Consider the following 288,358-nt stretch of genomic DNA (forward strand, 5'->3'; position numbering starts at 1 on the left):
TTGACTCTGCAAAAGGGAGGCTTTGAGATCAGAAAACTTATTCTTCTTAATAAAAAGCTCTTTATTTATAAAAAAAAAAAAAAAAAAAAAAGGTTGCCTGGGTGGCTCAGTTGGTTAAGCAGCTGCCTTCAGCTCAGGTCATGATCCCAGCATCCTGGAATCAAGTCCCACATCGGGCTCCTTGCTTGGCAGGGAGCCTGCTTCTCCCTCTGCCTCTGCCTGCCACTCTATCTGCCTGTGCTCACTCTCACTCCTCTCTCTCTGACAAATAAATAAATAAAAATCTTAAAAAAAAAAAACCTTAAAAAAATAAAAAATAAATAAAAAAGATTAGAACAACCAACCAGAAATTGGATTGCTCAGGCAGGATTGCTCATATTCTCAGCTGATATTTTACCACAGTCTGTGTTGCTTGGCATGGTCATCTACCTCACCAAATAACTCTGCTCTTTCCAAAATCAACTCCACTCTAAGAAGCAAAACTTAACACCTTGAAGGTATTAAAAAACAAAAGGCTTCAAAATAGTGAAATCCCAAAAGCTTAAAAATGGCAATGATGTAGAAAAACACTTTTATTTTGAAGGGGATGGGCTGCATTTGGATATACAAATTCAGGCATGTTTGTCAAAAAAGAAAGTCATATTACTTTAGAGTCAATAATGGGTACGTATAAAGCATGTGCGAGTCTGTGTGGGAAGGTACACATACATCAGAGATATGAAAACAAAGAGTAGAAATATAATACATTGGAGGCCAGAGTTTTCATATCTCTCCATTGGCAACCGTAGCCTCTTACTCTTCAGATAAAAGGGTCTGCTATTCAGTCACCAACCAAAACCAGAGAAATGATTTCACTTGCGAAATAACCATGAAGCACCACAGGGCCTGCCTTTTCCTCTGCTACCTCCCCAGGCCAATTCTACTAATCTAAAAAATAAATTTCAGTTGTAACAAATACTGTGGGGAGAAGAAAATAACTTTCTAAAGCACCATATTATTATTATTATTATTATTATTATTATTATTCATATACGGACTTCTCCCATGACAAAAAAAAGAAAAATATTTACTAATCTTTCAAGAATGGTGTGACATTTAAATAACTTATATGACTAAAACTACAGCTCCCTAAGGATCAACCGTGTTCAGAGTTTTCCTTTAGAATTAAAGAAATCAGCTGCAGAATAAAATCAGCTACAGTCCATACTTTAAATAGCAGTTTATTATATAAAATCTGTCTCACAACCACAACAGGGAACTGGCAGAATAGCCTTTGTTTCTTCAACAATTTTGTTCCACTGGTTGCTCAGCAAGGTTTTAGAATAGCCTTCAGGGAATCTCACTGGCAAGACCATAGACTCACGTGGATCATAGACTCATAATTATTCAAATCATGTTTTGTTTTAGTAACTCAAATGTTCTCTTTTCTGTATTAAATAATTTATTTCCTTCTCCTTTTTTTGATACTCAGCAGTTTCTGAAGTTTCTTACCAAGACGATTTCCCTTTTCTGACTATCCTAATACAGACATATACAGAACAATACGGTAGACTTTATAAAAGGACTGTCCTAATTAAAACAATGCCTAGAACCAGAACTTACAAAATGCAAATTACAGGACTCACCAGTCAATAAAAGATTTTTCTCTGCAAAGAAGATGATGTCGTATGATAGTTAACTCAGAGGATTAATAAAAGATATGATGAACCGTGTCATGACTGACACTATTTGCTTTGCCACCTCTCTCTACCCCAATTTCTTCATTATCAGAATTGAGGTAACCTACCACACAGGGTTCTTAGGAGGAGTAAAGCATGCCATGCTTTAAATCAGTTTGTAAAATAAATCAGTTTATAAAATAAAAGGGTTTATGTAAATCTCATTGTTTCCACAACAGTGAAAAGCTGCCCATTCTGGATACCCTTCCAATAAAGTGTACATAGGGTGGGAGGTTGGGGGGTTGGAGTGGATAAGGGAGACACTGGCCATGTTGTGGAAAACAATGGGGCAGAAGCCAAAGGGTGAAAGTTAGAATCAAGACGAATGCTTAAGAGAAAATAATAGCTTCCCACAGAGTGGTGCAAAGGAAACAAAGCAAGTAAAACATACATACTAAAACTTAATTTGCAGGAAACATGAAAATTTGTGTCTGCATGTTTTAAAGGAACCTAACCTTTACAGAGTGTTTGCCAGGGACGCAAGCATTGTCTTTGAAGCACGGCCTTTTTAGGACAATGTCAAATAAGACACTTGCCCACACATGCTTTTGCCAAAGTACAGACAGGCAGGAATCTATCTATGAAGAGAAATGCCTCAGGTTGTTTGCTTTTGACAGGCTCAACTTTACCTACTCCTCCAAATTAGATTTGTTTTTCTTCTCAGTGTCTCCTGTTAAATCTACCCTCATGTCTGTCCTACCTTGGGAGAGTGCAATCAGTTACGGAGAGTAATTGTAATGCTGTTCTAAAAATGTTATCCACCCAAGTAAAACTATACAATTTATTGGGTCTATTGTACACCAGATGCTTTACATACATATTATTCAATCCATGCAAGTTATGGGTGATAATATTTTATAAGGGAGAACACAAAGGCTTGACAGATTGGATGGCACAAGTCAAACAACCAGGACGTGCTCATTCTACTGTGAATAGCTCCAATGCCAACGCTATTGAGCAGACAAGAGAGACTGTGGGACTATGTTCTACCCAAGTGACTCCTTAGCCAAAAACTTTGAGTAAAACTTTCTAGGCATGGCATTAGCAGGTAATGGGGTACTGTACTCTAGAGAGACAAGGGGCAGGCCAGAGGTCTTCACCCACCCATTTACATTTGAAGTTCAGTGATGAATTAGGGAAAAGTAGCACTGGATTATCCTGGTCTAGCAATCTAAAACCAGAGAAGCACTTGAAAGAGAAGGATGAACATGATTCCCAGGAGCTTGAACACAATACTTCTAAGGTTCCTTCCTTCTTGTATTCCATAAATCCCTGACTGTTAGCATATGGTCTTAACTTTCCAAACCTAAAAGTAATTATGCCTCACTTTTTAAAAACAGTGCAATTTCCACTAATTCCCTCAGCCCCAGAAATGATACAAAATTGTTCTTTTCCTTTCAGGCAATCTTTTCCTCAAAAACAAACCACAGCTATTCCCCATCCTTGCTACAGATAACACTCTGGTTTCTAAAATGTGCTGAGGCATTTCTGTAGTCTTCCTTGGGGCTTGGTTGTGCTGTCTTGACCATCAAAGCTCCAAGATCAAAATAGTGCCTGGGCAATGGTTGCTTTAAAGGTCTCTCTGAAAACTTCATGTTTCTCAGCCATATTACATAAGTCATTTATTATTCAATAAAACTTCAGTGAAAATCCTCAGCTACCACCTCTTCTCCACCCTTGCACTAGACACCCCTAATTCCAGAGCTAATACAGCAGAAAGATGCTACAGACATGGAGACAATGCCTACTTTTTGGAGACCTGAACCAAACCTGGAGAACTAAACCAACCTTCAGGAATTCAACTCATAGCAGAAAGCAGGTTAACAGACAGCATTCCATGTATCTGCCCACCTCTTCAGGCAGCTCTCCATCTATTATTTCTGCTCTGCCTCCAATCTCATGTGTAAAACCATGCATCAAACACGTCCAAACTTTAGGTCGGCACTACTCTTATAACCCGGATGTAAGTCATAGCATGAAGGCACAATGATACAAGCCCAATTTTCTCTCCGCTGCATCTGTGGGGCTCCACAAACTCAGTTCAGTGGAATCTTCATCCCAGAAGAATTTAATAGTATGTTTTCCAGCCCACTCCTTATACTTTCCCTCAGTGGACTCCTTCTTGGGTGCCGCCTATGCTTTCGGCTCATGGGTACTTTCCACAAGATCAAATGGACATCCAGACATCAAAAATAGATGAGATTTGGGACACATGGTGCCTGTTTTTTTAACCTGTTTTTATGGAGGTGCCTTGGTCTGTCGACAAACTCAGGATGCCAAGGACTCCTTCCAGAATGATCCCATTGTACTATTCTGCTCCAACAATCCAAAAAAAAAGAGAGAATTTCCCTTCTTTGTATATCAGAATCACACAGAGAGATGGTTAAAAATATACTTCTTGGAGCACCTGGGTGGCTCATTCGGTTAAACGACTGCCTTCAGCTCAGGTCATGATCCCAGAGTCTGGGGATTGAGCCCTGCATTGGGCTCCCTGCTCAGCAGGAATTCTGCTTCTTCCTCTGCCCCTCACCCCTCTCTCATACTCCCTCTCACCCTTCCTCTCCCTCAAATAAATAAATAAAATCTTTAAAAAAAAAAATACACCTTCCCAGGGTCCATCCCAAGCCTACTGGACCAGAACATCCAGGAATAGAAACCAGGGATGTCTGTTTTAATAAGCTGCCTTATTGATCCTATTGAAAATGTGAATTTGAGAGAAATATCACTGCAGCCTTAATTAGTAATATGAAAATCTGAAAAGTTCTTTATAACTTAGATCCTTCCTAGAATATATAACTGTCCTAAGAGATAACAGTTTCCTTTCCAGAGAGCTCAAGGTCATACTTGCAGGCATTCAACTGGGAGAAGGCAGATTTCCAACTGGACCCTAATCCTGGTCATAAGGAGATGAAGACATAAACTACTTTCTCCTTCTCCCACCTTCCCTCAGTCTTGACAAAGAGCTGACTGATCACAAATAAGATTGCTTTATTAATAAAAATTCCATCCTACATTTTGGTTTTTTTTACAGTGAAATGATGTGATGGGTTGGACAGAATATTTTTAGAGGATTTAATGTCTTCATTTTCACAAAGAAGGACTCTATCTCCACTTTAATGGCAAATACATTGGACCCAAACACCTTAGGACTTAGATCCCTGGGGTAAAAGACCGTAAAGTTAATAGGACACTGGACACAACTGATAAATAGTTGACTAACAGCATGACCCATAACTAGTCCAAACCTGAGCACATAATGATAGCTTTGACTTTACTCTGAGCCTCAGTGGAGAGGAAGTTCAAAGTGAGTTAGCCACTAATGGGAAATTCATGTTCACTTTCGACATCCCCTGTTTTTCCCTTTTTTACTTCCACAGTTGCAAGTCAAGTTTCTATACGCAAGCAGACAACCCTGGGTAAGCCCAATTGAACTAATGCCAACTAACCAGGTCACATAGATATAGATGAATAGTGACTGATGAAAGGTTAGCAAGAACTTCAAGTGACTACCCAAAATAGGATCATCAGCTTCTCATGAAAAGGAGAGTAGTTGATAAAATTTTCCAAAACATCAAAAAAAAGATAAATGTAAACCAGGTTTGTATACATTATTAAAGTGCTCAGGTAATAATATAGTAAAAACCGTTTTCACTGATGCATTCAGCAAATGTTTACTGAGCACCTACTATATGGCAGGCACTGTGCTAGGCATGGAGGATTCAAAGGTGAATAAGAAACAGGCTTGACCTCAAAGAGCTGTGTTTCTGGTAAGTGGAGACAAATATGTGCACAAAGGTGTGCAATAAGGATCTAGGGGTGTTAGGCAGGTGGGTGGACAGGCAATGATGGGGACAAAAGAGGGAATAGTCAAATGGTCTTTGGGAAGGCAAGAGATAGCCTGTATAGTCTTCAGTAGTTCATAGGTGTTCACTGAACAGATAAGGTAAAGAAAGTCTCTCAGGGCAGCATGAACAAAAACTTTTATAAAAACAAAATGTATGGCATATTTATAAAACGTCAAATAATTTGGGACATCCGGAATATCACAGGGTTCAAGGAAAAAAACCTAGGGATGACCCTGAAGAAGTAAGAGGAGCCTTGTAAAGAGCTTTGAATAGCATGCCTGGGTCCTGAAGCTCCAGAGGGTCCCACTGAAGAGCTTTACATCTTACAGTCATGGTAAATTCACCCTGGGTGAAATGTAGAGATGAAGTATAATCAAAGAGGTATCAGAGGCTCATAATTGGTGTGGAGGACAATGCAATGATCTAGACAAGATTATGAAGGCTGAATTAAACCAGGCGTAGTAAAACAGAGATGTGTGCAGATGTTAAGAATTACTATGAGAATTAAAAAAAAAAATAGGCTGTGGGCAAAAACCCAGTTGACCTAGTGTCTCTCTTTTTATTCTTACAAGTAGTCAAGTTATTTACTGAAATGATTCCATGCAGAGCATAAATTCCATGTGAGACAACAGTCTAAATTAATTTCATTTCTCTGATAAAATATATGAGTGCTACTGATATTTCAGCTACAGCTGAAATACACACAAGGCATGAAGGAAAAGAAGAGCCCAGGATTATGTGAATTAAGTATTTCTCAGTAATTGCCAGAGGTCAAAGTGGAGGGTAAAATTTGATTACAAGGGGTTAGGGGCACAAGGAACAGAAAAAATTGTTCTATATCTTGACTATTGTGGTAGTTACCTTTTTGCTTTTGTAAAAACTCATAGACCCATACACCAAAAAGAATGAATTTCTCAGAATAGCAATCTGAGAAAGGAAACCTACTTAGTCTTGGATATTCATTCATTCATTCATTTACTCATTCAACAAACACACATATTCAACAGATAGCACATACCCTATGCCAGAAACTGTTATATGTTGGATACATGGTGAAAAATGGGCCCCATGGAGCCTGCAGTACAGTGGGAAAGATATTCATTAAATAAATATTTGTAAATTCGGTTACAATTGTGATAGAAAAAAATACAGAGCAACATAATATGAAAGCATGCAATAAGCTTCCCTGAAGCGGTGACATTAAAGCTAAACCCTGGGGCACCTGGGTGGCTCAGTCAGTTGAGGGCCCACTTGATTTCAGTCCAGATCATGATCTCAGGGTCATGAGATGGATCCCTGCATTGGGTTCCACCCACAGCGTGGAGTCTGCTTGCAATTGTCTCTCTGTCTCTGCCTCTGCCCCTCCCCCTGCACAATCACGCTCTCCCTCACTCTCTCACTCTCTCGCGCTCTCTCTCTCTCTCAAAATATATAAATAAAATCATTTTTTAAAAGACCCTATATTAAAAAAAAAAAAAAAGATTCTCTCTCACCCTCTGTTCCTCTACCCCCCACAAAAAGCTAAACCCTAAGGATAAGTTAGGTTGACTAAAAGTGAAGAGGAGTGGTCAAGGGAGAACACCACATTTGGGAAGACCCTGAGGTATGAGTTCTCACAGACCATGCACACTCTTGCATACTAACACGTACTCACAAATGTCCTCACAAACTCCCCTCCTCATGTACACATTAATAAATTTTGTGTTTCTCTCTAAGACCCTTTATGCTGTGTATATTTTTATAATGGAAATTGATAAGGACTTTCTATATACTTTCTGTATCTACCCTTTAGCAGATAGGACAAACCAATAAAATTATTTAACCTATTTGTACCTCAATTTCAGGCCCCATGCTCAGCAGGGAGTCTGCTTGAGATTCTCTCCCTTTCTTTCTGTCTCTCTCCTCTCAAATAAGTAAGTCTTTAAAAAAGAAAAAAGGTTAACTCTTTAAAAAGCTGAGAATATCAAGTATTGGGGAAGATAGATAGTAGTTGGGTCTCCTCCACATTGCCAATGAAAGTGAAAAAATGGTACAACCACTTTGGAAAACAGTTTGACGGTTTATTTTAAAGTTAAACATACACTTATCATCTGGACCCAGCTACTCCTACTCCATTTACCAAAATGAAACAAAACCATATGTCCACACTAAGACTATTCACAGCAACTTTATTCATAATAGTCAAAAAGTAGAACAAACCAAATGTCCACCAGTAGGTGAGTGGCTAACAAATTGTGCTATTAACACAATAAAATACTACCCAGCAATAAAAATATAACTACTAGTAAATGCAACTATGTAGACGAATCTCATGGTTCTCACATCAAGCTGGCCAAAAGAAGCTAAATGCAAAAGACTACATTCTGCGTGGTTCCTTTTATATGATGTGCTGGAGAGACAAAACAGTTTATAGTGATAGAAATCAGATCAATGGTTGCCTGGAGCAGTGAGTGGAGAGAGGGATTGACAGCAAAGGGGTGCGTACAAGGGAACCGTCTGGTTGATGAAAACATGCTGTATCTTGACTGTGGTGGTGGTTATATGGGTGTATGCACTTAGGATCTATACACTTAAAAAGTATACAGTTATTGTATGTAAACTATACCTCACAGAGTCCATTTTTAAAAGGATGGTTGCCTAACTCTTTAAATTAGAAGCCTTATCTTCATCATCATCCTACAATGAGTCATTCAGCAGTAAATTTTATAAGGAACAAGTGCTTTATGAATCATGCCCAGGCACCCCAAATAAATATCTAACCATTTGTGTGTGTTCTACATGCATGGCTGGAGAAATAGCTACCCATTAACCCAGCCCTGCCCATCCTCTCTGATTCTGAGCTGCAGAAGAAATTGTAACTTCATTTCTCATGTTCCTAGGTAGCCTCATTAATGATTTGTTGACCAGTTCCTGAAGTGTCTGCATTTATTCTTTTTAAACATTTTATTTACTTATTTGACAGAGAGAGAGCGAGAGAACACAAGCAGGCAGAGGGAGAGGGAGAAGGAGAAGCAGGCTCCCCACTGATCAGGGAGGCTGATGTGGGGTTCCATCCGAGGACCCTCGGATCATGACACGATGCAAAGGCAGTCGCTTAACTGAGCCATCCAGGCACCCCTTACCTTTTCAGCAAATCCTACCATCTGAAATCTTGGCTGGCTGCAGAGATTTGGGGTACATTCTCTTCAAGATCTGCCCAGGTCTCATACCAGAGGTAATGGTTAGTCTGACTGCATAATGATCCAGTGCTAAAGCTGGTCTGATAAGATGCCCTCATTACCTTCCCTTGCTCAAGGACCCTCTTAAAGACTTTTTTGAAAACACAGGCAATAGGAAAGCTAGAGCATTCTCTCTTTGAAATTTTCCTATCTGTAGTCAGAAATTGATGGACAAAAGCAAAGCATTGTAAACTAAGGGCACTGTTAGCCTGTGCAATGATCTTACGTGCTAAGATGAGTGCCTCCAGCTACTGGAAAACCTCCCTTCCCAATGTGGAGCTTTACAAAAAAAGGGGGGGTGGAGCACCTGGGTGACTCAGTGGGTTAAGCCTCTGCCTTCAGCTCAGGTCATGATCTCAGGGTCCTGGGATCGAGCCCTGCATTGGGCTCTCTGCTCAGGGGGGAGCCTGCTTCCCTCTTTCTCTGCCTGCCTCTCTGCCTACTTGTGATCTCTCGCTGTCAAATAAGTAAATAAAATCTTAAAAAAATAAAAGATTTTATTTATTTAAGATGAGTGAGCGAGAGAGAGAGAGAGAGTCCAAGCCAGCAGGGAGAGGCAGAGGGAGAAGGAGAAGCAGACACACCGCCAAGCAGGGACCTTAACATGGGCTTGATCCCAGGACCCCAGGATCCTGACCTGAGCCAAAGGCAGACACCCAACTGACTGAGCCACCTGGGTGCCCTGATTTGGAGCCTTAATAAGGTAGCAGGATGCTCACTTCAGCAGTACAATGAAACAGAGAACATTAGCATGACCCCTGCACCAGGATAACACAAGCATTCTCAAAAAAAACAAACAAACAAACAAAAAATTCATAGGAAAAGAGAACACTCTTGTGGTTACCAGAGGAAGGGAGTGGGAGGTGGGAAAATTGGGTGAAGGTGGTCAAAAGGTACAAACATGCACTTATAAGTCCTGGGAATGCATTGTACATGGTGACTATAGTTAACATTGCTGTCTGTTGTATCTGAAAGTTACTCAGAGAGCAGATACTAAGAATTCTCATCACGAGGAAAAACACAAACTTTTTTTAACTATATGAGGTGATGGATGTTAACTAAACTTCTTGTGGCAACCATTTCGCAATGTATACATCTCAAGTCATTATGCAGGGTAACTTAAATTTACATACAGTGCTGTATGTCAATTATATCTCAATAAAACTGGGGGGCATGGAGAAGAATAGCAGAATATGCTTAAAACTTACTACAAGCTCAAAGCCTGTGTTATCTATTGTATTGTTTTCTATGGCTGCGTAGCAAATTACCACAAACTTAGCAGCTTAAAACACCATCCATTTATTATCTCACGGTTCGGCAGATCAGAAAGCTGAGTGGTATTGGTGATAATCTCCAGCATGGAGCATCCCAAAGCCAAACTCCAGGAGTCAGCTGAGCAGGACTCTTATCTGAAGATTCTGGACAAGAATTTACTTCCAAGCTTATTTAGCCTATTGGCAGGATTCAGTTCCTTGGGCAGGTAGGACTGAGATCCTATTTTCTTTCTGGCTATCTGGAAACTGCCTGCATTCCTTGGCTCATGGCCCCCCTGCTTCCTCTTCAAAGCCAGTAATTGTAGAGATAATCCTTCTCAGGCTTCAAATCTCTCTAACTTCCCTTCTGTGACCAGTCACAGAAAACTCTCTTCTTTTAATGGGCTCATGAGATTAGATCAGCTGCACCTAGATAGTCTCCCTATGTTAAGGTCAACTGATTAGTAACTTAATCACATCCAGAAAATAACTTTTGTCGTGTAACATAATGTAATCACAGGAATAACACCAGGGGCAGACACCATGAAGCCATCTTAGAATTCTGCCTACCATAGTGACGCTAGATTTTTTCCAGCACCACTGACCTTCTTTGTATCCCTAGAGTTACCATTCACCCAAAAATTTTAAAGTCTTTAAAAACAAATGCTGCTAGTCAGTGATTCAGAGCCTACTTCCCAGATTTCAGTAGTTAAGACTGGGATACCATTTAAAAAAAAAAATTAAAGGAACTGTGTTTAAAACCAAGTTTTTAGGGCGCCTGGGTGGCTCAGTTGGTTAAGCAACTGCCTTCAGCTCAGGTCATGACCCTGGAGTCCCGGAATCAAGTCCCACATCAGGCTCCATGCTGGGCAGGGAGTCTGCTTCTCCCTCTGACCCTCCCCCTTCTCATGCTCATGCTCTCTCTGGCTCTCTCCTCTCTGTCATTCTCTCTCTCACTCTCAAATAAATAAATAAAATCTTTAAAAAAAAAAAAACCCAAGTGTTCAGGGTAGAAAGAAGTCATTATGAGGGAAAAGCTTTATAGAGGAGGCACCCAAGCAGAGCTTTCTAGGATGCTGAGAATCTGGGTAAACAAGAGCATGACCAGAGACAGGAATAAACAGGGCTTTGGCAGAGTGAGGAGACCCACCTGACAGCCTGTTTGGGAATAATGGATGATCAGACAGATGGGCAAAACTGAAAAGATGGCTTTGTAGGTCAGGACAAGAATTTGCATTTGATTCAATAAGCAATATTGAGCCTTTGAGTATGCCAAATAGTTAGAAATTGTTGGATTGGTGAGAAAAATAAGATTAGAGAAAGAATAACTAGAAAGCTATGGGAGACACAAATTGCTTATCTTTTAGAAATACATACTGATATTCCACAATGAGTGGGGTAGGCTTTTACATCTTCAAGAGAAAAATAAGGGGGAAGAAACAAAAATAATAAAGTGATTATAACTGATGAAGCGTCCTGATAGGTACACAGGTGTTCAATATACTTTTCTGCCTAATTCCGCATGTTTGAATGTTTCCATAATAAAATGGTTTTTTTAAAGCCTATTGTGGTAATCAAGGAATAAGTCATAAAAACCTAGACTTATGTGGTGGCAGGGAAAATAGAAAGAAAAGATTAATTCAACAAAAAGTTTGTTTTGATAACAGACTTGATAAAACAACTTCAGCTGAGGGAAGAAATAAAACTGACTCATTTATATAGCCTTGGAAATAAAATGTCTTAAAAAGGAACCTATCAACCTGAACTTTCAATGAAGTTTGCTCCTCATTAGTCTGTATGATCCGGATACATATAGAAATTAATAACCTGTGTAAGTTAAATTTCTGCCCATAGAAACCTTTTCTCTGTCTACTGCATCACATGAGAAAACTGGACAGATGGCCCATTTGGGAAAAGCTGTGTATTAATATATAGCTTTTATTGGTCTATACAAAAAATAATTTTGGAAGTCCCTAGAAGCTTCTCGTTTATTTACTTTTCTTTTAGACATGGCACTGTAGTATATTATTTTTAAAGTTTTACACAAGTGGAGTCCAGAATTTTATCTTTTTAAAAAATTATCTGGGAATCTTCTGGGTACAAGCACCTAAAAGACTCAAATGCTTTCTTCTTTTCCCAAGGGATTTATTTTTAGTTTTCTGCAAAATTGCTATCCTGAAGATGAACAATTCTTATTTCTGTATCTGCAGGAGCCTGAAAAGGAGAATTTCTTGAAATTCTTAATGTAATTTTTGAAGGAGTATGTCTTGGGGCAAAAAGAGAAAGGCTTTTTAAAAATGCATGAAAGTAATATCCTAGGTAAAAAAAAAAAAAAAAAGCATTAGGAGCCATTTCAGAAAGACCCTCCATGGGCAGGCTCTCACTGTCTCACTAAGACAAATAAAAGCTCCAGCTCGAACCCTAAGCCTGTGAAAGACAGGAGTGGGTCACTTCCACAGCAGCCAACACCTGAGGTTTCCATGAGAGACACCTGAGGCTTTAGGAGGGAGCCCATACTCTTACTCTTACTCTTACTCTTACTCTTACTCTTACGGCTGTGTACTTCTGCCTGAGGGACATTTGGCTGCAAATACAGAGAAAAGGGCATGGCGTTAAGATACCATGAGTTGAGAAAATAAAACAGTGATTTCAAACTTACGCTCCAAATCAACGAAGCTAAGAAATCCAGTATTATTTCACAATCTTAAATTTGTCCCTATTATCAAACCCAAAGGTACTAAGCTGTCCCAACAGGAAACACATACTGGATTCAGGTACCAAGTACCCAGAGCTATTGAAATCTCTATTTTCAGATAAATAGCCAGAATCCCGTCACTTGAAAAAATACCATCTAGACCTAAAACACTATATTTTAATGGATTTTGGCAAAGTGGTTTAGTATTTATTGTCTGAAACCATGGATTTCCTGGAGTTGATCTTTCACTTTAAAATACCTGGGTTTTCCAGGAAGTACTTAACCTGATTATATCATTACAAGGTCAGATGGTCAAAAATGAAGGCATGTAATTTATGATCATGTTGCTTTTTAGGGAGTGTGATCAAGGTGAAGAGTAACAAGTTTGTTCACATGCGTACCAGAGAATAGAATGACCAATGATAATCAAAGAAGCTTTGTTTTAAGTTTCAAAGAATTAAAGTTCTTTTTAAAATTATAATTTTTAAATTATAGCCAATAATTATTTTATTGTTTCTACTAAAACTTATCAATGTTAAATGAATCTCCTGGTCAATGCCAGTTATTAGAGCTAATAAATGAAATGGAGATGATATATCTTAAATGAATTATGTATAAAAAAATCCTCATGGGGCGCCTGGGTGGCTCAGTGGGTTAAAGCCTCTGCCTTCGGCTCAGGTCGTGATCCCAAGGTCCTAGGATCTAGCGCCGCATTGGGCTCTCTGCTCAGCGGGGAGCCTGTTTCTCTTTCTCTCTCTCTGCCTGCCTCTCTGCCTACCTGTGATCTCTGTCTGTCAAATAACTAAAAAAAAATCTTAAAAAAAAAATCCTCATAGATTCTGAAGACAAGACTATAGGATTGCTCAAAAAGAAGTGTTCTCCTTAACCATTGTGTGAAAACAATAATAGTGGAAGAAAAGATTGTAAAGCCTCTTTCCCTGGTGTAGGGGGTTTAGTGGTGGCCCCCAAGAAGACATGTCCATGTCCTAATCCTCAGAACCTGTGAACCTTACCTCATTTGGGAAAAGGATCTTTGCACATGTAGTTAAGAATCTCAAGATGAGGTCATCCTGGAGGCTCCAGTGGGCCCTCAATCCAACGATATGTGTGCTTTTAGAGGCAAACAGAAAAGAGATATGGAGTAGAGAAGAAAGCCATGTAGATCAAGGCCAAGATGGGAGTGACACACCATCCGCACACACCATCCACCAAGGAACACCTGCCTGGAGCTGCCAGAAACTGAAACAGACAAGGAAGGATTCTGTCCTCAAGCCTTTGGAGGAAGCATGGTCGTGCTGACAGCTTCATTTCAGAATTCTGGCCTCCACGACCATGAGAGAATAAGTTTCTCCTGCTGTAAGCCCCCAGGTTTGTGGTCATTTGTTACACAGCCCTAGGAAACTAATACACCTGAGGATTAAAATCCAAAATGACCTTCGAAAGTGTTTTCTGAAAGTAAAAAAAAAAACAAACAAACAAACAAAAAAAAAACAGATTTGTTGATTCCTGATCTCTCTTTCAAAGCTGGTTTCTATAACATGGGATCCATCATGCCTGGCACGTAGCAGGCATTCTTCAGTTTGCTACCACGGTCCCCTGGATATCCCAGCAACTCATTCTGTTACCACCATACAGCCACAGTCCAGCCACACATACTCTCCAAGGTCTGCATTTCCTAAATAACTTAGATTAAAACTGCACTAAAAACATCTTCACATATACCTGCCAGGAGCTTGGAAAACCCTGGAAATTCTGACGCAGAAAGTCTGAGGTGGGGTCAAGTCACTTGCACATCTAATAAGCTTCACAGAAGATGCTGATGCCTACCGAAGACCAAAACCTTGAACCTAGCACATTCAGCAGCTGGACTAGTTGTCCAACTCTGTCTCATTCCAAAACCCAGTTGGGCTGATAGGCCAAAGGAACAGGGAGCATGGGACTGGAGGGCAAAGAATACATCTAAGAAACCTGGACATGCTTTGAGAGCAATCTCCAGTCATACTCCACCTGGAAATGTGCCATCCATGCAACGCAGTGTTACTGGGTCGATGCAGACTCCAGTGGGGACCAGAAAATAGACTAAAACCAGAGCTGGTGTAAAGGAGAAGTATGAATGTATTTCTGCACTAAAAATTGTAAATTCCATGTGAGTGATAAAGTACTTATACATGGAAGTATAAAATATGCTTAGAAAATATAAATTTAAAAGAGAACTATAAAAGTAAAATCAATTCAAGAAGTATTTATTGACCACTATGCATCAGATACTGTGCCACTCATTCTATTGGATCTGACGACAGGGTCCCTCCTCTCCTCTCAAGACCAAATCCAGGGAACTACCAGAAAAAAACAAAAACCTAGCAGTCTCGTTATAACTAATCCAAAACTTGTATCCAGGCCTGATCTCAGAGGAACTATTAAGAACTTCATCAGTGGCTGAAGCTGATTTTTCCCTAAGATCACTTTCAACACAGAACAGATGTTATCAGGAAATGGATGTCAGGGGTACTGAGTTTAAGAAGGTGACATTTATTAAAAGTTGGAGGAGTTTGAAGAAATTTTCCTCTCCTGATTAAGTAAAAACATAAAAAGAATAAATGTTAGTGATTTGATTAACAAATAGAACTGGAAGATTTGGTCTCTGATGCTTGATGGGACTCCTTAGTGAAATATCAAACTACAGTACTAGTCTTCTGAAAAAGGAACCACCTGATTTTTTTTTTAAAAAGTACCACTAGCCACCTGGATGGCTCAGTGGGTTAAACATCTAACTCTTGATTTCGGTTCAGGCTGTGGTCTGGGGGTTGTGGGATCGAGCCCCACATCATGCTCCCGCCCAGGGTGGCGTCTGCTTGAAATTCTCTCTCCCTCTCCCTCTGCCCCTTCCCCACACCCCCACCACGTGCTCTCTCTCTCTCTCTCTCTCTCTCTCAAATAAATAAGCAATTTTTTTTACAATTTATATATTTTTTTTATTTTTTATAAACATATATTTTTATCCCCAGGGGTACAGGTCTGTGAATTGCCAGGTTTACACACTTCACAGCACTCACCATAGCACATACCCTCCCCAATGTCCATAACCCCCCCCCCCCCTCCCAACCCCCCTCCCCCCAACAACCCTCAGTTTGTTTTGTGAGATTAAGAGTCACTTATGGTTTGTCTCCCTCCCAATCCATGAAATGAAGCAAAATAAGCGAATTTTTAAAAATAAATAAGTCAGCAGGAGCACCTGGATGGCTCAGTCAGTTGAGCAGCCAACGCTTGGTTTTGGCTCAGGTCATGATCTTGGGGTCCCAGGGTCCAGCTCCACTCTCAGTGAGGAGTCTGTTTCAGGAGTCTATCTCTTCCTCTGCCCCTTCCCCTGCTCACTCACTCTCTCTCTCTAAAATAAATAAATCTTTTTAATAAATAAATAAATAGGGGCACCTGGGGGGCTCCGTGGGTTAGGCCTCTGCCTTCGGCTCAGGTCATGATCTCAGGGTCCTGGGATGGAGCCCCGCATCGTGCTCTCTGCTCAGCGGGGAGCCTGCTTCCCCCTCTCTGCCTGCTGCTCTGCCTACTTGTGATCTCCCTCTCTCTATTCAATAAATAAATAAAGTCTTTAAAAAATAGTAAGTAAAAAAATAAAAATACAGAATAACTATGCCCATTTTCATTAATATATCATTGATGTCACCATGAGATTATTACATTATATGGTTAAGTTCAAAACTCTGACAGTTATTAGTTCATTATTGCTTAATAATATAACTCTGGCTCAAAACATTACTTCTGCTCAGAATCAGTGATCCCAGCCAGCATTGGCATACATTCACTCCCTCATTTAACCAATTATTTTATTTGTTCCTTTTCTGGGGCAGGCACTGTAGCAGTCACTGAGCTTGCAGTAGAGAGCATGTAGTCTTGGTTTCGGTGAGGCTCATTCTTTAAAACAATATCCAGCCGAGAGCCACCCTACGTACCTCTGCAGCATCCTCTCCTGCCAAGCCCCTAGGTTGCTTGAGGATGTTTCTCAACATGCCATTCACAAGAATGCTACGAGTCAGGGGTAGAAACCAAGATGAAACTAACCGGCCATCCACATGCTGACGAAACTACACTGAATCATCGGTGATTCCCCCAAAATACTACTGTCTTGGTTCACATCATTTTCTGTTTCTGTCCCTTTCACCAACCCCACCCCACCCCAGGAATGTCCAAATCAACTCTTCTGAAGATACAGCTCAAATGCTCTACTTTGAAGTCTCCCTAGTTCTCTACTCTCAGATAAGATATTCTTCTTCTGAATCCCTGTATTTCTTCCCCCTTTTTATGTTACCTAATAAAGTACATACCTTGTTTCCCACATATACATCTTTTTATGTCTTTGTCCATTATACTGCTTTATATACACACCCACATATGCAGATCATATACTTGCTAAGCACTGGTTCAATTAATTATGGCAGAACTTGGGATACTCATTTGGAACTCATTTGGAAAAAAGCTCACTGTATACCTACGTTTCACAGGGGTGTATCATTTCTACTGTTCTGGTTATCAGGTTGCATTGCAAAGCAATGAAAGATATTGTAGGCAGAATTTGCTTATATATGCATAGGTACCTTTTCCCAGGAAAAGGATTCATACCTTCTACCAGATTCTTAAAAGAAGATTTAAGAACAAAATGCATGTGCAGTGACTGACTGATGCTGACAGATGTGGGTATGTTTGTTCTCACACATCAAAATGGCATGTTGGGAATGAGAAGGACATCGTTTACTGCTCTTCCCAGGCTGACATCTCTCAGGATGATCCTGGTAATTTTCAAACTGTTTTTCCTATGCTCATTGTTCCCACAAAATAAAGTATGAAAAATAAAGTCACAAACACAAAGAATTAGCTTTTCTGGCACATAAACTTCTAAATGGTCAACAGCATCTCTTAAGGCTTCATGACATTCTCAGAACCTAATAAACCTCTATGAACTTGGCAAAGAATTTTTTAATGTTAAACTTTATATACCTCTAGGTATCGTGTTCTCAAAAAAAATCCAGGGGCGCCTGGGTGGCTCAGTAGGTTAAGCCTCTGCCTTCCGCTCAGGTGATGGTCTCAGGGTCCTGGGATGGAGGCCCGTGTCGGACTCTCTGCTCAGCGGGGAGCCTGCTTCCCCCTCTCTCTCTGCCTGCCTCTCTGCCTACTTGTGATCTCTCTCTCTCTCTCTGTCAAATAAATAAATAAAAAATCTTTAAAAAAAATTTTTTTTTAGGGGCGCCTGGGTGGCTCAGTGGGTTAAGCCGCTGCCTTCGGCTCAGGTCATGATCTCAGGGTCCTGGGATCAAGTCCCGCATCGGGCTCTCTGCTCAGCAGGGAGCCTGCTTCCCTCTCTCTCTCTCTCTCTCTCTCTCTCTCTGCCTGCCTCTCTGTCTACTTGTGATCTCTCTCTGTTGAATAAATAAATAAAAATCTTTAAAAAAAAATTTTTTTTAAATCCAAATTAAAATATATTAACTAATTTAAAGGTATTTAGATTAGTAATGAATAGCACTTTTTCAACCTAGGGAAATATAAATAACAAACTAGGAAAAGAAATGCACATCCTCAAAATGAAGAGTATTATTGAATTAATGTTTATTTAAAACCATGCATGATTTTTCCACGAGTTCACATCACAGCTGTATTTACAGATACCAAATAACTAAAACTAGCTTTTGTCCACAAGACATACTGGGTCAAACAGTGCAATCAATCCAAAGGTCAAGTTTTTTAAAAGGATTTAACTACAAAGATGATTCATCAGTCAGTTGTTTTTTTTTGAAAAAGGTTTTTAATGAATCAAATTTATTACAATGAATTAGTGTGCAATCAAAGCCAACTACATTCCTTGGGGTATCCCAGAAGTAAGCAAAATAATATTAATACAATCAAGGCTACTAAATAAGGCATTTTTTTCAGAATGGTAATATAAAACATCATGGTGTGTTACCATTCTTTGACAACAGAAAACCAGTAAGACTTATTTCAGTACTGACTTTTTGATGTTCCTATAAAGGTTAAAACAAAATTCCAACAAGTAAACTATAGATTCTAGAAAGTAAGCTACAAAAAGGTATTCTCTTTAAGAGCATGCAATTTCTTACAAATAACAGGTCTCATCTCCATACACGAGTAAAAGCATATTTATAATTCAAAAAGAAATGTCAGCTACTGGGGAACAACTCTCCATCTGTTCCATCTACAGAGATGGCAGGTGGGTGATTACACAGCTCTTTTGAATGTGTATAATTTTTTTAAATAGTGACAATTCACTCGTTCTTTTTAATTTTATCAATTTACATTTCAAATGTGGCCATGTCAATGACCAAATATGTACAAATACTTTAAAAGACAAAAACAATTATATACAATTTGCAAAAATAAAACTTTAACCATGGTACACTTCACCTAGTCCAACACCTAAACACCTTCCAACACCAGTAACAACCATCAGGTACTTCATCGGGCCAAATGAAGCCTCAAGACTACATCCAGATTTATTTTTTTCCTTTCAAATGCTTTCATTTTTCTTTAAAAAATGTTTACAGTTTACCTGATTTTAAATTGGCAATAGCTACATGAGCAATGCCTTATGCCACAAATCAAAGCCTTGTCCTACCCAAAAGCTACTGTTAATTGAAGTCGATTTTACCATTCAAGATTAAATTCAGATGTGTAAATCCCAGATACCTGGGTATGAAATATTAAAATCTGCCAGAGAAATTAGATAGTTTTCCTCTTTTCCTTTAATATAACCCACTATATAATAGTGAACTAAATATGTTTGTTTCATAGAAACAACTTACATTTGCCAATACAGGGCAAATGGTCTATGTACAGATACATTAGGACTGCCTAACTGACAGTGAGTGTTGCCGACCAGGCTCCAAGCCAATGGAGCTAATATGGCGGAGCTCTTTGCTGAATGGACTTTCCCTTCAGGATACGTCGGATCTGGAAGAAAAACAATTAGGATTTGTGAGATTTACTTTTAATGGTCAAAGTACCATATTTCCTTCAGAGTTTCATTCCTTTTTTATATACCCTACACACTCCTGTCAACTTGTAAGTAAATATATGACGAAGGCAACAATACATTTCAAGATTTTAAGGTAACTTAAAAAACGCTACTATCACTCATTAGGTTTGAAGCCTATTACAGATCTCCTATAATTCTGGAGTGCAAGAAAGTAAAGCATCTCCATTAAAAATTATCTACAGTTGAAAATCTCCAGTAGCTTAAATAAGACCTATATAATCCTTTCCTAATCCCTACTCTTTCTGTGAGAACATTTAATGTAAGGCAGTAATTACGGCATATTACAGTACCTCACCTATCTTGAAGTCAGTTTCAACTAACACAGAATCCACTTCATACACACACAAGTTAATCTTTAATACTGTTCAAGTAAGAACAGCTGTCATGATATCCAACTGGGTGGCTCAGTCAGTTAAGCACCTGACTCGATTTCAGCTCAGGTCATGATCTCAGGGTCGTGAGATCAAGCCCCAAATAGAGTTTCGGATTCTCTCGTACCCTCTCCCCTTTGCCCCTCTCCCCCCCGTGTGTGTGCACTTGTGCACTAAGTAAATAAATAAAATCTTTAAAAATAAATAAAGCATCTGTGCATAAGTGTATGGATCACAAGAGAGCGCCTTGGTTCATTCAGAATCTAGTGATTTATTTTATACCCCAGTCTGACAAATTTTATTATTTTCTCCCGGCCCAGAGAAGAGTAAAAGCAAAAAATCAGAAGAAAGAAGATTAGGGCAAGAGCACTGATAGCCACTTGGAGGGGAGACACAGTGACCGGAGTCTGACCACAGAAGCGAAGGAAAAAACTCTCCTCTCAACACACAGAAAAATACAAAAGCAGAAAGCAGAGCAAGAAGAGAACAGGGAAGAGTCAAATAGCTCTCCATACTCCGTAATCCCTGACAACACCGCTGTATGACCACACACCACAAACAGTGAAGAAGCCAACACCGGGCTCAGGCCTCTGCCATCTACTATTCAATGAGAATCCTATCTGTGCAGCCTCTCGGGCTCCATGTTCTCAGCTGAGCCTTTACACTGCAAAGTTTTGTAACATGACAACTCTTTACAAATTATCAAAAGATTCACATTAAGTTGCAAAGAGTTCTACAAATAGGGGTTCCTGCAACATGATGGTCATATTAAGGGCCGTGAATCCGAGAAAAGGCTAAACTGCATTCCATATATTCTCTGATTCTCAAAGTCTGTCATGGCCTGCCATAGTCACAATCACCCTCGTTTACCTCAAGGAATGATTTCCATCAAAAAATATCTTACATTCTGAAAAGACTCAGTTCTTGTTATCAAGAAAAGTTGAGTCATGTGAAACTATTCAATCTCCAAAAATAATATATAGCCATATGACGAGTAAAGCATAACTTTGTTTCAAGGATGTCTAGGTACTAAATTACATAACCAACCTTCCATTTCCTATTTAGTATCAGTAGACAGAAAAAACTGTAACAGAGAATGTTTACTGAGCACTCACTATGTCCCTGGGACTATCCTGTACATTCTACAGAGACGGACTCAGATAACACCCACAATCTAAAGACCCATCACTTGTAAACTTAAGGCTCTTTTTCCTTGATGTCTGCAGGAACTCTGGTGCTTCCCCTTTCATTGGCTTTCAAATCTCAAACCATTCTGACTTTACTCTAAACCCAACTTTGTGTGATGGAAAAAAGAAAAGACTGACCTTTGACCATTTTGGGCCCATGGATAACCCTCCAATTTCTTATGCTTCTTTTAGAAACAAAGCAATTGACTCCACAGTTGCTACAAAGACACCATAAGACCCAGACACTGAAGGGAGCCTCCCTAAACAGCCCCCACTGGCCTTGGCCCTACACCTCATCTCCCTTTATGTTTCAGACACCAAGTGCCTGAAACTATTTCCTCTCCCTTCTGTAGCCTCACCTGCTCTCCCACAGGGCCGTCAGGAACCAAATGCACTGGCTGTTCGTTCTCCAGGTTCCGAGTACTTGGGTCTGCTCCCTTCCTCATCAAGAGTCGGACTGCATCCAACTGTGTCACCCGATACTGAAGGCTGGCAGCAACATGGAGGGCAGTGTTTCCATTATAAGCCTGCAGGAGAGACAAAACAGCACCTTTCAGAAAGGGAGGTTTTCATGAAAGCAGCTCAAAAGCCTGAAGAAGGTATAAATAAGGTCATTCGAAGTCTCATGCAGTTACTGAAGCCTTCTAGAAGTACCTTTGCATTCACAAAAGACAGGCAACTGGGCAGCTCCAAAAAAAGGCGAATGAGTTCCAGATTTGCTTCTTCCGCTGCCAAGTGCAAGGCTGTGCGACCACTTTTACGATCCTTAACAAAGGCAAGAAGGGGAAACAATGAATATGCAGATACCACTTTTGGATACACTTCTCACAAACAGGCTCACAAACGTCTGACTCACTCTTGGAGACTCACTGTGAACACACTCCATCCACAAAGACTTCCTTCATCCCAGACTAAATGAACTCTCTTATTCCTCCTGAATTCCCCACCAATTTCCTATATACTCCTATCACGGTCTGCTCTATATATGTCTGCTCTATATATATACAGGGTGGCCACAAAATGTAGAGACATAGACAAGCCTATTTTACCATGTATTGTAATACAAGACAATAAAACATTTATTATGTATTTGCCTGTGTTTCCAGACTTGGTGGTCACTCCGTAGACATATAATTAGCTCCACCTCTCACCTCTTCTGCTTCCCAAGGTCTGAAGTACCTTATGATTTAAGTATTTTCTCCCTCAGAGTTCCCAACTCAGTGCCTTGTACGTAAGAGATACTCAGTAAATAAACCTCAAATATAAAGAGAACAAAATATTTCCCAGTTTAAAAAACAGCTTAAGTCCAGATCCCACAGTGATGGAACAACACTTACAAAAAAGCACTACTCTTATTATTAGTACATGAAAATGGAAGCCAAAACGACAATATCAATTTCAAGTATTTTCTCTTCCCTCCAAACAAAGACTAGTTTATTTCACAGCTCAATGATCTTTTGAATAATAATGCACAGATTAAAACCAAATTAAGAAAGCCGATGATTTTAAAATCTAAGCTTCTTAATTACCCATGCATTGCCACTCACTCCGTTAATTTAAAAAGAGGAAAAAAAGTTTTTGGAAATACTTGGGAACGAGGTCTTTTGCTATAAACACTTTTCTTCCCTACCCCATCTCCAAACTCTTCTGAGAAGTTACCTTAGCTTCCACTGCTGCTCCCATCTGAATCAGACATTTAATGGTGTCAACCAAACTCTTGTTCTTCAGTAGAAGCTCCTGAACTTCGGGCGAATGGGGCTGTTGATTTCTCTGGAGTTCATGCACCACAGCATTGTGGGCCACAACCGCACAGTGGAGAGGAGTCAGGCCTAACAGAGTATCATAAAGCAGGGGTCAAGCTTCCATCAGGCATTTCAGTTGTCCCACAAAGACAGGCCTTGAGGATGGTCTCTAACACGACCTACAGATGGGCTCCCCAAGAGCTAGTAAGGCAACCTGAATATTCCCTCCATTGGGTCTTAGTAGTAACTTTATCTACAGACTATTTTAGCTTTAATTACTTCCCTTCCTTCTTGGTCTAAAACTTAATACCCTTAGAACTGATGGGTCCTGCTCTCTAAATGGTTTTTCACCCAATAAGATTTCCATTGCTTACCATCATAGTTAGTCGCCTCAAGATCCAAAAACTGATTGCTCTTCACTGCTCCCTTCTGAATTGCCTACACAATTTAAAAATAGAGACGTGTTAGCAAAAGACAAGTTACAAAAATATGTATTAACTAGTATTCCCAAGAAATGAGTAAGTCAACTCAAAATAGATTCTTGCAACAGGCAACCTACACCTGACTTCTAATACCCAAGCCCTATCTCTTTGGCCCTGTGATAGCAGAAGCTAGCTCACCACCTCGTACCTGGAGCACCTGGGAGTGACCTTTCTCAGCACAGACATGCAGAGGGGTTCTTCCCCAGCAGTCGGTGGTGTTCACCTGGGCCCCGAGGTTCACCAGATCCTGCACGATGAGATGCTGATTGGCAGCCACTGCCACCTGAAAGGCACTCTGTGGACATTCAGAGGGAAGAAAGATTTTGTTTAAATATGTAACACTACCCTCACAAGGAATATGAACATAAACTAAGACTGAGGGGAAAACCCCACCTAAAGAAAAGAAATCATATTAATGGCAATAGATACTGTAACACAAGGAAATGAAAATAAGCTTAGGGTGTGGCTTTATTATACCCAGTTAGTCTTTGGCCAAATAACGACAAAGTTAATGTTAATAACTCCAAGGTTGATGGTGGCAAAGAGTCAACATCTCAAAGTTAATATTAACTGAACTCTCTTGATCTGGGGCTCTAAAATGATCTACACATAAATATGAAACTGGTCATCGTCCTCTTGCCCACGGCCACATCCCTGCCAGTTCACTCTGACAAGATCCTCACCTGTCCGTTGTGCTCTTTAATATCTAACATGTGAAGTGCATTCATTTTTCTTGCAAGGACATAGGAAAGTGCCCTTCTCCCCTGGGCAACAGCAATATGGAGGAACCTGGGAAACAAGGAGAAAAAGAGGTAAATTACCTGTGACTTCACTAAGTTCATCTTTAAAAAAAAAAAAAAATTCTCCTTTAGCCCCTTTCTTGATATGCTGGTGCACTCAAATGAAACATTACAGACAATAATTTGTCTTTTCTGCTGGGCTGATAATACATTTGCGTTGCAACAGGATGCGTTAAGCTATCAGAAATAATAAGAAGAATGCCAAATTCTTATTTGGCATACTGATCGCTTTAAATCTACTATTTTTAATATTCCTAAAAACCCTATAAGGGCTTTTCATTTTACATGTCAAGAAACTCAGGCATAGAGAGGTTAAATAACTTGCCCATGACCACAAAGATGTCAAGACAGATGAAGATTCAATCTACAAGTCAACTCACAGTTGGATCATTGACCAACTAATCATGATATTTTTGCTCTATAGACACAATCTATGCTGGTCTTGAAAAACCAGCTATTCAAAGAAGATACATTTTTAATTTAGAACAGGCAACCTGATCAGACTAAAAATATGAAAAACTCTGGAAATACTGGCTGTCATCGAACAGTAATTTCTACCTACACTAGTCATCCAGGTTAGGCACTTACTAAGGTCTAGCTTGGTGTACCCCAGAGAAATCTTGTGCCCACCACATCTAACAAGTGTGGTTAGCCAAATTAGGTATAGAAAAGGATACTCACGTGTCACCATCTGCATCCTTGGAAAGAAACTGGTCTTGGGAGATATTTGCCAATTTGCTTTCTTCCTGCTCTACTTGCCACTGAAAAAATGACTTCCCTAACTGTGTGGTGTTCACTGGATTTCCGATGATGTTGGGGAATGGCAGTGAGGTGCTTAAAGCGGCAGAGCGTGCATCATGGCTCAGCATGGCCTCACAGGCACTGGGTGGTATCATGCTGAAGTTTTGCAGGGGGCCGTCATTTTGTTGCTGAACGCTGGGGGAATTCTGAATGGGAACAGCAACATTCTCAGATTCCCGACTATTTAGAAGGGATGCAAAACTTTGATCTGGGCAGAACTGTGGTTCTTGACCATCAAAGAGGTTTGGTTCATAGCTGGGGGATTGGGAAGCTCCAGGATAAGGACTGTATTCCAGAGCTGGGGCGTGAGTGTACTGCTGTGGTGGCAGCGGCTGCCAGTTCTGGCTCTGGGGCGAATACGGGTGCAGGGCCACCTGATCCGTCAGGGGTAGGGAGCTGCTGACTTGGAAGGGCTGGTACTTCTGAGGCGGAGAGAAGATCTGGCCTCTGTGGAAGTCTTGACACTGTTCCCGGGGGGAGCCCTGCGGGACCACCCCAGGGCTCATCCAGCTAACTTGGACAGTATTTAGGGAAACTGGGCTGCACTCGTTCTTAATGTTGATTATGTTCTGAAGCAGATCGGCACTGCTGTCCTGCTTGGATTCACTGTGATGAACATCTTCCATGCTCTCTGCAGGTGTTGGTGTCTGAGGTGGTGTCTGGAGAAGAAAAGAGTAAGTAGCATTCTCTCTTTCAAAACTATTCCAGAAAAGATTTCCAAAGAGTATTTGGAGGAAAATAGTGAGATACTTACCAAAAACTGGGTATGTAATAAAGCTGGCCTTTTGCAAGCTGGTCCATCAGATAACGAATCAGGTCCTTTCCTTTTTCCACTATATGGTACTACGTTCTTCAATTCTATACCCAAGAAAGCAGTATGGAATCTGTGATGACTTTGTTCTCTAAATTTTACCCATAATCACGCTACATCATTTCACTCTACAGCCCCCATGATATGAATAAAAGGATTTCTTACCTGTGAATTGCTCTCTGTTCACACTTTGTGTCTATAAGGAAAAAAGTTCCCAATTTAGTACATATCAAATGGTTTCCTACTTAATGAACATCAGTAAAACAGACTTATCTCTACCAGTCTTTACAGCTTGCCATAAATCTTTGATAGTTACCCTAGCAGTATTTATTTTCTGTCTTAATTTTTATTCTATCTTGCAACTTTCCCCAGGTTCACTTTCATCTTAGTTCAACTAGGTCAAGACAAAATCAATACGGCCATTTGAGTTTTCCCTTTGTAGTCCAGCTCTTCCATTTCAACTGAACCCCTGAATTCTTTGCCTCCAACTTGCCTTCATTTTATTCATTCACTCCTTAAATTTCCCTTGTGTGCCTAGTACCAGGCTAAGTGATAGGAATACAGCAGAAAGAGACCAATATGTCCTCTATCCTATGATTTGTGGTGTGGTCTACAAAGACCTACTGGACCTAGGTCAGCAGAGAATAATAAATAACCTGACAAAATAACCTCCCTGCCCTGACCCAAAGCAAAAACTAGGCGCTACCTTCAAATCATCCACGGCTTGGCCAGAAGCCTTCTGTTTATGACTTCGGATATGTAGCAGGAGTTCCTTCACTGAGTTCTTCACACGAACGCCTTGAAAGGGTCCTCTCTGCTGCCTTCCAACCCCCATATGGGGTTCAACTGTTCAAAAGAAAACAAAACATATCCCAGTTAAATCTCTTTACAGGCACAAATCTTGATAATCTCAAAAGCACAGCTGTGTAATGTATGAAGTCCCCAACCAAGACTGCAAAGCCTTTCTGACTCCCTCTGGTCAATGGCCTTGCATGTCACCCCCCAGCTCTACTTAAGGGTTCTTCATTTCCTAATATCTTTCCTCATCAGGCACCCTATAAAGTTCATAAAACTGTGGTTTCAGGGGCCCCCAGAGCCAAAAGATAAGCCTCTTTGTCTTTCAGCCCTATCCATCCAAAAGACATGGTCACAGATTTTGCCACCCTCTCATAAATCTGTAATTTTTCTTGATTTCTTAAAAACCTTGAGGGAGCAAGCAATAAATGATGGATTTTTAGCTTTTTCAAAACAAAGGCTTGGGACGCCTGGGTGGCTCAGTTGGTTAAGCAGCTGCCTTCAGCTCAGGTCATGATCCCGGCGTCCTGGGATCGAGTCCCGCATCGGGCTCCTTGCTCGGCAGGGAGCCTGCTTCTCCCTCTGCCTCTGCCTGCCACTCTGTCTGCCTGTGTTTGCTCTCTCTCTCTCTCTGACAAATAAATAAACAAAATTTAAAAAAACAAAAAAAAACAAAAAAAACAAAGGCTTTATGTCCACACAGAAATTTAAAGTCTATTAATTCCATTCATCTAAGAAAGCGTAAAAACAAACTTCCTCCAAAGGTCTCAAAGTGCCAGAGGCTAACAATCAACGTCTTAGATTTGTTTTTTTACTATTTCCCTGTGTTCAGCTATGCCAAGAAAGCTGCTTCAATTCACTAAGCTGAAACACATTTCAACGTACACACACAGGATTTCCCCTCAACAATGGTTTTTGGAACTGCTCAACAAGGCCTTCTAAGTAGAAAGGAAATAATGTCATTTCAATTTAAATTTTAAAATACACTTTAAAATGTCGTCTATGATTACAGCATTCCACTTCTGACCACTACTATGTCACAACCTCTTGGGATGAGCCGAATACAAAGTAAACACGCAGAAAGTCAGGAAATGAATAATTGAGCCACTCAGCTGGGAGTGGAAAAAAAAGTAAGAAGATGGGACAAGAAACAATGCCTAATTTGAGTATATAGAGATAGAGGTATACCATAAGCATACAAAAGGAAACAATTCTATGACAGAGCAAATTAAACAACCAGTTGATTTTATGTTTAAATTGAGGAAAATCTTGCCAGAATCTAATACAGCATTTCTCTGGATTGACAGCAGTTAAATCAACGTCACAGGGAGAAAAATTCAGTTTCAGAAATCCCCTATGTCTATGTGGTAAACCAAAGAAAAAGCAAAATAGTTTCAGCCAGATGAAGACCAAATGTGAGAGAAAAGGTTCTAACACACACACACACACACACACACACGTTTTTGCATCTGCTACACATTTAACATATAAGGAACACCTTATAAAATTCACTTTTTCAGGGGCATCTGGGTGGCTCAGTGGGTTAAGCCTCTGCCTTCAGCTCAGATCATGATCCCAGGATCCTGAGATTGAGCCCAGCATCTGGCTCTCTGCCAGCAGGGAGCCTGCTTCCTCCTCTCTCTCTGCCTGCCTCTCTACCTACTTGTGATCTCTATCTGTCAAATAAACATTAAAAAAAAAATTCACTTTTTCAGTGAAAATGAAAAATCATTGTTTAAAATAAAAGACAACTGAAACAGAAGTGGCTGGCATGAGGGAACACCTAAATGAGAATGTTCTTTAAAACCATGCTGATTAGACTTTCCAATATGTGAGATTATCTAGAGGTTCTTTAGTCTACCTACAGTGCCATCCTGTTTTCCCTCGAGTTATGCAACTGGGCTTATTAAGAAAAGAAACTGGGGCACCTGGGTGGCTCAGTGGATTAAGCCGCTGCCTTTGGCTCAGGTCATGATCTCAGGGTCATGGGATCGAGTCCCGCCGGGCTCTCTGCTCAGCAGGGTGCCTGCTTCCCTCTCTCTCTCTCTCTCTCTCTGCCTGCCTCTCCGTCTACTTGTGATCTCTCTCCGTCAAATAAATAAATAAAATCTTTAAAAAAAAAAAAAGAAAAAAAAAAGAAAAGAAACTAACCAATTCATAACAGAAGAAAGAAAACATTATGCCTTTCTTTAAGATTTGGTTTAACGATTCTAAAGCTCATAGATTAAAAACAAGACCAGAAATTCGAGGTAGACTTCCTGAAACTCAAAAACATCACAAACTAAAGACATAAACTGAGCTGGTCTTCAGTCCAGTTTCATCTTACATCTTAATATCAGTTTCTTTCCTTTAACATAAAGTCCTTTTACTTAAAATCTCCACAAATACTTAGGAAAAAATAAGTTGACCTTAAACACAGTACTCCAACTTCATTGGTGACCACAAGAAAAAGTTATACCTACATCAAAACCAAAAACTCGCCACACGTACATGAATTATGGCTTAATAAAGCACTTTTTTTTTTTTTAAAGAAAGAGTGGAATAAAATCTATTGTGATTCCTCCCCACCGCCAGAAGTCAGAGCTCTGCTCTCAGAGGCCCTTTGAGCTAGCAGGCTAACTGGATGGCGCCCAGATTTTACAGATGGTCAAAGGGCATCGAATTATATCAAACGCCTGGCACAGAACAAGTCATCTAGTAACCGCCTAATAAATGATGGCTAGTGGGATGATATACTGCCGCTAAGGAAGTCGCAGAGGAGACCTAAAGTCTGGTCGAGGTACTTCGCACCTGCGCGGCGCGGACCTTCCCCTCCCAGCGCGTGGGCCGCCAAGAGACTGGGGAGACACGGGTGCCAGGGGTGCTGGGACTAACCCCGCCGGGGCCGGGGGGTACCTTGCAGTCGCTCCGCACGCGTACCGCCTCTCGGCCGGGACTCCACAGCCCCGCAGGAGGACACGGACGAGGCGGAGGAGAAGTCGGAGGAGTCGGAGCCGGGTGAGCCGGGAGCTGAGGGCCCAGACGACGAGCAGATGGCGTCGCAGGCGCCCGGGGCCGCGGCCGGCGGCGACGCGCCGTAGAAATAGGCCAGGTTCAGCGGGCTGGTCATGAGGCCACCGTCGCCGGCCGTGTCCAGCAACCCCTCTCCGCCGCGGCTGTCGTCCAGCAGCTTGTCCACGATCATGCTCCCAGGCTGGGCGCTCGGGGACCCAGACTCCTGCGCCACCAGCTCGCTGCGCGGGACCGCCTCCCTGCTATGGCTCTAGCAGACTCGAGAACCGAGCGGCAGGAGGACGCGCGGGCACGGGCGCGGCCCGGGGCTGCCCGGCTATTTAACCGGCCTCCGGGGGCGGAGAGAAGGGACCGCCGCCTCGCCTGCCTCCCCCGAGCCCGGCTGGGCCATTGGCAGCGTCGGGGCCGCCTCCCCGCCCCTCCTCCGGATGCTCCCCGTTTCCAGTAAAATGTACAGGATGAGGCAATGTGCCCTCCGCCCTCGCCCCGCCCGCCCAGCTCCGCCCCTACGGGCGGGTTGTCTACCCCCTTCACCTGGAAACCCCGACCGAGTGCAGCCTCCCGCCTCCCACACCGCGACCCCCGGCCTGACCGCCCGCCCTCCGGGAGAAGACGGGCCAGGCCCGGGGGCAGAAGGCGCGCGGCGTGGGGCTCTGGGCCTGCGGAGGGAGAAGGGGAGGCGGGAAGGCGGCGATGGGAACAGGTCGGCCTGGTTCCCGGGCTGTGGGAAGTCCTGGAAGCTGCGCGTTCCGCACTCCTCCGCCCGCCCAGGAGGGGCGAGCTTCCCGCCAGCTCCATTTAAGGCGTCTCTGGAAAGTTCCTAAGGGCCTGTCTTCTCCAGAGCCTCAGAGCGGCTTAGTCTTCTTAACCTAGCGTTTGCCAACGTACCTTTCGGCAGGGACGCAAACTGAGAAAGATGTTGAAGCCATTTTTCTGTCCTCAAATTATAATCTGACAACTAAATATTTTATGGCACAGCCCGGGAATAAAAAAAGTGTCCTACACCCCTGTATAGTTAAGTAGTTGAACAAAGCCATGTAGCAAAATGATGACTCTACGTACATGTAAATGCCTGTATTCATATACATAAATTTTTTTCTTTCTGCATAATTTTACATTTTATCTGATAAACAGGAATTTCGATCTTTCTAAGTACTTTTTTAAAGATTTTATTTATTTGAGAGTGAGCAACGGAGAGGGAGCACAGTGCGGGGAGGAAGAGAGAGAGAGGCAGACTCCCTGCAGCGGGGCTCCATCCAGGGATCCCAGCTAAAGGCAGACACCCAAAGGACTGAGGCACCTCTTAAGTGGCCCCTCTTAAGTACTTTTTAATGGATTTACACAATTCTTTATTGAAGTCCTAAATCTTGTTAAAACCATGGCTAGGAGTTTGCAGGAAAAAAAGATGAAAGATTATATTCCTCTTTTCAGGTACACTATAATCTTGTAGAAATGATAAGGTAAGCACACACATGCTGTATTAAAAGAAACCAATTATGATTAAACATGATGAGGGTTACAAAGTCCAACCAATGTCCTAAAAAGAAAAACAAAAAAGGTGGTGGAGGAAAGAGGTCATGAGGAAAATCTTTGCAAAGGAGGTGGCATTCCGTAAAGAATGCGGTGGGACTTCAACCAAAAGCATTAACAGGAAGAAGGAACAGCATGGGCAAAAATATTAGGAAGAGTCAGATAAAAGCTTACTTCTAGGATAGTCAAAGGAAAGAGGGTAACATAAATATAATAAGTAACTTTGTGCCTTTGGGTGGAGCACCTCCAGTGGCAGGCTGTGACAGTGGATCCTTAACAAACACTGAGTGAACATGAAAGAATTTGAGGCAGGCAAAATTAACCTGCAAGCAGCTTAGATGGGGTAAAACAGAGTAGCCCAGAGGCCATTAGGAATCACTGCAATAGTCCAGGAGAGAACTGACCTGACCCTGGCACAGAGGCAACGAGGAAGAGGAAAGTAAATGGAAAGAAGGGGCTGGACAGCATTACTAAGACAATCCACAGGTCTGGACATGTTGGATGTGGGCAGCAATGAGAGGTTCCCCTGTCAGGATGTGATTGGGGGCCAGATGATTGGGATGCCAGCTTCAGATCACAAGTAAGTCAGCACAAACAAAATGTTAGGGTTCCAGGAGGGAAGGAGGGAGACAGGAAGACAACGAGCTTGAATTACTACTCAGTATTAAAAGATCCTGCCGGGAGTTCCAAATTAATATTTACTTCTTTCACAATAGTATTTTGTTGCCCCCAAACTTCTTGCTGTCTTTCCCTTCTCTCAGTTTTTGGATTTCAGTAACTTTTAAAAAATAAAAAGGAAACAACTCCTTTATCTCTGCAGGAAATACAAGACTGCAGTAATTGGAGTTCTTCAGGAACCAAAATCACTTACAGAATGCTCCAAATGAGATGTTGGGTTTTCTCAATAAAGTCTATTTGGGTATTTTTTTCCCCCACTAACATTTTATGTATAGTAAAGGCCTTACATGTCTCTTCAAATTCATGCACAAATATTTTTTACAAAATTAATTCTTCCCCCAAAATTATTCCTGGTTTTACTTAGTATATAAAAATCCAAGCTCAAAAGCATAGCCTCTAGAGAACTCATAAATAAATACGGTCAGTGAAAGACAATGTTTCAGAATAAACATTCAACATTTTCTATGAAATGTCAAAGCAATCATACTGAGAAGACCACAAGCCCCAATGCCCAGAAGCCCGCACACATACAGTCAAGAATCCTTGTTTCTTAACATCACTACAAAAAGCAAAACTAAATATACTTTGTTTCATTTACACATTGAAATATAAACTCAATTTGGTCTGTGAGGTTGAATGATAAGACACTACCATTGTTCTAATCAAATATGATAGAACATGGCACTCTCAGAGAGAGAGCTTCCATGATATAAGGACTCTCTGGAAAAGTCCACTAAGGCCAACGGCCAGCACCAACTGGACAGCTATGTGAGAGAGCTGTTCTGAAAGCAGACCCTCTACCATGTCAGGCTTTCAGATGTCTGCACTGACCAACATTTTGACTGTAGTCTTAGGAACAACCTTGAGCCAGAATTCCCCCAAAGCCACTTCCAGATTCTTGAATACAGAAACTATATTTAAAAAATGAAGGCTTGGGGCACCTGGGTGGCTCAGTCGTTAAGCGTCTGCCTTCGGCTCAGGTCATGATCCCAGGGTTCTGGGATCAAGCCCCGCATCAGGCTCCCGGCTTGGTGGGAAGCCTGCTTCTCCCTCTCTCACTCCCCCTGCTTGTGTTCCCTCTCTCGTTGTGTCTCTCCGTCAAATAAATAAATACAATATTTAAAAAAAAAAAAAAAAATGAAGGCTTGGGGTGCCTGAGTGGCTTAGTGGGTTGGGGCCTCTGCCCTCAGCTCGGGTCATGGTACCAGGGTCCTGGAATCGAGCCCCACATTGGGCTCCCCCCGCTTCCCCCTCTCTCTCTCTGCCTGCCTCTCTGCCTGCGAATTTCCCCAAGGTTGCACTGCTCATCACTGGGTGAAGAGATTAAAATCTTCATCTGACTCTAGAGCCTGACCTTTTGCTTTAAATGGAGACCAGAAGACTTATTTCCTCAAGGCTCAGCTACTCCATCTACATATAAAGATACGAAAAAAGATGAAAATGGCATATCGGTGAGATCCTGGATTCATGGAAAGAGAAATATGCTCCAAAGCAACTGAAAAAAACTATAAAGAAGAAGTAAAAATATGATGATGGCTACCTTTCCCTTGGCTTTATAGATGTTAACAATTTACTTTATTGTATCTTCTGCGTTAGAACATTTCTGAATAGTATGGTGCCAGTTAAGTTGTAACACCATGTTGAGGTCAATCATTTAAAGTTTCAAATAAAGGTATTCATTGTTTTAATGTAGATGTAATAACATTTTCAAAAGCCAGAAATTATTTGGTGCAGCCTTTCAAACTGGAGATGAAAAAACCAGTAAAATATCTTCTGGGTTAAGTTACTATACTGCATTGGCTAAAGAAGTGAGCATCATAGGCTAGAGATTAATAAAGCCTGGGAGAATTTATTTTGCTGAATGCCTTCTAGATGAAAAAAATAGCAAAAGAGGGGCGCCTGGGTGGCTCAGTGGGTTAAGCCGCTGCCTTCGGCTCAGGTCATGATCTCAGGGTCCTGGGATCAAGCCCCGCATCGGGCTCCCTGCTGAGCAGAGAGCCCGATGCCCCTCCTCTCCCCCCCGCCCCTCTTCCCGGTTTGGATCCCTCTCTCTCAAAAAAAAAAAATTTTAAAAAAAAAAAAAAAAATAGCAAAAGAAATAATGGCCCTGCCCTTTCCAAAGATATAGCAGCTCACAAATTAAGATGTGACTGCAAACATGAGAGCTGATCTTGTCTGCAGTACTGCATTTTTGTCTTAGGAACGGATAGATCTACAGACTATCGGGACTTGATATTTTAGTTGTATTCATCAGGTATTCGCACTGGCTAATCACCAAAGATCTCTTAAATGAATGTTTGAAAACAAACACAAGAGGTATTGAGACATTCAAAATGTACAATAATCTTCTTGAATCTCATCTACTACCCTGTTACAATTGTATTGACATTTGCACTGATGGTACAAAAGCAGTGGAGGGTAAACCATGGAGCCTTACAACAAATCAGGTCTGTGCCAACAAAATGAAATCGCAGTCATTGGATTCATCCCCACCACCCACTAGCAGAAAAGAAAAGGAAAAAAAAAAAAAAAAAAAAAAAACAGTGTCACTTAAGAAAATCCTAGAGGAGGGGCACCTGGGTGGCTCAGTGGTTTAAAGCCTCTGCCTTCGGTTCAGGTCATGATCCCAGGGTCCTGGGATCAAGCCCCACATGGGGCTCTCTACCCAGCAAGGAGCCTGCTTCCATTCCTGTCTCTCTGCCTGCCTCTCTGCCTACTTGTGATCTCTGTCAAATAAATAAATAAATAAAATCTTTAAAAAAGAAAGAAAGAAAGAAAATCCTAGAGGAAACAGCAACAGTTATTAATTTTATTAAACATTGACCCTTGAAATATACATATTTTTAGTATTCTATGATCATTGTCTGAAAAAGCACTTGGTCCATTAGATTGAATGGATTAAACGATAAGACACTGCCATTTGTTCTACTTCAATCCTATTTGAGTTGTGAGTTGAACTAGTCACAATTTTTCATGGAACACCAGTTTACTCGATAAATTGTGGTTATTCTGACTTGGATGTTTGTCAGTTACTTGTTTTTTTAATGAACTAAGTAAGCCTGTCATGTCAAGAAACAACTGACAGTATTTGTTATCAATGATAAAATGAAAATTCTAATTTGCGAACTTCCTGCCTGACACCTTGAGCTTGATACCTTTCCAGTACTTTTTATTTATTTATTTCTAAGATTTCATTAATTTGAGAAAGAGAGCATGAACAAGAGTTGGGGCAGAAGGAGAGGAAGAAGCAGACTCTCCACTGGGCAGGGAGCCTGACCTGGCGCTCCATCCCAGGACAAGAGATCATGACCTGAGCTGAAGGCAGACACTTAATGGACTGACCCACCCGGGTGCCCCTTTAAGATTTTTTATTTTATTTTATTTATTTATTTGACAGACAGAGATCACAAGTAGGCAGAGAGGCAGAAAGAGAGAGAGAGGGAAGCAGGCTCCCCGCTGAGCAGAGAGCCTGATGTGAGGCTCCATCCCAGGACCCTGAGATCATGACCTGAGCTGAAGGCAGAAGCTTAACCCACTGAGCCACCCAGACACCCCTAAGATTTTATTGTTTTAAGGAATCTCTACACCCAATGTGGAGCTTGTATTTACAACCCAGAGATCGGTTGTATGCTCCACCAACTGAGCCATCCGGGATCCCCCATACCTTCCCAGTATTTGAAAATGTTTTTCATGAGGTCAGTGGTGATATTTATTAACAAATGTGATTTTTTTAATATTATATAGTGAAATGTAATATTTGGATAATTTACATAACTCAATATTTTCCAAGTATTTTCCAAATGAAGAATGCAGGATGTTACAAAATGACACATGGGTAAAAACCCCATTCCAGGTGGGAGAGAGACCAGTGGATATTAATGTATTAAAAGTATAAAAAAGTTCACTGTTATGGTTTCAGATTCCATATTGCATTTATCCTTTGATGAACTACCATTTCCTATAATATTAAAAACAGCCACAATTATCTGAAGACTATTAAAACATTTCTTCCTTTTCTAATTACATATCTGCATGAAACTAGATTTTCTTCATAGATTTCAACCAAAACAATATATTACAACAAATTAAATTCTCTAAAACCAGACATTAAGAGACTTGCAAAAATGTAAAACAATACTGCTCAATTTTTTTTTACTCTTTTACATTTACTACTGAAGCATAATTAACATACACTATTACATTAGTTTCAGATGTACAATACTGATCCAACAATTCTTTACATTACACAATCCTCTCCACAATAAGTATAGTCGCTGTCACCATACATTAGTGATTTAATATTAGTGACTGTATTCTCGCTGCGGTACTTTTCATCTGTGTCTTATTTTATAGCTGGAAGCTTGTACCTCTTAATTCCCTTTATCTATTTTGCCCAACTCACCTCCCCTCTGGCAACCACCCGTTTGTTCTCTGTATTTATGAGTCTGGTTTTTTGTTTGTTCATTTGTTTTGTTTTTTAGATTCCACATATAAGTGAAATCATATGATACTTGTCTTTTTCTGTCTAACTTATTCCACTTAGAATAATATCTTTTAGTTCTACCCATGTCGTTGCAAATGGCAAGATTTCATTCGTTTTTGTGGCTGAGTAGTATTCCATTACACACACACACTCACACCCCATATCCTCTTTATCCAGTTCATCCACAGATGGACACTTGGTCTGCTTCCATTTGTTAGCTATTGTGAATAATGCTGCAATAAACAAAGGCTTGCATATATCTTTTTGAATTAGTGTTTTCACCCTCTTTATGTAAATACCCAATAGTGGAATTACTGGATCATATGGTATTCTTATTTTTAATATTTTAAGGAAAACTCCATACTGTTTTCCACAGCGACTGCACTAATTTACATTCCTACCAGCAGTGCACGAGAGTTTCCTTTTCTCCACATCCGCACCAACATTTGTTATTTCTTGTCTTTTTGATACTGGTCATTCTGCCTGGAGTGAGGTGATACCCCATTTTGGTTTTCATGTGCTTATCCCTGATGATCAGTGATGCTGAGCCTCTTTTTATATGTCTCCTAGTCATCTGTATGTCTTCTTTGGAAAAATGTCTATTCAGGTCCTCTGCCCATTTTTTTATTGGATTTTTTGTATTTTCAGTTTTAATTGAATTTTTTGTATTTCTTTATATATTTTGGATATTAACTCCTTATGGGATAAACGATTTGCAAATATCTTCTCCTATTCACTAGGGTGCGTTTTTGTTTTATTGACTGTTTTCTTTGGTGTGTGAAAGCTTTTTATTTTAATGTAGTCCCAACCATTTATTTTTGCTTCTGTTTCCCTTGCCTGAGGAGATATATCCATAAAAATCTTTCTATGGCCTATGTCCAAGAGATTACTACCTATGTTTTCTTCTGGGAGTTTTATGGTTTTAGGTCTCACATTTAGGTCTTTAATCCATTTTGAGATTTTTGTATGGTGTGAGAAAGTAGTCCAATTTCATTCTTTTGCATGTAGTTGTCCAGTTTTCCCAACACACATCATTTACTGAAAGACTGTCTTTTCCCATTACATATTCTGGCTTCCTTTGTCATAGATCAACTGACCATATACACCTGAGTGTATTCCTGGGCTCTCTATGCTATTTCATTGATCTTTGGGTCTGTTTTTGTGCCAGTACCATACTGTTTTGATTACTATAGCTTTGTAGTCTATCTTGAAATCTAGGATTGTGATAACCTCCAGTTTTGTTCTTCTTTCTCAAGATTGCTTTAGCTATTTGAGCCATCAATTTTTTTCTGGTTTAGGAAATTCAGTTTTTAAAGTAGATAAGTAAACATTTTTTTTAATTTTATTGATAGAATGTAGGCAGTATCATTATGATTCAAAGTAAAGTTCCAGATTGTATTAATAATTGTTGAACACCTGGTTCTGGAACCTTCCTATCCTCTCCATTTCTATTTAAACTGTCCAAGATAGCTGTTCATCTCTCACCTGAGCCAAACGATTACCCATCAACCTTGTCCACTTAAAATCTACCCCCAGACTGTCATGAGCAAACCCTAGCTGTGACTAAATCAAAGAATTCCCCTACCCTATTTATGGATCCTTCAATGGATCCATTGAAGCCATCCATCTTGGGCTTCAAGTTCAGTTTTCTTAAAATGGCAAGTGTCCAAGCCCTGCCTTCCTCACAAGATTCACCTTCCTCATTAACTGCAATAATACCAAACTCAACAGAGTTTCCCACAGCTCTGAGACTTCACTTCTGCTTTTCGTTCTATGTGATATGTTTTCCCCTTCCTCACCTCCCATACCTCACCCCTGGAGCCTTCCCTGACACTGTTCCTCCCCACCCTCACTCTCACCCTCAGTCTCGCTTAATGGCCCCTATTCTGTGTTCCCAAAAAGACTTCCGTCAGAACTCTCAAATTGAAATTACCCATTTACAAGTCAGTCTCCTCTATCCCACCACAAGCTCCCAGTCAATGTATCCCTTATAAGCAGCCAAGCAAACACCTGTTACTTAGTATCCATTTTATTGAGTGGGGCATTTTTAAATAGCTACATTTTAAAGGTTATATAGGTGCCCACATAATATCTTGCCTTTTATCTCTTAGTCCATAAAATCTAAAATATTTACTATTGGGCAAATTACAGAAAAAGTCTGCCAAACCCCACTTTAAGCAAAAGTTCTTAGAGGTACTGTAATGTCATGACTTTGAAACCTGCAGATTCAGCTCTGGCACTTAATCAGCTGTGCGATATTGTCGCTTAATCTCTGAGCTTCAGTTAACTGGCTGGGAGGCTTAAACAACGAAGTTTTATTTTCTCAAGGTTCTGGAGGCTGCAAGTCCAAGATTAAAGTGGCAGCAGGGTTGGTGTCTCCTGAAACCTTTCTCACCAGAACCGCGCATGGCCTTTTCTTTTTTCTTTTCAAGATTTTATTTATTTATCTGACAAAGAGAGAAAGCACAAGCAGGGGGAGCAGGAGGCAGAGGGAGAAACAGACTGTCTGCTGAGCAAGGAGACTGATGAAGTCCTTGATCCCTGGACCCTGAGATCATGGCCTGAGCCAAAGGCAGATGCTTAACCAACTGAGTGACCCAGGTGTCCCCACATATGGCCTTTTCTGTAGATACTCATCCCTGGTGTCTCTCCCTCTTCTAATAGGGACACCAGTCAGATTGGATTAGAGTACATCCTCATGGTCTCATTTTAATTTAATTACCTCTATAAAAGCCCCATATCCAAATACAGTCACATTCTGAGATACTAGCAGTTAGGGTTTCAACATATTAATGGGAGGGGAGCCACAATTCAGTCCAAATACAGTCACATTCTGAGATACTAGCAGTTAGGGTTTCAACATATTAATGGGAGGGGAGCCACAATTCAGTCCATAACAAATAGGTTTGATGTAGCTGGATTTTATAGGTTCTGAAAACCGGGCATAGAACTTTAGTTATGATATGGGAGGTCAATTGTGGTTGAACAGGGAAAAACATCGATATCACAGCTTTCCAAAACAAACTTCCAGCTGCTTTTTTTTTTTTTTTTTTAGATTTATTTATTTGTTTGAGAGAGAGAGAGCATGAGCAGAGGGGGGAGCAGAGGGAGAGGGAGAGAGAGAGGGAATCTCAAGCAGACTCCATGCTGAGTGTGGAGCCGAATGAGGGGCTCAACCTCACAACCTTGAGATCAGGACCTGAGCTAATGAGCCAAAACCAAGAGTCAGACGCCAAACTGACTGTGCCACCCAGGCACCCCTCCAGCTGCTCTTAAATGTGACGGTAATGAGACTGAGGACCCGTGGGGTAAATGGAAGCATTTTGGACAAGAAACTATCAGGTCTTTTCTACAGTGGAATAAAGGTGCTGAAAGAGTCAAATCTTAAGGTCTTCTAGAGATTTCTAGAAAAAAAAATGAAGATAATCTTTTAGTTGTGGTGGAGGAGCAAAGGGAGAATAGGGCAAGTTTGGTTTTAGACCCCTTGATTATACACTTGGCAACACGGAATTAGAACGCAGAGGAAAGGTCAAAGTAGGAGATAGGAAACTGGACTCTATACAGGTCAGAGTTGAATCTACGGGAGTGGGGGAGCTTGCTTAGAGTTCAAAAACACAGAAGACAAAAACTCTCAGTTCTCAAACTGCTTTTCTGCCAGCTTTGGGTTTTCTAAGGCCTCTCTAGCTATAAGTAGCACCTCTTGCTCTCTCCCTTTGCCTTGCTTGGTTTGTCTTCATAGCACATTATTACCATCTGGCATCGTATTTCTATAGCTATTTGGTTTTGTCTGTCTTTTCCCAGGAGAAAATAAGCTCCATGAGGGCATAAACTGTCTTTTTGTTCATACTCTGGAACAAGGCCCAGATTATTGTAGGTGCTCAAAAAATATTTACTTTTAATTTACCTATAATTAGATTAATTTTATGATCAACAGAATCTAATTTGATAATAGATTGCTGAATATTGTCTTTTTATCTCTTCTTAAAATAAAATTTTGTTCTTTAACAAATACCTTTGGATAAATGAATACATAGACACATATATTTGAGAATCTTGAAATATACAACTTAAAACGTTAGTTTTGTTTCCATTTGTGTTTTCCCTTAAGTTATACTTTTCCCAAGTCAAGAGCACCTAATCCCTTCTCTGCAACAGTATTTATTTATGAGAAAGTAAATGTGACTTTCTTTAAAAATCCAGGCATTTCAGCAATCTGGTTGCTCTTATCAGATAATCTGTTACACCTACTTTTTTTTTCTTTAATTTTCATGGCAGGTTATTTGTGGTGTCATTGGTTTCTATCAGTCTCTTTTCCTTTTACTCATCATACCTGTACTTAAAGATTCCTGTGTCCTTATACCTATGTGGGAACCAACAGTCCACACAAACATATATTTATCACTTTTCTTTATTATTTTCACCAGGATGACTACTTGTGCTATGGTGCCTCATGAAATACAGCTCTAGGTAGTATAGACTTTTTTTTTTAAAGATTTTATTTATTTATTTGACAGAGATCACAAGCAGGCAGAGAGGCAGGCAGAGAGAAGGAGAAAGCAGGCTCCCTGCTGAGCAGAGAGCCTGATGCGGGGCTTGATCCCAGGACCCTAGGACCATGACCTGAGCCGAAGGCAGAGGCCTTAACCCTCTGAGCCACCCAGGCACCCCTAGTATAGGCATTTAAACCAAGTCCACCCTCCTTCTTTTCTCTAAAAAATCGTAAGGAAAGAAAAATCTGAATCGTTTGTATTTCATACAGGTGAAGATTGTTGTTAAAACTAGCTTCTCTTGGGGCGCCTGGGTGGCCCAGTGGGTTAAAGCCTCTGCCTTCGGCTCAGGTCATGATCCCAGGGTCCTGGGATCAAGCCCTGCATCTGGCTCTCTGCTCAGCGGGGAGCCTGCTTCCTCCTCTCTCTCTGCCTTCTTCTCTGCCTGCTTGTGATCTCTGTCAAATAAATAAATAAAATCTTAAAAAAAAAAAAAAAAACTAGCTTCTCTTTTTCCGGTAATATGAGTGGTACAAATGGCACTAGAATTATGGGGTAAAGTAATTTAAAGCAATAGTTCTCAAACAGATGGGGAACTCCTTACAGGACTATTCAGAAACAATGAGGAAGAGTTTTCAAGAACCACATGACCCCGGTTTGAAGACAGTAGTGGCCAGAGAGCACCTTACTGATGGGAGCATACCATATCTCTTAGGTGTGCTGGGAAAGTAAATGGTTGAGTATCACTGGTCAGGCATTCTGAGAGTTAAAGTGAACAGAACACATGCAACTAAAAGATGATTGGTTTCTACCTATCCTCTACCCTTTATTGCAGGATTGTTTGTTTGTTTGTTTGTTTTTGTTTTGGTCTCCCAGACCCTGTTTACTAGAATTTTTTTTAAGATTTTATTTATTTATTTGACAGAGAGAAACACAGTGAGAGAGGGAACACAAGCAGGGGGAGTGGGAGAGGGAGAAGCAGGCTTCCCGCTGAGCAGGGAGTCCGATGCAGGATTCGATCCCAGGACCCTGGGATCAGAACCTGAGCCAAAGGCAGATGCTTAATGACTAAGCCATCCAGGTGCCCCTGTTCCCTAGAATTTTATGGAACTTTTAAACTGTAAAGGAAAGTACAGGCTGATGGGAACAGGGCACTCTACAGGGCAGGAGGAAAAGTCTGTAAAATCCAGAATGAGATTAAGAGATAAAATTTGAGCATGCTTGTTAGAAATAGAGAAAAATGAAAGATTTTAACAGGAGAACCTCATGGCCAATTTAGTGCATCTTTAGTAGTTGTTTATTACGTAATAGTTTTCTGACTTACAAATTCTACTATTATGATTCTTTAAGTTTACTTATTTTTAAATAATCTCTATACCCAATGTGGGGCTCGAACTCACAATCCCAAAATCGAGTCTCATGTCCTCCCAGCTGAGCCAGCCAGGCGCCCCGTACAATTATGACTTTTTTTTTTTTTTTTTTTAATACCCTGGGCTCCTTCCTAACCAGTCTGCATAAATGTGAAAGGGCGCTGGAGGGAAAATGCTATAGAGACACAAATTATAACTAGACAGGGTTTGTTCAATAGGTAATCTACCCCCCTGGTCCTCCCACCCATACACACACAAATAGGTGGAGATTTTCTCAGTGGTCATAACGACTATGGGAGCAGAAAAGGAACTAAAACATATTAAGTGTCTAGGATGTGTCAAACAGTTTACATATATTGTACATTATCTTGTGTGACCTTAGCAATTTGATTTAGATGCTAATGTCCCAGTTTATATGTGTCTGTGGGATTGTGCTAAGGCAGCCCTAACAAACCAAAGTACTATCCCATCTCACTCCCACTTACTACTCAACATGCAGTCCTTATGAGTGGTCCTGGAAAACAGCACACTAATTCTTGTCCCTAACTTTTTGGGTGGGGGTGGGGTGGGGTAGGGGGGCAGGGGCACAGAGGGCTCAATATCACAGCCCTGAGATCATGACCTGAGCCAAAATCAAGAGTTGGACAATTAACCAACTGAGCCACCCAGGGATGCCCCTCTTGTCCCTAACTTTCATCCAAGCTAGAATTACTGTCCAATTTTCTTCATCTCTTGCTTAAAACCATGGGATTTTGAAGTCAAGCAAACCTGGGTTCGAATCCCAGCTCCATTCACTTAACAATCATGTAGGTTTAATTAAGTTCTCTAAGACTCCATTTTCTCATCCATAAAATGGAAACATTCATGGCGTTCAGTCAGTATGTAGGTTAAGTGAGCTAGTGTACATGATATGCGTAGCACCACTCCCAGCACACAGTATACATTCAACAATGATAGTTATAATTATCCATTTTTCAAGGCTCCATTAATACTTACTTGTTAAGGGGCACCTGGGTGGCTCAGTGGGTTAAAGCCTCTGCCCTCGGCTCAGGTCATGATTCCAGGGTCCTGGGATCAAGCCCCCCATCGGGCTCTCTGTTCAGCGGGGAGCCTGCTTCCCCCACCCCCCTGCCTGCCTCTCTGCCTACTTGTTATCTCTGCCTGTCAAATAAATAAATAAAATCTTTAAAAAAAAAAATTTGTTTGTTAAGCATTCTGGCCTCTTTGGACCACCAGCCAAACTTGAAGAGAATATAGAAAAGAATCATGGAGTCAGGTTTGGATTTGACTACAGAGTCTTGATGCCACTGAAAATGTTGGAGTTCATGTCATAAATCATGGGGACCCATTCAGGACTTTTGAACTGGAAAAGGCATGCCCAAAGCCATACTTTAGGAAGGACAAAGCAGCAGCTGAATGTAGGTGATCAGGACAGACAGTCCACAGTAGTGACTGGTCCTAAAGGATGGAAGGAGAGTGGTATCTATGGGAGTAGAAAGGGGGAATTGTTGAGAGAAATATTTCAGATATATGCTCTATGGGACTGGCAACAGAATGAAAACAGAAAGATAGGAGAGAGTCCGAAGTAACTGCAACACCTGAAAGACTGATAGAGTGGTAGCCCCATGAACAGAAATATGGAAGCCAGGTGAAGGAGAGTATGGAGGAATCGAGTTCGATTTTAACCTCCACATTCTACTCGCTGTGCTGCTCCTACCACTGCCTCTCGCCCAGTATCTTCAGTCTGATCAGAACAGTCTCCATGTCCTTCTCTTCTAGTAAAATTTCAAGAAGTGATTTCAGAATTAATTCACACTGAGACATAAACAGAAATCTTTCCCAAAGGCTATTTGCATTTTAAAAGAGGCCTCCCAAAATGAATAACCATGAAATCTGGATAATTGACAAACAAGTGAGGTATAAGATCGAGGGAGCAGGTCCTTCAATGTTATTATCACCATACATTTCTCTTCCTATTTGCTACAAACACTTTGTCTGGCTGAAATCTGGCATTATCCCTGGATTTGACATTAGTGTTGTGTTGAAGGACCCCTTTCTTATCTTAATGCTGGATGGTGTTCAATGCCACAGATAAACTAAACTGTTTTCATTGCCCGTTTAAAAGATCTGAAGCTTCGCCAAAGGGTAGCGGGACTGGGAAGGTCCATGACATATCAGTGTCTGCCACCATCAGATAGTTCTAGTCCATCTGTCATGTTACTAGAGAGGCCAAGGGTAAATTCAGCTGTCTTGCCCAGTGATCATTTGTGGTTTCCTCCAACCCTTGTCTTCCCTAATTAAACCCACCTCCTTTACCCTTTGCAAAGGTATGAAATAGAAGCTTCTTATGGTCTTCAAAATAGTTTTTCACAGATTAGAAAATAATTTAAAATTCACTTTTTTTCCCATTCTGGGTGATTTCCATTTTTTTTCCCCATTCTGTGTTCAACCAAAACTCATGGAGTGACCACGTGCTTACACCACAAAAGGGAGGGAGGAGGTGGACAAGAGGAAGAGGAGAGTGAAAATCTGAAGTCACACAATTCCCATCCTCAAGGTGTTTTCGGTTCAGTTCATCTACTTTCGCATCTGTGGATCACCTTGGCAGTTCTATCCTTGAACGTCCCACAAGCCTCTTTAGGTTTCTTTTAAATGTGGGAATCCATAGCAAGGGGCACACATTTTCAAAAGGATCTGACCCATATGGAATCTAAGTGCATTACCTCAGTGATTTTCAAGGGAGTTATTCCCAGCCATGCATTTGTTTGTATGTGTATACACTGTAATATGTGGACAGGCAAGGGTGAGGCTGATTTGTTTTAATAGTTGTAGTACTGAATCATTCTGCAGATTATTTTTTTCTGAATTTCCTATCATTTTCTGACATATATTCATGGTACAAACATTTTCTCACTGCACTCCAGCAAGCTGCACAGAATGAGGTAAAACAATCATCATGAGGCTATAGAAAACAGTATAGCAGGTCCTCCAAATATTAAACACAGAATTACCGTATGATCTAGCAATTCCACTTCTAGGTGTCACCCAAAGGAACTGGAAGCAGGACTCAAACAGATTCTTATTTACCCATGTTCACAGCAACACTGTTCACAAGAGCCAGAAGGGAGAAGCAAGCCAATTGGCCACTGAGGGATGAATGGACAAACAAAATGGAGTATATATATACAACGCAATATTAGTCTTATAAAAGAAGGAATTTTTGACACATGCTATAACATGGATAAGCTTTGAAGACGTTATGCTAAGTGAAATAAGCCAGTCATAAAAGGACAAATACTGTATGATTCCACCTACATGAAGCACTTAGAATCATCAACTTCATAGAGACAGAAAGTAGAATGGTGGTTGCCAAGGTCTGAGGAGGGTGGGGAGAACCGGGAGTTATCGTTCAGTAGATGTGGATTTTCGGTTGGAGAAGATGAAAAATTTCTGAAGATGAACAGTAGTAATGGTTGTAGAGCAATGCTAATGTACTTAATGCCCCGTACTCTACACTGAAAAATAGTTAAGATGGTAAATTTTATGTCCCATATATTTTATCACAATTAAATATTAAATATCTCAATTAGAATATTAAAAACACTTAAGGATATAATAGAAGAAAATACTCCTGAAGTAAAGAAATATGGGGGGAAAAAACATCAGAAATCATCCCTCTTCCGGAAGCAGATACTTTAAAAAACTGGGGCAATGATGCAGACACAAAGAAAGACACAAAGAGAGAACAAACCAGAAAAAAAAATCTCTTTGACCTCAACTTAATAAGCATTTACAGTTGTGTGTCCAACCTTGTTTTCATTATCACACTGCATAAGGAGACTTCTCAGACATTTCTTCCCTAAATGTCCCCAACGAAAATTTAAAACCACAGATAAACTCTGTATCTGTTTATGTACTATTAGAGTCCTTCACAAGGCCACAAACTACTGTAATATTTGAGATATTTTCCTCTCCCAAGAACCAATTTTGCCCTCTTGAGGATAATATCACCCTTTACAAGAAGGCATGATTTACTGCATTAGCCATTCTAAAAAATGGGTCCCATGACAAATAGCAAATTTGATTGAAATAATCTCAGGACTAGGGACACACACATACTAACCAACACTAAAATGTGTCAAAAAGTCTTATGCCAATATCAAAAGTTTCCGCATAGTACTAAACTTCTGAATGAAAGGTGAGAAATTCGTTCTCAGTGTCTTCAAACATCTGGAAGTTGTGACTGTATAGATAAAACATTCAGGTGACTGACAAGATTTTAAAAAGTTTAATTCAGATATTTGGTATCATGTAAATAATGTAGCATTACCCTTGTTGTTTAACATAACTATGGCAAAATTTACTTTTCTACATGATACATGTAGAAGTGACATATACTGATTTTAAAGAAAAACTCCATAACTGCTCTTATTAACTAGAATTTAAGGAGCCTTAAAATTTTGCGACTCCAAATATGGATCTTGGGCCAGCCTATTATCACATGAGAACTTATGAAATATGCAAAATGTTAAGCTCTGCCTTAGACCTACTGACACAGAATCTGTAGTTCAACAAGATCTCCAGATAATTCTCATGCATATTAGAGTTTGAGAAGAACTGCTTTAAAAGACAACTCTCAAAATTCTTCCTTAGCTCATCAGAGCATTCTATTTTTTAACCAAGTAGATTAATTATTCCACTCATACTATAGAGCCTATAGGAAATACAAACTAGAAAAAGATCAGACAAAATTGTTAAAGAATCAATAGATACAAAGCATGCAAATTTCTATCCTGGGGGGCTACCTCTGAAATAAGGTAATTCAGGTACTTAACTCGCTCTGCATTAGCAGGGATAGTAGAGAGCCGGTGAATGGGTGAGGGGCCCACAGTTCCTCTTCAGAAGCAGTAGCAGTGGGCCCTTCACCAGTTTTGACTAGCAGTGCTCTTTCAAGCCTTGGCTTTCTACCACAGAAGGAAATGTCCTGTGAGGAGCAGGTAACGAAGGGTGGGATCCCCTTTCTTTATAATCCCAAGCATTGTGTCCAAAAATGCCTCCTTGAACCCACTAGCCCAGCCACTTTCATCAGTTCCATCAGACAGCTTTACTCTTGTAGGTAGGAAAGATGTTCCTATGGTCTTCTTAAAATATGAAAGCTTATGTGGTAATCAATTAAAACTTTATCAGTTGAATCTGAACAGGAAGTGGGGGTAGCCAGGTGTGAGCAAGAGAAAGGGAAGGACCCTGGGGAAATCAGAGCCCTTGAAAGAGGCTGACCTCTCCTCATAGTACTCTGCTAATACCCCAGTGGTCTGGTGGCAAGGGTACTAGCTACAGAGACGACCCCTTCAGATTCAATTCCAACTTCTGCCCCTTACCACCTAGGGGATCTTGAACCAATTGTTCAATCACCTATAAAAGCAGCCTTATCATGTCTACCTCGGATGTTACTATGAAGGTTAAATGAGATCTTGCTGGTCAACTCCCAAAAGAAGTGCTTAATAAATGTTAATTCACTACTGCTAACTACCCCAAAGGAACAGTAAAATACGTTCATCTACTAAATTTGGAAGGAAAGTGTTTTACCTCACAGTCCCAAATTAAAGGAACAGGAAGTGCTTTAATCAGAAACCACATAATGCTAGCTTTAATGAGAGGCTTCACCAAAACCATAGGGGGCGTGATGCTCTCTGGGAGCCTGTTAAAGATTACATAACTCTGAAACTGCCAGTCAGCAGAGAGCTGAATTCCCCTCTCAGACATATTCATGCGTTCTCCTCTCAGAAAATAGTGGAAATTCAAATTGGTTAAAAGCATGCTAAACCACCAAAATATCTTAGTTCACAAGAAATCACAGTACAATGCCTATAAGTAAAATTCACAGTAACTTTGAGGCAACCTCAAAAATTGATTTAAGAGATCCAAGAATCTTAGAAATTTTAGAAAACATCCCACTGCCCATTTTGACTACATCAGCCAAGGTCAAGGTAACATCTACACCCCACTGGGTTAGAATTATCTGCCTTTCTCACCCTCAGGCGTTCAGCATCAGGCCAAGTTCAGCCTCCTGATCTTCCTGTTAACCTGGGGGGGGCGCGGGTGGAGAGAAATCAAGAAGCCACCAGATCAGTCAGCTATAAGCCAAAGGGAAATGGTTTTTTCGGGAAGAGTTCATTCCCTCATTAGCATCTCTTTAACTTCTGAGAGGGTTTCTTTGATTTTCTGAGAGCAGGACTTCTTCCAGACTAAAGTAGGAGAAAGGTTTGCATCCTTTCCTCAGTAAGGAAAAGTATGCATCTGGGCAACTAAATTATGCTGACCATGGTCACCACCTCCATGCTAGAAAGGATGCCGCCAAACATTTAACATTACAGGTGTTACACACTGATTTCTTGTGTTACCCGTCCCAGACTGACACTTCTGTGACCCCAGGGCTCTTCACCCTGTACCCTGCCCAGCTGTATCTTTAATGTAAGCCAAATGGAGATAATACAGTGTATCCTGAAGCCAGATTAAAAGACTTCAGGATTCTCTTCAAGTTTGGATGATCTGTTTCATTGATCCGCTCCTCTATCAGAGATTACTGAGGGTAATGAATAAGACTTGCAAATGTTTCTCTCCTTTTACTGTCTAAACAACCTACTATATAAGGCAAAAAATATTTCACCTGCCCAGATAATGTATTTCTTTAGATGGCAGATTTAAAGTGGTGGAATATATAAGCACCAAGTACTTAAAATGTATATAGTAAATGTCACCCTCTTTAGGACACACCCACCCCTTGACAGCCAGTTTACAAATCTACTAATCCTTATGAAGAGAATCTCTAATGCACCCTACCTAGAAATGTATTTTTATTCGCAAAGAATTCCTTCAAATACCTTATAGAAATTGTCATAAATCTGGGGGTCCAGCCAAGTCATCAAATTTCAGGGTTTTCCTCACTTATAAAATTGTCTTGTAATACTTGTCTTTAATTTTACAAGGGTAACATAAGAATCAATGAGGGCATTAAATGAGTGAGAAACTACACCTCTAAATCCACACTCAAACCCAGCAGATTTCTGCCTTGGGGTATCACAGTTCTACATCACAGACTAAAGATAAATTATTGTATCAGATTTATGGTATTTCCATCAGGCATCCTCTCCATATTCTCCATCAACATTTTAGTTCTTCCTGACCCTTCAAGGCAAACAGATGCGACTCACGGCTATTACCAAGCTAGAGAAATATCCCAGATTATTTCCCAAAAAAAACCTGCCCCCCAATATTTTGCCCCCAAACAAATATGATCAGAAAGTGATTTCAAAGGAAAGAATCTGAATATTGGGGGGAAAGCTTAGCATTTAAGATACTTTTTCATACTAAATATCAAATAATAAAAATATACCTTAGTGTTTGAAGAGCCAAGTCATAGAAATACGTAAAGGCAAATCAATTGTTTCCAGCTGTAATCAGCGATAATAAACCCAAGTACGTGAGAGCATGAGAGAGATGATCAGTTTCCTTTTGAGGTTACATGATAAGCAGCAGCAGTTAAGCAGCCTCTTTCTCTAAAACTCGGCGTCTGACCTCGTGGCAATAAGGGGCCAGCCCCTCTCCCTGTCCCCCTTTATAGCGTACGCTTTCTGTTCAGCACTCTAGAGCGCATGGGGGCGGGGGAAGCTAAGGACCTATTTTCTAAAATACAGAATACAATCAAACGGCCGCTCGAAAGGGATTGCGTGGGCACGGAGGAGGGGCGGAGGAGGCGGGGAGGGGGCAAGGACGACTAGGTTTGTGGACTTTTTTTCTGCATTCGGGAAATTCCCAAGCCAAAAAGGTACCAACGCGAGTCCCGGACATTCCCCTCGAGGGCCGGTTCCAAGACCTGGACTGGAATCCCGCAGAGGAATCACAGGAAAATACAAAAACAAAACATTTTTCTTAGGGATGCCTTTCTAAAATCTCAATTAATCCACACCGGGCGTTGGCGTTGCTCCCTCATTTGATTCACCTTCTCTTCTTATTTAGCCTTTTTCCTGTAGGTCTTAAGGGGGGGGGCGGGGAGTATGTTGATACTTTCTACAACACAGCTTTTCAAACCATGGCAATTAAAAAGTAGTATGGCAAAAAAAAAAAAAAAAAAAAAAAAGTAGTATGGCTGTCATGTGCCTTCAATGACAAAGGATAATCTGAGACATAAATAAAGCAGTGGTTCTTTAACAGGATCCCGTTATTTTCACTGGGGCAGGGGCAGGGGGTAGAGTGGGGTGAATTTAAACAGAGAATGAACTATTGCGTAACATTTAAAGGATTTTGCCTATGACATTTGGTTTCACTGTGACTCCTTTTCCTTCTGGGACAATTACAACTGTAATCCCTGTACTGCTTCCCCACCCACCCCCCGCATCCCCCGCAGTGTTAAAATGCACCTTTATAATTAGACCAGACATGTGTGAGTCTCCAATAGGAATGGACATCTAGAGCTAAAGACCAAAAGATCCTTAAAACTTTAACAGGAGATCCTTCTTCCTGACTTCCCCTCATTCAATGGAGAATATTATTAAAGCGAGTATGAGGGCCCTCTGAGTAGCTCAGGTTCTGATCTTAGTGTTGTAAGAGATCCAACCCTGTATGGGGCTCCCTGCTCAGTGTGGAGTGGGCTTGAGATTCTCTTTCTCCCTCTCCCTCTCCCTCCCCCACTGTCCCTCTCTCCACTCGTGCTCTTTATCAAATGAATAAAATATTTTAAAAAATAAATCAAAATATGATACTTAAATTCACACTTTTTTAAAAAGTTAAAATGTGGGGCAACTGGGTGGCTGGGTCAGTTAAGCCTCTGCCTTCAGCTCAGGTCCTGACCCTAGCTAGGGTCCTGGGATGGATGGAGAGATATCTAGCTCCCTGCTGAGTGGGGAGTCTTCTTCTCCCTCTCCCTCTGCCCCCTCCCCTGCTCCTTCTCTCTCTCTCAAAATAAAATCTCAAAAAATAAAATACAGGTTAAAATGTAAATGCACTTTCAAGAGATAGGTTAGACTGTACTTGGTGAAATGCATTTTGTGCCCTTCTGCCTTCTGTATCCTATAAAGTTCTGCCTTCAGCAACCCTCTTATCTCCCACCACTTCCCAGTCGTCCCCCCATTCCTAGGTGCTCCCAATACTCAGGAACTGTGGTCTTACTTTCAAACAGAAAAAGAACACCTTCGAAATCCTATCTAGTTATTGCAACTGAGAAGTCAGGTATTGTAAGGGACTGAGACCACACTGCAGACATAAACCCTGAAGAAAATAATTAACACAAGAGAATGAATGAACTTAAAGTGGAATTTCTAACATAAGTAACTAGCTGATGCTAATAAACTGAATATACCCAGATAATGCTGAGCATCTTTGGGGGGTTGGTAATTTCCCGGTGCTTCTCCCAGTAATTGCTTTTTCCCTTAATAGGGCCCAGAAACAGACTCATCTCTGGCACGTAATATGAATATGTAAAGGCTTACCAAATATTCTTGTTACACCCCAATGTATCAATCTGAAACATAATACCTGAAGCCAGGAAATGTCAATCAATGTCAAGCGGCTGCCTTCAGCTCAGGTCATGATCCCAGGGTCCTGGGATGGAGTCCTATTTTGGGTTCCTTGCTCAGCAGGGAGCCTGTTTCTCCCACTGACTGCCATTCCCCCCTGCTTATGCGCACTCTCTCTCTCCTTCATAAATAAATAAAAATTTTTTTAAAAGGTTGAAAAAATGATGGTTGTTCATAATGGTAAAATGGATCATAGTGGAACACCAAAGGTCTGTTTTGTACTGCTAATGAAAGGTTACTCTTAGTAAGAAAACTTCTAGAAAATATAATGTGCATAGAAGGGCCTTATTATGGATTATCCCTTTCACAAGGAGCATCGAATCAATCATCTGAGCTCTAGAATATGAGGAGATCCACTAAATGAAATTAATGTTGTCATTCCAAAATAAAAGTCCATGGTTTAATCTAATGAAACTGTATATAAACCACTGCTTAATATTTTATTATAAACCTAAATGTCCAACCATAATGGCCAACTTCATTAAATAGTAACAGCATTAGCTGAACTATTGGGCAGACTTTTATAATTCAGTTATGAAGACTAACTAGAAAATATTTGTATGTTAAATTTAAAATAAAGATACATATTACATATTACCTGTGATTTTAGCTATGTGGTTTTAAAAAAAACCTGAAAGAAAATATACCAAAATGCTATGCCTATCATATTCAGATGATAGAATTATGGATTCTATCTAAAGATTTTTGTCTAGGTTTTACAGTTCTCAAATAACGATGCCCTTTATATTTATAATGGAAAATATATATAACAAATTATATTATTTGGCTAGCATGCTAATATTTACAACTATGTGATACTGGCCTAAAATAAACTTTTCAGAAGAAATTAAAATATTGTTCCAAACTCCACACTTAAACACATTTTTGGAGGGACGTAAGGGTGGCTCAGTTGGTTAAGCATGGGACTCTTGATTTTGGCTCAGGTCATGATCTCATGGTTGTGAGATCAAGCCTTGAGTTGGGGTCCACACTCAGCATGGAATCTGCTTGAGATTCTCTCTCTCCCTCTCCCCTCACTTGCACTTTCTCTTAATAAGAAATAAAATCTTTTTTTTTTAAGGCATTTTTTTAGAAACTCCCACATCAGAAAATATAAAGACAAGTTAGAGGGGTACCCAGGTGGCTCAGTCAGTTAAAGCATCTCTCTTTTTTTTTTTTTTTTAAGATTTATTCGTTTTTGAGAAAGAGAGAGAGACTGAACCTGGTGGTGGTGGGGGCGGCGGGGCATAGAGGGAGAGGACAGAGAATCTCAAGCAATCTCCCCACTGAGTGTGGGCTCTAGGCAGGACTCTATCCCAGGAAGAGTCAGACAGTTAACCAATTGAGCCACCTAAGCACCCTTAAGCATCTGACTTCTTAATTTTCGCTCAGGTCATGATCTCAGGGTTGTAAGATCAAGCCCCACATCAGGTTCTATGCTAGGCGTGGAGCCTGCTTAAGATTTTCTCTCCCTCTCTCTGCTCCTCCCCCAGCTCACACACCTCTCTCTGGAAAGGAAAGGGGAGAGGAAGGCAGGTAAATTAGTAAAGGGACAAAGTCAATTAGAATACTTCAAGAGATTGTGTCATCAAATCTTTAGGGCCTTATGTAACTATATCAAAAAGTAACAGAAACTGGATGAGATCTCACAAGAAATCATCTGCACAAACAAGAAGCATCACTCCAGGGCACCTGGGTGGCTCAGTTGGTTGAGCTTCTGCCTTCAGCTCAGATGATAATCCCAGGGTCCTGGAATCAAGTCCCACATCGGGCTCCCTGCTCAGTGGGGAGTCTGCTTCTACCACTGCCCCTTCTCCCATTTGTTTTGTCTAATAATAAATAAATAAAATCTTTAAAAAAAAAAAAAAAGGCATCATGCCAAAGCCCTGGAGAGGCAGTGGAAACCATAATTCTCCTAAGAAGATGAAGCCTCGGCCTCCTCCAGCAATCTTTGAGAAAATGCTCAACAAGTTCTTTTGTGAAAAAGAGAATCTCTCTTTATAAAGTCCAACAAGTTGTAGTTGAAAAGGGCTATGTACTTCTCACATACCTTGGTTCAAATCCAAACTTGAGTTCCTCATCTATAAAAGGTACCTAATATCACCTACGCTACTAGATCATGATCAGAATTAAATGTTAAGGAATAAGCTCTTGAAATAATAGACAAGCTATATTATTTCCTTAGTTCTATCTTCCTTCTTCCCTTGGTTGGTATTTCTCAAAGTGTAGAATACTACTATTACATCAGTTCCTGGACAATTGAAACAAAGGTTGATTCCACAATTGCCAGAAGCATGACCCCCTAAGTCTGTATTTTTATCAAATATTCCAGGTGATTCTCAGACACTCTAAAGCTTAAAGACCATTAAAATTAAGCTTTCCTAATATTTTTAACTACTTGTTGGTCCTCTTTAGACTCAGAAAATAATTTAAAATCTCCTTTCCCCATATATATATTTTATAAACTGAAGGTGGTCCTCAAGGCTAAGAAGGAAGATCTTACACTCTCTGTTCTAAGTTAAAACTCCAAATTCTTTGGCCCACTCTCCTAAGAGTGTATTCTTTTTCATGCTTTAAGCAACTGTCTTTATCTCTAAAGCTTCCCCAATCTCTTCATGTGTCCCTTTAGGGATAACTAAAACTAGATTGTAACCTATTGTGGCTCGGAAAAGAATACTTATACTTACTAAAAGGCCCCAAGTTAACCTAAACTCATCTAAATTAATAAGGTAAAGACAGTCAAGTAAAGTCAATAATTCAATTATTTTAGGATAGCAGTAGGAATAGCAGCTTTTTACTTCCAAGCATGAGAGAATGTATGTACCTTACATTCAAATCAATAAAACCTGTTCTAGATCTCAATATGGAACTTTAGATTCTAATTAGATTTTAATTTCTAATGTTGGTATGTAATTCAAAATAACAACCAAAAAAGAAACACTTGAAATTGATGCAAGTAACTTCTACAACTTTATAATAAACAATCTTTACATAAAATGCAGTTCTTAAAACCCTCAAACTTCAAAACACAAAAATAAATTTCCATTTATAGATTCCCCCTTCCAGTTCCAAAAGTGATTATTTTAAAGTATTCATCATGTAAAATTCAGCTGAAATAAGTAACAACCCCCCAGTGCAAGTATCAATTCAACACACAGATTTTGTGTACTGTTTTCATACTTTCCTTTTGCTTCTTTTCTAGATAAATGCAGAATATTGTAAATATTCTCACTAGAAAAATCTGAGCAAGGATTCCAGCCTGAAAAGCAACTCAGAAGAGGTGGATCATCAAGAGGAACTCCCAAGACACAGCAGTTTTCAGTGTGTTACAGGAGGCACTGACCAGAAGCCTCATTAGTTCATCCCACCAAAGATGGACCAACTGTGCTGTTCATACAGATAAGCTCACTCTCCTTTACCAGATAAGCTACAAACATTTCACTACCAACCATTTAGGTCAGAATACGTCTCACAGTTTTTAGCGTAGTACTCTCCCCTCTCAGGAGAGGCTAATTCAAATACACTCATTAGCATCTTTGGTTACAAGAGGAATACAGTGCGTAGATGTTGTTAATAATGATTCTCCAATGGCTATGTAAAGATTGGAAAAAAATCCTGTAGGTAGATATAAATGCAACCTGCATTTTCTAAGCTCCTTAGAAGTCTCATATAAAGTCCAGTTCCTTTTGAAATTTTGTACATGTCACTAGCAGGTATGTCTCCATGGGGCCAGCCATAAACTTCCTGTAACACAGGTAATGTGATTCCTCCAGTCCCCTCCAGGGCGGGCTAGGTCTCCTCAGGGCACACAAAGGACAAGAACATGTCTAGTTGGTTCTTCACAATAACTTCATCTGGATGTAGCTTGTGGGGTAAATAATGAGCCAAGGTCATCTCCCAGGCATCAACGAGATACACTCCAACCCCTGAGAACATCTTCCGGAGGATGGTGTCCAGCTGAAAGTTGTACCAGTCACTGTTGAAGAGGCTCACCTCGGGCCCCAGCTCTTGGGCGTTGGCTGTTCGGATGACTACCACGGTCTTAGGGCTTCGATCCAGGAGCTGGACCACGGCTCGACGGATATTCCTGAGCCGCCGGATGTACACTTCCAAGGGGAAGGTGCTGAAATGAGACCATATAGCTATGGCAACCACGGTGTTCTTCCCTCCCACGATGCCATTCAGCTCATTGGCCACATAATGGAGCTCATTGCTAAAGACAGTTGTAAAACGGATGGGTGGACCATGGCAGCGATATTTGAGCAGGATGTTGTGCTTCTGGTCCACCGCGAGGAAAGGACCCACATTCTTGGGACTACCCAAGTTAAACTCCACTAAATCTGAAACAAGGAAAACTCAAATTCATAAAACTCAAATTCATAAAACCAAGCACATATATTATGATCATTCTATACTTAGCAGCTTAAAAGAACTTTTTCTTAAATAAAAGCATAACAAAAAAGTACAAGTGTAAAGGGAATAATTATTTCACTGGCCTCAATAGACCTTTAGTCTAACATATTTATTATTTAAACTATCAGTGATACCTATGTCTGTAAACCTCAGAAGCAAAATAACCTCTTTACCTCTAACCAGTAGGCCAAGATATCTTCCTGTTTGCACCGACTGTTGAATATCTTAAAAATCAACTTGGCATTTACACATTATTCTTCTAATGGACAAATACTGTTTCTTCTAGGACAAGGGCTCTAACTTCTGCTTTTTTAAGAACATATAATAGTAACCAAATACCTCTTTTTGCAATACATGAAAGAAAGGAGCAACCCTGTTTCTTTTAACTTTCTATTTCACCCTATGGATGGAAAATCATATTAATATCTTAGAGAATGTCTATCTCTGTCACAAGAATAACAGAGACAGCTGTACAAGTTAGAATTCCCTTCTTCCTCCCCATTATCTAAGTGGTGTTTCAAAGTTTAGCTCCTCTGAGATCTTCTGAAGGTCCTAGGAATCAGTGATTATTTCTCTTTTGTTAACCCTAAAAAACTCTGTCTATACAATTCATCACTTAACATAAGCCCCTAAGGGAAGAGGACCTGTCTCATATACTTAAATGCTCCTACAAGTGCCTTTCAGAGAACAGACTAAATAACTTCTGGCAACCCAAGTCAATTAGCACTTCTGAGTACCTATTCAGTGCCATAAGCCAGCAAGGATCAGATGGGTAAGTCAACAGTCCTTGATCTCCAGAGGTACACAGTCAATTCTGAAGAAGTAACATCACACTATAATTGGTGTACATTCTTCTTACAGGTTAAAGGTGTCACTTTTCTCTCCTGCAGTCTCAGGCTCCTCTTTTAGATTTTCCTACTCGATTCATTACTACTTAGCATTTGGCCCCACTTAAGTTGAATAAACTCAAGCTACCATTTTTTCTTTTGATTAAGATCAAGCACTGACACAAGGCTTTATCAGGTGAAAATCTGTCTGCAAAGGATATGGTGGAAAACAAGACACTCAATGTGATCACTCCGATGAAAGGAAATAATGAGCTACGTCATTATAACTTAAGAAACAAACAACTACAGATTCTTGGAGGAATCTGCCTAGCCAGCAGCAAAACATGTTTAGCATTATGCCATACAAATTATATCTCTTTTTCTAGTTTTTAATTCATGCTTTATTGACTAAAGTCGGCTATGCCTATTTCAAAAAAACAAGCAAAACGAAAACTGGAATTAACTTTCTACTTTTGGGGATCAGATCTACTTCTTCCTTTCCTTCTAAAAATTAAGTCTGAAACTACGTTGATGTAAAAAAAAAAAAATATGAAAAAAATACCAACAACAACTCACAACAAAACTAGGGGACTGTTCTTTGTGGAAAGCCCTGCCATACACAGCCCTCAAAAATAGTTCCCACAGAATTACTTGTCAGCTCTCTAAATTGTAAGCAGGGTCTTTAGTGCTGTTACCTGGCACTCATCTCTCCTAACCCCATCCACACACATTCCACGAGGAGGAAAAGGCCCTTGAATAAAGGATGGCTCTCCGGTGAGTGGGGTTTTATTCTGAGTCTGGATAGCACCCCGAGAGCCCAGCAGTGAAATCGGGAAGCTAAAAATGCTGGGACTGATCAAGACTCCCTCAGTAGGAGCCCGCTCATCTCAGAATCATACCAATGGTATGCCCAACGGACGACACTGGAAAGGTTTTGCTGAATGGATGCATTAAAATGGACCATAGTCAGTTTGTCTGCTTCCTTCCAGTGAAATCTATTACAAACTTGGAGTCTGACCAAACAACTAGGAGAGAAACAATTGGAAATGTCCACTTCTGTTGTAGAGCCCAGAACAGCAAAAGTAAAGGTCTGCTGTAGGGTAACACCGTCCTGCTGCCTCATTGCATGCGTGAAGAAATGAAGGACGGAGAAGTCCTTCATTAAGTCAATAATATGTCCAAGATCACACAGCTAATCAGTGGTATGAAACTTCACCAAGGACCCAGTGCTTCCATCAATACGTCAACCCCACCATGGATCAGAAACCATCACACAGCTCTTCAGGGTTAGGATAGCTCTTTAGTCCTACAGAGAAATAACTACTTCCTTGGTTGGTGCTCTTCCTCGGGCACTGGAGCGAAGCAAGCTGATTCTGGGCATGTGGAAAAGAGTTGTAAAACAAAATGTAAAGTACCAACCTGGAACAAACGTAGTAAGGTATTCAAACCATTGCCTGATTGTTGAATCTCCAAATAAGTACACCACTTTTCTTTGTAAGCATGCTGTGATGTTGTCAGGGTCATTAAACTGGCGCATCTTAAACTTTCTGGGCCTCCACTGATCTTTGTAATAATATCCAGAAGGAAAAGTTCCTGAGCCTTGTGATATTTCTAGATTGTTAGTTTCTGAAAAGAAAAAGGAAAAAATAAGATATTCTGAAAGTCTCCTCCAGCAAACTCTACATGGAAAATGCTCCAAGAAACAAAATTATGTCCCTATATTTGTTAGCCGGCTTGTATATGGGTAAGATTTCCTGTCATCACAACTCAGAGAAATCCCAGACTTTCCCCTTGCTACGAAAGGTTCTCCTTTGCACAAAAATAGGAAGATCTGAAATGTGTGTGAGGGTATTGGTGGACAGAAGGGGAAAAGGGGACCTTGAGCATTCCCCTCTGATTATGCATGTTTCTATCAAAGCCAAAAATAAAAGCAGGCAAATACCATGGAAATGTGTAGATATAAATACTGTCCAGTATTATCCCAGACTAAGTTTCTCATACAAAAGGCTATGAGGTAAGTCAACCTTAAATTTATATTTTACATTTGTATAGCTAGATCAGTCTTTTGCTCAGCCTATTAAAAGGGAAGTTTTAACCTATGGGTCCTATAATCAAATATGAATTCAGAAAACCACCACTTAATACAGAGAACAAACCAAATCTACATACTCTAAGGAATTATTCCCCAGAACACAGAAGGCTCAGAAGGTCTTTTTGCACAATGAACAGTATTTAACATGCAGCAGCACGGGTGCCTGGGTGGCTCAGTCACTTTATTGTCTGCCTTTTGCTCAGGTCATGATCTGGGGTCCTGGGATCAAGTCCCACATCAGACTCCCTGCTCTGTGGGAAGCCTGCTTCTCCCTCTGCCTGCTGCTCCCCCTGCTTGTGCGCTCTCTTTCTCTCTCTCCCCTTCTCTGACAAATAAATAAATAAAATCTTTGTAAAATAAGATAAAATGGAGCAGCCATGTGTACTCACTACACATGATGACACAAGTGCCAGCACATGTTTCAGAGAAAGAGTCAACATCCTTCTGCCCTAACACCTCCCTTGGAAAATGCTTCTGCAGAAACAACACACTTTACATGCTTCAAAATAAACAGACTGGGAGGGCGAATATTTCTTGTGAGTTTACTCTGCAATTAAACATATTATCTCATTCGATGCTCATGATAACCCTTTAAGAGGTAGGTGCTATTGTTACCCCTACCTTTCAAAACAGCTAAGTGACTTGACCTAGACCCAGAGCTCATAAGTGGCAAAGCCAAGACCTGATCCAGGCTGGTGAGCCCCAGAGCCCACGTTCTAACCACCGTGCTACATCACCACTCAAAAGAAGATGGCTGTAGATGGCAGCTATTTTCTGTTTGGCTTTCTTCCTGAAGCTGTACACTTATTCATTTCCAACACTTATTCGAATCTACAATCTTCAAAAACCACCAATTACTTGACATCACTTCCTTACACACCCCAAGTCTCCAACCTTATCATAATCCAGTAATTCTGCAGTCTCACCTGTTAAACCACAATTTGAAATCCAAATGTTTATATGACTCAGCAATTTAACTATGAGTCCAGTATTTGTGGCTATTTTCAGTTTATCATATTGATATTATTCATATTACACAAAATTATTTTGGTTTTATTCTCTTCAAAGAAGATGCCCTATGTGAGAGATAGTGCAAATTTCATCTTTTAAATTAGGCAGCTGCTAATTCTTTGAAGGTTCAGGGCCTAAGCAGAAAGGTAAACAGCATTTTTTTTTTTTAAACTTTATAAGAAAGAAAGAAAGAGAGAGAGAGAGGGAGGGAGGAAAATAAAAACTTTACTTGGAGAATATGATTGTCAAAGGAAAAATGGGGGGGTAAATATATATCTGGCTTATTCAAAAACAATTTCTCCCCATGTCACAAAGTGTGGCTTTACTATGTTACCACACCCTGCCCAAAGCTCCCTCATTACATCAGCACGTCAAGCTTACAAAGGCGGAGAGCTCTAGAGAAGACACCTGGGGCCCAAAGAAAACATTTACTAGACTGGGAATCAAGAGTGATTTTGAAGTTACCATTTTTACCATGGTTAATTTAGGAGACTTGGCTATTCTATGTCAAATACATGTTATAAAGAAAAGCATACATCACACAAGAAACAATTACCATTTCCATTCAAATATTTATTACCAGAGTTAAGTCAAGCAAAGCAAATCAATTACTGAACCTGCCATTAATTCTTTACACATACAGCACTAGATAACAGAGCATATTTTTAAAGTAAAACACATGAACCTACATTGCCCTCTTATGGTCAGCTAAGACAAACACATTTCCTTTTTTTTTTTTTTTTTAAGATTTTATTTATTCATTTGTGAGAGAGCAGGAGCAGAGGGGAGAAGCAGAAGGAGAAAGAAAGGGAGAAGCAAACTCTGCTGAGCAGGGAGCCTGATGTGAGGCTCGATCCCAGGACCCTGAGATCATAACATGAGCTGAAGGCAGATGCTTAATCCACTGAGCCACCCAGGCATCCCAACAACTTTCCTATTTTAATAAGACTTTCCTATTTAATAAGACTTTAATAAGCTATAGGGACAGCTATAAGTTGTTTCAAAGTCAGCATTTCTTGGATCTCAAAATTTTCACATAAAATATGAAAGTCTCTAAAATTGAATATATAACCCTAATGTACTATGCATGTGGAATAAAAGTAATTTTGGGATGCCTGGGTGGCTCAGTTGGTTAAGCATCTGCCTTTGGCTCAGGTCATGGTCCCAGGGTCCTGGGATGGAGTCCCACATCAGGCTCCTTGCTCAGTGGGGAGTCTGCTTCTCCCTATGCCTGCTGCTCCCCCTGCTTGTGTGCTCTCTCTCAATCTCTGACAAATAAATAAATTAAATCTTTAAGTAATTTTAAAACAAAAATAACTTATTACTTAATTTTACAGTTATCTTAAATACTGACGATGAAGGAAGAAGTTTTCCTGGAGGTCGTTATAAAGACAGAGAAGATCTTTATGCAAAATCAGAAGGGATAGTTTTGATTACTTGCAAGTAAGGTCCCTGCTTTTCTAAACAGTATTGGCTTCTTTTTAAAACCCGTAGCTTATCTTTTCCTCCAAAGGGTGTCATACCATGTCATTCATTAGCCAAAATGAGGGCTATTTGGGCCACAAATGAGACAAAATGAGAGAGAAAATGCAGAGAAAAAAAAAAAATTCCCTAAACTATCTAGAAAGAGCTGGGTGAGAGATACAGTATGAATTAAGGGTGGGAGGTGTGTGTAAGTACATGTTATGCACAAGTCCCTTAATTTTTCAGCATGGAATTACCTACAGAACAAAGAAAAGGAAAAGGTAGGCCAAAGGAGAATGTACAGTTCATGAGAGGAAAAACAAGACAAGACAGAGAAGAAAAAGAATCAAACAATTCCTTGCATTAGGGAACACAGTGGGCACAGGAACACTAGGGTGCCATCTCAGGGAGACAAGAAATGAGGACGTCATGTGTGGAGCTGTTTAGGGATACCCTGTCAAGTGCTGGGACTGTGAGAAGGTCCTGGCTACACAGTCATTACTGTAGCTTGAGTGTGACTTTACCCTTGAGTCCCCCTAGAAAATCCTGGGAATTTAATTTTTTTTCTTTATACTTTAGTCCTCCAAAAGCTAAGCATTTTATAGAGGAAAGCTATAAGTAGGTATAGGTAGAAATACCTACATACTTAAAGAATGTTGAAAAGGACTTCAAATAATAGCTAGTCTAAATATCTTTTAAAGGTGAAGAAAGTATGTCACAGAGTGACTTGCCAAAGTTTCTCAAAGAGTTATAGGGACAGCTAGTGGTCAGGGCTATACTGTTTACAAAGGCATATATTACACTACGGATAGAGTTGTGGGGGTGGGCTTCCTACCCCCAAATGATATCAGTTAGTTAGATTGTACATGGAGGATATGAGCCCTTTGATTTTCTAAGTTAGCCAAATAAAATGTATTCTGTAGGAAGTATTTTTTCCAACAACTGGAAAGCTCTTGTCTTCAAAATAGTTTTGTCCAATTTGCTACGCTACCACATCAACATCAGATTGACGTGTCATCCATTACAGCACCAGTCTGGTTTTCACCAACATCCAACAGTGTTTCATCATTCACTCCATCGTTTGGATGCATTTAGATCTTAGAGAGTTGATGGATTCCACTACTGCAGACAAACCCTAACAGCAAGATGTCCTCCACCACACCTCCAAGCAGGGTTAAGAGACACAGAAAAGGGGCCAGACCTGAGTCAGAGGCTCTGGTTTATGTGTGGCTCCATCTCCCCAATGTGAGACCCCAGAAATCACTTAAACTCTCATCTTCTTAATCCCCTGTATTCTCAGAGTCTGGTCTAACATCTCTCAGAGTCTGGTCTAGCATCGGACACAAAGTAGATGTCAAACTGAATGAGTCTCTGGAACTTGGTCTCATTATCTACAAAATGGTTAATTACTAGTTGTTTTGAAGGGCTGTCATCAAAGTCTAATACTATAGTAGTATTAGTAGTCTCAATCATTTCTAAATACAGGGAACACTGGAATGTTGGAAATATTCTATATGTACTAAACATTCTGTATCTTCATGTGGGTGGTAGTTACACTCAATTCATTTTCTATTGCTGTGTAACAAACCACCACAAACTTAAGCAGCTCAAAAACAAGGGACATTTATTATCAAGAGTTCTGTCAAGAGTCCAAGGCAAGGCACAGCAGGATTCTCAGAGTCTCACAGGGTGAAATCAAGCTGTCAGCAGGGCTGTGCTCCTTTCCGAAGATGAGAGAAATCTGCTTCCAGGCTCATTCAAATTTTTGGCCAAAACTATGGAAAGAACCTAGATGTCCATCAACAGACGAACAGATACAGAAGATACAGTGTGTGTGTGTATGTATGTGTGTGTGTGTGTGTGTGTATATATATATATATATATATATATATATATAAAATGGGATACTATGCAGCTATCAAATAAAATGAAAGCTTGCCATTTGCAATGATGTGGATGGAACTAGAGGGTATTATGTTAAGTGAAGTAAGTCAATCAGAGAAAGACAATTATCATATGAGCTTTCTGATATGAGGAATGTAAGATGCAGGGTGAGGGGTTGTGGGGGCTAAGGAAGGAAAAAATGAAACAAGATAGGACCGGGGAGGGAAACAAACTGTAAGAGACTCTTAATCTCAGGAAACAAACTGAGGGTTGTTGGGGGGTAGGAGGGAGGGATAGGGTGGCTGGGATATCGACACTGGGAAGGGTATGTGCTACAATGAGTGCTCTTAATTGTGTAAGACTGATGATTCACAGACCTGTACCCCTGAAATAAATAATACATTATGTGTTAATTAAAAAAATAAAAAATAAAAAAAACAGTTGTTGGCCAGATTCAGTTTCTTGTGGTTATAAGACTGAGTTTCTTGTTTCCTTGGTGATCATCAATCAGGGAATGCCCTTCAGTTCCTAGAACCTGCCTACCTTTGTGGTCACATGGTCCCCTCCACCTTTAGACTCAGTAACAAAGTATCTCCCTTACATGGAAGCCTTCTCACACTTCAAGTCTCTTCAAGAAGAACCTGGTTCCTGTTGAGGGCTTATCCAATTAAGTCAGGTTTACCTAGGATAGCATATTTTTTAAAAGTCAACTTTGTTACATAATCAGATCATGGGAGTGATATCCCATCATATTTTCAGGTCCTTTCCACACTCAAGAGAAAAAGAATTATATATGGGCATGGGTCCCTGGGAGTCATCTTAGAAGTGAACTACCACAGCTACAAAGACAGATATAAATGTAAATTTCCATTGTACTATATATTTACAATCCATGCATTCTACTGTCTGTAAGATACCCCTCAAAAGATAAAATAGCAAAGGGCTACAAAGATGTGAGTGTTTGTTCTATTTGATCTAGTTTTATCCCAAACTCCCAGTAAGCTCCCCCAAAAATGAGCTCTAGTTTAGTTGGTGATGTTAGAAGCCATGAAGGCTTTTATTAGGCTATGATAGTCTAGGGACCACAGTACAGGTGTTAATGAAAAGTCAACAGCAATTCTGACACTGGGAAAGCCTGTCAGAAACCAGATCTTGTCCCTATGGTTCCTTAATTTGACTAGAATTATACCTATGCTTGGGGGTAGACAGGTAATTTTGAACAATTCAGCAGACTAAATATGCTTCTTAGAATAATTTTAACTTGTAGGAAAATAAGTTAACTAATACATTTTAAAAGCTGGTAAGGAAAAAAAGCCTTCGAAAAACAGGATTCATAAGTAAAATAATAAAAGTAGAAAGACTATAAACATTTCCAAGGCCAGGGCAAAGAAAATACAAGATGGATCTGAAATATCTTGTGGGGCCAGAAAATAAGGAAGTGCTTACACTGGAAGGGGGGGGGGGGCAGGGAATGACAGCATGTCAAAGGGGCACAGGAGCCTAATGGAAGAAGTTCCCAATTGCCAAAACCGGAGCAATTAGAGCAACAAAACAAATAACAAGTGAATTAAGTAATAACCTAAAGAATGAAATAAATAATCATGAGTCATAAGCCTGTAATGGCATAATTAAACAAACAGGAAAAAGGGGACAACTCTTTCTTACGGAAAAATTCCAATTAATAACTGTCTTAGGAATGAGAGATTAAAAAATGAGGATTACATACTACAGAAATAATTGCTGCTGGCAAGATCTACTAATGAATGTAAAAATTAGTGGGTGAAAGTGTAAGCAGAAACAGGACGTTTACATCCTGTTTTAATATAGAGACATCTGGAGAGTAGTTTCCTGTGGCTACTACAGCAAGTTACCACATATTTAGTAGCTTAAAACAACACAAATTTATTCTCTTTCCATTTTGGAGGCCAGAAGTCCAAATTCCATATAACTGGGCCAAAACCAAGGTCTCAGTAAGGCCATGCTCTCTCGGGAGGAGCTAGGGAGCAATTTGTCTCCTTGCCTCTTGTAGGGCTGTGTTCTCTGGCTCATAGCCCCTTTCTCCACATGTTAAGCCAGCAGCTCGGCATCTTCAAGTCTCTCCCTGCTTCTGTTGTCACACAGCCTTCTGCTTCTGTATGAAATCTCCCTCTGCCTCCCTCTTAAAAGGACACTTGTGGTTGCATTTAGGGGACACTCAGATTATCCAGATAATCTCTCCCCATTTCTAGACCCTTAACTTAATCACATATGCAAAGTTTCCTTTACCATCCATATACAGCAACATTCACAAATTTGAAAGACTAAGATCTGGATATCTTTGGGGCCATTATTCAGTCTTCCACCGTCTCAAAGCATCTCTCCAGAATACAGAATAAATATAGAGAGGAGAGAACCCTGGCAGACACCATGTGAACCTAGTGATCAAAGGTAACACCGTTAACAATACCTATCAACATCATGTACTTTCCTAAAAGGACACAGCATCATTTCTGTTCTGTTCTTCCAAAAATGCATGGTCTCACTCCAATCATTAGAAAACATTAGACAAATCCAAAGCTAGAAACATTCTAAAGAATATCTGACCAATGCTCTTCAAAGTTAAGAGTCACCTAAGATAATGTCATAGAGGGAAGACTAAGGAAACACGGTGACTAAATGCAATGTGGGATCCTGCACTGGATTCTGGAACAGAAAAAGGACATGAGTGGAAAAACTGATGAAATCTAAACAAACCCTACAGTGTAGTTAATAATATTGTACTGATGTTAAAATCTTAGTTTTCAAAGTATTATGTGGTTATATAAGATGTTAGCATAAGGGGTAGCTGGGTGTAGGCTAAACAGGAACTTTGTACTATTTCTGTAACTCATATGTAAGTCTAAAAACCAAAAAAACAGTGTTAAAAAAAAAAAGAGGAAGGAAGGAAGAAGGGAGGAAGATAAAGAGGGAGGAAGAGAAGGATGCGAGCCCATGGCTTAGGGTCTTTGAGTGCACCCTGCTGGTAATAAGTGTGAACTGCAGTGAAGTTCTCCTAAACTGGGTCTAATTATATAAAGCAATTGCCCTTCTCTTTTCTCTCCAATTATGTTCCAGCTCTGAGATGGTCTTCTCAAAGCCAGGCTATTATGCTCCTATTGATTCATGGTTCCTTTCCTCCTCTAAAAATCCATCAAGGGGATGGGATGCCTATGTGGCTCAATCAGTTTAACATCTGCCTTCAGCTCTGGTCATGATCCCAGGGTCCTGGGATCGAGTCCCACACTGGGCTCCCTGTTCAGCGGGGAACCTGCTTCTCCCTTTGTATGTCACTGTCCCTGCTTGTGCTTTCTCCCTCTCTCTGACAAATAAATAAAATCTAAAAAAAAAAAAAAAAAAAAAAGATTTCCCTTCTGGGGAAAAAAAAAAAAAATCCATCAAGTGATTGACTTCAGCTCAGGTCATGATCTCAGGGACCTGGGACCCAGCCCAGCAAAGGGCTCCCTGCTCAACAAGGAGTTTACTTGTCTCTCTCCTTCTGCCCTTTCCCACACTCATTATCTCTCTCTAGTAAATAAATAAAATCTCAAAAATAAATAAATAAAAATAAAAATCCATCAGAAGTCTCACTGGTTACTAAATCTGTCTTTTCTCTAAACAGAACAGTACATCACAAACCTACAACCACTTCTTGGCTGAACACCAAGACCTGTCAGGTGCACATAAACCATCCAAAGCTCCACTCATTGACTATCCCATTAGACACCCAGGGACAAGGCAGGCTAGGCAGAAGGTTGAGACTGTGGCAGAGAAAAGTAGATGTGGTAGTGGAACGGGGCCTCCTGAGGTGTTGGACACGAGTATGAGGAGTGCAGGACTGCAGGGGATAATACGGAGGGGGAGACCCAGGCAAATAAAAATATTTCCACTGATGATGTTTCATATATGACTAGATTCACATGTATTATATACCCAGGCCCTGTGGCATCAGTGTTTGCAATATCTGTGTATGGGGGACTATACATATATGCTTTCAGCAGCTAAAAGGACTTCGCCTACCATCTGCATAAGCTTCCTTAATAATATTCATCCTTTTTTCCTAAAAGTCACCATAGCTATTTACATCTACTCTGCAAAAAAACTAGAATATATACATTTACTCCAGAATTTCACTGTCTTACTTTTAATATCCCATACCAATGCATCAAAGTCACCTAGAAGGTTAAAACACAGATTCCTGGGTCCCATGCCCCAGAGTTTCTGATTCAGTAGCCTGAGATAAGACCTGAGAATCTGCAGTTCTAGCAAGTCCGCATGAATGCCAATGCTGCTAACACAGAGATCACACTTTGAGAAAACTGCCATTAACTAACCCAATGCTTCTGATTTCAAAAATTCCTATGACAATTTTATACACATTCTTGAGTATCTCTAGTGCACCGATATTTGACAGAACTTCTGCAATAATGGATACATTTTATCAAAAATGCTGTCCAAGGGGCGCCTGGGTGGCTCAGTCGTTAAGCGTCTGCCTTCCACTCAGGTCATGATCCCAGGGTCCTGGGATCAAGCCCCACATCAGGCTCCCTGCTCCACAGGAAGCCTACTTCTCCCTCTCCCTCTGCTGTTCCCCCTGCTTCTGTTCCCTCCCTCACTGTCTCTGTCAAATAAATAAATAAAATCATTAGAAAAATAAAATAAAATAAAATGTTCAACATGTCAGCCACTAGCTACACATGGCTCCTGAAGATGTGTGACTTAAGAACTAAATTTTAGACTTTATTTTTGTATTTAGTTATTTCATTAACTTAAATAGCCAAGTAGCTACCATATTGGACAGTATAGCACTGAAGGCTCCTGAGGAGCCTATCAGAGAGGGGAAAGGAGGAAGAAGATGACTTTTACAGGAGTATAAATAGCAAAGCCCAAGATTATACACATAAGGTCTGATTTATTTTAATCAAAAAGCTCTTTCAGTATTTTCAATTGTGCCCAGAAGTACATCCATGGCATACTAATTTAATGTCCATGGCATATTAAAAGGAGGAAAAAAGTTTTTATAACATTAGTGAAACCACAGAGCCTCACCCATTTAGTAAGAAAAACAACAAATCATCATGCTCCTTCCTTTTTACCTTTTATTCTCCTGGGAATCACAGTCACCCAATCAGGTCCACTGGAGTTGATTGGCATTTTGATATTGACACCACTTTAGAAGGAATAAAAACAGTACAAGCTTAGATTCAAGAACATTTATTTTCTAGTATATGTGTATCTTCATTTGCAAGTAAAAAAACAGGTATGATTTCACAGAACCCTAAGATGAAATACCCTTATAAATGTTAATCAGCACAATTCATAAACTATGTCTCTTATAATAAGCAGGTTATATAGATATATAAACTGAATAAAAATTAAATAGGTTTTTAATTTTTCACCGCTTACCAGTGACAGTATAAGCTCCAAAATGACAAATTCTGGTCCGAATTACTTATTCCCCTTGGACTCGGAAAATGGCTCACACTGATGAGAATGTCACTATCTAATTTTCAGGCTACAAATCCTTGTAGAATTCAGTTGCATGTCAGATTCCTTAGGCCTTGCCCAGAGCAGAGACAAGTCCCTACTGAAGACACCTGTCCCCAGATACATGCTTGCAGTACTCTGTTCATCATTACTATGACTCTGGAGTGTCTCTTTCCAAAACATACACTCCTCAAAGACACAGACTACGTCTCACTCACCTTTTGTCTTCAGCACTTAGCACAGGCCCTGGACTAGAGTCCAGGCTTGGAAAATATTTGATGGAAGGCTGTGTGAGAAAGTGGGGGAGAGTCGAGTCCAGGGGGAAAGTACTGAAAACTTGCTATAACTATGCCAGAAACCGGGTCACAATAATTACCTCCTATGCTTAGACCAAAAACAAATAAAATAAAATGCTAACTTTCTAAATTCTTTTTAATTTTATTTATTTATTTGACAGAGAAGGAAAGAGAGAACAAGCAGGGAGAGCAGCTGGCAGAAGGAGACAGAGAGGCAGGTGCCCAGCTGAGCAGGGAGCCTGATGCAGGGCTCGATTCCAGGACCCTGAGATCACAACCTAAGCCAAAAGCAGACGCCTAATCAACTGAGCCACCCAGGCTCCCTGGAATTAAACATTTTTTTAATAAAATAAAATAAATAATTCTTGGGGCGCCTAGGTGGCTCAGTCAGTTAAGCATCTGACTCTTGGTTTTGGCTCAGGTCATGATTTCAGGATCATGAGACTGAGCCCCACGTCAGGCTCCCTGCTCAGCACAAAGCCTGCTTAAGATGCTCTCTCCCTCTCTCTCTGCCCCTCCTACTGCATGTGCTTTCTCTCTCTCTTCCCCTCTCCCTCAAATAAATAAATAAACCTAGAAAAAATAAAGAGTAATAACTCTTAAGCTTCTACCATGTGCCTGGCACTGTCCTAGATGTCAGGGATATAACAGTACACAAAACACACAGCATCTCCTCCTTCATGGAACTGACATTCTAATGGGGGAGAGAAATAAAAAAAAACAAAGAAGAAGGGCAGTACAGTTGGCCCTTAAACAACATGGGTTTGAACTGTGCAGGTCCATTTATGCGTGGATTTTTTCCAATAAATACAGTACAGTACTGTAAATGTTCCTTATGATTTTCTTTTCTCTAGCTTACTTTACTGTAAGAATGAAGTACATAACATATGTAGCATATGAAATATGTGTTAATCAACTGTAAGGGTTCCAGTCAACAGTCAGATATCAGTAATTCAGCTTTTAGGGAGTCAGAAATTAGAGCAGATTTTGGACAGAGTCTGTGGGTGATTGGAGCCCCCCATGCCTGTGGTTTTCAGGCTCAACTGTATCGAGCACTAACTAGAAAATAGCTTAAATAAGTGGCATTTAAGAGAAGACATGACTTCTAAAATAGCATAAATAGACCACTTTCATGAGAAAGCCTTGAGGTAAAGAAAAGAAGAAAATTTCCCCCTTGTAATTTTCTTGTAAAAATGTTTAATATCAATTTGGTTACGGAGAAACAATAAAGGAGCAAATCCAAACTAAGGGACAACCTACAAAACAATGACATCAAAATTATTTTTTAAACTTTTTAAAAAGATATTATTTATTTATTATTTATTTGAGAGACAGAGAGAGAGAGAAAGTATGAGTAGCAGAGAAGGGGAAGGAGAGGGACAAACAGACTGCTGATAGCAGAGCCCAACCCAAATTCTTAATATTGCAAAAAACAAGCTAGAGACCTCTTCCAAATTAAAAGAGATTAAAGAGATAACTAAACACACTATGTATGATCATAGGTTAGAGTAGTTAAAATACGTCTATTTTTTTTTCTTTTTAAGATTTATTTCTTTGAGAGAGAGACAGAGAGAGAGTGGGGGGCAGTGTAGAGAGAGAGGGAGAGAAAGTCTTAAGCACAGACCACACTGAGCATGGAACATGACACCCAGCTTGGTCTCAAGACTCTGAGATAAGGACCTGAGCAGAAACCAAGAGTCCTACGCGCTTAACCCACTGCGCCACCAAAAGAAAAAAACAAAAACATAGATTAATAAAAACAAAAATAAATAAGTAAATCTTTTTGAAAAATAAAAAGAGGCACCTGGGTGACACAGGCACTTGAGCACGCAACTTTTGGTTTTCGCTCAGGTTGTGATCTCAGGGTGGTGGGATTGAGCCCCGTGTGAATGTGGACTCGGCTTAAGATTCTCTTTCCCTCTTCATCTGCTTCATGCTCATACTCTCTCTCTCTAAAATAAACAGATACATCTTTATAAAATAAAAAAGACAGCCATAAAGGACATTACTGGGACAACCAGAGAAACGTGAGTAAGCACTACGTATTAGATATCAGTATTATATCAGTGATAAATGCCCTAAGTGTGGTAACTCTGCTCTGGTTACATACTGGACAGTGCATGTGCTAGGAGACTCATACTGATAGGTGCAACACCATGATGTCTGTAACTTACTCTCAAATGGTGGGTGGTAGGGGATAGGGGTAGGGGGAATTACACAAAGACATCACCTACAGAAAGCAAGAGAAAGCAAATGTAGCAAAATAGTAACAACTGTACCACCTACAGAGAAAAAGCAAATGTAGCAAAATAGTAACAACTGTAAATCTAAGTAACAGACAGGTGGATGTTCATTCTTATTATTCCTGTAGTGTTTCTAATGACTCGAAAGGTTTTTTTTTAAACACAAACTTAGAAAGAAAAAGATTAAATTATGCTGGAAATAGATGGGAAGCTTTTCACATGAGAAGCTCATTCTTTCAAAAGGCCTTCCTTTATACTAATAAGATCATTTAAGCAAAGTACTGTTGTTCTTTCTAAAACCAACACTTTTTTCCCTTAGGAGTGAAGAACCAAAGATGAGAGCACTTTAATTGTCCAGTTGTAATTTAGGGAACCAAAGACCAAGGCTAAGCTTCTTAATCCTTTCTGAATTAAGCAATGTTATAAGCCACCAAGCGAAAAAGGTAAAAATGGTTATCAGTCTAACATATTCAGGCCATGCACTCAAAACAGTACACCCAAGGACACCTCAAAAGATCAATTTCAATCTTTTGCTTTTTCTCCTCAGTTAGCTGGTACAAAACAGAGAAAACAAGGCAAAAATAAAATCAGCATCAGTACTATCAAATGTTTAGTTTCCAAAAATGCCACCTCAACACTATTTTCCCAGCAAACTTCCAGGAACTAGAATTTCCTAATGATTCTACTACAAAGTGATTCTCCCACAAAGAGCCATCAGCTAGACTTATCCAGGATATGCAAGTAAGGCAGAGACATACATTATTTCATCCTTCATGACTCATAGGTGTTTTCTGGTTTTTAATGGTAGGATTTGGTGTCAGGAATATTCTCAAATTTTACAAATTCTCTAGCCTTTTTCCCACTTTTTCCACATGGAATTTCAATAAATTACAAGCTATACTTCCTCTGTTTTGCTAAGCCACTAAGTGGACTGACAACACAACTCTAAAAGGGGAGTAACTGAGCAGTGTTCACACACTGGCAAAAAGTACACAGAACTGAAATAATCTGTTGACTGTCACTGATAAAGAGCTTGTCTGAGATCAAACCCAAGATAAACTAAAGCTAAAGTCCTTGTGTGCAGAGTTTTTCTCTACACTGAAGTAGCAGGAAATACATTGAGTAGTGCTCCATCTGCTGGCCTTCTAACAGCATGGCATGGGTCCACCAAATAACGTATTTAAAACTGGTCAGACCAGGGCACCTGAGTGGCTCAGTGGGTTAAGCCTCTGCCTTCCAAGATTCAGGTCATGATGGCTCTGCTCAGAGGGGAGCCTGCTTCCCTCTCTCTGCCTGCCTCTCTGCCTACTTGTGATCTCTGTCTGTCAAATAAAAAAATAAAACCTTTAAAAAACAAAAACAAAAACAAAAACTGGTCAGACCAAAAGCTGACTCCAGAAGTGAAAAATCAAAGGCCTTTATTGTAGAAGCTCCTGTAGACTTATATACCATATGGCAGGCACTTCTCCCCCACTGAGGAAAGAGAGGACATAAAACAAAAAAATTTTTAGGGCTGCCTAGATGTATTCAACAAAACTACCCCTCTGCCAGGGAATATTTTTTAAATTATGTATTTCATTAAAAAATAAAAGACATTTTTACATTCTTTCAAATAATGGGACATTTTGGCCATATGCTTTCTAACTTTTTTTCCTTAGGCATGCTATTTTACTTCAGAACTACATGGGATGTTGAAGAAAACATCTTAATTTGAACTGATCCCACATATATTCTATTCTGCACACTATTCCATATATTGATCATTATACTGAAAAAGTTTTATACTTTTGTTCAAAAACAAATTTGTACACAGTAAAACAAAAATTTCAACAACTATTAATTTTAAAAATAGAGTTTGCTATGATACTCCTAGCTTCCCATTCTTATCATTAAATCAACCCAGCAATGTTATCATATTCAGTCTATTTTTTTTTTAAGATTTTATTTATTTTTTTGATAGAGAGATACACAGTGAGAAAGGGAACACAAGCAGGGGGAGTGGGAGAGGGAGAAGCAGGCTTCCTGTGGAGCAGGGAGCCCAATGCGGGGCTCGATCCCAGGACCCCAGGATCATGACCTGAGCCAAAGGCAGATGTTTATTTAACAACTGAGCCACCCAGGCACCCCCATAGTCTTTTTTCTATCAATACATGTTTATATGATTTTAACAACTGATAATATGCCAATTAAACTTTTTTTATTTTATTAGACATGAAGCTAAACCATTGGCCTGACTACAAGTCCTCCAGTTCTTGGATGATTTTTTTTATTTGTTCTGTGAATAAGTTATTTTTCTTACACAGCTCTAGATGTGCTATGTAGTTCTTTTTTTTTTTTTTTAAGATTTTATTTATTTATTTATTTGACAGAAAGAGATCACAAGTAGATGGAGAGGCAGGCAGAGAGAGACAGAGAGGGAAGCAGGCTCCCCGCTGAGCAGAGAGCCCGATGCAGGACTCGATCCCAGGACCCCGAGATCATGACCTGAGCCGAAGGCAGCGGCTTAACCCACTGAGCCACCCAGGCACCCCTGTGCTATGTAGTTCTGAGGTAAAACATAGATATGAGGGTAAAAAACCAAAAACTCAAGGGTAAAAAGCCTTTAATTTGAACTGGAATGAGCTCTTAGTTTCACTTTTTAAAAACTATTCACAAGGAGGCACCTGGCTGGCTTAGTCAGTGAGTCAGTGGAGCATGCAACTTGATCTCAGGGGTTCAAGCCCCACATTGGGTGCAAAGATTACTTAAAAATAAAAAGAACCTATTACTCCCACAGCACCTGCTCGTTGTTCTGTGTCCCTGCCAGTGGCCCCTTTGTGTTTCCAAACTTGGTTTTATAATTACAATCCATACGTCCTAGTGACATTGTACTTGGTAAAAACGTCTGTCTTCCAATTCTTTGATGTACATTAGATATTCTCAACAGGGCAATACACTTTGGTTTTGAGGTTTTCCTTTTTCCATTTTTCTTTGAAGTAAATATACATGTATATATATATATATATATATTTAGTTCTGACTTAATTCTGTTATTTATCATAAGGGGTTTAACTAATGAAGTAAAGTTGCACACCTGTGACTTAAAACACACACACACAAAAAAAATTAAAAAATCAAAAAAATAAAAAGAACCTAAATAAATTAAAAATAAATAAATAAAAACTATTCACAAAATACAAATATTTATTTTCTTATTCACTACCTCTCCCAAACTGGGCCAAGTTCAGAGAAATATATGAAGGAAATAACCAAAACAAGAAAGTCTCCTAACTGGGACAAAAACAGTGGGAAAGGACCCTTAAATTAGCCCCTAGAACAAGAAGCACGTACCTCTGGAAGAAAGCATTCTCTGCAGCAGTTAGAAGGCCCTTCAGGTATCCACCTTTGAAATGGTTAATTCTACTACTGCATGGGAGCTTCTTTGGTTTGAAGCAGAACCAGGGTTCTCCAGTATAGAGATCTGTAAAGTTACACAGGGGCAGATTCCCAGGAAGACACACATTGCACTCCGTGGTTTCAGAAATTCTTCCTGAACGGAAGAGACTCTTGAAATAGACCCTGTGTGGTTTCTCTTCCTGTAGGTGCTGCAGAACTCTGATCCCTTCAGTGGGGTGGACGAGAGATATGGACACTTTAACCTTGCCCGGCCAGAGCAAAGTGAAAAAGACTTTGTAAAACCCATTCTGGTAGTCTACCACTCTGCCCACAGCCCCTGCCTGCAGCTTAGGTGAGTGGATTCTGGCCTGCAGGTAATCTCCACCATATTTCTTGGGTTTTCTTTGAAAATCCTGTACGTGAACCAGCACTTCTAGCTGGCTTCCCACCTTGAAGAAGGCTGCAGAGTTCAAGATAACAAAGTAGCTGGAAGAAGGGTCAGTGCTCTTCAGAAAGGGGACCGGACCCATATCAGGCACCTGCCATTGTAGGGCAGCCAGCAAGGAGTCCTCCTCCATGCGCTCCCGGCTAGACAGAGTCTGATGCTCATAGCCACAGTAAGGATTCCGGTTAACTCCTGTCACCTGGGAGGAAACAAACTGTCCACTACTGTCGATGAATGTGGCTGAAACAGTCTCATGGTCCAAGTACTGAAGAGAAAAAAAACACGAAAACAGAAACCACAGACAGCTATAATAAATTTCCTTATATCAACCAAATGCACCTCTGCTTCAGTTTAACTTTAATAAAACTACTTGGGATGACATTACTTCAAAAATCAGAGTTCACTATTTTACAGAGCTACCTTTTTGTAACACAGTGAAATCAAGATGAGGAATAAAGTCATAGGGAGATCTCCACACTTCTATGAATTTTACCTCCAGGAGCTTGATCAGGTTCCCACAGTCAATATCAGCGGGGGAAAAAAACCCTCATGGTTCCAGCAGAAGAAGAAGAAAAGGAATCATTTGGAAATACAACAGAGCATTCTGTTCTTGACAAGGTCTGCCCTTAAGAGAAACTATTTTACCAAAGCCTAATCTCTTGGGGTTTCATCAGCACTTAACCAAACTGGGGTAAGGACATACCCAGGTCCAGCCCATTCCAACCATCTATCCAACTAGAGGTGTATAAGTGAAGACTGAGAAGAACTTTTTTCTTCCTAAGATTTTAGTTATTTATTTGACAGAGACAGAGCAAGAGAGGGAACATAAGCGAGGGGATTGGAAGAGGGAGAAGCAGGCTTCGCGCTGATCAGGGACCCCCCCAGTTCAGGGCTTGATTCCAGAACCCTGGGATCATGACCTGAGCTGAAAGCAGACATTTAATGACTGAGCCACCCAGGCACCCCTGAGAAGCACTTCTGAAATTCATAGCCCAGTAGCAAAGGCTCACCAAAGGACTGAGACTTACTCATAGGACTATAAAACACTTCACTTCCCCCACACCTCACCATCTCACAACTAAAAGCTTATTTATCAGAGCTCCTTTTACTCAGTACATCACATTCAACTTTCAACAAAAAACTGTAAGACATACTAAAAGACAAAAAACATAGCTTGAAAACACAAATCAAACATCAGAACCAGGGGCACCTGGGTGGCTCAGTGGGTTAAGCCTCTGCCTTTGGCTCAGGTCATAATCTCAAGGTCCTGGAACTGGGCTCTGAATCGGGCTTTCTGCTTAGCAGAGAGCATGCTTCCACCCCCAACCCCACTGCCTGCCTCTCTGCCTACTTGCGATCTCTGTCAAACAAATAAATAAAATCATAAAAAACAAAAAATCAGAAGCAGACTCAGATATGACAGGGTTGTAGGAATAATGAGACCAGTAATTTAAAACAACTATGATTTATATGTTAAGACCTCAAAGGGAAAAAGCAGACATGAAAAACAGACGGGCACTGCAAGGAGGTGGAAATTCCGAGAAAGAATGAAAAAGAAATGCCAAGAACAGAGAATCCAAAAATGGACTCTCAACTCTATGCTCAACTAATTTCAACAAAGCAGAAAAGAATAGCCAATGGAAAAAAGATGGTCTTGGGGAACCTGGGTGGTTCAGTCAGTTAAGCGCAGGCTTTCAGCTCAGGTCATGGTCCCAGGGTCCTGGGATCAAGCCCCACATCAGGCTCCCTGCTCAGCAGGGAGTCGGCTTCTCTCTCTCTTTCTGCTGCTCCCTCTGCTGTGCTCTCTCATGCTCTCTCTCTGTGTCAAATAAATAAATCTTTAAAAAAATTTTTTTACAAAGATGGTATCTTCAACAGATGGTGTTGGGAAAACTGGACAGCTAACATGTAGAAGAACAAAACTGGACCATTCTCTTATGCCATATACAAAAATAACCTCAAAATGGATGAAAGATCTAAATGTAAGACAGGAATCCATCAAAATCCTAGAGGAGATCACAAGCAGCAACCTCTTTGACCTCGGCCACCGCAGCTTCTTGCTAGATATGTCTCTGGAGGCAAGGAAAACAAAAGCAAACATAAACTATTGGGACTTCATCAAGATAAAAAGCTTTGTTGCACAGCAAAGGAAACAGTCGGCAAATCCATAAGACAACCTACCGAATGAGAGAAGATATGTGCACATCTTCAGATAAAGGACTAGTATCTAGAATCTATATAAAAAACTTACCAAACTCAACACCAAAGAACAAACAATACAATCAAGAAGTGGGCAGAAGACATGTACAGTCACTTCTCCATAGAGGACATCCAAATGGCCAACAGACACATGAAAAAGTGCTCAACATCACTAGGCATCAGGGAAATATGAATCAAAAACACAGTGAGATACCACCTCACACCAGCCAGAATGGCTAAAATGAACCAGTCAGGAAACAACAGACATTGGCAGGATGTGGAGAAAGGGGAACCCTCCTACACTGTTGGGAATGCAAGCTGGTGCAGCCACTCTGGAAAACCGTATGGATATTCCTCAAAAAGATGAAAATAGAGACACCTTATAAGCCAGCAACTGCACTAATATGTATTTATCCAACGCCTACAAACAGTGATCCAAAGAGGCATCAGCACCCCAATATTTATAGTAACAATGTCCACAAAAGCCAATCTATAGAAATGCCCATCAACAGATGAACAGATAAGGAAGATGTGGTATGCATGTACAATGGAATATTACTCAACCATAAAAAATGAAATCTTAAAATTTGCAACAATGTGGATAGAACTAAAGGGTATTATGCTAGGCGAAATAAGTTAATCAGAGAAAGACAATTATATGATTTCACTCATATGTATAATTTAAGAAACAAAACAGAGGATCAAAGAGAAAGGAGGGGAAAATAAAGATGAAATCAGAGAGGGAGACAAACCATGAGAGACTCTTAAGGAAACAAACTGAGGGCTGCTGGAGGAGGTAGGTAGGGGTTTGGTGTAACTGGGTGATGGGCATTAAGGAGGGCAGTTGATGTAATGAGCACTGGGTGTTAAATGCAACTGATGAATCACTGAACTCTGCCTCTGAAACTAATAATACACGGTATGCTAATTACTTGAATTTAAATATAATAAAGTAAAATTTAAAAACCCTACCAAAAAAAAAAAAAAAAAAAAAGGAAAAAGGAAATGCCAAAGCAGAGAGGATTTTTAAGGAGAAAAAATACTCTGTGTGATTACTATAATGAATTACTATATGTATAATTATATAATTATAATGAATTACTATATGTATAATGACATCTGTCATTACTATAATGACAGATGTCATTATACATTTGTCTAAACCTATAGAATATACAATACCAACAGAGAACCCTAGGGTGGTGCACTATGGCCCTTGGATGATCATGGTAGGTCAAGGTAGGTTTTTCCTTGGTTAAAAAAATGTACCATTCCAGGGGCGCCTGGTTGGCTCAGTCGTTAAGCACCTGCCTTGGGCTCAGGTCATGATCCCGTGGTCTTGCTCAGCAGGAAGCCGGCTTCTCCTTCCACCAGTGCCCACTGCTTCCCCTAGTTGTGCTCACTTGCTTTCTCTCCCTGTCAGATAAATAAAATCTTTAAAAAAGAAAATGTACCATTCTGGTGAATAATGATAATGATGGGAGAGGCTAAGATGTAAAGGGGCCAAGAGCATATGGGAAATTTCTGTAATCTTCCTACTATAGTGTAAGCCCTGGTAGTTTTGTTTTTGTTGGGCTTTTTTTTTTTTTTTTTTTTTTTGGTAATCCAAGTGCCTGAATTTTGACCTCAATTTTGATTGCCAAGGCATGCACTTCAAAGAGGTATCCACTTCTAAGACCCCTATCACAGAAAAACACAATGCCAGCCATAAGACTAGATAAAGAGCCAGGTCACCACCTCCCCCAACAGGCTCCTTTGCTTTAGAGATCTTGGTAGATTTAGATAAGTGACCATTTTCTGTGTTCTAAATTCCACTTTTATGTTTTAAATTCACCAATAAAGAGTGAACCTGTGAAACCCCAGGCCCCTGTCCTTAGATTCCCCCCAAAACAGCAGAACCCCAGGTCCACACTCTTTATCTCTTTCTCTACCCATGACCTCACTGTGTTGCCCCAGGTGTGCTGTATACCCTCCAGAACCTATGAATAATAAAACTTGTTGTTTTTCAAAGTTTCCTGCTTGCAGTCATAGTAAGAGCCACAAGAGCCAGTCCAGCAACAACAGTGGTAATTAAGAGGCTGAGATCAGCACAAAACATTTCCTGTCAATTTTGCTTTAAGCCTACGAAAGACTCATTTTAGACCTAAAGACACCTGCAGATTGAGAATAAGGGGGTGGAGGTAGATGCAAATAGATATCAATAGAAAATTCAGTTCGAGTAGCAATCCTTTATTGGAAAAAGTAGACTTTTTTGTTCTCATATTGTTTGTTGTTGTTGTTTTTTAAGCAGGCTCCATGCCCAGCACTGAGCCCACTGTGAGGCCTGAACTCAGGATACTGAGATCGAGACCTGAGCTGAGATCAAGAGTCAGTCACTAAACCAACTGAGCCACCCAAACACCCTGGTTCTTGTATTGTTTTTCTTTGCTTGGTACCAGGGTAATATTGGTCTCATGAAATGATTTTGAATGTGTTCCCTCTATTCCATTATTGGTAACATTTTTTTAAAAAAGATTTCATTTATTTATTTGACAGAGAGAGACACAGAGAGGGATGGAACACAAGCAGGGGCAGTGGAAGAGGAAGAAGCAGGCTTCCCACCGAGCAGGGAGCCCGATGCGGGGCTCAGTGCCAGGACCCTGGGACCATGACCTGAGCTGAAGGCAGACGCTTAACGACTAGCCACCCAAGTGCCCCCTATTGGTAACATTTGGATAAAGACTGTCATTTATTATGTATTTTAATGTTTGGTATAATTCACCAATGAAACCATGGGGTCTTGGGCTTTTCTGTGCTGGGAGATTTTTGATTCCTAATTCAATCTTCATTCTTATTATTGGCCTAAGAAGATTTTGTATCTCTTGGATTCAAGATTCATGATTCAATCTTGGTGACTTCTGGGTTTTTAGGATTTATCTGAGTTTTTTCCTAAGTTATCTGATATTTTAGTATATAATTGTTTATAGTAATCTGTTACCACACAATGTGTTTCTGTGGGCATCTGTTGTATTGTTTTCTCTTCCATTTCTCATTTTGGTTTTTGAGTCTTCTGTTTCTTCTTAATGTAATTAAAGCATTGCCAATATATATATTTTTAAACAGATCATTATTTTCAATATTACATTATTTATTCTTGTCTCTATTTATTTGTTTCTGATTTTTTTTTGTTTCCTTCTCTACTAAATATTAGGTAAGTCTCTTCTTTTTCTAGTTCCTTGAGGTGTAAAGTTGTTTATTTCAACTTTTTTTTTATTTTTATGCTCTTTATTTTTAATTTTTTGCAGATTTTATTTATTTATTTGACAGAGAAAGAGAGAGCACACAAGCAGGGGGAGCAGCAGACAGAGGGAGGGGGAAAAGCAGGCTCCCACTGAGCAGAGAGCCCCACATGGGGCTTGATCCCAGGACACTGGGATCATGACCTGAGCCAAAGGTAGACACTTAACTGACAGAGCCACCCAGGCATCCCTTTTTTTTTGTTTAAGATTTTATTTATTTGAGGGGCTCCTGGGTGGCTCAGTGGGTTAAGCCTCTGCCTTCAGCTCAGGTCACGATCTCAGGGTCCTGGGATCAAGCCCTCTATTGGGCTCTCTGCTCAGCGGGGAGCCTGCTTCTCCCTCTCTCTCTCTGCGTGCCTCTCTGCCTACTTGTGATCTCTGTTTGCCAAATAATTAAATAAAATATTTTTTAAAAATTCATTTATTTGAGAAACACAGTGCACAAGTTAGGGGGAGGGGCAGAGGGAGAAGCAGACTGCCCCCTGAGCAGGGAGCCTGACATGGGGCTCAATCCCAGGACACTGGGATCATGACCCAAGCCGGAGTCAAACACTTAATTGACTGAGCCACCCAGGTGCCCCTCAAATTTTTTTCTTAATACAAACACTTATAGCATAAATTTCACTCTAACATCTGCTTTTGCTTCATCCCATAGGTTTTGGAATATTGTCTTTTCCTTTTGTTTTGAGATAAATTTTGCTTTGCTAATTGCTTTCTTATTAAGTCAACTGCAGTAGTATAGTGCTTAATATTTACATATTAAATATTTAATATTTATAGTGTAGATTTTTCAGCTTTTATTGTTGATCTTTAGTTTTGTACCACTGTGGTTGAAAAATATACTTGGTGTGATTTCAGTTTCCATAAATTTTAATATTTGTTATTTCTCTTTTTATGATTTAACCAGGGTATTCTTCTGTGTGTACTTGAAGAAAATGTGTATCCTATTTTTCTTGGATGAAATGTTTTATATACATCTTTTATAACCATGTCTTCTGAAATATGCTTTAAGTTCTTGCTGAAAAAAAATAACTTTAATGAAGGTACTTGTTTAAAATAAAGCATATCAGAAGAGAGATGGTGGTGATGGGTGAAACACCTGAAAGGGATAAGAGAGTACATTTATGATGATGAGCTGAGTAATTATGTATAGAATTATTGAGTCACTATATTGTACACCTGAAACTAATATAACACCGTATGTTAACTACACTGGAATTAAACTAAAAAACTTAATAATAAAAAAAATTTTTTTGCTTTTTTTTTTTTTTTAAGATTATTTATTTATTTGACAGAGAGAGATCACAAGTAGGTAGAGAGGCAGCAGAGAGAAGGGGGAAGCAGGCTCCCCACCAAGCAGAGAGCCCAACGCAGGGCTCAATCCCAGGACCCTGGGATCATGACCTGAACCAAAGGCAGAGGCTTTAACCCACTGAGCCACTCAGGCACCCCAAAATTTCACTTTAAACATAAAATTTTTCTAAAAAATTCTTTGGGGCATCTGGCTGGTTCAGCTGGTATAGAGCATGCAACTCTTGATATCAAGTTTGTGAGTTTGAGTCTCATGTCAGGTGTAGAGATCACTTAAAAATAAAAGATCTTTTTTAAAATAGTCTTTTGGGGTGCCTGAATGGCTCAGTTGATTAAGCATCTGCCTTCGGCTCAGGTCATGATCCTGGAATCCCAGGAAATATCCCCCGCATGGGGCTCCCTGCTTAGCAGGGAGTCTGCTTCTCCCTCTGCCCCCACCCTGGTCGTGCGCTCTCTCTCTCTCTCTCTCTCTCTCTCAAATAAATAAAATCCTTAAAAAAAAAAAAAAAAAGCAATAGAGGGAACAAAAATGACTGAAAATTTTGTCTTACCAGAATTAACATCAGCATGTAACAGCCTAAGACATTCCTTTTCTGTTCCCCTTTCAACAACTCATCAGGCATCTGTCCACAAACAAAAGGGCCTTTGTGGGAGTTGTGGGCAACAGCACCAGATGCCAAGAGACTGAGGCATCTCGCCCACATGTGCATCTGGTAATAGGCAGACAGACTCAGCATAGGCTGCAGAAGAGCCAGTGAACCTGCCCCAACCCCTTATGGCCACAGTCAGGGAAAATCTGCAGATCCCAATGAATAAAAAAGAATGGGTGGAAATCCAGCTTTCCCTAGAGCAGGAGATTCCAGCATGCCCCTGGTGGTGCAGTGGAGTGGTAATCAGAAACTCTGCTGGTGCTGTTCCTCCCCAACACAACACAGTGCAGATGAACTCTCACAGCACCCTCTCCCAAGCAGGAAAAGGAGAGTGGGAGTTAATGCCCAACCATCCCTGTTGAGTGAGATGCCAGTGGGGAAACCCATTTCTCTCTGGCAGCACCCAGAGTACTGAGACTGGACCTCCATAACTGGTGGGAGGGAGAAGATCAGGAAAAAGGCAAATGAGAATATCAAAGGGCATTGAAGGGATGCAGTTCCTGCTGACTGTGCTCAAAACTTTAGCAGGAAGCTGGTCCATAAGCCTAAGGGAGAACTTCACCTGACAATCTCCCCACTGAGCCCATGAGCAGTCCAACACCCTGAGTACTAAACTCACACCTCCTCTGACTCTGCAACAGCTCCTGGCATACACTTCCCAGGTAAGGTGGCAAGTGTTAAGTCTGATAAATGAGTGCTATCAGAAAAACAGACTAATATCTATCAGCAAAGAAGAAACCAGAAACTTGAGTTATAGTGCCACTTTCTAGAAAACAAAAGAAGTTAACAACAGCTAGCCTGGTGGTTTATAAGACTCAGAAAAGAGATAAGAGCTTAAGAATTGTGTCACATGAAGAAGTGAAAATGTGGTGAAGACATAGCCACATAAGGAGAAGAAAACCCTGGATACTACCAGGACCAGCAGTCTACCCCATTTGAAGGTAACTAGCAAAGATTTGAGGAAGTATCTGCTACGTTAGGCAAAAAGAGCAATGCAAACCTAAAAGAACATGAAAAATCCAGGAAACACATCATCACCTAAAGATAACAATAATCTTCCAATAACCTAACTCAAAGGCACAGAATTTAACAAGCTACATGATAAAGAATTCAAAATAGCTGGTTAGGGGCACCTGGGTGGCTCAGTGGTTTAAGCCTCTGCCTTCGGCTCAGGTCATGGTCTCAGGGTCCTGGGATCAAGCCCCGCATCGGGCTCTCTGCTCGGTGGGGAGCCTGCTTCCCCCTCTCTCTCTGCCTGCCTCTCTGCCTACTTGTGACCTCTCTCTCTCTCTCTGTCAAATTAAAAAAAAAAAAATAGCTGGTTAAGGAAACTCAACAATTCAACCAAGTACATCAGCAAAATGAGAAATCTACAAAGAGAGAGAAATCATAAAAAAGAGGCAAACAGAAATGCAATGAATACAATGAAAAATGCCATAGAGTGCATCTCTATGTAGAGATCAAATGGAAGACATAATAAGTGAGCTGGAAAACAAAAACTCTGAAATAACCTGATCAGAAATGAACAAGAAAAAGAGAATGAAAAAGAACACAGAATGCCTATATGATCTACAGGATAACATTAAATGTACAAATATTAGAATAATCAGGATTTGAGAAAGAGCAGAGGGCCAGAAAGTTTATTTAAAAAGACAAGACAGGGGGGGCGCCTGGGTGGTTCAGTGGGGTAAAGCCTCTGCCTTCGCTCGGGTCATGATCCCAGGGAGCTGGGATGGAGCCCCACATCGGGCTCTCTGCTCAGCAGGGAGCCTGCTTCCTCCTCTGTCTCTCTGCCTCTTTGCCTACTTGTGATCTCTGTCTGTCAAATAAATATATAAAATCTTCCCCAAAAAATAAATAAATAAATATTTAAAAATAAAAAGATAAAAGCTGTCAACTTTCCAAACCTGGGGATACAACTAGATGACCAAGTTCACAAAACTAAGAGATCACCCAATTATCTCAATGCAAAAAGACCTTCTCCAAGACAAAATATAATAACATTGTCAAAAGCAAACACAGAGAATCCTAAAAGCAGCCAGAAAAAAGAGTGTAATCTGAAAGGAAGACCCATTTGGCTATCAGCAAGTTTCTCAGCATAACTCTGTGCCAGGAAAAGTGAAATGACATATTCAAAGTGTTAAAAGAAAGTGTCGACCAAAAATACTGAGTCTGGCAAAGTTAGCTTCAAATATGAAGGAGAAATGAAGACTGTCTCAGACAAACAAAAGCTGAGAAAGTGCATTACCACTAGTCTGCCTTGCAAAAATGCTGAAAAGAGTGCTTCAAACTGAATGAATGAAGAAACTAATTGGTGACATGAGAACATATGAAAGTATTCTACAGAAGAGTAAAGAGAAACATATAGTCAGATTTAGAAAACTGTAATTGTAGGGACGCCTGGGTGGCTCAGTCAGTTGGGCATCTGCCTTCGGCTCAGGTCATGATCCCAGGGCCCTGGGATCAAGTCCCACATCAGTAAAAGGGTAGACAGATCTTTGTATGTTACTGAAGTTAAGTTGTTATAGGGTTAAAAGGGACAGCTTTATCTATGAGATATTTTATATAAATCCCATGGTAACCGCAATGCAAAAACAGAACAGATTCACAAGAGAAAGAAAGGAAAAACAGAGCATACGACTACAGAAAAGCACCACTTTATAAAAGGCATAAACAGAAGGAAAAACAAACTATGAAAATACAAAACAATCCGAAAGCAATTAATAATATGGCATTATTAAGTCCTTAATATATCAACAAATAACTCTAAATGTAAGTGGATTGAATTCACCAAGAAAAAGGCAAATAATAGCTGAATGGATTTTTTTTTTAAAGGACCCCCCCCCCAAAAAAATAGGTGGCCTAAAGGTAACTTCAGATTTAAGGACACACACAGGCTGAAAGCAAAGAGATGACAAAAGATATCCCAAACAAGTAAAAACCAAAAGAAAGAGAGGTTGGTTATGCTTATATGAAACAAAATAAACTTTAAGCCAAGAACAGTAACAAGTGACAAAAAAGGTCATTATAGAATGATAAAGAGGTCAATTCATCAAGAGGATATAACAATTGGAAACATATACCAACCCAACAACAGAACACCTAAATATATTAACATATATATTAAATACTAACAGAACTAAAGGGAGAAATAGACAATAAAAGAATAGTAGGGGACTTCAATACTCCACTGTCAGCAATGGACAGATCATCCAGACAGAAAATCAACAAGGAAATATTGGATTTGGACCATACATGCATTATATCAAATGGACCTAACAGACATTTATAAAGTAATCCCTATCAAAATTCCAATGACATTTTTTTAAAGATTATATTTATTTATTTGACAGACAAAGATCACAAGCAGACAGAGAGGCAGGCAGAGAGAGAGGAGGAAGCAGGTTCCCTGCTGAGCAGAGAGCCTGATATGGGGCTTGATCCCAGGACCCTGAGATCATGACCTGAGCTGAAGGCAGAGGCTTTAACCCACTGAGCCACCCAGGCACCCCTCCAATGACATTTTTAATAATAAAAAAAAAAAAACAGGGAAAACAAAATTTGTAAAAGACCCCAAATAACCAGAGCAATCCTAAGAAACAAGAACAAAACTAAAGGTATCATACTTCTTGTTTTCAAACTACACTACAAAATTATAGTAATCAAAACAGTACGGTACTGGCACAAATACAGAATAGAATTAAGACCCCAAAATAAAGCCCCACATACACAATCACCTAATTTTTTTAAGCAATTACTATGCCCAATGTGGGGCTGAAACTCATGACCCCAAGATCAAGAACAAGTGAGCCAGCCAGGCACCCCTAGAATCAACTAATATTTGATAAGGGTGGCACAAATATTCAATGGCATAGTACTCAAAAGCATAGTCTCTTCAAAAAATGGTGCTGGAAAAACTGGACAACAAGCAGACAAATGACTAGACCCTTTCTTATACCACTCAAAATGGATTAAAGACTATGTTATAAGATCTGATATTATATAATCCTATGGTGATAATCATATTGCAATATATAAATATCATATCAACACACTGCAACCTTAAACCTACATATTATATGTCATTTATCTCGATGAAAAGAAAGAAAAGAAAATTTTCCCTTATCTACTGATTGCCTATTGGGAAATATTCCATCCAGGGCGCTTGAGTGGCTCAGTCATTGGGTGTCTGCCTTCGGCTCGTCATGATCCCGGTGTCCTGGGATGGAGCCCTGCATCTGGATCCCTGCTTGGCTGGAAGCCTGTTTCTTCTCCCTCTCCCACTTCCCCTGCTTGTGTTCCCTCTCTCACTGTCTCTCTCTCTCTCTCTCTCTCTCTCTGTCAAATAAATAAATAACATCTTTAAAAAATTTTTTTAAAAAGGAAACATTCCATCCTCCTCCTCTTTTTCAGTTGTTGTAAGGATATAACAAACCATTAAGGACCAAACCATGCATGCTCATGACATACCCCCTTCTCCTTCCTACCCTTTTCCTCTCTTCCTTTCCTACTCTTACTCTTGTTCCTTGGGTAGCCATCCCAGCTATTCAAGATCAACCAATTTCAGGATACAAAATCAATATAGAGAAATCCTTTGGATTTCTATATACTAACAATAAAGCAGCAAAAAGGGAAATTAAGAAAACAATCCCATTTACAATTGCACCAAAAACAATAAAATATTTAGGAATAAACTTATCCAAGGAGGTGAAAGACCTGTAATTTGAAAACTACAAAACACAATAAAAGAAATTAAAGATGACATAAACACATGGAAAGATATTCCATGCTCATGGACTGGGAGAACTAATACTGTTAAAATGTCCATACTACCCAAAGCAATCCACAAATTTATTGTAATCCTTATCAAAATACCAATAGCATTTTTGACAAAACTAGAACAAATAATCCTAAAATTTGTATGGAAGCATAAAAGATTCCAAATAGCCAAAGCAATCTTGAAAAAAAAACAAGACTGGAGGTATCACAGGACACCTGAGTGACTTAGTCAGTTAGGCATCTGCCTTTGGCTCAGGTCATGACCCTAGGGTCCTGGGATGGAGCCCAGTGACATCGAGCTCCCTTCTCAGTGGGGAATTTGCTTCTCTCTCTCTCTCTCTCTGCACCCACCCTGACCCGCTCATTCTCTTTCCCCTCTCTGTCAAATAAATAAATTAAAAAACAAAAAAACTAGAGCTATCAGAATCCCAGATTTCAAGATATACTGCAAACTGTAGTAAAGAGAACAGTATAGTACTAGCACAAAAACAGACACACAGATCAACAGAACAGAATAAAGAGCCCAGAAATAAACCCATGATCATTTGGTCAATTAATCTTTGACAAAGGAGGCAAGAATGCACAATGGGAAAAAGACAGTCTATTCAACAAATGGTGTTGGGAAAACTGGACAGTTACATGTAAAAGAATTAAAATGGATCACGTTCTTACACCATACAGAAAAACAAACTCAAAATGGATTAAAGACCTAAATAGGAAACCTGAAACCATAAAAAATCCTAGAAGAGAGCACAGACAGTAATTTCTCTGACATTGGCCATAGCAACATTCTTCTAGATATATTTCCTCAGGCAAGGGAAACAAAAGCAATGATAAATTATTAGGACTACATTAAAATAAAACGATTCTTCATAGCAAAGGAAATAATAAAACAAAAGACAACCTGCGCAATGGGAGAAGATACTTGCAAATGACATATCCATAAAGAATTACTATCCAAAATACCAAAATACATAAAGAACTTATATAACTCAACACCAAAAAAAAAAAAAAAAAAAAGGCAAATAATCCAATTTAAAATGGCCAGAAGACATGAACAGACATTTTCCAAAGACATCCAGCTGGCCAGGAGACACGTGAAAAGATGCTCAACGTCTCTCATCATCAGGGAAATGCAAATCAAAACCACAATGAGATATCTCCTCAAACCTGTTAGAATGGCTAAAATCAACAACGTAAGAAACAACAACAGAAGGCAAAGATGTGGAGAAAAAGGAACCTCATGCACTGTTGGTAGGAATGCAAACTTGTGCAGCCACTGTGGAAAACAGTATGGAGGTTTCCTCAAAAAGTTAAAAATAGAATTACCGAATGCCTGGATGGCTCAGTCAGTTAAGCGGCTACCTTCAGCTCGGATCATGATCCCAAGGTTCTGGGTTCAAGTCCCGCATCGGGCTCTCTGCTCAGCAGGGAGCCTGCTTCTCCCTCTGCCTGCCGCTCTGCTTGCTTGTGCTCTCTATCTCTCTTTCACAAATAAATAAAATAAAATCTTTTTTAAAAATTTAAAAAATAGAATTACCAAATGATCTAGTAACTACATAATGGATACTTACCTAAAGAAAATGAAAACACTAATTCAAAAAGATATATGCTCCCCTCTGTTTACTGCAGCATTTACAATAGCCAAGATATGGAAGCAGTCCAAGTATCCATCCACAGAAGAATGGACAAAGAAGATGTGGTGTATATATATACAATGGAATATCACTCAGCCATAAAAAGAATGAAATCTTGCCATTTGCAACAACATGTATGGACCTAGAGAGTATGATGCTAAGTGAAGTTAGACAAGGACATAATACCATATGATTTCACTCATATGTGATATACAAGAAAAAAACAAAGGAAGAAAGAAAAAGACAAACCAAAAAAACAGACTTTTAAATATAAAGGACAAATTGGTGGTTGCCAGAAGGAAGCTGGTAGGGGGATGGACAAAATAGGTGAAGAGGATTAAGAGTACATATATTGGGATGAGCAATGAATAATATATAAAATTGGTGAATCACTGTATTGTTCATTTGAAATTAATATAACACAGTCTCAGGGTGCGTGGGTGGCTCAGTGGGTTAAAGCCAATCCTAGCCTATGAAAATCCAGCAAAGGTTGCTGGAAGTTTCTGGTGGATGCACGCAGTCAAATCCAGACCATGCCAGTGTTCTAGTAACAGCTCTCTGAATTTTAGCTGCAAATGGAAAAATGCAAGTAATCTCTTCAGAGAGTTATAAGAGAACAAACTATCTCTTAAGCTGAACATGAACAAGGACACAAGCACCTATTGCTATGACAGCATCCTAAAATCCAACCATGAAAGAGGATACTATGCATAAAAGCTAACACAAAGGAAGGAGGGTAGAGATAAGAGACTTAATAAAGAATTTACAGAGACTCCAGAGACTTACAGAAAAACAGAGCCTCAGCTGTGCCCAACTACCTCCTGACTCTACTATAAATGAGTAATATTTATTAATATTACTCACTTAATAATATTAAAGTTAGCCAGAATCAGGTTTCTTTACTTGTAGCCAAATCCCTAACAGACTGGTACTATCTTTATAATCAGAAAAATATATATATTTAAAATATCAATGAATAAGTGGGGAAAAAACAGGACATGGTCAATGAGAGCTTATCAGAGAGATACTAATGATCCCTTCTACAACTTTTGCTGGATACTGCTACATACACCTCCTTCTCATATTATGTGATATTTTTAATTAAAACTGAGTCTGTACTTTTCAGGAAATGATTGGATACTCTAATCACAAGAAAAGCATCATTAGGATCAGAAGCATAGGATGGAAAGGAGATTAAGGGATGGCAGACTGCCAAGCCTCAGAGCCTTTCCTGCTCTCCATTCCCTACCCTAATCTTCTTTATCAATTTCCATCACAGTAATAAATTGAACAGTTCAAAAGGCATGGCAATATTCTCAACTTGGACAAGATGACCTCTTTAGACAGGGAAAGTGTTTTACTGCACTCTATCAAAAGAACTATTTGTTATTGTCAATGTCAGAATTGTCTTAATCGTTTATCACTGCCATCTATCTCCCTTCTCCCTTATTGCTCAGTTAGTCTTGGTGCAGATAGTTAGAGCTCTTAGTTGGCATTCAGTCCGCAAGTTCTCAAGAACTAAAGTAGGAGTACTAGGGGAATTTTCTCACATTCCTTCCTGCGATAACATCAATGATGTGGGACTCTGGCCTACCCTCTCAAATCTCTCTTTCTCCCTTTTCCTGCCTCCTCACTCAACCTAGACCCACACAAGTTTCTTTTTTCTATTTGTATACCCATGCTATTTAATGTGGTAACACACACACACACCAACACACACACACACCCACACACATACTCTCTCTCACACACACTCACAAAACCAATGAAGAAGAGTGCGATGCACACCCTTGGTCTTGAAAGTTACCGCTCGTCTATCATCCTGCAGGCTCAGCACCATCTCAGTCAGTTGAGCACCAACCCTGTTCTTCCTAGCCCCTGCACACAAGCCTCCAGCAAGTACCTCGCCTTCCACCTTCCACCTCCTCTACAGGTAAGAACTGCTTCAAGATCCTTCCCTCCAGCAGCAAATGCATCTACGTTGCCAACCATCATGATATTTTTCCTTCTTAGGTCAGAGGAAGGAGCACAACAACTCCTACATAATCAATACTAAAATGATAGCAAGAATACCCACAATATACGATGTCTCTCACCCTACATAAAGTTTTATGCTCCATTTGTGCTCTAGATCACATTATCTCCTCTCCTTGGTCCATTAATCCTTCTCCTCTCCAGCTTCTCAATGATCACTTTACCCTCAAATTCAAAGCCCTCAGACTTCCACTTCTAGCCAAGATAATGAAACAGTGAGATTTACCCTTCCATCTTAAACAACTTTAAAAAATATATATATATATAAGAAGCAATGACTTTCCAGACCCTGAACATTAGACAACAAGGGACAATGATGCCTGAAAGATGGAAAACATGGGTGATCCTTTGCTTACAGCCTTGAAAGCATTTCCAGGCTGCAGCATCAGGAGGGGATCCTGGGTAGAGCCTGGTCAACTACTCAAGTTGAAGAGACGTGGCCAAGTCTTAAAAGACCAAAGTGAATTCACAAGACAAAGTGGCAGAAGGAGAGATGCAGACAGAGAAAACTCAGGGGATCTGCAGAGGGTCCCTCTCGGGTACTCAGTAGAGTACTGGAGGGCCAAAGTGCATGAGGAAAACTATGGAGGCTGAAGGAAAAACCTGAAAGCATGAAAGACAACAGTAATCAGAGCTCTCAGAGGGCCAGAATGCTTGGGGACACAGACATTCCACCTATAGCAAAAGCCAATAAGCAGAGAAACACTGTAATTAAGATGGACGTGCAACCTGAGAAGCTTCACAGGCCAACAAAAGTAAAAGAGCAGCATCATTTTATCTAAAATCACTCCATAAATTTCAGTGACTTATGAGTGGCAAAGACGGGGAGAGGGGCATACTAAGTGCCTTCCTAGTGCCAGGCACTGGAGAGGGGTCAGTAGGACACAGTCCTGCCCTTGTGTGCATTCTGTAGTCGTCAGGACAGATTCATCAACTCTCTCCTTTGAGTTTTCCTTCAGTTTTTGGCCAGCAGTCAGCTAAAAGGTCCCCTCCTTGGGGCACCTTGGTGGCTCAGTGGGTTAGAGCCTCTGCCTTTGGCTCAGGTCATGATCCCAGGGTCCTGGGAATGAACCCTGCATCGGGCTCTCTGCTCAGCAGGGAGCCTGCTTCCCGGCCCCCCCACCCTCTGCCTGCCTCTCTGCCTACCTGTGATCTCTGTCAAGTAAATAAATTTTAAAAATAAATAAATAAATAAAATAAAAGGTCCCCTCCTTAAAAAAACCCTCTTTCAACCCCCTAACAACTATAGAGTAGTCTGCTTTCCTTTCTTGACTGTATTCTTCACAATTCCTAATAATCACTTATTATTACTATATGACTATGATTATTATTTTCTCCCATGCACATTTAGAATATGAGCTCTATAAACGAAGAAATCATGTCTGTCAACTTCACCACTGTACCCTCTGTGACCAGCACAGTATATAACCACTAAAGGTACTCAAACACTTACTGAATAAATGAAAACAAGAGCTATGACCAGGATAAGTTTTCTGATGACCAGCATTTCCTAGGCTAGTTAGCCCCAAATCCTTAGATTTGGCTCCTTTAGTTATGAAGGAGCCTATGAAGTACTCATACAAAGTACTCACCTCTACCTGAGTAACATTGACAACCAGCACCACCACCATCAGCACTGCAAGCAAACAGCAGAAAAGCCGTAGTTTGAAGAAATTGAGCCACATTGTCTGTCTGTGTCTTGATCACCCATGGCCGATGCCATGTTACCTTCACTCCTTAAAACTCCATGTCTTCGTTCTTCTGATCTGCAGACGAGCTTTTAGTTGAATTTGTTTGTTTTCCGCTAGTATCATTAAGAGCTCTTTGTATGGAGGAGAGGCTAGGGTTGACTTAAGAAGCACAATTTTCTTCAGAGGAGTCCTTCAAACAGGGAAGATGAGAATACAGATCACCAACTCCAACAGCCAAATGTGTGGTAAGAGGAAAGGTGCCACACTTCCTCTTCCTGAACCCTCTCTCAAAGGCCCAAACTCATGAGGGGAAAGCAAAGAGCCACAGCGCAGTTAGATCTGTTGTGCATTCAATTTGCTCAAACCCAACCCCAGAGTTCCATACAAATACAGTGATATTTGTCCTGTAAATTTTAGGTTTTAACTTTGAGGAAGGCAAAGAAGAATGTCTTCAAACCCTTAGAATTAGAAAATTAAAGTCACTGTTAAATTTCTAGAGGTCTAAGTAGATAAAATCACTCCCCTTCCCTTATAGCTCAAGTTACATAACACTCCTAAAGTGATTGTATTTGACGAGCATTAAAAGGAAACCTGCTGATTTTATGAGGAGTTCTGTGAGACTGCGCAAACCATCCCCACCTCCTCTAGAAAACAAGGAGTGCTGTCCCCCTGCACAGCAGAAGACATGAAACAGCCTTTGGATGTTCAGCTCCTGAGGGAGGATGCTCCCTCAGTAGAGTAACAGGGCCCAGGAGGGAAGACACTTACCCTGAAGATAGAGGAAAGAAAAGCTAAGCCTGACGATTAAGAGGAGACCCAACTCCCTCATCATAACTGCTAGAGGCAGAGGACTTCAAAGCCTGCCACTCCTACCTGTTCTCACATAATGAATTCAAAATGCTCTCCCCAGTTTTTATTTTGGTATAGATAAACAGAAAAAAATACTAGTGTTTTGTTTCTAGCTAGGCTCTCCATAAAGGGCAAGGTGGAGAAGTCATCGTGAAAGGGTGCATAACTATGGTGCAGAGGATCTCTGACTACTTCAACTGCACCAGCTCTTCCCGCAACGTTGTACTGGACCTGGCAAGCCGCCCTACTTCCCTCTCTCTTTCACTCCACCTGTCTAGTCCATTCCCATGCCACGAGGACCACAACTCCTCCTCAGCTCTGCCTCATAAAGGAGACAGAACTAAGCTATTCTAACTTGCTCTCCATCCTCAGAAGTCCCACAGCACTTTCTTCTCACTTCACATCTCAGCATTTTCACTCCTCTGTATTTGTATGTATTTCCTGTTCCTCCAACTAGACTATACCAATCATGATTTAAAAAAAAACAAAAAAACAAAAAAAACAGAGGGGCACCTGGGTGGCTCAGTCAGTTGAGTGTCCGACTCATGATTTCAGTTCAGGTCATGATCTCAGGGTCGTGAGATCGAGTCCCACATCAGGCTCCACACTTAGGGTAGAATCTGCTTCTCCCTCTCCCTCTGCTCCCCCTCCACAGCTCTCTGTCTCTATCTTCTCTCTCTGTCAAATAAATAAATAAAATATTTTAAAAATTTTAAGTTTAAAATTAAAAAAAAAAAAAAAACAAAAACAGAAACCAGGGCACCTGTGTGGCTCAGTTGGTTAAGCATCAACTCTTGGCTTCAGCTCAGGTGGTGATCTCGGGATTGTGAGATCAAGCCCCAGTGCAGGGCTCTGTGATGAGCATGGAGTCGGCTTGTCTCTCTTCCTCTCCCTCTGCCCCTTCCCCCAGCGAGCTCTCTCTCTCAGATAAATAAAATCTTATAAAAACAAACAAACAAACAAAAAAGGGACAACTGGGTGGCTCAGTCAGTTAAGTGACTGCCTTCGGCTCAGATCTTGATCCCAGGGTCCTGGGATTGAACCCTGTGTTGGGGCTCCCTGCTCAGTGGGGAGCCTGCTTCTCCTTCTCCCTCTGCTGCTCCCCCTATTTGTGCTCTCTGTCTGTCTCTTTCTCTCTGTCAAATAGATAAAATCTTAAAAACAAAACAAAAGAAAAAATACACAGAAACCACGCATCAGAGAAAAAGCAACTTAGTAATAACAATGTATCATATTTCTTGGATTCACTCACAGTACCTCCCCCTTACATGATATATATTGATGCAACAATCCACAGAACAAAAAGTTATGGAAGCCTACTCTGCAGCACACACTGTACTAAGTGCCAGAAACTCCCATGGAAAAGCTTGCACTTATATCAGACAAAAGGTATTTCCTCTCCTAACTTACGAATATTTATCCCTCTGCAGGCTCCCTGTACAGGGATACCAAGCACTGTGAAAGACTGCACTTTACCATTTGATGACCCCCCAACCCCACCCCTAAAACCCAAGCACCCACTCACCCCAAAGTGCCTGTAAATCCTGGGAAGGAATAACTATGAACCAAAAGATTCTGTCATCAGAGCCCAACTGCTCTTCTGTAGAAGAGCAGGAGTTGGCCATAAATATCATAGGCTTCCCTCATGCCCAGAGAGGGAGAAGACCAAAGACAATACTCCACGGAGATTCAGCAGCACCACAGTAAGCACTATCTGTGTACTGCAGAAACACCAGCAGTTTCGAGAAAGTTAGTGTTATTCAGAGCCAGGTGGCAGCAGTGCAGCTGCGGTCAGGGGTGCAGAAGGATGGCAAGGGCAGCAGACTCCAGAACTACGGGGACCACAGGGACATAGGTAGCAAAGCAAATGTGCAAGAAACCCCTCATGGCCAAGGACTTCTACTGAAAGTTGTTACTGGAGGGGCATGCAAGACCTGACTTCTAGACCCATCTGTATATCTAAGTAGATGTGGTCTAAGGGGCACGTAGACCTCTCTTTGAAAAGACATATATGAAAATGTTCATAGTTGTTACCTCGGCACAGTTTTTTTTTTCCTTCATCTTTATCTTTGTGTCCTAAATTTTCACCAGGAAATAAAAATTACAAATAGAAAAAAGCAGGTTTCTAAAAGTAATAATTAACAACAAGCCATAAGGAGAAACACAGCATTAAACCAAATACAGAAAAACAATTCAATTTAAAATGAAAAATTTGGGGGCACCTGGGTGGCTCAGTGGATTAAGCGTCTGCCTTCGGCTCAGGTCATGATCTCAGGGTCCTGGGATCGAGCCCCACATCAGGCTCTCTGCTCAGTGGGGAGCCTGCTTCCCTCTCTCTCTGCCTGCCTCTCTGCCTACTTGTGATCTCTCTCTCTGTTAAATAAATAAAGAAAATCTATTACAAAATAAATAAATAATAAAATGAAAAATTTTAAAGTGAAAGAAGAAATCTCTAACCGTTCTCTACTGTCTTCCTACAAATACAAAACCTACGCATTATACCAAGAAAGTTATTTAAAAAGACGGCAGGACAATATCATTCAGTATCTCAAACTGCCTTAGACTTGAATAAAAACAAAAGTGTTAGACAGAATGACTCTAAGGAAAAGTTTCCTAGACCAGCCAAAAATAAAAATTTATTACTGAATGTTATTTACCTTTTTAAAAAAAATTTCCAGTTCCCAAGAAGAGATTAGAGCTTACATCTAACTTTCCTTCCAGTGTAAAGTCCTGAATTCAAGCAATCATGACAGGGCTTATTCTTTTCTTGCCACATTCAAAGCACGGGTTGATGTTTCCTTTTACACCATTCTTCCAGCTGCAACAAGATTACACACATGATATCCAGGTTAAAGATACCAAAATTAAGGAAAACATTTGAAATCAAGAGTACAGCTTTATCCCGAGATGTACAGAGATTTCAGTATAACAAAGTAGGAGAAACATTTCCTTTACTACTAATAAAAAAATAGTAACTGTCTATTTATATATATATGTATGTGTGTGTGTGTGTGTGTGTGTGTGTGTATATATATATATATATATATATATATATATATATATATCGACTTAAACATGGCAAGTTACTCCCAGATCTGAGCTGAAGGTCAAATTTTCTAATTAGCAATATAACTGAAAAAATATAAATCAAAGATAAAAGCTCCGTATGTTACTTTTCTTAAAGACTAGAATAATTATGTACTTCAACAACCCATCCTACCACTATAGAAAATAAGAGGTATCTAGACAGATCCAAAAGTATGATTAATTCAGGAGGAATTTAAATTTGAGTGGTCTTGTTTTCAAATCCTCCTAATGTGTCAGTCCAGTCCACCACTTAGTCATGCCTCATATTTATGTTTGAAGGACAAGCAAAAAGTAAAATGCATGGTCTATTGGGTCTCTTCTGCCAAAGGTGATTAAGACTACTTACCAGCCAATCTAACTTCTTTATGCCTGTCACAACAACCCTAGACTGCCACTATGTACGTGACTTCCTACCCCATCTCATAAGAGAATTACAGAGTGGTTGTTTACATCACTTGGAATTAAAACTGTTAGTAACATCAATGAGATAGTTGAGTTCAGTACTAAAAAGAAAATTGGGCAGCAAACCCTTCCCCCACGGAATTAGACAACCATTTCACAAAGATAAGGTATTACAGGATAACTACACATCCAGTTTCTGGGACAGTCCCCATTCTATATACCCTGAACTGCTATCCACATAAATATAATTGTACTTGTCAGACCAAGTGTATAGAATTTTAATTCAAAATACATGGACCCCCTACACAGAAGACAAATCACAGATCTACATGGAATATACCCAAACTTAAATATTTCTATATCGGGGCACCTGGGTGATTCAGTGAGTTAAGCATCCAACTCTTGATTTCAGCTCAGGTCATGATCTCAGGGTTGAGATCGAGATTCTTCCTTTCTCTCTCTCTCTCCCTCTCCATCTGCCCCTCCCCCCTCTAAAAAATTTATATATCAAATTCCAAATTGCAGCTGTATAACTCATAAACACAGAGAAAAAACTGATGGTTGCCAGAGGGGAGGGAAGTGGGGGGTGCAAAATAGATGAGGAGGATTAAGAGGTACAAACTTCCAGTTACCAAATAAATAAGTCATGGGGATGCAAATGTAATATAGAGAACATAGTGAATAATATAGCAATGATTCCGTATGATGACAGACAATAACTACGCTGATTGTGGTGATCATTTCATAATGTATATAAATGTCAAACCACTATGGTGAGCACCTGAAACTAATATAATATTGTATGTTAACCGTACTTCAATAAGTAAATAACAAAGAGCACCTATATTTCACAGGGTGCTGGGTAAGACCCTGAAACTTAACAGGCCAGGATCCAGAGAAAGAACTGGAGCCATATCCATGAATATGACAATGATGGGTCACCAAATAAGGTCAACCCTTGACAAAGAGGAAGCACAGCAGAAGTCTGCAGGACTTGTTTCCCCTGATTCCATTTCTCTTTTATTTATCCCCACCTCACACACCCAAAGTGCTGACTCACCACCCAGGCCTTCCCCTGCCCTTCTTCCAAAGCAGCACCCCATGCTTTCATGGGTGGTGGGGGACAGTTGGAGAGGAGACTAAAAGTAAAGAAATCAGTTAAATAAGTGACAGAGTAGTAAGTGCTGTAAGAAAAAAATAAGGCACATTGATAGGCTGTGTTCTTTAAACTCGTATGCACATTAATATCATTCTGTAAGCTTTTAACAATGCCAATGCTTAGACCAGACTCAACTAACTGAATCAGAATCTGTAGGACCAGGGCCTAAGAAACAGGTTTTTTAAAAAAGGTCTCCAAATGACTACTATAATATACTGCCAAACAGGGGAACCGCTAGTATGAGGTGGCCAGAGGTGTTATTTCTATCAGCGGGTCAGGCCTTTCCAAAATGATCTCTGAATTGTAACTTACACTGTCCCCTCAGGACAATCCGATTCCGGGATAACAGGGACAGCCAACTTCACTTCAGTGATCTATTCCTTCGTTTCCCTTCTCAATAACAAATAACAGCATTTTATCAGGCCAGAGACTGTGGAGAGAAGAGACGAAGTACCGGCAGAGGAAAGCAGAACCCAAACACCTTGGAGCGTGCTGCTACCTCCACTGCATGGAATCAGACAATTAATGATCAGAGTCTGGGAGTCCCGCCAGCTTCAAGCACACCCTGATGTTCCAAATGATAACCACACTGAGGAAGGGGAAGGGCCACTGAGCAGTGTAGTTCTTCATCTTTAGGAAACTGGCAGCAATCCTCCTTTAGAGTAAATAATGAAAAGAAAGGAAAATTTTACAGACAATTACACACGAAATTTATATAAATCCTGAAAGAGAATGCCACTTACCACCACCCTAGTGGCCTTTAATCAAGCGGAGACGGGTGACAGGCCCAGGTTTCCACATCACACCTTGCAAAGTCACACGCTTCTCTCCCCATACGACCTGAATCTGATGTCCCAAAGCGTCAGCTCAATAATGCCAGAAGAGTCCAAAGTGTGAGAGCATCGCCAGGCAAGTGGCAGCTGGGCCCCGGGGCAGCAGTGAGACCGGAGAATGGGGCCGAGGAGGCAGGCGTCGCAAAGTGCCCCGCACCGGGTTAGGAAGAGGTCTTCAGCTGCTGCACCTGACCGCGTTGCACCAAGTCCGGAAAACTGAGCACGGAGATGCTCGCGTCAGCCCCGCCCCCTCCCTGCGGGAGCCGCAGCGGCTCGGGCAACTCAGGTCCGAAGCTACGGCAGCCGGAGGCTCCAATTCTGCCCCCGCCGAGGACGGAAGCCTTCCCTTTCTGGCTCCAGAACCCCCAGCTGTGACCCCCGAGTCTGCAGCTCTCTGCACCAGGCTGGGGACTCAGGGGTCGGCGCGTGCGGAGAAAGGGGCTTCTCAGACTAGAGGCGCCCGCGAGGCGGCAGGCATTGGGTCCCTCGAGCGGCAGGGACCCAGCCCGGCGCCTGCGCACAAGCCGGAGTCCCGCACTCACCGCCGAGCCCTGCTGTCTGCTGTGCTCTCTCTGGCCGCTAGGCATTCGGACTGCGGGATCCCGGGAGGCTGCTCCAGATAGTCTGGCCCCTGCTTCCTGGCCCCGCTACGTCTCCTCACCCCCGACCCCCGGCTACAATTGGTTGAACTCCAGGAGAGGCGGGCCGAGGATGCTGACTGACAGCCGCGGGCGCCGTGCGCGAAACGCGGAGCCTCGAGGCGAGGCAAGCGTAGTGGGCGCTGCTCGCGCAAGGGGCCCGCTTTGCTTCTGCGCGCCGGGGTGGCATACAGCTGTAGCCCTGTGGCCTGAGCTCTAGCCCCTCTCGGCACGGGCTTCTCTCGCCTTCGAACCTTAGGGTTTCCCAGGGACAGTCTGTTTCAAGGCTTTTTTTCTTGTCAGCCAAAGTGGCTATACTGGAGAAGCCCGTACTTGGGCCGTCTTCCCTGTCAGTGGCGGAATATATTGTTTCTTCTGCCAGAAAAAAAACACTACTGGCCACGCACGAGCTCTGGAACGGCAGGTCTTTCGATCTTTCCCTGCTTGGAATTAGTCGGCTTACTCTATTTGTTCTTAAAACAGCCTCGTTCCTTTTACTCTCCCTGTACGTAACATAGGTCTTCTGACAAAAATGCCTGCATACGTTCTCCCATCCCCCAAATCTGGGTTATCCTATTTTGGACGTTCTTCTAAGCGGTAGAACGTCTATAGCTATGTGAAATTCAGAAACTGAGAGGAGACCTTGGAAGACAGATAAAGGACCCGCTCAGGAAGCCGGAAGGGATTGCGGGCTGCTCCGTGCTCTTCAGTGCACAGTGGGGTTAATGGAATTTATCCCAACAAAACACAGACTCTAAAAATAGACCTGCCCCAGACTATTATCTCAAGGTTGAAGAAGAATTAATACAAATTGCAACTAACATTAATTATTTTTACATTTACTGACCACAATGGACTCTACGTGCTTATTCAGATGTTTTCGTGGGAGAACTACATGCATGGGTGACCAGACGGGTGGAAGAAAAGCAGTTTCTACATAACGGCCCACTCTTCTGGAGTAACCATTTCATTCTTTCTGGAGAAAGTCAGCCTTCCAAGGCCTGTTCATAAAAGGTGACTTCCGTTGCCTCTGCTAGAAGAAGATCCCCATATGATAAATTTGTGCTCTTGGTCCTATCTCCCAGACACCCCATCACCTATCTTTTACAGTTTGGCTGCCTGATGAGCTGCAAATACTCAAACAGGAAGTGCTGACTTCTAAGTCATGGTTTTCGACCACATTAGTGATCCCTGATAAACCCTTTCTCCCACAGGCACTCATAATCCTGAAGCATTTGAGTCATCTTACCTATATACAGTCATTTTGGCCACAAAAACGAGTGACCAGGACCAGGGAGGCCTGCCTATCACTACTAGATAACTGCGTATCACTTCAAATAACTTTGCAAAGTCACCACACTCCCAATGAGAAATACTATTATACAAAAAATATGCAATTAGGATCTTAGCCTGACTGGGGCTGACACACAGCTCTACCTCATACTAGCAGTGCCAGTCTAGGCAAATGATTTAACTTCTCTGGGCTCAATTCCTCAACTGTAAGTTAGGGGCAACAGTATCTGCACTTAGGAATAAATGAAATAACAAATAAAAGTCCCCTAGCACAGTGTCCCAAATCTCTTCGATTAAATTCCTTACCTCAGGTTATGACATGGCATAAGGAATTTCTGAACACTACATTTATGATAATCAAACTTTGAAAGCTGGATAAAAATGAGAACATAAGGTTTGTATGTCATGATACAAAACCAAAGGAACTGTTCCTTTCTGTCCATCTACAAAAAAGTTTTGATGCTAATGTTACTCAATTTTATTTCTCTAACAACGCATGGGTTTGAGAGTTAGATAAGCAAAAAAGCAAATTAAGCCAGTTTCTGATGTAGTTAATTTGGTGGGTATTTACCAGCAACCTGGCTCCATCTCTGATGGCAGAAGCTTGGGGCACAAGCACTCCTGAGCCCATGTCAGTTCCTGATTCAGTTACTTTGCTTCTGAACTCTCTGAACAAGTGACTAAAATTTGGGCCCCCAAACCCCTTAAACCATTGTTCAAAACAAGTGACTACTGTCAGGTTAGGTACCAACCACTCTATTCCCAAAACACCATAAACCACGAGAAGATGTTGCCAAGGATAGGAGACTAGAAGGAAGAGGAATTTGGTGCCTCTATGAGTCTGTTCAGGCTGCTATAATAAAATGCCATAAACTGGGGGGGGCTTAAACAACAGAAATTTATTTTCTCACAGTTCTGAAAGAAGTACCAGAGCAAGGTGCGAACTGATTCAGTTCCTTGTGAGAGCTTTCTTATTGCCTTGGAGATATATACCTTTTGTTTCCTTCTTTTTTTTTTCTTTTTTTTTAAGGAACTCTGTGTGTGTGTGTGCGCGCGTGCCGTGCACGCACATGTCAACACAGGTAGAGGGGCTAGAACTCAAGTACCTGGAGGCCTCAGGAGTTCTGCTGGGCAGTGCAAAGGAGCTTCTTTTCCTGCTACTTCATATCCTGTCTTTGAATGCTTCCAGCTCTCCATGCCGGTCCTCCTCCTCAGGGGGCCACAACTCCCCCTTGTGCTGTATGACATAGTCCTCAAACCACCTGGTCTGATTGGCAATCCAGAACATAGCCAGCCACAGGGAAGGTTAGGTAGCCTGTCCTCTGAAACACCTCCAGCTTCACTCCCATCTTGTTTCTCTATGCCCCCCTCCTTTTATAAGGATATCAGTCTCATTGGATTAGTGCCCTACCCTTATGACCTCATTTAACCTTAATTGCCTCTTGCTGAGAAAGGCAGTTTCATGCAAGCAGCCCTTCATACATACCTCCTTAGCCTAGAACACACCTTACCAAGAGATGAAAGAGTACTCACAGCTTGTGCTGGGCTTTTTGCCTTGTGTGGGACTTTCTTTGTGTGTTCCTTTATTTTGCTTAAGACACCTGAGAGTTCCTTCACTGCTTCCATCATTTGAGGACACACTAAGAAAATGGCCATCTGTGAATCAGAAAATTACCCTTACCAGACACCAAACCTACTGGTACCTTGATCTTGGACTTCTCAGTCCCAGAACTGTGAGAAATAAATTTATGCTGTTTATAAGCCACTCCGTCCCTGGAATTGTTATAGCAGCCCAAATGGAACTATTCACTCAAAAGTTTTCCAAAATCACTTAGGTCATCTCCCTTTTTCTTATGCCTCTTCAGTGGATTTATGTCATACACCTGTAATACTTAGATTCAGTTGTCGTAATCCACACTCTATCCTAAAATTGCCCTGACATCCTACTTGAACTTTTGGAGGTAAAATTCTCATATAATAAAGCTTCAGTCTTTGTGCACTATTCTAATAGTTTTAAAGCTCAGTATGTAATGATAAAGAGGTCAATTCATCAAAAATATCTAACAGTTGTAAATAATTAGATACAAATATTAGATATTATTAGATATTATTATTATATTTAGATAAATATTAGATATTATCTAGATATTATTAGATATTAGATTATTAGATATTAGATATTATTTAGATATTAGATATTATTTAAATATCAGATATACTATATAATCAGATATATATTGGATATTATTTAGATATTAGATATTATTTTAGATATTAGATATTATTTAGATAAATATCAGATATACTATATAAATATATAAAGCAAATACTACCAGAACTAAAAAGAGAAATACAGAGCAATAATATTTGGAGACTTTAATATTCCATTCTCAACGATTGATCAAGTATCCAGACAGAGAATCAATAAGGGAACAGCAGATTTGAACAACGCTACAGACCAAATGGATCTAACAGACACATACAGAACATTCCATCCAACAGCAGCAGAGCACATTCTTCTCAAGGGCACCTGGAACATTTTCTAGGATAGATCATATTAGGTCACAAAACAAGTCTCAACAAATTAAAGAAGGTAGAAATTATATCAATTATCTTTTCCAACCACAATAAAATGAAATTAGAAAACAGTAACGAGGGGAAACTGGAAAATTCACAAATACATGGAAATTAAACACATTTCTGAACATCCAATTAATAAGAAATTAAAGGGATATAAAAAATATTTTGAGATAAATGAAAATAAAGACAAAATACCAAAACTTTTGGGATGAGCAATCAGTTCTCAGAATTCTGTCAACTATTTTCAAATTTTAAAAATTCAACTTAGGGGCAGCTGGGTGGTTCAGTCAATTGAGCATCTGCCTTTGGCTGGGGTCGTGATCCCAGGGTACTGGGATTGAGCCCTGCGTTGGGCTCCCTGCTCAGTGGGGAATCTGCTTCTCCCTCTCACTCTGCTCCTCCCCCTCTACCTGTGCTCCCTCTCTCTCTCAAATAATAAATAAAATCTTTAAAAATTTTTTTAATTTAGGGGTACCTGGGTGGCTCAGTTTTTAGGCGTCTGCCTTCGGCTCACATCATGATCCCAGGGTTTTGGGATTGAGCCCCGAGTCGGGCTCCCCACTCTACAGGAAGCCTGCTTCTCCTCTCCCATTCCCTCTGCTTTTATTCCCTCTCTTGCTGTCTCTTTCTCTGTCAAATAAATAAATAAAATCTTTATAAATTAAATAAATAAAAATTTAATTTAAAAATTTTTTTAAAAAGGAGGATCAGAGCAGAAGGATCTATAAGCAGCAGAATAAAGGAGCAGAAGAGGTATGGCAGGGAGGGAGTGATAACTGATAGATGATCAGACTTGTGAAACTATTTGGGGAAATCTTCTTAAATGTGTAGAGCAGATCTAGTGGAGCACCTGGAAAAAATAAGAGTGGGGATATAGCCGGTCTTGGGACTAAAAAAAATAAGGCAGTTTTTAATTCCAAGAAATTTTTTAAAATACAAGAAAAGATGAGGCAACTGGTTGGTTCAATTTGTTGAGTGTCTGACTCTTGATTTTGGCTCAGGTCATGACTCCAGGGTCCTGGAATCAAGGGCTCCCCACTCTGCAGGAAGCCTGCTTCTCCCTCTCCCACTCCTCCTGCTTGTGTTCCCTCTCTTGCTGTCTCTCTCTCTCTCTCTCTCTCTGTGTTAAATTAATAAATAAAATCTTTTTTAAAAAAGAAAGTAAAATATTTAAGAATAATTTAACCAAGGAGGTAAAAGATCTTTACACCGAAAACTAAGTCATTGATGAAAGAAATTGAAGAAGACACAAATGGAAGGGAATCTGGTGTTCGTGGATTGGAAGAATTAATATTTAAAAGCTCTGTACTACCCAGAGCCATCTATAAATTCAATGCAATCCCTATCAAGATCCTGATGGCATTTTTTTTACAGAAATAGAAAAAACATTTCTAAGATTCATATAGAACCACAATAGACCCAAATAACCAAAGCTGAAAAATAACAACAAACTGGGAGGCATATTTCCTGATTTCAAAACTATATTATAAAGCTACAGTAACCAAAACAGTATGATACTGGCATAAAAACAAACACATAGACCAATAGAACAGAGTCAAGAGTTCAGAAATAAACCCATGTATATATGGTCAACTAATATTTGACAAGAGAGCAAAGAATACTCAATAGGGAAAGGAAATTAGCTTCAATAAATGGTACTAGGAAAACTTAATATTCATGTACTGAAGGATGAAACTGGATCTCCAAATTATACCACTCACAAAAATTAACTTGAAATGGATTAGACTCAGACATAAGACCTGATACCATAAAATTTGAAAGTTGCTAAGAGAGTAGATTTTAAAAGTTCTGAACACATACAATTATAAAACTAGATAAGGTGATGGATATGTCAAATAATGTTATTGTGGCAAACATTTTATAATATATACATATATCAAAGAATCATACTATATACCTTAAACTTACATAGTGTGTCAATAAAGCTAAAAATTTTTTTAATTTGAAAAAAATTTGCAGCAAATATATATAATGGAATACCACTAGGCAAGAAAAAGGAATGAAATATCAGATGAATCCCAAATAATTATGCTGAGTAAAAGAAACCATACAAAATAAGAGGGGTTATGAAGGAAATGAAGAATCTTTCAAGGGTGGTGAATATGTTCATTATCTTGATTACTGTGATTGTTTTATGGGCATGTATATGAGTCAAAATTTATCAAATTGTCCACTTTATTTTTTTAAGTAGGCTTCATGCCCAATGTGGGGCTTGAACTCACAACTCTGAGGTCAAGAGTCACATACTCTGTCAGCCCGACACCCCTCAAATTGTCCACTTTAAATACATGAAGTTAACTGTATGCCATTTATATCTCAATAAATATTTTTTTAAAGATTTTATTTATTTATTTATTTGTTTGACAGGCAAAGATCACAAGTAGGCAGAGAGGCAGGCAAAGAGAGAGGAGGAAGCAGGCTTCCCGCCAAGCAGAGAACCCGATGGAGGGCTCGATCCCAGGACCTGGGATCATGACCTGAGCTGAAGGCAGAGGCTTTAACCCACTGAGCCACCCAGGCGCCCCTCAATAAATATTTTTTAAGGTATATAAATAATTTGGGATTCCCTGCCCTAATCAATAGTTTGATTAACCAGCTGTAGTAGTCTGCTCAGGCTGCCATAACAAAATACCATTGATTAAGCGGCTTAAACAATACAAATTTATTTTCTCCTATCTTTAGGGACTGGAAGTCCAAGATCTGGATCTCAGCAGGTTTGTTGAGCTCTCTCTTCCTGGCTTGCAGATGGCTGCCTTCTCACTGTGTCCTCAAGTGGCATTTCCTCTAGGCATGCACAAAGAATATCTTGTATCTCTTCCTCTTCTTACTAGGGTATACCAGTCCTATTGGATTAAGACCCCTTCTTTTTGACCTTTCTTAACCCTAATTATCTCCTTGAAGTACTTATCTCCAAACACAGTCACATTGGGAGGGCTTCAACTTATAAATTTTAGCGGGGGATACAATTTGGTCCATAACACCAACAAACTATAGGTCCCAACTGGGTCAAATGAGAAGGCTTGTGCTCTATTTACTCATTCACTCCCTAACTTTCAGCACCCAGTTTCAACAGTATCTGACAGTGTCATCTGTGCTCTGTGAGGGATATCTGCTCTTCTCTACGCATCACCTGGAAGTAATAAAAACTATACCAGATAAAACTACTAAATTACCATTTCTTTCATTTCATATCTATTATCATAAGGCTAGGACTATTCTATTGTAAACTCATTTATATAACAATACTCTGGAACTTCCTTAGAATTTTAATTAACCACTAATTGCAATCACAATGAGTAACAACCATTACTACCAACCACTATAATAAACAGACTAATCACTCAAACAAATGTACAAACTTTTTATTTAGAATTAGACTCAAATACAAATTAAATACAAATTAAATATAATACAAAATATTTAGCCTTCATAAAACAGACCATAACCACTTTAAATCATCTATTTCTAAGACAAAATTAAAGAGAAATCTAAAAATAGCCCAAAAATAAATTTACTTTTAAACTCTTTTTGTTAATATTAAAATTATTACAAAATACTCAAAGAAATTGAATTAGAAAATGAACAAAGCCACTACACAGAGATTCCTGGCTATCTACTAAAATCAATTTAGGAATTAAAATGTAATATGATTTCCACTCATTCACAAATAAAAAGCACCTCATTTTAAGAAGACAATTATCTGTTTCACTCTAAGGTTATGAGAACTGTTTTGTTTACTTGACTTTTAATTTTAATATGGCACTGTAGGTTTGATCAGTGTAAGCAATATCACTAAACATATTTAAGTGTTCCTTACAGACCCTTTCTGTTTTACTTTATAAATAAAGGGATCATATATTTAAAAATTAAAACATTACAATATAATAAATGTCATTAATAAGATACATGACAAAATAAAAATATACATTAAAAATGAAGTCTTTTGTTTTATGAATGGGAAACTGATCAGACTCATGTTCTATATGCCATCTTCACTCCAGAAAAAAAAATTTTATAGTTTATATTGTTATAAATCCAATTCTAAGAATCTGCACCAAAAAAAGTAACAAGGAGATAGTATAATATCTTAAGCTCATGTTACATCTGAAAATACTTACAAAAAGTGGAACTAGACTGCATTAAGTAGATAACAGGAAAATATTATTACAGAGTTTACATATCTAAAATAACCCAAAACAAAAATAAAAGTCCACACTCAAGAATGGCACCCACATTATTCAAGAATAAAGTTATCTGCATATATGCAAACCAGTGTGTAGCTAAATATTTTCCTAAAACATGCATATTATGAGGCCTTTCATAATTAAGCTTATAGAACCAAACTATATTGTGTTTATATCAACCGTCATGATTGGACATTTCTGCACAACAAGAGAGTTAAAACTCTGTCATCTGTTGTTCTGTAAAACTGAAGAAGAAATATAAACAAACTCAGGATTTCACTAGAAAAAATTAGCAACCTGTTACACTTCTTGTTATGAAATAAATGGATTCCAGATGCAATTATTCTTTTAAATTTTTAATCTCTAGAAGTCCTCTTTAAAAACCATTTTAATGGGCGCCTAGGTGGCTCAGTTGGTTAAGCGACTGCTTTCGGCTCAGGTCGTGATCCTGGAGTCCCAAGATAGACAGAGTCCTACATCAGGCTCCCTGCTCAGCAGGGAGCCTGCTTCTCCTGCTGACCTCTCCCCTCTCATGCTCTCTCTCTCTCATTCTCACTCTGTCTCTCAAATAAATAAATAAAATCTTTAAAAAATGATTTTAATGATATCACATTTCTTAGAGAAAATTTACTCAGACTTCTGAACTTAGTCATTATTTACAGGCAATTTTTATTCAAGTGGTAGGATTCTAGCTCTGTCAGTTTTTTTATCTTTCAAAGAGAATGAAAAATACGCAAAGATTTTCCTACTGACTCACTAAATGTATAATTAATAGTGTGTAATAATAAATTTTGGAATACAATAACTTTTTAAGTTTTCACAGTTTATTACTACTAAATAGCTATAACATCAGCAAGTCACTTAATTCTCTATACCTTTTCATCCTTAAAACAAAGAGATTAGAATAGATAATTGTTAAGATTCCTTCCAATTTTCACATGGTAAGATGCTGTGCTTCTGGAGGAATATCTCATTGATATATTGAGTTTTCTATATAACAAGAAAACTGATACAAACTAAAATAACACAGCTAAACTAATCCTCTCCTATAAGAAAAAACACAAAGACCATGTTAAAGCTCAACTTCCCAAACTTTACTAGATTCATTCTCTCTTTAGCCAGACCAATGAATAGCCCATGACATAACACCAAATATCTTACTTAATTACATAAGTTATTTTAAATTACACTATAAACTTATTAAAATATATTGTCTATGCCACAATTTTCCTGCATTCTAATTTACATTATTTTCATTCTACCTACATTCAAAATAATCTATACAGTTCAGTAGGGAGCAACTGAATATTCTTCCACTTCAAAACACTAGTAAAGTTAAATCTAATGAAGAGCAGAATATTAACCATTACCATAAACTGTCAATTTTAAAATAAAAGCATACTAATATTATTTATTGGCTAGAAAAACAAAGCAAAGTTAAAAAAGGAAATCTTGCTGACAAACACTAATATTCAAATGAATTTAGTTGTATTGTGCCGTTTCTTAGAAAAAGAGGGAGAAGATATCAGCAGAAACCTACTTAGGTAATACTGAACCACAAAATTTTAGGGACTTTTATGAGAAATTAATGTACCATAAATCAGCACTTTGGTATTTAGTGCAGTGCAAGTTGTTTTTTCTAACTATGGGCAGCAAATGAGGCACTTAACTGTAAAATAGAAAAATAGGGTATATTTAAGAAGAAATTCAAAATCATTCATAAAAGATAATTAGCATTATTCAAAAAGTAAAAAATTCTATTTTTATTTAATGTGCATTCAACGTTACACATGCTTCAGTACGGAAAATTTTGAATGTAAGACGGCTGTTTCATTTATAAGAGACAGAAAATATTTCCTTTTCAAGAGACTCTGAATTTCTGAGAATGAAATCTAAGTGTTCCCAACCTGAGTGCTACATATTTATAAACCAAAAAAAATACATCTTACCCATACCGGAGAAAAGTTTCTAGCTATCAACAAAGTATAACATGTGATCCCCAACTTTATTCTTGAAGGATCGTAAGTTTTTATTTTATATAAGTTCGAAGAAAGGGATCTAGTGACTGTAACAGAAAAATGAATAGATATTTAGCACCTAAATTTAGAACACTTAAGTATTGCCATAGTTTTAAATAGTTGTATGTCCAAAGATTAGGGGAAATCAGATATATGTTGTTCAATGATACTACAACATTCTCAAAGATTAATTTATTAAGCTTCCTTGATTTGCAAATGCATCCATCAATAACATTCAACACAATATTATCATTTCTTCCTGAAGTTACAGATATTCTTCTTAACAAGAAATAAGTGAGGTTTATTTTTTTTTTAACCACCACTAAATTGCCTTCCAAATGTGGCACTTTTCCAGAGATTTGGATAGAAAATAGTCCTTTTAAAAAGTCATATTCTACCATTTATATTATTTTAAATGTTCTTCATTGTGAAGCAGAGGTCAAAATATGAAGTAAATGGCCATGGACCTTCTGCTGAAATACATAAGCAAATATAATGCAGGGTCAGAGAAGATGAACATACGTTAATTTCTGGCAAGGAAGTTGGCACATAAATGCTTATCTGTAGGGTAAAAAAGCACTGAATGAAAAGATAATGTCTGCTGTGACATTATTCCAAGCAAATGGAGCCTAGCATCTGCTTTCTCCACATTTAAGAGATATTCTAGTCATGCCTCTTTAAGTAAGCTTGATTTTAATTCCAGATGGAACACTTTACTTCATATGTTAAAACTGACAGATGGCATTAAAGTTTTCCATGAGACAATTATATTCATTTCCTCTGAAAAATCCTATAATCTTACCTTTTCTCCCTATTTGCTCATAAGAAGGCTTTTCTTGACTCATAAGGGAGGACAAAAGGCTTAAAAATATATGTTCGTATTCCAAGGAGGCTGGAAAAATTTCTATAGTTCACAGTCCTTATATTTGTCATCTACACTCACTTTAACAAGTTGCATTCCTTACTGCATAATTAATTTCCTCACATACAGAAAAATCTAACTTCTCTTATTTATATCTTTAAGGTAAACTGTTCTATTTTCTTGAAAGATATTCTAGTTTATTTTTGAAAGGAAATGAGTACATTAAAAAACAAGAACACTGTTGATGCAATTCAGTTATTAGGAAATAAAGTGCATATAGCTTTCAACATAAATATTGTTTGACGGATTACAGCTAATAGCTAATAAAATCAAAATGAAGATTCAGCCCAGTCTCTAAAATATGGAAAACATGAGATAAAAATACAAATTCTATATAAATAGTAAGAAAAATGGGGTGATATTCCCCTTCACAAAAAAAAAAAAGACAACTGAAATTCTTAAGAAACTTTCTCCTCCCAAGCAACCACACATGCTACACTGTAATACCAACATGCAATACCTGAAATTTAGAATCGCAGTCTGACTGTTGCCCTTGAACTTCAGCATTTAATTTACAATTTTCTGGTGCCTGGCTGATTTCATCTTGCAAAGTAGGAGATATGCCATGAGTATCATCTACAGAAGCACCATCAGACAAGGCATCTAACTTTTCAGGGGAAGAAGGTATGTCAAGCTTACTATCTCCTGTCCCTTCATCAAAATTTGTCCTCTCATCAGCATCTTCTAGCTGTTGAACTGAAGTTAAATACTGCTCAAGTAGACTATTATCCTGCTCATTGTTTAAGCTTTCCTTATTCCATTCACTGTGTTCATCAATGACATCCCCTGTATCTGACTCTTTGCCATATTTGACTGTGTCAATGGAATTCCCCATTATGGAACTTTCACTGCCTTCTGTGGAACTTTTCTCAAAATCCAGAGAATCCTGCAAACAGTGAACTTGGTCTGTTAGGGAAGAATGAAAACCAGAGTCTGGAAATTCTGGTAAAGATTTCTCTTGAGGAGCCTCATCAGGAGCAATGAACCAATCAGAATTTTGATCAGAAGAGGGCTCCTGACTTTGGGTGAATAATGGATGTTTAGAGGGCACTAGAGTACTTGATACAGGAGGAACATCAGTATGCCAGGAACTTAGACGCTGATCCACCATCTGTTGCCAAGCTTGTAGAGACCTTACCTGTAAACCAAAGGATATAATTTTATTATAAAACAAAAATCATGCCTGTTTTACAATGTTCTTTGAGCTTTTTCCCCCAACACTCATGAAGTTGGTAAATGGCAGATGGCAGAACTGGAGTTAGAAACAGCCTGACTCCCCTTATCCCTTCCACAGCAATCCCAGCCTAAACCAGGCTGGTGCAAGTGGTACATGTTCTTGGTAACAAAAGGTCCTCACCAGGAGAGTCAGGATGAGCCAAAGCTATTCTCTTGTTACTACTAGAAAAACAAACAGAAGCACAATGGCCGTGACTAAGGGGTCAATAATGTACTCAATAGAAACTGAAGTCTATTGAATAAGACACTTTAGAGCCCAGAATAAGTAGATTCTCTAAAATAAATATCTCAATGTAGATATCCATTTAGGATAGAATTTTAAAATATTATCTAACAATATAGCATATACAACTCTAAAATATCCAAAAGTACCCTGAGTTCTTTCTAATATAACCTTTACATTTTTAACGTACAATCAAAAAATCTCAAAATTTTACAATTAAATCTGCAAGAAGAAAGCAATATATAGAATCTTTTAGTTTCTCTTTGACCACCCTCCCAGAAAATCACTGACAGCAGTTTGATAAATGTCCTTCTAGACCTTTTACTATGTTTTCAAATATACACAGAGTTTTTAATATCAAGCAGAACCTTAAGTTCTGCAACTTGCTGTTTTTCACTGAACAATGTTATTCTGGAGAACTTTTTACATCAGTCCATACTGCTACCTTATTCTTTTTAATTGTTCCATAATGTTCCATGGTATTGTTATTCTATAATTTAACTACTCCCCTAATATTAGTAATTATAAAACCTTAGAAATCAATAACTATTTCTTAATCTTATGGATAAAATCCTATTATAGCAAGTTCTTTTATAAAAGTATTTCTAAGAAATTATCAAAGAAATGTTTGATGAGATAAAATAAAAGTAAAACTGATTGTCCGAACTGTCCCTGAAGTATGCTATTAGAGGATTTAAACTCTCAAGAAGTCATGTGCACATTTTAGGACATGCATATCAGAGCCATCATATACTATCTTAGTCACTTTTCATTCAAATATTCCCAAGAGGTAAAACAAGATAGATGGCTAGAGAAAACTTTTAATTGAGTATTTTCTACCCCTTGGAAAGTTATAACATCCCTCAATTTAGTCACTTTCCTTCACCTTTACAGTTCTTTATCTTTCTGGTCAAAATTATGACAATATTTTTCTTTAAATAAAATGTAACAAAATTCACTGTCCTAATTCAGAGTTAGTGGCAAAGAACACATATTACATCCTTAACCTTGAGAAACTTCTCAATATGCCTGACTACTCTATGATTATCTCAATAAATCTAGAATTTTTCTTGGTTCACACATTAGGTAAATCAGCAGGAATGGGTTTACCTGGTTCCAAAGGAATCTGACAGCCTCTTCTTGTACAAATTTTTTAATACGTTCTTCATCTCTTTCTTTTCTTAATCTACAATAATTCAAAATCCATTAATGACAAAAGGAAGGTGCTTTGACTTGCACCTATTGTTACAACTAATAGACACATGTACTGTATTAATAATCTAATAACTGCCCTTTCCACTTTTAGAATATCTAAGCTGAAACTTTAAACTATGACTCAATGTAGAAGCTAAATGGATGTAACTGAAATTCAGATTATGTTGATTCTACAAAGTATTGCTAATGATGAAAAATAAAATAAAATATTAAATGGCTCTTTATCGGGCCTTTATTTCCCAGCCAAAAACACCAAAGGCATAAGAGCCACAGAAAAGAGCAGCTGCTCAAAGGCTACAAACATCAGAGGATTAGGATCACAGCTTGACAAGCCATCTTCTAAGAGACTAATAGGACTAATCCCATCAAACTTCAGTCCCCATTTGCCCAGGTCCCTGACATATTCCTTGCTATCATCAGAGGACCTCCCCATCCATCACTTCCCCTTATTCATTAAATATTCATCTGGGCTCACTGCTGCCCTCTCCATACTTAGGCCTGTCACCAACCCAAGGCTCCCTTAGTTCTCTGTTATCGTCCACAATGTCACCACCATTTTGTTCTACTTCTAACCCAATTCCCAAGTTTCTCCAGACCCCCAAGCTCTTCTCCTGTGCCATCTGGGACCTCAGATTTATAACTGGCAAACTCCCTTATTGTCTCAACCTCTACTGTGAAATCTTCTTTGACCAAATCAGACCTACTGCTGATGACACTGTAGCCCTCTCAAGTGGAAGCTATTCTGGGACACCTGGCTAGCTCGGTTGGTAAAGCATGTGACTCTTGATCTCAGGGTAGCGAGTTCAAGCCCATGTTGAGCATGGAGCCTACTGGAGAAAAAAAAATAGTGGAAGCTATTTTTTTCATTCAAACATCAGGGTCACAAGATTGCTTCTACTGTCAACAACTGTTCTTTTGCCCTCCTCCTTGAAGAACTCCTGCCATCCAGCTAAATTTCTCCACTCTTTTTCAAGTACTAGCCTCTCAGAATCTGCCTGCAATCACTGAAATCTCAGCACCAGTTTCTTTCCACATCATACCTATCATCATTTCTGGAGATCTCAGTATTCACATGGATGCTCTCTCTAACAGTAATCCACCCTACATCATTCATCCTCAAAGTCTCTCTCTAGACCCAATCATTTTTTTTTTATTTAAAATTTTTTCTTTTTTTTTAAAGATTTTATTTATTTGACAGAGAGAGCTCACAAGCAGACAGAGAGGTAGGCAGACAGAGAGAGGAGGGAAGCAGGGATGCTGAGCAGAGAGCCAGATGTGGGGCTCGATCCCAGGACCCTGGGATCATGACCTGAGCCGAAAGCAGAGGATTTAACCCACTGAGCTACCCAGACGCCCTAGACCCAATCATTTTTGACTGCACCATTTTCAAAAATGATTTCAAGCACCCACACAAACCACTAACCCCATCTTCCCAGTTCACTGGCTCTTGCACCGCCCCCCCATGCAACAATCTAGACATCCAGCCTTCATCCAGACCTCCAAACTAATGATCCCCGCCTCCTCCTGTGTCTCCTTTTACCTTCTTTAAATTCCAAGATCCACTATTATAATGATTCCCTCCCAAATATCTTCGGCTCCTTTGCCCTTCCCTCTCTCCTCTACCATATTCACGTGGGAAAAAACCATTCCTGGCAGAACAAAATTAACCATGCCCAAATCAGAATAGAACACCTGAAAATTGCTAATGAAACTCATACAGCCTGACCTATTGTTTTGCATTTTAAGTTCTTCCTCACAGTAATAATCCTCCATTTTCCTTTTAAGTTCACTTTTAAGATGAATACTTCACACTTCACATCTCTTTTCTTAAATCTTCTACACCCTCAACCTTCTTATTTTCAAATGTTGACCATGTCTTCTGTATCACTGAAAAAAGAGAAGCATTCATAAAACAGAACTTCTGCTTCCCATTACTGGGTATTTACCCCAAAGATACAGATGTAGTGAAAAGAAGGGCCATCTGTACCCCAATGTTCATAGCAGCAATGGCCACGGTCGCCAAACTGTGGAAAGAACCAAGATGCCCTTCAACGGACGAATGGATAAGGAAGATGTGGTCCATATACACTATGGAGTATTATGCCTCCATCAGAAAGGATGAATACCCAACTTTTGTATCAACATGGACAGGACTGGAAGAGATTATGCTGAGTGAAATAAGTCAAGCAGAGAGAGTCAATTATCATATGGTTTCACTTATTTGTGGAGCATAAGAAATAACATTGAGGACATGGGGAGATGGAGAGGAGAAGGGAGTTGAGGGAAATTGGAGGGGGAGATGAATCATGAGAGACTATGGACTCTGAAAAACAACCTGAAGGTTAGGAAGGGGTGGGGGGTGGGAGGTTGGGGGAGCCTGGTGGTGGGTATTATGGAGGGCACATATTGCATGGAGCACTGGGTGTGGTGCACAAACAATGAATTCTGTTACACTGAAAAGAAATTAAATTTTTAAAAAGCACTATCTTAAAAAAAAAAAGAACTTCTGCTTCCCTCCCACCCCATCAAACCTACCATCTTACCTGCTTCTGCTCCTGCACCTACCTCAGGCCACTCCCTCTCCTTGTGCACTGGATCCCTTCTTTCACCTTCTCAAGAACTTCAAACTTGCATTTCTCCTTTCTTTCCACTGCACTATCAGATTTTCCCTCTTTTTTGAATCATTCTATCAACACATAAACATGCTCTATATATCCCATCTTTAAAGAAGAATTTTCCTTAACTCCAGATTCTATTCCAGCAACATACCTCAAATGGGATCCCCCATAAAGGAACTGGCTACACTCACTCTTTACCTCTCATTCACAATTCAACCCATTCCAAACTGCCTGATTCCACTACATACTGAAGCCGCTCTTAGGAAATTCACTAGGCAAGAAAGGGTTAACTCAGCAGACTTGGGGTGTTCTAACCCCACACATTCCAAAGAAAGGACTGGTGGGGAGATAATGTCCAAGTCCTTGGAATATCCTGCTTGATAAGAATATCTGTATATATGTGGGGTTTGCGTCCAAACCAGATATTTAGGCTAACAGTGTGCTTTCAGGTGAATGAATACCTGTTTTGTTCACCTACAGTCCTGATAGAGACATGGTATCAGTCTGACCTTGGGTAGGAGCTAATGTGTAAGTAGTTAAGGTTAGTCACACAGGCACTCAATGCCTACAAGACACACCCAATAAAAACCCTGTAGTCAGGGCTTCAGTGAGTTTCCCTGGTTGGCAATATTTCGTATGTGTTGTCACACATCAGTGCCAAGAGACTCAGTCCTATCTATACAACTCCACTAGAAGAAGACAAGAAGCTTATACCTGCTCTCCTAGACTCTGTCCTATGCCCCTTTTTTCTTTGCTGATTTTAATCTGTATCCTTTCATTTGAACACACCATAGTCATTAACAGAATGGCTTCCCCGAGTTTTGTGAGTCCATTTAGCAAATCATCAAACCTGAGAATAGTCCCAGGGTCCCCCCGTACAGTCACCAATAACCTCCAGCTTCTAAATTAAACATATAATCCTCTGTTCTCCCTATGGCACCTCTCTTCTCTCCTAAAACATTTCCCTATCAAAGTTTTGACACACACCCTGTCTTCCTATAACACTGGCTGCCCCTTCCCAGTCTCTTTTACTGCTTCCTCCCCTTCCACTTGATAATATTAATAAATATTGCTTGTTGCAAAACTAATACTCAAAATAAATATATGAACTCCTAATTTTCCTGGTTGGCAGTCAGTAATGTCAGTCACAGAAGTGAGGAATAATTCCTACCATTGTCCCAAACTTTTAGTCCCTTTTAAGTCCCCACTCCTTTCTTTAATTCTGTATCATCTAGTGGGTTCCATGTAGACTTTCTCATCTTCTCATTCCTATGCTTATTTCATTTTTCCTCATCTTCTGTACCTTTCTATGTTTAGGTTTATAAATACCTATAAGACAAACCATTGTTCAACATTTATTGCTGCACTGCATCAATGTACCAACAGCCATGCTAGCAATGGAGATACATACGGCAGTTCCTGTCCTCAAGATGCTTTCAGTATGTTATAGGAGACAAGGAAACCAAGAGTGGCAAGAGGGTATGAAGTGTCCTGACCACAACAGCAATGGCTCAGTGTTCTGAATCAACTCTAAGACTCTGACACTCCCAAATCAATACAGCACCTAAACAAGAAATTTTGACTTACCTCCTTATTTCATCAGTTAAGCAAACAATGTGTTCCTGCATTCTGCGCAGCCGAATTTCATGACGCACATCTTTAGCTTGGAGGTTGTAGTTCCTGGCATAAAAACCCCGCCAATAGGCCTGAAGTTTCGTGGCTGCTTCATTTAATTTCTGAAGGGCAACTTTATCTTGTCCCAAAGCAACAGATCTCTGGGTTAAAACCCCACAGGGAAGTTTCTCTGAAGCTACAGTTTCTCCACTGCCTGGCTGTGTATGGAAGACACTGTGTCCAACTGACTCAGGAAAAGATGTAAGACCACCAAAGGCGTCATCCTTCAAGACAGCACCAGTTACTGTTGGCTCCAGACAAGGTAAGAGCCCATCTTTCTCATTTACCTCTGCAGTGATGACACTTTCCTTCATTTGAACAGAATTCTCATTTGTAGTCCAAAACGCCTTTTCCTCTTCCTTATCAAAGTCCTGGTTTTCCAGCCCTTTCACAGATTCATCTGCAATACCATCATCTTCTAGGCCCAAGTTAATGCCTTGTAGCCTCAGCTCAACTGTAGGTGATACTGGAGAGAGTCCTGAAGCAACTGGCATAAAAGTGGACTCTGAAGAGAGAAGACTACAGTTTAACTTGTCCTCATCTGTCTGTATGTCTTCCAAATGCAGGTCATTTCGAGAATATCTTGTAGTGTGCACAGAGGCTGGAAAGTTATTCTTAACAGCATATAATTGATCATCGTTACTGTTAATCCCAACCCAAGAATTGACTTGGATGACAGGTTCTAGAAGAATCAACAAAGTATCATTGAAACCACTAAATATTTAAAAAGATTTTTAGTTGTATCTTTGTAATGAAATCTAACCCCTGAAATATAGTACAATATGATTAAATGCTTTGGTGATTTCCTCCAATATGCCTAAAACATCAAACAAAAGACTTTTGTTTTTAATTATATCAATTCTTTTTTTTCTTTTTTAAAGATCTTTACTTATTTATTTGACAGAGAGAGAGAGATCACAAGTAGGCAGCGAGGCAGGCAGAGAGAGGGGGGAAGCAGGCTCCCTGCTGAGCAGAGAGCCCGATGCAGGGCTCGATCCCAGGACCCTAAGACCAAGACCTGAGCCAAAGGCAGAGGCTTAACCCACTGAGCCACCCAGGCACCCCCAAACCAAAGACTTTTAAGAAAATGAATTCTTGCAATAATCATTAGAATATCAAAGTATCAAGTCAATACAAAAGGCAGCAACTCTCTGAATATTTTTTAAACATTAGAAATAAAGCACAGTGAAGGAAACAATCAACAAAATGGAAAGGCATAGGAAAAGATATTTACAAATGACATATCTAATAAAGGGTTAGTATCCAAAACATTTAAAGAATTGATATAACTCAACACCCAAAAAACAAATAAGCCGATCAAAAATCAGAAGACATGAACAGACATTTCTCCAAAGAAGACAACACAGATGGCCAACAAGACGCATGGAAAGATGCTCAACATCACCCACCATCAGGGAAATGTAAATCAAAACTACAATGAGATATCACCTCACACCTGTCAGAATGGCTAAAATCAGAAACACAAGAAACAACAACTGATGGCAAGGATGCGGCGAAAAAGGAACCCTTGTGCACCGTTGGCAGGGATGCAAACTGGTGCAGCCACTGTGGAAAACAGGATAGAGGTTTCTCAAAAAGTTAAAAACAGAACTACCCTACGATCCAGTAATCGCACTACTAGATATTTACCCAAAAAATACAAAAACACTAATTCAAAAGGATACATGCACCCCTCTGTTTACTGCAGCATTATTTACAATTGCCAAATTATGGAAGCAGCCCAAGTGTCCATCAATAGATAAATGGATAAAGAAGATGTGAGATATTTATACACACACACACACACACACACACACAATGGATTAATATTCAACCATCATTAGGAATGAAATTTTGCCATCTGCAACAACACGGATGGATCTAGAGAGTACACTGCTAAGTGAAATAAGTTAGTCAGAGAAAGACAAATACCACATACCACTCATAGGTGGAATTTAATAAAAAAACAGATGAGCAAAGGAAAAAAGAGAAAGAGACAAACCAAGAAACAGACTCAACCACAGAAAACAAACTGACGGTTACCAGAGGAGAGGTAGATGGAGGGATGGGTGAACTAGATGATGGAATTAAGAAGGGTACTTATCAAGATGGACATTGAGCAATGTATGGAACTGTTTAATCACTATATTATACATCTGAAACTAATATAACTCTGTATATTAACTATATTGGAATTAAAATAAAAAACTTAAAAAAATAATTATTATTGGGTGTTGGGGAAAGGTCAGGCCTACGGAATGCTTTGGCCCTGGGCTGTGGGTGAGCGTGGGTGAGCCCGAGGTGTGGCCCTCCGTCCTGAGGCAGTACTGGCGGCTCCTGGATGCTCCTCCCCATTTTCTTTCCTTTACCTCGTCTTCCCAGTGTGATTTTCTTGAAAAAGCATTTGACAAAGTACAGCATCCTTTCCTGATCAAAACTCTTCAAAGTGTAGGGATAGAGGGTACACACCTCAATATCATCAAAGCCATCTATGAAAAACCCACCATGAGTATCATTCTCAATGGAGAAAAACTAAGAGCTTTTCCGCTAAGGTCAGGCACATGGCAGGGATGTCCATTATCACCACTGCTATTCAACATAGTATTAGAAGTCCTAGCCTCAGCAATCAGACAACAAAAAGAAATTAAAGGCATCCAAACTGGCAAAGAAGAAGTCAAACTATCACTCTTTGCAGATGATATGAGACTCTATGTGGAAAACCGTAAAGACTCCACTCTAAATCTGCTAGAATGTACAGGAATTCAGTAAAGTGTCAGGATGTAAAATCAATGCACAGAACTCAGTTGCATTTCTTTACACCAACAACAAGACAGAAGAAAAAGAAATTAAGGAGTCAATCCCATTGACAAGTGCACCCAAAACCATAATATACGTAAGAATAAATCTAACCAAAGAGGCAAAGAATCTGTACTCAGAAAACTATAAAGTACTCATGAAAGAAATTGAGGAAGACACAAAGAAATGGAAAAATATTCCATGCTCATGGATTGGAAGAACAAATATTGTGAAAATGTCTATGCTACCTAAAGCAATCTACACATTTAATGCAATCCCTATCAAAATCCCATCCATTTTTTTTCCAAGAAGTGGAACAAATTACCCTAAAATTTGTATGGGACCAGAAAAGACCTCAAATAACTAGAGGAATATTGAAAAAGAAAGCCAAAGTTGGGGGCATCACAATTCCAGACTCTAAGCTCTATTACAAAGGAGTCATCAAGACACTATGGTACTGGCACAAAAACAGACACATAGATCGATGGAACAGAACAGAGAGCCTAGAAATAGACCCTCACCTCTATGGTCAACTAATCTTCGACAAAGCAGGAAAGAATGTCCAATGGAAAAAAGACAGTCTCTTCAACAAATGATGTTGGAAAAATTGGACAGCCACAAGCAGAAAAATGAAACTGGACCATTTCCTTACACCACACACAAAAATAGACTCAAAATGGATGAAGGACCTCAATGTGAGAAAGGAATCCATCAAAATCCTTGAGGAGAACACAGGTAGCAGCCTCTTCGACCTCAGCCGCAGTAACTTCTTTCTAGGAATATCGCCAAAGGCAAGGGAAGCAAGGGCAAAAATGAACTATTGGGACTTTGTCAAGATCAGAAGCTTTTGCACAGCAAAGGAAACAGTTAACAAAACCAAAAGACAACTGACAGAATGGGAGAAGGTATTTGCAAATGACATATCAGATAAAGAGCTAGCATCCAAAATCTATAAAGAGCTTATCAAACTCAACACCCAAAGAACAAATAATCCAATCAAGAAATGGGCAGAGGACATGAACAGACATTTCTGCAAAGAAGACATCCAAATGGCCAACAGACACATGAAAAAGTGCTCCACATCACTCGGCATCAGGGAAATACAAATCAAAACCATAATAAGATACTACCTCACACCAGTTAGAATGGCTAAATTAACAAGTCAGGAAACGACAGATGCTGGCAAGGATGCGGAGAAAGGGGAACCCTCCTACACTCTTGGTGGGAATGCAAGCTGGTGCAACGACTCTGGAAAACAGCATGGTGGTTCCTCAAAAAGTTGAAAATAGAGCTACCCTAGGACCCAGCAATTGCACTACTGGGTATTTACCCTAAAGATACAAATGTAGTGATCCAAACGGGCACGTGCACCCGAATGTTTATAGCAACGATGTCCGCAATAGCCAAACTATGGAAAGAACCTAAATGTCCATCAACAGATGAATGGATAAAGAAGATGTGGTAATATATATACAATGGAATACTATGCAGCCATCCAAAAAAAATGATGACGCGAATGGAACTACAGGGTATTATGCTTAGTGAAATAAGTCAATCAGAGAAAGACAATTATCATATGATCTCCCTGATATGAGGAAGAGGCAACGTGGGGAGTTTGGGAGGTAGGAAAAGAATAAATGAAACAAGATGGGATCAGGAGGGAGACAAACCATAAGAGACTCTTAATCTCACAAAACAAACTGAGGGTTGCCGGGGGGAGGGGGGTAGGGAGAGAGTGGTAGAGTTATGGACATTGGGGAAGGTATGTGCTATGAAGTATGTAAACCTGGCGATTCACAGACCTGTACCCCTGGGGCTAATAATACATTATATGTTAATTTTTTTTAATCTCAAAAAAAAAATTATTGTGACAAAAATAATAAAAATTAACACTTTAAAATATAGTAATTTTACATGTGTGTCTGTATATATACATACATAAAATATAAGACCTAAATGTTCACTTAAGTCAACAAACGAAAAATTATGAAAATATGTATTTATTTCCCTTTTATGGTACTGAACAGATGGAACAACTTGGAGAAAAAGGACCATAGATCGATCAATTTCATACCGCTTTCCTGGACTATCTGGCCATCTTGAACAGGGCTTGAATGCTCAGGTACAAGGGGTGCTTTTGTTTCAACAGGAGCAAGAGAGGCTAGCTCTTCACTTTGGCTTTGGTTCATCAATTGTCTCTGGTGAAACCTAAAAATTAGTAACATCTGATGTGACTTAACACAAACCACAAAAAGAAAGTTTTCCTGCTTCTTACATAATCCTGTCAAAGAGGTAGAGATTTAAGTTTTCAAAGTAGGTATCTTTTATCACCACCAAATTACAAAGTCAAGTTTGAAAGTATTGGATAAAAAGGTTAAATCACAATCACATAGACAGCCTCATAGTCACACACATGCACAAACACTCAAAGGCAGACTCTCTGATAAAGAAGTGACTAGTACACGCTTCTAGCTTCACTTCTTAATGTTAGTATTAAAGAACCCATATGAAACAACTATGTTAAAGGACAAATATATTTTAAAAAAACCCCAGTCTCCACACTGCTCAGCTCTCCCCACTCAGGAAATGACTAACAACGCACCTGCTGTAAAGCAGGCTGGACGGCACTGCACAGTTTAGTTCCCCTGCATGACTGCTGCAGTGACAAGGAGCTTGAGTGCCCAGAAATGTGGGTCACAGCACTTGCCCCAGTCCTACTAACCATGCAGAAAAGACTGAGAGATATTTCTACTTGTGAATTATCAGGTGCTACAAATAAAGGGGCTTACCTCTGTTTGCTCAGAATCTTCTCTAGTTTGGCATCCTCTGCAGTTTGAAGACCCAGTGTGGAAGTTAGAGGACAGACAGTAGCCAGATACTGCACAAGCTGGATATGCTGGCCTGGCCGATATGCTCTCCCCTTGCCTTGACTGTAGAGCCATTCAGCTTTCAAACTGGAAGTGGGGAACAAACAATAGATGATATGACACCAGCATAGATACATTTTGAAGCAACAATGATCTTCCTTCTTAACTTACAGCATCACTGGATGATTTTCATAAATAAAATTCAGTTAAGTTTGTTTTTTTTTTTTCTTAATCTTTCCTTCTGATTCACTCCCTTTACTCTTCTAATGTTTTAAATCTCTGTTCTCGCTTAGGGGCACTTCCACAGAGTTGCACTCACAGCTCCAAATATCTTTAAATTATTTTCATAGGTTTTATTTATTTATTTGACAGAGAGAGAGATCATAAGTAGGCAGAGAGTCAGGCAGAGAGTGTGGGGAGAAGCAGGCTCCCTGCTGAGCAGAGAGCCCGATGCGGGGCTCGATCCCAGGACCCGGAGATCATGACCTGAGCTGAAGGCAGCGGCTTAATCCACTGAGCCACCCAGGCACCCCTTTAAATTATTTTCAAAGAAGCAATGAGTATTCCCTCTATTCACCATCAAACTAAAGTACGTAAATATATCAATTACATTTAAATCCATTAATTCGTAAGGACAGTAAAAAAAAAAAAAGCTAATTGGTCACAGCTAGAGGATGCTAGTGAACCATCAACTCATTACTTTTAAAAACTGGTTAAATAAAGAGTAAGAATTCAATATCAATAATTCTATCTTTCCTATACAATCCATACCAGGAAGGACCAAATAGTTACTCCATAGAGGTATTCCAGCTAATAAAATGAATGGATTAAAATCTCACCATTTCTCTTGGAACACTGAAAAAATAAAATTAAGTTAAAAAATTTAAAAATTAAAAAAATAAAATCTCACCATTTTGAAGCTCTCAGTGAATGAATTAATAGTTTTAGGCATTGATCATTAATAGCTACTAAAAACATGAAGGACAACCAAACACTGAATATGTGTGTGTGTGTGTGTGTGTGTGTGTGTGTCTCTTGACAGAACCCAAAAGTGGTCCTCTCCACTAAAAAGCCTAAATCTGATGAAACCTCCACATCCTCCGACCAATTTACAGGAAATATAAGAAGGGACACAGGGATTTAGTCAGCAAAATAGGTACAGTGGGAAACTCTACAGGACATATAATCTCATTTTTTTCAACAACAACCAAAAAAGAGAAAAGAAAGCAAAGAAAATGAAAGAGAAGAAACCTAGGGGCGCCTAGGTGGATCAGTGGGTTAAAGCCTCTGCCTTTGGCTCAGGTCATGATCCCAGGGTCCTGGGATCGAGCCCCACATCGGGCTCTCTGCTCAGCAGGGAGCCTGCTTCTTCCTCTCTCTCTGCCTGCCTCTCTGCCTACTTGTGATCTCTCTCTGTGTGTCAAATAAATAAATAAAATCTTTAAAAAAAAAAAAAAAGAAAGAGAAGAAACCTATAAATTAACAGAGATTTAAAAGCATCATCTTGGACACCCAGCCAAGCTCTGTGTGATCGTACCACAAGCACATGAGAACCACCGAATACGCATGGCCAACCCATGGAGCATTCAATAACAAATCAAAGTTTTAAGTCACTAAAAAAGCAAGAAAATTTAAAAGATACATCAACCAAATCCAATGGGGAGTCTTATTTGGATCCTGTTTCCAAAAAAACCATTTAAAAACTGCATTTATGAGGACTTTTAGAAACATAAGCACTGAACTAATAATACCTGATATTACTAAGGAATTGTGAAATTTTTGAGATGTGATAATAGTATTGAAGTTATTTCATTAAGAGCCTTTATCCTTTATTTATTTATTTATTTATTTATTTTTTAGGTTTTTGTTTTGTTTTTTGTGTTTTTTTTTTTAGGGGGGAAGCAGGCTCCCTGCCCAGCAGAGAGCCCGATGCAGGGCTCAATCCCAGGACCCTGGGATCACGACCTATGCCAAAGGCAGAGGCTCTAACCCACTAAGCCACCCAGGCGCCCCAATATTTTATTTATTTATTTAACAGAGAGAGAGAGAGCACATGCAAGGGGAGCAGCAGAGGGAGAGGGAGAAGCAGGCTCCCCGCTGAGCAGGGAGCCCAATGCGGGACTCAATCCCAGGACCCTGGTATCATGACTTGAGCCGAAAGCAGAAGCTTAACCATCTGAGCCACCCAGGTGTCCCCAGAGCCTTCATCTTTTAGAGATACATGCTGAAATATTCACAGTTGAAATTACATGTACTTTGAGATTTGCTTGAAAATAATATAGGAGAACAGGGAATGGATAAAGGTATAGACGACAAGGTTGGCCGTGAGCTGTCAACTGTTGAAGTTGGATGATGGATTCATGGGAGGTCATTATACTACTGTTTACTTTTACATATTTATTTTAATTTTTTTAATTAACATACCATTGCTTCAATTTCACCACTTTTTTTTTTTAATTTTTTAAGGATTTTATTTATTTATTTGACAGAGAGAGAAAGAGAGATCACAAATCAGCAGAGCAGGAGGCAGGAGGTGAGGAAGCAGGCTCCCTGCTCAGCAGAGAGCCTGATGCGGGGCTCTAGCCCAGGACCCTGAGATCATGACCTGAGCTGAAGGCAGAGGCTTAACCCACTGAGCCACCCAGACACCCATTCACTTTCACCATTCTTAAATCTACCCCTCAACCTAAAGTTGAGGTTGGATCATTTTGGTATGGTTTATTGTTATAGCATTAACTTGGCATTAAATAGTTTCGAAATCACTTTCAATCCACAACCATTTACTTGGACCTTGATATTAAGGTATCCACATCATACAAACTATACAGTCCAAAACTGTCAAGCTACCCAAGTTCTATTATAGACTGAAATGAAACTGGCCTTTGATAACTGGTTAAATCATGCAAAAGAGTCATGGTGCAAATAAAATAAAATGAGATTAGTTTTCTGTGATTTGCCATCACCACAAGAAAGGAAAAGCTGTTTTCTAACAATGAGATATGAGGTATGCCTAACGGATTAACTGAACTCACAGAATCCTAATCTTAGTCTAAAGATAAAAATTTTATTCTACCTAATAAAAGTAATTCAAAGTATTTCTTCCACTAATGAGTCTATGTATTAAATAAAGATCAGGGCACCTGGGTGGCTCAGTTAAGCATCCAACCCTTGATTTCAGCTCAGGGTCATGGGATCAAGCCCTGAGTCAGGCTATGCACTAGGCATGGAGCCTGCTCTCTCCCTCTCCCTGTACACCTCCCCCTATCTGCACTCACTGGCTTTGATGCTCTCTTAAAAAAAAAAAAAAAAAAACCACTCAGAATGTGGATATCTGCTCTAAATTTCTGTAAGTTCTCCTACCAAGCAAATGGCTTGTTGAACAATGTTCCCAAAAAAGGTCCATGCGAGTAAAGGATAATCACCAACTTTAATGTTAGCCAGCAAGCAAAATTTCCAAGTTATAGATCATTTGTAGTTGGGAAGGAAAGAAAAGCGAAAATAAGGAGAGGAACAAAGTTCTGACTTGAATATTCAGTTTTAAGTGTGTGAGGAAAATCACAATCTGCAGAGCATCAACTACTGTAATATCTGTTTCTCTGATTTTGCTTATCATTCATCAATAAACATAACATTACACAAGTTTATTAATCCATAAAATATTCTCCTAGGATAAAACAATCTCCTTGCCCATTAAAACATCATTGATAATTCAAAGAAAAAATTAAAATTCATTCAGCTCTAACATATTAATTTCAAACCACTGGAATATGATTCTTCTCTTGAAATTGAAGGAAAAATTTACATAACGTAACATAAGTAACAACTATTAGGAGAGAAAATTTAAAACAGTCTGTTCTTGGGGCAACTGAGTGGCTCAATCAGTCAAGCATCTGACTTGATTTTGGGGCAGGTCATGATCTCAGGTTCTTCAGATCAAGCCCTACGTTGGGCTCTAAGGTTTGAGACTCTCTCCCACTCCTGCCCCACTCCCTGCCCACACTCACTATCTCTCACTAAAATAAATAATATCTTTTTTAAAGGTTTGAGTTTTAAAAACTAGAACAAGATAATCTGCTTTCTCATTTAAAAAAAAAAAAAAAGAGTATTATGGGGCACCTGGGTGGCTCAGGGGGATAAGTCTCAGCCTTTGGCTCAGGTCACGATCTCAGGGTCCTGGGATCAAGCCCCAAGTAGGACTCTCTGCTCAGGGGGAAGCCTGCTTCCCCTCTCTCTCTTCCCGCCTCTCTGCCTACTTGTGATTCCTGTCAAATAAATAAATAAAATCTTAAAAAAAAAAAAAAAGGAGTATTAGATGAAATGATACCTGGTATTTGCTTTAAAAATACTCCAACAGGGCCACCTGGGTGGCTCAGCTGGTTAAGCAACTGCCTTTGGCTCAAATCATGATCTCAGTGTCCTCGGATGGAGGACTGAGCCCCATGTCGGGTTCCTTACTCAGCAGGTGTCCTTCTCCCTCTCACTCTGCCTCTCCCCTCTACTCATGTTCTCTCTTGCACTCTCTCTCAAATAAATAAATCTTAAAAATACATATAAATAAATAAATATATAAATAAATAAATAAAGCCAACCAAAAATGTGGGGATCCATGAAACAAGACTGGCTAAGTTGGTAATTGTTGAAGTGGCATGGTGGGTATTTAGGTGTTCATTATGGTACTCTTCTCCATTTCTGTATGTATTTTTAAATCCTTTCAAAAAAGAAACATCTTCCAAGTTCTGCTCCCTAAATTCTCATCTCCAACTAAACAACAGAGGTGTAGCTTGGGCCTAAGTCCTGGAAATAGTCAGAGATGGAAACAAATTCAGAAAGAACTCCAAATACTGAGGTGCTACACAAGGGTGTGGTCTTTCCACAGGTATGCCTCTATCTGAGATAGCACTCAGCCATAGCACCAACAGGGTGAGTGACTGCTCAAATTATCTTTCCAGTGACACACATACTCAAAATCTGGCTACCTGAAGTCATCAAAGCACCCAGGATACTTTTCATGGTGCCTGGCTGGCTTAGTCATAATGAAGAAAATGTTTAATCTGGATGTTCCCTGCTAATAACAGGCTGGGTAGAAACAAAAAACTGGAAATTCCTTTCTATCCTTCAGGAATTTCCAAGGTTGACCAGGAAAATGTTCTGAACACTGCTCAGGCAGTGAATTTTAATAACAAGAGCTCTCCCTTAGAATACTTCCAGAATTGTTTTATTTTTTTTTTCAGATTATTTATTTATTTATTTATTTGGCAGACAGAGATCACAAGTAAGCAGAGAAGCAGACAGAGAGAGAGGGAAGCAGAAGGAAAGGGAGAGAATCTCAAGCAGGCTCCACGCTCAGTGCAGAACCCAACACGGGGCCTGAACCCACAACCCTGAGATCATAACCTGATCCAAAAACCAAGAGTCAGATGCTTAACCAGCTAAGCAACTGAGGCACCCCAAGTCGTATTACTAATACTGTCCTTATATATAAGATGGATTAGAAGCTTTTGTGGGATTGATCTAAGACCCTAGACAGCATCCATAATATAATTTTTTTAATTAACATACAATATGTTATTTGTTTCAGGGGTACAGGTCTGTGATTCATCAGTCTTACACAATTCACAGCACTTACCATAGCACATACCCTCCCCAATGTCCATCACCCTGCCACCCCACCCCTCCCACCCTCCTCCACTCGAGTATAATATAATTTCTACAGAAAATGCTCTAAGCCCCACAAACAACCAATAAACAAAAGAACTCTCAGAAATCAAATTGTTGTATGTTGGGCATTAGGTTAAACTCACTGGCCCGAACCTCTCAGACTGATATTTCTTTTCCTTTCTTAGAAAGGACAGAAAATCCTAAATGACAAGCATATAGTTTGCTATATGATTGCACTAATGATCTTAATTTCTAAATGCACATTTTTTTAAAAGATTTTATTTATTTATTTGACAGACAGAGAGAGATCACAAGTAGGCAGAGAAGCAGGCAGAGAGAGAGGAGGAAGCAGGCTCCCTGCTGAGCAGAGAGCCCGATGCGGGGCTTGATCCCAGGACCCTGGGATCATGACCTGAGCCGAAGGCAGAGGCTTTAACCCACTGAGCCACCCAGGCGCCCCTCTAAATGCACATTTTAAGAAATAGTTTAGTAATCTGTAGTAAGCTAGAAATGGTCTTTTCTTTTCCATCATAAATGTGACATTGAAGAGGTCATATTCACCTTTCCTTCTGAGAAATCACGTAACCATCTAGGACTCTGAGGTTTAAGCACCAGCTGACAATGTATGGCCGATAGTCAAATCCTGGAATGGATGGTGTTGCCATCACACAAGGGTTGTTCATGATGGATAACTGTTCCAATTCAGTTAAGGATGCCAAGAAAGAGATCTGGAATAAAGGATATCTTTGTTGAATGAAATGGACTATTTAGTATTAAGCACAGGGCTTGCTTTGAGTACACATCTTTGGCAGTTTGAGAATGTAACAATTTCCCTCTTGTTCTGAAAGGCAACACATAACACTCTTAACATTATCCACCGACTTCCAAAATTCCATCAACATGGCCATCTGTCGTTGCAGCACAAAATACCTTACAAAGTACCAGCACTGTTTCCTAACAGAAAAAATCCTATTTTGAAAACATAATAGCAGCCAGAGAAAGGTGCACAGTATCCCTTTCTGATCCTTTTAATGTAGATATAACTCTACCACAGATCAGTTCCAAATGGAGTAACAGTTGCAGCACTACAAAGGAAATTGAGCCTTAATGACCCACTGACATTAGGAAAAAGTAGAAAGAAAAAACAACAATCATCTTGAGTCAAGTGTTTCATCTTTTTGGCACTGTCTTCCAAGATGCTGAGTTTACAAGTGAGCTCACAACTTTCTCCTGAGTTTCTTCCGTACTTTGCAGCTTCCTGGATCCCACAGAATACCCTCAAATTTTACCTCATTTAAGTCCCGAATTTCATTTTCTGCCAAGGAAAGTATAGCAAGACTTCTGGGTAGATAAGCAGGTGCCATTCTAAGAGAGGTGATGATGTTTCCATGTAAAAGCAGGGTCTTGAAAGTAAAAACAGGATGAATTACAAATGAAAAGATTACTATTTATCTACTTTGACATAACCAAATAATGCAGATAAAAATAAAGGAACCTATTTTATTATACTTTTCTTCACTTACAGCAAAAACTATTAATGCTACAAGGGTCCTAGGTGGTATTCTGATCCAACTCATGTTGGATCAGATCATCCAATTCATGTCCACATTCTAAGCTCAAGAAAGTTTAAAGATTTGTCCAAGAACACATGCTTGGTGTGGTAACAAGCATTTTTTGAGATTTAAATTATTAAAACTTGAGCAATTTCCAACATATTGTTCATTTCCTTTTAAAACATTAAAATAGCAGTTGCCTGGGTGGCTCAGTTGGTTAAAGGTCTGGCTTGGGCTCAGGTCATGATCCCAGGGTCCTGGGATTGAGTCCCACATTGGACTCTCTGCTCAGCAGGGAGCCTTTTCTCCCTCTCCCTCTGCTGTTCCTCCTGCTTGTGTTCTCTCTCCCTCTGACAAATAAATAAAATCTTTTTTAAAAAAGTCAAAATAGGGGTGCCTGGGTGGCTCAGTCGTCTGGCGTCTGCCTTTGGCTCAGGACCTGATCCCAGGGTCCTGGATCGAGTCCCGCATCGGCTCCCTGCTCAGCAGAAGCCTGCTTCTCTCTCTCCCACTCCCCCAGCTTATGTTCCCTCTCTCACTGTGTCTGTCAAATAAATTACTAAAATTTTTTTTAAAAAGTCAAAATAGGGGGGGCGCCTGGGTGGTTCAGTGGTTAAAGCCTCTGCCTTCAGCTCAGGTCATGATCTCAGGGTCCTGGGATCGAGTCCCGCATCGGGCTCTCTGCTCAGCGGGGAGCCTGCCTCCTCCTCTCTCTCTGCCTGCCTCTCTGCCTACTCGTCATCTATCTGTCAAATAAATTAAAAAAAAAAAAAAAAAAGTCAAAATAGGGGTGCTTGGCTGGCTCGGTCAGTACAACATGTGACTCTTGATTTCAGGGTTGTGAATTCTAGCCCCATGTTGGGTGGAGATTACTTAAAAATAAAATCTTTAAAAAAAAAAAAAATCAAGGGGCACTTGGATAGCTCAAATGGTAAACTGTCTGACTCTTGATTTCGGCTCAGGTCATGAACTTAGGGTTGCGAGATCAAGCCCCACGACAGACTCTGCACTGGGTGTGGAGCCTGCTTAAGAGTCTCTCTCTCCCTCTCCCCCCTCTTCCTCACAGGCTCTCTCTCTTAAAAAAAAGTAATCAATCAAAATAAAGGGTAAGGAAAGTGAAAGAAAACATTCATTAAAACAATCACATATAGGGGCGCCAGGTGGCTCAGTCAATTAAGCATCTGCCTTCGGCTCAGGTCATGATTCCAGGGTCCTGGGATCAAGCCCCATATCAGGTTCCCTGCTCAGCAGGAAGCCAGCTTCTCCCTCTCCCTCTCCCTCTGTCTGCTGCTTCCCCTATTTGTGCTCTCTTTCTTTCTGTCAAATAAATAAACAAAAGCTTAAAAAAAAAAAACAGATATAAAGCAAATTTTCCAAGATAAAGAGGTAACCCACAACTTGTAATTTATAACTGCATTCTCTAGAAAACTAAAAACTTAAGGAAGGAACAATATGCTACTTGCAGATGAAGCTAACTCAAATTAAGTCAGCAACAATGAAGAATAACTGAAGGCTTTGAAACCCAGGATTCTGATAAAATAATCATTCCAGAAAAAAAAAAAATCCTTAGTTCATCTGAATTTCCTCTATCTGGGCACACCAAATTGTTTAGAGTAATTGTTGCTAAAAATGATTTATGCTAAAAATGTGGGCAAAGTTGCTCTAATAATACTGCTTCTAAGGTTTAATGAGTTTATCTGATGCTAATAATATCCAATGGTCCAAAAATATGAAAAAAGCCTGTATGTTTTTGAAACTGTAATTGCAACTGTTACTTATTTTGACTGCATGATAAATTCCTCTCCATAAAAAGTACTATATGCTACAGGTTTACTTTTTAAATCAAAGTTACTTTTGATAATGTAGTAATACCTATTACTCAAAAAACAGGATTCTCAAGTGTCAAAAAAAAAGAATCAAATTCAGACTCAAATGATTACTCTCAATCTTACCAAAATGTTACATATTATATAGCTAAAGCTATTAGTATTGGCTGATTAGGCATAAAGGGGATTTCTTTATGTTCATAGGATGACAGATAAGAATTAACCTTAACTACAATGACCAGTTTTAATTAAAATAAATCAATTATAAAAATAAATTAATAAATTATAGAAACTAAAAATAAAGGATTGCATACTTAATTTCTAGTGCTCTAATAGAAATTTTATCATAATGTATACAACCTGTTCTTCATACAGAGTAGGCCGATTTTAGGCCAATCAGATCACTTTCTTTTGGTATATTAGGATAAAATGTCAGAAATGATATGAAAATGTCAGAAATGATACACTTACCTTCAGTGATACCAATTTAGATAGATCACCTATCTGGGGTATGTTATTGTCTGATAAATCAAGGTGTTGTAGAGCTGCACAGCTACTCATTTGTTCCATGGCCTATCACAAGAAAAGCATCACACTAGTTCATGAACACAAAATCAAAAAATGAAATTCTTCCCTAGTTCCTCATAGCTGAATCTCCTGTCTCCTCTGCTTATTATTGGAAGGATATGAGCAGAGATTAGCAAAAGGAAGAAGAAGTGGTAATAACAGATTTTGGTAAGTTGTTATATACCAAGCTTCTACCTTCATTATCCCTTTGAGAGGATCATATCATCCCAGATAGTTATAGTTTGAAAAAACCTTAGTGATAACCCATGACAGCTGGTGTAGTACAGAGTTTACAAGTTAAGAGGGAAGTCAAACTACACGGATTCAAATGCTGGCTCTGCAACTTCCTGGCTATATGACCTTAAGAAAGTTACTCTACTTCTCTGTATTTCAGTTTGCATTTACATAATAGTCATAACGACTATACCTACTTCAAACCTGCCATGACACTGAATGAGTTAGTATAGTTAAGGTGCCTAGAACAGCACCTAGCATAAATTAACAAGCGAGCTCTTAGTATCATTTAACTGAGTCCCCTTATCTAACATATCAAAAGATAAGACATGGAGATATTTATTACACAAAAATACGGAGTTACTAAGTGATGGAAGCAGGGTTAGAATCCAGATCTCTTGACTATTAAGACAGTATGTTCTCTACTATACCATTAAACATTTACTTAGAGCTTAACTCAGCATGCTATAGTATCCCTACATTTCATTTTACTATTTGACAACTTTTCTAAGTATAATATAGATTCTTTGGTCATAAAAGAATATTATGCTGCATATTTGTTTCAAAATAACTTTTTTTCAGTTTATGTTAACTAAAATTATCCCTGGGAAGTGGGAGTAGATACTTTCACTTCTTATTCTATTTATTTCTATACTGTTTGAATTTTTTTTATAGCGAATTTTTTTTTACAGTGAATATTTTTATAAATTAAAAAAAGAAAATGCAACTACGAAAAAAAGAAACAATTCACCTTCAGATTATTTCCTGCCAAATTCAGCCATTCCAAATGTACTAGGTCCTTCAGCCCTTCCACGTAGCCAATGCTATTATGAGGCAAATTTAACACCCGGAGTTGGGTCAGTTTGGCCACACCCATCATTCGCACCAGACGATTATTAGCCACTGACAACTGTAGAACGAAACATACCACTATCTTAGAAATAAAATATGCATATTACTTTCACTTTTTAAAAAGATTTGTTTATATGAACAAACATTCCCAAATATACAAACTCATATTGAACTTCTCACATATTTTGTCTAAATACTCTATAGTTTAACTATTTGATATTGTTAGTGTTCTAAGTTGTTCCTAAGCAATGGAAAATACACATAAAGCTGAGCAATCAGACCCTCTCCAGCTGTTCAAAACATTTTTAACAGAGCAACTACTTGAGTAGGGTCCGATATATGGGAGGAGCCCCATAGCCATTTGCTGACAGAATGAATGAATGAACTCTTCACCTCCACCAGGATGTAAAAGCTTATCTAACAACACAATGTTTTGCCAACACAAAATGTTTTGTTTTTCTAACACTTCTTTTCCTAGTCTATTTTAAATGTGGCACATATGTGTTCATCTTCAAGGAAAACTGTCATGTAAAAATTTACGGTAACATTTACTGCTTTCTAGGACTGCAAAGTTACTTTTTGTTAGGTTATTTTGTTGTTTTGTAGAATAATAAACACGTGTAACTATTTCTTCAGATGGCAACACCTACCTGTATTAATCGTCGGCATTTCTCAAGATTTTCCAATTTAATAATCTGATTTTTATCCAGAATCAAAGTATGAATATCAGCTTCACAAGGTAAGTTTGGACTTAATTTCTGTAGCCCCTGTCCTGACCAGTTGACCACTGATCCTTGAAAATAGAAGAGAAATTGTTAGAAAACACAATAGCTGAGCATAGGAATAGAATTATATTCATAAAATCTCTATATTTAGCGTTAGAAAACACTAGAGCATAATAAATATCAAGATTTAAAAACTAAGGGGCGCCTGGGTGGCTCAGTGGGTTAAGCCTCTGCCTTCGGCTCAGGTCATGATCCCAGAGTCCTGGGATCGAGTCCCGCATTGGGCTCTCTGCTTAGCGGGGAGCCTGCTTCCCCCTCTCTCTCTGCCTGCCTCTCTGCCTACGTGTGATCTCTGTCTGTCAAATAAATAAATAAAGTCTTTAAAAAAAAAAAAAAAAAAGATTTAAAAACTAAGGCATTCTAAATGACCACAGATTGAAAATGTTTACTTTCCCTCAGAAATATCAAATTATACCCAGAAATTTGTGATATTCTGTTCAAGTTTTTATGATATAATAATACTCTGGAATTCTTCACATTTAAATATTAACTATTGGGGCCTGGGGGTTCAGTCCGTCAAAGCACCCAATCGTGATTTTGGCTCAGATCATAAATTAAGGGTGGTGGGATGGAACCCCCAGTCAGCTCCACCATTAAGATTCTCTCTCTTTCTCTCTGCCCCTTCCCCCAACCCCCCCCATGTCTACTCTCTCTCTCAATAAATAAACAAATAAGCAAATAAATAAGAACTATTCCATATTTTGTGGCTAAGTAACGTTTGTCTTTTTTAAATGGAACTAATCTTTTGATAGAGATCAACCTGCTTACAACCTAACTACTAGTATATCCTAAAGTGCCTAAACTATTTTTAAAATCAATGTAGAGTTAAGTTAATTTATCTACAAAATGGGAACAATATACCTAATTAATTAAATTGAGGTGGGGATGAAAACAGAAACCACATGAATAAAACTTAGCCCTGCTCCTGGCATACAGCAATCAATTAAGTTAATTTAGTTTCACAGACGTTCAAATCCTGGCTCTCCGATGAAGCACTGTGGTATCTTGGGCAAGTTATTGTTCGCTTTGGGGCTCACTTTTCCACTCTACAAGATGCGGGTGATAATAATATCTGCCTTATAATGTTGTTCTACAGAAAGAATGAGATCATGTAAAACAAAACAAAACAAAACAAAACAAAAACCACTCAGAACATCGTCTGGCTCATATAAAAAGTGTTCCGTAAATGTTTACTGCTATTCGGGGCGCCTGGGTGGCTCAGTGGGTTAAGGCCTCTGCCTTCAGTTTGGGTCATGATCTCAGGGTCGTCGGATGGAGGTCCCCACTCCCCGTCGGGCTCTCTGCTCAACAGGGAGCCTGCTTCCTCCTCTCTCGCTCTCTCTCTCTCTGCCTGCCTGTCTGCCTACTTGTGATCTCTCTGTCAAATAAATAAAATCTTAAAAAAAAAAAAAAAAAAGGTTTACTGCTATTATTATCAGTCAGTTTCTCTTGGTGGGCTGAGGAGGTGGAGTTTAAGAGAAGCCGATATCAAAAAGGGGTGGGGCCACAGAAACTGCCAATTTCAAGTTTATACATAGATTAAGATTGCTGTGGGGAATAATTATGCGAGACTGCTCTCCTGAAAGGTTTCAACGTGTTTTCATTGTCTAATGGATTCCAGCATTTGGGGCTGGTCATGAGGAGTCCCTGAGAATTTGGTGAAAGCTGTGTACTGTCCAAGGAAAATGTAGTCTTTGCACACAATTCCACGGGGTCGACAGACCTCTTAGAACCATCGATGCTCCTCACCCCCACCAATTAGTCACGGCCCCCAGATAATGACCCCCTGGTCTAAACTGTGAAGAGAGGCCTTAAGCCTGAGCCCGGCCCCCGATCCTGAAGGCTGCTGCGGAGCCTCGGAGCTGTAACCAAAACAAAGGAGCTCGGCTCCTGCCCGGCGACTCCCGGCCACAGAAGCACCCACACCTCACGCTCCGCTGGGTAGCGACCAAACCCGATCCCAGAACCTGGTCTGCAGAACAAAGTGTGGATATCTGTGGGCTCTTGGTCACCCTGAATTTTATCACTGCCAAGGAACACTTCCAAAAAAGGGTTTAACGTCGGTCTAAGAGCTATGTTTGAAAAAGGGTTTCCTGAATGGGATAGGAACACAGAGGATAAGGGAGACGCGTAAAGCGACATATGGAAATCCGGGAATTTTCACTTGGGCATCCAGAATTCAAAGTAAAAATCCAAAAGAGGTCACCGCAGTCCGAAACCCACCATCCAAGCAGCCTCAGAAGCGCGGGAGCTAAGGCACCCGGCCGCGCGAAGGACCCTGGGCATGTAGTCCGCAGCTCGGCCCTCTCCTCAAAGCCGCAGAGCTAGGCAGCACCCCGGAACTACAACTCCCAGAGGGCAGCGCGGCTTCGCGACGCCCACAGCCCCGCATCTAAAGAACCTGTACAGAACTGCACCCCCAAACCCAGGCTTCTTCTCTCGACCAGGTAACTATTTAATTTAGTTCCATGGTGTAAACTTTGGGATTCATGGTTGGGGGTGTCGCCTTACCTTCTCCAGGAGGCAAAGCCGGGTCGACGCACGCCACCGCCATACTTCCCGCTTGCTAATAATACCAAGCAACCGTCCTCCAGCTGCTCGGTGGAGTTTGGAGTCAGGAGGAGGGAGCCGGAAACTACAGCTCCCAGGATGCACGGCAACCAGACGGCCCAATTGGCTGCCGGCGTCTAATGCTGTAAAACTCAGGTTTAGAATCTGAACCGCAGTGTGTTTAGGAACCGTGATCTGACAGATAAGCCAACTATTGTTAGATGGTCTTTTGCTCCCTTTTCTAGATGTTTGTGAAATTTAACACTTTTACCTTTGAGATTATTATAATGTCGCTATTTAATGCAGATCGAATTTCAGCGCTCTCTGCTACAAGCCTCTATGGCGGCTGCCCCTTTTGACAATTCTGAATCAATTCAAAGTTTTCTACTCTGCTATAGGAATGACTTGGGCAATCTTGTTGGAATAGTCAAAATGGATATATTTCACTTGAAAATTTTACGCATTCCCGGATAGAAGGTTTTGTGCAGTATTTTTAAGTGGTTCTTGAATATTTAACAGAACTTTAGACCTGATGGTATATCTAATAAGTATGAACCTGGAATTTTTGCAAGGAATATACGAAAGAATTTTAGAGTATAGTCTCCAAACTCAAGAATTACACTACCTAACTCGAGGGGAGTGGGCTCACACTTTTGCTTTAACTATTACCTGCTAACTAGTATGATTTTAACTATTAACACAAGATCTTAGCGAATGGAGAAAGAAATGGAAACAATCTTCAAAGAAGACTTGAAGGAGGACATGAAACTGAGCTAGGGCTTAGTAGATGGGTAGACTCTAAACAGTTCAGAAGTAGATGAAAAGACATTAGCATAGGCTGCAAGGTGGAGTCAGGTGGTAATGAAGGTGCTCTCATAGGAAATGAGAGACTAACCTCATAGCAGGACAGAATGTACAAAGGGGACTTCCAATCTCTGTTACACATGCCTCCATTCCCACTTGCAACCTTTATTCTGAACTCTCCTCTTTCTGAAACAGCAATGTACCAAATCTCTGACAATTTGTGTTTGGTAAAATCCACTAACTAACACTTTTAGATTTCTAGGCTCTTGATCCTGTGAACGTTCTCTCCTTTCTGGGTTCTCCTCTGATCTCTGTGACTACACCCCCCCCCCCCCCGGGCCCTTAACGCTTTTTTTTTTTTTTTTATTTCAAGTGTTTATTTAAATTTCAATTAGTTAACACATATGGTAAAATGAGTTTCAGGTATAGGGATGCCTGGCCGGCTCAGTCGGCTGAGGGACTCTTGATTTTGGTTCAGGTCATGATCTTGGGATTGTGGGGACTTGGGATCCAACCCTGCATTGGCCTCCATGCTCAGTGGGAAGTCTGCTAGAGATTCTCTTTCCCTCTGCTCCTCCCTCCTGCTGTCACTCTAAAAAAATAAATATGTTTTTAAAAAACTGAGTTTCAGGTGTAGAATTTAGTGATTCATCACTTACATATAACACCCAGTGCTCATCACAAGTGCCCACCTTACTACCCATCACCTATTTAACACATTCCCTTGCCCACCTCCCCTCCATCAAACCTGTTTGTTTTCTGTAGTTAAGAGTCTCTTACGATTTGCCTCCCTCTTTTTTCCCTTCCCCTATGTTCCTCTGTTTTGTTTCTTAAATTCCACGTATGAGTGAAATCATCTGATATTTGTCTGTCTCTGACTAGCACCCAACAACTTTTTTTCACTCGATTTCCCACTGTTTTATTCTCAAGACAAATTTCCTAGTTCTGAAGAGGTAATTAAGACAGGAATCTTGGGCGCCTGGGTGGCTCAGTGGGTTAAGCCGCTGCCTTCGGCTCAGGTCATGATCTCAGGGTCCTGGGATCGATCCCCGCATCGGGCTCTCTGCTCAGCAAGGAGCCTGCTTCCTCCTCTCTCTCTCTGCCTGCCTCTCTGCCTGCTTGTGATCTCTGTCTGTCAAATAAATAAAATCTTAAAAAAAAAAAAGACTAGGAATCTTTCTCATCTAACCAAGAGACCCCTTATTTAGGAAACACAATCTTATATCATAGGTGTAAGAACAAAGCAAGTTTGAATGCCACCTCCAACTTTGTTTGCTGGAATACCTGGTAAGGATTGAGGGGAGTCTCTAGCTCAGGGAGGAAAAAAGGATAATGACCTGGGAGAGGGATCCTGGAAGCTCAGAGGGCACGGAAGGAGAACAGGTTCCTGCACGTTTATAGCAATAGCAGAACCAGAATTTTGTCTGGTTAATCTGACCTAGAATCCAGAGGGAAGTATTCCCTTTATGGAATCAACTAAGCATAGTTGTGGATCCATAAAAGAGTGGCCAGATGTTCCTGGGCACAGTCCCACATCCTAAGTGAACCAGCAACCCTTTAAAATCACACTTCAGAAACTCTTGTGCTTAAGATACAGCATGTACATCTAAAATCAAATTGCTACACTGTAACTAAACTGTCTCATCTTGTGTATATATATTGAACTTTGCAAGTTCAAATCAAATAGGATTCTACTAACCAACACTATGAACCTCTCAACAAAGTAGCATTTGGTGGGCGGGGACAGGGTGGGGGGTGTCAGGCCTAGGCTCCATAATAATTTTCCTTTCTATCAGCAAGGTATACCTGATCTCTGCAATAGCAGATTGCCCTGACTTATATCCTGCAGCTCTAAAGCATCTGCGCAGGGCTACAGGTGAGAGCTAAGTAAAACACCTTTTATCATGTTAATCTTTTCCTCAAATACTTTTCTCTTGTAATTCAACTTTTGAGCGCTAGCATAATCAATCTGGCCTCATCCTACCTCTCACCATTCATTCCACTACTTTTCATTTGGTGTTTTTGAATGAGGGGTTGACAGAATGAAACTTGTGTTTAAAAAGGTTAAACGGCTCATATAACGAGGAGGAACTGAAGAGTAGAACAGTGGCAGGAAGGAGACTGTTCTAATAGTGGATGGTAACCTTTAACAGCAGTTTCAGGAGAGCATTATATACAAGTTTAGATAACACAAAGAGATGGGAAACTAAAACAACATTTGTGGATAGTGCAATGTATCTTGATAAAACACAGGAGGTTTTCTAATTAGGATGAAAGCTTATATTTTTAAAAAGTAAATGTAATAATAACTTTGAACTTTTAAAATGACAAAGCTCTTAATGATGCAGACTGGCCAGGTCTAAGGACCCAGAGGGGATCCCACAGGACCAGCCAACAGGATCCTTGGCTTCATGCAGGAAAGAAATCAAATTGAGCTCAGAGGAAGTGAGAGCAGAGTTCACTGAAGATATAGAGAGAGCAGATACAGATGGAGCATCTGGGAGACTCAGAAAGGAAAAGGGAAATGCATTTCGTCTTTGCTTGAGGTCTGGGTTTTTACTGAGGATGGTGGTGAGGTATACATGCCCTGTCAGGCATCTAGGGCCTGGTCAAAACAAGGGCAAATACTCAGGTGTCCTCCATAAATCACTTACACCCTGGAGCCAGGGATCTAGGCGTCAAGGTGTCTGGAGTCAGTGGTCTTGGAAAATATTCAAGATGACCTCAACTTGTCACTGCTTAGATGTTACCTATTGTGCTGGAAGATGCCAAAAAAATCATTAACTCCTTGACATTTACAAGGAGGACATACAATTATTGGTACTTTAAGTCATGTGTAGGGCAGGATTTCAGATCCTAGCAAGAATATAAGCAGGAAAAGGAGCAAAAAAAAAAAAAAAAAAAAAAAGGTTTTTTTTATGGGGGCCTTTTTGTTTCTGTCTCAATATAAAGAATTTTGACACTGTAAAGATTTTTGAAATGTGCTAATTTTTACAATAAAGAAAATCTTTAGGGACGCCTGGGTGGCTCAGTTGGTTAAGCAGCTGCCTTCGGCTCAGGTCATGATCCCAGTGTCCTGGGATCGAGTCCCACATCGTGCTCCTTGCTCAGCAGGGAGCCTGCTTCTCCCTCTGCCTCTGCCTGCCATTCTGTCTGCCTGTGCTTGCTCTCTCTCCCTCTCTCTCTCTCTGACAAATAAATAAATAAAATCTTTAAAAAAAAAAATCTTTATATGAAGGTTTAGGTGCATTTCTTCTTTGGTTAGTATTCATTGGTAGATTCTTATGGTCCTACTCCTTTATCTGTGACCTATGACATGAAAGGAAAGACTGCCACTATGATATATTTATCCATGGGTTATCTAGAAATCCTAAATGAGCACTAACTCTCCTCATTATTATTTATTATTATTTAATAGGCATTACACACACATGATAACAAAACCCGAACGTGCAAAAAGTTATACACTAATAGATTCATAAGTTTTGTCTGTCCACCTGTCTGGAAGAAAGGCTGCAATTTCTTCAGATTATTGAAGTGGTCTGGAAATCAAAAAAGAAGGTTAGAACTGAAGTTAAAGAATTTCAATAACAAAATTCTACAATAATATTTGGACAGAGAAGGTGGTTGCTCTTCCTTATTACTACAACAAGGTTCCATTTGGGCTCTGTCCAGAGATTAGGGGTGAACAAATAGGAAGCTCTTCCAGATAGAGGAAACAAAACGGGATGGGGAACCAGTGAATGACTTTCTCCACCATGCCCACTGGATATAAACTGCTAGCTTACCATTCTCTAAAGCAGTAAGATTTCTTTGATGGACAGAACAGTCTTCAAGTATCAATTATCAATAAATAGATAAATTAATTCTAAATAAATGCAAGGGCCAAAATAATGAGTATAAAGGACCTAGCCAACTCAAGATGAGATTCTAAAATTTTTATTTTTTCCTGGTGTAATATATCAGCTAATACCTGTGGAAAAGAAAAAGTGGAAGTATAAATAAATTTCCAGAATAAAGCCTCTGTGAGATATTTTTCAGGTGCCTTTTCCTAATTAACTGGGTAAAAGTTGTCTTTTGTTTAAAAGAGTAATAAAGGAATCCTTGACATTTTTATTTTATTCATCATGTCTTTTGAAGTATTTCCAAAAGGAATTAAACCTATAAAAGTGATTCATCATATTCCCAGTTGAAAATTAAGTGAATGTATAAATAAGAAATTCTCTTTCCTTCGTACTTGGAAAACTGCTTAAATCTCAACAAGTTCATTTATGAGTGGTAGTTTTATTCCCCACCCCCAACTTGATTCACTTTTTTTAAAAATTAATTAATTTGAGAGAGAGTGAGCACAAGAGTGGGTGGGGGGGGCAGAAGGAGAGGGAGAAAGAGAATCTCAAGCAGACTCCCCACTGAGTGCGGAACCTGGAACCCGATAGGGAGCTCCATGCAGGGTTCAGTCCCACAACCCCAAGATCATGACCTGAGCTAAAATCAAGAGTTGGTCCCCCAATCAACTGAGCCACCCAGGTGCCCTTTGATTCTTTTTTTTTTTTTTTTTTTTTTTTAATGAGAGGGTATGAGTTAATTTTATGTCAAGTTGGCTAGGCCACAGTACCCAGATATGTGATCAAACATTATTTTGGATGTTTCTATGAGGGCATTTTTTGGGTAATATTTACATTTAAATTGGTAGACTCTGAGTAAAGCAGAATGCCCTCCATATGTGGGGTGGCCTCATCCCAACATCTGAAGATATGAAGAGAACAAAAGACCGACCTCTGCCAAATAGCATGGAATTCTGTGGCAGACAGCCTTTGGATTTAGCTGCAACATTAACTCCTTGCTGGGTTTCCAACAGCCCACCCTGCTAGTTTTGAACTTGGCAGGTTCCATAATCATGTGAGCCAATTCCTTACAATAAATCTCTTCCTATATATATGTGTGTACATACTATTAGTTCTCTTTCTCTGGAGAACCTGTAATACAGGGGTGAGTGGGTGAGGGGAGGGGAAGAGGAATAATCAACTTCCAAGTAGCTTTTAAATACTGAAACCTTTTTGGTGAGGTGGGGAGGCATAGAGCCCAACATGGGGCTTGAATTCACAACACTGAGATCAAGACCTGAGCTGCTTAACTGACTGAGTTACCCAGGCTCCTCAATACTGAAGTTTTGGGGGTTTTGTTGTTTTTTTTTTTTTTAAGATTTTATTTATTTGACAGACAGAGATTGCAAGTAGGCAGAGAGGCAGGCAGAGAGAGAGAGGAGGAAGCAGGCTCTCCACTGAGCAGAGAGCCTGATGTGGGGCTCGATCCCAGGTCCCTGAGATCATGACCCGAGCTGAAGACAGAGGTTTAACCCACTGAGCCACCCAGGTGCCCCCTGAAGTTTTTTTTTTGGTTTTTTTTTTTTGTTTTATTTTTTAAAGATTTTATTTATTTATTTGACAGAAAGAGATCACAAGTAGACAGAGAGGCAGGCAGAGAGAGAGAGAGAGGGAAGCAGGCTCCCTGCCGAGCAGAGAGCCAGACGCGGGACTCGATCCCAGGACCCTGAGATCACGACCTGAGCCAAAGGCAGCGGCTTAACCCACTGAGCCACCCAGGCGCCCCGACCCCCTGAAGTTTTTATTCTGTAATTATATAGGATGGTCCACCTCATTTGGGGCTCTGTTGACCTCATTTAGAGATATGAACAATTTGTCCATTTGGAATAGACTTCTCTGAAGAGAAAGAAAATTCAGAGTTTAGGTGAATTATGTGCTCTGATAGATGGCATATAACAGTGTAGCTGATATAAGTGATCCATCTACCGTAATGATTAGAAAAGCTTTGCTACACAGTTGCTTGTGCACAGAATGTAACAAAGTTTTCAAACCTAATTTAATTTAAAAAAATAATATCCAAAGGAGTCTAAATATCTCGAGATGTCCTCTTTGCCCTTCAAAATACACTTTCTATTTTGAAATAATGTAGCATGTATCTGTTTATTCTTAATATGTTATTGTAAAAATGTTAGAAAACAGGTAAGCAAAAAATAAAGTTTCCATAATCCTCCCACTGAGAGAAGTCACTGTTAACATGCTGGTGTGTTTCTTTTCAATCTCTTATTGGTGGGAATATATCTAGATCCTTGCCTCTCATATTTTTTAAAACAAAAATGATTATATACTATACATATTTTCAAAAAATATGCTTTGAGGGGCAACTGAGTGGTTCAGTGGGTTAAGCCTCTGCCTTCAGCTCAGGTCATGATCTCAGGGTCCTGTGATCGAGCCCCACAATCATGCTCTCTGCTCAGCAGGGAGCCTGCTTCCCCCTCTCTCTGCTTGCCTCTCTGCCTATTGTGATCTCCCTCTTTGTCAAATAAATAAATAAAATCTTTTTAAAAAATGCTTTGAAAATTTCTCTGTGATTTAATTTTGGCCATCTCATACCCTTTAATGTTTTTTTACTTTTTCTTCCTTTCCAATTGAAAGGATAATATCAAGCATAAATATATAAAGCATACTGATATGCTGAGGAATGCAAATATATGTGTCAGCTTTTTCTCTTCTGAAATTGTACTTTTAAAATTTTGAAATCACTAGGATTTTCATACTTAACCACAATACAAAGTCTATAATACAGAAGGAATATGAATAACAATCTCTTTAAACTAAAATACAAACTCCCAATGGGTGCCTGGCTGGCTCAGTCAGTAAAGCATGTGACTCTTAATGTCAGGGTTGTGAGTTCAAATTCCACTGGGCATGGAGCTTACTCAAAATTAAAAAAAAAAAAAAGGAGAGAAAACTAGAGAACAGAGAATGTTACGAAGAAAATCACAAACTCCTTTTCATCCCTTCAAGTAAAATAAACTCAAAAGGCTACTTTATGTAGCTATTCTCCACAGGCATTTGGGAAACTATGCCCTATAAGCTGAATCTACTCTACCTCCTGCTTTTGTACAGTCTACAGCTGATTACAGCTTTTACATTTTATGTGGCTGGAAAAAAACAAAAGAATAGTAACATTTTATGACACATAAAATTATATGCAATTGAAATTTCAGTGCCCATAAATAAAATATTTTTGGAATACAGCCGTACTTATTTACCTACTGTCTATGGCTGCATTTACAGACAACAGAGTATTCATAATTGACACCATATGTGTCATTCTTATCACTTCAGACTGCTGCTACATACTACAAATCACCAAAATATATTTTTACTTGACACCATTTCAAATGCATGCATATCACCACACTGTGACATTTTATTTTTTTATTACTAACATATACCTGTCAAGCAAAATTTAAAAAAAAAGTAGACTTAAGATATTCCATCTTCAAGATACAGTGAAATGTGATTATTTTATCAAATTAGATTGCAAAGCATGTTTATTATGCCATAACCATTATCTGTGCTTAAATACAATATATGTCTACCTTACCATACTAACCAGCCATCACAATAGTCCCAAATCACAGCAATCAATCAGAAAAGTTAGAAAAATTTAACAGATATCTCATCATAGTAAAATTTCTTCAAAGAAAAAAAAGGAGAAAGGAAGCTGCTACCAAAGTAAGTTTTCAAGTGGCTCATTTTTTAGCCAAGCAAGGAAAGTCATTACTTTTGGTCTGTTAATTAAATGACGTTTGACTGCAGTCGCTTAAGCAATGTATCCAGAGAGTGCCTGGGTGGCTCAGTGGGTGAAGCCTCTGCCTTCCGCTCAGGTCATGATCTTACGGTCCTGGGATCAAGTCTCTCATCAGGCTCTCTGCTCAGCAGGAGCCTGCTTCCCTCTCTCTCTCTCTCTCTCTGCCAGCCTCTCTGCCTACTTGTGATCTCTCTCTGTCAAATAAATAAATTTTTTTATAAAATGTATCCAGAAAAAATAAACTGGTTTAAGACCATTAGCCTTTAGGTAAGAACAGCTGCTTTAGGTGTTAAAGTTCTGGAAGCAGCACTGATAGTCAATTTAAATTATTTAGTGAAGGAAAATTATTTTGAATGTTTTCCACGGCTCTTAATAAATGGATAGGTGTTACTGATACAGCTTATTTGTGCCTGTTTGTTCAGAAAGTCAACGTTTGAAATGACTGATGAATAGCCTCTATGAATAGGCTGCATGAAACAGGTGAGAATATTCATAAAGAAGTTGAGAAAACACTAACTGATTATACCTGAAGTGAAATCAGCTATGACATGTTTCAACTTAAGTAAGTAGGAAAAGGATCAGCTTAACAGACTTAATAAAACACCCGTGAAAAGGTACGGTGTTATATACTATGGTTGCAACATCATTGTACTATCAGTCAACAGGTACTTTGTGGAAAACATTTGAATTTACCATGTGTTATTGAACCAGTAGTGCTAACAGTAAACTACATTTGTTCTCATGGACTTCACTTGCTGTCAGTCTATGAATTCTTGTCAGAATTAGCAACTGAATATCTGACTTGCCCTACCACACAGCATTTGATAACTTTTTATTGTGAACTTTTTTTAAGATTTATTTATTTAGGGGCGCCTGGGTGGCTCAGTTGGTTAAGCCTCTGCCTTCGGCTCAGGTCATGGTCTCAGGGTCCTGGGATAGAGCCCCACATCTGGCTCCCTGCTCAGCGGGGAGCCTGCTTCTCCCTCTCCCTCTGCCTGCAGCTCTGCCTACTTGTGCTCTCTCTCCATCTCTCTGTCAAATAAATAAATAAAATCTTAAAGAAAAAGATTTATTTATTTGCTCATTTGAGAGAGAGCACATGAGTACAAGCTGGGGGAGAGCCCCAGACACAAAGGGGGGAGAATCTCAAGCAGAATCCCTGCTAAGCACAGAGCCCAGTGGAGGGCTCAATGCCACAACCCTGAGATCATGAGCTGAGCTGAAATCAAGAGTGGGATGCTCAACGGAATGAGCCACCCAGGCACCCCATAGGATTTTTTTTTTTAAGCTTAGGGTGAAGACTGAAATTGTTCTAAATGAAAAGAACCATCCCCCCACCCCGCCAACCACTATTATGAAACACTGAGAGAAAGGCTTTAAAATTCATTTTTTGGGCACCTGGGTGTCTCCTTCAGTTAAGTGCCTGCCATCAGCTTAGGTCATGATTCTGGGTTCCTGGGATCAAGTCCTTCACTGGGCTCCCTGCTCAGTGGAGAACCTGCTTCTCCCTCTGCCTCTGCTGCTCCCCCTGCTTGTACACTCTCTCTCTCTGTCAAATAAATAAAATCTTAAAAAGAAAATTCATTTTGCTAATTTGCAAATGTTGATCATTTAATAATGCTTCTTAATGAACTCAACCTAAAATTGTAAGACAACACAGCACTTAGATGCAAAACCTATTCTATGGTAAAGTCATTTTGACAAAAAATAACACGTTAAAACAAGTTTTATAAGTTAAAACAAAAAGCAAGATCTCCATTCTCATACAAATTTGCAATGGTTATACTTTCAAGCTCAAGCTACATTTTTAGCAGTATTGAAAGACCTCCAAGCAAATACAAAGGAAATTTCCATATTTCGAGAACCATTTAACTGTGCAACTGAGCTTTCATTTAACTTTCAAATGGAAATAATTATTAATCATGCTAAAAGGAAAATTTCCAAAGAATAATCTAATTCTATAACTGCCTTCTGGAAGATTGACATGCTCAATTATCATATGGATTGAAATCAATATTTAGCAGTATTTATCTGGGTAAAAACATATTTTTCAAAGATGAAATATGTAAAACCTCATTACAGGTCAGGATAAGCAAACAATCACTAGTAATTGATTTTGGTGGTAGGGAAAAACTTTGGACCCTAATTCAGAGAAATGTCTAGGGGCGCCTGGGTGGCTTAGTCACTTGCGTGGCTACCTTCACCTCAGGTCATGATCTCCAGGTCCTGGGACTGAGTCCCACATTGGGCTCCTTGCTGGGCGGAGAGTCAGCTTCTCTCTCTCCCTTTGCCCCTCCTCCCACTCATACACACTCTTTCTCTCTCTCAAATAAATAAATAAAATCTTTTAAAAAGAGAGAGAAATGTCCATCTTCCACCTCTCCCAAAAAGAATTTCATTTTTCTCTTTAGTAGACCTGTTTTATAAAAACTCATACTCAGGGCGCCTGGGTGGCTCAGTGGGTTAAAGCCTCTGCCCTCGGCTCAGGTCATGGTCCCAGGGTCCTGGGATCGAGGCCCGCATCGGGCTCTCTGCTCAGCAGGGAGCTGCTTCCTCCTCTCTCTCTGCCTGCCTCTCTGCCTACTTGTGATCTCTCTCTCTGTCAAATAAATAATAAAATCTTAAAAAAAAAAAAAAAAAAAAAAACTCATACTCAATACTGTGATTATATTTAAATTTCATCAAAGAAAATACTGTGAACATTTTTTTTCTCATTATATACCTACATAATGTCCTCAATCTTGCCTATTAGACCACAAAGCCTAAAATATTTACTATTTGCAGACCTCTGTTTTAGATGAACTAAAATCTGAGTAGGAAGTTAGCCAGTGAAAGAGAGGAAAGATTTCCAGCCAAAGAAAATAGCTTGAGTACATGAATAAGAACCAAAAGAATTAGTGGTGCCTGAGTGGCTCAGTTGTTAAGCATCTGCCATGGGCTCAGATCATGATCCTAACATCCTGGAATTGAGTCCCTCATTGAGCCCCATATCCTGCTCCCTGATCAGCGGGAGGCCTGCTTCTTCCTCTCTCTCACTCCCCCTGCTTGTGTTCCCTCTCTCGCTGTCTCTCTCTGTATCAAATAAATAAAATCTTTTTAAAAAACAGAATATATGAAAATAATAATCAGTTACTACACACATACTGAACTATACAAACACTACTCTTGCATTTTTGAGCCAATTGGTAATACCAGTTTCTTCCTGAAGATGGCTCCCTTTAATTATTTTCCAACATCTTATTAAGAAAAATTTCCAATATATAGAAAATTTGAAAGAATTCTATAGTGAGCACTCATAAACTCACTACTTTGATTCTTTTATCAACATTTTATTATGTTTGTTTTACAGCACATCTATCCATTTATGTATCCCTTCATCCAGTTTGTTTTTTGACATTTCAGTACACTCCCCCCCTATTTACTTAAGCCAGTGTTTAGTACTCAATTATGTTCCTAGTTTCCTTTCTTTTAAAGTAACAGCTATATACAATGAAATGCTCAAATCTTAATGAATATTTCCTGAGGTGTTGTGTTTTGTTTTGTTTTGTTTTTAAGATTTTATTTATTTGAGTAGGGGAGAAGAGCAGAGGGAGAGAGACAAGCAGACTCTGGCACTGAGTGGGGCACTGATGCGGGTGGTGGTAGGGGGAGAGGGGCAGGAGGGCTTGATCCCATCACCCTGATATCATAACCTGAGACCAACTGAGCCACTTAGACACCACTAAACACTCTCTGAGTTTTGACAAACTGTGTAGTTAACCCAAAACCTATACAAATATAGAACATTACACAGAAAGTTCGCTTGTATACGTCCCACTCAATCCTTCTCTTCTCACCCAGAAGCAACCACTGTTGTGATATTTTTTCCCATCAAAATTTAGTTTGCACAGTGTAGAACTTAATATATATAAAATCATACAGTAAGAATTTTTTTTTTTGGTAAGGCTACTTCTACTAAGCATAATGTTTTTGGTACTCATATGTTGATGTGTAAATCAAAAGTTCATTCCATTTTATTTCTGTGTAGTAGTCCATTTTATAAATATATATTATAGTTTGCTTATGTGTTTACTTACTGATGGGACACTACATTGTTTCCTATGTTTTCCTGTATTTATTATGAATACAGCTGCTGTTCTTGTATAAAGTATTTATTTTTTTTTTAAAGATTTATCTTTTGAGGGACGCCTGGGTGGCTCAGTTGGTTAAGCAGCTGCCTTCGGCTCAGGTCATGATCCTTGCTCGGCAGGGAGCCTCCTTCTCCCTCTGCCTCTGCCTGCCACTCTGTCTGCCTGTGCTTGCTCTCTCTCTCTCTCTCTGACAAATAAATAAACAAAAATCTTTAAAAAAAAAAAAAAAGATTTATCTTTTGAGAGAGAGGGTACACTGTGCGGGGAGGAGCAGACAGAGAGGGAGAGAATCTCAGGCGACTTCCCACTGAGTTTGGAGCCCAACTATGGGCTTAATCCCATGACTCTGAGATCATGACATAAGTGGAAGCCAAGAGTCAGATGCTTAACTGACTGAACCACCCAGACACCCCTTATCTTTAAAGCTTTGTTTTGTTTTTAAGATAGTATTTGTTTACTTGACAGAGAGAGAGTGAGAGCACAAGCAGGCAGAGCTGTAGGGAGAAGGAGAAGCAGACTCCCTACTGAGCAGAGAACCCATTGTGGAGCTCGATCCTAGGACCCTGGGATCATGACTCAAGCTGAAGACAGACACTTACATGACTGAGCCAACCAGGTACCCCTGTATTTTTAAAGTTTTATTTATTTACATAATCTCTGTACCCAATGTGGGGCTCAAGGTCATGACCCTGAGATCAGAAAAGTCAAGGGCTCTTCCAATCTGAGCCAGCAGGTTCCCCTAAAGTATTTTTTAATTTAAAAAAATTTTTTAAATTACAGGATAATACAAATGGTGCTTACCCTTCCTATTTTCCAGGATTGAATTGTGGGACTTAAATCTTTCTATCCCAAAGCACATTATAATTCCTTGAAACTTTTTATTACAGAAAAGTATTTAAAAGAGTCAGGGGCTTGGGTGGTTCAGTTGTTAAGGGGCTGGGCTGCCCTCAGCTCTGGTCAAGATCTTGGGCTCCTTGCTCAGTGGGGAGCCTGCTTCTCCCTCTGCCTGAAGTTCCCCTGCTTGTGTGCTCTCTCTGGTAAATAAATAAAATCTTAAAAAATAAATAAGAAATAAAAACTAATAATAAATAATAAAAGAGTACATAACAATGTAGAAACTATTTTAAGAACTCTGCTACCCAATACCAGCTTCAACTCTTATCCAGTCTTGGTCATTTTTTCATCCATGCCCTTACCCAGTGGCTACTCCCTCATTTTTTTTTTTTTTTTTTTAAGATTTTATTTATTTGACAGAGATCACAAGTAGGCAGAGAGGCAGGCAAAGAGAGAGGGGGAAGCAGGCTCCTCACTGAGCAGAGAGCTCTATGCGATGTGATGCAGGGCTTGATCCCAGAACCTGAGATCATGATCTGAGCCAAAGGCAGAGGCTTAACCCACCAAGCCACCCAGGCACCCCTGCTCTCTCATTTTAAGACAAATCTCAAACATCATGCTGTTTCATCTGTAAATATATAGTATGTATCTGAAAATATAAGAACACTTTTTAAAATTGAACATGATCACAGTAAAATTAGAATACCTAAAGAACTAACAGTACATGTTAATATCATCAAAAATCCAAATCAATATTCATATTACCCCCATGGTCTGTCCAGCATGTTTGTTCAAATCAGGCCTCAAACAAGACCCATACATTGCAACTGGTTGGAGAAGTTCTTAAATTTCTTTTAATCTGGGCACCTGGGTGGCTCAGTTGGTTAAGTGCCTGCCTTCAGCTCAGGTCATGATCCCAGAATCCTGGGATGGAGCAGGGAGCCTGCCCTCCCTTTGCCCCATCTCTCTCTCATGACTGAATAAATAAAATACTTCTTAAAAATTTCTCAGGACGCCTGAGTGGCTCAGTCCATTGGGCAGCTGCCTTCAGCTCAGGTCATAATCCCAGAGTCCACGGATTGATCCCCACATCAGGCTCCCTGCTCAGCAGGGAGTCTGCTTCTCCTTCCGACCCTATCCCCTCTTATACTCTCTCTTTCTCTCAAATAAATGAATAAAATTTTTAAAAACAATAAATAAATAAATAAAATAAAATTTATTTTAATCCATAGGTAGAACCACCTTCAAGTTGTGCAACCAACGCAACTGAACGGGGCCTGACGCTCAAGGAGCGTCAAACACACTTGGTGTTTAATGCCCTGCATTTGCTGTCTTGGATAGTGATAATCGTATCTTTGAATTTGTGTTCTGTAAGTGAAGTACAATGGGAATAATAGGGCATGTGCCTGGGGTTTGGAGCCTCAGCTCACAGGCAGGTCCACTTCCTGCTGCTTCCTCACTTTCACGCTGACTCCCAGCACCACACTCACCAAAGCAAGCCTAATGGCCTTCATTCAGCAAGCAGCTTGATGCCCACCCCCATCCAGGATCCAGGTACACACCACATCCCAGGGGACTGCCCGTTCACTGTGAGTTAGGCCAGGAATACAGTGTAAGGAGATGGCCAGCTTGACAGCGCCTCCCTCACCACCCCAGCCCTGGGTTGCGGCGCATAACATGTTGGTCCAGACCTCACAGTAAGGGCAACCAAAGAGCTGGCTGGGCCTTGTGTGTTCCAGTACATGCATCAAGTCACAAGGCAGGTCCCTGGGCACCTGTGAGGGGCTACACGACCCTAGAGAATGTCCTTGCCTGAGGGAGCAGGACATTAAATAGCAAATGAGAAAACAGCATAAAACATCAAGAGATAGATTACTAAAGAAAGGAAATAGCTTAATATTTTATATCTGTATCCTTCTATTTGAAAAAGGGGGTCCCACTTTCATTTTCACTGGGTCCTGAAAATTATTTGTGCAGGTAGTCCTGTCCATAGGCTCTAATCTCTCTTTTTCCTTTCAATTCACATATTGTTGAAGACTTTAAGTCATCCTGCAGATGCCAACTGCATCCCTGTGGAATTGTTTCACATGTTCCTGTCCCCTATATATCATAGAATTGGTACCTAGATATATGAAGACTTGATTAGGTTTAGATTTTAAAGTGTACTTCATAATTTTTAATTTTAGTAATGCTTCATAATTTTATTTCTTAAGTAATCTCTATACCCAATGTAGGGCTCAAATCCATGATCCCAAGATCAAGAGTTGTCTGTTCTACCAACTGAACCAACTATGCACCCCATTAATGCTTCATAATTTTAAAGAAAGCTTCATAGTTTTTAATGCCATATGGTTTTTAAACCTACTCATTTTCTAATCTAGTTACTAGGCATTCATTTCAGAGCCTTCCCTGAAGTCAATGCGTAAGAGTCTTCGGAATGACCAGCCTTCCAGGAACTATGGTGGTAGATTCTACTTTGGTTCAGTATTGCTCCAGATTCTAAAAAGGTATATCCCTCCCACACCTATGAAGAGAATGCTATGGGGGGAAACACGAAAAATCGGGCTGAGTCATTACAAAGGCATTCATGTTTACATTCCTGTTACTGTCTTACTGGAACTTTATGAGGCTTTTAGCACTGTTGAAACTTCCATAGGCTTCTCTGAAGTGACTGTCATGGACTCTATCTCCTTTAACCTCATCTGTTCAGCCTTCTTCAGAAGATTCTCCCTCCATTCCCCTATCCCTTAAATATTGTATTTCTGGATTCTTTTTTGCTGATTCACTCTAGTCACTCTTTCTGGGGGTGGTAGACACAGAGATGCAATGTCCAGATCCCTCTACGAGCAAGGGCTTGCTGTCAAACAGTGGACATTGATCATTGTCACTGGCATCCCTACCTATCAGTAGGATCTGGCTCAGCTACTAAGAACACCTTACTTGGATCATGATCTCTCTGGGGCAACACACATCTGGTGACAATGTGGAAGTATAAACAGCGTTGATTATTTCGTCAAACATGGACTACTCAGACAGGCAATAATTGTTCCAGAGCTCCCGCTGGGGTTGACTGAGGTTTGGTTGGGCCAGTAATTTATTTAACTTCTGCCACACATTGCTTTCTCCCCTCTCCTTTCACAGGACTTGATCCCTAATTAACATCTTACATCCTAAACAGTCTCAGGAAATGCTTCCAAAGAAGGCAGCCTGTAAATCTAGGTGATATCACCACACATTCTATCACCTGTATGTCCATTACTCTTAAAATATATATTACAAACACTTGTTTGAATTTGTTTAACTTCCTAAAACACAGCTCCACCTTAATGTACTATAGGCATCTTGAGCTCTGACTTTGCAAAATTGACCCTTTACCCCACAAACATGCTCCTTTCTTTTATCTGTCCTTTAGACAAATGATATCATTATTCACTAAGTTCCCATCTTCACAATTTCCTTATCTCCTCTATTAACTATCCATTGCTATGTCAACTCCTAAACATAATGGTTTAAAACAACAAGCATTTATGATCTCATCGTTTCTCTGGGATAGGAATTCAAGACAGTTTATCTGAGTGGAAACATAAGAGCAAGGAACATGTTCTGTCCCTAAGCTTCCAGAGTCTGGAGCAAGGATATGTTGATTTCAGCCCAATGTTATTCATGTTAGACTTCTGGCCTGCAGAACCAAAAGAATGTATTTCTGAACTTTTAAATTACCAAGTTTGTGGTTAATTTGTTATAGTGACCACAGAAAACTAATACAGCAAGTAAGTATATGTAAGAGGTGAAGAAGCAATGAACAGAAGAATAATCTTTTCTCAGGAACTATAAGAGGCTGAGAAGGCCAACTTTAGTTCAGTATTGCTCCATAAGGAAATAAATGAGAAGAAAGGACAGCTGAGCCTTTTACCTATAAAAGAGAATGTAAGGTGGGGTGCCTGAGTGGCTCAGCTGCTTAAGTGCCCAACTCTTGGTCTCAGCTCAGGTCTTGATCTCAGGGTTTTAAGTTCAAGGCCTACGTTAGGCTCCAAATAAAAAAATAAAAGAAGGGGCTCCTGGATGGCTCAGTGGGTTACGTCTCTGTCTTTGGCTCAGGTCATGATCTTGGGGTCCTGGGATGGAGCCCCGCACCGGGATAGAGCCCCACACTGGGCTCTCTGCTCAGTGGGGAGCCTGTGTCCCCCTCTCTCTCTGCCTGCCTCTCTGCCTACTTGTGATCTCTCTGTCAAATAAATAAATAAAATCTTTTAAAAAAAGAAAATAAAATAATAAAAGAGAATGTAAGGATAAAGTAACCAAAAATTTATGGATGGTGTTGGAAGCTGTCTTATGATACTATATAAAATACTTTTAGGGGCTTTTGTATACCCTCTTCCTATTCTAAGAGTATTTGAGCACAATTTAGGGTATGATAAACACAATGTGTTACAAAGAACCCTGAGTTGCCAACCCAAGAATGCCCTCCAAGAAAGAGTAAAAGAACGAACTAAAATCCCTAAGACCTAGTTTTCTGCTTTTCCTCCAAAGAGCTACTCAGACCAAACTGAATTTTGAAGACCAGTAAAATAAAATCTTCCTAAAATGCTTGGGAAGGTACTATAAATTCTGGGGTTCTGTGGACCAATTCCTGCTTGTACATCTGGACTCCACCCTCTACTCATATCCAGCTGGGCTTGGAGCTTGTAGAAGCCAGGTGGTTTTCTTCTCTCTCTTTCTTTTTCTATAGTGATCAAACATTAATCAGCAGTGATTTAAAACCAAGAGAACTGTATGAATGTCAGGTGATTAAGTTCATCAAGCCATGGAAGCCTGAGGCATCCATCTGCCTACAGTCTATTTGGAGAATGTCTTCCAAGTATAATAGGTATTCTGAAAAGCTGGTCAGAGCTGGTCAGACTGTCAAATTCCTCCTCTTTTCTTTTCAATCCCATGCTGATCTCTATTAATTCATTTTTTAAATTTTATTTTTCACCCAAGGTGGAGTTCAAACTCACAATCCCAAGATCAAGAGTCGCACGCTCCACTGACTGAACCAGCCAGGTGTCCATTAACTTGTTGAGACTGGTCCAACATAACTCTACAGCTTTCTTAATATCAGTCGGCCACGTTATTGGACTTTTCAAACCTTTTTAACTACCTTTTTAGAGTAAGCAGCTTATATAGGCAGCATAAATCAATCCTTATATTTGGCTTCCTAGTCAAATACTCCCAACGCACAATTCAAGAATTGTCTCTTGCCACTTCCCAACACGCTAGTTTCTAGCGTCACTTAAGGGCTCAAGCAATAGAAGCATTGGCCCTCCCAGTGGGCTCGGCCAGAGGTCCCTTTTCCAGGTCTCCAGACAAAAGCTTTGCCCTTCTCTGTGCAACCAACCACCAGTCCCTGGACTGCAGTACGCAGAAGTTGAAATCTAGCTTTTCCCAGACAGGCAGCTGTCATTTTGCAGTGCTTCAGCGGTTACTTAATGGGGGTTTTGTAACCTGAATAAACTAATGTAAATTATTTGGCATAATTCCTGGCACAGAAAGAGAACTCAATGAATGTTAATCATAATTAATGCAATGCGCCGTCGTGTACAATTCGATTAGCAAGGCGTGGGAGACAGTTCAGATGTCATTACTATTTTCCACAAAAGTGAAACGATAAAATTTAATTGTGGAAATGGGCCAACATGGAAGGCAAAATGTGACTTTAAGTTTTACCTGTGGGTATTGTCTGTAGATCACTACACTATGGAGTTCACATTCCGTGCAGCAGGACGATGGCTCTAGGACACTTGGCCGTGGGAGAGAGAATGACTCAGAAAACAACCACCAGCCTAAGCGACCGTCAACCCTCCTCTCGCTCTGAGAACCCGCTCGGCTTCCAGAGGAAAGAGGCTGCGGTGATAGACGTCATCACTGAGCGCCGGGGTTAGCGAAGGGACTTGGGGGAGGAGATTGCCCTACTGCCTTATAAGGCTTCTTCCCATGATCCTCTCTTTCTCTTCACCATCTTTCCTTCTTCGTGGCTGCCGCAGCTATGAAGTGAGCAAGAGCTTGGAACCCCAATCCGCTTCCATCCTCGGGCATAGCTCCTCTCCCGTGTTCTGGACTTGGCTTCTCCTTGCCGTAGACACCCTTCCTAATGGGCTTTCGCTTTTTGTTACAGGGTCGAGCTGTGCAGTTTCAGTGGGTACAAGATTTACCCCGGACATGGCAGGCGCTACGCCAGGACCGACGGGAAGGTGAAAGTCCACGTCGCTCAAACGCAGCTTGTGCTCTTAAGAGGAGAGACCGGTCTAATTCGGTCTGAGCGTGTTCATTTACCGCGTCGTTCTCGGTCCCTGAAAGGCTTGTTTCCGGGACCGTGTGGGCAGTGGTTGTTAGCATCAGAAGCTTCTAAGTAAACCATTCTTGAGGTTTGATCTAGTGTGAGGTCGGAAATGAGGAGTTTGGGTAACTCAGATGTCCGGGAAATGGGCAACCGAAGTATGTGGCTATTTTAGAGGGACCACATCCTCTTAATGCCGGTAGGGACCGGAGCTAGATGCCTCCTGGAATTTGATACCCCGCCCTCTCCTGCGGTGGGAGCTTCGGTTTCCCGCTTTCTGTGTAAGACAGGACAAACCCCAGAGCCTTCGCGGTGCCACCCCAAGTTGTGTGACCCAGGCCTGTTGGTCTCTGTGGGACAAATGAGGGGACAGAACTAGAGTATTGAGAGTTCCCAGCTCAGCTTCCCGCACTGCTTAGTTGAGTAGGTGACTTTGAACTCCTTTCTACAGGTTTTCCAGTTTCTTAACGCAAAATGCGAGTCCGCATTCCTTTCCAAGAGGAATCCTCGACAGATAAACTGGACTGTCCTCTACAGAAGAAAGCACAAAAAGGGACAATCGGTAAGTACAGTGCAGTTCGATCTTGGGGGCTCTGAAGTTTAAGCATCAGTTGCTGCTCTGTGAAATTGTAGTAAATGAGACAGTCTGGGAAAGCGCCCTTAACTCTGTAAAGCATGAGTGATTAAAAAATCTCCTTATACATCACAGGCTCACAGGAATGTTGAATTGAAATTTGAAAGCATCCCCTTGCCAGAGTCCGATAAATGACATTATGCACACTTGAGTTATAAGGCACCGTTGAGGTAATTAAGGGGTTCCAGTGGGTAGAAATTAAATAGTATGGCAACTTGGTTTTGAATATGTTTGTAGGATTAGTCCTAATGGGTATCAGTGGAATCTTGTAGCATGTTAGTTTGTTCTTAAGACTGAATGTATTTTGAAGTGCTCTTTAGCTTGTTGGAGATTTTTGAGGAAAAAAAAACGCCATGGCAGTAGGGTTAGTATTCAGGAGGCTTGGGATATTTTAGTGAACACCTCCTGGGTGAAAGACAGCACAGATCTTGTGGGAGTTCAGAGGAAGAAAACATTTCTAACTTAAAAGTAGATTTGACACATCCATTAGGACAGTCCTTATCCAGTAAAGGGGGTGGGGTGTTACCAGTGTTGCTGAGGATGTGGGAAAAATAGAACCTTTGTGCATTGCTGAATGTGAGATGGTACAAGCACTGTGCAGATAATTTCAGTTTCTCAAAAAGTTAAATGGAACTATATCCAGCAACCCCACTTCTAGAAATATACCCAAGAAAACTGTTAAGCAGGAACTTAATACAGATCATTTCTATGCCAATGTTCATAGCGCTGTTAATCACAATAGCCAAAAGATGGAAATGGCCCATAAGTGGGTGAATGGATAACAAAATGTTACATACATATGATGGAGTATTATTGCTTAAAAAGCTGGTAACTAGCCAGTATGGATTAACCTTTAAGACATTATGCTAAATGAAATAAGCCAGATACAGAAGAACAAATAACATATGATTCCACCTTTATGGGGTACCCATAGTGGCAAATTCATAAAGACAAAGTAGAGTTACCAGAGGCTGGGCAGAGGAAGGGAGGAATGGTGGAGGGCTATTTAATGGATGTAGAGTTCGGAATGACGAAGTTACAGAAATGGATAGTGGTGGTAGTTACACACAACATTGTGAATGTACTTAATGCCGCTGAGTTACACACCTACAAATGCTTTAAGATGGTTAATGTTACGTATATTTTATTAGCAAAAGTTGGAATTTCACTGTCTTGATTCCTGGACATTCCATAATACTTGGTAGGTTTCTTAAAATAAGTCATTTTCCAATTGACTTTCTTCCAGTGACAGTACTTCAGGTAAAAATAAAATAGGTGAGTTGAGGTTTGATAGTTTTTTTTTTTTCCAGAAGTAAATTGTTTACCATAAACAGTCTTACTGAAAGCACTTTTGAAGTGGCTCACCTGGGTGGCTCAGTAGGTAAATCTTCTTGACTCCTGCTTCCCGCTCAGGTCATGGTCTCATGGTTGTGGAATTGAGCCCGACTGGGCTCCAAGTGCAGACTCTGCTTCAGATTCTTTATCCCTCCCCTTCTGCCCCTCTTCACTCGCACACACATGCTCCCCTCTCTTTTTCCTAAATAAATAAATCTTGAAGAAAAAAAAAGACTTTTGAAGTACCATCCAGTTCACGTCATCAAGAGTTTTACTTTTGTCTTTTTAAAGTAGTAAAAAATGGCCAGGATTTGTGAGAGATTATTTAACTAATTATAATTAGAAAGTTTATCTGCCTGTTGTAGTATTTTATATATTTCTTTTCAAATGATTGCATGAATTATTTTTGTTGAATATTGCTATGCTCTGAATGTATATCCTTTAAATTCATATGGTGAAATCTCACTCCCAGAGTGACGATACTAAGAGGTGAGACCTTTAGGATGCTCTGCCCTCAGGAATGGGAATAGTGTTCTTACCTTAAAAAAAAAAAAAAAAAAAAAAGTTGTTTATCAGGTGCTCAGTCTGGTATTTTGTTGTAGTAGCCCAAGCTCACTAAGACAGATAAATATAAATCTTAAGATTTTGTTTCCCCCATGTTCATGAAGAAAGGTTCATAAGTACACTCCATTTTTTTGTTTTGTAGGAAGAAATTCAAAAGAAAAGAACCCGCCGTGCAGTCAAATTCCAGAGGGCCATCACTGGTGCATCTCTTGCTGATATAATGGCCAAGAGGAATCAGAAACCTGAAGTTAGAAAGGCGCAACGAGAACAGGCCATCAGGTGAGGAAGCCTTCATTATAAGGATTTCAGCTGTTGGGATGGATTATAGGTTATGTTCAGATTTATAGACATAGGAATCTAATTTATGTTATTTTGTGTTTTGATACTTGCATCTATATAGAAATTGCCAGTCATAAATATTAAAGTTTAATAATGCAGAAGTTTATAATATAGTATATACTTAATGACTTGTTGAAATTTTTTATGCAATTAAAGCTACTGCACAATTGCTAATCTCTGTTAAGCTGACTTGGTGGTTAATGACATTTATTGACAAATTCTTTGGATTTATCCTACAAATAATTGCAGATGGGGAAGGAATATGATAATTCTTTCCCAAAACACTCTAGCCTATTGTTAATAAACTGTACTCTTAAGGAGTAAAACACATTACCTTAAGTTATTTTTAACTCCACAGGGCTGCCAAGGAAGCAAAAAAGGCTAAGCAAGCATCTAAAAAGACAGCAATGGCTGCTGCTAAGGTAATTCTGAGATTGTCTTGGATTTCTTATCTAAAGTAACAGGAGGGGCCCTGGCTAGCTCACATGTAGCATGTGACCCTTGACCTTGGGATTGTGAACTCAAGCCCTATGTTGGGTATAGAGATTACTTTAAAAAATATGGGGCGCCTGGGTGGCTCAGTGGGTTAAGCTGCTGCCTTCGGCTCAGGTCATGATCTCAGGGTCCTGGGATCGAGTCCCGCTTCGGGTTCTCTGCTCAGCAGGGAGCCTGCTTCTCTCTCTCTCTCTCTCTCTCTCTCTCTCTCTCTCTGCCTGCCTCTCCATCTACTTGTGATCTCTCTCTCTCTCTCTCTGTCAAATAAATAAATAAATAAAATCTTTTAAAAATAAATAAATAAAAATAAATAAAAAAAATAATAAGTAACAGGAAAATTGATTTTTAATTCAAATTGTGATTAATAAAAGCTTCAAGTTTTTAAGGAATTCAGCACAAGGCTTCAATGAAAACGATGTTTATAACCGGTTTCTTTTTTCTTTTTTTAATATATTTATTTATTTGACAGAGATCACAAGTAGGCAGAGAGGCAGGCAGAGAGAGAGGGGAGGAAGCAGGCTCCCCGTGGAACAGAGAGCCAGATGTGGGGCTCGATCCCAGGACCATCATGACCTGAGCCAAAGGCAGAGGCTTTAACCCACTGAGCCACCCAGGCGCCCCCATAACTGGTTTCTGGGTGGGAGATTTCAGAGGTCCTTTTCCAGACAAAAATTGGGGAAGGGGAAAATAAAGGTGGCTTTTGTTTTTAAAGTTTTCAGTAACAGTACAGGGTTGGCCCAGCTTTTCTCAGTGTTATCAATTTAAATAACCATAGTAAAATTTTCACAGCCATTGGTCTCAGGTGACTAAGAATGTCCTTTTTCTGTTCTGAGGACACAGTTCAGGGTCCCACACACATATCTCCTCACTTAATCCCTCCAGTCTGTGATATCTTTTTTTTTTTCTTCATTTACATACATAGAAGTGGACTTTTAACTTCTCAGGAGGAGGGTGACTTTTTTTTTTATTCAGTGTTTTGGAATTCAGTGTTTATGCATCACACCCAATGCTCCATGCAATATGTGCCCTCCATAATACCCAACCACCAGGCTCACCCAACCCCCCCACCACCCTCCCCTCCAAAACCCTCAGTTTGTTTCTCAGAGTCCACAGTGGCTCATGGTTCATCTCCTCCTCCAGTTTCCCCCACCTCAGTTCTCTCTGTCTCCCCATGTCCTCTGTGTTATTTCTTATGCTCCACAAGTAAGCGAAACCATATAATTGAGACTCATTGCTTGAAGGAGGAGGGTGACTCTTAAGAATATTGGGAATGTAATTAAATATATAATAAGGGAAATCTAGAATACATAGAGAATCTGGACATGAGAAAGGTGATTTTAAAAAGTTGCATGGAGGGCGCCTGGGTGGCTCAGTGGGTGAGGCTATGCCTTAGGCTCAGGTCATGATCCCAGGGTCCTGGAATTGAGCACCCCATCGGGCTTTCTGCTCAGCAGGGAGCCTGCTTCCCCCAGCCCCTGCCTGCTTGTGATCTCTCTCCCTTCCTGTCAAATAAATAAGTAAAATATTAAAAAAAAAAAAGTTGCATGGAATAATGCCACATAACATGTTATCTTTTTACAGGCTCCCACGAAGGCAGCACCTAAGCAAAAGATTGTGAAGCCTGTGAAGGTTTCTGCACCCCGAGTTGGTGGAAAACGCTGAGTTGGTGGATCAGATTTTTAAATAAACATCTGACTATAACTATATTGTGATTTTTTTTTTACTCTGAAAAGGGACTGTATTGGGCCTACATTTAATAGCCGAACTAATCTTTTTAATTATTTTCTTATTGAGTACCCTTTTCCATGGTAGACACATCTTTGTATTGGGCTTGCCTTTTGCTCACTGGTATTTCATCTCTTACCATTAGTTGATAGCTGAGTTAGAAGTGGTTAAAAATTCAACTGTACTATTAATCTCTTGCTTCCAGAAAATAAGTTAAAAGAAGAGTACAATTTCATTAGCATATGAGTAGAATAACAACTTTCCAAGATAGTTTGTTGAGCTGGGAATTAGAATCATAGTTAAAATTGCAAAAAGAAAAATGGTAACCTGATGTTTAAGAAATACTTGTGTGTAAATTGTGATAAGGAAGAGTAATAATTTGAGTTAAGAATAGGCCTGCAGGGGTGCCCGGGTGGCTCAATGGGTTAAAGCCTCTGCCTTCACCCAGTCATGATCCTGGGATTGAGCCCCGCATCAGGCTCTCTGCATCTCTGCTCAACAGGGAGCCTGCTTCCCTTCCTCTCTCTCTGCCTTTCTGCCTACTTGTGATCTCTGTAAAATAAATAAAATCTTGGAAAAAAAAAAAAAAATAGGCCTGCACTGGGATGCCTGGGTGGCTCAGTTGGTTCAGTGTCTGCCTTCAGTTCGTTGTGATCCCAGGGTTCTGGGATGGAGTCCCACATAGGTCTCCTTGCTCAGCAGGGAGTCTACTTTTCCCTCTGCTTGTGCTCTGACAAATCTTTAAAAAGAAAAAGTAGTCTTGCTCTGGGGTGCCTGCAGTTCAAGGGATTGAGTCCTGCGTTGGGCTCCCTACTTAGCAGGGAGCCTGCTTCTGCCTCTCCCTGTTTGCTGTTTGCATGCACTCTGTGTCTCTCAAATAAATAGAAAGTCTTTAAAAAAAAGACAAAGCTTCCACTTCGTGTAAGAGATTATCTTGTGTTCCATGCTGCCAAGTTAAGACTGTAAACTGAATAAGCCTCATCCTCATTTGAGAAACATGGTTTTATACATAGAATACTTAGGTAAAGGTAAAAATCACATCCCACCCTCTCCACACACACCTACATTCTATCCAAGGTGATGGAACTAATGATTGTTCTGTGGAGGTGATGTTAAATTCAAGCATTGTACTAGGTGTTGGGAATAAATAGTCCTTTGGGGGGACTTGAATACTAAAAATATGTGTAAAATCAATCCTAAAAAAATATGCAAGATACACTGGCTCTGGTTTAGAAACGTAAGCTTTTGCTTGGGGAGAAGATCATTTTTATTGTGGTAGTGTTTATGAAATTACAGGGAAAAATAAATCATTATTTAGCTATTAACAAGGAAAGCTTAACCAATCAAAATACCCAACTTGAATTTAGAGTTATAGAGTTCTAAAGTTTGGACACAAAGTTCTTTTAAAGAACTGCTTTACATCTTAATAAAATGAAACTGCCAATTCTAATTACCTTTGATTACTGGGTAGCCTGCTGCCCAGCAGGAGCTAGAAATAAACACTGAATAACTGTGGGGAGGATGGCAAGTTTAGCTTTTAGACCAATTAGACCACCTGTAAAATCTTTTTCTTCGTATTGGCTCAAAGGTACAGAGGCGAATCCAAGTATGGTGAGCTTCACAATGCTTTTACAGGTTTGGTTTTGTTTGGCAAAAACTGAATTGGGTGTAAGGAGATTTAAGTTTTTTGTATTCACTTACACGATTTGTTAAATTTTTATTTAAAATATGTTTTAAATTTAAAGGTGGTCGATTTCACAGCTGAAGAGTGATGGTGCTGACCCAGCACACAGTTCTTGAAGCACTGATTTGAGTATCTGCTTTGGATGCCCCACCCCGAGGAGGGTAGGGGCGCATCTCCACCTTCTAATTCTTCCTTCTAGAGCTGTCTCTATGGATTGAGTGACCCTAAATAAATTCCATATCTGGTCGTTCTGTCTGTGACTCGGAGCTTACTTATCTACAGCCAGAGTCATTCAAGGATGCTCCTCAAGTATCTAAGCCATCTGCTAATTCCTGCAACCCCCACCCACAAGTACTACAGAGACTGGATGCAATCCTGTATTTTGAGCCCAGTGCATTCACCTGTTGTCTGCCCCTAACCTCTCTCCACAAAAGAGCCTCACCCAAGGACTGCAGACTCTAGCCTGAGGAGGAGGGGTTGGCCAGGAGTTCTCAGGCGCCAATAAAGCACTGTCAGTACCTGACACCTTGTCAAGCAGGATGTCATAGACCTGTGGTCTTGTCTGAGCTGCAGATTAAACACATGGAGGGGTGACAGCAGCCATCACTCTGGGCTACCCGCTAAAAGTGTGAAACAGGACTCAATGCACACTGGAAAATGGGAGTTCAAGTCGCCTCAGCCTTTTGTGCATTCAGTAAGTACTGGGTGTAAAACTGAGAATTTCCCCCTAAATTTATGTAAAAATATGTGCGAATTAGGCTGCAAGAGTGCTAGCTATGCCTCCCCACTCGTTGCCAACATCATTACCTTCATATATAGAAAACTGCCCCTATGTACGATTATTCCAGAAAAATCCCGACTATTCCATGCGTGATTTGGAGCCAACAGTTTAAGTTTAGAAATTACGGTAAGTCCTATCATTAAGGGACTTGGATTTTAAACGTTAACTGATAGTTCCTTTACATGTGAATGGGCTGTCTTTGGTCTTGGCGTCCATAGGCTTACATTTTACTAAAAACCTCAAAATCTGATGCTTTCCTGTTGTCGGGGGATCTCAGAAGGTAGGCGGGGCAAAAACAGACTCTTCTACATCTCGGCGTACCTCGGACAAGATAACAACAGCCCACCAACTCCTACACGTGCTCAGAGCATGGGAAAGGGGAAAAATAAAAGGGGAAACTGCCAGGACTTAAGATGTCTGCTCGAAGCGACTTTGGTCTCCCAGGAAGGGCCTACCCGCTTCCAAAATGTCCGCCCGCAGTCCTCACGTCACTCGGTCGGCTTCTTCAAGCTAGAAAGCCAGTGCGCTCCAATCAGGACTCAGTTCCCTCACCCACTGCCCTTGATCACGTCACTTCCGGTGGTGCAGCAGCCATTTTGTCAGTCGCCAGCGGATCCCGCGCGCTGGAGAAGTGCAGTTCCCCCTGGTTACCAATTCGTCCGTTCTCCCTTCGCGCTGCGGGCGCCGTCGAAGAGCACTCACCACTGAAACAGCCGTTCCTCCCTACAGTGCCACCGCTGCTGTTGCATCCGCTCGGAGCTAGTGCGCTGTCTTTCTCCCCCACCACTGACAGGCGCCCTGAGGGAGCCGCCGTCAGCGATGTCAAGCGAGGAAAGCTACCGGGCCATTCTTCGCTACCTGACAAACGAGCGTGAGCCGTATGCGCCGGGCACCGAGGGCAATGTCAAGCGTAAAATCCGCAAGGCAGCTGCCTGCTATGTGGTGCGCGGTGGGACTTTGTACTACCAGCGGCGGCAGCGGCACCGCAAGACCTTCGCGGAGCTGGAGGTGGTACTGCAGCCGGAGAGGCGCCGGGGGCTCATCGAGGCGGCGCACCTGGGCCCCGGCGGCACTCACCACACCCGGCATCAGACCTGGCACGACTTGTCCAAGACTTACTGGTGGCGAGGTAGGACCTCGCCCGTGGCGAGGGGGCGGGCGGCGGCTTGTTGCCCAGGCAAGGCCCGCTGGCAGAGGCGGGCCTGTTCGTGCACGAGCGAGTTTGGGGGTCCCAGACGCCCCTCGCCGGGCCAACCTGCGCTCGCCGGCGGAGCGGCTGCCAGGCGGAGCCGAGAGGGTGGGGGACGCGAAAGGAGCCGCACTTCCCACAGGAAGGAGGCCTGGGAAGCTGGGGGCGGGCCCTGGCCCGGGGTGGGGCGAAGGGGGCTTCCCCGGGGGCCGGGCCAGCCGCCGGAGGGGCCGGGCGGTGCGGGCGGTGCGGGCGGTGGCGGGCCCGCCTCCTTGCTGCGCAGGAGGCGGTGGCTCCCGCCCTCCCGGGACGCTTCTGGACTGCGGGGTCGATGGCGGTGCGGGGCGGCGTGTCGCGCCTGCTAAAACCCTGTTGTGCTGATGGTCTGGGGGAGGGACGGTCCGCCCCAAGACAGGGCTGTTTGCTCCAGCCGTTTCCGCTGGGTTTTGGCCTGCGGTTTTGAGGTTCTCTGGACCTGCCTCCGCGTATTCCTCAAATTGTGCTACTGCGGCGTAAATAAGCAGTAAGGCAGTTGTGCACAGAGGTGATCTGAAGGGACTGTATGGGAACAGCCATCTCCAAATTCGATTATGAGGCAAGGATTCTATGTAAAAAATAACAGATACCTTCATTCTGAATGTTTTCATGTCCTTCCCTCTGATACTGTGAAAAGCTTTTTGGAAACTCTGAAGCACTATGTATACCCAGAAAAGATACGGTTACTGTGTTTGTAATAGGAAATAACTGCTCTCAAGTTATCTTGACTCCTTGGGAACCAGGCAAGGGAAGGAGGGCAAGGGTCTTTACCTCTCTCACTGTCCACAAAGTTGATTTACATTCATTTACGTGGACACTGTTCAGTTGGAATCAGTGAAAGTTTTGCAGGCCCTGATAAGCCGTTATGTCTGGAAGGATTCAGTCTCTCTCTCACCTTATGGCTCTGGAGAAGTTAGGAGTCTTGGTTACTTATCTGTGAGTAAAGAAACTAGACTACTCAATACTTTCTGAAGTTGTTTTCGGTTAATGAACTTTGTCATCAAGCCTATTGACAAACTAATGGGTGGTCCTTCGTTTGTTCCTTAGAGTTCTTGCGTGTTTTCAAAAACGGTCCTGCTCTTAAGTGTTTTCCCGTCATTTATTTTCTATTTTAAACCAATATTTGAATGAGATTCCTCCAAAGGGAAAAAATTTTGAGGGGTGAATGCGGAGTAATTGCATTTTGTTAGGGCTGGTTTGGTCACACCTGGTTTTCTTGAGCAAATGTTTCAGGTTTGATACTTTATGACATCTTGGGGTGCCTGACTAGTTCAGTCCAAGAAGCATCTGATTCTTGATCTCTGGGTGGTAAGATCGAGCCCCACCCTGGATTGTAGAAATCACTTGAAAAAAAAATTTTTTTAAATACTTTATGACACATTAAAAATGACAATTACAGCTAAAAGTAAGCTTGATCAGATTTTTACATCAGGTGTAGCTCTGAGCTCTTAGTTTTTTTTTTCCACTCGTTTAATCTTAATAAAACCTTGTAAGGTGGAAACATTTATAGCTCTATTTTACAGGTGAGAAAACTAAAAGCACCAGGAGGTTATATGTCAGAGGTCCCGCAGTTACCTTTGTAATTTCACACTCTTAACCACTGTTAATATGGTGCTGTAAGGGTTTAGTGTTAATAATTTTCCTTCCCAGGGCCCCTGGGTGGCTCAGTCGATGAAGCGTCCGTCTGCCTTTCGCTCAGGTCATGATCTTGGGGTCCTAGGATGGAGTCCAGCATCTGGCTCCCTGCTTCTCCCTCTTCCTCTGCAGCTCCCCGTGCTTGTTCTCTATCACCCACTCTCTCTTTCTTAAATAAATAAAATCTTTAAAAAAAAAAACAAAACCCTTCCCTGAATTTATTATCTTTGAATGATAGTGAATGAAATTTGATGGGGCGGCAGGGGTTGTTTGGTTTTTGGTGTGCAGTGTCTTAGACAAAAAATCTGAGACCATGTTTACGTTTAATTGAAAAATGAAAGAGATACATTTGTTATTCATATACATTTGTAAAATTAAAAGTCCTTAAGCAACTAGATAGCTATTCTTGAAGTACAGTACTTATGGTACTAAACCCCTGGCAAGGGAGGCCCTGAGATCTTTCAGAAGATCCACAAAGTCAATTATTTTAATGATAATTCTAAGGCATTATTTGCCTTTTTTACTCATCGTCTCCCAGGTATACAGTGGAGTTTTCCAGAAGCTCCGTGACATATGATATATGGTATTAAATTGAATGCAGAAGCATATATGATGATCTGTCTTCTGTTGAGCCACACATTAAGAAGATTTTCAAAAATGTAAAGTAGTACCCCTTTTCTTACTAATTTTGTTTTGTTTGGGAAAATAGTGATTTTTCATAAAATGCTATTTTAACATTAATGAGTTTTTGTTATTTGATGATCTCATTACTTATTATTTTTGTATTTCTTCCTTTAAAATAAGAATTTGGAGGACCTACCTGGTTCAGTCCATAGAGCATGTGACTCTTGATCTCAGGATCATGAGTTCAGACCACACATTGGATATAATTTACTTTTAAAAAAGAAAAAATAAGAATTCATAATAAGCATCAGAGAAGTTTGCTTCCCATTATTAGATTTTCATTTTAAAAAGTTTTTTTTTAATAGCTCTTCATTTTGATATTTAATACATGAACACTTGGGTTGTTTACTTGTTTCTACTCAAAATATACATATTCCAGAGCCATAGTTGTATCTGTTTATATGAAAGCTTTAGATTTGATCAGTGTAGGTGCCAAAAAAAGAACTATTCCAGAGTCATTCCACCAGAAGTTGTATCAAGGACAGTTTACTGAGATTCATTATATATTTTGCTTTTTTGGAATGCTGCCATCATAAGTTATATTCTAGTGCTCAGGCAGGTTTGTAGCAATTTCCCTCCTTTAAGCATAGTTGAAAAACTTGAGAGAAAGAGAAGGAGAGTGCCTGACATTTACATATAGCACATTTTGGGATGTAAAATGTTAATAAATATTCTTGCCCCCCCCACCCCGCCGCACACACATCCTCTTATTTTATCCTGTATTGAATTATGTGGTGCAGTTTCAAAATAAATGATTCTCTCCCTTGCCTCAGTCAGATGCTGATGGGTGGGGAATTTACAGTGAAATGCTTCCAAAAGCATTATTTTTGTTTAAACTATGGGATAAATGGATTCCACTGTTATTTGGTCTAGAAGAGGAGGATGTAATCTCTAGAAAACCCACCAAAAACTGGGTCTTTGTAAATATTAGGTATAACTAGCCATTGTAACCTCTTTGAAGAAAACAAAGAAGGAAGAACTAAAATGTATGGAGCTAGAAGTGGGAGCCCCCGAACTGGGGGTGGTCATTGTATCCAAAACTGACAGGGAAGGAGGTTCTTGAACAGCTGAGAGGAGCAGATTGTTCAGTTTGGCAAATAGATCTCTAAAGCATTGGTTCTCAACCCAGGGACGATTTTGCCTCTCAGGGGACATCTGGCTGTGTCTGGAGACAATTTTGGTTGTCATAACTGGGGGTGAAGGTGGTGGTGGTTGAGGTGTTGCTGTTGACATGTAGTTGAGGAGAGGTCAGGAATGCTCCTAAACTTTCTAGAGTAAGAATGGACAACAAAGACCTTTGCACCCCTCCCCACTCCCAACAAGAATGATCTTGGCCCAAAATGTCGACACCACTGAGGTTGAGAAACCTGCTCTAAAGAAACTGTTTCTCAAGTTGTTTTATTAGACAACTACCCACTAAGGTCTTTCATCTTTGTTTTTTTGGTGTGCGTTTTTTTTTATTCTGTGCTCAGTGAAGAATCTTTTAATGGTAACTTGGTGTTTTATGTGGGTTTTTGGTTTTTGTTTTGTTTTTTAGTACCATAGAGGTTGATCAGTGATTATTACTGTATTTAACAAATACTTATGTAGTAACTATGTGTCATATATTGTTCAAAGAGTTTTATAAATATTAACAATCACAGCAGCACCTTATTGTTATCCCATTTTACAGCTGATGACACAAAGGCATAGAGAGGTTTAGCAACTTGGCCATGGTCACAGAGCTAGTTAGTGGATTCAGATTTTATTGCATAAGTAGTTTCAATGCTTTGCAGTAATGTAGTAAATTAACTACATTTATACATTGATGCCTTTTAGTGGTTAACTGGAGTCAGTCTTGCAGCTTAATCAATTCTGGATTAACTAAAGAGGTCAGGTTTCTGAATCTATAAAGCTAAATTTAAGATGATCCCATCAAAACATTAACACTCAGATGAAAGGATTTGAAACATACCCAGTCCCTTTCGAGACAATTGTTAAACTATCATACATTAATAATTTTTTCCTGCAGTTTTTATTATTTTCATCCTTTTCAAATGCTTCATTTGTATTTTCTCCGATATCATTTGAACTCAACCAGTTTATAGTGTAATCAGACTTATGCTGTATGCAGAATATATTGAACTGTGTAGAATCATAAAATGTTTGGAAATACAGCCAAAATTAATTAGGGGAAAAATGCCTTCTTCTTTGTTTATTGTGAACATGGAAATTTCCACGTTTTTTGTTTTTTACTTCGAAATACATATTCTCAGGAAGCTTAGGTGGCTCAGTCAGTTAAGTTTCCAACTCTTGATTTTGGCTCATGTCACAAGCTCAGGGTTTTGGGATCGAGCCCTACATCAGGCTTCTTGCTCAATTGCTGAGTCTGCTTGTCCCTTTTCCTCCCCCTCAGCCCCATGGCCTGTATATGGGTGCATGTGGTCTCTCTTTCTCTCTCTCACAAATAAATAAAATCTTAAAAAATAGATATATTCTCTTACATGTCTTCTATTCTTTTTTAAAAATATTTTATTTATTTATTTGACAGAGAGAGAGATCATAAGTAGGCAGAGCAGACGGCAGAGAGAGAGGGGGAAGCAGGCTCCTTGCTGAGCAGAGAGCCCCATGCGGGGCTCAATCCTAGGACCCTGGGGTCATGACCTGAGACGAAGGCAGAGGCTTTAACCCACTGAGCCACCCAGGCGCCCCTCCATTTACTCTCAATTGTATGTAAAATATATCTAAATATCTATATATCTACATATTTAAAATATGTAAAATATATATATAAAAAATATAAAAATCCCTCCAGCCTTTTCATCACTTTTTTTAATCTGCTCCTACATACCTCATACTGGTATAGACTTTTTATTGACTTAAGCATTTTCAGACGTTAGAATATATGTTGTCCTCTAAATGTGCACATGCAAATTCACTTTTTATGGAAGTTTTATTTAACCCTAACCCATTATTTCCTAAGTTATGTTTTGGGGTGGGGGGAAGGGGGTCTTTATTATTTTTTTAAGGGGGTCTTTAAATGAATAAATTTGGCAAATTCTTATTAAACATATTTCTTCACTATAGAACTCTCAGAGGTTTGAATATGATAATACCTATTATACTCATGTGAAATGAGAGTATAATTTTCTGAATTTATTAGTCCAGTGTATATTTTTAAGTAAGTATGGGACATTTTTTTTTAAGATTTTATTTATTTATTTGACAGAGAGATTAAGCTGTCATAAGCAGGGAGAGTGAGGGGGAGAAGCAGACTCCCTGCCAAGTAGGGAGCCTGATATGGGGCTCAATTCCAGGACACTGAGATCATGACCTGACCCAAAGGCAGCCACCTAACCAACTGAGCCATCCAGGTGCCCTGGGACATAATACAGTTTGAGAAATATTGCTTGAATATTATCTGAAGGTTGAAAGTACAAAGAACCATGTTATAATTTGACATCTTGAAATTCTTTTCAGGAATTCACTGTCTATATCATTTTAGCTTATTAATGAGCCTTTCATTTACGTTTTACTTGGGGATTGTGGGGAAGAGAATTTTCTGTCATAGTGATGGACAAATGTCTTCCTGTGTAAGTTAGCATAATACACTGAAAATCATAGGGATTTTGGAGGCCCAGTTGTGCAATTTAGTTTAGCAATTGACTTTGGACAAGTTTCTTAACCTCCTAGAGCTTCATTTTCTCATTTGTAGGATGGAAATTAATTGGTCTTATTTTACAAGTGGTGTTCCTCCCTGCTCCTTACCCCTAACCCAACATGCTGAGCTAGAAGTTGAAATTCAGAATAGGGTTTTGTGAGTGGTTTGTGTACAATCTAACTTTTGTTAGATTGTTTATGCTGTTTTTTCATACAGCCCTAAAATCTCATAGCTTTCAAAAATGAGATTGATTTTATACTTTCATCGCAAGTTGTGATTGTAGTTCAGGTTGCAGTTGACTCCACCTGTCTTTTTCAGGCTTTGTCATTTCGGGCTCTAAAGGATGGCATTTATCTGGAACATGCCGTCATTTGAGAGAGGGGACAAATATCAGAGCCCTGGAGGGAAACCGTGCCTTTTAAAGCTTCTGGGATGTGGCACACATTATATTTATTCATATTCCATTGACCAAAGCAAATTGCATGGTCAGGCCTGATAGTAGGTTGGAGAGGTAACCACATTATATTACTGTTCATGAAGGTTATATTGGCATTTTCATGTAGTTCCTTTAGCATGAATGAGTTGTACATGGAAAGGGGCACTGTTACGTAATCATCTTATATGGTGGGGAAGTGAATAACTAGGAATAAACAAAAATAAGCATGGATACAAACCATCATTTATAACCTTCCATCTATGAAAAAAATGTACTTTATGTCCTAAAAAAATCACTTTTACATACTTTATGGGACATGTGTGTGTCTGGACGTATGCACTCAAACATATATCAGTACACGTAGATTAACCAACAATAAATAATTTTCAATTTTCAAATGACAACAGCATTAAATTTGACTTTTTATTTTTATATTTATTATAGGTATATTAAAGCAAGTGAAAGATTACATTAAACAGTGTAGCAAATGCCAGGAGAAACTAGATCGCTCCCGTCCAATATCAGATACTTCAGAAATGCTGGAAGAATTGGGACTAGATCTTGAATCTGGAGAAGAAAGTAATGAATCAGAAGATGATCTGAGCAATTTTACTTCACCTCCAACTACAGCCTCTAAGCCTGCAAAAAAGAAGCCAGTATCGAAACATGAACTTGTATTTGTAAGTGGAAATTTCCATCTACCTTTAACATCTGTAACTAATATATTAGTATTTATAGTCTTGGTAAATTTTTTTCTTAAAGTACTGAAATGGCTTGACTTTTGGCACTGAGGTTGGAAATTTAAGTAATGCACTTAATGTTTCAGGTAATGCACTCTCTTGTTACGTACACTAAAAGTATGCTAATACTGCTTTTTCATTAATCATAAATATTCCTGTTGTTTCTTCTCTTCAGAAGTTCCTTGGTTTGTTGTTAATCATTCTTCCTGTCTTTTTAAATGGTATATTGGTACAGGTAGACAGAATACATTTCTGGAAGCAGTCTCTAGGTCATGAAACAAGGTAAAATTAAACTGGCTAGGCCTTTATTTTTTACCTGCAATTACTTTATACATCATGAAGTTTCTGACTGGTAAGAAGAGGCAGCAAGAAGTGAGATGCAGGTTTCCACTGGGTCAAGTAGAATGAACACAGCAGAAAATAGTGAGAATGACCTATTTAAATATATAGATAATAAATATTTTTTAAAATATATAGATACTTGAATATATAGAGAATAAATATTTAATTTTTATTTAAATATATAGATAATAAAGAACATCTCACTGTTTTCTTCATATTAATTAATGGTGTCTTTAAAAGTGAGTAACGTGTCATGTTTTAAATTCTTTTAAAGGTAGAAATACAAATGATATATAATACAACTCTTGGTCTTAAACTTATTTTGATAGGTTGACACGAAAGGAGTGGTGAAACGTTCTTCTCCAAAACATTGTCAAGCTGTCTTAAAACAGCTCAACGAACAGAGACTCTCCAACCAGTTCTGTGATGTTACTTTGTTAATTGAGGGAGAAGAGTACAAAGCTCATAAGTCTGTTTTGTCAGCTAATAGTGAATATTTTCGAGATCTTTTTATTGAGAAAGGAGCTGTTTCCAGTCATGAGGCAGTGGTGGATCTTTCTGGTAAGAATTTTCTAATACTCTTGCTTTTGTTTATAAGTACCTACTGGAAGAAGGTGTGTGTATGTGTGTGTAAGTACCTACTGGAAGAAGGGGGTGTGTGTGTCTTAGAAACTCGGGATTTATGCTGCAGTGGGAGAAGCCCACCTATAGTAGTACACTAAGCTGAATTGAAAAAGTCTTTCCTTTTAGCAAAGTTTCCAAGGTAGGATTATAGAAAAGGCTGTCATTTTCTGTCACTACCTCTTTGGTGAGACAAATGTAGCAGTAGAAAAATTTCTGAGATTAACATAGCTAAGAACAGTTTGAGAGAAATCCATAACTGCATCAGTGTTACATTACACTAAGTGTATATGTTATTTAAAAATTGACTGTTAAAAAGTCAAAGATACTTCCTGTATCTTAGTTGTGGAACATGTAATAATAGAGCACCTTTGTAGGTCTGTTGTTTCTCATTTTTAAAGATTATTAGAATTCATTAGTTTGTATAATAAAACTGTTAATATACATTAATCAAAATTCTAGGTGTGGCTTTTTTCTTTGCTTTTATTGTTATTGTAAATGAATAATTTGACTTTCTTTTGGCCCACTAGAACTTATATATTGGCTTAGGAGTCAACAAATGAAAATTTAGGAAGAATTAAAATAGGTAACCTTATTTATACATTTTTTCATAATATTAACTTACTGTAACTCCTGATTACTAAATTACTGATATCACTGTGTAAAAATATTATTTTCCTTTTCTGAAAAAAAAAAGTGACTTTATCCAGGTGTATAAATACTTAACTTAGTTAACCACTGGTCCTTTTCTACCATATATATATATAAAGTATAAAACATATATATATATATATATATATATATACACATATATATATATACACATATTATATTTTAAATAAAATATATATATATATATTATATTTTATTTAAAGTAGACTTCACACCCAATGTGGAGCTCAAACTCATGACCCCAAGATCAAGGGTTGCATGCTCTATCCACAGAGCCAGCCAGGCACCCCTACCTCATGCTTTTAAAAATCACTTATTCTGGGAAGACAAATAACGTGTATTTTTCTTTGCCGTAACTATGTTTAATTATTAAAAAAAAATACTTATTAAGCATCTGTGTGTGAGGAACCAGCCTAGGCTCTGGGGATACAATGGTGAGCAAAGATTTTCATGGAGCTTAGAATTGCATTATATTTTAGATTAGCGATATTTTCTTTTTTCTGGGTTCGATGACTTAGGAGAAAATATGTCTTATACTGGGCTATCTGAATAATAAAACTCATCACAGATGTAGTGTTTTGATATAAGTTAGCTTTGGGATTTCTTCCCCTGTCTTTTATGCATTTTAAGCAGGAAGAGATATGAGTGTTCTTTTTCAGTTTCTCAGCAGCTTAGCGAATGAAGTGTTTGCCCCAATTAACTACAATACAGCATCCTAAAATTCCAATGAAATACCTCATTTATTTTTCATCCTATATGCTTATTTTTATATATTGTGCAGCAAATATAATGTAATTCAATAGGCAAAGTAGATGGTTTTTATTTTGTTTAATATTAGGTAAGGAATATAAAACATGTACAGTATAAAAAGATAAAATGTACATCTTTTAAAATTAATTAATGTAGTTGAATTAATTTGTGTTTTCCTTTATTTGTTTATGCTTGTAAAAAATTTTTCTGTACTGTCATAAAGACATGTTCATAGATTTTCTTCTTAAATTTTCATAGTTTTTCTTTCATATTTAAGTTTTAATCTGTTTGCAGTTTATTTTTGTTGGTGTGAAATAGGTGTTTGATTTCATTTTTTTCCCATTTTAATCATTGCTTCTCTCAGAGCCCTCTAGTGAAGACACCATCCTCTTTGTCAGTTCACCATTCAGATTCTCTTAACAAAACAGTCCCACAAGTTTGGTGCTGATTCTAGGCTTTCTTCTAGTCTGTCGGTTGTCTTTCCATACACTATTTTAACTTGTCTTAATTACCTTACCTTTATAATCGTAAGGGGAGTCTCCCACATTTATTATTCAGGTGGGTCTTCGTTTCATAACCCTTTGCTCCATAAAAACTAAAAGCAGGGGCGCCTGGGTGGCTCAGTGGGTTAAAGCCTCTGCCTTCGGCTCAGGTCATGATCCCAGGGTCCTGGGATCGAGCCCCGCATCGGGCTCTGGGCAGCGGGGAGCCTGCTTCCCCTTCTCTCTCTCTCTGCCTGCCTCTCTGCCTAGTTGTGATCTCTGTCAAATAAATAAATAAAATCTTTAAAAAAAAAAAAAAAACCTAAAAGCAGCTTGTCAGTTTATACACCAAATAGTGTATTTTGATAGAGATTACATTGAATTAATAAAGTTTTAGAGTTATCCCTAACAATCTGAAACACCTTTTGTAGGATTACTCCAAGATACTTTATATGTTTTGAAACTATTATATTTTTTTCTTAAAATTATATAATTTCAGATTTATTTTGGGTGTATATTTTGTATATAGTAATACTGCTAAATTCTCTTAGTCATTCAGTCATTTACCTATAGATTCTTTGGAATTTTCCATATAAAGAAATAAATTATCTGCCAATAGTGTTGGTTTTGTTTCTACCTTTCCAGGTTTTGTATTTTGAAAACTTTTTTCTTGCTTTAAAGTGCTGTCTAGAACCTCAAAAAACCAGTTGAATAGAAATGATAGGGGGTTTACTTATCTCATTCCCATTTCTAAAGAAGGTGCTTTTTTACCACGAAGTATATGACATGGTAAATGTTTTAAATAGATAACCCTTTACTGTTTTAACATTAAGGATAGTCCCTCTAAAATGGGTGCTGGTTTGTAATTCTCTGAGGAGGTTCCCAGGTATAATCTGCACAGGGAGCCAGTACTTATGAGGATTGTTTGGGGCAGCTGCAGGATGAGTAGATCTCTGTGCCAGAATCTTAGAAGTTTATATAGAGGCCTTAACAGTGTTCAGTCATGTACTCAGGAGGCCTTAAGTGGGTTCAGTCAGGTACCCAGTCCAGAGGGCCTCAATACTAAGTTTCTATCTCAAAGATGTATTTTGGGGGCAACTTCTGGGAACAGAGAAGGCAAGTGAAACACACCTTTCAGACACAGGGGAGTGGTGGAGTCCTCCACTTGTCTGGGTCCATCCAGCTTGAGGGTCAGCTGGAAGTCAAATCTTTTTGATGACCTCCTCCAGCAGTATTGACTTCCACGTATTTTTTCTGTATTTATTGAAACTGCCTGTATTCTTACCCTTCTGTTAATGTAGGAAATTACATGGATTTTCTGTTAAGCCAGTTTTTTTGTTCTTGAAATAAATCCAGTTCAGTCATATTATTACCAACTTTTGTATAAATTTCTGTTTGGTTTGCTAATGTTGTCTAGAACATTTGCACGTATATTTACAAGTAATTTTTCTTTTTCACAATTTCATGTTTTGATATCTGAGTTGCTCTAGTCTTTTTTTTTTTTTTTTTTAGAGAGATTTTAATAATTTTATTTGAGAGAGAGTGAACAAGAGAGCATAAAAGCAGGGAGGGTCAGAGGGAGAAGCAGACTTCCTGCCATGCAGGGAGCCCAATGTGACAATCGATCCCAGGACCCTGGGATCATGACCGGAGCTGAAGGCACATGCCCAACGACTGAGCCACCCCGGCACTCTGAGTTGGTCTAGTCTTATAAAATGTATGCTCCCTCCAATTTTTAGATACACTAAAATATACTGTGGATTAGCATTATTTTTTCTTGAATGTTTGGTAGAATGGTGGCTAAAATTGCCTGGGCTTATACTGGAGTTGGAGGGAAGATTTTTAACTACTTATCTGGCATATTTAATGGTTAGAGAATTATTCAAGCTTGCTTTCTTTCTTTAAGATTTATTTATTTTGGGGGCGCCTGGGTGGCTCAGTGGGTTAAAGCTTCTGCTTTCAGCTCAGGTCATGATCCCAGCAGGGTCCTGGGATCGAGCCCCAAGTCGGGCTCTCTGCCCTGCAGGGAGCCTGCTTCCTCCCCCTCTCTCTCTGCCTGCCTCTCTGCCTACTTGTGATTTCTTTCTCTCTGTCAAATAAATAAAATCTTTAAAAAAAAATTAAAAAAAAAAGATTTATTTATTTTGAGAGAGAGCGAACATGCAAATAAGTTGGGGGAGGGAGGACAGAGGGAGAGGGAGATGGAGAATCTCAACCAGACTCCCTGCTAAGCTTGGAGCCTAATGCAGGACTCAGTCTCACAACCCTGAGATAATGACCTGACTAGAACCAAAAGCTGAACATCAACCTATTGAGCCATCCCCTCCTTTGCATTTTTATCATTTTTCTGTAAGTTATTTTTTACAGAGTTGTAAAATAGTCTAGTCAATAGCATTAAATCAGTGGTGCATCTTCAACACTGCTCTTAATACCTGGTAATCTTTTTTTGCCTCTTACCAAGTTTTGACTAATTCTTCTTGACACACCATTCAAAGAACAGCTGTTGGGTCACCTGGGTGGCTCAGTCAAGTTAAGTTGATTTTGGCTCAGGTCATGATCTCAAGGACATGAGAACAAGCCCCACGTTGGGCTCCATGCTCAGTTCAGAGTTTGCTTGTCCCTCTCTGCTTGCATGTGCTGCTTCTCCCTCTAAAATAAGTAAATAAAATCCTTAAAAAAACAAAAAATTGTTTAAAAAAGTAAGGGAACAGCTTTTTTTTTTTTTTAACTGATTTCCCTTCATTAATCTGCCTTTTACTGTATTTGAGTGTTACTGTCTTTATTTTTTAAAGTAAACTGTACACCCAGCGTGGGGCTCACACTTAGAACCATAAGATCAAGAGTCACATGCTCTGCTGACTAAGCCAGACGGGCCCCATTACTCTTTTTTTTGACTGTTAAGTATAATGCTTTTCACCCATTAGCTCCCAGCCTTCCTGACTTTCTGTTTTAAGCATCAAGGCTATAAGTTTCCCTTTAATACTGCAGATTTGTTGCTTTTAACCCTACATGTGGTCTATTTTTATAAGCTTCATTTTACTTGAATAGAATGTGAGTCTTTTCATTTGGAACCAACATTCAATATATTGTGGCTTGTTAATTCTTTACTGATTATTTTGTGTGCTTGATCTATCAGTTATTGACAGAGGTGTTTTAGAATATTAATTAATGTGATTCATTTGCCTATTACTGAGTTTCTTCAGTTTCTGTTTTTTTTTTTTAATTTTATTTATTTGACAGACAGAGAGAGATCACAAGTAGGCAGAGAGCCAGGCAGAGAGAGGAGGGGAAGTAGGCTCCCTGCAGAGAAGAGAGCCGTATTCGGGGCTCGATCCCAGGACCCTGGGATCATGACCTGAGCTGAAGGCAGAGGCTTTAACCCACTGAGCCACCCAGGCGCCCCCTGTTTTGTGTATCTTGAGGCCATGTTTGTTTGCATATAAGTTGCATATAAATTTCGAGTTACTGATTTAGGATAAAATATCCTTTTATTATTAGGTAGTGATCCTCTTTATCTTTGTTGGTGATTTTTACCTCTACAATCTAATGTTGGCTGCTGTTATAAACATTTTTTTATTTTTCTATTTTGACTGCTTTAGTAAATATTTTTTAGATACGTGAACAGTATTTTCATTACTATTTCCCTAGCATGTCTTCCATCTTTTATTTTCAACCTTTTTGTATCTTTATGTTTTATATTTCTCTTTAAACATCTTATTTCTGGATTTTGTTCTTAATCTAGCATGAGGATCTTTGACTTTCAACTGTCCTGCATAAAAATGGTTGAACTTCATGAACCCAGAAATTGAGATTATCCTTAATCAGTTGAGAATAAGTCTCAGCCAGTATGCCTTCAAAACTTGTTTCTGCCTCATTTTCTCTCTTCTACCTTTTGGAATTCCAATTAGATAGACATTTCTCACTTTATATTTTGTGACCTTTAATTTCTCTTCTGTATTTATCTCTGTGTAGATTATCCTGGAAAATTTTAATTGACCCATTATTTAGCTGTGTTTCATTTGCTGTTAAATTCATTTATTGAGTTTTTATTCCAGTTTCTTCTCCATTCTTTTTTTAAATTTTTATTTTTATTTAAGTGAGTTCTGTACCCAACATGGGGCTTTGAACTCACAAACCTGAAATTAAGAGACATATGCTCTACTGACTGAGCCAGCCAGGCACCCCTCTTTTCCATGTACTTCTTTTTCAGATGTCTCTCTTAGGGCGCTACTTTTTATGACCTTTTGCTCTTTACTGGTGATATGCCGCTGCTATAATATTTGATTATAGCAGTACTTAAAATCTTTGCAGATTTGATTCATGCTGTTTGTTTCCACTAGCTCTTGTTCATGGTGCCTTGCTTGTGGTTTTTTTCTTTTTTTTAATCTGTGCACAATGAATTCATATTCTTTAAAACTTTGTGGGAAATGTTTTGAGTTCTGGGTTGAAGGTGTTTTCCACAGAGAAAACATTGGATTCTTAAAATGCTGAGGGCATTACCAGTCTGGGATTGCTTTAAATTCTGAGCCTGAGGATTTTTTGACTATGAAACTGCTATATATTCAACAAAAAATCCCAGCAAATTAAGCTTGGTTTGTGGTCATGACTAATCAGGAAGGATTTCTTACTTCCTTCACTCAGTGCTGGGGTACCAAGTATATTTAAAATACTTTAAATATTTCTCTCTCTCTCACTTTTTTTAAAGTAAGTAGGTCAAATTAGGGTACCTTAGTTGGCCATATTGCTGGATGTGGAAGTTCATCCCTGTCATAATTTTTCTTTCTTTTGGTTCGTAACCCTCCCATGAGCTTCCCTGGTATAATCTGAAATTGGCCCCTGTACCAAAGAAACAGGCAGACCATTCCAAGCTGGTAGGTGGCAGTTTTAACAAGCAAAGGGCACTTATATATGAGGCTTGTCTTGGGTGGCAGCAAGTCAAGCCTCATATATAAGTGGCAGCAAGATGAGTGGATCTCTGAACCTCCCCAAAACCAAACTTAAAAGATTAGAAAGATGCCTTAACTGGGTCCCATCACATTAGTATAGATGTTTTCAGTATCACATCACTGTCTCATGGTTATGTCCTTAGAGCAGCCTCAGGGAGCAGGAAAGGCAAATGGCACCCCCATTCCAAGGACAGGGAGGGGGTGAGGAGCCTTTGCCTTAGAGTCCAGGTCACAGGTCAGCTGGAGATCACATCCTTTTGATGATGTTCTCTAACACTATCTATAACCAACTGTTTTGTCCATTTTTTTCTTTTTTTAGTTTTTAATTTTGGTAAACACACATTATAAAGTTTATCCTCTTAATGACTTTCAAGTATTAACTCTGTTCACTTTGTTGTGTAATGGATCTCTGGAACTTTTTTTTTTTTTTTTGCAAAGTTGTCGATTTTGATTAAAATGTTTTGCGGAATCTATATATGTGTATATGAAAAGGCTGGAGTAAAAAAATACTGAAATTATCTGCCATTCTCTCGGCAGAATTATGATTGATTTTTTAAAACTTTTGTGGGTTTTTATGTTGTACGGTGAACATGACTGTGCCTTTGAAAAAATTGTTTTAGATATTTAAAGTGTTACTTGGAACAGTATTAATTCTTTTGTGGGAAATTTTTTCTTATGACTTCAAACTTAAAGAAATTAAAAAGGTGCTAAGTAGAAGTCCAAAATATGTTATTGTGTTTGTGGGTTTTGTTTGTTTTTTGAAAGAAACACTTACCTCAAGCTTATTTAACTTGGTCTTATAATTTGTAGCAAAAGTAACATGGCTTCAGCCTATTTAATTACCAACTTATCTAGGATGACTGAATTCGCCGTAATGATGATGTCCATGTGTAGTGCCTTCAGTTTGCAGTGGGACTATTAATATACCTCACAGTTTAAGGCTTCCCTTCTTTGTCCATCATTTATGGACTACATTTTATGTACCTTGAGTCAAAACTGAGAAATAGAGCAAATGTGAGTTTTTAAAAGGTTGCTTTCCCTCTTTATTTTGGCAAAAGATCTCTAAGATACCAAAGATACTCTAAGATATTCTGTGATACCAGAAAAGCAAGGCATAGGACAGTGTATGTAATATGCTACCAACTGTAAGAAGGGGGAATAAGATTATTTGCTTAACTGTATAAAGAAGCTCTGAAAGCTGTACAGATTCTTAATCATACTGATTGTGGAGATGGAGTTGGACTTACCACTCTTTTATCTTCCAATTTTTGAATCATGAATATTAATGGCTTTTGAAAGTGAAGTATTGAGAACTTAGAAATAAACTGCTTTTATTTTCTCACATAAAATAAGAATGTCATAACTCCTGTGTGTGGTAATTATTTCCTTCCTTAGACCAGGAATAGGCAAACTGTAGCCCAAAGGGGAAAGACTCCCTTCCCTCCCTTTTTGTAAATAAAGTTGTATTGGAATACAGCCATGCTCATTTGTGTGTGTTATATCTTTGGCCACTCTTTTCAGCTACAGTGGCAGAGTTAAGTAGTTAAAATAGACACCTTATGGCCTGCAGTAATTATTAATCTGATTCTTTACAGGAAAATTGTGCGGACCCCTATGTTAGATCTTGTTCTTAAATTTTCAGTAGTACAGCCCTTTGTTCACAATCATATTTTTATATGGACTTCTATTATTAAAATATACAGTTATACTTACAGAAGTGAGGTTAGGGGACAGGTTGGTTGAACCCTGCCTACTCACCTGCCTCCCTCTCTTTTTTTACCCTCCATTCTCCAGCAGCTGTTTCTTGAGGGGAATTTGAGGAATCCCCGGGGTTCTAAGGAGTACAGTTTGAAAATGACTGCCTTACAACAACTCTTTGAGGTAGTAAGTCTGATATTATTTTCTATTTTAGGTATTGAGAGACTCGGCTCATAGAAGTGAGTTAGTCAAGGCTTATTAAACAACCAGAACACAAAACAAGTCCAGAGTGTTTAATTGCAGAATAAATGGTCATATTTGCCTTTTTGCCTTTGTATTTTATTTTATATTGTCATAATCATGTATTAATTGTTTTTCTAAAGTGTTTTAGTAGTTATTTAACTTTTTTGTACCCCCCTCCTTTTTTTTTTTTTTTTTTTGTTCCATGTAGGTTTTTGTAAGGCAAGCTTCCTTCCTTTATTGGAATTTGCCTATACTTCTGTGCTAAGTTTTGACTTCTGTAGCATGGCTGATGTAGCCATCTTGGCACGCCATCTTTTCATGTCGGAAGTTTTAGAAATCTGTGAAAGTGTACATAAACTAATGGAAGAGAAGCAACTAACAGTGTATAAGAAGGGTGAGGTCCAAACGGTTGCATCTACCCAGGACTTACCAGAACAGAATGGAAATACTGCACCTCCTGTGGCTAGCAGCGAGGGAACCACAACATTATCTACTGAACTTGGAGATTGTGAAATTGTACTGTTGGTGAATGGAGAATTGCCTGAAGCTGAGCAGAATGGAGAGCAAGGACAACACCCTGAACGCCAGGTTTCTTCAGAGGCTCAAGCCACTCTGTCACCGGCAGGCTGTGTAACTGGTTCCCATCCTGAAATGGAGTCTGTGGATTTAGCAACAAAAATTGATGATACAGAACGAGAAACTTTAAACAGCAGAGAAGATAGCACACTTTCTAATATTCATCCCAAACTTTCAAAAGAGAATGTAATCAGTAGCTCTCCAGAAAACAATAGTATGGGAAATGACACGTCAACTGAAGATATATGTGCTGAAGACATTCCAGAACCAATGCAGAACCTTGGCCAGTCTTTAAAAGAGCAGGAAAATCTAATCACACTGACAAAGACAGACCTGGGCCCTGATGATGAAACTTACAGAAGCAGGCTTCGGCAGCGTTCTGTTAATGAAGGGGGGTATATCCGACTACACAAAGGAATGGAGAAAAAGCTGCAAAAACGGAAGGCCATTCCGAAGTCAGCAGTTCAGCAGGTATAATGAAGAGGTGACCTTTGTGGTTTTAGCTTTAAGTCAAAAGCATTCTGTTCATAAATTTAATACCTGTCATGAGAATTATTTTGGAAGGAAGGGCAGTAGGGTAGGAAAGCAATACCAATATTAACACCAAATAAATACCAGTGTTAATAAGATAGTATTAATTTGAAATATTATAACATGATTCATGACTTTAAAAATTAAAATGAATTGGGATGCCTGGGTGGCTCAGTTGGTTAAGCGTCTGCCTTCGGCTCAGGTCATGGCACCCGGTGTCCTGGGATTGAGTCCTGCGTCAGGCTTCCTGCTCACAGGGACTCTGCTTCTCCCTCTGCCTCTGCCCCTCTCCCCTGCTCGTCCTGTCTCTTGCTTACATGTGTGTGTGTGCGCTCTCTCTCTCAAGTAAATAAATAAAATCTTTTTTTAAAAAATGAGTATACTTACTTAGATTGTGTTTTCTGTCTCTTAATTAGGTAGCCCAGAAATTAGTTCAAAGAGGGAAAAAGATGAAACAGCCAAAAAGGGATACTAAAGAGAATACTGAAGAAGCAGCATCCCATAAATGTGGGGAATGTGGAATGGTTTTTCAGAGACGATATGCCCTTATAATGCACACACTGAAACATGAAAGAGCTAGAGATTACAAATGTCCGGTAAGTAACTGGAAAGCTAATTGAAGATGGCTCTAACTTCATGATAAACAGAATGCAGTTCACTGATTCATTGTTATTCTACTACTTGTATTCTCTCAGTAAACACTGAGAGACACTCAGAACACTGTCTCCTTTATATTGCTATGTAAGAGTCATCTTCTGATTTGTATGTCATTTCTTTGATTTCCCCCCCCAACCGTGAAAAAAAAAAAACAAAAAATAGTGATGTATCTTTGCTTCTTCCTGATACTACCCTAGTAAGACAGGACTGAGATTATCATTTAAAAAATTATAAGCTCAGGGGCACCTGGCAGTCTCAGTCAGTAGAGCATGTGACTCTTAATCTCAGAGGGTCATGGGTTCGAGCCCCACATTAAGGGTAGAGATTACTTAAAAAATAAATAAACTTTAAAAATTTAAAAATATAAGCTTATAGAAGGGTAAAGAGAACAGAAGAGGAAACCTTAACAACTACATGCTGGCCCCTGATAAATAGAGGGAATAATTGATATAGCAGATTTGAAAGGTCTCATTCCCAGGCTTTCAGTGGGGAAAGCTAAGAATCTGTCCAAATTGTATTATAGAAGTACCAAATGCCTCCGGAATTAGTGTTACTAGCTACTTTGAAAGTAGAAGTGAGTCTGGTTGTTAGAAACTTTTAAAGAAGCAGTTAAATCACCATTGCTCCCTCAGCCAAAGATCGGCCTTCCACTTTCTGGAAGAGAGAAAACCATGACTGCTCTGAGGGTGAATGCACTATACCCAAAACAAACTTAATGAATGTTGAAATTTTTCAAGTTCTCTTAACCTACCAAAGTCCCAGAATATTAGCAGCCAGATTCCTAATCCAAAAACAGGTTTCTCAGAGATGAGAAATCTGAAGCCCAGTAACAAAGGACCTGGAGGGTAGTGCTGAGTAAAGCCTGTGGTTGACAGCTTCCCCCGCACCCACCCGACTTACACAGAAATTCCAGTCAGTTTTTTAACATTTTGAAGTGTGAGTAGATGTCAGGCATCATCAGACTTATAATAAATATTTCAAGAAAGGGGTGCCTGGGTGGCTCAGTGGGTTAAAGCCTCTGCCTTCAGCTCAGGTCATGATCCCAGAGTCCTGGGATGGAGTCCCGCATCAGGCTCTCTGCTCAGCAGGAAGGCTGCTTGCTCCTCTCTTTCTGCCTGCCTCTCTGCCTACTTGTGATCTCTGTCTGTGAAATAAATAAACAAAATCTTAAAAAAAAAAAAAAAGATATTTAAAGAAAAATATTTCAAGAAAAAAGAGCAACTTTGGGGGATCCACAAATATAAAAGTCTCAGAAAAATTGGAAAATAGACTAAATGTCTCAGAAAATGATGCAAAAAACAAGCTAGAAAATGAGAGTAAAGAAATTTAGACAATTGGTGTAGGATGTCTAATATCCAAATAATAAAGAAGATGGGGAGAAGGAAATCATTGGTGCATTAAGGAAAAATATCAGAACTTAAGTTTCCTTGTGAAAAAGGGCATGTTGAATTCCCACAACCATGGATGGAAGTAAATGTATGTCAAGATAAATTACAAAATCTTCAAATCAAGAGATAAAGAAAAAAATCTTATAAATAATGATACAGAAAAAGACCCATAGAAAGGATAAAGGTCAGAATGACTTCAGGCTTTTCAGCAGCAACAATGGAAACTACAAGACAAAGAAAGGCATAATGTCTTTAAAATTCTAAAGGGAAGTGATTTCCACCTTAAAATCAATAGCCGGATTATCAGTTATTTGTGATGGTAGAATAAGAACATTTTTAGACATGCAAGGTATCAAAAGTTTTACCTCCCAAACTCCCTTTGTCAAGAAGCTTATTGGCAGAGGTGTTCCATTAAAATGAGCAAGACCTGGGAGACCGGGAAACATGGGGTCCAATTCTACAGAGTCCAAGCATAGGAAACAACCAGTCCAGGTTGAAACAGGACAAAATGCCTTGACAGAAATCTCTTTCTTAGGGTGATGTCTTTCAGTCTGCTCTTAGTAGATTAACTGAGGGAAGGGTTTGATGATGAATTAGCAGAAAATATAAAGAGAAATAAGCAAAACAAAAAAAAGGAAAGAGAATCATAGTGTACTATATGACCTGGCTGTAATAATAACTACATCATTGAAAAAATGTGAACACGAAAACTGGTCAAAAAAATTAAGATAACAAGAAGCATCTGCATAGGTGTAGAGAGTGGAGGGGTGAAGGGAGAGAGTCCTCATCCATTATTCATGTTACTTAGAGTTACCAAAATAAGCATTATAAGAGAGTAAAAAAAAAAAAAAGTGGCAGAAAAGTAGTAGACCAAGAAGAATTTTAAGGGTCATTACAGTTTTATCTTTCTCCTTTCTCTAACCCCTAGTTTTCTTCCATATGAATACTTAGTACTCAGATGAGTACTAAGTACTCTCTCTCTCTCTGTCCTACCATTCCTTCTAGACAGACCTGGTCTCCTCATTGATGCCTTTCTTTATTGCTTCCTTGACTCCCTCTGTGGTTAGATTATAAACCTCTCCAGAGTAGGGGCTAGATCTTGACCCCTTTCATCTTTGTATCTGATACTTAGCATATTGTTTTTTATATAGGGTATGTGTTTATTGATTTGTATAATTGTAACAACATGGAAATTGAAATAGTCAAGTTTACCATTTGTTACAGAATTACATTTAGATGGAATTTACTTTTTTTGTAGTTGTGTAAAAAACAGTTTCAGTACAGTGCTTCCTTGCGAGCACATCTTATTCGACATACCAGAAAAGATGCACCCACTTCATCCTCTTCCAATTCTACATCTAATGAGACATCGGGAACATCGTCTGAGAAGGGGAGAACCAAACGAGAATTTATATGTTCCATATGTGGAAGGACATTACCTAAATTATATTCTCTTCGAATACACATGTTAAAGCATACAGGTGTAAAGCCACATGCGTGCCAGGTAAGGCCATGAAGTTTAATTTATTATATAAAGAAGATTTGCACTTAACCAATGATAATACTGACTTATTCTGGAGTCACCCTTATTCCTGCAAAATGTCACAGAGAATTCTAGGACTTTTTCAGTTGCCTGGATTAAGGGTGTTTCCCAATTGTGTTCTTTCATTTGCTATTTAATTTGTTGTAATTTGAAATTAATCTACTAGGATATACATGCAACTCACTAGGATTCAGGAGATGTACTGGGTGAGAATAACCAATTCATCATCCCATTCATCCCTTTAACCTTCAGCAGGACCAGTCTGGATTGGAAAGGAACCCATGGTTTAAACAAATCTCCTTAGCAAAAGTCCTGCCTAAGTTGTGTGCTTTTTAGAGCTGAGGACTGAGACTATTAAATGCCAAAATAAAACTTCTAAGTAAAGAATCCTGTGATTAGCCAGTTTAGGGCTATTTGGAACAGTGAAAATTTTCTAGTAAGCCCTATAGCCTTGTATATAAGCATGATCCATTTTTCCTCAGTGAAATTTTTAATGATCCTCTCTCTCTTTTTTTTTAGCTTTTTATTATAAGAGAATAGAATAGACCCTCATGTACCCTTTATCCAGCTTTAGTAGTTATCAACACATGGTCAGCTGTGTTTTATGTATACTGTCACTCACTGTCCCACTCCCCCGCCCCCTCATTTCTTTAGAAGCCATTTCCTAAGCATCATGTTATTCATAGACTTGAAAGTATTAACTGGGCTTCTGGTCTTTTCGTGTAGAACTACTCAAAATGTGTGGTCCATGGAAGATAAGTACAGAAATTGAGAGTAGACATCTAGAAATTGTCATAGCAATTGACATTATTGTGACATTTTTATCATATTTAACAAAAAATGGATTGAAGTAAGAAAAAAAAAAACTCGTTCTTCATCACAGAGTTTGAGAAGCACTGTTCTAGTTGGTATAGCAAGAAATTAGTATATTCTCTTGATTAAGTTTTCCTGTCTCTTTTAATAGGTAAGGTATACTGTTTACTAGTCACACAAGGATAGTGTGAGGGTCTTTTGTACTGCTTTGAGCTCCTCCAGGGATCACCTGGATGTAAGAAAAGTAGCAATATTTGTTAAGTACTGAGTCAGAAGATGATCAGTCTGCTAATATCCTTGACATTTGTTTCAACTTTCAGTTTGTCATTTTGTTCATAAGTTTTTTTCTTTAAAATGGCATACACTTTCTCTGTCCTCGTTCTTCAGAAACAGCCCTGACTTCTCTTTTCTGTTTTACCGGTTTAAACACCTGTGCTGTCTCAGGTCTGTGGAAAGACTTTCATCTATAAGCATGGTCTAAAATTACACCAGAGTCTCCATCAATCACAAAAGCAGTTCCAGTGTGAACTGTGTGTTAAGTCATTTGTTACCAAACGGAGTCTTCAAGAACATATGAGTATTCACACAGGTAATAAGAAATTTGTATTGACAAATAATTGACAGTTACACATTATATACTCTTAAGTTACTGTTACATTGATTATGCTGTAATTATTTTAGAAATTATATCAATATAGTAATGGCTCAATGTATGCAGTTTTTTATTAATGAAAGTAAGGCTAAAGGTTTTCTTAAATCTAGTTTTAGAGCTGTCTTACTGGTATAAAAATATTCATTGTTTTCCTCAGTATAGAAAAAAGTGTACTGAGTATTAAATTATGCATAATTTAGGGGCGCCTGGTGGCTCAGTGGATTAAGCCTCTGCCTTCAGCTCAGGTCATGATCTCGGGGTCCTAGGATCGAGCCCCGCATACGGCTCTCTGCTCAGCGGGGAGCCTGCTTCCCCCAACACCCATCTACCTCTCTGCCTATTTGTGATCTCTCTCTCTCTTTCTGTCAAGTAAATAAATAAAATCTTTTTTAAAATTTGTGCATAATTTAGATCCAGGCACTTAAAGAAATAGTCATGCTTTTAAAAAGTTGATGGGGCACCTGGATAGCTCAAGCATCTGCCTTTGGCTCTGGTCGTGATCCTCAGGGTCCTGGGATCAAGTCCTGCTTCGGGCTCCCTGCTCAGTGGGGAGTCTGCTTCTCCCTCTGCCTCTCCCTCTCTCTCTCTCTCTCTAATTCTCTCTCAAATAAACTTTTTTAAAAAGTAAAGTAATAGGCAGATGCGACTGTCAACAGGTGTAAGGCTTATAATTTTATTAGAATTTTTAGTCCATACATAATTATTTTCCAGTGCTTAAAGTAGTTATGTGGAAACGGCTATTGAAGGGTATAGTGGCTCTAGAACTTGCATTCAACTCTATATTACTACAGTCCAGATGATTATGCAAGCGCATGACATTCTTTGTGTAGTAGTAACCTTGCTAGTACTGTAGTTGAGAGGAAATAGAGATTTTGACCTTGTTTGTTGTTCTTCTGAGTAGATGACTGCCAAATGTAATAGCTTTTGTGTCCCCTTGATAAAATAACTTCCAAAGTAGGATGTAAATTGTTCTATTGGAAGAACACTTGATTGTTTGATTTATGTTGTGTTTTTTATTTTTTATAGGTGAGTCCAAGTACCTCTGCTCAGTTTGTGGAAAGTCTTTTCACAGGGGCTCTGGACTCAGCAAGCACCTAAAGAAACACCAGCCAAAGCCTGAAGTTCGAGGTTATCATTGTACTCAGTAAGTATTTAATAGGTAAACTGATCAATTTCCTTGTGTTCTTAGTAGATTTATTTGAAAGTTCCCAAAAAAAAATATTTGAGGTCACTCTAGTTGATAACACTATTATATAATTGTAAAGGAGTAGAACTTACACACACACACACATATATATCTGATGTAATAGATACGTGAATTAATTAAATAGGAGGAATCCTTTCACAATGGATACATAAACCATTATGATACACATTTTAAATGTCTTATAATTTTGTCAGTTATACCTCTCAGATTCTCTTTTCTCCCTCTTTTTATTTTCCAAAGTCTCCTGAAATCTCTTTTATAATCGAGATAAAAGTCACTTAACATAAAATTCATCATTTTAAAGTGTACAATTCACTGACCTTTAGTACATTTAGTACATTGTGCAGTTAGACATTACCACTGTCTTACTCCAGAATGCCTTCACATTCAGCCAGGCTGTTCACGACTCTATCTTGGCCTTCTCTTCCTGTTTGTGCAGAGTCGGCCACAGATGAGAGCCTAGGGCCTTCTCAGGTTTTCTCTAAATATATGATGCCCTGGGCAAGTACGTGGACTTCTCAATTCCTGGGGTATGTAAGAGTTTTTCAAAGCCCCTAATGCACCACCATTTCATTCCCCAGCCTTTTCTCCCAAGCCCTTGGTTTGTATAGTGTTTGAACCAACCAAACTTGCCCTGTGCGGCAGAGGCAAATACATTTGCTCTTAAATGTTTTCAGCAGACTTCTCCTTCCCTACAAAGCCCTCTTACCAACATCTAACGATTTATTTTACTATTACATGTTTGCCTGGTTGCTTTACAGTTTTAATCAGTTTCCAGAGTTCCAGTAAAATTGATTCTCATAGTTTAGGCCAGTTTTGTCTACTGCTTTTGTGGAATAGTGGGCTTGTGGGGCTGCTGATTCTGGATATTTGCTGATGTCACTTTGATCAGTCTTACTATAAAGCAAAGATTTTATTATCAGTAGATTTTTAATTGCAAGTGAATGAAAACCCAGTGTAAACTGGCTTGAAAGAAAGGTAGAGTCTAGGAGTCAAAATGGTTTAAGGTAAACGAGATTCACGCTCATCCGCACTTGATGTCTCCAAGGCTCTCTGGACAAGGCAGTCGCAATGATTTCAGCCTCACATCCTCTCAACTCCTAAATCACCAAGCCACTTTTCTGGTATTTCCTATGTATAGGTGCTGAGATCCACGCCATCAGATCTGGTTAAGTCATTTGATTATCCCTAATTGGTAATTACGGCCAAGGGAATGCCGTGCTCTGATTGACTTAGGCCTGAGGCAGTTGCTTCATCCTATCTGTGGTCAACACTGTGGCCTACTCCTAACACATGAACAGAGAAAGGGAGAGGGTAAAAGCAGAGATTTTAGGTGGAGAAAGAAAATCAATGTCTTATAGCCTTTGAGAGCTTTGCGTGGTTCTTCTAAAATGTTTCTAGTGCTAGAAATAAACCAGCAAAGGGAAAAAAGAGAGAGAGGGAGACAAACCAGGAAACAGACTCGGAACTGTAGAGAACAAACTGATGGTTACCAGAGGGGAGGTGGGTAGGGGAATGGATCAAACAGGTGATGGAGATGAAGGAGTGCACTTCTGTAGAGCACGGGTGTTGTATGGAAGTGTTGAATCACTATATTGTACACCTGAAACTAATATTACACTCTATGTTAACTAACTAGAATTTAAATAAAAATTTTTTAAAAATTAAAATGTTTCCAGTACTCCAGAGCTAAAAGAACTTAAAGCCCTGAAGCCTTATTGCAAGATTGGAATAGTAACAAATTCTTGTGTTTTAAATTGGCATCATTTTGTAGAGTTCTAGAAACCCATGAGTATACTGAGTCTTGGAAATTTGTTTTAAAAAGAAGAATAAAGGGGCGCCTGGGTGGCTCAGTGGGTTAAAGCCTCTGCCTTTGGCTCAGGTCATGATCCCAGGGTCCTGGGATCGAGCCCCACATCGGGCTCTCTGCTCCGCGGAAAGCCTGCTTCCCCCTTTCTCTCTCTGTCTGCCTCTGCCTACTTGTGATCTCTGTCAAATAAATAAATAAAATCTTAAAAAAAAAAAAAGAATAAAGTGATTTGATTGGTTGAACTTTATTATTACAGATGTGAAAAAAGTTTCTTTGAAGCTAGAGATCTTCGTCAGCACATGAACAAACATCTTGGTGTGAAGCCATTCCAGTGCCAGTTTTGTGATAAGTGCTATAGTTGGAAGAAAGATTGGTATTCTCATGTGAAGTCTCATTCTGTCACTGAGCCTTACAGGTAGATAAATTTGAGCAGGATCTGAACTTACTTGAGATGGTATATGTACTTGGATTAATTCTTTTGGATGCTTGTGCTTTGGGAAAAAAAATTCGTTTGTGTTTTTTTTTTTTACCCCCATTATAGGTGTAATATATGTGGCAAAGAATTTTACGAGAAAGCATTATTCAGAAGGCATGTAAAGAAAGCTACGCATGGGAAAAAAGGAAGAGCAAAGCAGAACCTAGAACGGGTGTGTGAACAATGTGGAAGAAAATTCACTCAGTTAAGAGAGTATAGGAGACACATGAACAACCACGAAGGTAACTGTACTTAATATTATGTATATATGTAAGTAGAATGAAAAGCACATCCAATAGTGAGTCTCTCTATACCAACCTTCTTGCCTGTTACCTCATCTTCCTTTGATAAGAGTTGAATCCCATATTATGTGATACTTATTCAAGTGATTGAGGTGATCCTAAACCTGGGTGCCTAGTTATTGTGTACATAGGTAGGTTCCTTCTTTAGTGAGCTTAATATTCTAGGTCAACATTTTTTTTTTTTTAAGATTTTATTTATTTACTTGACAGACAGAGATCACAAGTAGGAAGAGAGGCAGGCAGAGAGAGAGGAGCAGAAATAGGCTCCCCGCTGAACAGAGAGCCCGACGCGGGGCTCAATCCCAGGACCCTGGGATCATGACCTGAGCCGAAGGCAGAGGCTTTAAACCACTGAGCCACCCAGGCACCCCTAGGTCAACATTTTTATGCTGAACTGGACTATTGGAAGCTTCTGTTACCTTATCCTAATATCATAGGATCGCAGGGAAGGTTAAATGAGTCTATGCATGGAAACTCAAAGTTGTCTCTCAGTAACTTCTATCTCTGGGAACACCTGTGGAGAGATTATATTGCAGAATCTTGTTCATTCTAAGGTACGCCATTAGGTCCTAAGTAAAGATTGCCGTAATCCAGATAGAAAAGGGCTATTGGACTTAAAAGCATTATTTATCAGGGAACTTAAATATGTTTTGTTACTTGTACCTTATACACACACACACACACACACACACACCTCTCTGTCTCCCTTACTCTTTTTTAATAGGAGTCAAGCCATTTGAATGCTTAACATGTGGAGTAGCCTGGGCTGATGCCCGATCTCTAAAACGCCACGTCAGAACACATACTGGTGAACGGCCCTATGTCTGCCCCGTATGTAGTGAAGCCTACATAGATGCTCGAACACTCCGTAAACATATGACTAAATTCCACAGAGATTATGTGCCTTGCAAAATTATGCTGGAAAAAGATACCCTTCAGTTTCATAACCAAGGAACTCAAGTGGAGCATGCTGTTAGTATCTTAACAGCAGACATGCAGGAACAAGAAAGCAGTGGTCCTCAAGAACTAGAGACAGTGGTGGTGACAGGAGAGACCATGGAAGCACTGGAAGCTGTTGCGGCGACGGAAGAGTGTCCGTCAGTATCCACGCTCTCTGACCAAAGCATCATGCAAGTGGTTAATTATGTGTTGGCGCAACAGCAAGGACAGAAGCTCTCAGAAGTGGCAGAAGCTATTCAAACTGTTGAAGTAGAGGTGGCACACATTTCGGAAGCAGAGTGACTGTAGCGGTGGAGATCAAAGAAGTGACATCCCATTTGTACTGAACTCACACAACATCTGTTCACACTGCGGTGTATGACTGTCTGCCCAGAGTTTGTAGGTCAAGGCTCTGGGCTGTTTGGTGATGTTTGCATTTCTGAACGGTTTGTCTGGCTAATGGGTTCTATTGAAAGTCCATTTACTGTAAAGAAATTGAAAGTGAATCTACTTGATGGCATTGGTTTATCATGGTGTACTTTTTATGAATTAATGTTTGTAAAGGACTGGACTAAATTAAAAACTGTATAGTTTCACTTGCATTTTGACATTATTATATACTTTGAGTTTAAAAGGCTGCACTAGTCAGATCTTCTTCTCTTTTATTCTCAAAATAGAGAGGTTCTGTGATTTCATTTGCCCTGTTTATAGGTTTAAAAAAATTCTAATATAAAGCATTTTAGTAGGATGCGTTAAGTATATTACATTTTTAAAATGCTTCAAATCTGTGATTCTTGACTTACTATTTATTTTAACCCCTTATAAGTCAGGGATTTATTCTATTTTAAAGCACTTAATGAGTTACAAGTTGTAATCAAGTTTGCACAGTATACTTAACCTAGATTGGGAACCCTTAAGTAAATAGCTGATTTTTTAAAATGCCATTAAAATGCATGAAATGCCTATTAAAGCCTTACTGTATACTATCTCTTCAAGGCAAGTAAATTGACCATGAGCAAAGAACACTGTTATTAAACACTGTTGATGGGAAATTTCTCCTTGATAACATGGGACAATGAATGAAAAAAAAATCTCATTCTTTTGCTGAAGAATGAACAATTTAAAACTAGATTTGGTATGTTTGCAGCTTTTGTATCATGTTTAATTGTTCAATTTTGTTGAAAAACTGCAATTTAGAAATAGGATAGCAATACGGACCTCTACAGTGGTCCTGTGTGGATACTGTATAATTGTCAAGTAACTTCAGAATATTGAAAAGTCTTCAAGTCAGCCCTCATTTTAGTATACTATATAAAGAAGTTAATTGATTATGGTCCACCAAATTGTTGAAAGTAAATTATTTTTAAAAGTTACGTGAGAATTACTAATTTGTGTGTTTGATTTTTAAATTCCCACTTCTAGAAGCTATCCAGTTTTCTGACCTTCAAAATAACCTTGGGGAGATGCCACATTTCTCCCCTGTAGGAAACTACCACTCAAACTATAATTGTTAAAATTAAGCTTTTTAAGTATTAAAAGCTAATATAAGGTATAAAATGAAGATTTAAGCAAAATCACATGTAAATCATTCCTAAAGCACAAGAAAAGAATGTGCCTTGATGTACATATATTAAGATACTTATTCCAGTTTACTTTAAAAAATGGCTGAAAAGATAAAGACTAAATGTGATGCCATGCATGCATTATACCTGCATATGTAATATTTGCATTTGCAAATTTCCCATTGTTCCTATAGCTGTGTGGCTGACTTTCAATTTTAAGTGAATTGACATACAGTCTATAACTTTATAATGGCTGCTTGTTTATCATACCTTTCAGTTAGTGAACATGTATTTCAACCTAACTAAAATTTGGAATTGTGTCTTTTATGTTCCATCTTCACCATTGTTACTAGATTTAGTTAATTGTATAAGACCATTAATGTATGTCCAAAATTGTAAATAAAAGGTGTTGAATCTTGTTTAAAAGCATAAGCTTTGGAGTTGACCTTGTCACTTTTCTCTTCATAACTCAGTTGCTGTCATAAATCAGTTATGTTAGTAAAGTTAATCCATTTTTAAAGGCAAGGGGAATTGAATACATTAAAAAATAACCGTTGGGTGAAAACATTAAAACTTCTTACTCATAAACAAAATTTTCCCACAAAATTGGAAGTAGTGTGATTTACTAAATGTGTAGAGTTACAGGGTTACCGGTAGGCTCAGTTGGTAGAGCATGTGACTCTTGGTCTTGAGGTAGTGAGTTCAAGCCCCACGTTGGGCGTGACGTTTTACAAAATGTGTAGAATTACATAAGTCCGTGTAGAAACAAGTGTTAAGGTTGCAAAAATTCAGTTTTATGTTGCCATGGGGGAAAGTTCTGTATTTAATTTACAATTCTTTCTTAGAAACCTGCATTGCTTTGTTGTCAGGTGACTCTCCCCTAATTGTGTGGGGACCCCTGGTTAAATGTACTTACTACTCCTGCTGCCAAGCAGTTTGAGTCACAGCTATTAGTCACTGAAATGTATGAATTGATAGCAGTGAATTAATTCTCTGACATGGGTTTTAATCTGTTTTATTAACAGTGGCTATATACAGAATTTCACAAGGTTGCCTAAACTGGACTTTTTAAAGCTAATCCAAACATTCAGTGTTTTGTCTTTTTTGATGCATTGATGCAAACTCTCTGTGCATGCATGATTCTTCTTGTCAAACCTGTAATCTCTTGGAAATTCCTAAACAGTTTTACATCTAATGTTTGGAACATACATAATAAAAGCCTTTGCTTCCTCTTGATCCTATATATTGATCAATTAGAGTTTGTAGAAGCTTGTGGAGCAAAGATGCATAAGTAACATTTTTTTAAAAGATTTACTTATTTTTTTGACAGAGCACAAGCAGGCAGAACAGCAGGGAGAGGGAGAGGCAGAAGCAGACTCCCCACCAAGCAGGGAGCCCGATGCAGGACTCGATCCCAGGCCCCTGGCATTGTGACCTGAGCTGAAGGCAGATGCTTAATGACTGAGCCACCCAAGCACCCCTAACTAAATTATTTAATCAGTTTAAATATACCAAGCTTATAATGTATTACTTGATGTTTTAAAGTTTAAATACGACTGCTTACTGAATTTTTCCTCAAGAGTCTTAGGGGATTTTGGAGTATGAACTTACCTCCAATAGGGCCTCATCTTTGGGAAGCCTGTGCCACCCTCATAGGTTGAAGGATGTGTCCTTCCAGATCATTTTTGTATTTGTTTCTGCTAGGTTGCTCCAAGAGTGTTCATGGTTAGGAACTATTTTTATATTAATTCTCTGACTATGGTTTCCTGGACCAGCACCTGTAAATTTGGACTTCAGGCCAGTTTGAGAGCAAGCTGGCTATTCTAAATTTTCAAGGGAGGCTTTTGCCCACCGACAGGCCAGGCTGGGATGGACAAATACCCGTATCTGCCTGGACTGGTGAACTGAGTTTTTTTCCTGACTGTTCTTTCACTGAAGATGTAGCTCTTCAGTGGTCCCATTGTTCTGTTTTGTTTTGTTTCTCTTTTAAGTAGGCTCCCTGCCCAACTTGGGGCTTGAACTCACAACCCTGAGATCAAGAGTCACGTGCTCTACCAGCTGAGCCAGCCAGGAGCTCCGATGGGTCTCAGTATTGTGTTTAATTTCTTTTTCCAATTTCTGTAGACCTAAATGCTGATGGCATTGCCTTCTAGCTATCACAAGCCCCCCTCTGAGACTGCCCATCCTGTCTACCACAAGACTACTACTTCAAGTTCAACTCTGTTTCCTCTTATCTGGGGATTCTAGGACATTTCCTTTCTTACAAACTTAGTATTATGACTTTCAAAGGAGTTTGTTACATTTTATCAAGTGGAGAGTTAATTTCATGTATTTTGACCTCTTCCAAAGTCTGGAACCAAATATCATCTCCAAATATTTTCCCTTCTGGTTACTTTATATTTCTGTAAGTTTTACTTCTACCCTCAATACCTCTTTCATTTTCCCCATCTTTTTCTCACTTCCTGATAACCTTCTTGGAGTTCCTCAACCTAATCTGTAACTATTCTTACTCAATTATCTCTTCTTCATTTTAAAATTGTATTTTCTTATCTTAGTATTTCCAATTAGTTCTTCATTTTCCTGCTTCCCTTTTCCATTCATCTTATCTTGCTGTTTGGGTGTGTTCTGTTCATTTTAAACTCTTACTGTGTCTATTCTGTGTGCTCTGCGAAAAAAAAAGTATGTGTATATACCACAACTTCACTATTCTACCATTGATGGATATTTGAGTCATGTTCAGTTTGGGGTTATCCTGAGGAATGAAAGATTTTTATCCTCTTGGTATATACATGGGCATGCATTTCTTTTGGATACATAACTTAAGAGTAGAATTTGAGTTACTTGGATTTGTGAACCAAAATATTTCCCAAAGAAGTTATACCAATGTACTCTCACCAGTTGTGGCTGCTCTGCATGCTTAGTACTTACTTTAGCCATTCTGAGATGAGTGTGCTTAGTATCCCATGTAGTTTTAATTTACACTTCCCAGATGACTAGTAAAGCTGAACTCCTTTTCATTTATTTGTTGGCCATTTAATAGCCTTTTTATGAGGCAATTGAATATCTTACCTATTTCCTACTTCTTTCTGAAAACAAGCTGTTTTGCAATTGCCATCTTCTCTATTTTAGATCTTGTCTTTTCATTCTATTAATGGTATTGGTTGATGAATGTTAAGTCTTTAATTTTAATGCGGTCCAGTTTATAAGCTTTTTTATGGTGTAGATTTCCCAACTGTGCACACAATTTTCTGAATACTCTGATTTTTTCCATTGTTCAGCCATGCCATTTTATAAATGAAAGGTACATACATATGTAGATTTCTTTCTGGAATCTATTCTGCTTCTTTGCTTTATTTCTGTACACTTGCACCAATTCCTTGCAATACCAAATTGCAACAATACTAAATCCTTATAGTACTTGCGACTACACTATCTTAATACTGTAGGTTTATAGTAATTTTAATATCTGATAGAGTAAACCCTCCCACTTTGTTCTTATTTCAGATTGTCTTGCATATTCTTTAACTATAAATTCTATAATGAATTTACCAATTTCTACAATAAAATCCTGTTGGGATTTTGACTGGAATTGCATCAAACTTCTAGATCCATTTGGAGAGAACTGGTATCTTTCCAATACCTGAATTTTCATTCCACAAACGTATTTCTTCACTTATGTAAGTCATCTTCTATATAACTAATAATGTTTATAGCTTCTATATAACTAAATAATGTTTTAGTTTGTGTAAACCTATTAGATACATTTTTATGCAATGGGCAAAAGCTGTCCACAAAAAGCTACAGCAAAACATTCTAAAAGGTGAAATGTTTAAAATTTTCTGACATAGGAAATAAGACCTTTTATCCAACAACCTTTCTAAATTCCCTTATTAATTTAGTTTTTTCTTTCTCCATACCCAATTATTTATTTGGAAATAAGTTTTATTTCTCCTATTCCAATTCTAGCTTGCCTTATTGCTTTCTATAAGACCTCCGATACAATGTTAAGTTGGTGTGATAGTTGGCATCCTTTTTCCCATCTCAGAGTGAAAATCTGAAATTAACATGGGGAGGCAGATGGCTTCAGAATGGAGGCTTATTGCCAGAAAAACCAACCATGTGATTAGAGAGTTAAAATTTTATTTTATTTTATTTTTTTTTAAAGATTTTATTTATTTATTTGTCAGAGAGAGAGAGGGAGAGAGAGCAAGCACAGGCAGACAGAATGGCAGGCAGAGGCAGAGGGAGAAGCAGGCTCCCCGATGAGCAAGGAGCCCGATGTGGGACTCGATCCCAGGACGCTGGGATCATGACCTGAGCCGAAGGCAGCTGCTTAACCAACTGAGCCACCCAGGCGTCCCGAGAGTTAAAATTTTAGCTCCACCCCACAATCTCCAGAGGGGAGGGGGTCTCCAGCACCTAATTCATTAATTAACCATGCTCACGTAATGTAGCCTCCACAAAACCTAGAGACTTGGAGAGTTCTTGTTGCTGAACATATAGCTGTACTAGGTGGGTGTCACACCTCAACCACACGGATAGAAGGTCTTGTGCTCCTGCCTTCCAGACCTTGCCCTATAGATCTCTTCCACATGGCTTTTCCTGGGTTGTATTCTTTATAATAAAACTGTAATTTTAAGTATAACACTTTAAGTGAGTTCTGTGATTTGTTCTACTAAGTTATCAAAGGAGAAGCTCCATAGAAGCCCCCAAATTTGTAGTCAGCCAGGCAGAAGAGTGGGTGGTTCAAGGAAATCCAAGACTTGCAACTGGCATCTGAAGCAGCCACAGTAGTCCTGTGGGACTGAGCTCTTCACTTGTGGGGTCTGTGCGAATTCTGGGTCTTGTCATAAATGAATTGTATGTAAAATGTAATATGTGGTGTTTCAAACAAAACCGCTCCTTCCCCAACCATCTCTCAGTGAGGTGGAGACACCACTCTGATCTCCCACTGGCTCCCAGTCAGAGGACTATTTATCTGGGAGGATCAGCACATCAGTCTTCCTCACTCTGCCCCCAGCTGTTTCTGAGCTAAGGCTGGTTATGTGTGTTTGAGAGGTGGTGTTTCCCCTCTTCCATCCAGCCACCACTTGTGGAACAGAGGTTCTACCTGGGGCAAGGTGAGCTGAGAATACTGAGGCTCTGACCACTGTTGTCTCTGTTCATGAGGTGGTGGTTGCCTTTCTCAAATGATTTTTCTTGAACACATGTCTTTCATTTGGTGCTTGGCCATTTCAAGATACTTTACATGGTTGCTTTTATATTTGTTTTTACAATTTTCACTGGTTTCATTGCACAACTCATCTATCATACAACAAGTTGATCCTCTTCCCAATCATTTTCAGTATTTCAGTATTCTTTTCAGGTGCACATGGAATATTCTTCAGAACAAATCACATGTTTGGCCATAAAACAAGACTCAATAAATTTAAGCCTGAAATAGTATCAAGTAATTTTCTGATCACAACTGTATGAAACTAGAAATCAATTATAAGAAAAGCTAGAAAAAACATAAACACATGAAGGCTAAACAGTATGTTACTAAACAACCAATGGGACAACAAAGAAAGTAGAAAAGATTAAGAAAAAGAAAAGATTTTATTTCTTTATTTGAGAAGGGGAGAAAATGAGCAGGGTGGGGGGTGGAGGGAGAGGGAGAAGCAGACTCCCCACTGAGCAAGGAGACTGATGTAGGGCTCGATCCTGGGACTCTGGCATCTTGACCTGAGATGAAGGCAGTTGCCCAACTGAGCCAACCAAGTGCTCAGCAGCTGCTTTGTCTTAAATTACTCCTATCAGAGAGTGTAAGGTCTCTGGTAAAAGTGATGATTCTAATTTTCTTCCTTAGGGCAACACATAGCCAATGCCTGCCATAGTATTAAATGGAATAGAATGAGAATTTTTTTTAATAGTGCTTTCTTAAAAAATATTTGACAGAGAGCACAAGCAGGGGCAGAGGGAGAGAGAGAAGCAGACTCCCCATTGAGCAGGGAGCCTAATGTGGGGCTCAATCCCAGGACCCCAGGATGACTTGGGCCAAAGGCAGACGCTTAACAGACTAAGTCACCCAGGCACCCTGAGAAAAAATATGTTTAAAAGCTGGGAAAAGTGACTTTTTTCCCTCCAAGTGATCCTCTGAGAGTATAACTACACTGAAATCCTGTCTTGAGAAATTTGCTTGTATAGTTATATATGTATGAATGTTTATACACAGTTAATATACATACAGAGCACTACAGTAGTGTTAGAATATTCTGGGGGTTTTATATCCAACTGAGTATTACATTTATGGTGGAGAGGCACTTTGTGACTGAGTTAAACCACTGCTCACACCTTGGATTTTTTTTTTTTTTAATAAACTTTTTCAAAAGAGCAGTTTTAGGTTCATAGCAAATTTGAGCAGAAAAGTAGTGTTCCCATACATTCTGTCCCCACAGATACACCTTTTCACTCTCAATATGCATCTTCCCTGGGGCACCTGGCTGGTTCCATCAGTAGAGCATAAAAACTCTTGATCTGCGGGTTGTAAAGTTGGAGCCCTACGCTGGGTTTACAGATTACTTAAAAATAAAATCTTTAAATTAAAAAAAAAAATGCATCTTCAGGGGATGCCTGGGTGGCTCAGTTAGTTAAGTGTCTGCCTCTTGATATTGAGCCCTGTGTCGCTTAATAATCTCTCTACCTCTTTCCCCACCTCTACCTCTCAAAAAAAGAAAGAAAAATGTCTTCAGTTAGATTTGCTTTAATCATTTGGTAATGTTTCAACATCTAATTAGTACTTATTATTCTTTCAATGTTACTTTGTTTGCATTACTGGATTTCAAGTGTTCTGCTTGTTTTCTTTTTTCTTATAGTCAAGGTACATATATATAGGAAGTTTGTTTTATTGAGGCATGGTTATGTGGGTAAATTCACAGTTCTATTGATCTATCCAAAACTTCTATCAACTATGATTTTGTTATGGAATTCTGAAAGAAGCAGAAATAAAACAAACCAACTCCAGGTGTTTGACCAGCATGAAATCAGGACAGTACTAGGCTCCTAGTGAAATGCGACTTGTGGTGGGTGCATTTGGATGACATACCAATCAGTGAGAGGCGCAAAGTTCAGGTAACTTTTCCTTAGGTAAAGTTATAGTGGTTATCCTCTGTATTTTTACATAGTACACAACAGTTCTTATTTTTTTTTAATATTAAGCAATGTGAATTCAATGGATACTGCAGATAAAGTACTCCAAGATTTACCTTCAGGAAAAAAAAGACTTGGGGTAACACCACTCTTGGACTACATAAAAAAATGTACACAGCTATGAATTATTTCTGTGTCCATGTACAATAATTAAGTGGTTATCTACTGTGACGTGGGTCAAAGCTTTTGGTCTAAGCAAGTTCTCACATAGAGGCACCTGGGCGGCTCAGTGGGTTAAGCATCTCTCTTTGGCTCAGGTTGTGATCCCAGGGTCCCGGAATCAAGTCCCATGTTGGGCTCCTTGCTCAGTGGGGAGCCTACTTCTCCCTCTACCTGCCACTCTCCTAAGCTTGTGCTCTAACAAATAAATCTTTTTTTAAAAGAAAAGTTCTCACATATCTAATTCAGACATGCTAGAATGACAGCAAACTTAATTCACCTTATTTAGGGGTGCCTCTACTCCCACCCCTTTCTCCAATGATTCAAGTAATGTAGGATCAATGTAGGAAATTTGAAAAGTATAGGACAATGAAAAGAAGTAAAAAAATAAAATAAAAATAAAAACAAAAAGCAACAATTAGTGCTAGCCAACGATGATTCCTGTGGGGGTGGAAGGGTACATATTACCAGGGATTTGTTATGCAGTTGAATCAGGAATTCCCAAAATTTGTCTTCACTGTTGATGGTGGGCACCTTGGTATGCCGCTCCTCCCAGCAGCAGCCACACGTTCTCCTCAAAGATCTGAAATTTGGCCTCTGAGTCCCTCCTCTAAAATGTTAGATCTTTCCCTTGTTCACTTACTCCCTGTGCCCTAAGGTGGTAGATAGTCCCAGCAGTTGCTACTTCTGCTACACCTGAAAGTTCTCACAGTAATCTTTATGTAGATCTTCCTTGACTGGGGATGGTGTTACATTCCCATAAATCCACTAGAGTTGGAAATAATGTTGTCAAATATGCATTTAATACACCTAACCTACTAAACACTAGAGCTTAGCTTGGCCTAACTTAAAGGTGCTCACAACACCTACATTAGCCCACAGTTGGGCAAAACCATCTAACACAGAATCTACTGTATAATGAAGTGTCTAATATCTCATATAATTTATTGACTACTACACTGAAAGCAAAAAACAGAAGGGTTGGGTGCCTGGGGGGCTCAGAGGGTTGAGCCTCTGCCTTTGGCTCAGGTCATGGTCCTAGGGTCCTGGGATCGAGCCCCGCATCAGGCTCTCTGCTCAGTGGGGAGCCTGCTTCTCCCTCTCTCTCTGCCTGCTGCTCTGCCTACTTGTGATCTCTTGTCAAATAAATAAATAAAATCTTAAAACAAAACAAAACAAAACAAAACAATGGTTGTATGTGTACAGAATAGTTTTAAGTGTATTGTTTACTCTTCAACTAATGACTGACAGGGAGCTTGCTACATACTGCCAGCCCAGGAAAAGATAAAAAATTCAAAGTTCAAAGTATGGTTTCTTTTCTTTTTTTTTTTTTAAAGATTTTATTTATTTATTTGTCAGAGAGAGAGAGAGGGAGAGAGAGCAAGCACAGGCAGACAGAATGGCAGGCAGAGGCAGAGGGAGAAGCAGGCTCCCTGATGAGCAAGGAGCCCGATGTGGGACTCGATCCCAGGACGCTGGGATCATGACCTGAGCCGAAGGCAGCTGCTTAACCAACTGAGCCACCCAGGCGTCCCCAAAGTATGGTTTCTATTGAATGTGTGTGTGTGTGTGTGTGTGTGTAATATATATAATATACACATTTTTTAGTTTAATCTCTACACCCAACATGGGTCTCAGACTCATGACCCTGTGATGAGTCACATGCTCTTCTGACTGTGCCGCTAGACAGGTGCCCCAAACACGTATCACTGTGCACCATCATGAAGCTGAAAAATTAGAAGTCAAACCATTGGTAAGGTGGGGACCGTCTGTATTAGTTTTCCCTTGTTGATATAATCCTGAAAAAGCCTTTGACAAAATTCAACACCCATCATTGATAAAAAGCACTTCAGAGGGGCGCCTGGGTGGCTCAGTGGGTTAAAGCCTCTGCCTTCGGCTCGGGTCATGATCTCAGGGTCCTGGGATCGAGCCCCGCATCGGGCTCCCTGCTCACTGGGAAGCCTGCTTCCCCTTCTCTCTCTCTCTCTGATGGCTGCTCTGCCTCCTTGTAATCTCTGTCTCTCTGTCAAATAAATAAATAAAATCTTTAAAAAAAAATTTATTAAAAAAAAGAACACTTCAGAAAATAGGAACTGATGGATATTTTTAACATGCTAAAATATGTTTAGTCCTAAAGCCAGCATCTTATTTAACGGTAAAACACTGGAGACATTTCTACTGAGAACACGAACAAGGCAAGGGTGCCTGTTATTTCTCTTATTCAATACTGTACTAGCAGTATTAAGGAATACAGTTAGGCAAGAAAAATTAATTAGAGGCACAAAAATTGGTAAAGAAGTAAACCCAATTCTATTTGCAGGTGGTATGATGATATACCTGAGAAATCCTAGAGAAACAATGATAAAACTCAATAAAAGCATTCAGTAAGAGAGCAAGACAGAATTAACATACAGAAATTGCCTTCATATCCTAAACCAACCAGCACACAATGACAGAGAAAACTCCATTTCAATAACAATAAAGTACTGAGGACTAAGCTTACAGTATGTCAAACCTATATGAGAAAAAACTTAAAACACCCCAGGAAGACACAAAAGCAAAATTCTCTTGATTATGATGGCTTATTATCACAAAGATATCAGTTAACTAAAGTTAGATCCTGATCTCACAAATGCACAAGAATATACTCCAAATTAGTAGCAACTTACTTAAATAAAAAAAAAAAACTATACAAAAACACAAGAAAAACATGGGTAAATTCCTCTGTAATATCAGTATAGAGAAAGGCTTTCTAAATATTAACATAACATTGAGGCAATAAAAAATTAATGGGTTTACTACATAAAAAATGAAAGCTTTCTGCACTGCAAAAAAACAAAAAAAAAACCAAAAAACAAAAATCAAACAAAAAAACACTGAAATCAAAGCCAAAAGACAATTAATTGGGAAAACTGTAACACATCAAAGATAAAGAGTTAGTATATAAGGAATTCTTAAAATTTGAGAAAGGACCAAAAACCCATAGTAAAATGGGAATGGACATCAACAGACTATTCATAAAGATATTCAGATGGCCCTTGGCCCTTAAATATAGAGGATACCCTACCTCATTCATAGCTAGAGATGCAAATCAAAACTAATCTGACATACCATGTTTTACCTATCTGATTTGGCAAAAATTTTAAAGGATGACCTAAACATCCTGTTGGCACAGCTGTGAAAAGAGGCACACACTCTTTTTCTGGTGGGAAAACAAACTTGGTACAACCCTTTCAGAGGAGAATTTGGCAAAATCTAACAAAAGTATATATATACTTATATTTTGATTCAGAAATCCTATTCTGGGAATTTACCTGAAGGAAGATACCTCACAACAGTATGAAAATACACATGTACAAGGTTATTCGATTATAGCATTGTAATGGCAAAATACTGGAAATGACCTAAATGCCCATACATAGAAGAGTAATTGCATAAACTATAGTATATTCACACTACATAGCTGTTAAAAATGTTTTTGGAGTAAAACCTCCATGAACTGGTATAGTTTCCAGGGTACACTGTAAAGTAGGAAAAAACCACCAAAAAATAAAAGAGTTAACTATAACATGCCATGCTATGCATCATGTAAGAAAAAAAAAAAAGGGAAAAAATAACCACTCATCTATTTATTCAAAAGAGACATAGGAAGGATAAAACAGAAACCAGAAATAGATTACCTATAGGGGATAGGTGCAAACAGGATAGAAAGGCTAGGAGAAAGAGAAAGAGCTAGGAAAGATAGGAAGAAAGAAACTACACACTTGTTGTATAGTTCCAACTTCTAGAACTAGTTTAGTATTTTACATACAAAAAAACCCCATGAAAATTAGCACAGAATGGGCAGCATTCATTATGAAATACAAACAAAAACAAGTTAACTAATTTCATTACAAATGAGTAGCATAACCATACCGAAAGGGTAACAGAAAAGAAGCCACATTACTTTGTAAAACAGTATTTTGATTATGAACTTTAAGACTAAAAAAAAGGAACTATACACAAATACTGCACAGGTTGGTAGGCTGTTTTTTCACTGGTAAATATATGGTTAGTAATTATGAAAGTACTTTATGTGTATTCTAGAAATTGGCAAATAAAAGTAAACATATTACAGTGGATTTCTTGGTATTGGGTAAGTTTCAAATACAGGAAGACTAGAATGAATTATGGTGTTGGGTCTGGTAGGGGAAATAGCAATATGAATTAATGGAAATACACATACATATAATATATACATATATATACACACATACATATTGATCTAGAAATAAATATTGATGTGTACATTACAGACACTTTCTAGCTCTGTTAAGCAGGCTAGAAGCAATGGTACCTCAGTATCAATGACCACATCTAGTACTGATTTTGATTTCTAAACACCATTGTTTCTAGAAGGAACCATGGATGCTTAGAGAAATCACTAATTCCAGCGCTGGAAAAGAGAAAATCCAAGATGGGTGCAGTGTATCTTTTGGTGCCAGAAATTAAGGAAGTATTAAAAGGACAGAGACATCAAAAAGACATGAGGGTCAACTGAAAGGGGTTATGTATGGGCAAGCCTGGGACATTCTGAACTACAAAATAAATAATGGGTTGTAACCTAAAGAATAATATAAGGATACACGGGCCTATTATCAGTAAAATAAATAAATAATGAAGAGGGGGCTTTCTCATAGCAGAATTTCAACTACTAAAAGCAGAAGAAATGTTGGGAATAGCAAACCATCACTTGGCAAATACTATACTAACAACTGTTTCAGGGAAGAACCATGAATGCCTGCCCTATTAGTGGCCAATAGTATGAGAAACAGGGTACTTACACAGTCCCAAGAATTTCCCCACAAGATACTTACCAATTACAAAGAAAACAGTAATTTGATAGTGGAGAAATCTGGCAGACAACACCTTAAGCAAGTGATCATTATTAACATTACTAGCAAGAGAACAAATTAAATCATGCACTTGCTGCTACATTGAGGACACATCAGTTCTGTGCTATTCTTGCCAAAAATTCATAAACTGAATTTAATCATGAAATAGCAGGCAAATCCCCAACTGAGGATCTTTTACAATAATTGCCCTATCGTTTTAAAAAAGTCTAACGTCATGAAAGACAAACACTGAAGTGTTCCAGATTAAAGGACTAAAGAGAGACAGATAACAACTACACCACGTGGGATAATGAAGTGGATCTTTGACTACAAAGACAGTAATGGAGCAAATGGTGAAATGTGAAAAAAGTCTGCAGGACAACAGTACAAAGTAATACTGCAAAGTATTATAATAATGTTAATTTCCTGATTGTGACAATTGCCCTGTAGTTACTTAAGATGTTAACATTTGGAGAACATGGAAATACCTTGTAATACTTTCACAACGTTTTCTAAGTCTGAATGAAGTTTAAAATTCAAAGAAGTACCTTCACATGACCAGGAAAGTAACTTCCCTCCACACTAAGTGAAGCTAACCTTGATTACGAGAGCTAAGAAAAACATTTGAAAACCCACAGCCTTCATTTGTAATTATTGAAACTGGAATGAGTCTTAATTCTAAAATGTAGCTCAATTTTTTATTTACTAGGACCTGACCTACTGGGCAGCAGCCATATAAACATTTTGAACACATGACATGGAGCCAATGGATGGGAGACACTATGTATACCTTCTAACACTTAAGGATTTTCAAAGATATGCCTTGGCAGGATGTTCTACAGCACAGGACAGAAACACTTTGGCAGTGAAGGAGAGGGAGGATTTGGATTAAGTCTTTTCCAACCCCAGATACTATAATGCTATAGAACTATGTGCTAAGTTAGGTAGACTCCAATAATACTAATTTTAAATTTCTCATTACTTTGGCCAACAATCTGGGCAAGAGCAACAATCGTAACACCTGGCTCTTCTTTTTTATTAAAAAACAAAAAAAAAAACCAAAAAACCCAGCAACAATTACATAGAATAGAAAATAAGAACACTATTGAGTTTGACAAATTTATTGGTATTTTAGTAAAGACATTCATCTCAGTCGTTTCTCTCCCATCTTGACCTTAGGTTAATATTTCACTTGAGTCAAGAAAAGAATAAGTAGGAGAGGGATGTTATTTTAACATAAGCAGTAAAATGGACAAAAGTGGAAAGTTTGCCTACATTAAAGCAAGTTAAATTCATGTATCTTGATATAATTAAATCATGTAAGAACTAATAGTTCTATATACATTTCCATTGTTTTACTTGGGGCTTACTCTAAACTTAAATGCAAATGAACAAAATGTTAGGAATATATATATACAGGCTGCTTCTCTGGAGTTATTACCTAATAAAAGAACTCAGCAAGTAGTTACCACCAAGAAAATAGTCTGAAGCTGCCTCCAAATTAAGCACTGCAGGAGTATTCAAAGAAATCATTATACTGTTTCTTTCATCTGTGACTAAGCTTTTAAAGATGTGTTTAACTGTCACATTAAAAAATAATTTATACAAAAATTTTAAAAAAACCCTACAATACATAGGTCTAACAACATATATGTGGTCAAAGAATCCATAAGATATGTTTAAAGATGCATTTTCTTTCTTTCTTCGGTACCTAAAATGTGCTTTTGAGAGGCCACTGGTTAATATGTATACACTTCAAATAAACCATATTACTGTACTAAAATAAGAATTCTTGCATTAAGTTCAAATCAAATTTGCTTTCACAAGTTAGTAACTTAAATTAAGCTTAAATGAAGTTATAGAAAGTGCATCTTTCTCATTTTCATCTTCATACAATGTTGTTTTTTGGTGTTTCTACCTTTTAAAAATAAAAACAGCCAAATATTTAAGTATTATGTACATTTAAATTTTTGGTGGTGGTTTGTATTTTAAAAGAAACAGCTTCCTTACGATTTGCCTCAAGATCTGGTGGAAATGCTTACAGGAACTAGCTAATAACAAAAACCAAGAGAAGCACATTCAAAATACTGATTTACTTTGGTAGCAAATGGTCTTTGAAGACTAATGAAGGTAGACAAGACCCATTAAAGTGAAGTGGGCTATTTCCAATACTCAACAATTTACATAAAATTAAAAAAAATTTTTTTTGAAGAGCTAAGCATCTGTACCAACTGATAGCAATGCAATATCTAGTTTACAATGACTTGAAACAAAACAAATGCCCAACAGGGAAAAAAAAAAGCCGTATTTTAATTTTATCTAACATACTTTTTTCAGTCATAGGCCAGTAATATTTTCTTCCCAATACAATACTCCCTCTCTCTATAAGGCTGTTCCTGGGAGCCAGACACTTTAGGTTAATAGGGAGTTAAGAGTAATTGCTTACAGGTTAATAGACGATAACTTTTTGCGTTCCTCTTAATGTGCTAATAGTTGTGTCTAAAAAAATATGCAATTCTTAGAAAGGTACCATTTCTGATTTTTTATTATCTGTAACCTTTGGAAACTAATCACATGAAACTACAAAATTAGCAAATGTCTTGAAATCTGTATATAAAACATAAATTACCTCTAATTTCAAACTCTCATTTATTAGTGTACCACTCAATCTTTAAAAAAAAAAAAAAAAAAAAAAGGCGGCTCCAAAGATAGTCTTATACCATTCTTTAAAAAAGGAAACTGTTCCTTTTAACTTTACACCCACCCCACACCCCAATTTCAACACATCATTTAATTGTCTTGGTCATGGACATTTCCAAGATGAGATTTTATATTTCGTTCCCAGAGCTTCTGGTTATCAGAAAAACCATGCTTTCCTTTATTGAAGGAGTTTGGTCCTGCTGATGTTGGTGTATCCCTGTGTTAAAAGATAGGAAATTTATTTAAAAGTTACATAAAGCCTTTCGGGTCATGTTTTTAATTCATTCAAAACATATTTGTTTAGTACCTATTATGAACAGAGGCTGAGTATCACAAGCCCCTACGGATTTTTTTTTTTAAATATCCTTTCTGTAAGACCCAGTCCTAAAATTTCAGATTCAGTAGGTCTGAGGAGACCAGCATGTTTAACACTTAAGGTGATTCTGACATATAGCTAAGGATAGCAACCACAACAGTTTTTAAAACTGCTGCTTGAAACTCTTTAATAGGGTCATGAAATCAACTGATGGCTTGCCATCAGCATTTATAAAAAATGAAATAGAAGAAAAACATGAAGAAGACATATTAGTAACACATAAAAAGGTTCGTTGTCATTGTGGATTTATGTAATAGATTTGTTTCAATTTTACCTCTTTGATATATTTTCAAATATATAAACAAACAAACTGGGTGTTTAAACTGGGTTACATGGTCAGATGTATTTCTTTCTTCAGGTTCCAGTATGAAAGGAAAGTACATAGACAGTCACTGGGACTGTTCCTATTTGAATCCTAGACCCCAAGTCTGAATAGATGCTTGCATATGGACTTGGTTCTCTATGAGTTTATAATTTGGCAGAAATGGGGACAAACTATGGGTTGCTTTAAATCTGAACTTTCTTACTAGCCTCTAAGTTACCTATTTATGTATACAAAGACAAGAAAATGGGCATTATGTTAACTTGATATTAATGTTATTTCCATGACAAAAGAACCATGGGGGAAAATAAAATTAAAAATTATTTTGGTATTTGGCACCTTAATTACAAAGGAAAAAAGGGCATGTACAATCAAGATTAAATGTAGAGAATAATATGACAGGTGAATGAGTAAAAGCCTTCTTTTTAATACTGAAAAAACTTAAATTTTAGATCAGAAACATTTCTCACATATATCTGAAGAAAATACAGATTATATGTATTTGAAAAGAAATATCCTTAGAATTATTATTTTTTCATAAGGTATTCAATTTCCCTTTCCAGGAGAGAAAATAAGATCACTGATAGCTCACAAAACAAAACTGTTTTGTCCAAATATGCAAGAAAAGCCTAAACACTAAAGTTCATTTTAAAAGATCATTCTTTACAATTTTTATAAACAAATATATACCTTCCAATATTCTTCATCCTCATCTTTGCTTCTGGAGGCATTTCCTCTGGCTCACTCTGGAGGAAAAAAAAAAGATAATACATTACAGGTTTATTAAATTCACTTGATTACTAATAATACTAAATTTTGTATTGAAGTCTTCTAGCATTTTCAATACTATAAATTTTGGTAAAAGGAGAAAAGTATTTATCTTAACTACATTTTAAAAAGAAACACACAGATCTTCAAGTGTGCTGACTTTGCATAAATAGACCTCCTAGAACTCAAGCCATTTGTTTACTATGCAGTATACATTGTGCTAAGTGCTTTAATATGCACTCTTTTAAACCCTTAACAATCCTCAGGGCACTGGGTGGCTCAGCTCACTGAGCATCCGTCCGACTCTTGGCTTCAGTTTGGGTCTTGATCTCAGGGTGGTGGAATCAAGCCCTGAGTTGGGTTCCACACTGGGGGGTGGGGTTGTAGTTGGCTTGGGGATTCTCTTCCTCTGCCCCTCCCCTGACTCGTACATGTGCCAGCTCATTTGCACTCTCTCTCTAGTAAATCTTTAAAAGATAAACAAAAAAACCCCTAATAATCCTACTAGGTAAGGATAATTATCATCATTTGCATTTTTAAAATTAAAGTGAGGTAAAAAAGTGTAATTCGTCCAAAGTTAAAAAGCTAATAAATAGCACGGGGCGCCTGGGTGGCTCGGTGGGTTGGGCCTCTGCCTTCGGCTAGGGTCATGATCTCAGGGTCCTGGGATTGAGCCCCGCATCGGACTCTCTGCTCAGCGGGGAGCCTGCTTTCCCCCTCTCTCTCTGCCTGCCTCTCTGCCTGCTTGTGATCTCTCTCTCAAATAAATGAATAAAAAATCTTTAAAAAAAAAAAAAAAAAAAGCTAATAGCAACACAGCTGGATGCCAAAGCAAAGATTCTTAGGGCACCAGGGTGGCTCAAGTCATGATCTCGGGGTCCTGAGAAGGAACCGCCACCTTCCGCCACCTTCTCCCACCCACCATCGGGCTCCCAGCTCAGCAGGAAGCCTGCTTCTTCCTCTCACACTCCCCCCTACTTGTGTTTCCTCTATCCCTGTCTCTCTGTCAAAAAAAAAAAAAAAAAAGGTATTCCAAGCAAAGATTCTTAACATTCTAAAAATGTCTTTTACTAAAAAGGTATCTTTAAAGGTCATTCTTTCCATACTTCTAAAGATGTTAAAAAGATACATGATAAGTTAAATTCATTATAGGTCTATTTTTATGTATGAATTTTACTGGTGAGCTTCTTTTTATTTTTAAGTAGGTACCATGACTGACATGGGGCTTTAACTCATGACCCTGAGATCAAGAATTACATGCATGGTCTACCAACTGAGCCAGCCAGGAACCCCTAAATACTCTTTTTAAAAAGAGTATCCTTAAGATCTAGACTAAAGGAGTTTCTCCTGGTCAAGTCTGAGACAATTTGGGCATTACTGCCTATTGAATAAAGAATCCACAAACCTACACTACACTTACATAAATAAGGGAAAGCTCTTCCTTACAGGAAGAGACAATAAATGTGAAAGAGGTAAAACAATGAGAAAAATCATCATTTGGCAAACATTCATAATAACAGATTCTGGTAGGAATCATCAACGGATGCTAACACACATGGGAGTGTTTAAAAAATTATATATTTTCACGTATCCTTTCTTTTTTATTTTTAGATTTTATTTACTTATTTGACAGACAGAGATCACAAGTAGGCAGAGAAGCTGGCAGAGAGAGAGGAAGAAGCAGGCTCCCCGCTGAGCAGAGAGCCCAATGCGGGGCTCGATCCCAGGACCCCGGGATCAGGACCTGAGCTGAAGGCAGAGGCTTTAACCCACTGAGCCACCCAGGCGCCCCACGTATCCTTTCTTTTAATTAAAGATTTATTTCTAGGTAATCTCTGTACCCAATCTGGAGCTCAAACTTAACAACACCGAGATCAAGAGTCGCACGTTCTACTAACTTAGCCAGCCAGGCGCCCCATAAATTTTAATTTTTAATTTTTTTTTTTTTTTTTTAATTTTAAGTAGGCTCCACACCCAACACAGAGCTTGAACTCACAATCCTGAGATCAAGAGTCATGGGTTCTATGGACTGAGGCAGCCAGGCAACACCCACCCACGTATTCTTTTTTTTTTTCTCAGAGAGAGAGAGACACAGCAAGAGAGGGAACACAAACAGCGGGAATGGAAGAGGGAGAAGCAGGTCTTCTGCTGAGCAGGGAGCCCTATGTAGGGTTGGATCCTAGGACCATGACCCTAGCCGAAGGCAGATGCCTAAGGACTGAACCACCCAGGCGTCCCACCCCCATGTATTCTTTAAGCATATCCCAAAGATAAATTTTAATAACAAAAGGTAAAATAGTAATTTGAGAAGTACAGAAACCTGCCAGACATGACTTTAACCAAATGATCAAAGTTAACACTGTCAGTAATGGGACATATTGACATGTGCTCCCTGATACAGTAAGAACTTGGCATCACCTCTGTGGTATTCCTGCCAAAGTAAGTAATATGAATCTAATCATGAGGAAACATCATACAAATTCAATCTAAGGGACATTTTACAAAATAACTGCCCTGAACTTTTCAAAAACGTTAATGCCATAAAACAGAAAGACCCAAGAATTGTCCAAACTAAAGGAGACTAAGGAGACCACAACTAAAAATATATTTTTAAATTTCAAAATTAATTAAAAGGATGCCCTCATTGTCCAACATACTTTAGGCTGATATATATTCAAGGTTACTTAACTATGTTCTGCAGAAAAAGGAAAAACCATGCACACATTCTTTTATCTAAGAGACAAGTTAAAGTTTGTATCCTTCACCATCAATTTGTTAATTTCTCCATTTGCAGAATGGGAATAACTACATCACATGATTCACAGGAATATATGGAAGATAAAGTTACGGGAAAAGATGTCCAAATTGTTAGAGGTGTTCAAAGCCAGTACTATGATGCAGGAGCTTTTCCAGCCTCTCTTCTTTTGCATATGCTGTTCCCTTCTTCCTATAATGTCCTTCCCTCATACATTCTATACATACCAAAAAGCTACCTAGTCTCTTAAGAATATTAGAGATGACAGAAAACATTAAATACTATTAAATTTGTATTTTTCAAACTTTTTTTGAGGGGGTGAAATACTCTTTTCCTCAATAAAATCTTATTTGGGTCCCTAAGTAGCAAACAGATTAAAGAATAGCTACGAGTGAAAAAGAGGGCAGTAGACTAGAGTCATGCTTGTTAGGGATCACCTAACACCACAGGAGCTCTGAGACATTTCCACAGAACCTCAGAACTCTGAGTAGTAGTTTAAAAATACATGATTTAAACTGAATCTTCATTTTATAGCTGAAAAACTAAGGCTCCCGAAGGTGAAGTGACTTATTCACAGGTTTTCTATTGGTTAGTAATTAGACAAGACAGGAAAAGAATCCGCGTCTTCCCATTGCCAGTCTAGTAGTCATGGTCTTTCCATGCTGTTGCAGCTAGTTACTCAGACTCTCTTCCTTCCCTGAATTTCCATACCACTTTATGTCTTCAGATACTTTTGATTTTTATTTTGTACTATTTTATGCCCTGCTAGTCTGAATTCCTAGAGGAACATGTCTGATCTATCTTTATAATCTCACTGTGCCTAGCATACAGAAATCACTCCAATGTGTAAAATGAGTTAAGTCCAAAGAACACATTGATAACCACAGTAATTCTTTACCTGATTTGGGCTCCAATCACTCCATAGTCATCCTTGCCCAAACTTCTCCACAGAAATCTCCAGTCCAGTCAAATGCAGCTGCTATGTATTTACTGCTCTTAAAACTCTTAGCTTATAAAAGTAGTCCTAGGTTTGTCACAACGCTGCCTAATGTTTTGGTATCCAACTCCTATTTCTTCTCTATATATTCTTCCCAATCACTTCAGTCTACAGTATGCTCCTCAGAATGTATTAATTCTTAACCATACTGCTTTTGGGAGCAATTGCTCATGTACTCTGTTAATACTTAACTGTTATACAATGGGGTCACATTTTAAGTGGGGGTTAGTTTCTAAAGTCAGAAACCAAAAAATCAGTCAAAATGATGCTTAACATTCCACATCATATGTTATTGATAAGCATAAGAGAGGGACACTGTGAGAGGCATAGGAAACTAGGACTGCCTAAGGGAACAGCAGATAAGCAACTCATGCTCACTCTGGAACACCTGCTTATTGAATAGACTTCTAGCAGAATCACCTGCACTATTAGCTATTCTTGGGGATACCAGAAGAAAGCGTTACAGCCGCCTTTTCAAAGCTGAATGCATGCACGATGTCACCACTCAAGACTCCAACTACAGAATTATTAAAGACAGCAGCATTAAATTTCTGTTTTTGGGGGCGCCTGGGTGGCTCAGTGGATTAAAGCCTCTGCCTTCGGCTCAGGTCATGATCTCAGGGTCCTGGGATCGAGCCCCACATCGGGCTCTCTGCTCTGCGGGGAGCCTGCTTCCCTCTCTGCCTGCCTCTCTGCCTACTTGTGATCTCTGTCAAATAAATAAATAAAATCTTAAGAAAAAAAAAAATTTCTGGTTTTGGACCCTACATATTTCCTAGCACATATGTGTACTACTATTGTTCATAATAAGCATTTGTTTATTTGATTCTTTTTTTTTTCTTTTTTTGAAGTAGGCTCCATGCCCAGTGTGGGGCTCAAACTCATGAGTGTAAGATCAAGACCTGAGCCAAGATCAAGAGTCAGACACTTAACCAAATGAGCCACCCAGAAGCCCTTGATTTGATTCTTAACTTGACTGCTCCCAAAGGCAGTATTTTAAATAATCCTACAACAAAATAAAATCAATAGAAATATGCAGATTTTGTAGGCATCACTCACACACACACACACACACACACACACACAACTATTCAGAATTACAAAGAAAATTCACTAGTACCATTAATACAACCTATAATCAGCCACTAACATCTTCCTTGAAGAACTGGTTAAAGTAAAATAAAACTAGTTGTTGACTTACATCTTCATCTTCATTAAAAGCTGCTGCTACTGAAAGAGTTTTTGGAGCAAGTGTTGGAACAGTTTCTTTAGGCTTCTGAAGAAAAAACACATTAAGAAGTATCACATAATGTTAAAAAAAAGTATCATATAATGTTTATACAGGCATGCTTAATGATACAAATAACTTATTTTAAAAGACTTGATTTTATGTTTTCATAGAAACCTATAGTAAGGAACTCAGAAAAAATTTCAAAGAAATCCATTTTTTGTTTTTAAAAATCTGGTTATCGATGGGTAGCTTTATCTCTATTAATTATATGTCCATTTATTTTCATCCTGTAAAACATTTTCTAGTCAGGATATAGAGTATCATTTAGCTAAGGGGTACCTGGAAAAGGTAAAAGAAAATGATTAGTAGTATTTTACCACAGTAATAAAAAATGAAGTGCAGTGTGCCTTGAGAACATAAAAGACACCAAGACTCATCTCTCTACTGGTTAGCTTTCTGCCCTATAGCCTATAAATGTGGTTCTCTTCTATCTAACCTAACTTTCTGAGTTCAGGTGTCCACACTATCTTCATCCTCTCATCATCCATTTTGTCTTCAAACAACTGCAATCTGGTTTCCTCTCATTGCCCCATGGCTTCTCACCTAGAATTGGGTGACCTTGGTTCTATAGGGTCACCAATAACCAGTGCACCACTTTTGACTCTAATCACCAGCTACTTTTTTAAACACTCCTACCTTGACTTCTCTGACAATGCTTTTTAGAGGCTATTCTAATTCTCTGATCTTTTGTTCCCTCTTTGTTTCCTCCTGATCCCCCCTTAAATGACAGACACCCCAGATTCCATCCTTAGGGATTTTTCCTTTCCTTCTCTGTACTTCGCTAGTTAACTCCATTCACTCCCATAGTTTTAACTACCAAATCCTATGTCTGCCCCAAATAGGATGCAAACCGCCTACTGGATAGCTCCACTTAGAGCCCCAATGGGTACTTTAGTTTCACAATGTTCTAAGTAACCAAGCCAGAAAACATTTTCTTCAACTTGCATTCAATTGTAAAGTCTTGTTGCTTAAATCTCTATCTGAAAGACCTACATCTTCCTCTGCATTCCCACCAACTACTGACACTTCAAGCCCCTTAGCATTACTTGCCTCAACTACTGTTAGAAATACCATCTCCCCACCTTCTGTGTTTCCTCCCTCTAATCCTCTATAATGCTACCAGAATGATTATCTCTAAAATGAAAATCTGTGTTGTTCCCATAGCTCTGCTAGAACTTAAATAAAACAAAACTGTATTATGTAAGTCCTTTATGATTCTGTTCTGTGGTCTTATTTGGGGGGCTTTCTACCCCTACATTTGGATACCTTTTCCAACTACAATTTCCTGAATGGCTTCACATCTAAACTGCTTTTGCACAAAATTCTTTTTATCTGAGATGCCCTTTGCCTCCTGTCTACAGTTAAACCTAACTCAAACATCACCTCATCAGTGAAATCTTCTCTGATCTACTGAAACAAAATGAAGCACTCTTTCTTCTAGAACACAAATGCTTTTTTATAAATGTTTGCTTTTGAAGGAATAAAAATGTTAACTTGGAGATTATGCATAGAGACTCTAGAAATATCCTTTACTTTTAAACATGTCAGGTGTTTGATGTACATACAACAGATGACACAAGTAAGTGCCTGTTGATCAACTGCCTTTTCATATCATATAATCAAAAGCAATAGTTTCAACTATTTTTTGTATCTTAAAACTCACTTCCCCAAGATGACCCTGTTTATAATAAAGTTTACCTGATAAAAACAGGTTTTTGTTTTCCAAAGATTTAAATGGTTTACTGAATAGGCTTTATCAACAAAATCCTCCTACCTAAAATGATCAGTAATTACTAAATTATGTTAATGATTTATAAAAAGTAGGGATTTGGACATCTAATTTAGGGGTGTGCTGATCACAGAAAAACCTGTTATCAAAAGAAACATCCATATGAAGGTGTATATGAGAATACATGTTTAATGACTATCAAAAAAATCCTGCAAATATTTATGCAATTGGTCTCTGCAACTTCATTTAAAAAAAAAAAAAACTAAACAGAAAGAATCACTCAAATAGGAAGAAAAGTCAGAAGTAATGAAGTTAAAAGCTGTATATCTTTTGTCCAGAATCAGTTTTTTAAAGAAAGGAAGAAAATAAAGGCAAAACAACATAGGGTGGGAGTAGGAGTTCTGAGAAATGGTAGCTCTTTTAAAATCAGAAGTGTAACTCAAACACACTGACTCTGGCGGAAACCTGATCCAGAGTATATCTTTAAGATCTCTGAATGAAACATCAAACACACAAAGCTATATGCATCTGGCAAATGAACATTAATTTTCACAGAACAGATATGAATAAACAATTCAAAAGCAATAATCCTAATAATTTCAGGATTATTCTCCTTATACAAGAATGTAACTATTTTCTAAAGCTAACAATAATACACTAAGCTAGCTTTTTTCCTTAAAGATCTATGTGGTTGGAACATATGAAATTGTCACTTTTGTAGGTCAGAAATAGTCAAATCTAGAAACTTCATGTTTCAATCTAGTATTTCAAAACTTTCCAGATACTCCACGGTTAAAAATTATTAATTCAAGTTTTATATTTAAAACAAAGACTCAAAAGTTGATCTATCATAGGACAACATGGCTCAATGTCCATTTGTAGCTCCAAAGTAATAGGAAGTTCTTATTAAGTAATACCTCACTAGTACTGATTTCTACAAATATTATTTTTAATATTACCAGAATTGAAAGATAAGAAAAATAAACAAATTCTTTCTGAAAATATTTTTCAGAGTTTTTGCTCAATTTGGAAAAATTCTAAGCTCTTACTTTATAAATCATATATTGCTTATATAGTTACCCCTCCTCCTATTCCAAACCTTTTTAAAAAAAGTTTTGAATTATAATATATCCACACCATTCTTGAATGCAGAGCTAGTAACTTCTTAAATACTTACATGTAAGTTCAAGCACTAATGTACCTTTTTAGACTCAATTTACCATAATCCCCTATAAGCAGGTTCCTGAAACAAATTTTTAAGTCCCATTTTGAACATCGTACAGGTAAAATAACAACTCACACTTGATCCAAGTTTGATGGATATGGCTGAGGCTTTCTTTGTCGTCTGACTACCTATGGCAAATCCAAACTTGGAGATCTTTGTAGGTTTTGTTGGGAGGTCTGCAGCTTCTTCTTCAGCTGATCGCTTCTCAGCGCTGCGACTGGAACTTTCCCCTCCATTACTGGAAGAAACAGTCTTAGTTTTCACAGGTTTTTCTGCTTCTTCTTCAGGTCCTGGTGAAGTCGAAACAACTTACCAAGATGAGCTATTTTTACTGAGCAGATTGATGGGAGCAGCAACCTCAAAAATCATCGTTATAAGGAAGATACCTCTGCAGTTGTCACCTACTGACCCAACAGTCTCTTCCACTGTTTGTTAGAGTATACAGCAGGAACTGAGATTGTGTGGCAGTAGAAGAGGCTCCCATGAATTAACTAGCATAAAATACAGAGCAATTTAAAATTATAAACACAGAGTTCACAAAATCTAAGACCCTTCAACTAAACACTATTATAAAAGTTATATAATTAATCATTTGTGGGATTTTGCTTTTTAGAAATTAAGGTCTGTAAGTTCTTCTACACAAACTAGGTTGTGAGCAACTGGTCACATCACAGAATAATACATTTGATTAATAAATTCTGACATTCTTCAATTATGTACTATTAGTTATATAAAATACCTAGTTATGAATGGCTTATTACCAGAACTACAATGTTAATACAGCCTGGAGTAAGTTTCTTGAGTGATGTGCTCCTCACGTACCTCTCACACAATTTTTAGAGTTGAAAAGGAAACTGAAGGAAGACATCAAGTCATTCCCTCTTATGTGATTTAATTCTACTCTGAAACCTTAATTATCACCTATTTTAACAATCATGTTTAGGTTTACACACTACTTTTTCTCAAGAAAGAAAGATGAGCTCATTAAAATTTCAAATAAAGCCATACATATGTAAATTTGGAATACAAGATGGCTTTCGGTGATTTTGTTTGTGTTTGTATTAATCAGTGACAAAATAAGTTAGCATCTTGAGTATCTTTGGTCTTTTACACTAGAAAGCTATTTAAGAACATACTGAAAAGGGACACCTGGGTGGCTCAGTTGGTTAAGCGGCTGCTTTCGGCTCAGGTCATGATCCCAGGGTCCTGGGATCGAGTCCCACATCGGGCTCCTTGCTCAGCAGGGAGCCTGATTCTCCCTCTGCCTCTGCCTGCCACTCTATCTGCCTGTGCTCACTCTCGCTCTCTCTCTCTCTCTGACAAATAAATAAATAAAATCTTTAAAAAAATAAATTAAATAAATAAATAAATAAAAGCCCCAGATTATAAACAACTCAAATTTTGGGGTGCCTGGGTGGCTCAGTGGGTTAAGCCGCTGCCTTCGGCTCGGGTCGTGATCTCAGAGTCCTGGGATCGAGCCCCGCATCGGGCTCTCTGCTCTCTAGGGGAGCCTGCTTCCTCCTCTCTCTCTGCCTGCTTGTGATCTCTCTGTCAAATAAAGAAATAAAATCTTTAAAAAAAAAAAAAAAAAAAAAAAAAGAACATACTGAATGGTGGGCACCTGGGTGGCTCAGTGGGTTAAAGCCTCTGCCTTCAGCTCAGGTCATGATCTCAGGGTTCTGGGATCAAGTCCCACATCGGGCTCTCTGCTCAGCAGGGAGCCTGCTTCTCCCCTTCTCTCTCTGCCTGCCTCTCTGCCTACTTGTGATCTCTGTCAAATAAATAAAATCTTAAAAAAAAAAAAAAAACATACTGAATGGTAAGACAAATATGGTTGACTAAAAATTTTATTTTCTTTCCCCAATTCGCCCTACAGAATGTTTTCTGCTACACTAAACAATTTATTTATAAAGAGAAGAGGCTCTAAGCAATAGCCCTGACAACAGTTAACGGGACAAACAACTAGAATGGGGGGAAAAGTGCAAAATCAAACAGAAATAGATGGACAAGTAACAGATTAAAAAATCCAGAAGTGGTAGCTCTCAATCTGTATAATTTTGAAACGATGAGGTCTCTAGATTAATAAGCACTTTGAACAGAACATCTGATTTTGTTTAGAGGAAAGATAACAGAACTCTTTATTCCCTTTGGAAGGGGGTGAAAGCTGTAATAAAATGCAGGGGAGGAATTAAGCAGGATTAGATGTTTTGGGATTTCCTTAGGAGACAAAAACAGCACTGGAATGGTTGCTGGAAGTGCCATTTACTTATTTAAATATGCAATCACAAAAGCACTTGAAGGATGTAAGATCAATATTTAATAGCTGAAATACAGAAATCAATTTAGAATTTCTAGGGGCACCGGGAAGGCTCAGTAGGTTAAGTGTTTGCCTTAAGCTCAGGTCATGATCTCAGGGTCCTGGGATCTAGTCGCATTGGGCTCCCCGCTCAGTGGGGAGTCTGCTTCTCCCTCTCCCTCTGACCCCCCACCCATGGTCTCTCTCTCAAAAAAACAAATAACATCTTTAAAAAAGTTAATTTAGGGCCCCTGGGTGGCTCAGTGGGTTAGGCCGCTGCCTTCGGCTCGGGTCGTGATCTCAGGGTCCTGGGATCGAGTCCCACATCGGGCTCTCTGCTCAGCAGGGAGCCTGCTTCCCTCTCTCTCTCTCTCTGCCTGCCTCTCTGTCTACTTGTGATCTCTGTCAAATAAATAAATAAAATCTTTAAAAAAAAAAGTAAATCAGATCTTATAAAAAAAATTTAAAAATTTAAAAAAAAAGTTAATTTAGAATTTCTTAAAAAAAAAAAAAGACTGTCTTATGCCAACATTAGTGTTTTCAAAGCCCAAGTTTAGAACTAAAAGCATTATTTTTAATTTTATTCTGCATTATATTTACAGTTTTAATCAAGTATGAGTTTTACTGTAGAACCTAAACAATGATAACTATTTCTTTGTGACTGACTAAAATTGAAAATGCAGTCTCTATATATGGGAACACATAAAAACATATAGAAAATGCACTGCATTTACATAAAGAAATAATCTATACACTAAGGAACAAGTTTTGTGCAAACACAAACTCTGAAAAACATCAAAACAAATAGCATAAAGAACATTCAGTCTTGACTGCAGTATACTCTGTTCTCTGAACTGTGACCTAAGAGCTACACATAATTAGTCAAGATTTCCAGTTCTTTAAAAAAAAAAACAACTATCTTTTCTTAATTCTAGGTCTCCTTTTACCCAGAAAATAATTCTGGAACAAAGAATCTAGAAAAACTAAAGCATAAATAATAAACAAAGTGAAGAACATTAATCTCATTATAATATTAATACCATTAAGAGTGACAACTGGCTGAGTTAGTATGTGATAATATATGGAACACAATACTATCTGCCCAATCACACGATGCTAAAGAGAAAATTTCTATAGACACTGCTGTAGAAAAGGCAGCATGAACAGGGGAGTTGGGAAAACTACCACTAATTAAGTAATCAACTGGAAGCAATTCAATTTTATTCACACTGCTTTCTTGTCACCTTAAGAGGCAATCTATCAAGACCACCCACATCTCAGGTCCGTTCTGGAAATGGAACATACTATGTCTAACAGCTTATTTCTAAACATGACTAATTCCAGGGATGCCTGGGTGGCTCAGTCAGTTAAGTGTCTCCCTGTGGCTCAGATCATGATCCTAGGTCCTGGAATTGAATCTTGCATGGGGCTCCTTGCTCAGTGGGGAGTCTGCTTCTCCCTCTGCCTGCCCCTTCTCCTGCTTGTGCACTCTCTGACAAATGAATAAAATCTTAAAAAGTAATAATAAATAAATAAACATGACTGATTCCAGATCCAGCAAATTCTTTTTGGACGTAGTAAATAACCGGCTATGTTCAACTCTAAAGAAGTTTGTTGGGGTTTTCCTTTTTTTTTTTTTTTTTTTTAAGCCACTGTAAATACACAACAGCTTTGAAAATATCCACACTTCAGAGAAGAGATGAGGGGAAAAGGAGTGAAGGAAGAAGGTGGGTGTACTATTAGTACTCATTACTTAGCCTTAAATGGCTCAATGTGTCAGATGGATTGGAGCTTTTATTTTATCTTTAGGTAATCCTCCTCTAACAATTATGTAATAAAATACACAAAATACTTAGGAAATAAAGCAAATGGAGTAAGCAATGAAAATGGAAAAGTGTGACACCCAAATCTACGTCATCATCAATGTGACTGTTATTACAGATTCTACAAGTCTATATAGAGTTCATCAGAAAGTTATTTCAACCTAATGTGAACTTTGAAATAAATCACTAAATATGAGCCTTAATTTCTAGGTACATTAGAGTGTTTTATTTTTTTTTTTAAGACTTTATTTATTTGACAGAGCGAGAGAGGGAACACAAGCAGGGGGGAGTGGGAGAGGGAGAAGCAGGCTTCCCGCCAAGCAGGGAGCCTGATGTGGGGCTCCATCTCAGAACCCTGGGATCATGAGCTGGGCCGAAGGCAGACGCTTAACTACTAAGCCACCCAGGTGCCCCCAAAGTGTTTTTCCTTAAATACAACATGTACTACACTTTAGCATTTGGGGCTTTTAATCAAGAACTGTTGTTTTCAATTTATTTAATGGGATCTTTGTATTTTGGATCACGGAAAATAAAATTTTTAGATGACCATGGATTAGCAATGTGAAAATTCTTGGCAACATGGCTTATATTTTAAAGAATGAGTAAATACGTGATCAGTTTTCTAAAAATAAGAGAATCACAATTTATAGCAAAACATGCATAAAATTATATAAATGTACTAGATCTTCATCAAGGAATATTTTAATAAAAGGGATTTTTATCTAGTTTGCATTCACTCTGAGCTAACAAAGTGTGTAGTTAATGTGAAATCGAATGACACATGGTACTAGCATTTTTTTTCTTTTCCACTGAGTAGCAGGAGAGGAAAGGTGGCCCTTGGAGGACAAAGTTACCTTACTTTAAAAAAAAAAAAAAAAAAAAAGTACCTAATAAGAAAGTTTAAGTCCATAAGGATATATCCTTCATGATCCATTTGTATTCGGCTTAAATGAGAACATATTCAAGACCCTCCTAGTGGCTGGGATAATGTCAGTCACTTTCATTAAAGTCCTTCTCAGCTTAAAATAGCACAAGATGGTCATGATTTTGATATGGACAGTTTTCTAAGATCTCTGTTTCAATGAGCCACAAAAATGTAGCTGAAGAGAGAATAAAAATCTGCCCAAAGCCTTATCTTTAGCATTATCCTCCACTTTAAGGTGAGAACAAGTTCAAGTACATAGCTTCTCTTACTAACATAAATTCATTCATAACTACTTACAAAAAGTTACACTCCCAACTTACTGGACTGTTCAACAGGAGCTAAAAATCAGCTCAGTAAGACCCTAAGAAAAACTTGAGAGTGTTTCAAAATAGTGCCAACTTGTCACAAAACTAGCAATTCAGCAAATCCACAGTAGTACTATATGTTTTTATCTGACATTCAAAATCGCTTTATATGCAACAGCACTATCTTCTTGTTAAGGCAGGCACATTGAAGGCATATTACGACAAAGTTATGAAGGGACTACTTATTTTAAATCACCACCAAGGATACCATAATTTTTTATATCATCCAAGTTAACTTTATACTACCACCCTGCATAGAAAAACATGCTACAATAGAAACATCAACATTCATACTAGAGTTAATTACCCGTAACTGAAAGGGTGATGGATAAATTACACAGTCCAGTTATGCTGACACTTAAGGTACATTTTGGTAACACATTAAACACATCTTCAATACTCTCAAGACACTTAAAAAGCTATTCTACAAAGTTAAAAGATAGTCTGAAAGCCAGTTAAGATTCTTTCTTTAGATTACAGATCTTTGGTTTTCCTCAAACTATTAGTTTTTTATCATTTCACTCAATAATCCCCAGATGATTTTTGAGGGGAAAAAACCCAACCCTAATGAGATAGTACTATACGGTTTAAATTGCTGTTTAATTAAGTTACTGAACGTTACGTTTTTCTCAGTTTTTGTTCCCAAGGCAATTCACATTAAACGTCATGTTAGTAACGTCCTAATAACTGCCTTCATATGCTATTAATCTTCGATATTTTCTCAAACTAAATTTCAGGTATAAGATTTGAGGGAGTCAGAATAGAGAGTAATACTTAAAACGTTCTAAAAAGGTATTATGATCACCTCGCACGTGTTAAGTTACTTGCCTTGTTGCGACAAAGGGGGGTGGGGGCCTGGAGAGAAGCTTCTTTCCCCTCATGCACAAGGCCCAAATTTACGGGGGTGGAGGATATAGAATGAACACAGCTGTAACCTGAGTTCGCATCGTAACAAAATACAGGAAAAGTCACACTAGCCTATTAAGCTACCTAAATATCTGTCATGAGGTTAGCTAGCAACAGCCTTAACTCAGAAAAAGCAGACACTTTAAAGGCAGTCAAACCCTAACCCTAGACCCCGCAATTTAAACAAGGGGGCAGGCAAAGGCATTCTTTTCCTCCATCTCGACCCATCCCGTTACAGGGTCAGTATTCAGCTTGAAAATAAAAGGCCGAGGTCCACCTCCTCTGCAAAAGGGAGAAGCCAAGTAACTCCTAGGTGTAACTTAGAAGCCAGCACCGTCGGAAACTCGGCCTGCGGCCAGTTCCTGCAGCCACTGCTCGGTGACTCCCACTGTGTGTGTGCGCGTGTGTGTTTTGTGTGCTGTGCGTCTCCGGTGTGGCGGTAGCGGCTCCTGCACTGCTCGCTCCCGGTCCCACCCCGAGTTCCGTCCCCCTTTCTGGTACCCATATCCCTTCTCGGAAGCAGGGCCTCGGGTGGGGCCAGCAGGTGACGGACAGTGGCCGGCTCTCCCGCGGCAAGGAGGCGATGTGGGCCCGGATCCCAGAGGGCCGCGCCGGGCGTGCCCGGGTCTCGTCTGGGCCCAGCACCTGGCCGGGTGAGCGCCAGATCCGCCCATTCTCGCCTCCTTCCTACACCCCCCACCCCGGGGACCTCAAAGAAAGGCCCAGAGTATCCCACGCAGCCCGCAACGCTGGGGTTGTGTTCACCTCCGGCGGCTCCAGCTCGCTGCGGTTTCTCAGTCTTCTCCTCTCCCGCCTTCCCGTCCGCCATTTTCCCCGCCGCGGCCTCCCCTGCAGCCACGCCAAGGACGTCACGGCCCCGCCCAGCAACCATTGAGTTTTGGAGCTAGCCAGCGAGGCAGCAGCGCAGAGCGGCCCTGGAAAGTGGAAAGAGGCCATTTTGGAAACGGAAGTGAATGTGACATCATCTGGGAGTCGCCTTTGAACGAAGAGCGGGGAGTGTTGGGCTGCGTGTTTATGGGGGACTGGTTAGGGCTAGAGCTTACTTAGGATTTTATGGTCCAGAGAAGTGGGGGAGATATGGGGGCACCACTCTGGAAACGTTGGTGGAATCTTGTAAGGTTTCTGTAGACCAGGGTGTGACTACATCTAAAGCGAGCCGGCTTATTCATTCTGGTCTTTCTGGATCTCGTGTTTTCTTTAAAAAAAAAAAAAAAAAAAAGGAGGGCTGTGAGGGCTCCTGGCTGGCTTAGAAGAGCGTAGGGCTGATCTCGGGGTCCTGAGTGCCAGCCCCATGTTGGGTGTAGAGAGTGCTTACATATATAAAACTTAAAAAAAAAAAAAAAAACCTTAAAACACAACATTTATGGTGCGCCCTCTTATGTCATCTTGCTTAATCCCTGCAACAGTCCAATGCAGAATCATCCTCTTTTTTAATTAGCTATGAGAATTGAGGCCAAAGAGAGTAATTTGTCTAAAGTCACGTAGCCAAATGGTAAGTCTATTTTTTATGTAGGTCATAATTGTTCCATCAAGTTAAACTGGGTGGCTCAGTCGCTGAGGTCATGATCCTAGGGTCTTAAAGCAAATCGCACACCCAGCTCCTTGCTCAGCTTTCTCCTTCTACTTCCCCTGCTTGTGTGCTCGCTCGCTCTGACAAATAAATAAATGAAATCTTTTTTTTAAAGAGAGAAGTTACTTCATTCAGTTAAGATTAGAGGCATTTCCACCTTAGGAAACTTTAGTGAATCCCTAAGGTTTGCAGAATGAGGTTCCAGTGTTATATTGGGCCTTAGCCTAACTTTCTAGACTCATCTTCCCTTTCTCCCTATATTTATACTACTCTCTTCCCATATGAGGTCAATTCCTTGCCTAGGGGCCTGGAGTTTCTGGGTTTGTCCTATATTAAAAGGTGTTAACAGAAATTAGTCTTAAGAAGGGACGCTTGGGTGGCTCAGTCAGTTAAACATGTGCCTTCAGCTTAGGTCATGATCTCGGGTTCCTGGGATCCAGCCCCTCATCAGGGTCCTCGCTCAGCGGGGAGCCTGCTTCTCCCTCTGCCTGCTGCTCCCCCTGCCTAAGCTCTCTCTCTTGCTATCTCTGTAGAATAAAATCTTTAAAAAAAAAAAAAATTCCACACATTTTGAACATAGTCCAAATTAGGTAACTAGTTAATATTTACTTAGCATTTATGTGCCAGACTCCCTATTGTTTTCTATGAGTCAAGAACTATTTCTAATCTCCTTTTCACAGAGGAGGAAAACTGAAATTTCAAGCGATTAAGCAATTTAGGCATCAGAGCCTACGGTGGAGCTGGAACCCCGGGAGTAGGGCTAGGATTTGGGAGATCAGTAAGGTGCCCTAGAAGCCTTGTTTTCCTCACTCTCTGTGCCAGTCCTGCCAGGCAATTCTAAACCCTGTTCTTAAGTACTATGCTGTTTTATCTTCATTGTATTGCAAATGGCTCAAGTATTAGCACCTTGCCACTTAGTTCAAAGGTTGAAATTCATTCATATCATACTTAACAATTCTAAGTTTACACATCACTTTGTCACGGCCCTTCCTGATCGCACCCATGAGTTTAGGTTAGGCATCCATTGTTTTTCCATTGCACTTCATACTTGCCTTATTATAGAGTGCATAATTTATACATTGGAAGCCAGGACTTTAAAGTCAGACAAATCTTTTGAATTCTGAGACTACACTTAAAGGTTGAGTTTTGAGTAAATTTTCCTTATATGTAAAAAAGGTACTATTAGGCAACTAAGTTATAAGTACTATAATAGTTTAGTATAATACATCATAATAAAAGTATAATAGTTGTTTAAATAATTCATGTAAACTGTATATTGCTTGGTAGAGTAGGTACTTAGTAGTATTCGGTAAAAGATTAAATCCTGCTTTAAGAAATGTATTGGATTACATCTCTCATGTTAATTTCCAGTTCAGAAACTAGGTAGAAGTAGTTGGCTATCCATCTTTATTACCTTTGTTTTCAAAAAAGTTAACAGTGCAGGTAGTCTATAATGAACATTTCCTAAACTTCTTTTTGTAGGAAAGAAGTACACATGTTCTCAAGTATAGTAGGACTTATTAGGTAGCAAGAGGCAAAAACCCAAAAACTGGCTTAGGCAAAAAAGGGGAATTTATTAGAGGAATTACCAGGGTGCTGCACAAAGTTTAAACAACCAATGAATGCTAAAGGCAAATCTATAGCTGGACCTCAAGAATAACCGGAAGCAGGGATTTAAACAGCACCAAAGATCAGGGAAATACAAATCAAAACCACAATGAGATATCACCTCACACCAGTCAGAATGGCTGAAATTAACAAGTCAGGAAAGGACAGATGCTGGCGAGGATGCAGAGAAAGGGGAACCCTCCTACACTGTTGGTGGGAATGCAAGCTGGTGCAACCACTCTGGAAAACAGCATGGAGGCTCCTCAAAATGTTGAAAATAGAACTACCCTATGACCCAGCAATTGCACTACTGGGTATTTACCCTAAAGATACAAACGTAGTGATCCGAAGGGGCACATGCACCCGAATGTTTATAGCAGCAATGTTTACAATAGCCAAACTATGGAAAGAACCTAGATGTCCATCAACAGATGAATGGATAAAGAAGATGTGGTATATATACACAATGGAATACTATGCAGCCATCAAAAGAAATGAAATCTTGACATTTGCGACGACGTGGATGGAACTAGAGGGTATCATGCTTAGTGAAATAAGTCAATCGGAGAAAGACAACTATCATATGATCTCCCTGATATGAAGAAGTGGAGATGCAACATGGGGGGTTAAGGGGGTAGAAGAATAAATGAAACAAGATGGGATTGGAAGGGAGACAAGCCATAATTGACTCTTTTTTTTTTTTTTAAGATTTTTTTTTTTTTTTTTTTTTTTGACAGACAGATCACAAGAGGCAGAGAAGCAGGCAGAGAGAGACAGGAGGAGAAGGCAGGCTCCCTGCTTAGCAGAGAGCCCGATGCGGGACTCGATCCCAGGACCCTGAGATCATGACCTGAGCCGAAGGCAGAGGCTTTAACCACAGAGCCACCCAGGCGCCCCTATAATTGACTCTTAATCTCACAAAACAAACTGAGGGTTGCTGGGGGGAGGGGGGTTGGGTGAGGGGGGTGGGGTTATGGACATTGGGGAGGGTATGTGCTATGGTGAGTGCTGTGAAGTGTGTAAACCTGGTGATTCACAGACCTGTACCCCTGGGGATAAAAATACATTATATGTTTATTTTTAAAAATAATTAATTAAAAAAAATAAACAGCGCCAAAGTTGGTCTTACTTTTATATGTAAGCTTCACTTCCTCCTATATAGCCTGTCTTCCTTCATAAAAAGGAATGCCACCATCAATTCCAGAGCTTCCTGTCTGTCAAAGTCCATCATCACAGTGACACAGGTTTAGTTCTCATATCCGAAAATCCTAGAAAAAGTTGTGACTGGCCTATCTTAAAGTCAGATGCCCATTTCTAAGTTTGAGTGAGGTATCTCCTTAGGGATAATCAGCTGTGGCCAGGACAAGGTCTGTAATAATATGGCAGGTTCCACTCAAATCACACAGCTGGAGAAAAGGAAGTTTTTCCTATAAAAGGAAAGCTGAGGCACCAAGGTGGCTCAGTCAGTTAAGCGTCTGACTTCAGCTCTGGTCATGATCTCAGGGTCCTGGGATGGAGTCCCTGATCTAGCTTCCTGCTCAGCAAGGGGTCAGCTTGTGCCTCTGCTTCCCTGCCCACCCCCCAGCTTATTCTCTGTCTCAAATAAATAAAAATCTTGGGGGGAGGGGTGGAAAGGAAAGTTCTCCATACTGCAATAGGGAAGTGCTATATGTAAGTCATCAAGTAAACCCCCTTTTTCTTCCTAAGAGGACATGGAATGAATTCCATCCCCCCAAGCCCATTTCTCATAATACAGGCAAATTCCATGACATGTCAAGGGATGTCTTAACCTTTTGTTTAACCAAGATTCAGTTAAACAAACTTCAGTGCCTATAACATGCCCAGAACTGCACCAAATGTCACTTTGAACCACCACCTAAGTTTAAAATCTCTTCTGTAACAATTTTTGATAAAAAGGTAGTTGTTGACATTGCTAAAAGAACAATTAAGAAGGAAAATGGAGTGCCTGAGTGGCTCGGTCAGTTAAGTGGCTGACTCTCAATTTCTGCTCAGGTCATGATCTCGGGGTCCTGGGACTGAGCCTGCATCAGGGGCCTCTGCCCTCAGTAGGGAGTCAGCTTGAGGATTCTCTTTCCCTTACCCCCTGCTCTAAGTAAATATATCAAAAAAAAAAAAAAAAAAAAAAAAAAAGGAGTACCTGGGTGTCTCAATTGGTGAAACATCTGCCTTTGGCTCAGGTCACAATCCTGGGGTCCCAGGATGGGAGTCCCTCATCGGGCTCCCTGCTGAGCAAGGAGTATGCTTGTCCTTCTTCCTCTACCTCCAGCCCCTGTTCATGCAGTCTCTCTCTCAAATAAATAAAATCTAAAAAAGGAAATGGAGTCTTAGACTCAGAAATACTCACAAAAAAGCTGCAGCAATGGTACAATTCTTTTACTGGGCTCAACAAACTTGGACAATTCTTTTTACTAAATTAAGTTTATTTTTATAGTAAGTAAAATATATTTCCAAAGTTTTGCAAAAATTTAATTAATTGGGGAAAAACACTTCAGTTAGTTTGGAAGGACAACCTTTAAAAGAAAAGAACAAGTGAATTCCATTCAGGAAGAAACAGACCAGTAGAATTGTATTTTCACTCCATTTTCCACTCCTTTTTTCTTCCAGTTTTATTGAGAAATAACTGACATTCATTACAGTATAAGTTTAGGCATACAGTATCATAGTTTGATTTACATATATTTTGATCATTTATTTATCAAATTTTCTCATTTAAGCCACCTTTTCTGTGTGTGTATATTTAGAGAGCCTTTCGGAGATGAATTAAAGGTCTTTGATTTCTTCAATCTGTTGACAAACTCTTGAGAATGCTGAGAAATCTCCAGACAACCACTGTATTTTCTTCTAGGAACAAACTTCAGAGCCTCTTCCCAACTACCAGTGTTTTTCAGACATAACAAAATACGCATCATTTGATCTAAGGTGAGATTTTTGGTACCAGTATCCCACTGTAAATATCTATCTAATGGAAGGCATTCCGTTGCCAGCTTCAGCCGTTTTGCCTTCGCTAGGGACGTGCCTGTCTGCATAGCCTTATCAACAAAAGATCCCACTATATAAATTTTATCGTGCTTGAAAGTAGTCATAACATTAGGAGAATCTGCAGTTAAATATATAAGACTATCCTTTGGGAATAAATCTACATGAGACTTTTCTGTTGCTGTTAAAAGCAATTTGTCCCATTTTTCTCCGTAACGTTTAACTAACTCTTTATGATAAGCACCATCTATTTTAAGATTGCAGAAATAAAGATGGAAAGGATCAACATCTCTTCTGTTACATCCTTCACTTTCTAGAAGTTGGGAAACAGTATTTTTGAGTTCTTTTGGTTTCATGTAATTATCATAATCCATGTCAAAAACCAAAGGTTGTCCAAACTGCATGGCCTGAGCACCTTTCCAGCCCATGGCAATGTCCATATTCCTATCCCAAAGTCGTAGAAATAGAAAGTTTTGCTGTTTATCATCCTTAGTGGTTTCTAACAATTGCTCTCTTATTGCTTTTTCCCTTGTTGCTGCTTTCATTTCCTTTTTTATTTGATTAGCTTTTTTCTTTTTTTCCTTAATATATAAATATTTTAAGTATTTTTTTTTTGATGATTTAGAAACACATTCCATAGCAGTTTTGAGTTCTTCTTCACTGATGTGTTCTGGTACTTCTTTGCCAAGCAATCGCCACATCTCAATTAACTCCCTGATGGCAGCTAGAGGATCTTCATCCTTGCTACTTGAGACTGGTGAAACATCTTCTTCTTGCACACTAGATTTCATTGTAATTTTCCACCCATCCAGTCCCAGCTGTTCAGGAGGTGATGTACTCTCCTTTTTAGGATAGGACACTCCTGGTATTTTGGAAGACATGTATCTCTGTAGAATGGCTGAACATAAAATGCTTCTCTTCCTAGGAATGGTAAATGGCAACAAATACCTGGCACAAGATCTTAAGGTGATACTACTACTCATTTTGAGGAAAATAGGCATGTAAGACCCCTAGAAGAGAAGCAAAATGTAATGAAAAGTTAGACACATTTTTAAATTTTTTAAACCTGTCAACTAATTATGCAAGTATAAATTTGAGACACCAAAAGCAATTGATTTTTTTTTTTTTAAGATTTTACTTATTTATTTGACAGGCAGAGATCACAAGTAGGCAGAGAGGCAGGCAGAGAAAGAGAGGGGGGAAGAAGACTCCCTGCTGAGCAGAGAGCCCTATGAGAGAGCCTGATGCGGGGCTCGATCCCAGGACTCTGAGATCATGACCTGAGCTGAAGGCAGAGGCTTTAACCCACTGAGCCACCAAAGTGCCCCTGGGTTCTTATTTTTGACATAAATTTCATTATTGCTTTAGGAAAAAGAATATCTTGAAGAAAGATCCTTTTTAGATTCGTATCTAGGGGCCCAGAATATCAACATTACTGGATAACAAAGTAATGTTCTGCTGATAGGGTTGAGATCATGATGCTATTTCTTCTCCATTCTACTCTAAGTCCAGATAGAGACCCAAACACAAGCTCCTTAACATCAGCAACACATGAAGACTGTAAGACAAAGGGCAGAAAAGTTATAGGGCACGGACGTGCTGTATCAATGCTCTCATCTTTTCAAAACAGAAATGGACAAAGATTTACTGATTTAAAAACAAAAAAAAATAGGGGTGCCTTAGTGGGTTAAATTCCTCCTTTTAGCTTAGAACATGATCTCACGGATCCCGGGACTGAGCCCCATATGGGGTTCCCTGCTCAGCAAGGAGTCAGTTTCCCCCCTCTACCTCCCCACCCCCACTCACACTGTCTCCCAGATAAATAAATCTTTAAAAACAAGAAAACAGACCTCTTTTCTCCAGTTCAGAGTTTATTTTGCAGCACATAATGTTACTATCAAACAAAATGTCCAAAATTAGGGCAAATATATATAAGCTCCACAATTTTATCCTAAAGGTCTAGACATCCACAAAACAATGAAGATGCTTTAAAATGTGAAACTAGGGACGCCTGGGTGGCTCAGTTGGTTAAGCAGCTGCCTTCGGCTCAGGTCATGATCCCAGCGTCCTGGGATCGAGTCCCACATCGGGCTCCTTGCTCAGCAGGGAGCCTGCTTCTCCCTCTGCCTCTGCCTGCCATTCTGTCTGCCTGTGCTTGCTCTCTCTCCCTCTCTCTCTCTCTGACAAATAAATAAATAAAATCTTTAAAAAAATAAAATAAAATAAAATAAAATGTGAAACTAGTACAGGATTTGAAGGGAAAAAAAAAAAAAAAAAGGAGGGGCTCCTGGGTGGCTCAGTGGGTTAAAGCCTCTGCCTTCGGCTCAGGTCATGATCCCAGGGTCCTGGGATCGAGCCCCGCATCTGGCTCTCTGCTCAGCAGGGAGCCTGCTTCCCCCTCTCTCTCTCTGTCTGCCTCTCTGCCTACTTGTGATCTCTGTCAAATAAATAAATAAAATCTAAAAAAAAAAAAAAAAGAAATCAACTTTTTACAAAATGCAACTGAAATACTTGAAATATTCCTTCTTCCCTCTGCTTTATTTAACAACTCTGCATGCTTCTTAGAGTGGTTCTCTAAGCTGTGCCCTGATGCTCACATGTCTTCCCCTCCCTTAAAAGCAGATGTGCCTCCGCCCCCATTTTTCCCCAGTCTAAAATTCTGCATGTGAGGTCTGATCTATCTCTGGCGTCACCACCATGCATCAGAAGAAAAACTCAAATGCAACATATTAACATAATTGCTCTCCCTTCCCTTCCCAATCTGCTTTACCTTCTACATGGTTTCAGGGATGGACTCTGCCATTCATCCATTTGCTGAAGCCAGAAACTGGGGGTCGTTTTATTACCACCCTCTCTCACACCCACCACATCTAATCTATTTGAATTACAATCACTTTACGTTCTAAATACATCTTTAATCCATTAACTTCTTTTGAATCCCATTATCTTAATTGCATCCGCTAGCCTCCTGATTTGCTCTGTCTCATCTCTAAGCCATTGGGAGCTGGTGCAAATCTAATCAATGCACTTGGATGGTTCCCAATGTGAACTTTTTAAAAAAATATTTTATTTATTTATTTGACAGAGAGAGACACAGTGAGAGAGGGAACACAAGCAGGGGGAGTGGGAGAGGGAGAAGCAGGCTTCCCACCAAGCAGGGAGCCTGATGGCGGGCTCGATCCCAGACTCTGGGATCACGACCTGAACCAAGGCAGATACTTAATGACTGAGCCACCCAGGTGCCCCCTCAATGTGAACTTTTAAATCCACTGCTGCAGGCACAGGTTTCAAACTTATACACATGGCTTTTAAAGTTTTCCACAAAATCATCTTTTGCCCACCTCTTCAGATACATCTTTAGCTATTCTTCACCTCAATCTTTAGATCAAGTATTCCTCCTACTAGTTCTTATAAGCACACTCTACCTCTCTATCACAATATTTGTAACATTCTTTGTAACTGCCAGGTTACTTATTTGCCTGACTAATGGTAAACTCTATCAGGACAGACTATTTATATTAACACTGAACCCAGTGCTCAGCAGTTTATGGCTCACAGGAAATCACTCAAGTATTCTTCGAATAAATATTCTGGACCAATGCTTTTCACATTTAAAATATGTTCAGACACCTTAAAAAAAAAAGAAAGAAAGAAAGAAAGAAAGAAAGAAAGAAAGAAAGAAAGAAAGAAAGAAAGAAAAGGAAAGGAAAGGAAAGGAAAGAAAAAAAAGTTTGGGGGAGGTAGCTGGCTAGCTCAGTTGGTAGAGCGCATGATTCTTGATCTGAAGGAGAGGGTGTCCTGAGTGCAAGCCCCATAGTGGGTATAGAGCTTACTTAAAAAAATTCTCTTGGGGCGCCTGGGTGGCTCAGTGGGTTGGGCCGCTGCCTTCGGCTCCAGTTGTGATCTCAGGGTCCTGGGATCGAGCCCCGCATCGAGCCCCGCATCGAGCCCCGCATCGGGCTCTCTGCTCAGCAGGGAGCCTGCTTCCTCCTCTCTCTCTGCCTGCCTCTCTGCCTACTTGTGATCTCTGTCAAATGAATAAATAAAATCTTTAAAAAAAAAATTCTCTTAAAGTTTATTATTGTTTTGCTTTTTAAGTAATTGCTACACCCAATGTGGGCTCGAACTCAAGTCCACAAGATCAAGAGACGCATGCTCTTCCGACTAACCCAGCCGGGTGCCCCATCTTCAGACACCTTTTAAAGAAAAGAACAGTTTAGGGCACCTCCGCGTCTTAGTCGGTTAAGTGTCTGTCTTGGGCTCAGGTCATGATCCCAGGTCCGGGGAGCCAGTCCCACAACAAGATCCCTGCTCAGCGGGGAGTCCGCTTCTCCCTCTGACCCTCCCCCATCTCGTGCTCCCACTCGCTCTCAATCTATCTGAAATAAATAAAATCTTAAAAAGTTTTTTTTTAATAAATAAAGAAAAAACAATTTAGACTCCCTGAGATACGATATTTAACGGGGAGTCCTCAGCCCCAATATGAGAAATACTGATTTCAGAAACAAGTCTTTGGAGTTTTGCCTTTGTAACCGGTAAAGAATTTTTTAGGATATCATAAAAATGAAAACTCAAATTTTAAAACAAACAAGGATATCATTTTTGGTAAACACTGCTCTGATCCAGGGACTGTACTACTTATAGTTTAAAAATCACTGGGCTTCCCCTTATCTGTGAGCCTTCTTAGCGCACGTGCTACACTAAGCCCATTTTAGAAAGGTTTCCGCGTCCTCTCACCTCAACACACACAATTAAGATGCCAAGAAACATGCCCATACCAGGAGTGCAGAGACAGTGGCTCCCACTGGTATCAACCGCGGGGGACGCACACACCACGCAGTAGCCCGCAATAAAGCGCTACGCAAGAAACCGCACCTCACGCATCAACGCTGGTCGGCTTAGTTTCCGTACCTTGCGGGTCAGCCGTGGCCGGAAATCCCGCCCACTCTCTCTGGCGCTTGCCTATGACGTCAGGCCACTAGGCAAAAGCTTTCCAGCCGGAAAAGCGGTGCTGTTGTGGAGAATGCTGGCTGCTGCTTTGGGGCCGATGCTAACTAGGGACCATCTCGACTGTTGTGTTCTTGTAGCTGGTTTAATTGGGTTACACCACTATTTTAAAAAAATTTCTGTTCCTTTTCTCTTAACTTACTCTCTACTTGGTACACGTATTTATCAGCATTTACTCACGCAGTGCTAAAATAAAATGATGTTTTCAAAAGTCTCACTCAACTTTAAAACTGCTTGATGCAAGACTTAAACATATGAAACTTTGTGACCAGTTTATCACCAGCACCTGACACGATGTTTAGAACATGATAGGGGACACGAAGTATCTCTCACTCCTCTTAGCTCACTTGTTAAATTTAATGTGAAAATGAAATTAAGTCACACACTGCAAATTAGTGGCCTTTGGGGTAAAATCCAGTCTGCAGGAGCTTTGTTTAGGCAGTACATTTTCAAGTGTTTTAGTTGTCACTATTAAATCATCAGGGCCAACATCATTCACTGGGGAAAGGACAGTCTTTCAAGGAATGGTGCTGAACAAAGTTGGACCCTTAACCTAAAACCATATAAAAATTAACTCAAAATGGATCAAAATCTTCAACACAAAAGTCAAAACTATAATACTCTTAGAAGGAAACATAGGGGAGAATTACATGACATTGGATTTGGGAAGGATTTCTTGTATATGACCCCAAAACCACAAGCAACAGAAGAAAACAGACATTTTGTACAAAATTAAAAACTTTGTACGTCAGGGGACACTACTGACAGAGTAACAGATTTGGAAGATGTTTAAGAAGTAAAAATGATAGAATTTGGTGATTGGTATTTGGGGTAGAAGAAGTCAATATTCTACTTTGAGCATTGGGACAGATAGTAATTAGTAGTGTGGGGAATGGGGGAAAGGAGTAGACAGGATGAGGGAAGAGTTGGTGAGAGCAATTTTATTTTATTTTTTTAAAAGATTTTATTTATTTATTTGACAGAGATCACAAGTAGGCAAAGAGGCAGGCAAAGAGAGAGGAAGGGAAGCAGGCTCCCTGCGGAGCAGAGAGCCTGATGTGGGGCTCAATCCCAGGACCCCGGGGTCATGACCTAAGCTGAAGGCAAAGGCTTTAACGCACTAAGCCACCCAGGAGCCCCGGTGAGAGCAATTTTAGACATAATGACTGAGCGCCCTTCAAAGTCAGATGATGTCTCCTTTACAATATATGGCAGTTGGCTGCATGGGTCTAGAGTTAAGGAGAAAGGGAATGAACCAAACCTAGAGATTTGAGAGCTATGAAAGAGACTCTGAAACCAGTGTCTGTGAAACCATGTGGGTGGAAAAGATTACCCAGTGTCTGGGTAAAGAGGAAGAGTCAGCAAAGGAGACTGAAAATGAGCAGCTAGAGATACAGTGGTAAAATAATCAGAATATGACAGAAGCTGAGGGAAGAGTGTTTCAAAGAAGAGTGACCCAAGAGGTTTCAAATGGGCCAACTAGGTCAAATGCTGTCTATACGTCATGTAACACAGACTGAGAAGCGTCCATTGCACTGGGACCGTATTGTGAGGTTTGGAAGCTGAAGTCAGATGAGTGTGGTTAAGGAATGAGTGGATTATGAGAAAATGGAGTTAGCAAGTATAAATGTTTTAATGAAATTTGGCAGGGGCAATATACAATAGGTTCAGTTCCTAGGTATGGCATCCAGGAAATTTTTGTTAGTTACTATTATTGTTATGTTGGGAGAGACTTGACCAACCTATAGGATTTTTAGCAAGGTAATTATCCCATTATTTATTTGCCTAATGGTAAGCTCTATATAAATAAAAGATAGTGAGAAGAGTGAACTTCCTGAGAAGACTGAAAGAGATGATATTCAGAGGACAATTGGAGGGAATTGGTCTTGGATAGGAGGAGAAAATTCTACTTCCTTTGTAACAGAAAAAAAAGAAGAGGCAGGTGGGGATAGAAGTCAGTTTGTAGATATGGCAACTTACTTTTGAGTTTCCATTTCTGGAAACAGATTTAAATCTCTTATTTTTTTTTTAAGATTTTTATTCTATTTTTTTGACAGACTGAGATCACAAGTAGGCAGAGAAGCAGGCAGAGAGAGAGAGAGGGAGGAAGCAGGCTCCCCGCTGAGCAGAGAGCCTGATCCAGGGCTCGATCCCAGGACCCTGGGATCATGACCCAAGCCGAAGGCAGAGGCTTTAGTCCACTGAGCCACCCAGGCATCCCTAAATCTCTTACTTTTAATTTGTATTTGTTTTTATGTTAAGTGGGAGACAACTGGAAGGACTTGTCTTGAAGAGTGAGAAGCAACCCTTCCTTTACTACAGGAGGGAAAAATACATGTGTCGGTTCACATGGATCATAAACACGGACTCAATGAACTCAATGAACAAACCCCTTTTGTTGCTTTCCTTAGGGGAGAAAACTAGGCTAGATGATAATCCATCATAACTTTCACCTCACATGAGATAAATTTAACTTTATTATCTCTCTGGCAATTTATTATCTAGTCTTTTTATTTTTTAAAGATTTTTTTTAATTTGAGAGAGAGAGAGAGAGCACTAGAGAGAGAACACGAGCTGAGGGGAGAGGTAGAGGCAGAAGCAGACTAAGCAGAAAGCACGATGTGGGGCTCGATTCCAGAAATCTGGGATCATGGCCTGAGCCAAAGGCAGTTGATTAACTGAATGAGCCACCCAGGCACCCCTACCTAGTTTTTCTAACACCAGTTCGCAAAGTATGGTCCCTGGAGCAGCAGCATCAGCATCACTTGGAAACTAGTTAGGCAAAATTTTCATGCCCTACCTACCAATTTTACTGAATGAGAAAATTTGGCAGTGAGGTCCATCAATCTTTGCCTTAACAAGATCTCCAGGTTATCCTAATGTACTCTTAACATTAGAGCACTACTTTGTTTGAAGAAACATTGACAAGCAAGTAAGAAATTTGTTTTCTTTTTAATAAGGAGTCTTCCCTTAGCAAACAATATGTTCTCTTTTTTTTTTTTAAGACTTTACTTATTTATTTGACAGACAGAGATCACAAGTAGGCAGAGAGGCAGCATGGGGGGGCAGGCTCCCTGCTGAGCAGAGAGCCCTACTCGGGGCTCGATCCCAGGACCCCGGGATCATGACCTGAGCTGAAGGCAGAGGCTTTAACCCACTGAGTCACCCAGGTGGATTTTTTTAAAAAGATTGTATTTATTTATTTGACAGAGACACAGCGAGAGAGGGAACAGAAGCAGGGGGAGTGGGAGAGAGAGAAGCAGGCTTCCCACCCAGCAGGAAGCCTGATGCGGGGGTTGATCCTAGGACCCCAGGATCATGACCTGAGCTGAAGGCAGATGCTTAACGAATGAGCCACCCAGGTGCCCCTAGTTTGGATTATTTTTTTAAAAGTTTATATCAACCCATACAAGGTAGATAAAGCATTAACATTTTCTTCAAGATTTTATTTATTTATTTGTCAGTGAGAGAGTGAGTGCTCAAGCACAAGAGGGGGAGTGGCAGGTGGAGGGAGACGCAGGCTCCCCACTGAGCAAGGAGCCCATTATGGGGCTCCATCCCAGGACCCTGCAATCTTGGCCTGAGCTGAAGTCAGATGCTTAACTGACTGAACCACCCAGGCATCCTTGTGTTCTCCTTTTTGTTAAGATATGCTTAGTTTGGTATCAGAAAGTGACACACAGGGGCACCTGGGTGGCTCAGTGGGTTGGGCCTCTGCCTTCGGCTCAGGTCATGATCTCAGGGTCCTAGGATCGAGCCCCGCATCGGGCTCTCTGCTCAGCAGTGAGCCTGCTTCCTCCTCTCTCTGCCTGCCTCTCTGCCTACTTGTGATCTCTCTCTCTCTCTCTCTGTCAAATAAATAAATAAAATTAAAAAAAAAGTGACACACAAATCTTGAAGCATTTTGCTTATGAACAATGATAATAGCCCATTACGTCTATTTTCCACAAGGAAAATAAATCATATGGTGATATCACAATATCTTAAGGTTTTCCTGAAGACCTCTCATACCAGTCTTTTCTCTTTCAGGACACATCTCTGGTCTGCAGTTTATAGTCAAGAACCTGGGGAGTCTTTTTTTTTTTTTTTTTTTTTTTTTGCTTCAAGTTGCAAAAATAGATCAACATCAAAAGTCAGAGCACAGGAACAGATTAGGGCAACCCCTGGGAGGAGAAAGCTTAAACTTTATTATTAAAACAAGCATTTGTCTGTGGCAAAATGCTGATGTTTTGCAGGAAAAGAGAAAGCAGTTTCTAAATATATAGAGCTGTTTCTTAAAACAAGAGAAAGGGGCACATGGGTGGCTTAGTGGTTAAGTGAACAACTCTTGATTTCAGCTCAGGTCCTGATCTCAGGGTCGTGTTATCAAACCCCGCATTGGGGTCTGCACTGGGTGTGGAACCTGTTTAAGATTCTCTCTCCCTCTCCCTCTCCCCCACCCAGGGCTTTTGAATGCACATGCTCTTTCTCTGTAAAAATAAATAAATAAAACAAGAAAAAAATTGAATGATGAGATAAACATGCTCTTAGAGCAGAGATAATCTTATAACCAACAACTGGTATGCTGCCTAGAGCAATCTATACTTTCAATGCCGTTCCGATCAAAATTCCACAGCATTTTTCAAAGAGCTGGAGCAAACAATCCTAAAATTTGTATGAAACCAGAAGAGACCGCGAATTGCTAAGGAAATGTTGAAAAAGCAAAACAAAACTGGGGGCATCACATTGCCTGATTTCAAGCTTTACTACAAAGCTGTGATCACCAAGACAGCATGGTACTGGCACAAAAACAGACACATAGACCAGTGGAACAGAGTAGAGAGCCCAGGTGTGGACCCACAACTTTATGGTCAAATAATCTTCAACAAAGCCGGAAAAAATATCCAGTGGAAAAAAGCCAGTCTCTTTAATAAATGGTGCTGGGAAAATTGGACAGCTCTGTCTGTGTAGAAGAATGAAACTGAACCATTCTCTTACACCATACACAAAGATAAACTCAAAATGGATAAAAGACCTCAACGTGAGGCAGGAATCTATCAAAATCCTAGAGGAGAACATAGGCAATAACCTCTTTGACATAAGCCACAGCAACTTCTTTCAAGATATGTCTCCAAAGGCAAAGGAAACAAAAGCAAAAATGAACTTTTGGGACTTCATCAAGATCAAAAGCTTCTGCACAGCAAAGGAAACAGTCAACAAAACAAAGAGGCAACCCATGGAATGGGAGAAGATATTCACAAATGACAGTACAGACAAAGGACTGATATCCAAGATCTATAAAGAACTCCTCAAACTCAACCCACACAAAACAGATAATCAGGTCAAAAAATGGGCAGAAGACAGGAACAGACATTTCTTCAAAGAAGACATAAAAATGGCTAACAGACACATGAAAAAATGTTCATCATCAGTAGCCATCAGGGAGATTCAAATCAAAACCACATTGTGATACCACCTTACACCATATAGAATGGCCAGAATTAACAAGATAAGAAACAACAAGTGTGGAGAGGATGTGGAGAAAGGTGAACCCTCTTACATTGTTGGTGGGAATGCAAGTTGGTACAGCCACTTTGGAAAAAAGTGTGGAGATTCCTTAAGAAATTAAAAATAGAGCTACCTTATGACGCTGAAATTGCACTACTGGGTATTTACCCAAAAGATAGAGATGTAGTGAAAAGAAGGGCCATCTGTACCCCAATGTTCATAGCAGCAATGGCCACAGTCGCCAAACTGTGAAAAGAACCAAGATGCCCTTCAAAGGAAGAATGGATAAGGAAGATATGGTCCATATATACTACGGAGTATTATGCCTCCATCAGAAAGGATGAATACCCAACTTTTGTAGCAACATGGACTGGACTGGAAGAGATTATGCTGAGTGAAATAAGTCAAACAGAGAGTCAATCATCATATAGTTTTGCTTATTTGTGGAGCATATGGAGTAACACGGAGGACATGGGGAGATGGAGAGAAGTGAGTTGGGGGAAATCAGAGGGGGAGAAGAACAAGAGAAGAGAGACTGTGGGCTGTGAGAAATAAACTGAGAATTTTGGAAGGGAAGGGGTTGGGGGGATGGGTGAGCCTGGTGGTGGGTGTTATGGAGGGCACGTATTGCATCGAGCACTGGGTGTGATGCATAAACAATGAGTTCTGGAACACTGAAAAGAAATTAAAAAAAATAAAAATTAAAAAAAATAACCAACAACTGAGTTGAGTTGTTACACCATTAATTTTAGTTGGCATCATTTATCATGTAGTGGTCTAAAATATGTCCTGAAATTCTTTGGCACTCTCTTTAAGAGGTGGAGCCTAATCCCCCTTCCCTTGGATTAGTGACTCATTTCTAACTAATAAAAAAAGTGGACCAGTATGCAACTCAGAGAGCAAATCATAAAAATGCAGTGCATTTTCCTGCTTGATCCTTCACCTGGATGATTCACCCTGGGAAGAGTTGCCATGTCCTGAAGACATACAAGTGACAAAGTCTCTCTTCTTCACTAAACTTTAGTTAGGCTCCTCTGGGCCCTCTTCTGGGCTAGTCCTCAACCTTGTCTTCTGTGAGGCTGCAGAGCTAGTCTTAGCAAGAATCCTGTTAAATCAACTCTTTTAAAAAATTTTTTTTAAATTTCTTTTCAGTGTTCCAGACAACTCTTGACAGCTAATCAAGTTCCTTATTCCCCACTCTTGATGTCTAAGGCCCTGGCTTGCCTTTAGCAATAATCTTCCTACCCTGGTGTCTGGTGTCTCCTCTTAGTAGTTTTCCGTCACTGACACCCTATCTTTGCTATATTCAGAGTTGAGTCCAATCCCTCTTCCCTATTGCAATATCCCTAATTACAACAGTTTCAAATTAAGTCTTCCTTACCATTCTAACAAATTGCAGAATAATTTTTTCTTCAGCAGAAGCAGTCTATGGAAGAGGTCTACATGGTGAAGAACCAAGGGCTTCTGCCAAATAGCTGCTCAAGCTTGACTGTACTCTCCTCAGAGATCCCAAGCTAAAATTACCCCACAAAACTGCTCCTGAATTTCTGGACAAGAGAAACTGAAATAATAAATTATTGTTATTTTAAGCCACCAAGTTTTGGGTGTAATCTGTTATTGAGCTATGGATAATAATATACCCGACTACCAGATTAAATAGCAAATTGGGAGTTATGAGAAATATCAGCTTCAAGTTAGTAAAGTGCAAGACAGAAGAGCTTTTATGGCAACTTCTAAAAAACTTTTTTGGGTGCTTTTTATGTTAAGTGCATTAAATGCACTCTAGATAGACTATGTCATAAGGGACTTCAAAGCTCACTTCATTTATAAATTGGAAAGTAAAGGCTGGGAGAGAATAATTGGTTTGTCCAAGGTCGAGTTTCGTTTAAAACCTGCATATCCTGGGGCACCTGGGTGGCTCAGTGGGTTAAGCCTCTGCCTTCAGCTCGGGTCGTGATCTCAGGGTCCTGGGATCAAGCCCCGCGTCGGGCTCTCTGCTCAGCAGGGAGCCTGCTTCCCCCTCTCTCTCTGCCTGCTGCTCTGCCTACTTGTGATCTCTCTCTCTCTCTGTCAAATGAATAAAAAAAAAAATAAAAAAATAAAACCTGCATATCCTGATTTATATTTCAGTGGGATTTTTTTTTCTATTATGCCATTTAAGACATGGTAGAAAAAGAAGAGAAATATGAAATATGTCTTTGATTATAAAGATTTGTCTTTGTCTGGGATGCTATAACAGAGTATCACAGACTGGAAGGCTTAAACAAATGTTTATTTCTCACATTTCTAGAGGCTGGGTAGTCTAAGAGAAAGGCACTGGCAGATTCAGTGTCTGATAAAGGGCTGCTTCCTGATTCACAGAAGGCTGTCTTCTTGCTATGTTCTCACATGGTAGAAGGCAATTCTCTGGCATATCCTTCATAGGAGCACTAATCCCATTCATGAGGATCCACTCTCATGACTGAATCACCTTCCAAATACCCCACCTCCTGTTATACTGAGGATTAGGAGTTCAACATATAAATTTAAGAGGTACACAAATATTCAGTATATAACAGGAATTAGAATATATGCTGGGTTAAAAAACAATGTGAATAGAAACACTAGAAGACACTAGAAATAACTCTATCAGAAAAATATGTACGTAAGACACTAGAAATAACTCTATCAGAAAAATATGTACGTCCTATTATATACAAGAGTTAATCTTTCTTTTTTTTTTTTTGAGTGTGCGCTCACACATGCATGCACACACAAGTGGGGGTAGGGTGGAAGGGAGGGGTGGGGGAGAGAGAGTGAGAGAGAGAATCTCAAGAGGGCTTCACACCCACTGCGCAGAGCCCAATGCAGGGCTCAATTCCAAGACCCCAAGATCATGACCTTAGCCAAAAATCAAGAGTCAGAAACTTAAGTGACTGAACCACCCAGACACCCTGTGGCAGAGTTAATTTTTCAAATGCAATGTCTGCTATGGGTTCTCTCTTACTCATCTATGGGCAGAGCTAAATTTGTAAACTCCTCCTTTTTCTCTTTTCAGAACTTCTGGAACAGCCAAAATAAATTTTCACTAATAGTCACTATTTCATCAAATGGCATTTCTATACATCTAGTTGCTCAAGTCAAAAATCTGGGAATAATACTTATTATTTCCTTCTTCTTATTTCTGACCTCCAGCCACAAAATTTTGTTCACAGAAACAAAAGCATTAGCATATAGCCTAAGTATTATGTAATTAAATATTATTATTTAAGTATTAGTGTTAACTATATAGTATTAGAAGTTAAGTATTAGTATCAAGTATTTCTCAGACCACTACCAAAATTTAATTTGGTCTCCCAGCCTCCAAGCTTGTCCTTCCTCTAATCTATTCCCTGAATTGCAATCAGGATATTCTTTATAATATGTTAAGCTGAGAACATACTTCTGTCTTAAAGCATCCAATGTTTTCTATTGTTATGAGAATAAAGTTGAAAATCATAACCAATGGACCTTGCAGCCTTGAGCAAGCTGCCTCTGTTTATTTCTCTAACTTAACTTTCCAACTACAGACAAAACTTCTCTCCTTGACCAAATCTGAGCCTGGCTCCTATAAGCCCTCTTCTCAACTAGGCTCCAGTGTTGGACTCCATCCTTGGTCCACTTAGTCCAGTTTTTGTTGTTGTTGTCGTCACTTAATCCAGTCTTAGCAAGCATTCTGCTGTCAGTTAGTGAAAATCTCCCATCTTTGGCATCTGATCATCCTCAAGATCTGATAAAATGCCTCATCCTCTAGGATGTTATCATTCTGGCTTGCCTTCAGTAAGAATTATGTTGAGTCAGTCTATTAAGAATCTCTCTTATGCCTGATGTTTCCTCTTAGTTAATTTCCCACTCACTGACCCTCACCCTACACTTTGGCTATAAGGTTTACCCCCCTCAATTATCCTTGTTGAATCAGAAGTTGAGCCTGATCTCTCTCCCTTACTGCAAAACCCCACTGCAGTAATCCTTCCTGAATAAAGTCTTCCTTATGTCTTTAACAAATGTCATGAATTTTTTTCTTTAACACTACTCACCCATAATTTTTTAACTTCAGCTGAACTGGACTTCTTTCTCCCACATCAAGTCTTTTCCATATGCGGTTCCTTTGCCTATGAATTTGTTTTCCCACGTAATTGCTAAGCATCATTTAAACTAAGCATCATTTTCTCAGGGAGGCATTCCCTGGCCCCCAAGGCTGTCAGCTCTCATACTAGATGTTCCATGGCACCTTGTATTTTCTGAGCACTCATCACACTTGCAATTTGTTGTTCATTGTAAACTCCATAAGTGTAAAGGCAATGTTGGCCTTGTTTGCTGGTGTCCTGAACAGCTACAATTGACTGGTACACAGTGGATACTCAAATATTAGCTGAAGGTGTGAGTAAATACCTTCAATACATTTGAACAGAAGACTAATAAATTTAAGGAAAAGAACACAAACATATAAAAATAGAGTTTATGATAATTTTTATGTTCACTTTTAGTTTTAATATAGCATTAACAACATAGAAATCAAAGACTTACTATTTAATCTATATCAACTATAGTCTATTAAATCATAAGAGATCTTTTCAAAAGATCCTCTAACTTGATAATACTCTAAAATATTAATTTTGGTACTGACTGTTCATCAATAGGCTATAAAACAGAACACATTCACTTTTCAAAGAAAGTAACAAATCAAACCTCAAGCCAGAATATAACGCTGAGTATATTGGTTTCATAACATAATACTGTGAAGTATCCTTTTTCTTCTAGCATCTACATTAGCAACATTTCAGTAAGACAAAAAAAAATCTTAGATGACAAAAAGCAACTTAAGCACTTTGCTTTCTTTTTGTACAGCTTCTTGTTACTATTGGCACTCGAGAATAATTAATAGTTGTTTTGGCTTTCAAAGCTTTTTTAAAGTATTTAAAAATTGACTGGAGGCTAGAGGAAGGGGCTAGGTTGTGTTTTTCTGTACCAGCAGAAACCATAGGAAACTCCTTTCTTAAAACAGTAGTTGCAGGTTTATCCAAAGGCTTAGGACTTGTCACCCATTCACGGCAATGGTGCTTTATCCAGGCTAATAACTGTACATCACTTCCCAGCTGGTGTCCTACATGATGTTCAGAGTCAATGAGTGCAACAGCATATACTTTGTTCATCACTTCCCACTTTCTACGAACAAGTAAGTCCATAAAAACCAAGCCTCCATAACCATGTACAATGAAGGCAACATCCTTTCCTTCAGTCTTTGAGATGAAGTAATCCCAAATGTAAGCCATGTGTTCTTCAGGGGTGTTGCTGCATCTTTTAGGGATACACTGGAGAGGTTTCTGGAGAGAGAAAAAATTCTCTGCCTGAACCATTTTTAGGGAAGAGGACCCAATATTTTGTGTTAAAAGACCTTTCCACTCATTCTCCATCTTTAGGTCCACAAAATTGTCATTGGGGTTTAGCACAATTACATCATAATGTGCCTGCAATGCCATCTGAATACACGGTATCTGACTTCCATGTTGGAGACCATGATGTATTATTGCTTGCTGACTCCACTGACCAGCTCTAAAGGCCCCATGGTCTTGAAGAAGGACAAGAAGCACAGAATGATGACTTGTTAATGCTCTCTCACTCATGAAAAAGAAGCTTCTTGGTTCCTTATCAGCCTCTGTTGGGATATACACTTTTTGTAATTTGCATACTTTCTCCAGAAGCTCATAAATGTATTGTGCAAGCAAATGGCCAAGGGCCTGGTAGCGCTTGCTATTCCTCTCAAGGACATTTTTATAATAGTTAAAGACAAAAGGCCTTTGTGTCTCAGTGTGTCTCAATTCAGCTTTTTCATTGAAGTCATATTTAAGTTCTTCTAGTAAGTCAGATTGTTCAATAAATTTTTGGAAGCTCAGCTCCTGAGTCACTGGTAACCACTGAAAGTGAAAATCAATAATATGTCAGCAGTAGAAAAAATAAAATTTTCATCTTGTTAAATTCTTGTGGGAAATCATGCTAAAATTAAGCACTTCACCAAGACATTACCTTTTTACCTTACACTAAAGACTTTAACTCAAAATAACTGTAAATGATGCAAAGTAGTAAGACACAGTAAAGTAAGGAACAATGCCAGACCATACATAATGACAGAACAGACCAACAACCATAGCATCTTGCCCAGGAAGCCAACCCTAATAAACAGCCCAGAAAGCCAGCCTGCTAGGAGTCAGAGTTGTAGGAAAGTCAGACCACTATCTCTAGTGACAATCCGGGAAGCTAAACAATAACCTCTGTTATAACTGGCCCCAAATGACCAGGACTTAACTAGGAACTGAAAGGGTTCCTAATTTTTATCCCCACTTCCAACTTAGGACCCACCAGAGGAGAGCCAAATGTGCATCTCTAAACAGTCACACGAGATATTCTGCTTCTAGTTAGCCCACCTGCAGTTTCCCCAGGCCAATAGCCTCAGGACATCCCAACAGCCTTCCCTACTTTCTACTATAAAGTTTTCCCATTTTTCTGCCTGCCTTTGAGTCTTTGCCAAACTGCAAGTGATGGTGGCTGACTCCATTGCTACAGTGAGTGCAGAATAAATAGGTTTTGCTTTTCTCATCTGGTTGGTCTTAGTTTACTTCTACAGTAAACATTTAATAAATTTTGCTGTTAAATAAATGTCAGGGGATGGCAATGCAAGTGAAATGTGAAACAGTACAGGTTATGATCAATTTATCTTAAAATAGAGGATATGTTTATTTTGATGTCTGAGAAGAAAAAAAAATCTGTGACTAAAAAGTTAATTTAGGCAGTTATCGTGGACAGAGCTTAAAGGGAAAAGAAAAGACGTTGATAGGTTAAGTGGCTTGCCCTGAAGATTATTAATTAAATTATTATTAAATAAATGATTGGGTACTGAGGTTGTCTGACTCTAAAATTTATGGTCTTAACAAGTACATGAATACATTCTCTGCTTAACTTCTTAGTATGGACACTGAGAATCCATTATGCACTTCCAGTAAGTAGCACTGAAAATGATTTTTAGTGCCACTCTAGATCGCAAAATTAAGGCTTCAGGCAAAATTAAGATGGTGTTTGCTTGCTTTATTTTCTTAACTTTTTTCTCACTTTCTGAATCTTATTCTCTGATTCCTTTTTTCTTTTAAGATTTTATTTATTTATTTGACAGAGAGAGAGAGAGCACAAGCAGGGGGATTGGCAGGCAGAGAGAAAGGGAGAAGCAGGCTCCCTGCAGAACAGGGGGAACCCGACAGGGAACTTGATCCCAGGACCTTGGGATCATGACCTGAGCAGAAGGCCGTCACTTAACCAACTGAGCCACCCATGTACCCTTATTTTCTGATTCCTATATGTAACTGGCACTTTATGAAAGTGTTTGGTTGTCCAAAGTACCCAGCTTATCTAGACTTTTCTCTATTCTTTCCTGTTCCACTAAAAACTTTTTTGCTACTAGTGTGGCTGACCTCAGGTACTATTGTATAATTAATGTCTTTTTCCAAAGTATAAATGATAGACAGACCTAACCATCCTTTAAAAAGAGAAGCCTGGGGCCACCTGGATGGCTCACTGTTAAGCAGCTGCCTTCGGTTCAGGTCATGATCCCGGGGTCCTGGGATCGAGCCCCTCATCAGGCTCCCTGGTCAATGGGAAGCCTGCTTCTCCCTCTCCCAATCCCCCTGCTTGTGTTCCCTCTCTTGCTGTGTCTCTCTGTCAAATAAATAAATAAAACCTTTAAAAAAATAAAAGGAGAAACCTCTAGGATTAGACTGATTTAGCTTTAAATCCTAGCTCCAGATTCTGAGATTGAGTGACTTTTAGCAGGTTGCTTACCTTCTATGAGTTTCTTCAACTTCTAAGTTTTAGTTTATCTATGCTATCTAAAATAATGATCCTTATTACTCTCTATCCTGCTACTCTGCTTTATTTTTCTTTGTAGACCACATCACCACTTAATACATAATTGCTTGCATATTTTTATTAAAAATTTTTTAAAAACCATTTTATTTTATTTATTTGGGGGGTGGGGTGGGGGAGGTTGAGAGAGAATCTTAAGGAGGCTCCAGGCCCAGTGCGAAGCCTTATCTCATGACCCTGAAACCATGACCTGAGCCGAAATCAAGAATCACACAGTAAACTGACTGAGGCACCCAGGCAACCCTTGCTTCCATATTTTTAAATTATATGACTTCCCTCACTAGAAAAAGCTCTAGTAGAACAGAAATTTCATTTAACTACTATATCTCCAATACTTAGAACACCCTCTGGCACATATATCATTGATATTTTTTTGAATAAATACATGCAAAATATGTATAACATCATTTGTTTCACAAGGCTGTTGTGAGAAATTAACTAATGTAGGTAAAAACCATCTTACATAGTGCCTTACACATGAAAGGCTCTGTGAAATTAGACGGGATGATATTCCTTTTTGAGATGAAATAAAAAACCATATATATAATTCTTTCCAGCCTTCCCTATGCACTTTAACATTGTGATACTTATCCATATTAATAAATGTAGTTCTAGGTCACTCATTTTATCTGTGTATGGTATTCCATTGTTTGGATATGCCATAGTTTAACTATTTTCTTGTTGAAGAACAATTAGGTTACTCTAATTTTCCAGTATTATAAACAAAGCTGTGATGGACATTTTTGTAGCTATAGTTTTGTACACATATTAAGAATTTCCTTAGGCAAAATACTTGAAAGGAGAATTTCTAGGTTATATCAGCATCTCCCACTTTATCAGACATTGATTGCCAAATTGCTCTCTAAAAAGGAAGGTCTATTTTATAATTTGACATGGATGACCAGGTTTACACAGAAAAGCAATAGTCTCTCAGATCTAAAAGAGTGCTTACAGGTGTCTGCTTTGTTCGGTCAGAAGAGCATGCAACTTTTGATCTCAGGGTCGTGAGTTCAAATCCCATGTTGGGGGTAGAGAGTACTTAAATAAACTTTAAAAATACCCTGTTTATTCAGGTGCTGGGTTGAAAACCACCTTTTTCTATACTGAAATAAAGAGAAAGATAAAGTATATTTAAAACTCAATGAACTAGACGAAGAGTCTTGTTAGCTAGTGATTTAACTGTTCTTTTAATCAGAAAGTAAAATAAACAAAATCAGTATTTTCTAATAGCATATGGTACAACATTTAATTATTTTCCACTTTTGTTAAGTGTGTACTTAGTTGTTTGAGAGACAATTCTCAGGGGTAAAAAAACGAGAGTTTGCAAACTAGAAAAACCAAATTGCACACAGATATATAAAGGACAGGTGGGGATGGGGTGACCAGGAGCAAAGTAGGCAGTATCTTGCAGAACGAAAAGGGATACAATTCTTTAGAATCTATTTTAGCATATTTTGCTTGGTTAATATACTCCAACCTGTAACTCTCCCCTAAATTCATATCCAACTGTCTACTCGATATATTTACTTAGATGTCATACAGCCATCTCAAGCTTAACATGTCCAACCCCCCTCTTCAATCTATTCTCTCTCTACTCATTACTACCTTAGTAAATGGCAACTTTATTCTTTCAGTTACTCATGTTGCAAACTTTCCTTCTCTTTTACATTCAACCCAATCAGTTAATCTTTAAGTTCTGTTATTTCAAATATATCTGTCATTGAATCACTTTTCATCCTCCACCTCTACCACCCTAGTCCAAGTCACCCACAACTCTTACCTTCATTATCAAGTCTCCTATGCAATCTCTTGCCATAAGCTCTTATCACCCTGCAGTCTGTTTTCCACATAAAAGCTAGAATGATCTTTTCAAAGCCTCTAAACTGGATCTCACACCCCTGTTCAAAATTCTCAATGATTTCCCCTCTCTGAATTAAAACCATAGATCCTGGGATGCCTTGGGTGGCTCAGATGGTTAAGTGTCTGCCTTTAGCTCAGGTCATGATCCCAGGGCCCTGGGATCAAACTCCATTTCAAGGGCTCCTTGCTCAGTGGGTAGCTTGCTTTTCTCTCTGCCTGCAGCTCCCCCTCCTTGTGCTCTCTCTCTCTCTAAATAAATACATAAGCAAAAAAAAAAAAAAAAAAAAAAAAAGCCTAGGTCCTTATCACCACCTATAAGGTCCCACATGGTCCTTAGCTATTCAATGTCATTTCCTTGTTTTCTTACTTGCTTACTCATCCAGCTGTATGATCTGGTTCTTAGCTCTTTCTCAGGTGCGTTTCCCACCATGCTCTTGCTTATTTCACTCTAGCCACCTCTGACCTTTTTGCCCTCCACCTGTGAAGCAAGCTCCTGTTTAAGGGCATTCCCCCTTGCTATGCCTATAGCTTGGAACACTCTTCCCCTAGAGATCCATAGGGCTTTATTTCCTTCAAGTTTCTGCCCACTTGTTATCTGATCAGAGATCTGAGCATTCTATCTGAAAGGGCAAACCTCTCCAATTCTTCTTCATTCACCTACGATTCTTTCTCTCTCTCTCTCTTTCTTTCCTTCCTTCTCTTTTTTCTTTAGTTCTTTCTTTTCTCTGCTGCCTCTCTCTCTCTTAAGCACTTAATACCTACCAGCTGACATAAACTTATTTTCTGTTCCCCCCTCTCCTTCCTGCATTTAGAATGTAAGTTCCACGAGAGCAGGAACAAAGACTTTGTTTTGTTCGCTACTCTTATCTCTAGTTCTTGGAATAATACCTGAATTTTAGTCACTTAAGTATTGTTAGAATTTTATGATTTTTGCTAAGAGCATAAGGAAGTAAAGAAGAAAAGTTCTCTAGCTGTATATATAGGAGAAAGATGCATACAAAGCTTTTTAAAAATTATAGAGGTTTCTTGTATAATTTTGAAGTTAATAAATGTCAATTTAGTAATCATTTTTAGAGAATATCCTATGCATCTGTATGTTTTCTCTTTTACAAATCAAGATGGTCCATTAAAATAAAGGAGAGAAATCAAACTTTTTAGTGTTTGAAAGAATGGATTGGAATAAGGTAGCTTAGTTTTTGGAATAAGATTTTTAGAGCTGCGAAGCATGTTACTGATATTCTTAGTTAATGTGTTTAATTTACAGAGAAGTGAGGCTTTCAAAGGTAAAACACCATGCTCAAAGTAATTCAGGCAGCTCTGGGAGCCCCAGAGAAGATTCATTTTTACCAGTGATCTTATAAATGCATAATATTTAGCTCTTTATTTCATTTATCCACCAAAAATTTAGTGAAGGCATTTGTTACACACTTAGTGTCTTATATCACATGGCCTAGTCATTTTACATCGAATGGAATAATAGAGAATAGAATATAATCATTAGTGTGAATTGTAAATTAGGTCCTTCTAGTAACTTGGATTAGGTGGTTGACACAGCTGTTACTTTTTGTTCTAGGGACGGCTATTGTTTTTGTTTATTTAAAAAATTGTGGTATAATATACTAAAATTTACCATTTTAACCATTTTAGTTGTACAGTTCAGTGGCATTAAGTACATTCACATTGTTGTGCAACCATTACTGCTTCCCACCCACACAACATTTTTCATCCTGCAAAATTCTAACCTGGTAACCATTAAGGGATAACTCCTCATTTCCCCTTTGCCCCAGCCCCTAGCAAACCATTTTAATTTCTGTGAACTTCACAAGAGAGTAAGTGGGGCAACCGAATCACAGATGCAAATAATTTTAATTAGCTTGATTTTTAAGGAACTCCTTTCCTATTTAGGATCATAAAATGGTTATGCTTAATAATATTTTACATTTTTCACAGGTAAACAATAAGCTTTTATGAAAGTATAATTTTACTTTGTTCCTGGGTTTCAGCACCAAAAAGAGAGAGAGTGAGAGAAAGAGAGAGAGAAGAAAATATAAATTTAAATCTGAGAAGTTAGGGTCTAACACCTGATTACACAGTAATACCTTATTATAGTAATTATAGTCCTTTGGTATACCTAAGGACTTTTGTATATCCTATGCCATTAAGAAGCATAGAACAAAGGATGCTAAAAGTATCTAAATACTTTTTTCAATGAACATAATTTTATTTATTTGTTTATTTAGAAAAATAAAAAAAAGAATCATTTAAAACAGATTTTAAGAAAAGAATGACTATTTTGGTACAAAAGCAACATTATTATTTTCTCAACACAGAATGCAATTATGAAGGTTTTTACTAAAATTATGCCTGTTTACCACTCCATTTAATAAATTATAGAAAATAGTAGAAAATGATAAAGCTAATGAAATATTATGTAGAAGTTTCAAAAAAAGCAAACTAAATCCCATCCTCTTAGTATTCCTTCTCCCTACCTACCTCTCCCCAGGAAAGACTAAAATAGCTGTATTTTATCTGCTGAGGCAAATTTAATCCTGAGGCAAAGACATAAAAAACAGAATATTCAAGATAGAAAGAAAAAAACCTCAGATGTCACCAAATCTTTAACTCTAGAAGAGTTAAAAAAATTTTCTAGGAGAATTTTCTAGGAGAGTTAAAAAAAAATTTAGTGGACAATCATAAAGAGAAACATCCTCTAATCACTGTGGACAATGCCAACCACCCCTAAAATCCCTTCAAACTCTTATCCCTCTCCAAAAGTAACCATTCTGGACTTCTATAGGAATCACTGCTTTGCATTTCTTTACGGTTTTATCTCCTAAGTGAACAGTCCTGGAAATTATAGTTTAGTAGTTCAGTTTTGTAGTTAAAAAAATACTTGATATGTCTTCCTGGGAAAAATTTTAAACATACAGATTGTTAGTCTCCAATTCTAGGAGATTCTGATTTAAAAGTTTTGAGGTGTGACCTGGAGGTAGTGTAAAAAAAGATGCTCCCAAGTAATTCTGAAAATTAGATTTTTGAATTTACTGACTTTGTCCATCCTAGATCCTATGTTTCTTGATTTGGTTATTTAGAGGTAAGTAGGTACCAAAAGTTAAAGGCTAAAGAAGATGAGACTACCCTAAAGCCTCAGTTTTACTAAATAGTAACATAACATGAAATTTTTCTCTTAAAACTAACTAAAAGTATTAAGGCACAGAAACACTGAGTAAGCATTACATTTTAAGATAGACCACTTCAAAAGAATTAGTGGTATATGCACAAGATGCCTTGGGTTCAGCCCCAGGGCCAAATTTAGGGATCTTCAGTTAAAGGGTTGTGCATAGATTCCTTCTACAGCTTTTTGGACGAAAGATTATCCATCTGCTGCTTGAATACCTAGAATTATTGGTATACTATACCTAAATTATTGGAATACCTAGAATTATTGCAAGTTTTCATAACTTCTGGAAACAGGCTATTTCATTGCAGGGTAGTTAACAATGGCAGATTATCTTATAAAGGAAGATATCTTTAAAACTAAACAACCTATATGTGTCTTTTCATGATTCACAGGTCACTTCATTTATATGTGGAATAAAAATTTCCTTCACAGAATTCTCAGTATTCTAAAGAAAAGAATCAATTACTAATGAAAATGAAGTGAATAGCAACACAATATAGTACTCCATACATCTCTGCAAAATCTAGGCTTTCCTGGAGCCCACGATAAGAAGTTCCAGATTGTTTAGTTTTTAAAACAGGAAGTCAAGATGTTCACCATGGCAAACTGCACCTCATTACAGGGGTTCTTGGGTGGCTCAGTCAGTTAACTGTCTGTCTTCAGTTCAGGTTAGGATGGAGCCCCAGGTTAGGTTCCTTGTTCAGTGGGGAGTCTTCTCCCTTTCCTCCACCTTGCCCCTATTCTGTCTCTCTCTCTCTCTCAAATAAATAAATAAATAAATAAATAAATCTTAAAAAAAAAAAACCCACTTCTTTACATTCCTATTGTACTTAAAGTTAATTCACATGTGATGAGAAAGGGCCTTTTGCAAATTTTATTAAGTTCTCTTCAAAGAAATTGTTAATCAGGGGATAAAATAAAGGGTTGATCAATTTCACACTGCCACTTTGTCTTGAAACTATTAAAATGATACCCACTATACCCACTGTTTAGAACAAAAATACAATGAATACCTAATTTAATAACTTTATGTTCACTTTTAACGCTTAAAGAACCATACCTATTGAGATAAAACCTGTCCATTCTCTCTTATAAAATACAGGGCTGAAGAATTTCTAATCTCAAATGATTTTAAAGAATTATTTATTTATTTATTTGACACACAGAGAGAGATCACAAGTAGGCAGAGAGGCAGGTAGAGAGAGAGGGGGAAGGAGGCTCCCCGCTGAGCAGAGAGCCCGAGGCGGAGGCAGACTCCGTCCCAGGACCCTGAGATCATGACCTGAGCAGTAAGGCAGAGGCTTAACCCATAGATCCAACCAGGCACCCTCAAATGATTTTAATTTGAAAGGCTCTATACAGTGTGAGCTCAACGTACAAAAGAGAAATGACATAATTCCCAAACATACTAAAACAATCATTTTGGGGGGGGGGGTCTTTCTTACTTTTATTTAAAATGAGGAAACTTTCACCGGAGCATCGTAAAACACTATAAAATATCACTTAACCAGTCTTTCATAAAGGACAAAGTGAGGTTGTTAAGTGACTCGCTCAAAAGCAGAAAGTGAACTTTTAGTCCTTTAGTTATTTGCAATGTAGTTAACGATAAGGCAGAGATGAATACTGTAACAATAAAAATACTGGTTAAAAAGCAAATTTGAAATTCTTGAGCTTCAAGTTCATCTATCTTTAGATGTTATTCAAAACAAGTTCCAATTCAAAGAAACAAACTGACTTTCTAAAGTAGCAGAAATGGTGTATTTGGTTCAACAAATTTAAACAATATATTTGCAAGCTGAATTATTTAACTTCTTATAATTTCATTTCTTATAAGTTAACTTCTTACTGCTAAACTTTAAAACCACTTAGTTTTATGGAAGCTGCTAGAAATGGATAAGGCCTACTTACACTTTCCTGTATTATGTTCCCATGTCTCAGCTCTATTTCCATCTTTTGCAGTTAATTTGTTTCCTACAATATTGGCAAATGAATTAAGCTGGTTTGAATCTGGAATTAAATTGCTCAATTTAAAAAGTTGATTTATGAGGCACCTGGCTGGCTCAATTAGTGGAACATGAGACTTTTTGATCTCAGGATTGTAAATTCCAGCCCCACGTTGGTTACAGAGATTACTTAAAAATAAAAATAAGACAAATCTTAAAAAAAAGTTGATTTGTAAGGAAACTTACAATTGAGATAGTCTTCTGTAAGTGGTGTTCTGATTTGTTAAACAGAAATAAAATAGGGTCTCTAAATGAAACCTTTGTAGTGAATGTTAATCTCATCAAGCCCTGAAATATTGCTGCCTTTAAACTATTCCTTCCCAGTGAAACACTTCCCTGAGCTCAAACAGGCTTTTGCACCGGGAGGCTTAAGCACACCTCAGCACAGAACACAGAGTGTTTAAGAGGCTTTGACTCAAGAAGAACAAGACTGGGCTCTAGTGGTGAGTTAAGCAAGTCCTTTTTTTGGCCTTGATGAAACGGGGGGGAGGGGATGTTAAGCTCATGAAGCCCCAGGATCCCTTCTGGCTTGAAACATTCCAGTATCACTTTGCCTTTGATTAAACCGCTCTGCTGAATTTTGTTTAACTTACTGTGATTACAGCTTCCACATTTAAAAATAAATTACTCAAGTATATACATCGTGGCCAACAAAATAGGACAGTTTTAAAAACTGATGGGCCCTTTGAAAGACCTGAAAAAAAAAAAAGTAAATCAGTCTAAATATACTAGACTGAGTTCATTGAGGACTGGGCTAGTTCCCGAAGTACTGTAATAAAAGTTGAACGAATTCCAGTTTAAACCCACCCACTTTTATCACCTCAGCATTTTATATTTTAAAAAAAATTGGGGTCTGGGGGCGCCTGGGTGGCTCAGTGGGTTAAAGCCTCTGCTTTCGGCTCAGGTCATGATTCCAGCGGGGTCCTGGGATCGAGCCCCAAGTCGGGCTCTCTGCCCTGCAGGGAGCCTGCTTCCTCCCCCTCTCTCTCTGCCTGCCTCTCTGCCTACTTGTGATTTCTCTCTCTGTCAAATAAGTAAAATCTTAAAAAAAAAAAAATGGGGTCTGGTTTTTCTTTTTTTCTGGGCCTTTAAAAATGAATTTGGGGGCACCTGGGTGTTAGGCGTCTGCCTTCGGCTCAGGTCATAATCCCAGGGTGCTGGGATTGAGCCCCACATCGGGCTCCTTGCTCAGCAGGGAGCCTGCTTCTCACTGTCTCACTCCAACTTGTGTTCCCTCTCTCGCTATGTCTCTCTCTGTCAAATAAATTAAGAAAAAAAATATGACGAATTTGAATTTAAAGAGATCCTGTTACTATGACATCTTTTCCTCAGCTGATCAAATACATTTCTACTCCAAGTGCTAAACCAATAACTAGGGCAACAGGGGACTTTACTGAGCTTGGGGCCGCTCCTTGAGGACAAGTATATAGAGAGATCGTGAGTAAAGTGATACTGCAAAAAGGGTAACATTTTAATTTAATTAAAGGAGTAACGTTTTATTCTAAATTTTCTGGATGACCTCGCGAGATCTACTAAATTACAGGAATTTCTATTCCCCTCTTTCAATTTTCTGTCTACCCGGTCGTCAAAGTAAACAAAGCCTCTGACGATCTCGGGCTAAAACCATGCACGCAGCCTCACTCTCCCGTACGTGCACATATAATAAGAGAGACTGCTCTAAATAAGCACTCGCGGTGGCAAGCCGCAGAGAAAACAAGTCCCAGGAAGTGATTTCCGGGTGAGGTGGGAGGGGCGGCTGATTTCCGGTCTGAGGGCAGGCGACGGCTCTTGCGCAAGCGCTGTTCGTACTTTCCTGGCTTTTTTTTTCCCCCCCCCCCTTTCTTCTCCCCTCCCCCTCCCTCCCCCAGCCTGAGGGGTCTTGAGGTGACAGCGACTGCAACTGCAACTCCAGCAGGAGGAGGCGAAGATGGACAAGGGGAAGGCCGGGCGACGTCGATCTTCATCCGGTGAGAAAGGGTCAGAGGAGGGCTGAGCATATTCTCTAACACCTTGGGCAAATGGGAAGCACAGGCGGCGACGGGTGCTTCGGCCCAGATCTGTGGGGCTCGGGCTTCCGCTGGGATTCTGGCTCGGGCTCCGGCTCGTGCAGGGAGGGGAGGGGAAGGCAGGAGCGGAGGGGCGCGCACAATGGAAGACTCCCGGGTTGCCCCCGCCCCTGCGAGTTGAAGACCAAGTCCAAGCTGTCATCGAAGCCTTGGCCGCTTTCCACCCCAGCACCCCTTCCAGTTTTTCCTTCTTCCCGCAAACGCCTTGCTTGAGTCTCATCCGCCCAGGGATCTTCCCGGTTAGCTTGCCGCTGTCCTGCCACGCCTTCCTTTAATTCCACCAGTGTACCAGTTTCACTTCCAGCGCCTGACCCCACTTTTTCTCTTTTCCTTTGATTCTCCAGTTTGCCTCTTTCTCACCGCCTTATCTCGGGGCAGGGAGAAGCGGCTGCAAAGAGGGAAGGGTGGGGCTTGCTAATTGATCCTTCATCCCTCAGATAATTGCAGCAACGGGGTTTCGTTCTTCTCAGCAGACCCTCTTAGTAACCTTTTTCTTTTCCAGCCTCTTGCTGCTTCTTTCAGAAGTGATTAAAAAGTCAAACAAAGGATTTGAGGCCGTGCTTCCATTGTGTTTTTATTCTCAGCATATTTTTATTTTTGAAATTGTTATACGGTTTAAACGACTCTCTTCGGCTTGGGGTACTACATCTCGGAAACACAAAAGTGGAGTTAGGAGACATGAAGTGGAGCTCCTCCCAGTAACAAGTTTTTGTCAAAGATCTCATCCACTTAGAGTACCTCAATTCCTCGCGTTAAGTCCTGTAGACGAACCAGAGGAGGAGAGGGGGAGGACTCTATCTTTAGTAAGCTTTAAGTCTAGTACATAAACACCCAATGAATCAATTATTTCGTTTTATTTTCTCCTTTCTTACGGTACCGTTTGCTGAGTCAGTCTTAACAATCCCAAATTTATTAGGAGTCCCTTGTGGGAGTGTATCTCAAGCATTTTTCTGCCTTATTTGCAAAGGAGAGGTGGACAGGATTTATGGGACATTGGAAAAAGCAATTAAAAACCTGAATCCCTTTTCATAAGCAACCGTTGTTATCCTATGTGTGTGTGGGTGTGTGTGTTCTAGGGATATTCTTTGCCTTTGAAAGTATGTGTGTTACGTATATATAAAGAGAGGCCTTCAGTAGATCAGTGTTTGTTTTAATATACTTTTTTTGTCCTCTAAGACCTTAATGTAAAATTTACATGTTGGGAAGATGCACGTTGTTTATCTGGTGTCTTTTGTGTGCTTTCTAATAGAACTTTATGGGCTGATTTCCTCAGTTTAAGTTGCACAGTCTTTTTTCAAAAGTGTATTTCATCTTGGTTTAATACATTTGGGAGGGTGGAACAGCGAGATATTAACCTGGTCCTTCAGCAAGTCACATCTCCTTTCCCTTGTTACACTTAGAGTTATTTATTACAGTTAATTTGAAGCAAGTGGTTGTGGGAAGTAAAATTTGAAAACGAAGCTGTTATTTCTTAAAAGACGTTAATATATATGTTAGCTATCCCTCTGGAGACTTTTTCCCCCTGTTGACTTTCCTTTTGGAACTGTCCTTTCTCAAAAGTAATTGCTATTGTTTTAAATCTATTCTCAAATCTAATATTACCTAGCTGTTCTCCTGTATTCATCTGGTTTTAAGAGATGAATATTAGTTTTTAAGAATGACTCTAAGTAGTGTATACTTAATTTTTACATAAATTATCAAGTAAAACTAATGATCAGTTGATTTGAAGGGATTCTGTGTTCTGTGTGACATTTAAGGGCATATATTTGCCATTTCATTAGGAGTGGTTGCTAGCTTGACCTCATGACTGGAAGCGACATTTATGGTCATCAGGATTTCATAACACCCAAAGAGAGGAATTTGATTAGTAAAACAGGAAGACTTCTAAGTTAGAAGCAGAAGGTGGATAGCAGTAGAAAGAAAAAACATGTTTAAGTTTCCTCTGTGAGACTGCACTAGGTTTCCCTAAATGTTCTGAATAAGGAAGAACTGTGAAGGGTTAATATATAGTGTATTGCTCAGAACTCTTTTAGTTCCAAGTAGCAGAAACTCAGTTCCAGCTGGTTTAAGCTACACACAAAATAAGAATTTATGGACTCATGTAACTGATAACCGTAAGAGTGGGATGGCTTCCAGCATCTGCGTCTGCTTTAGGCACTGGTTGTTAAGGTGTGGTCTAGAGGCCTCTGGGTTCCCTGAGACCCTACTGAGTCTGTGAGGTCAAAACTTTTTACAATAATTCTAAGACGTTGTTTGCCTTTTCCTCTTATTCTCCCGCATATGTACAGTAGAGTTTTCCAGAGTCTGCGTGACATATATCAAGACAAATTGAATGCAGAAGCAGATGGGGAAAACAGTTGTCTTTTTTTTTTTTTTAAGGTTTTATTTATTTGTTGAGGAGAGAGAGAGAGAGAGAGAGAGAGAGCACAGACAGGGAGAGTGGCAGGCAGGGGGGAAGCAGGCTCCCTGCTAAGCAAGGAGCCCAATGCTGGACTCCATCCCAAGACCCTGGGATCGTGACGTGAGCTGAAGGTAGATGCTTAACTGACTGAGCCACCCAAGTGTCCCAAAACTGTTGTCTTTTATTAAGCTAGACATTAAAGAGATTTGCAGGTAGGTAAAATAATGCCATTCTTCTCAGTATTTTTATTTTTTAATATATATTTTTAAGTTTTAAGATTTTATTTATTTATTTCAGAGACTGAGAGAGAGGGAGAGTGAGAGAGCACAAGCAGGAGGGAGGGACAGAGGGAGAGGGAGAAGCAGTCTCCCCGCTGAGCAGGAAGCCTGTTGTGGGGCTGGATCCCAGGACCCTGAGATCATGACCTGAGCTGAAGGCAGACACTAAACCGACTGAGCCACCCAGGCAACCCATCTCCTCAGTATTTTTATTTTATTTTATTTTATTTTTTAAAAGATTTTATTTATTTATTTGTTAGAGAGAGAGAGAGAGAGAGAGCATGAGCACAGGCAGACAGAGTGGCAGGCAGAGGCAGAGGGAGAAGCGGGCTCCCCGCTGAGCAAGGAGCCCGATGTGGGACTCGATCCCAGGACGCTGGGATCATGACTTGAGCCGAAGGCAGCCGCTTAACCAACTGAGCCACCCAGGCGTCCCCTCCTCAGTATTTTTAAAAAAAATAGTTACTTTTCATAAAAAACCCTTAGTCATGCTAGCATGCAATGAGTTTATTGTTTTTAAATGAATTGGTAAATTTTTTTAAATAATTAAAAAAAAATTTTTATAAACATATATTATTAGCCCCAGGGGTATAGGTCTGTGAATCGCCAGGTTTACACACTTCACAGCACTCTCCATAGCACATACCCTCCCCAATGTCTATAACCCAATCACCCTCTCCCTACCCCCCTCTCCTGGCAACCCTCAGTTTGTTTTGTGAGATTAAGAGTCTCTTATGGTTTGTCTCCCTCCCGATTCCATCTTATTTCATTTATTCTTTTCTTAACCCCCAAACCCCCCATGTTGCATCTCCACTTCCTCATATCAGGGAGATCATGTGATAGTTATCTTTCTCCGATTGACTTATTTCGCTAAGCATAATACCCTCTAGTTCCATCCACGTCATCGCAAATGGCAAGATTTCATTTCTTTTGATGGCTGCATAGTATTCCATTGTATATATGTACCACATTTTCTTTATCCATTCATCTGTTGACGGACATCTAGGTTCTTTCCATAGTTCAGCTATTGTGGACATCACTGCTATAAACATCGGGGTGCACGTGCTCCTTCGGATCACTACATTTTTATCTTTAGGGTAAATACCCAGTAGTGCAATTCCTGGGTCCTAGGGTAGCTCTATTTTCAACTTTTTGAGGAGCCTCCATGCTGTTTTCCAGAGTGGTTGCACAAGTTTGCATTCCCATGAATTGGTAAATATTTTAAAATTAAAGGAAAAATGTCGTAAGTAAAAGAATTGCAAAAGCTCTGATTTACCTTACTTTTCTGGAATGTGCCCATGGAATCAGGAATTAAGCATAAAACACCTCTGAACATTGACAGGAGAAATTACAAAATCTATTGCTAAAGTTCACCCATGAGAAGCTTCTCATACTTTTTTCAGAATATATTGAATCTGTATTTTAAAATTATTTGTAACCCCAATGAGCATGAATACCTTACTTCCAAGTTCACTGCATATCAAAATCAGTAAACTAAATGGGACACAGGTTAAAAAATCTGGCACCAGAGACTGGTCTACTAACAGTTGAATGAAATAATAATTAAATGTGTGGGTCACTCAAGGGAGAATGACCATTAGAAACTTTTAATAACAATAAAAGTATAATGAAGTCATAGATAACAATTTTCAAATGAATCTTTGAATTAAACAGGATGGTTCAAGTGAATTTCAGGTTTTCAACTGATTGCTTCGGGCAACATCCTTGGAAATCTTTGTTGACTCTTAGTTTTTTGGTGGAATTTTACATTCTTTTTTATTTTTATTTTTTATTTATTTATTTTTTAAAGGTTTGTGTATTTATTTGATAGAGAGAGACATAGTGAGAGAGGGAACATAAGCAGGAGGAGTGGGAGAGGAAGAAGCAGGCTTCCTGCTGAGTAGGAGGCCAATATGGGGCTCGATCTCAGGACCCTGGGATCATGACCTGAGCTGAAGGCAGACACTTAACTGCTGAGCCACCCAGGGACCTCTCTTTTTTACTTTTTAAATTATTTTTATTAACCTGTAATGTATTATTTGCTTCAAGGGTACAGGTTTGTGATTCACCAGTCTTACACAGTTCATAGTGCTTACCTACCCTCCCTAAGATCCATCACCCAGCCACCTATCCCACCACCCTGCCTTCCACTCCATAACCCGCAGTTTGTTTCCTGAGACTGAAAGTCTCTTATGGTTTGTCTCCCTCTCTGGTTTCGTCCCATTTCATTTTTTCCTCTCTTCTCCCATGATCCTCTGCCTTGTTTCTCAAATTCCACATGTCAGCGAGATCATATGATAATTGTCTTTCTCTGACTGACTTATTTTGCTTAGCATAATACTCTTCTAGTTCCATCCACATCGCAAATGGCAAGATTTCATTTTTTTTTTAAGATTTTGTTTATTTATTTGACAGACAGAGATTACAAGTAGGCAGAGAGGCTGTCAGAGACAGGAGGAAGCAGGCTCCCTGCTGAGCAGAGAGCCCGATGTGGGGCTCGATCCCAGGACCCCGGGATCATGACCTGAGCCGAAGGCAGAGGCTTTAACCCACTGAGCCACCCAGGTGCCCCAAGATTTCATTTTTTTTGATGGCTATGTAATATTCCTGTGTGTGTGTGTGTGTGTGTGTGTGTGTGTGTGTGTGTGTGTGTACCACATATTCTTTATCCATCAACTATCGATGGACATCTGGTATCTTTCCATAGTTTGCCAAATGTGGACATTGTTGCTATAAACATAGGGGTGCAGGTGCCCATTCAGATCACTACATTTGTATCCTTGTAAATACCCAGCAGTGCAATTGCTGGGTCATGGGGTAGCTCTTTTTTCAACTTTTTGAGGAACCTCCATACTGTTTTCCAATGTGGCTGCACCAGGTTGCATTCCCACCAGCACTGTAGGAGGGTTCCCCTTTCTCCTCATTCTCGCCAATGTCTGTTGTTTCCTGACTTGATAGTTTTAGCCATTCTGACTGGTGTGAGGTAGTATCTCATTGTGGGTTTTTTTTTTTTTTTAAGGATTTTATTTATTTATTTGACAGAGAGAGAGTGAACACAGGCAGGGGAGTGGGAGAGGAAGAAACAGGCTCTCCCTTGGAGCAGGGAGCCTGATGTGGGGCTGGATCCCAGAATCCTGGGATCGTGACCTGAGCCAAAGGCAGACACTTAACTACTGAGCCATCCAGGCGCCCGCATTGTGGTTTTGATCGTATATCCCTGTTGCGGAGTGATGTGGAGCACTTTTTCATGTGTCTGTTGGCCATTTGGATGTCCTCTTTGCAGAAATGTCTGTTCATGCCTTTTGCCCATTTCCTGGTTGGATTATTTGTTCTTTGCGTGTTGAATTTGCTAAGTTCTTTATAGATTTTGGATACTAGCCTTTTATCTGATATGTCATTTGCAAATATCTTCTCCCATTCTGTCAGCTGTCTTTTGGTTTTGTTGACTGTTCCCTTTGCTGTGCAGAAGCTTTTGATCTTGATGAAGTCCCAATAGTTCATTTTTGTCCTTGCTTCCCTTGCCTTTGGCAGTGTTCCTAGGAAGAAGTTGCTACAGCTGAGGTCGTCGAGGTTGCTGCCTGTGTTCTCAAGGATTTTGAAGGATTCCTGTCTCACATTGAGGTCTTTCATCCATTTTGAGTCTATCTTTGTGTGTGGTGTAAGGAAGTGGTCCAGTTTCATTCTTCTGCATGTGGTTGTCCAATTTTCCCAATACCATTTGTTGAAGAGACTTTTTTTTCCATAGGACATTCTTTCCTGCTTTGTTGAAGATTAGTTGACCATAGAGGTGAGGGTCCATTTCTGGGTTCTCTGTTCTGTTCCACTGATCTATGTGTCTGTTTTTGTGCCAGTACCATACTGTCTTGATGACGACAGCTTTGTAATAGAGCTTGAAGTCTGGAATGGTGATGCCACCAGCTTTGTTTTTCTTTTCAACATTCCTCTGGCAATTTGAGGTCTTTTCTGGTTCCATACAAATTTTAGGATTATTTGTTCCATTTCTGTGAAAAAAGTTGATTGTATTTTGATAGGGTTTACGTTAAATGTGTAGATTGCTTTAGGTATCATAGACATTTTCACAATATTTGTTCTCCCAATTCATGAGCATGGAACGTTTTTCCATTTCTTTGTGTCTTCCTCAATTTCTTTCCTGAGTACTTTATAGTTTTCTGAGTACAGATTCTTTGCCTCTTTGCCTAGATTTATTCCTAGGTATCTTATGGTTCTGGGTGCAGTTATAAATGGAATCGAGTCCTTAATTTATCTTTCTTCTGTCTTACTGTTGGTGTATAGAAATGCATTGATTTCTGTGCATTGATTTTATACCCTGCCACTTTACTTAATTCCTGTATGAATTTTAGAAGTTTTGGGTTGGAATCTTCTGGGTTTTCCACATAAAGTATCATATCATCTGCAAAGAGTGAGAGTTTGACTTCTTCTTTGCTGATTCAGATGCCTTTTATTTCTTGTTGTTGTCTGATTGCTGAGGCAGGACTTATAGTACTATATTGAAAAGCTGTATTGAGAGTGGACATCCCTGCCGTATTCCTGACCTTAGGGGAAAAGCTCTCAGTTTTTCCCCATTGAGAATGATATTTGCTGTGGGTTTTCCATAGTTGGCTTTTATGATATCGAGGTATGTACCCTCTACCCTACACTTTGAAGAGTTAATTAAGAAAGCATGCTTCACTTTGTCAAATGCTCATCTATTGAGGGTATCTTATAGTTCTTTTTCTTTCCTTTATTAATGTTGTGTATCATATTGATTGATTAGCGGATGTTGAACTAAGCTTGCAGTCCAGGAATAAATCCTACTTGATTATGGTGAATAATCCTTTTAATATTCTGCTGGATCCTATTGGCTAGGATTTTGGTGAGGATTTTAGCATCCATGTTGATGAGGGATATTGCTCTGTAATTCTCCTTTTTGATGGGGACTTTGTCTGGTTTTAGGATCAAGGTAATGCAGGCCTCATGAAATGAGTTTGGAAGTTTTCCTTCCATATTTTTTTTGGAACAGTTTCAGAAGAATAGGTAATAATTCTTTAAATGTTTGGTAGAATTTCTCTGAGAAATTGTCTGGCTCTGGGGTCTTGTTTGTTGGGAGATTTTTTGTTGAGTGCTTCAATCTCCTTATGGGTTATGGGCCTGTTCAAGTTTTCTGTTTCTTCCTGGTTCAGTTTTGGTGGTTTATTTTTTTTTTTTTATTTTTTTTTTTTAAAGATTTTATTTATTTATTTGACAGAGATCACAAGTAGGCAGAGAAGCAGGCAGAGAGAGATAGGAGGAAGCAGACTCTCTGCTGAGCAGAGAGCCCGATGCGGGGCTCGATCCCGGGACCCTGGGATCATGACCTGAGCCGAAGGCAGAGGCTTTAACCCACTGAGCCACCCAGGCGCCCCAGTTTTGGTGGTTTATATGTCTATAGTAATACATCTATTTCTGCCAGATTATCTAATTTGTTGACATATAGTTGCTCATAATATGTTCTTATAATTGTAGCTCTTTGGTATTGGTTGTGATCTCTCCTCTTTCATTTGTGATTTTATTAATTTAGGTCCTTTCTCTTTTGTTTTTGGTAAGTCTGGTCAGGAGTTTATCAATCTTATTAATTCCTTGAAAGAACCAGCTCCTAGTTTCATTGAGCTGTTCTACTGTTCTTTTGGTTTCTATTTCATTGATTTCTGCTCTGATCTTTATTATTTCCCTTCTCCTCCTGGATTTAGGCTTTATATGCTATTCTTTCTCCATCTCCTTTAGGTGTAGGAGTAAATTGTGTACTTGAGAACTTTTTTTGTTTCTTGAGAAAGGCTTGTACTGTTATATACTTTCCTCTTAGGACTGCCTTTGCTGCATCCCAATGATTTTGAACAGTTATGTTTTCATTTTCATATGTTTCCATGAATTTTTATAAATTCTTCTTTAATTTCATATTTGACCCATTCATTCTTTAGTAAGATGGTCTAGCCTCCATGTATTTGAGTTCTTTCCAACTTTCATCTTGTGGTTGAGTCCTAGTTTCAAAGCATTGTGGTCTGAAAATATGTAGGAAATGATCCCAATCTTTTGGTACTGGTTGAGACTGATTTTTGACCCAGGGTGTGATCTATTCTGGAGAATGTTCCATGTGCATTAGAGAAGAATGTGTATTCTGTTGCTTTGGGATGGAATGTCCTGAATATATCTGTGAAATCCATCTCGTTCAGTGTGTCATTTAAAGCCCTTATTTCCTTATTGATCTTTTGGTTAGATGATCTGTCCCTTTCAAAAGTGAGGGGGATGTTAAAGCCCACTACTGTTACTGTATGATTGTTGATGTGTTGCTTTGATTTTGTTGTTTATTGGGTTATATAATTGGCTGCTCCCATTTTAGGGGCATAGATATATAAAATTGTTAGATCTTCTTTTTGGATAGACCCTTTAAGTATGATATAGTGTCCTTCCTCATCTCTTATTATAGTCTTTGGTTTAAATTCTAATTCGTCTGATATAAAGATTGCCTCCCCAGTTTTCTTTTTTTGTCCATTAGCATGGGAAATTGTTTTCTACCCCCTCACTTTAAATCTGGAGGTGTCTTTGGGTCTAAAATGAGTTTCTTGCAGACAGCATATCAATGGATCTTGTTTTTTTATCCATTCTGATACCCTGTGTCTTTTGATTGGGGCATTTAGCCCATTCACATTCAGGTAACTTTTGAAAAATATGAATTTAGTGCCATTGTATTGCCTGTAAGGTGACTGTTAATGTCTCTGTTTCTTTCTGATCTATGTTACTTTTAGGCTCTCTCTTTGTTTAGAGGACTCCTTTTAATATTTCTTGTAGGGCTGGTTTGTTGATTGCAAACTCTTTTAGTTTTTGTTTGTTCTGGAAGCTTTTTATCTCTCTTTCTATTTTTAATGACAGCCTAGCTGGATATAGTATTCTTGGGTGCATATTTTTCTCATTTAGTGCCCTGAATATATCATGCCAGTCCTTTCTGGCCTGCCAGTTTTCTGTGGATAGGTGTGCTGCCAAGCTAATGTTTCTACTGTTATAGGGTACAGACCTCTTTTCTTGAGCTGCTTTCAGAATTTTCTCTTTGTCTCTGAGATTTTAAAATTTTACTATTAAATTTGGGGTGTTGACCTGTTATTGATTTTGAGGGGGGTTCTGTGTGTCTCCTGGAATTTGATGCCTGTTTCCTTCCCGAGATTAGGGAAATTCTCTGCTATAATTTGCTCCAATATATCTTCTGCCCTCCTGTCTGTTTCTTCTTCTGGGATCCCAATTATTCTAATATTGTTTCGCTTTATGGTATCATTTGTCTCTTGACTTCTCCCATGGTGACCCAGTAATTGTTTATCTCTCTTTTTTTTTTTTTTAAAGATTTTATTTATTTATTTGACAGAGAGAGATCACAAGTAGATGGAGAGGCAGGCAGAGAGAGAGAGAGGGAAGCAGGATCTCCGCCGAGCAGAGAACCCGATGCGGGACTCGATGGAGGACCCTGAGATCATGACCTGAGCCGAAGGCAGCGGCCTAACCCACTGAGCCACCCAGGCGCCCTGTTTATCTCTCTTTGTCTGAGCTTCTTTATTCTCCATCATTTGGTCTTCTATATCACTGATTCTCTTTTCTGCCTTACTTATCCTAGCAGTTAGAGCCTACCTTTTTTGTTGCATTTCATTGATAGCTTTTTTGATTTCAACTTGGTTAGGTTTATTTCTCCAGAGAGGGATTCTCTAGTATCTTCTGTGCTTTTTTGAAGCCCAGCTAGTATCTTTATAATTGTCATTCTGAACTCTAATTCCGATAGTTTACTAATGTCCATGTCAATTAGGTCACTGCCAGTTAGTACTGCCTCTTGGTTTTGTTTTGTTTTTTTTTTTTTGAAGTGAGTTTTTCTGTTTTGTCATTTTGTCCAGAGAAAAATAGATGAATGAGAGAACAAAATGCTAAAAGGGAAACAGTGATCCCGGAAAAATATACACTAAACAAATCAGAAGAGACCCAAAACTGGGGGGGAAAGAAAAAAAAAAAAGGAATATAATCAGGCTTTTGGAAAGAACAGAGCCACACACTAGATTTTGGTTGAATTTTGGTGTGCTAGAAGAAACTACCTCTTAAATTTTTAAAGAAAGAAAAACTTATAAATACCCCCAAATCAGGGTAAATACAATGAAGGGATGGGATTGTAAAAATGAAAATTAAAAAAGATTTTAAAAAATGAATCAATAAGATACTAAGTTGGTTGAAAAAAGAAAGAAGAAAAATTAAAAAAAATAAAAAGGAGCGAATGTAATCAGATGGGTGAATAGAACAATGTCATACACTAGATTTAGGGTATAATTTGGCCTGTTAAAAGCAACTGCATCCCAAAATTTTAAAGAAAGAAAAACTTATATTTATACAAAAAATAAGGTTAAATACAATGAAGGGGTAGAATATGACTTTAAAAATGAAAATTAAAAAATATTTTAAAATTGGAATTGATAAGATAAGAAGCTTGTTGAAAAAGAAGAAAAGCTCAAAGAAAGATGAAATAGAAAATAAAAAATAAAATTAAAAAATTAACTTTGAAAAACTAAAGAATCATGGGAAAAAAGCCATGAATTCTATGTTCTATATTCCCCGAGTGCTGGAGTTTTGCAGTTCTCATTGATCAGTAAACTTGGTCTTGGCTTGATGTTCTTGCTGATCTTCTCGGGGAGGGGCCTGTTGCAGTGATTCTCGAATGTCTTTGGTCCAGGAGGAATTGCACCACCATGGCCAGGGACGAGGCTAAGTACTTTCTTGGGTTTGCTCTCGATATCTTTTGTTCCCTGAAGGCTTTTCATGCAGCTTTAGAGGGCAAGAATGAAAATGGCAGCCTCCCAATCTCTAGTCTCCGAGGAGCTGAGAGTTTGCACCCCAATCCTCAGTGCACCCTAGAGAAAAGCAGTTAATCACTCCCGCTTCCCTGGTCTCCGACCACACTCCATGCTCACCTGGATTGTGACTGAGCATTTCTATCTCTGGCACATGACCCCATTTGGAGTCTCCAAACCCAGCAGTTTCCTTTGCTGCGCTTCGTGCCACTCCTCCCAGGGGAAGAAGCAGAGTCTTCCTGGATCGGCCACTTGTTGGGCTGAACTGTGCTGCAGATCACGGTTTATGGCAGCCCTGAGCTGAGAATTCACTCCTTGGCTCACTACGGCCAACTTCCCCACTTCAGTACGTGGGAGCTCTGCCACACTCAGGCACCCTCAGTCTTTCTTTGACCCTGAGAGTCCTGAAACCACACTGTCCCAGGGAGGATTCCACCCCTGCTTAGCCACTGGAGCAACCTCCCTCCCCAGAGCAGACTTCTAAAAGTTCTGATTTTGTGTGCTGCTGCTCTGTTGCTTGGCTGGTAGCTGGCTGATGGAGGCTTTCTCCCACCCTGCAGTCTATCTTTCAGTGTATTGCCTCGGATTCACTTCTCTGCATGTCCCACCTTCCAGAAAGTCGTTGCTTTTCTGTTCATAGAGTTGCTGCTATTCTTTTCTTCGATGTCCTGTTGAGTTCATAGGTGTTCAGAATGGTTTGATAACTATCTAGCTGAATACCTGGGACCATATGAAATTTAGGTCTTCTACTCCTCTGCCATCTTGCTAGCAAAGGCACTCTCATTTAACTTAAGGATACATATTTTTTTTTTTTGAGTACTTCGGTAGCAGGCAGTGTACTGAGAATTTACAAACTTTAGTTCTTTCAGAAACCGCATAAGGTGGTTATTATTTCTGATCTACAGAGGAGGAAACTGGATTTTAGGGAGGGTAAACAACCATTAGCAATAGCAAGCAAGAAATAGCTGAGATTCAAAATCTGGTCTTTCTAATTACAAAATAGGTAATTTTATCTTCTTTTACTGCCACAGGACATTAGGTAGTCTTACTTGGGAAAAATAAGTTTATCTGGACCAATATGATTGAGAATTATAGTTATAAGAAAATTTTATTTATTGCAGGAGTTTTAGAGCTTTTTGCTGTTATACATTGTGCCTCTTCAGGAGAGTAATTGAGCATGCACTGTTGTTCAAACTTGCTTGATTTTGAAACTCTTCCCTCTGTCCAGTGTCATCTTGAGGATCTGAGTGTCCCATGCTGATACAACTTTTTTCAGTAGGCTCAGGTGATGTCTACATATTTTGCATTGTAAGTGTAATGAGCCATGATTGAAGTTCAGTATCAGAATTTGTAATTAATCACGATTAAAAACTACATTATTTGTGTAGATGTTAGCTGAAGCCATGGGAATGAATAGAATTACACACAGATGATATAGATTGAGAAAAGTCTTCAAAGTAAGGAGGAATAGACATTGGTAGGCAGATAGGCAAATCAGGAAAGAGAGGTTTGGGAAGCAAGGTAGGAGTGTGAAAAGCAATGTAGATTAGAGGTAAAATAGTGTGAGGGTCCTGACTTTGGCAGTTAGGGGGTCACTTTGACCACTGGTTGTAGTAGGGACAAAAGCCAGATTTTAAGAGGCTGAATGAAACAAGGAAAATAGGATGTAAAAAAAATTTCTGAAACAAGTTGGAGTAGGAAATAATGTAGAAAGGAATTTTTTTTCATTAGACTCTAGAGACTTAAATCAAGTTGGCAGGGAGTGGGAAAGGGGTGAGTAGAGAGAGAAAGATAGTAAGTAGGAGATAATTGATGGGGTGAGGTTTCAGAAGAAACGGGGAGATTGGAATAGAAAGATGGCTTCTTGAGATGTGCAGAAAGGGAAGATGGATAAAAATACATAGAATTTTGAGAAGTTAAGGCTATTAGAGTCATGCTTCTATGCAAAGTAAGGAAAAATAATCTTTGGAAAAAGGACTGTCAAGTGGTATTGGTAGCTCAAAATGGACTAGGTGGTCAATTAGGTATGAATAAAGAAATTGTTAAGTAATTTTGAAAGTCATTGAAATAAGTGTAAGTTTTGTAGTACTACTACTACTAGTAAGTGTAAGTTTTGTAGTACTACTACTACTGCTACTACTAGTAGTAGTTGCGTTATTATTATGTGACTTTCTTCAGCAGTGCTATGGAATCTAGCAACAAGAATTTGGAAAAAAATGAATTTAGTTCTAATTAAGGTTTAAGGGTAGGACAAGACATGGGGCAAAAGATGGGTTCACCGTGGGACGCCTGGGTGGCTCAGTTGGTTGGGCAGCTGCCTTCGGCTCAGGTCATGATCCCAGCGTCCTGGGATCGAGTCCCACATCGGGCTCCTTGCTCAGCGGGAGCCTGCTTCTCCATCTGCCTCTGCCTGCCACTCTGTCTGCCTGTGCTCACTCTGACAAATAAATAAAATCTTAAAAAAAAAAAAAAAAAGATGGGTTCACCGTGAGTGAGGAAATGAAAGGTCAAAGAACTGTGGGTTGTAGAATGAAGTTCACTTCTGAGTACTTGAGAAGTATAACAATATTCCTTAAATCCATTCACAAATGTATGTTGCTGAAATGAGGATATGTAGAAGTTTGTTGGAGTGAATTAAAGTGTCTCTTGTTTTGAGGGAGTTGATTTATGGAAGTTTTAGAGCTTCACAATGATGGTAAATTTTAGAGATAGAGAGGAAAACTATGAATCAAGTATCAGAGAATTCTGGGAATGTTGGAGAGGGTATTGGTCAGTACATGGGAATCACAAATATAGCTAAGGTAATATAATCAACTTAGGGGAATTTTAAAGGAGAATTATTGGAATAAAGATAAAATATTAATTGGAAGTGGTGGTGGGAGGAGGAAATTGTTAATCCATACTCCCGATTTTATAAGTGTGAGAAGAATCTTGAGGAGAACTTTAAAAAATTAGCATAGTCAGTAAAAAGCTAGGATTCAGGTAAACTAAGGTGGAGGAAATGCTCCAGGAAAAGATTCAGAATTTAAGAATGTTATACTGATTCTGGAAATGAATTTAGTGGGCAAGGGAAGAGATGGAGAAGAATGTGGATGATGGGTAGAATTGAATACATAAAACATGAGAGACCAGCAAGACAATAGGCGGTGGGGACTGACATCTAGGGTGGTGAATGTGATTCCTAGGTCTGATGATGGAAGACAGAGAATTGGAAAGTAGATAAGAGAGACATGGTAACTCAGGGAATGGGTTATGGGTAGGATTTGTAACTTCAAAGATCCAGATTGGAACTTTGTTATTATGGTGTTGTCTCAAAACTGCCTTTGAGGTGGGTAACTCTAATAGGAGTCTTTAATAATTTAGAAGGCTAATATGGGCTGCTTTATCCTACTTTGTATTTCCTATTAATGATAACTCACCTCTTGCGTGCACCTGGAATGTACTGTTCTTTCATCCATTTCTGCCTATCTAAAATTTGCTCATTATCTAAAACTTCAAAGCTCAGTTCAGTTGTGTCTTTCCAAGAACTATATCCTAATTAGCTCAAACTTAGAACAAATCATATCTATTTCTGAACTTCCATGGGTCTTAGCACCTCTTACATGATATTTATACTAGTTTCCATCATATATTTATTGTTTTAACTTCTGTTGTTACTCTGTTAACTCTGACACAGGGACTGTCTTATTAATCTTATATCCCCACAGCATCCAACATGCCTGGAGTGTACTGGTTAAGAAAGCTACCTCTGGGGGTGCCTGGGTGGCTCAGTCAGATAAGCGTCTGCCTTGGGCTCAGGTCATGATCCCACACTCTTGGGATGGAGCCCTGCATCAGTCTCCCTGCTCAGCGGGGAGCCTGCTTCTCCCTCTCCCACTCCCCCTGCTTGTGTTCCCTCTTGCCGTGTGTCTCTCTGTCAAATAAAGAAATAAAATCTTAAAAAAAAAGATAGCTACCTCTGGTATTAGACCAGTAATGAATCAACATGATGACTTTGGGAAAGTTACTTGGATTCTTCAGACATAAATTTTTCATCTGTAAAATGGTGATAATACTGTTACTGATCTAAGAAGGCTTTCATAAAGACTAAATAAAAATAATTTGCATACTTAGCCTAGTGGCTGGCAATGGTAACCATCATTATCTTAACTAAATGCTTGTGGAGTAAATGAGTGAGTGAGTGAGTGCTTCCACAATCTACTTGGGAAAAAGTCACGTTTTTCAATTGTTTGACTCATGTATTTAGAAAGAGAATAATTAGATTTTCCTGTGTGCTAACACCAATACACTGAGGTCTCTTAAAGAGTAATATTTCAATATAAACTGTTAAAATAATCATTACCATTTATTTTGTACTAACTCTATGCGAGACATAATGCTAAATGATATAGGCTAGCTCACTTTAATCTTAATTGAAAAGTTGGATATTCTCCTTTGTTTTAAGAGTCTCAAAAGTCACAAGTAAGCCAGGATAGAAATTTAGGTTGTCAAACTTTAAAATTGTTAACTTTTGAGTACCACACTATACCAGATAATCCCAAGAGGCATATCATATGTTTCTTTAAATGCCCCCATACCAATGTAGTATAAGATGGAATAGCTCAATTATAAAAACCCCTAAAATTGTGGGACGTCACAAGAATATTAATTTTAAAGGAAATAAGGAAACATGCTGTAAAACAGGGTAGATGCATTTTTTTTTGATAGATTTTTAACTCAAGAGTCAGTTTGGGAGTATTAATCTATAAATTAGAATTATATTAATATAATTATGTGTAATATTAATTATATTAATATTATATTAATTATATATACCATATATAATATTAATAACAATAATATATAATTATATATTATTATATTGTATTAATTAACATATAATGTATTTTTTGTTTCGGGGTACAGGTCTGTGAATCATCAGGCTTACACAACTCATAGTACTCACCATAGCACATACCCTCCCCAATGTCCATCACCCAGCCACCCTATCTGTCCCTCCTCCCCTCTAGCAACCCTCAGTTTGTTTCCTGAGATTAAGAGTCTATTATGGTTTGTCTCCTTCCCTGGTCCCATCTTGTTTCATTTTTCCCTCCCTTCCCCCATGCCCCCCCACCCTGCCTCTCAATTCCTTATATCAGAGAGATCATATGATAATTATTTTTCTCTGACTGACTTATTTCACTTAGCATAATACCCTCTAGTTCCATCCACGTCATTGCAAATGGCAAGATTTCCTGTGTGTGTGTGTGTGTGTGTGTGTGTGTGTGCACACCACATGTATACACCAGATGTGTACACCATATCTTCTTTATCCATTCATATGTTGATTGACATCTGGGTTCTTTCATAGCTTGGCTATTGTGGACATTGTTGCTATAAACAAACATTGGGTGCAGGTGCCCCTTTGGATCACTACATTTGTGTCTTTGGGATAAACCCTCAGTAGTGCAATTGCTGGGTCATAGGGTAGCTCTATTTTCAACTTTTTGAGTAAAAGTAAGGGCTTTCTTACCATTTATTTAAACATTTTTATTTTTGTAGTTTAAGGAATGCTACATTACTGGAAATTATTTAAAATTATCAAAAGCTTAAGTATAGAGGTTAGATAATTTTTATATTAGTGTTTGCTTCAGGAAATGCATATATAGGCATGTCTTGTTTAACTGTGCTTTGCTTTATTGTGTTTTGCAGATAATATGTTTTTTACAAGTTGAAACTTTGTGGCACAATTTTTCCAATGGCATTTGCTTGCTTCATGTCTGTGTGTTACATGCTGGTAGTTCTTGCAGTATTTCAGACTTCCATTATTATAGTTGTTATGGTGATTGGTGATCAGTCATCTATGATGTTACTTTTGTAAATTGTTTTAGGGTGCCACGAACCACACCCATATAAGACACCAAACTTAATAAATGTGTGTGTGTTCTGATTGCTCTACTGACTGGCTGTTCTCTGTCTCTGTTCTTCTCCTCCGGCCTCCCTATTCCCTGAGACATGCCAAAAGTTCAGATGGTTAGAATTTTTAAGCAATTAGGTGTTTTTAATTAAGGTATATGTATGATTATTTTAGACATAGTCCTGTTGCACACTTAATAAACTTCAGTAGAGTGTAGACATAACTTTGATATGTACCAGGAAACCAAAAAATTCTTTTGACTCACTTTATTGTGGTATCTCTGAAGTATACCTGTAGTGAAATTACTGCTATGTATTATGAACTTAGAGAAATTATTGCAGCTCTATAGATTTTTGAATAAGGTATAGTCCATTTGTTATAACTGTTGTTTTTTTTTTGAAAGATTTTATTTATTTATTTGACAGAGAGAGATCACAAGTAGGCAGAGAGGCAGGCAGAGAGAGAGGAAGGGAAGCAGGCTCCCTGCCGAGCAGCGAGCCCGATGCGGAACTCCATCCCAGGACCCTGGGATCATGACCTGAGCCGAAGGCAGCGGCTTAACCCACTGAGCCACCCAGGCGCCCCCTGTTGTTTTTGTTTTTAAGTTGAAGTAGTACAGCATGGTACACATATCTTTAGTATAGTTTGATGACTTTTTGTACTTGTATAAAAATACTGTGTAACAGTCACCTAAATCAAGACATAGAACATTTCCAGCATCTCAGAAGGCTTATTTGTATCCTGTTCTAGTCAGTATTCTTTCTCTCCTCAGGTACTCTCATTTCAAGGCTTTTGCCCATCTTGAAGATTTGTTGTCTTGCCTTTGCTTTGTAGTTCTTTATAATTTTGGTCTGGGTCCTTTGACAGATGTATGTATTGTATAGTATTATTAACTGTCACCATGCTGTATGTGGATAAATGTATTATAAATAATAATCTTCCAGTCTGTGGCTTGCCTTCTTACTCTCTTAATGATGAGGTTTGATGAGTTTTAATGAAGTTAAGTTTATTAATCTTTTCCTTTATGGCTAATGCTAATTGTGTCTTATTTGAGAAATTTTTGCCTACCCTAAGATCATGAAGTTATTCCCCCCCTTTTTGTTATAGAAGCTTTATTTGTTTTATCTTTGGCATTTAAATCTATGATCCATTTAAAATTAACTTTTGTTTATAGTGTGAAGTAGAGGTCAAGGTTTATTTATTTTCCCTTTCGGTTATCAGATTGCTTCAGCATTACTTACTGTAAAGATCATCTCTTTCTTATCTAATTGTAGTGGTATCTTTTTTTAAGTAAGTGACCAGATATGGATGGATTTGTACTGTTAATTTTTATTATGAAATCTGTGATATATTCCAGTAAATTATAAGTTCTTGAAAAGCTTAGACTGTGTTTAATTTGCTTATTACACTATCCCTACTGCCTAACATGCCAGGCACATAATAGACATTCAGTAAATATTTGCTGATTGAATGAAAGAATCATAAAGGAAAAATCCACAGGAAGTTTCAAAAATGTTGGTGAGGAGACAGTTAAACTCTTCCTAGATGCCGAGATGCCTAGGTATGTAGTAGAACTGGAAGTCTTTTTGTAGAATATTCTAAACATACCTCTTACCTCTTGTTTAACCCTTCCTCCCTGCAACCTCCCCTATTACAAATGTTTATCTGATCATATGGTTCAACCAGCATTTATTAAACACCCATTGGACTTTTGCCAGGGAATATCTTATTTAGTTCTTAGAGCATTTTCTTCTTTTTTCTATTGTCATCATACATATATTATTTAATGAAGGCATTTTGTGAGAATTTGCTATTCTTCTGATTATTTTTTGACCTTTATGTTTAGTCTGTTAGGTTCTGTAAAATATATCAATGTAAATTCTAACTCTAACAAGTTACTTTAAAACAAAGGATGGCTATGAAAGGATTTGTTTTATCACATTGTTTATTTCATTTAGATGTTAAATGATAATTTTTACCATGTCTTTGTAGAAATTGTCACAGAAGGAAAAAGGAAAAAGTCTTCATCTTCTGAGTTACATAAGGTATGCATTAGTTTTGCTTTTAATCTATACATTATCTTTAGAGTTACCAATAGTGAAGGTATTTTGTCTTTTTAATAAAAACTTAAAGAAAATGTTATAAAACCTTAACTAATTAGTGTTTTGCAGGGAATGGTATATCCTAATTAATTCAAAGGTTAACAAAGAAAGAAACACTTTCTGGGGTCTGCCTTGTTTAAATCATTGTAAGATGTGTCAATATACTTTCTAGGCCTTGTTTTAGATTTTGTATAAAACATAACCCAGCATTTCTTTATTTCTTTGATAACTGGATATATTAGCATACCTCACATTCATTCATTGTACTACTGTAGATGGAGGAAAGTGCTCAAGTTGTGTGCTGAAAATTACTAATTGAAATACCTGTTAAAATTTCTTCCTTCCCTCCTTCTTTTCTTCCTCCCTTCCCTTCTCTTCCCCTTCCCCTCCCTCCCTCCCTCCTTTCTTTCTCTCTGTCTCTTTCCCTTCCTTCCTTCCTTCCTTCCTTCCTTCCTTCCTTCCTTCCTTCCTTCCTTCTGTGTAAGCGAATAGTAGCAAAAGAAGCAAAGTGAATTTTCTACTTATGTTGGAAGTGTTTCAAAAATTTAGTTTCTTTTGGGGCGCCTGGGTGGCTCAGTGAGTTAAGCCGCTGCCTTCGGCTCAGGTCATGATCTCTGAGTCCTGGGATCAAGCCCCGCAACGGGCTCTCTGCTCAGCAGGGAGCCTGCTTCCTCCTCTCTCTCTGCCTGCCTCTCTGCCTGCTTGTGATCTCTCTGTCAAATAAATAAATAAAATCTTTAAAAAAAAAATTTAGTTTCTTTTTCTTTTTTCCTCTAGAATTTTGTGATTTAAACACAGTAGTTCCCTGATATACCTCATAATTTATTAGACACTTTTTTCTGAAGCATTCCAGATTATGCATAGAGGACTTTTAATTTGGCACAGAGAACTTTAATTTGGCATATTTCATGGAATAAAGTGAAGAAATCATAATGAGGGCTGTGGGAGGGAATCAAGAGCATACAGACAAGACCGAACAGAGCATGTCTTTAGGTACTCTTCTACCTTGGCTTACTTCACATTTCTGGGTATGATTTCTTTCAGAATTCTGGATTTGGCTTAAGTGCTATAAGTGAGGGGGCGTAAAAATAAATTCTTACATTGCTGTCATACTCAGCTTTAAATACCTCTGTTGACTACCTCTTCTTTTGTGTTTAATACCTCTAGTGAAGTGAAATGCTCTGTTTTCAGTTGCTGCTTCATGCAGTTGAAAGTCCACCATTAGATATTCATAATATATTTCTCTTTCTTGTTTTTAGATGTATGACAGTATTTTTTAACTTTTTATTTTCAAATAACTTTAGATTTACAGAAAATTTACAGAAATAGTATAGCATTCACATCTACCCTTCACTCAGCTTCCCTTAGTGTTAATATCTATATAACCACAGTATAATGACCAAAATTTAAGAAATTAACTTTGGTACAGTACTTTAAGCTACAGACATTATTTGGATTTCTTCAGTTTTTTTTTTTAAACTAATATTGTTTTTCGATTCCAGGATCGCACATTGCAATAGGCATCATATCTCCTTGATTTCCTTCATTCTATGACAGTTCTTCAGTCTTTGTTCTTTAATGATCATGACATTTTTAGAGTACTATGATTTTGTCAGTATTTTGTTGATTATTCTTCGGTTTGGGTTTGTCTCTGGTCTCCCTTTTTTTTTTTTTTTTTTTTTTTTTTTTTAAAGACTTTTATTTATTTATTTGACAGAGGGAGAGAGATCACAAGTAGGCAGAGCAGCTGACAGAGAGAGGGGGGAAGCAGGCTCCCTACTGAGCGGAGAGCCTAATGCGGGCTCGATCCCAGGACCCTGAGATCATGACCTGGGCTGAAGGCAGAGGCTTAACCCATTGAGCCACCCAGGCGCTCCTTTTTCCTTTTTTTAAAAGTAATTTCTATACCCAATGTGGGGCTTGAACTCACAACCCCAAGATCAAGAGTCTCATGCTCTTCCAACTGAGCCAGCCAGGTTTCTTTTGATTAGATTAAAGTTATGGATTTTTAGAAAGAATATCACATGATATGCCCTTCTTACTGTATCCTGTCAGGAGAACACAGTATACAATAATGATAGGTCTTATTACTGGTGATGTCATTCTTGACTACATGCTTAAGATGGCTACTATTTGGTCATTCTGTTGTAAAGTTACTCCTTTACTTTGGAATAAATAGATATCTTGGGAGAGATACTTTGAATCTGTGCAGATATACTGTTTCTTAAACTTTCACCCATTATTTTACCATGTAGCAGTGGATCTGCCCTGCAAGAGTTGTGTATATGATACTCTGTTAGTGATTTTCTATTTCCCTCATTCCCTCTGCATTTATTAATTGAAGTTCATCTGTAAGGGAGATCTGCCCCTCTTTTCTTCTTATTTATTTATTCAATTACCTATTTTTATTAATATGGACTCAAGGGTATTTATTCTATGGGTTATAATTTATTATAGCATTATTGGCTTTTCTGATTGAAACAAAATGTTTAGTGTAGGTATTGGAAGATCTTTCAGTTTGGATCCTGTGCCCTTTTAACGTGCTCCTTTTTTTTTTTTTTTTTTGCACTTATTTCTGGTACTCCATGGTTCTTTTATTGAAGAATAGTATTTAGAAATCCAGGTCTGGGTGCTAGCTGTGCTCATTGCTTGTGAGGTGTCATTGTTTCTAGACTCTCACTAGAGAAGACTAGAAAAATTTTTGTATACTAATACATACAGATACACATATCTCTGTATTTCTGTATTTATCTTACATCTATGAAAAACCATGAGTTTAGTACTGATAATTTTTTTAAAATATTTTATTTATTTGTCAGAGAGAGAGAGAGCGAGAGGGCACACGCATAAGCAGGCCGAGAGGGCACACGCATAAGCAGGCAGAGTGGCAGGCAGAGTGGCACGCAGAGGCAGAGAGAGAAGCAGACTCCCTGTGGAGCAAGGAGCCCCATGCGGGACTTGATCTCAGGACCCTGGGACCATGACCTGAGCCGAAGGCAGCGGCCCAACCGACTGAGCCACCTAGGCGTCCCCTGATAATTTTTTTTTTAAGATTTTATTTGTTTGTTTGACAGAGAGAGAGTGAGCATAGGTAGGCAGAGCAGCAGACAGAGGGAGAAGGAGAAGCAGGCTCCTGGCTGAGCATGGAGCCCAATGTGGGACTCAATCCCCGGACCCTGGGATAAAAATGATGAGCCGAAGGTACACACCTAACCAACTGAACTACCCAGGTGCCCTAGTACTGAGACTTTGGATTCTAATCCAGCACCACAGAGTTTATTCTAGCCTTTTCCCTTTTTTTAACTTTTTTCTATCTCATTATCTATCATATATTTACTTATTTGTTCAACTATAATCTGCACATGAAGTTATACTACTGCATTTAAAAATGTAGAATTTCTGGGGTGCCTGAGTGGCTCAGTGGGTTGAGCCTCTGCCTTTGGCTCAGGTCATGAATCAAGGTCCTGGGATCAAGCCCCACATCTGGCTCTCGGCTCAGCAGGGAGCCTGCTTCCCCCTCTCTCTGCCTGCCTCTCTGCCTACTTGTGATCTCTCTCTCTCTCTCAAATAAATAAATAAAATCTTTAAAAAATGTAGAATTTCTTAAAAGTTAGCATACTAAATTTTTATTAGTGATTTATATTATTGCTTTTTCTATCAAAGCAGCTATGGATATAAATTACTGAAAGGATTAGAGCTTTGATGTGTATAGGGCCAAGACCCTGATACATTTTGGGTTTAAAGTATTTCAAAAATATTTCTAAAGCAAAAGCAGTTTGTTGTAGAGAAATTAGAAAATTGAGTTGAGGGAAAAGGAGACCACCCAGATGGAACTAAAATTAATGCCTGGATGTATATCTTTCTAGTTTTTCTGTCTGTATATCCATCTGTAATAAACACATATTTATTTATTTATTTTTAAAGATTTTATTTATTAGAGAGAGAGAGAGAGTGAGAGGGGGACCACAAGCAGGGGGAGTGGGAGAGGGAGAAGCAGTCTTCCCACTGAGCAAGGAGCCTGATGTGGGACTCGATCCCAGGACCCTGGGATCATAACCTGGGCCGAAGACAGACGCTTTACCACTGAGCCATCCAGGCGCCCCATCTGTAATAAACACATATTTAAATATTAAAAAATAGAAAACCACAGAATACTGTTTTATAATTTGTTTTTTCTACTTAACTATATATTGTGAACATCATTTTCTGAAATCTAATTTAAAGCATTGCTGGGTAGATACTTATTGAATATTTAACATGTATTTGACACTATACTAGGCATAAGTACCAGGGAAACAATGGCAAACATTTTTAATGACTACATTGTATTCAGTTATATGGGTATATCACAGTTAATTTAACCAATATCCTATCATTGTTTTGAGGTTTTTTGTTTGTTTGTTTGTTTGTTTTGAGTACTCTATGTCCAATGTGGGACTAAACTCATGACCCTGAGATCAAGAGTCACATGCCCTAGTGACTGAGCCAGCCAGGTGCCACTTGAGTTGCTTTTAATTAAAAAAAAAAAAAAAAAAAAAAAGGAACAGCTCTGTAGTCATTATCCTTGTAGCTAAATCTCTGGAACATAATTATCTACTAAATTATTTCTGGCCTTTTAATAGCTGAATTCAAGTTAATTCAAGACTGATCTCTTGATAGATGTGAAGTAAGAGTGTGAATACTTTGGGGAGATCCACAGTTTTTGGATTTATACATGGGGAAGTTGCCACTCTATTCTGAATATTGAAAATTAAGACTTTTATTCTTCTTTGGTAAGTCCTGGCTATACCTTTTGGCAGACCCCCAATTTTCCTTAAGTAATAGCTTTGTATCGATGTAGTATTTGAACTAGTAATAGATTTAGCTTTTGAAGTTCTCTGTTAAGAACATGGCAGAGGACATTTCAGTCTAAACAATTTAAAGAGCATATGTTCATAATAAATAACTTGTCAGTGGATTCCAGTATATTTTCCCCCCCTGGATTATCTGCTTTTGATAGCATTCTCTTTTGAAGGCTATACTATAATGAATTATGTATAAAGTGAACCTAAAAGTAGCTGTGTGACTTGATCTGCTGAAGGGCTTGTTTAGTATTACATTTGAACATTAATAAATAAAACAAATGTTCTTGAGCTTTTTTTGGGAAGTTATTAGAGTTCTGATAATGTATTTAAATATATCTTGAAGGGGAATTTAGAACCCATTTTTGCCTTAAAAATTTCAATTTGACTTTTTAAAGTATTAGAAGACTATTGAAAATACTTGAGAGTATTAGGACTCCATTTGGATTTTTGTAAATGGAATTATAGGCTTTGCAGAATCATGAATAGCTTAGAATCTTTGTTGATTGTACAGCTGAGACCATGATTAAAATTTGTCTAAGAATAGATGAAATTGTTGCAAAAAGGCTTCCATTATTTTTTTTTAGTTAATCATTAAGGAAAAAGTGAGTGTAGAAAATATTGACAGTAGTTAGTTGTACGTGAAATCTGCTTCTCCTATATTCATATACAATATTAGAGTGAGAGATTTAAATCTGTAATTTATTAATCAGGAAGCTACAGGAGAGTTTTTTCTGGAGCTTTAAATATTAATATTTTTCCCTTGCCTTTAATAATTGCATTGTATTCTTATTAAAAAAAATAACACATTTGGAAACTAAGAGAACACGAAAATAAAAATCACCTCTTAACTCACTAGAGATAATCCCTATTAAATATTTTTGTATATAACCTTTCATATTTTATTTCTACTCATGGGTATTTTATTTTGTCTTATGAAAGAAAGATCATTCTCTATATGTTTTTCTTTTATACTTATATTCAAAATAATTTCTTTTTTTCTAAATTTTAATTTATATATATATATATTTTTAGTGATCTCTATACCCAATGTGGGGCTCAGACTCATGACCCTGAGATCAAGAGTTTCATGCTTTTCTTTCTTTCTTTATTTTTATTTCTTTTCAGCATAACAGAATTCATTGTTTTTGCACCACACCCAGTGCTCCAAGAGTGCATGCTTTTCTGACTGAGCCAGCCAGGTGCCCCCAAAATAATTTCTTAATATCATTAATCTTCTGGAACATGTTATTTAATAACAACTGAATAGCATCTGATTTGGTTTAGTTTTGCCATAAATTTGTTTAATTATTCATTTATTGTTGTTTCTGGTTTTTCTATATTAAAAGTAATATAGAATATGTATCTCTGTTCATAATTTTTATATATACTTGGATTTTCATTTTTATTATTTATTTTTATACTTTGATTTTCAAAGCTTCTGATATTAGTATATAGAGTATTAATAAACATCCAGATTTCATATGTCTATACTTTGGAGGAATAGAGAACTACTTTTTTTGAAAATAGGGTAGATTATGTTTTGTGTCCATCCTAATGGAAGTATGCATCAGTATTCATTAGGGTAAATAATTCATTCATTGATACTGAATCTAAACCATTCATAGGTAAAGTGATTGAACATAAATTATTGTGAAAAGGTAATATAAAATCTTCCATGGAAGACATAAGGAATATTTTTTTTTAAGATTTTATTTATTTGACACAGAGAGAGAGAGTGAGAAAGGGAACACAAGCAAGAGAATGGGAGAGGAAGAGAAGCAGGCTTCCTGCTGAGCAGAGAGCCTGAAGATGCAGGGCTTGATCCCAGGACCCCGGGATCATGACCTAAACTGAAGGCAGCTGCTTAACAACTGAGTCACCCAGGCGCCCCAGACATAAGGAATATTTTATAAGAAACTGATTTTACAGAATACTCAACATGCATAACCAACTCTTACTTTTTCCAAATCTTAGTTGCTGTCCTTCAAGGTTTTTGGTTTTTTTTTTTTTTTTTTAGCTCTTCTTACAAAAATATTTTTTTGAGAGCGAGAGATAGAGTAAGGTAATGGACCTGGGTAGGGGAGAGGGGCAGAGCAATCCAGGGAAGAAAAAGACTTCCTACTGAGTTGGGAACCCTACATAGGGCTGGATCCCAAGACCCTGAGATCATGAGCTAAGTTGAAGTCAGACACTTAACTGACTGAGCCACCCAGGTGCCCCTGTCCTTCAAGTTTGAACTGAGTAAATTTTTAGGTTATTACTAGGGCCATGTAACAAATGACCCCCCCAAACTTAGTGGCTTGAACTTACTTTGCTCAGGAATCATCAGTCTGGGAAGGGTTTAATTGGAGATAACTTTTCTTTTTTTTACTTGGGAGTTACCTAGGTTGGCTTGGAGGCCAGGGTTTATAAATGTTCGCTCACTCACTTACTTATCTTGATACCTGTTCTGAGAAGAGTCAGTATCTTGGTGTTTATCTATGTCTTTTTAGATCTCTCCACTATAGAGGCTTAAGGATGTCCAGGATTTTTTTACTCATTGGTTCAAGTCTCCTGAGATATGTATACTAAGAGAAAGAGGGAAAAAAAAAAAAAGAGGAAGGGAGAACACACAAGCATGTGAGACCAGGCTGAAGCAATACTAGTATTGCCTTTAATGATTTAGCCTTGGACATCACAGTCCTGCCCAGATTCAAGGGGGAGGAATGTAGACTGTATCTGATGTTGTACCTGATGATGTATCCATCAGTAGCACATCGGAAGAAGAGCATGTGGGATACGGAATATTGGTGTGGCCATTTCTGGAAAACAGAGTATGCTGTAAAATCCAATGTAGGCTAACTAACGTGCTCACAAAGAATCCATGGGTGTGAACAGCCTGAAGCCCTTACCTTTACCCTTTGAGGAAGCAATTGTTGTTCCCTAATTAAGAATATAAAGGAAATGATTTAGAGATAATACTGTCTTTTGCAGATGAAGAATTAAAAATAGGTACCTTTTTATACAGATTAGATATAGATAATTAAGTTATTAGTACCTAAGAGGATCAATTCATGGGTGCTAGTGAAATAAGGGTTGAGATATCCTTTCTTCAAATTTATTTTGTCCTCTTGACTTATGCTCTACTCTCACTGAAATCATTTTATGGATTGTTACTGATTATAGTTGATATGGTATTTATTATATATTATATTTTGTAGGCTGAATTTGATACTTAACTATTGTTTATAACTTTCTATAACTTTCTATAACTTTATAACTTTCTCAATGTGAAATTTAAGGTATTTAAGTTCTAAACAAATGATTTCAAACTTGTGGTTACAGTCCATACATTCATTTGTTTATTCAGCACATCATGAGCCATACACTTTGGAGATATAAAGTCTACTAGGTCAGGGTACTCTCTTCATTTTATTTAAAAACAATTTTTTAAAAAAGATTTTATTTATTTGCAGAGGGAGAGAGTGAGAGAGGGAACACAAGAAGGGGAAGTGGGAGAGGGAGAAGCAGGCTTTCCACTAAGCAGGGAGCCCAATGTAGGGCTTGATCCCAGAACCCTGGGATCATGACCTGAGCCGAAGGCAGCCACTTAATGACTGAGCCACCGTAGCACCCCTATTTTTAATTTTTAAAAAATATTTATTTGAGAGAGAACAAGAGTGAGAGAGAGAGTGCACATGAGCAGCGGGGAGGAGCAGAAGCAGGGGGAGAAGCAAGACTTTAAGGTGAGCAGGAAGCTGGATATGGGACTCAATCCCAGGACCCTGAGATCACAAACTGAGCTGAAGGCAGATGCTTAACTGACTGAGTCACCCTGGCACCCACAGCACTCTCTTTTAAAGACCTCCACAGCCTGGAGAAGAGGGACATGTAGACAAATATTTATAATATAGTTTGATACATATAGTATAAATAACATAATAGAAATGTACCAATACCTAAAGAAAGGAATGCCTTGGTGTAGGAGTGACAGTTGTGTGGATAGAAGAATAATTTTGAGCTGAATCTGAAGTATTTAATAAGGGAAAAATAGA

At 39.2% G+C, this 288,358-nt stretch overlaps 10 protein-coding genes and 1 pseudogene across 29 annotated transcripts in view; 4 read left to right on the forward strand and 7 right to left on the reverse strand.

Moving 5' to 3' along the window:
• Positions 1-18,325: 18,325 nt before the first annotated feature.
• LOC111150522 (NFKB inhibitor zeta) lies at positions 18,326-30,226 on the reverse strand. 2 transcript variants are annotated; one of them, XM_022508024.1, is made up of 12 exons: positions 29,671-30,226; positions 26,687-26,826; positions 26,146-26,176; positions 25,924-26,027; positions 25,050-25,828; positions 24,252-24,357; positions 23,717-23,863; positions 23,461-23,524; positions 23,004-23,173; positions 21,999-22,109; positions 21,704-21,871; positions 18,326-19,701 (listed from the first exon to the last, which is right to left on the reverse strand). In XM_022508024.1, the coding sequence occupies exons 1-12, from the start codon at positions 29,957-29,959 to the stop codon at positions 19,648-19,650; spliced, it is 2,163 nt and encodes a 720-aa protein (XP_022363732.1). In that variant the 5' UTR covers positions 29,960-30,226; the 3' UTR covers positions 18,326-19,647. The 2 variants fall into 2 exon arrangements, with proteins under 2 accessions (XP_022363732.1, XP_022363725.1); XM_022508017.1 differs by lacking the exon at positions 18,326-19,701 and having other exon boundaries at positions 20,370-21,871.
• A 24,638-nt stretch (positions 30,227-54,864) lies between these two features.
• LOC111147408 (neurexophilin and PC-esterase domain family member 3) lies at positions 54,865-99,951 on the reverse strand. 4 transcript variants are annotated; one of them, XM_022503425.1, is made up of 8 exons: positions 99,279-99,951; positions 98,848-98,965; positions 96,545-96,705; positions 92,940-93,228; positions 74,970-75,724; positions 68,710-68,783; positions 58,567-58,773; positions 54,865-56,247 (listed from the first exon to the last, which is right to left on the reverse strand). In XM_022503425.1, the coding sequence occupies exons 4-8, from the start codon at positions 93,030-93,032 to the stop codon at positions 55,697-55,699; spliced, it is 1,680 nt and encodes a 559-aa protein (XP_022359133.1). In that variant the 5' UTR covers positions 93,033-93,228; positions 96,545-96,705; positions 98,848-98,965; positions 99,279-99,951; the 3' UTR covers positions 54,865-55,696. The 4 variants fall into 4 exon arrangements, with proteins under 4 accessions (XP_022359133.1, XP_022359126.1, XP_022359145.1 ...); XM_022503418.1 differs by lacking the exon at positions 98,848-98,965; XM_022503437.1 differs by lacking the exons at positions 96,545-96,705; positions 98,848-98,965; positions 99,279-99,951 and adding an exon at positions 96,110-96,122.
• A 2,463-nt stretch (positions 99,952-102,414) lies between these two features.
• LOC111147435 lies at positions 102,415-102,648 on the reverse strand (annotated as a pseudogene).
• Positions 102,649-111,401: 8,753 nt separating this feature from the next.
• On the reverse strand, positions 111,402-156,814 carry LOC111147388 (centrosomal protein 97). 3 transcript variants are annotated; one of them, XM_022503395.1, is made up of 12 exons: positions 156,794-156,814; positions 137,640-137,815; positions 134,994-135,136; positions 134,243-134,401; positions 133,162-133,263; positions 130,601-130,714; positions 129,873-130,039; positions 123,576-123,740; positions 122,861-122,994; positions 117,904-118,672; positions 113,594-113,669; positions 111,402-112,162 (listed from the first exon to the last, which is right to left on the reverse strand). In XM_022503395.1, the coding sequence occupies exons 2-12, from the start codon at positions 137,680-137,682 to the stop codon at positions 111,458-111,460; spliced, it is 2,577 nt and encodes an 858-aa protein (XP_022359103.1). In that variant the 5' UTR covers positions 137,683-137,815; positions 156,794-156,814; the 3' UTR covers positions 111,402-111,457. The 3 variants fall into 3 exon arrangements, with proteins under 3 accessions (XP_022359103.1, XP_022359118.1, XP_022359110.1); XM_022503410.1 differs by lacking the exon at positions 156,794-156,814 and having other exon boundaries at positions 117,904-118,495; positions 137,640-138,770; XM_022503402.1 differs by lacking the exon at positions 156,794-156,814 and having other exon boundaries at positions 137,640-138,770.
• Positions 156,815-156,998: 184 nt separating this feature from the next.
• Positions 156,999-162,474, forward strand: LOC111146942 (ribosomal protein L24). Of its 3 annotated transcripts, none has more exons than XM_022502705.1 (6): positions 156,999-157,117; positions 157,242-157,317; positions 157,855-157,965; positions 160,079-160,215; positions 160,677-160,697; positions 162,352-162,453. In XM_022502705.1, the coding sequence occupies exons 1-6, from the start codon at positions 157,113-157,115 to the stop codon at positions 162,386-162,388; spliced, it is 387 nt and encodes a 128-aa protein (XP_022358413.1). In that variant the 5' UTR covers positions 156,999-157,112; the 3' UTR covers positions 162,389-162,453. The 3 variants fall into 3 exon arrangements, with proteins under 3 accessions (XP_022358413.1, XP_022358400.1, XP_022358405.1); XM_022502692.1 differs by having other exon boundaries at positions 157,004-157,117; positions 160,634-160,697; positions 162,352-162,474; XM_022502697.1 differs by having other exon boundaries at positions 157,007-157,117; positions 157,855-157,969; positions 160,083-160,215; positions 160,634-160,697; positions 162,352-162,474.
• Positions 162,475-165,178: 2,704 nt separating this feature from the next.
• On the forward strand, positions 165,179-196,002 carry LOC111149843 (zinc finger and BTB domain containing 11). Its single transcript, XM_022507147.1, has 11 exons — positions 165,179-166,089; positions 173,025-173,260; positions 173,992-174,223; positions 183,283-184,121; positions 184,598-184,777; positions 187,485-187,730; positions 189,027-189,171; positions 190,261-190,378; positions 192,508-192,666; positions 192,793-192,968; positions 193,753-196,002. The coding sequence occupies exons 1-11, from the start codon at positions 165,780-165,782 to the stop codon at positions 194,268-194,270; spliced, it is 3,159 nt and encodes a 1,052-aa protein (XP_022362855.1). The 5' UTR covers positions 165,179-165,779; the 3' UTR covers positions 194,271-196,002.
• Positions 165,210-165,681, forward strand: LOC111149850. Its single transcript, XM_022507159.1, has one exon. It carries the CDS (start codon positions 165,210-165,212, stop codon positions 165,666-165,668), a length of 459 nt encoding a protein of 152 aa, XP_022362867.1. The 3' UTR covers positions 165,669-165,681.
• A 12,853-nt stretch (positions 196,003-208,855) lies between the features above and the next one.
• Positions 208,856-227,097, reverse strand: LOC111148701 (PEST proteolytic signal containing nuclear protein). Of its 6 annotated transcripts, none has more exons than XR_002640714.1 (5): positions 226,994-227,074; positions 219,989-220,151; positions 216,870-216,944; positions 211,839-211,894; positions 208,856-210,667 (listed from the first exon to the last, which is right to left on the reverse strand). XR_002640714.1 is itself a non-coding variant. In XM_022505513.1 (5 exons), exons 1-5 carry the CDS (start codon positions 227,055-227,057, stop codon positions 210,541-210,543), a joined length of 438 nt encoding a protein of 145 aa, XP_022361221.1. In that variant the 5' UTR covers positions 227,058-227,097; the 3' UTR covers positions 208,856-210,540. The 6 variants fall into 6 exon arrangements, 5 of the variants coding, with proteins under 5 accessions (XP_022361221.1, XP_022361213.1, XP_022361206.1 ...); XM_022505513.1 differs by having other exon boundaries at positions 216,870-216,898; positions 220,042-220,203; positions 226,994-227,097; XM_022505505.1 differs by having other exon boundaries at positions 216,870-216,941; positions 219,989-220,203; positions 226,994-227,095.
• Positions 227,098-232,017: 4,920 nt separating this feature from the next.
• Positions 232,018-237,344, reverse strand: LOC111150048 (tRNA methyltransferase 10C, mitochondrial RNase P subunit). Of its 2 annotated transcripts, none has more exons than XM_022507374.1 (2): positions 237,300-237,344; positions 232,018-233,434 (listed from the first exon to the last, which is right to left on the reverse strand). In XM_022507374.1, exons 1-2 carry the CDS (start codon positions 237,306-237,308, stop codon positions 232,154-232,156), a joined length of 1,290 nt encoding a protein of 429 aa, XP_022363082.1. In that variant the 5' UTR covers positions 237,309-237,344; the 3' UTR covers positions 232,018-232,153. The 2 variants fall into 2 exon arrangements, with proteins under 2 accessions (XP_022363082.1, XP_022363090.1); XM_022507382.1 differs by having other exon boundaries at positions 237,203-237,336.
• Positions 237,345-247,756: 10,412 nt separating this feature from the next.
• LOC111146498 (putative protein FAM172B) lies at positions 247,757-252,663 on the reverse strand. The gene is made up of 2 exons (XM_022502042.1): positions 252,628-252,663; positions 247,757-248,851 (listed from the first exon to the last, which is right to left on the reverse strand). The coding sequence occupies exons 1-2, from the start codon at positions 252,661-252,663 to the stop codon at positions 247,757-247,759; spliced, it is 1,131 nt and encodes a 376-aa protein (XP_022357750.1).
• A 7,074-nt stretch (positions 252,664-259,737) lies between these two features.
• Positions 259,738-288,358, forward strand: part of LOC111151324 (SUMO1/sentrin specific peptidase 7) — a 159,523-nt gene continuing 130,902 nt past the window's right edge. For 5 of the 6 annotated variants that reach the window (XM_022509258.1, XM_022509267.1, XM_022509277.1 and 2 more), the window contains exons 1-2: positions 259,794-259,858; positions 279,371-279,423. In XM_022509258.1, the coding sequence (XP_022364966.1) occupies positions 259,819-259,858; positions 279,371-279,423 (93 nt within the window). In that variant the 5' untranslated portion in view covers positions 259,794-259,818. Of the gene's footprint in view, positions 259,859-279,370; positions 279,424-288,358 lie in introns of all 6 variants that reach the window. The other variant, XM_022509240.1, reaches the window with a different exon arrangement.

The sequence above is a fragment of the Enhydra lutris genome, unplaced genomic scaffold (assembly GCF_002288905.1).
Source record: "Enhydra lutris kenyoni isolate GAN:26980312 unplaced genomic scaffold, ASM228890v2 scaffoldscaffold2, whole genome shotgun sequence".
In the NCBI taxonomy this organism is placed as follows: domain Eukaryota; kingdom Metazoa; phylum Chordata; class Mammalia; order Carnivora; family Mustelidae; genus Enhydra; species Enhydra lutris.

Excerpts from the sequence above, each read along its gene's own strand:
- LOC111147388 (XM_022503395.1), bottom strand. The coding sequence starts at position 137,682 with ATGGCGGTGGCGTGCGTCGACCCGGCTTTGCCTCCTGGAGAAG. Across the intron at positions 135,137-137,639 it reads GGCTTTGCCTCCTGGAGAAG|GATCAGTGGTCAACTGGTCA; the intron begins GTAAGGCGACAC and ends TCTATTTTCAAG. Across the intron at positions 130,040-130,600 it reads AAATTCGGGACTTAAATGAG|ATCTCTTTCTTGGCATCCTT; the intron begins GTAAAATTTGAG and ends CCTTTATTCCAG.
- LOC111146942 (XM_022502692.1), top strand. Across the intron at positions 160,216-160,633 it reads CAACGAGAACAGGCCATCAG|GGCTGCCAAGGAAGCAAAAA; the intron begins GTGAGGAAGCCT and ends TTAACTCCACAG. Across the intron at positions 160,698-162,351 it reads CAGCAATGGCTGCTGCTAAG|GCTCCCACGAAGGCAGCACC; the intron begins GTAATTCTGAGA and ends ATCTTTTTACAG.
- LOC111149850 (XM_022507159.1), top strand. The coding sequence starts at position 165,210 with ATGCTTTCCTGTTGTCGGGGGATCTCAGAAGGTAGGCGGGGCAAAAAC.
- LOC111150522 (XM_022508017.1), bottom strand. The coding sequence starts at position 29,959 with ATGATCGTGGACAAGCTGCTGGACGACAGCCGCGGCGGAGAGGGGTTG. Across the intron at positions 23,864-24,251 it reads TTAAAGAGCACAACGGACAG|AGTGCCTTTCAGGTGGCAGT; the intron begins GTGAGGATCTTG and ends GAATGTCCACAG. Across the intron at positions 23,525-23,716 it reads GTCACTCCCAGGTGCTCCAG|GCAATTCAGAAGGGAGCAGT; the intron begins GTACGAGGTGGT and ends TAAATTGTGTAG.
- LOC111146498 (XM_022502042.1), bottom strand. The coding sequence starts at position 252,663 with ATGGCAAGAGATTGCATAGGAGACTTGATAATGAAG. Across the intron at positions 248,852-252,627 it reads TAGGAGACTTGATAATGAAG|TGGTTACCAGTGACTCAGGA; the intron begins GTAAGAGTTGTG and ends TTTCACTTTCAG.
- LOC111149843 (XM_022507147.1), top strand. The coding sequence starts at position 165,780 with ATGTCAAGCGAGGAAAGCTACCGGGCCATTCTTCGCTACCTGACAAAC. Across the intron at positions 173,261-173,991 it reads CGAAACATGAACTTGTATTT|GTTGACACGAAAGGAGTGGT; the intron begins GTAAGTGGAAAT and ends TTATTTTGATAG. Across the intron at positions 190,379-192,507 it reads CGAGGTTATCATTGTACTCA|ATGTGAAAAAAGTTTCTTTG; the intron begins GTAAGTATTTAA and ends TTATTATTACAG.
- LOC111148701 (XM_022505498.1), bottom strand. The coding sequence starts at position 227,057 with ATGGCGGACGGGAAGGCGGGAGAGGAGAAGACTGAGAAACCGCAGCGA. Across the intron at positions 216,945-219,988 it reads CCATCAAACTTGGATCAAGT|AAGCCTAAAGAAACTGTTCC; the intron begins GTGAGTTGTTAT and ends TTTTTTCTTCAG. Across the intron at positions 211,895-216,869 it reads CTTTTAATGAAGATGAAGAT|AGTGAGCCAGAGGAAATGCC; the intron begins GTAAGTCAACAA and ends TTTTTCCTCCAG.
- LOC111147408 (XM_022503418.1), bottom strand. The coding sequence starts at position 93,032 with ATGTGGCTCAATTTCTTCAAACTACGGCTTTTCTGCTGTTTGCTTGCA. Across the intron at positions 75,725-92,939 it reads TCAATGTTACTCAGGTAGAG|TACTTGGACCATGAGACTGT; the intron begins GTGAGTACTTTG and ends TTTTCTCTTCAG. Across the intron at positions 68,784-74,969 it reads GAGAATGCTTTCTTCCAGAG|TGGTGTCAATATCAAAATGC; the intron begins GTACGTGCTTCT and ends TTCCTTCTAAAG.